This window comes from Emys orbicularis, chromosome 3, assembly GCF_028017835.1.
Source record: "Emys orbicularis isolate rEmyOrb1 chromosome 3, rEmyOrb1.hap1, whole genome shotgun sequence".
Classification (NCBI taxonomy): Eukaryota; Metazoa; Chordata; order Testudines; family Emydidae; genus Emys; species Emys orbicularis.
In genome coordinates this window covers 137,459,577-137,727,681 of record NC_088685.1, presented here as the reverse complement: position 1 = coordinate 137,727,681, position 268,105 = coordinate 137,459,577, and the positions used below count along the sequence as shown (strand labels likewise).

The 268,105-nt window shown below is 43.2% G+C and overlaps 1 protein-coding gene across 1 annotated transcript; it reads left to right on the top strand.

Moving 5' to 3' along the window:
- Positions 1-82,170: 82,170 nt before the first annotated feature.
- On the top strand, positions 82,171-238,578 carry LYST (lysosomal trafficking regulator). The gene is made up of 53 exons (XM_065400871.1): positions 82,171-82,201; positions 114,166-114,264; positions 118,592-118,790; positions 128,721-128,811; positions 131,182-133,276; positions 135,511-136,546; positions 137,212-137,373; positions 138,525-138,681; positions 140,358-140,584; positions 143,555-143,621; positions 145,039-145,148; positions 146,091-146,511; positions 148,324-148,468; positions 151,288-151,461; positions 152,747-152,904; positions 153,147-153,337; positions 155,090-155,335; positions 157,191-157,364; positions 159,040-159,189; positions 159,935-160,072; positions 162,711-162,909; positions 165,816-165,947; positions 168,525-169,155; positions 170,381-170,558; positions 172,091-172,260; positions 174,136-174,366; positions 177,139-177,305; positions 178,028-178,180; positions 180,580-180,771; positions 188,960-189,138; positions 190,452-190,658; positions 192,555-192,731; positions 195,543-195,619; positions 200,032-200,220; positions 202,813-202,958; positions 203,050-203,146; positions 204,015-204,076; positions 206,628-206,683; positions 207,476-207,628; positions 208,021-208,265; positions 210,606-210,672; positions 213,634-213,790; positions 214,177-214,317; positions 216,187-216,404; positions 217,393-217,623; positions 219,484-219,673; positions 222,854-222,990; positions 224,768-224,866; positions 233,297-233,436; positions 233,618-233,715; positions 235,926-236,082; positions 236,328-236,399; positions 238,440-238,578. The coding sequence occupies exons 3-53, from the start codon at positions 118,599-118,601 to the stop codon at positions 238,576-238,578; spliced, it is 11,421 nt and encodes a 3,806-aa protein (XP_065256943.1). The 5' UTR covers positions 82,171-82,201; positions 114,166-114,264; positions 118,592-118,598.
- Positions 238,579-268,105: the final 29,527 nt, after the last annotated feature.

The following is a 268,105-nucleotide window of genomic DNA, read 5'->3' as shown; positions in this document are numbered from 1 at the left end:
AGCATTTATAATGGTGTTAAATATATAAAAAAGTGTTTTTAATTCATAAGTGGGGGTCGCACACCGAGGATTGCTATGTGAAAGGGGTCACCAGTACAAAAGTTTGAGAACCACTGCCCTACACAATAGGGAAGAAGCAATCACTTAAAGAAATAAATCTGAAAACTTGCCATACCGTATGTTGCTGTGAAGTATGTCTCAAATTTTATACCATTTGAAATTATCCTTCTGAGAAGGTATCGGGGGTAGCCGTGTTAGTCTGTATCCAAAAAAGGAGAAGGATACATCTAAACCTGACTGAAATTGTGGGTCTAGTCCTCATGCCTGCATGTGAGAAACATTAGGAAAGGTATGTCAATTGTTGTAGATTTGCTTTTGATTCCCATTGCTTATTATCTCCACGGAATTCACTTCTCATGGTGCTGCTAGCAGCCCAGGGTAGTTTGCAGAGGCCCAACATTTTCTTGGTTACTGTTCCAATTTGGCATGCATTTATCCGATTACACAATTTTGTCACAACACGTTAGATTTTAACTCGCATGAATATAATTAAGAATGATAGGGGATTTATTAGAGGATAAGAGGATGAATGGACCCTCAATGGCAGTGTCACACTGCATCAATTTAACTTTGGGTTGAATAGGTCTGTTTCTCGGTGCAACATTTCATAGTACTTTGCTCTGGAGATAGTTTGGCAGCAGTACAGAAATCTGATGGAAAATGAAGATGTTGCCATGAATTAGGTTGTGAAACATTTAAAGAAATAGACTGTACAATTTTAAGAAGCCTCCTGCAATTGTCCTGTTTATAAGGACTAAGTGTTACCTTCAGAATCTAAGATACGCATCTAGGGATTTGGCAGGAGTTTACATACTAACCACTTAAATCATCTGTGTTGTTCAGATTCTTCTCCGCTTGAATTCTGCTGTTGGCTTTACTGGCACTCGTGTGAGGGTCTGCAGGTGAGGAAAATAGGAGAAAGATGCTTATGTTGTCCCCTCTAAATGTACTCATTAAAAGTACTGATTGATAGTGGACCCTCAGAAAGTTTAATTAAGCACTGAGTGGTTCAGCTGCTTATGAGGTTCACTGAAGTGTTTTTCTAATATCCAACTGATACAAAATAATTGTGAAAATTATTCTGTTCTAAGCCGGATAGGGGTAATAGCAGTAAATGCTGGTCTGCCTTTGATATTTTATTGTAGCAGGATGTTGGAATTAGAGAAGGGGAACAACCTCACTAATCACAAGTAACCAGCACAACTCAAATATAAATTATTTATAGACAATGGTACGTCTACACCAGAGGTCCCCAAACTGTGGGCCGAACCCCCCAGGGGGGCGTGGAGGAACATTCGTGGGGGCACAGCAGGCCCAGGCCAGCCCCCATGGGGGGTGGGGAGGGAGTGCCACCCAGCCCCCCCCCCCCCAGCTCTGCTCTGACCCCATCCCCAGCCTCAGCGCAGCTGTGCACCAGGGCACAGACCCAGCTGGGGCTCTGCTCCCAGCCCCGCCCCCACACTTGGCCCCTGGCTGCAGCTCCATTCTGGCTGGAGGTGGGGGCAGGGCCTGGCTGTGGCTCCGTTCCTGCCCCCAGGCTTAGCCCCTGGCCGTGACTCTGTCCCCGGCCCCAGACCTACTCCTGGCCTCAGACCCACCCCCAGCCTCAGTCCCCCTACCCCTGTCCATGTCCCCTCTCCCCCCCAGGAGCCATGGACCCGCTCCCAGCCCTACTCGGGGAGGCGGACAGGGGCAAGGGGGGCACGACCCTGAAAAGTTTGGGGGCCACTGGTCTACGCTGCAAAAAAAGACCTGCAGAATGGCTGTGACTGGCTTGGATCAGCTGGCTCAGGTTGCAAGGCTATAAAATTGCAGTGAAAGCATCTGGGCTCTGGCTAAGCCCAGCCTCTAGGACCCTGCGAGGTGGGAGGGTCTCAGAGCCTGAGCTCCAGACCCAGCCGAAACATCTACACCAGCCGTTCTCAGCCTGCGGACCCCATGCGGCCCAGTTAGCACACGGCTGCTGCCCAGCTCAGCTGTGTGCTAAGGCTGGCCACATGCCAGGGTCCCAGGTTCCCGGCTGCCTGGCACGGAGGGGGGATGGGTCTGGGCTGCCCAGCCGGTCTGGGGTCAGGACTCCCGGCCTGCCCTGCAGGGTCGGGGGTCCAGGGCAGCCGCCCAGCCCCACAAGCTCTGAGCAGTGAGGCCAGAGAGAGAAGGCTCAGACACCTGAGCTGAGGGTTCCTGGGCTGGAATCCAGAGAAGTGGGCAGGCCTGGGTTCCCCTACCAGCCACTCGGTGAGTGGACTGCCTGGGACTGTTGAGGGCTAAACCTCCACCAGAAGAGGGGAACATGGACAATCACACTGCTGGAGGGCTGGGCCATGAAGAGGATGCTGTGGTTCCTGAGGCTGTGGGAGGAGCTGCAGGTGGATGGAGTGACTGCAAACCACGGATGGGGGGGCCATTGGCCTTGAGATAATCCCCAGAGTATTAGGAGGAAGTGCCAGTCTGGCGGTGAGTGGTGTGCCCCACGACAGTAAGAGCAAACAATGTATTCTATGGATCTAGCCCCTTTTTCTGTTTGACAATTATCTGTTTTTACAACAGTACTTATCATTTGTGACTGATGGTTGTTTGAAATGAACGGCAGACCTTGCTGGCCCTGTGTGGCCTCTTTGCAAACTCTGTCATGACTACTGCCTCAAGTTCTTGTTCACAATTCACTGCTTGTACCATGTGATTGGTCACTCAGAGTGTGGGGGTCTTTTTTTTTTTTTTTTTTTTTAATACTCCCTGACTGGATGTTTTGAAAGCAAGCAAAGGTTATGAAGGGATTATTTATCAAATATCTTTTACAGGCAGACATGCATATGCTCTGTCACAAGATGAACAACTTTCTGTAGTGACTGAAAGCAATTTACCAACTGTAGTCTTCAGGGGCACTGCCACTGACTTTTCTAAATTGATACATTGCACAGGTGACTTAACCTGGGAGTTTAGGGTTTGCCAATAAAAAATATTTTAATGTTAGTCATGAATTAATATACAGAAAAGGAAAGTCTTCCTTTGGGGAAGATGGTTTTTGGGGGCGATTCAGTTCCTGGATGTGCAATCTTGCTTAGAAACACAACTAGTTGTTCCCTAAAATATGAGGTTTTTCAGATAAATTAGCATTAGGCAGATTTGTGCAATTAATCTGTAGTTTCTTTATTCAGTTCTAGTTTAAAATGCAACCAAAAGGTCTAAAATGTTTCTTGCACATTTAATACAGGATTTGGTGTGAGAATCAGTCTGTCTCAGTAATGAAACAAGAAAATTTCACTTCACATCTTTAGTGAAGCCAGTTATGTTCCTCCAATTATGTACCGTAATTTATATATCTTCCACCTTAGGCTAAAATTTTATTTGACTGAGGAAACACAAAAAGGAAATGGTTGTGATTATTCATAAGCCAGTATTTTTTTAAAAAATTGAGCAAGAAATGTTCAGTATCCATTTCCTCAGTATTGACTGACTAGTTCAGGACTACCCAAATGTACAATGGTGCCAGCTCTCTATTTTATCCTGAGCATCAAGACACTTGAAATTTTTCTCTTAAAACCCACAGCTCCTGCCTGAGAATCTCAGGTAGTGTTTAAATAAAGGAAATGTCTAGCCATCATGGTTGTAGAGCGGTCACATTTTCTAGCTTCACAGTTTAGACACCAGAAGACGCACAAGAACTTGTTCCACAGGGTGACTGGCCTGTTTAAGGGGAGATGGGCCTAGTCTCTTCTCTCCCCCTTCCCCCCCCCCCCCCCAATGCATGATTATCTCATCTCCTCAGGTGGGGGGGAGGGGAGGGGGGGAATGAAGGTCATGTGACCCAATCAGCCCCTTATCTAGATTTTATCTAGATAAGATGGAGGCCTAGATAGAAAGAGGAAGTGTTGTTTCAGCAGCTGTCAAAAGGCCGTGAAGAGCTGGAAAAAAACGCAAGGCAGGCAGAGGCCTGTATCAAAGGCTCTAGGTAGGAAGGCCTGGGAGTGCCTGTTTGGGAAACAGCAGGGAGCCCAGAAGGGACTGAAAGGCAAGCCCAGGGGGTGCACAGAAAAAATTAAAGGAGAGAACACAGGTTCCTTGGGAAGGAGGAGCTGGGCCTAGTCTGTGACTGGGACAAAGACATGTTTTGTTCCCCAGAATGGGTGGAATTTTCTTAAGTATGTAGCTGGAGGGCCAAATCAGAAAGGAAAACTGAAGCAGGAGTGCTGCGGAGCCACCCCATGCCATGAGGGGATGTTCTAGAGGCAGAAACCCAGTAACAGGACCCAAAATGTGTTGTGTTTTGTTTGTTTGTTTTTTTGTTTAAATCTTATAATTTTGAAGCTAGTCTCATGATTTTCTGAATGCTTGGGGTTGGTAATACTGTTATTCTTGGGAAGGAGTATTGTCTAGTGATTAGAATGCGGGAACTGGGAATCAGGATCCAGTGCCAACTCTGCCATTAGCTTAATGTAGGACATTAGACCAATCACTAGAGCTCAAATTTTCAAAGATTCACTATTTTATGGTGCCTCATCTTCTGGATGCCCACCTTCAGACATGTACAGACGGACTTTTTTCAGAGGGGCTGAGCACCTACAGGTCTTAACTTGAATTAGAGTTGTGGATTCTCAGCACCTCTATTTTTTTTTTTTTTTTTTTAAGAAAAGAAAAAAAATCAGGCCTTTGGTGTCACAAGTTGGGCACTCAAAATCAGTCTTTGTTTTAGCTCAGGCTTTCCTCCATTTACCACTCTGTAAAATGGCTATAAAGGCTTTACCTCAGATGGGTGTTGAGGCTTGTTTAAGAGGTTCTGGGAGATCCTTATGTGAAATACAGCATGCTCATGCAAAGCTGGTGTGTGACGGTTCACCCACACTGAGAAGCCTGTTCCCAGCAGTTTTGGAGACATACCCATAGACTGGATGAGTATAATGCCTAGAATCAGGTTTGCAAAGAGAATTCTTGTTTACATCATCTAAACTTTCTTCCACTAATATTTGTTTAAAATACGCTGTTTTCATGTAAATTAACTTGCTAGCATATTCATGGCAAGTGTCCATATGCTGAGTCGTGTTGTCTCATTGTTTCCTTACATTGCCACCTCCTGTCTGTAGCCAGCTGTTGACTCATATCTTATACTTTAAGCTGTAAACTGTTGGTCAGGGACCATCTTTTTGTTCTGTGTTTATACAGTGCTAACAAAATGGGGTCCTGGTCCAGGACTGGGGTAGGTAGGTGTTGCCCCTTTTGTTGTTGTTTGCATAACAGCATCAACATGCAAAAGCCAACTCAATTTTTATATAGCTGCCATTAAAATTTCAAATATTTGCTTATTTTAATAAATGTCATATTACCTGTCACATCTTGTGCTCCGCAAACAGAAGCTTGGTGACTGTTTTGCATGGGTTACATTCCTCATGTAATGTCAATTGAATCCACTGGATGCTCGTAAATATCATATGCTGCTCTAAACAGCACTTTTCTTGCCCATCTTAGATAGGGTTACCATATTTCAGCAAGCAAAAAAGAGGACGGGAGGAGCCCCGCCCCTGTCCTGCCCTAGCCCCGCCCCATCCTGCCCTAGCCCCGCCCCTGCCCCTCCCACTTCCCCCCCTCAGAACTCCCAACCCTCCCCCCGCTCCTTGTCCCCTGACTGCCCCCTCCTGGGACCCCTGCCCCTAACTGCCCCCCAGGACTCCACCCCCTGCCTAAGCCTCCCTGCCTCTTGTCCCCTGACTGCCCCCTCCTGAGACCCTCCCCCCATCCTAACTGGCCCCCTAGGACTCTACCCCCTACCTGTACCCTGACTGCCCCAACCCTTATCCACACCCCCACCCCCAGACAGACCCCTGGGACTCCCACGCCCCATCCAACCACTCTCCACCCCCTGACAGCCCCCCCCCCAGAACTCCCGACCCATCTAAACCCCTCTGCTCCCTGTCCCCTGACTGCTCCGATCCCTCTCCCCACCCCTGCCACCTGACAGCCCCCCCCCCAGAACTCCCAACCCCCCCCCCCCGCTCCTTGTCCCCTGACTGCCCCCTCCTGGGACCCCTGCTCCTAACTGCCCTCCAGAACCCCACCCCCTACCTAAGCCTCCCTGTTCCTTATCCCCTAACTGCCCCCTCCTAAGACCCCCCCCAATGCCCCCCAGCACCCTACCCCCTACCTGTACCCTGACTGCCCAAAACCTTATCCACACCCCCACCCCCAGAAAGCCCCCCCCGAACTCCCGACCCCCCCCCGTCTCTTGACTGCCCCCTCCAGAACCTCCCTGTCCCTTCTCCGACCCCCTGGCCCCCTTGTTGTTGGCCTTCGCCTAATGTCTCTGTGAGCTTGCTCAGGAACGGCCTGAGCCGTTCATCCCGGCACTCTGGGGAGCGGGGGAGGAGCTCCAGACTGCCGGAGGCGATCTGCGAATGCAGGGAGGGAGGGAGGGAGGGAGTGATCTCTGCTGCAGGGGAGAGGAGGAGGGGCTCTCTCTGGCTGTCGGAGCCCCATGTAAGTGGCACCATCCGGCCGGCTGCCCTGTTAGCCGCGCGCACTCTGCATGGGAGGGGGGGGAAGTCCGGACATTTACAAATTCCCCCCGGACGCTATTTTTAGCTCAAAAAGCCGGACATGTCCGGGGGAATCCAGACGAATGGTAACCCTATCTTAGAACTAAATTAACTAGTAAGCAAGTCACAACCTTAACTATAGCAGAGCTCCTGCTCCACAGCATCTTTCAGCTGGAAGACAGAATAAAAGTTGCAGACCAATGGTAGGGCCAAGGGGAAGTGACAGAGGAGGAGAAGGACCTCGGAGTCCTGGTTGATCGTAGGATGACTATGAGTCGGCAATGTGACGTGGCTGTGAAAAAAGCTAATGCGATTTTGGGATGCGTCAGGCGAGGTATTTCTAGTAGGGACAGGGAGGTGCTGCTTCCGTTATACAAGGCGCTGGTGAGACCTCATTTGGAGTACTGTGTGCAGTTCTGGTCTCCTATGTTTAAAAAGGATGAACTCAAACTGGAACGGGTACAGAGAAGGGCCACTAGGATGATCCGAGGAATGGAAAACCTTTCCTATGAAAGGAGACTCGAGGAGCTCGGTTTGTTTAGCCTAACCAAAAGAAGGCTGAGGGGGGATATGATTGCTCTCTTTAAATATATTAAAGGGATTAATACCAAGGAGGGAGAGGAATTATTTCAGCTCAGTAGTAATGTGGACACGAGAACGAATGGATATAAACTGGCCGTGGGGAAGTTTAGGCTTGAAATTAGAAGAAGGTTTCTAACCGTCAGAGGGGTGAAATTTTGGAACAGCCTTCCGAGGGAAACGGTGGGGGCGAAAGACCTTTCTGGCTTCAAGATTAGGCTTGATAAGTTTATGGAGGGAATGGTTTGAAGAGATAACGTGATTTTAGTCAATTAGGCATTAACGTGCCATCGCGGGTAAAATGAGGATCCGGCTGTAGAATCTTGCCTGTATGCTCGGGGTACTGCTGATCGCCATATTTGGGGTCGGGAAGGAATTTTCCTCCAGGGTAGATTGGCAGAGGCCCTGGAGGTTTTTCGCCTTCCTCCGCAGCATAGGGCAGGGCTCGCAGGCTGGAAGATTCTGTTGTGGGTGGGTCAGCTTTTGTGGCCTGCATCATGCGGGAGGTCAGACTAGATGACCATATTGGTCCCTTCTGACCTTAAAGTCTATGAGTCTATGAGTCTATGGGAAGGGGATGAAGGGCCCCCCAGAAGGAGCAATGGTGAGGTTGGGGGTGGGGCTAAGCTGCTGGGGAGGGGGCTGGGGCAATGTGGGGGAGGACAGGCAGAACCTGTGTGGGCACAGGGAGGACAGGATTGATGGGGAGGTTGGGGGCAGAATTAATTGCTGGGCCAGGGATGAGATGTGGGGGTGAGTTCCTGCAGCAGGGGCCAAAATCACCTTGTCAGTACATTTGGGGAGAGTGGGTGATGCTAATTGTAACACACACTGGAGATGGGAAGGTTCAAAGCAACCAGGACAGACCAAATAAACCCACAATAGTCCTTTAAAAATAATCTTACTAGCAGAGGTGATACCTGGGGGCGTGGGCATGCAGCATCAAGTGCCTTGCCCCAGATTGGCCTGCCTGTGGGGGAGGGAGGGGGCTCCCTTCACCTGCTCTGCCTTCCCCCTGGCACACTTGGCCCCTGTCCCTGGCAGCTGGGCCTGGGTGAGGCGCAGTAGGGGCAAGACCAGCCGCTTCTTGTGCTGGCCACTCAGGGTTGCCGCTCTGTGCAGTGCGGCGGCTGCGTGCAAGAACCTGACTGAGGCAAGTATCAGAGGGGTAGCCGTGTTAGTCTGAATCTGTAAAAAGCAACAGAGGGTCCTGTGGCACCTTTAAGACTAACAGAAGTATTGGGAGCATAAGCTTTCGTGGGTAAGAACCTCACTTCTGACTGAGGCAGCATCCCTCGGTGGGGGCAGGCTACCCTCCCCCCCCCCAGGCCCAGCTGCTGGGGACAGGGGCTAAGCAAGCCCGAGACCCCTCCTTCTCCCCCAGCCAGGGCCATCCTTAGGCATACACAGCTGTGTAGGGCACCCAAAAATTTGGGGCAACCCTGGGTCTTAGTGTCCACTCTCCCACCTCTTTCTATCCCTGTTCTGACCCTTCCTGCAGGCTCCCACAGCTAGCTGCTGCAGCTTGGTGAGTCTTCCTCCAGAGGGGATCTAGTAACTTAAAAGTGAAAAAACCTTCCAGCCTGCCAGACCTATTAGCGCAACACTGAAACTGTTAAAGAGTCGTTCAAGTCGTAATGAAGCCATTTAACAGGCATTTGCCAACCCCCAGGTATATACTGTCAGTTTCTGAATTTACTGACAAAAACAGTTGTGCGTGACTATAATATTTATTCAAAACATGTTAAGTCTACAGGACCTTAGTTTAAAATGTGCTTTAAAAATATTTCATTAGTGTGTTGCTGAAGATAAAATCAATCTCTAAAAAATCCTTGCATAGATTTTTAGATGCACAATCTGAGTATTCCTCTTTAGCCTTAAAGACCCTGCTGCAGCCCTCCAGGCCAAGGGGAAGGGGATGAAGGGCCCTTCCTTGGATCTTCAGACATAGTTGTTTAAATAAATCCTTCAAAGGACCACCCTTATCTAAAATACACATTTTAATTTTAATTACTATAGCACAAAAAACTTGCTTCCAAAGTCTTCCTGTCCTTTCTGTCCATCTTCTTCTCCCTTCACACCCCTGTTGAAGAGCCCTTAAAGGGACAACACCCCTTTTCTGCAAGATAACTGGACAAACAAGTTTTCCTTTTTTTACTTCTGACTATTTGATTAACTAGTTTAAGAGAACGCTCTAGCAAAATCAGTACCTTAGTATGATATAAAATCCTTCATTATACCTAAAATCTTTGGAAACATTTTTTAAAGTTGGTGAAATTTCATAAACATGTCTATTGTTATGGAGATCACACAAAGTAAATTAGTGTTCCCTTTTTCTAAAAGCAATGAACATTGTTATGAACACACTAAACCTCTGTAACTGATTAATTTAAAATGTCTTTGTTTCAGTGAGTTAAATTTGTAGTAATTTGGAATGATTACTTTATGAAGGCTTAAGAGTGCATTTAAAATATAAAATCATCTTAGAAATACTAATTAAGACTCTAAAACAGAAGAGCTGCAAATATTCCATAATATTTAATGTTGTATTCAGCAGGACAGCTGATTTGCCCGTACTATAAAGTTTTTGCAAATAAATCTGACAAACTTCAGGGTATATCAAAAAACCATGACACTTTTTATTCCCAAATTTAGTGCTTTTAATTAGGTACCTTCTGCATGTCCAGTCTTCACCTTCTGGCATGCAATGGAAAACATGCTCCATTTCCTTTAGAAAGAAATTGCAGAAGAGTGTCTTATTTCTTCCCTTTTTTTCCGAATGTCATTTGCTTCATTTGGGTTCAGGGATTTGGCTGGAAGGGGTTGATTGGGGGGGGGGGGGAGAGAGGAGGGAGACAGTGGGGAGAGGGAGGTGCGGGAGCCTGGGCAGAGTGGGGGCAGGGCCTGGGGCAGAGCAGGGATGGAGTATGGGTGGGGGCCACAGGCAGAAGAGGTGGGCTGGGGAGCTAGCCTCCCAAGCGGCAGCTTCACCCACTGCCCATGACCGCAGGTAAGAGCAGGTTGGCTCCCGCACACCCAGCACGTGCTGCAGTCTCCTTAGGCAGGGGCTGTATTCAGAGATGAATGCGCCGGCGCTGCACATTCTGCGTGAGGGAGAAGGTACAGGGGTCTCTGCGGGGAACGGTGACTCGCCGCCGCCGTGAGGTGAGCCGGGCGTCTCGGTATCCTTTGCTACCTCCCCCCGGGCCAGGGTCGGCTCTGGCTTTTTTGCCGCCCCAGGCAAAAAAACCTCCCGCCGCCCCCCCTCCCCCTGCGGGGAGCGCGGCCCCCGACTGGCCGGAGCGCCGGGGGGAGGGCGGCGAGCCCGCCTCGGCTCCGCTGGCGGCCGGAGCGCCGGGAGGAGGGCGGCGAGCCCGGCCGGGGCTCCGCTCTCCCCAGCGGCCAGAGCACCGGGGGGAGGGCGGCGAGCCCGCCGCGGCTCCGCTCTCCCAGGCGGCCAGAGCGCCGGGGGGAGGGCGGAGAGCCCGGCCGGGGCTCCGCTCTCCCCGGCGGCCAGAGCGCCGGAAGGAGGGCGGAGAGCCCGGCCGGGGCTCCGCTCTCCCCGGCGGCCAGAGCACCGGAAGGAGGGCGGAGAGCCCGGCCGGGGCTCTGCTCTCCCCGGCGGCCAGAGCGCCGGAAGGAGGGCGGCGAGCCCGCCGCGGCTCCGCTCTCCCCGGCGGCCAGAGCGCCGCGGGGAGGGCGGCGAGCCCAGTCGCGGCCCCACTCTCGGGCCGGAGCGCCGCGCCGCCCCCCTCCAGGTGCTGCCCCAAGCACATGCTTGGTGGGCTGGTGCCTGGAGCTGGCCCTGCCCCGGGCTGCGAGCCTAGGCTGCCATTGGACATAGGGGCACCAGTTTAATAATACTGCGTAGGGCCCCATAAATCCTAAGGACAGTCCTGCCCCCACACACTTCTGTCTCGCTCAGCCACTGACCCCAGCAGCTGGGTCAGGGCAGGGCGGCACTGCCCCAGCCAGGCTCTCTCAGGCAGCTGCTGTGCCACACAGAGCAGCAACCCAGAGCAGCCAGCTTCAGCCATGGGAGAAGCAGCTCTGTCCTGCTCCCCATCTGGGCCTGGCCGCCAGGGAGAACAGCCCAACATGCCCCCCGGGGGGAGGTGGGGAGTAGGGGGGAAGTAGTGGGAGAAGGACAGAGCCCTCTCACCTGAAGGTAACATGGGGTGGGGAGAGCATGGTAGCCCCAGGCTGGGTGCAGGGAGGGGGAGGGAGGATCACTGGGCAGAGGAGACCCATGGGGTGGTCATGTGTCCTCCCCTTTAGATTGTGCTGCTGCCCCACTAGTGGGGAGGTACAAGTCATCTGTTTACTAGTTTGGGGCTCATCATGATTTTGGGGGGCTTGATGTTGGCAATATTGCAGCATTTTCAGTTACTTCAGCATCCACCTAGCTTCCTTCCCCTTCTCACTGCCCCCCCACGCATCCATCCAAAATCAACCAGCTTCCCTAGCCATCCCTACCCACAGCTGCCATGTTTTATACAGCCTCATGTTCTACCCTTACCACTGCCTTGAGCAGAATGGATTGGTAATAAAGTGAATTTTGTCATATGCACATCAATACATGTGCGCATTAGCTCATGTGATTTGCATGAAATGTCACACGGGGAGGTCGCTCTCTTCCATCTTTATTTGTGTGACACTGTGATCTGCCAGGCCTTTTCCAGACACCCTAGTAACTGGTAGGGTCAGCTTTTGTAAGATTCTGAACTGAATGAAAGTGCATTGGCTTACAGTCTCCTGGCTCAGTGAGGGGTATCAATACAGATAGTAGGTAAAATTCAGAACCATTGCACCCACTTATACCTGTCTGATTGGAATCAGTGGTCCCTGTCAAGAAGATTTTTCTTCTGCCACTCCTTAGTGGCACTGCCAAACTAACTTTTACTCAGGATGCTTTGATTAAAGCAAGAGAAATGTTGGCTTGACACCTAAGGGCTAAATCTTGCATTATGAAGTCAATACTTACTCCAGCAAAATTGCCATTAAATTCAATGGTGATTTTGGCTGAGTACGGACTATAGGATTTGGCTCTGAAGTATTAAAAAAATACACTTTTAGTTACATATTTAGAATATATATACCTGTGTAGTTTAAAACTGAGGTAAGAAAGCCATCAGGAATTGTGCTATGCATCTTAACTTCCTTTTCACCTAAAAATATTTTATCTAGAGTTTGTCTCAATTTGCACAACATTTTAAAATGTCTCTCAATTCTTGTAGCGTTTTTCTAAAAGGTGGTGAAGGGGGCCCCCTTCAGGCTGCTCTGTACCACTTCAAGCATATAAAATGGTCTCTTCTTGAGCATGCTGGTAACAATACTGTGCAGAACTGCAAAGACTGCTTGATTTAAAGCCTTTACAGAAAACAATTGTTAATAATATAGGATAACTACCATGACACCAGTGAAACCATAAATTCTTTATTAAAGTTAAAGGCTGAATTGTAGTTCTACAATTGCTCTAAACATGTTTTAAAAGCCTATAGACTAAGCATTTTACTGCATGGAAATAGTAACAAAACATTTATAAGCTTTTGATTAAAACACTTACAAAAGGGCTGAACCCTAGAGGTGCTCAGACCCATATTGGTTGACTTCAACTTGGTCAGGCAAGTATTAGCAATGAACCCTTAAAGAGTTTACTTTTTTAATACTCCTTTAACAGACAAGTGCTGTCAGTTTTTGGACTTTAGCTAATGCCACATGAATCAGTTTTTTATAATACATTAAACAAACATATAGCCAATTATTTACTGCACCTAGTACCCGATTAAACATGTTTTGTTTGTTTGTTCAGCCCAAACTGTATATAAAGTAACAAAAATAATTGGCTAAAACTGTGCACCTCCTCTCAGGAGCATTCACCACAGATCACCACCCTCCTAGCTATTATGAGGTTGCAGTTCCCTGTATAGACTGTGGAAGATAGGTGTTTTGAAGAGGGACTTGAAAGAGGATAAAGTGGTGGCTTTGGGGATGTTAAGTGGAAGCTTCCAGGTGTGGCATAGGTGGAAGTGCTCATCAGAAAAGCAGATGGTGCTGGCATCACTGGTAGAGCAAAGGTGATAATAGCTCTGCCCTACCTAGGTAACCTAAGCTGTGAAGGCTTTGAAAGTAAGGATAAGAGTTTGTAATTGACAGGGTTACCATACATCTGGGTTTTCCTGGACATTGCCTCTTTTTTCATCCTCCACCTTTTGTTCGGGTAGATTTATCAAACAGGCAATGTCAGGGGTTTTGCAGAGCAGTCGTTGCAGCTCAGAAAGGAGGAGGCACTGACTGATGGCTGTTGCTGCATTCTTGCCACTGACGGGGGGCGACACTGTCCCCACACCTCCAGTGAATACTCCTAACACAGGTACTCCTTCAGCATCCCCCAAATAACCCTTCCAGTACACACACCTCTCCTGCACTCTCCAGGTAACTCCTCCAGTACACACATACCCCTCCAGCATCCCCTGCAACACTCCCAAATACCACTGCCAATACACCACCCCCCCACTGCACCCCCTCATGGGTTCCTTCCAGCACCCCACTGGTACTCCTCCAGTGTGTACGTGTGTATACCCACACACACACCCCGCCAGCAACCCCAACTGTACCTTCCCTCAAGCTCCTCCTCCCTCCTCCACATCTCTTCTCCTCCCCCGGCGCTGCTCTTTTGGAGAATCTGAAATATGGTAACCCTAGTAATTGACACAGTAAGAGAGGTGAAACCGTAGACTTAAAGAGGAGGGTGACATAGCAAGATGATCTTTTGAATGGACTTGAGGGGAGGCACTGAGGCCAGAAAGGAGGAGGAGATCAGGGCTCGGACAAGAATTTTGGCAGTGTGCGCAGAGAGGAAAGGTTGGAGAGGTGTAGGTCTACATTCCCTCCCCTACCAGGTCTACACTACCTCTAACGTGGGTATGTATAATGTCACTCTGGCATGTGGATAAGCCACTCCCGATCCCGAGTGATGTAAGTGATCTCAGCCTACTTCTCTCGCCAGCATAGCTACCGCCTCTCGTGGAGGTAGATTTACTATGCTGAGGGAGAGCTCTCCCATCAACAGAGGGTCTTCAGCAGATGCACTTAAACAGTGCAGCTGTGCCAATGTAGCTTCTAGTGTAGACTAGCCCTAAGACATGGGTCTCTTCTCCTCTTAATCCACACATCCAGGCCAACAACCAAAGGTGGAGCCAAGATTAGGGTCTTGTATGACAGGATAGATGGTGGTGCTGTCCACTATGATAGAGAAAGGGGACAGGTTTTCAGAGGAAAGATCAGGTGCTCCATTTTGACTGTGTTCATTTTACTCAATAGCTAGACATTCCCAAGGAGATGACAAAAAACAGCCTGAGATAGTCTATATGGCATTGTCTTGCCTTTGAGTGTATCCCAGAAAACATGGTCATTGTAACAGATAGAACTAAGCATCACTGGTGTAGCTGAATGCTAATGGTGCCTTTGTATTCCTGGGGCACAGATAGAAGTGTCACCAAAGAAAGATAATGGATATCCTAAAGACTCAAATAGTAGGATAAACAAAGGCATTCAAAGATAACTTGCTATGGTCTGGAATTTTAAGTACTTTGTTGTTTGAACTAATCCAATATACTATGTAGATGAGGAGTCAAAGAGAGAAGGTGTGGTTGTAGCTGTGTCAGTCCCAGGATATTGGAGACAAAGTGGGTGATCTGAAGAATAGCTCTGTGTAGCTCAAAAACTTCTCACACTCACCAACAGAAATTGGACGAATAAAAGATATTGCCTCACCCACCTTGTCTCTCCATGAAAGAGGAAGCCAACTGTCAACTTGAATGGATAAATTCTAATAAAAGGTCAATATGGATTTTGGAGTGTTATTCTTCCCCACACCTAGGAATTGGAAAAGGATTTTCCTATATGTGAACTGAACCCCAGAGACGGAAACCTTTCCAGTGGCATGTGACAAAGGAAGACACTCAGTTCTGAAAAAAAGATGTTATCTGAAGGCCAAGTAATTGCTGTCCCATTCCTTCATACGAAGCCCAAGTAGATAGGTTATGATCCGCAGAGAAATGGGAGGTCGGGAAGTAGAAATTGCAGGGGTTGCACAAGCACCTGAAATATAGTGGCAAATACTTTTTTGCAAAGCATTGTTCACCACTTGCATGGAGTTCAGTATCAGATATTTTCACACTGCATTTCTCTAGTGAGAAACCTAAGGCCAGTCTGTCACACTCGCCTGGTATAATTATACTACTATAGTTATACAGGTATAACTCCTTGGGTGGAACATAAGCTAAACCAGGGGTTCTCAAACTGGGGGTCATTACATAGAGGGTTACGAGCTGTCATACCCTGCTTTGCCTCCAGCATTTATAATGGTGTTAAATATATTAAAACGTGTTTTTAATTTATAAGGGGGGGTTGCACTCAGAGGTTTGCTATGTGAAAGAGGTCACCAGTAAAAAAAGTTTGAGAGACACTGAGCTAAACTGAAAGGCCATTTCTACAAAGGAAGTTCTGGTATAACTATAGTGGTATAATGATACTGGTAAATATCCCTGTGTCGAACTGCCTTAAGTGCTTTGCTAATTGAGTGACTCCAGATGGATCTACTCAGCTGTGTGTTAGTCTGACAGTGAGCAAGAGACAGATTTTCTACCTACTGTATTTTTAAAATTGCCTATGCCCTTGCAGAAAAGCATGATCAATGTTTCTTTCTCTTAACTGCTGTTCTACATGAAAGAGCATTAAACATATTCTGCAGTTGGCCCTTTCTTGATAGCGAATGACTTATTTGGTTAATGCATATGAATTCCAGTGTAGGCATACCCGATATGGGCCTCAGTCCAATAAATCACAATAGCTACCATCGAAAGGTCAACTCTAGAATATCAGTTAACTAGCTGTAAAATAACCAATTAATTTGAGGTTAAAAGGTCTAGTGTCAACATACCCACGGTGTGTTGAACTATACCAGTTTGGCATGCTTGTAGTTTCACTTGTTCTGAAGCATCCAGTATACTATTGGTCAATGCTGGGGGCAGGATGTTGGGTTAGATGCACCAGTGGTCAGGCCTGGAACCATAAATCCCCTCTTCTATTCATTCTTTGCCATCACATTTTGAGGAAGAGTGGAAATGGGCTTCTGCAGAGATGAGTCTGCCATGAGCTTGTCTTGATAGAGTGGTGGGTACTCCATGTCTTTTCCAGTGCCTTTCCCAGCAACTTATTGTAGCAATTTAGTTGACTATTGAAATGTTGAGACCTGCCTAAGCAAACCTACTGGGACAAATTCTGCTCTGTTATACCAGTACAACCTGTTTAAGTGTGGTTACACTGGTGCAAATGAGAGGAGAATATAGACTATTGTTTCAGCATCTTTGTCCTAATGAAATTAACCTAAACAAGTTAGACTGAGCTTCTGATAACCCGTCATACAAATTTGTCCAGTATTCCAATAGACCATCACATTGTCTTTGAGCAACCTTAACTCGAACCCTTGTGCATATGCATTATGATAGTCTTAAATTACATGAGCACATACTATTTTTCCATTCTGCTCCGTTAGATGCCTAAAACCCTTTGTGATTCTGGTCCAAAAGGAGGTGTTAGGCTTGCCTTTTAAAAACAGATTCTGGGAGGTTTGAGAGAACACAAAAGGACATGCTTTTTGAGCTGGGGAATATTTTGACCTGCAGACCTGAACAAAGGAGGAGAGTTGTCTGCAGGAGTTAAAGGAGACTCCATGACTGGCAAGAGAAAATGGAGCCAGAGGAGTGGGGGTCCAAAAAGGGGGACCTGTTACTCCCCTGAAGGCAATGACCAAACCCCAAAGAGCAGTGAAGACACTGAGGGAAGGAATGGCATACAGGTGAGTGATTTAGTCAGAGTTTGCGGAAGAATTTCTTACTTGCTTCAACTGTCTTGTGTCTCTGATGAATTAAACTATAAACTGGAGTACCCATGATGGTGGAGCTCTGGGGAGGTTGTATTTGAGTGACTGAGGTGTCTTGGGCAGTCAGCAGCGGTTCTAAGGACCTAGGGCAGCTGGACCACAGGATCTCGTTCCCTAGAATTGGTACCAGCGGATCTGTGTCCAGGAAGTGTGCCCAAGAGAACAGATTATGGCTACAGCCTGCCCAGCCCAAAGGGAGCTTGAAAGCACATGGATCCAGAGTCTGGGTCCAAACATGGCTGCCTGATTGGGGTGGGAGGGAGAGGCGGGGGCAGGAGGGGTCAGCCAGGTTTGTGACACTATGCATTGAGGGCATTCAGCTTTTATCTTCCTCTGCTTAAGGACAGTGTTAACCTCTTCTTAGCAACCACTGGACCAAATCTACACACCTGCTGCTGGCCTATATAACATGAATTGGTGGCTCTGGTTCAGTTTTCTGATGGATAGGTGTTCATATCATAAAAATCACCATGATAATTGACTTGTCACCTTTTTCAAACTCACTGGAAAGGGGAGTGGAGTATCAGAGGTTTTGAACCAGCCGATCTCATGATGTGGGAGCAGCATGAGTAATGGTCTCATCGCATTAAAGGACAATGCCCCATACCATAGTAAAGTCTTGGAGCCCAGAAACCAGATTGAGGGTTAGATAATTTTAATAAACACAGTTGGGAGCACTACTTACCACTAGGTGGAAGTGTAGTAAAATAATTACTACAGCATTTGTCTGTCTGCTTGCCAACCCAGCACCAGTGTGGGATAGGAGTGCCCAGGGCCTCTCATGGACATGGACCTAGGCTAGACAGTTGGATTTAGAACCAGAGACAATTTGCAATTTGGTGTTAAATGATAGAAAAATGAAACTCACTAAGTGTGATGAATGGAGTTTCAAGTTTAAAGCCACTTGTACAGAAATTAAGGTTTTTATTATGACACAGAATGAAAAGATGCATATTAATCCAAATTCTTGGGAATTTTAAAATTGTTTTTCAGAAACCCTTGTGTTGGGACACTCAAAATAAAGTAGCAGAAAAACTAAAACTGGTTCGTAGCTAAATGTGATGGGACAAACTCATTATAATGAAGTAGTGTTACTGGCAGCCAGATACTAGCAACAGTAATTAAGTAGTATTATCAGCAGGAATATTTTAGGCATTTTATCATTATGTACATTTTGCTGTAATATCTATGTATTAAGAGTGCAAACTTTTGTGGGCAGGGACTGTCTTTCGCAAGATGTATCTACAGGGTCTGACACAATGGGACCTTGATTCCTGATTAGTGCTTATAGATGCTACTGTAATAAAAATGTCTGAGTGCAGTACTATTTAGGTTCTCTATGCAGGTTGTATGCTCCCAAACTATTCCATAACTGCACTGAGCTTTGTAGCAAATCCCAGATAAACTGCATTGAGGCTGAGAGCACATCAAGGTAAAAAACATTGTAATGATTGATGTAATTGTTCCCCTAAAAGTGTTATAAGCCCAGGAAATTTAGAGTTGAGGTTAAAACTAAAGACACAAACATGTTAGGGCATCCAAACAACCATAACTGTACCTTGTAGTGACTCCATGCCATAATATTAGAGCTGGCTGAAAATTTTCCAGCGGAACAGTTTCCTATCAGAAAATGCAGATTCCAAACATTCTGTGGGAGCACATTGATTCTGTTGAAAGTTTCAGTGGAAACCAGGCAGACTGGGCGAGCTGTCTGCCTATTTTCCTTCCAGCTGGCCTGCCTGTCTCCTCAGCAGTCATCTGGCCAGCTGCTAGGGAGTGAGGGCTCCCAGCTAGGCAGGCCATTCATCTGGTTTTAAGCTGGACAGTCATGTGGCTTTGTCTAGTATCATGGTGGATGCATGGAGGATGCCATTTTGCAGAGTGCACTACTGCACCAGTCCCAGTGTGACCCTGCACAGGGCAACATCCTCTGCAAAATATCCTCTGTGCAGCGTGACCTTGCACATATGGTCCATGTAAGATTACGCTGGCAGGGCAAGCCCACACAGTTTTGGAAGTGCGGGTATTTTTCTCATTCAGGGATACACCATTGCTCAGACAGATTGTTCCCTCAAGCACTGATTCATGATCAGTTCTCTGCTGTCATAGGTAAAAGCAACATCATCTTGGAGCTTTATAGTCACCATGCCAAAACTCAAGACATCATTTAATCCCGAAAGCTCAAAAGAATGAGTTAATTGCTTAAAGTAGGCAAGGAGAGCACCAAGGTGTTCTGCAGACTGACTAGGTGTGATGTAGATGTCAGCAATCGTGGAAGGAAAGTTTTGAATCAACACTTTTCTTCTAAAAAGCACAAACAGAAGTAGTATAGGTACTTCAACTACTATACAGAGCTTCCTCAAAGCTAGTGTCGCCTCATGACGATAATGTGACTGCTGCTGAACTTTGCAAAGTGTTCCATGCTGTTGTGCATCATCATTCTTACTGAAGCATCAACTGTAGCATAAAAGTTGATAACACTATTTCCATGATTCATATGTGGCTAAGGACTTGACTTGCAGAAAAAAACCAAAGCAAAAGTGTGAAGTGAGAACATTTTAGCTCTGTATTCAGTTTAGAAGCATTTAGAATATATTCAGACTAATTATCTTTTTCCCTTTGGCCACTCATGCTGCAAATAAGGAAGCACTAAAGTGTATTCCATTAGTTTTCATATATTTCAGTTTTTAAAACAGGATTCAGTACTTTCTCTTGGATTTTTACAGTGATACTCAGGAAACTATGCAAGCCGTTGCCACAGAAATATTTTGAAAACTCAAGGCTTTTGACTCCAGTTTGGAGAAGCTGTCAGTGTATGCAGAGTATGATGCCAGTGTAAATTACAGGAAGCACAACCGCATCTATCAGCAACTGAAAAATACCAAAGAGGACATTATAGCAGTCAGTCTGCTAGAGCACATTCTGCAGACTGCAATGAAGTAACCCACAGGAAAACTTGGTGTCAATGTAGAACCTTTAATTCTAAAGGTTTATTCCCACTTTAGTGTTCCTGCTACTAGAACTAAAGGAGATTTGTGACTTTGTTGAGGAGGAAGAGTGCAATCTATTGAGATGTTACTAGGTGGCTGTCTTTTTGCCAGCAGTCGGCAGGGTACTGAAGTGCTAGAAACCGTTAACAAACTCTAGAAGTAGCTAAGGAGTGAGGAGGAGTGCCCCAGAGTAAATTGGAAATGCTTTGGATATGAGGGGACTGACACTCATTTGTAATTCCAGGTTAGGAATTGTTAAATCCTGTGGCTCCAGTGCCTACATTGCATTATGTGGGACTAAGTCCAACCGCTCATATCCCAGACTTCCCAACGCCCTCCCAAAATGTGGCTGCTCTAGCCCTTGGTTCATGGTGCAGTGTGGGAAAACTTGATTGTCCAACTAGGGTGACCAGAAGTCCCGATTTTATAACCCCCCACCCCCATCTCGATTTTTCACACTTGCTGTCTGGTCACCCTCTGTCCAACAAACTTGACTATCCAGAGGGCAAAGAAAGTTGGCCTGTGGAATACTTTTGGCAGACTGCCAGAGCACAAGTCCAGTGAAGATGTCTGCATTGTGAAGCAATAAGACTTGAACCCTGGGTCCTGGCTTGGCTCAGACCCTCCATCCCCATGGGGTCCTGGGACCCTGGGTCTGAGCCCTGGGTTAGCATGATTTGTGTGTAGATGTAGGGGAGGGATTAGGCTTGAGCCTGAGTTTGAACCCTGGCTAACATTGCAGTGTAGACATACACTTTTTGACCTTTAATGGAAGAGCAAAGAAGTATGACTTCTCTGAAGACCACCTTCATAGCAAAGTGTCCAAGATGGTTCTTGGAAAAACCCATCAACTTTAAAGAATTTTCTGAAGCTGTTTGTGCTTGGAGCATGAAAGAAGTGGACATGGATGAGCTCTATGAAGAATTTGGCATTGCAGAAAGCCTAATTTCTTCTCCTGAGTTAAAAGATTGTCTGACTAGTGAGGAGAGGTATCTGAAAATTTTCATTAAGGCACAGGGCAATGAAGATCAGCTCCTTCATCTTTTCAGTAATATGCAGCAATGCTCACATCTAGAAGGTTTTCTCTTTGATGACCAAAGCTTGGAAAATGAAAGGAATAAGCTGGATGTGGAAAGCATGAAGGCAGAGCTCCTGGTGTGTGTTAATTTAACAGGGGAATACAAAAGTATGAGCTCCGCATTCCTCAAGAACAAAACTTCTGAAAAAGACCAGGGATGGGCAAAAGTACAGACATGGATAAAAAGGGAAGTGTTTGTCTTCCGATGGTCACTATAAATGCCATATGGGACTCTGTGAATTAGGCACATCGCACTATTGGCTTCTCGCTAGCAAGTCTAACTGGATTTACATAGTCCCTTTGTTCCCTACACACAAATGAACATTCTATTTTGTTGAGAAAGTTCTGAATTGTGTTGTAATTTTTAGTCTGTGTAATCATACACAGCTAAATGCAGGCTGTTGCATTGTCATTAAACTCATCCAAAATCTGAATTAGTCTTTTACAATAACACTCAGCACTTTTCCAGGCATTTTAAATGTGTCTGGCCATGTTTGGTACAGGTTATATTAGCCTGCATGGAAATGTTAGCTATATATATTGGTTTCATGCAACTATGGGGACATAATATATTCTGGGGATACGGCGGGGCCATCCTACACTGGAGAGCATTCCTGTATTAGCCTGCAGGATGGACTAGATGACCTATTAGGTTTTTACCACATCTGTATTTCTATGATTCCATGACAAAGGGACAAATTTCAGATTATGGTGGCAAACTCCTATTCGTGTACAAGATCTCTCAATAGCTGATTTTCTAGAGATGATTTGATATGTTTTATATTAAAACCATAAAATAACCAAGGACGCTAATAGTACCTAGGAGAATAATGTGTCAAAATAGATGATAAAACTACAGTGATGGGCTATATAAGTACCTAGAAAGAAATATAGAATGAGAAGATGCTGAATAGTATTGTCTCTGTATTTATAGGCCTTTTAATTTTCTTCTGTTGTACATGCACCAACCTTTTGTTTGACATTTTGTAAATAGCAATATTTTCTAGCAGTACCAAAGGTCAAGGATACAGTTTAGGTCATGGACAACCCCCTCTTTGGAATGTTTTTAATACACTTCTAGCACTTTGCATGTAAATAGTTCTATTTTACAAAGCTATTTTTTCATAATTTAGTCTAGGGCTGGTGATGGGATAAGGATGGAGCCTTTTTCTTTTAGATTAGCAGTTCAATTGCAGCCCAGGTCAATTTGAAAGTGGTTTCATCTGATGACTTTTGAATCTTCTGTGAAACAAGATTGACTGTCATCATGTAGTGCCTAGTAGACAGGTATCTACAGCACAAAAACCACTGCCACAGTTGCCATTAATTGGAACCTTTTTGTTGGCAGTCTCAGCCGAGAGACCTCAGATTGTTTTGCATGCTCTTTCAAACCACCTTCTTATGTACAGAAGTGGTCCCTCCAAATCAGGGAACTGGCCCACCTCTGTTTGGAAAATCCCTGTGTTCATCATGCTGGGTTGCCATGCAGGGTCCCTTGTGACTATTTTGTCAGTGGCAAGGAGGTCCTTTCATTCCTATTTCTTAAAGATTATTCAATCTGGGTGAAATTTGCCCAGTGCAGAGGGCATATTCAAAGCCCTTCGTGGTGAATAGGGCCTTTGCACTGTGGTGAATTTTCCCCTTTGAAGGTATGCAAACTCTTAAAGGATGTCAGATGGCCTCACCATCCTGCCTCCCTGACATGCCCCGTGCAGCTCAGTGTAAATGTATAATTCCATCCCATCAGCTGAGGAAACACTTAGAAAAAAATGAAAGAACCCCAATAAGGGGAAAATTCAGCAACAGCCAATTTCCCTTTGACAGGCCATGTCATGCCACCCCTTCAAGCAGTTTGAATATAGACTATAATTGGTGGATTGGTTAAGCCAAAATAAGTGGGTGTTTTTTCTTTACTGCCAGTTGTAGTATTCCTGATTTAAAAATACAGTCACAAACTACTAGGTTCAACCAAGGTTCAAGGAACTCCAGAATTTTCCCAGTTTGGTCAGATTGAAGTCTGACCTAGATTTCGCCAACACCACTACTCTGTTATAGCTGGATTTAGTAGCACACAGGATAGGCAGTAATGCACACAGAAAGAGGTCTGAGACCGCTCATTTACCCACTTCAGAATTAAAATTCTGCCCTTGAAATTTTTAGCAAATATACTAATCATTTGTAAAGGTGATAAGCAAATATGAAATCTGGTCCAGAACTATTCTTTCCACTGGGTTACCCAGGACTTGGAAAATGCCAGGGTGCAGCAACATGGAAACAAACTGTAACTAACCACTGGACAATAGTTTGGAAGGACATGGAAAGTGCTTGGGCTGTAGAAATGAAGGTGTTGAGAGAGACTGGGGGGGACGATCATGCACGACTACTGCTCTTTGCACCTGTGTCTGCACTTGCCTACACTAGTTAAACTCCATTGGCTTTAGTGGAATCACTCCCGATTTACACTGGTGCAATTTTAGAATTTGTGTTTATGTATTAAAAAAATATATCCCAGAGAGAGCCAAAAAAAAAAAAAGTTCCATGTTTTAATTACAGAAACATGTGTACAAATGCAGCAAGGTAACACAACAGTCATAACACAAGTCATCATCCAAATACAATCTCCGCTTCTGTTCCCTAGCTTTATGTACTGCCAGTCTCCCTTTATATTCGGAATGAAGCCCAGATTTCTACCCATCTTGTAGTATGTTTGTTATTGTGGTGAAAAAAATCAATGAAGTGTTAAATATAAAACTGTCCAGATGACGAAGCTCATGCGAGCTAAATAGAGCAGCATGATTTTTTTATTAGGTATTGCGCTAGTCCATCTGTTCTGCTGCCTTGCTCTGCTGAATGAACACTTCCTCCTCGTGTCACTCAATGTGAGACTGTGCTGCCTAAAGAGAAGCCAGGAGGAAGGCTTGTGCATGTAGTCTCTTGTGAAGCTAAATATATACATACAGTGAGAGTGCTTAACATTGGAGGCGTTTATGAAAAGTTGCCAGCCTGTCAGGAAGTCACAAGTTCCCCATCAATTTTCTTTCTTGTTTAATATTTATATTTTTACTCCATATGGCCTGCCTATGTGATAACCAAGATGAATGTAAGCATTCATCAAAAAGGCGTGCTTCAGTTGGCTGGGTCTACAAGGAGATTACTATGCAACCAGTGATGGGGATAAAGAGAACATCTGCTCTGGAGTTGGGAGGTGCAGTTCCTAGCACAGATAGACGCTCATGCCAGGGGTGTAGCCATGGGTAGGCCACGGCCCACCCAAATCTGAGCAGGGGTGTAGCGCTGCCACAGCGGCCCAGAGTGTCACTTGTGTACCTGAAATCCAGGACGGAGCTCTGCGCCCGCCCTTCAGAAAGCTACGCTCAGGCAGCTCTGCCTGGCCATTTTCTGAGCTGCGGGCCAGAGGGTTCCCGCCACCCTTACCTCTTGGGGCTGCCTGGCCCCAGGAGTGCACCCAGCACTCACACACAGTGAAGTGGTGAAGGACAGTGCCACAGAGACACATTAGTGCCCCAGCTGTTCTGCTCCCTGTCCTCCTCCCCACCCAGAGGCTGATTACGGTTTTGTGGCACCGATGTTTTTAGCGAGTTAGCTTGAGTAGTGCTAGCACAGGTCTGTCTACCTGGGCTGGGAATTGAACCTCTCAGCTGCAGTGTAGACATACTCAGAGTTTTATCCAGAACCCCTTCCCACTCCCCCACCCAAGAAACTACCCTCAAGAAAGGGACCTTGTCCATATGAGGCAAACATAATAACCATTAACCTACAGAACCTTGGCTGCTCACTGATCTCACGTAGGCCAACAGTTCTGTTTTGACTGAGGTAAAGATGTACTGCTTGAGATTCCCCACGCCCGGCTGCTGCCGCCATTAGGATCCCTTCTTTCCTCTCTCCAGCCACCCTTTGCCACCAACAGGCTGCCTTTCCCCAGGAATTAACAACAAGCCCCTTGCTGTGCACCCACTCTGTATCCTGCACTCCTAATTAGCAGAAGTGGAAAATGAAAAGACAGTTGGTGCTCTGAGCTGAGAGGAAAATACATGGACTCGTTGGTATTCTTTACCAGTGGCAAACCCTTTAGCACTGGTAAGTTGGTGGCAGAGGTCTCAGTTGCCATTTGGGAGGCCCAGGGTCAATGTTTGGCCAGTGTTGCAGATTTTCTCTGGTCTCATTCTCTAAAAGGCAAGAGCCAGACAAGGATAACAGGTTGTTTTAATTAACACCATTTTAAACAGCCCTTTGCACCAACTGGATAGAGCAAATCCTGTTTAACAGTGTAGTTACAGCTTGTGGTCAGCCCTAGGCTAGTGGGTTTTTAACCCACAGGTAATCCACACAAAAACTGTCCTGGCTAATTAATAAAGTTTCCTTTCTATTTTGCTATTTTTTTTATTGATTAACTACTCTTTGGGTCTGATTCTGATCTTTCTTTCACCAGTTTTGCATTATTAACACTGGTAGAGTTACTCCTGACTTACACAAGTATAAGTGAGTGCATTCAGACCTTTAGTTTTTATTCCTGCTACTATAATACAGACACAGAAACTAAGAGAAAAGCATAAAGTAATATGAAAGAGATGCTAGCCACTACATCTGCTTATAATGAACCAGAGTGTAAATTATCAGAAGTTTGTTTGTTTTGTTTTAATATTGGCTTTACCTTAGAACAACTTTGAAACTCTCAATATCATCAGTTTCTGATGAGACCTACTTTTCTCCATCTCCATCTTCCTTGTAAGGCTCTGCTGGAAAATATCAGGCAGTATTATTCTGATGGCCACCCCTACTAAGACAACAGTCCTACTTCCTGAGCTGCAGATAATAAAACAGTAACAGGTGTTTCTAAAAAACCTTTTTTGAAAATTAATTAACATTTACAGTAATTAACTCTGTAGGGGCCTTATCTTCCAAGCCCTTCACACAAGTGACTCATGTAGATTTCAGTGGGAGTTCCATGCAGGGAAGTCTTGCAGAGTTGTGTACTTTTGAATTATTGTAGAACAAATCACAGCAGGTTCTTCTTAAGGAATTAAAACTTCAGTCCATAGCTATAGCTGGCTCTATTTATACATTTTTCTCCCTGTTAGTTTCTCTATTGCTGAATTTCACTAAGAAGTCTTCATGCCCTATCGGTGTTTCTTATACCCCACGTTGTTCTGCTTTCTAGGGCTACTTCCACACTATGAGCAGGGTGTGATTTCCCTGCTTGAGTATGTGTACAAGAACTGAGAAATCACACCCCTAGCTCATAGTGTAGACAGTCTCAGACACTGGCCTTGATTCTCCTCTCATGCTCACCATTACATCTCCATTGATTTCAGTAGCTACTCCCACTTTACATTGGTGTATTTGAGGTCAAAATCAGACTATGTGGTTCTAAACTAATCCTTTTTTTTTTCTTTTTTATATTTTTTGGGTCAGTCAAATAAAAGGTATCACCCACAACTTTGAACTTGATTCTGATCTCACACCAGTTTCACATCAGTGCACGTGAGTTGGTTTCAGTGGCATTGAATTCTCCTGATCTACTCAGATGTGAGAGGAGAATTGACCTACAGTAACTCCTCACTTAACGTTGTAGTTATGTTCCTGAAAAATGCGACTTTAAGCAAAACGATGTTAAGCGAATCCAATTTCCCCATAAGAATTAATGTAAATGAGGGGGTTAGGTTCCAGGGAAATTTTTTTCACCAGACAAAAGACTATATTATATATACATACACACACACACAGTATAAGTTTTAAACAAACAATTTAATACTGGTACACAGTGATGATGATTGTGAAGCTTGGTTGAGGTGGAGGAGTCAGTGGGTGGGATATTTCCGTTACTGCTAAATGATGAACTAGCAATTGGCTGAGCCCTCGAGGGTTGACTCTCTCACTCTACAAGGCAGCAGGAATGGAGGGAGGGGGTATGTGTGAGAGAGATATGCGCATTTCCCCTTTAAGTACACTGCCTTGTTAATTAGATCAGCTTGCTGAGACCAGCTACTGCAAGCTCCCTCCGTCCTGAGCCCTTGTGTGTCCCCCCTGCTCTATGGAAGATGGGGTAAGTGGGGTGCAGAAGCAGGGGGAGGGGGACACCCTGACATTAGCCCCCCTCTTCCTTCCCTCCCCCCGCACAGCAAGCAGGAGTCTCGGGGAGCAGCTCCAAGGCAGAGGGCAGGAGCAGCACATGTCAGTGGGGGGAGGGACAGCTGCAATTGCTAGCCTGCTGGGTGGCTGCAGCACAGGGAACTTAGGGGAGTGGGGAGCTGATGGGGGGCTGCCGGTCCACCCTGGTTCTAAGCCCCCACCAGCTACCTGCAACAGGCTGCTCTTCCTGCAAGCAGTGGACAAAGCAGGCGGCTGCCAAACGACGTTAGAAGGGAGCATTGCACAACTTTAAACGAGCAAGTTCCCTAATTGATCAGCAACGAAACAATGTTAACTGGGACGACTTTAAGTGAGGAGTTACTGTATTGGGTTGTGTATTGTTTGTTTAAGCCTCACCAATAAAACTCGCAGACACTTGATACACTGTATAATTCATTCAGGTCAGTATGAACAGTAGATGAGTCACTTCTAGTTATTGTTATGTTGCAGTCAAGCCTCTAACAATTGAGGAGTAATTCTTCATGATGCCTGGAAGCTAGATACTTTTTGTGGAAACGTTCTGTGGGAGGGTGTTAAAAGAGGGAGGGGGAACAGGAGTAACTGAAAGCAAAGGAGAACCACAGCGAAGCCAGTAATCAAAACAGAAAAATTAGAACACCAAATTGTGAAGCAGATACTATGTGGTTTTCAAACAGTTTTATATTTTAAGGTGGTTTTATTAGGCCTGATGGGTCCTTTGAAACAAATCACGTGGTTTATTATTTTTATTCCAGGGTTTATATAAGGCCTGATCCAAAGCCCATTGATGTCAATGGGAGTCTTTACATTGACTTCAATGGGCTTTGGATCAGGCCCATATGCAGTACATACCTTTAACTAAAACAGGTGTCTGACAGGCGCCCTGATGGTTTTACTGATCTCATTTATACTTGTGTATATCCATTGAGAGTGACACTGGTTTGAGTGAACTAATACTTTCATATAGAGCATCTCATAGGAATTGCCATACATGGGGAATCCAGCCCATGATCCATTTAATCTAGTTTCCTGGCTCTGACAGTGGCCAGCTCCAGGTGCTTGAGAGGAAGGGGCAAGAAATCCCCCAGAAGGCAGATGTGGGGTAATGTGTTTCCTGTCCCATCCAAAATTCTCTGCTTAGCATTAGCTATTACGATTTTCATCCTGAAAGATCTCAAAGTGCTTTACTAGCAATGAGCCTGCTCCCACTCCCATTCCCATTGTAGTAAAATGGGAGTTTTTCAATTGACTTTGATGAAGCAGAATCAGTTCCAATTTACACATAGAATTATTGAAATCACCCTTTGGTTTGGAGCAGCAGCCAAACCATGTACATTTTGGGGCAGAGATACGGGGAAACCTCTATGCTATGATAGTGTTATTTGATCTTTAATATCTGTCCAGAGCAGACAGGACTTCAATGTCTAAGTTCTCACCCTAAAGACTCCCACAAAATAAACGGCTCAATTTACTACAACGGGAGTGGGAGCAGGCTCACCTCTAGTAAAAGCACTTCTGCTATTGTCCTTTTCTATTGTGCTGTCTTTTGGTATTTGATTCTTTTCTGATAAAATTCAGGAAAGGCTTGTAAATTTCAGCATGTCATAGTCTACATAGCTGTGTATGTAGCTGTTGTTGCAATGTCTGTTGCTTGTTCCTTTAATATTGCTGTTCCTGAGAGTTTTCCAAAGATGTGAGAAGGCAAATTTTCAGGAAGGAAAAACTTCAGACTTTCATCTCTACATGAAAGGAATCAGAGCTTTTACATTTATTAGAATGGATAGCTTGTAAGTTATCAGGATGGAGGGAGTGCATCAAGTTCATAATCATCAGCAGGGACAAAACTCAGGACCTTCTGCTCTTTTAAAAAAAAAAAAACCCCACAGATAGCACCATTAGCTGTTTATGATTATATCAAGTACAAGGCTAAAGAACTAAAATGTCTAACTTAAGTGCCTAAATCGTAGGCTCCCAAGTAAAAATGGACTGATTTTGATAGGTCCTGAGCACCTGCAACTCCTTTGATTTCCAGTTCCACAGAGTGTGGCTTGTAGACAAGAACCCTTATTGGCAGCTTAGAGTAGCTAAACTAGAGCTCTTACAGTGGCACTGCTGTAAGCTCTCTAGTGTAGCCATAGCCTACCTCTGAGCATCTCGTCCACTCTCCTTCCCCCGATAATCAGGCAAAGGCAGCCAATGCTCTTGTTGCCTTGTGTATTTAAAGCACGTGGGCCTAGTTGCCTGAAGAACTATAGCTGCCTTGACCTCCCAGAATCCTAAGACTTTCCAGCTTGGTCCCTGAATGTTGCTGACAAACAGGTGAGGAAGGATATTTAGGGTCCAGCTGCTATCATCTAGCCCCAGCTTCAGTGTCTAGAGCCCTCTCAAGCCAGACAGTCAATGAGCCTGTGATGAGATGTACTAGCTATCTCAGTTATATTTCTTGCCTTGGAGGGATTTCTGCTTGAGATTTCACACATCACTCCTAATTCCTGATAGTTTCTCCTCCCTTTTTGCACTCAAGGTGTTTGTCAGAAATGGTGAATAGTGTTCCATGTATAGGGGCTGGTTTTTCATTTTTCTCTAACCTTGTATTGAGACTCTTGTGCTCCAGGGCTGAAATTTTCATTTGTGTCTATTACTCTATTTGGTATCTGTATGTCATTAGTCCTGGTCACAAGAAAAGGTTAAACTGCTTAGCTTTCCAGATGACTCAGTCCCTTTATATAACTGCATAGGAAAATGTTCCTCTTGCATCTTAAATTAAATGTATATTCTACTCAATTAGATAGGAAACACTGGGGTGAGTCAACCTTCCACTCAGAAAATTCAGTTTTCAGTCTGCACATCTTTGCACCTTATCTTTCAACACTTTCCCAGCACACTTGGGATTTTCTAATATGCTGCCGAATGTGATAAGGAAATGCAGCCTTTAATTCACCACCAGCTTTAAAAAGGCAATCCCACAGAGCCTGATGTTCATATTTAATTACTTTGAAATAGGGCTGTTGATTAATTGCAGCTAACGCACGTGATTAACTAAAAAAAATTAACTGTGATTAATTGCAGTTTTAATTGCACTGTTAAACAATAGAATAACAATTGAAATGTATTAAATATGATTGGATGTTTTTCCACATTTTCAAATATATTGATTTCATTTACAACACAGAATACAAAGTGTACAGTGCTCACTTTATATCCTTATTACAAATATTTGCACTGTAAAAATGATAAAAGAAACAGTATTTTTCAATTCACCTCATACAGGTACTGTACTGCAATCACTTTATTGTGAAAGTGCAACTTACAAATGTAGATTGTCTTGTTTTTTAGTGCAGTTATGTAACACAAATTTAAAACTTTAGAGCCTACAAGTCCACTCAGTCCTACTTCTTGCCAATCGCTAAGACACAAAGGTTGTTTACTGGTACAGGAGATAATGCTGCCCACTTCTTATTTAGAGTGTCACCTGAAAGTGAGAATGGCTGTTTGCATGGCACTTTTGTAGCTGCATTGCAAGATATTTATGTGCCAGATATTCTAAACATTCGTATGACCCTTCATGCTTCAGCCACCATTCCAAAGGACATGCTTCCATGCTGATGATGCTTTTAAAAAAAAAAATGCATTAATTAAATTTGTGACTGAACTCCTTGAGGGAGAATTGTATGTCTCCTACTCTCTTTTATCCGCATTCTGTCATATATTTCATGTTATAGCAGTCTCAGATGACTCAGCACATGTTTTTCATTTTTAAGAACACTTTAACTGCAGATTTGACAAACGCAAAGAAGGTACCAATGTGAGATTTCTAAAAATAGCTACAGCACTTGACCCAAGGTTTAAGAATCTGAAGTGCCGTCCAAAATCTGAGAGATGAGGTGTGGAGCATGCTTTCAGAAGTGTTAAAAGAGCAACACTCCAATGTGGAAACTACAGAACCTGAACCACCAAAAAAGAAAATCAACCTTCTGCTGGTGGCATCTGACTCAGATGATGAAAATGAACATGCGTCAGTCCACACTGCTTTGGATGGTTATCGAGCAGAACCCATAATGAGCATGGAAGCATGTCCTCTGGAATAGTGGTTGAAGCATGAATATGCATCTTTAGCACATTTGGCATGTAAATATCTTGCAACGCCGGCTACAACAGTGCCATGCGAATGCCTGTTCTTACTTTCAGATGACATTGTAAACAAGAAGCAGGCAGCATTATCTCCTGCAAATGTAAACAAACTTGTTTGTCCGAGCGATTGGCTGAACAAAAAGTAGGTCTGAGTGGACTTGTAGGCTCTAAAGTTGTACAATGCACTCAAAAACAAAACAATGTAAATTTGTAAGTTCAACTTTCATGATAGATTGCACTATAGTACTTGTATTAGGTGAATTGAAAAATACTATTTCTTTTGTTTCTTTTTTACAGTGCAAATATTTGTAATCCAAAAATAAAGTGAACACTGTATACTTTGTATTCTGTTGTAATTGAAATCAATATATTTGAAAATGTAGGAAACATCCAAAAAATTTAAATAAATGGTCTTCTTCTATTGTTAAACAGCATGATTGATCGTGATTAATTTTTTTAATTGCACGATTAACTGTGATTAAAAAATTAATCGTATGACAGCCCTACTTTGAAATATAACTTTCACTTCTGCCCTCTCAAATATTAATAGGCTGAATTATTATTTTGTAGGAAATTAAAATGTAATATTTTATTAGCTCTGGATGACTGTTAATGAAGTAAACCAACTATTTTTGAATGAAATTCACAAGTAACCCGATCAAGAAAAAGATTTTTTTTGGGGGGGGGGGAGGGAGGAATGAATAAGAACAAAGATTCTTTTTTTGTTTGAATGTCTGAGATGAAGATATTTCCCCTACTTTCATCAAAGCTTATGGATACCATTGCATATTCGGCTAGGTACATTATAGAAGAATGTGTACTTTTCTTTAGTAGCATCAGGTTTTGGCTATTGCTGAATGTAGGATACTGGATCAATGGTTTCGCATCCAATGTGTCACCACTGGCTCTAAAAAGGTAATCCCTACAGAGCTTGATGTTACTGGATACTGGACCAATGGTTTCTCATCTAGTGTGTTGATCCTGTATTTTTGATGTTCATCTCAAGCCTGAATTTAAAAAACAAACAAAAAATCACTCCTGCCTGCAAGTCACTTATGAATATTCAACAAAACATGCATGTTCGTGAGGCAAATAGACAGGGAAGAGAAGAATTACCTTTTATAGACACATGCACAATCCCTTCCAAAAAGGTTCTGGGAATCTTAATTAAATATATAGCTGGCTCAAGACACTTAATCAATTTGCTTTTACTGGGCTGTGGAGGGCAGCTATGTATGTTAACTGCTTTGGCTTTTGAAGGTAAAATTGTTTCTTCTGCTTCCTGTACTGCTGTGGTTTAACACAGGATGGCTTACTGATAGTCCAACTCTGTGCCATTACTAACAGAGATAAGGAGGTTTCTTATACAGCACAAGAAAATAAAATGCCACTGTGGTGCGGAGTTCACCCCACACCACCTCTGAAGGGGTTAAAATGATTCAGAAAAGGCTACTTGACAGGATGGGCTGCACCTGCCTGGGTAAAGTGTACACTGCGTACAGCCCTAATTGAACCTAAAGCCTAGCTGGGTAGGAAGAGGAGGGCTTATATAAAGCCAGGGAGGGGCAAGCAGAAAGGGGTTGGGCCTGGTGGGAGATAGAGGATTTTCTGGCCCCCAAGGAAGTCACTTGGGAAACTGAAGAAGAGTCTGTTAGAGAGGGAGAAATGATGCAAAGTAGGGAAAAAATATAAGAGTAGAAACAGAATCAGATGATGATGATATCAGCAAAAAAGCAAAGCTGAGGAAGGAAATAATCCAGAATGTTATAATAGTAAGATCCCTAACCAAAGAAATAAGATTAGGTGATGTTAATCCTGTGAAAGTAGCTGAGTGGATTTAAAAAAAGCATAAGGGATAATGCAAGAGCCAGGGAAGCTGCAAGATGGTGATCTTTTGGTTGAATGTAAAAATAAAGAACAAACTGGTAAAAACTAAAATAAGGAAAGTTGAGGTACCAGTACCAAAGTGTTTAACTGAAAGAAAGGAAGTAATATATGGAGTGTCATTAGAGCTGACTAATGATGAGATAAAGTGACTAATTAGTAAAAGTCAAAGCCATCAACAGGAGTACTGATTACAGTACAGGGAGGGACTCTACGTGAGAGACTCTACCTGTCTAGAGTACTACAGACCTTACAGTGGCACAGCTGTACTGATGCAGCTGCACCGGTGTGAGATCTCCCATGTAGCCGTTGTGTTCCAATGGGAGAGCGTCTCCTGCCGAAATAGCACTGTCCACACTGGTGCTTTTGCTGGTGAAACTTATGTTGGTCAGGGGTGTGTTTTTCCACACCCCGACCGAAATTTTTTTGCCAATGAAAGTGCTAGTATAGACCAATCCAAAGGAACTCTAGGGTTTCAGATATTCAGTACCAAGCCATATATCCCCCCTCCACTAAGGTGTTATGGGCATGTAGGGCTGTTTGTAAAGTGAAAACAAGATGCGGTAAATGTAGGGGAGAGTATTTCTATACAATTTTCATAGGAGGGACAGAGGTCAAAAGTAGTAACTGCGGTGGTAATCACTGACCGGCATATAGAAGGTGTATTGCATCAAGGTAAGCTAAAGAGAGGAAAAAATTAACAGATCTTAGTGGAAGCTGTAAGGAGGCTCTCAACATATGAGGTGGTGAAGGAAGAGAGAATCCACAAGAAAAGACAGTCTCATTCTATAAAGAATATGATAAACACTGCAGAAGGAATAGGCGGTGATATACTAGTAATGAAAAAAGAGGTTTTATTGCTTTTATGATAGAAGTGATAAATTGTATATCCCAAATTGGGAAGAAATCAGAAAAAATGAAAAGTATAGCAAGGGCAAAAATACTTGTATGTTAGCAACTTGTCAATGGACCACATTCGTGCAATTTTTAATGAAGTTAATGGTAAAATATGACTGTAGTATGAGGATCTCACTCTTTTGTTGGAATGTAAACAGTCTGATAGCACAGGGTCAAGAACTAAAAGAAAATATCCTGGAAGTGAAAACTAAACCAGATGTCATATGTATCTAGGAAACACAAAAAGCTTGACAATCTTGCTTTTAAAATTCCAGGGTATATTGCCTGTAGACAAGCCTGAAAACTAGGACCAGGAGGAAGTGTTTGTACTTTCATAAGAGAAAGACTAAAATGGATAGCAGTAGACAATGAAGAAGTAAACTTAGAATATAATGCAGTTCAGATCCCAATGCAGAAGATTAATATTTCTTTAAGAATTTATACCTATAACCTATGTGGGAAATTAGAAAGTTCAGAGCTACAAGGAATAGTGAAGAATGTTAAACTATATCATAGAAGATTAGGGTTGGAAGAGACCTCAGGAGGTCATCTAATCCAACCCCCTGCTCAAAGCAGGACCAACCCCAACTAAATCATCCCAGCCAGAGCTTTGTCAAGCCAGGCCTTAAAAACCTCTAAGGATGGAGATTCCACCACCTCCCTAGGTAACCCATTCCAGTGCTTCACCACCGTCCTAGTTAAACAGTGTTTCCTAATATCCAATCTAGACCTCCCCCACTGCAACTTGAGACCATTACTCCTTGTTCTGTCATCTGCCACCACTGAGAACAGCTGAGCTCCATCCTCTTTGGAACCCCCCCTTCAGGTAGTTGAAGGCTGCTATCAAATCCCTCCCTCACTCTTCTGCAGACTAAATAAGCACAGCTTCCTCAGACTCTCCTCATAAGTCATGTGCCCCAGCCCCCTAATCATTTTCGTTGACCTCTTCCAGTCCCTGCTCTGCCCCCGCCCCACTCTCACTCCACCCCCTCCCCCAAATCCCCACCTGGCTTCTTTCTGGCTTCCGCCCCTTCTCCCGAGTGATGCTGGGAGCCGGCGGAGCAGGCTGAGGCCGGGTCTCTTGCTACTGCCAGCGCCAGGCCCCCCACTGACCTCCCAGGCCACCCTGGACCCTGCATCCCCCTAAAGTGCGGAGCCCCCCAAAGCATGGGGCCCAGGTCAGTTGCCCTGGTCTGTCCTATGGACGGGACAGCTCTGCAGACCCGTTCTAGGCACCACCACCAATTTTACAAACCTGGCGCCCATGCTCCCCCCAGCTTAGTGTCATCCTCAAACTTGCTGAGGGTGCAATCCATCCCATCATCCAGATCATTAATGAAGATGTTGAACAAAACTGACCCCTGGAGCCCTCCGCTTGATACCAGCTGCCAACTAGACATCGAACCATTGATCACTACTATATACCGTGCAGTGATCTAAATAGTCATAATAAATGGTAGGGAAGTAAAACATTGGGGGTGCCGCAGGTGCGGAGGGGTGTGTGTGTGGCCCAGGACTAGGGTGACCAGATGTCCCGATTTTATAGGGACAGTCCCGATTTTTGGGTCTTCTTCTTATATAGGCTCCAATTACCGCCCACCCCCGTCCCGATTTTTCACACTTGCTGTCTGGCCACCCTACGCGGGACCAGTGTTCCCTCTAATTTTCCCCACTCATGTGCAGTGTGACATGTCACCTCCATATTGGTGCACATAACAAAATTCATGCGGCGGGGGTGGGGCCATGGGGTTCGGAGTGTGGGAGGGGGCTCAGGGCTGGGGCAGAGGGTTGGGGTGCAGGTTGGTGAGGGCTCTGGCTGGGTGTGTGGGCTCTGAGATGCGGCTAGGGATGAGGGATTTGGGGTGCAGTGGGGTTCCCCAGGGCTACGGAGGGGAGAGAAGATTCCCCCTCAGTGCTTTCCCCCCGGCAGCAGCACCTGGGCTCAGGGGGGAGAGGCACCTGTCCCCCGGCTGCAGCAGGTCCACACAGGGCTGGGCCGGAGGAAGGGGGCGCCTGTCCCCCGGCCGCGGCAGGACAAGGGAGGTGCACCATGGCAGGTCTGGGGCTTGGGGAGAGGCATCTCTTCCCACCACAGCCCTGAGTGCCTGCATGGCGCTGGGGGCGGGGGAAGGTGGGCTGTGGTGCGTGGCCCAGCTGGTGCTGGGGGGGGGGGCGGCGGGTGGTGGTGCACAGCCCGGGACCTCTGCTAGTGCTGGTGGGGATGGTTGGCAGGGCTGGCAGTCTCCCTATCCATCTCCGCCTGTCCCGGCAGCTACTAGGGGGAGGGAAGGCCAGGGGGGCTCCACGTGCTGCCCCCGCCACAAGCTCCAGCTCCATAGCTCCCATTGGCCAGGAACCGCAGCCAATGGGAGCTGCAGAGGCAGCACCTGTGGGCAGGGGCAGCATGCAGAGATCCCTGGCCCCTCCCCTAGGAGCTGCAGGGACATGCCAGTCGCTTCCAGGGAGGTAAGCACTGCCCCACACCTCAACCTCTTGCCCCAGCCCTAAGCCCCCTCCCACACAGGGCCGGCTCCAGGCACCAACCCAGCAAGCAGGTGCTTGGGGCGGCCAACGGAGACGGGCGGCACATCCGGCTCTTTGGCGGCAATTTGGCAGCGGGTCCCTCACTCCCTCTCGGAGCGAAGGACCAGCCGCCGAATTGCTGCCGAAGAATGAAGCAGCGGCGGTAGCGCTGCCGCAGATTGCGATCGCGGCTTCTTCTTTTTTTTTTGCTGCTTGGGGTGGCAAAAACCCTGGAGCTGGCCCTGCTCCCACACCCAATCTGACCCAGCAGCGGCTGGTGTGGGTGGGGCTTCCTGATCTGCTCAGGCAGCCCTTAAGCCAGCCACACCGGCCGCTGCAGAAGTCACAGAGATCACGGAATCTGTGATGTTCATGATCTCCGTGACAGACGCAGCTTTAACCATAACCACTAATAAGTCGGTGGAGGCTGGTGGGCACTCACACGAAACCTTGTTCACAGAACCAGTCTTTTTGCCCCATTGAGGAAGAAGTCTGTGTTTTCTGCTGGTGTGGTGGATTTGTCTTTTGTTGTGGTTGTTCTTGTTGGTTTTTTTAAGGTAAGTTCCTAGCCCTTTACAAGTTTCAAGGCTGTCTTCACAAAGAAAACTGATTGTAGGCAGTGTGTTTCACTCAACCCTAGCAATCAGCTGGGCTCCACTCCTGCAGCAAGAGTCAGAGCTGGGCAGGGAGGGAAGTGTAAAGACCCTCCCATAGCTGAGAAGGACCGGCACGTGCGCGCACACACTTTTTATGTAAAATGGGTCAGTTAAGTTTAGGATTTATCCCAAAGGATTACCTTGCTCAGTGCTTAAAGGAGACTGAAAGAGGAGGTGCAGCTCTCACAGTACCAGCTAGGGAGGAGAGAGAGCTCTCCCTATATGTTTTGCAGAGGACAGGAAGGGTTAGAATCATACCTGCACTCATGGCTGGACTAGACCATTCCTGACAGGTGTTAGTATAAACTGCTCCTGCTCTTAAAAATCTCCAATGATGGAGATTCCACAACCTCCCTAGGCAATTTATTCCAGTGCTTAACCACTCTGACAGTTAGGAAGTTTTTCCTAATGTCCAACCTAAACCTCCCTTGCTGTAATTTAAGCCCATTGCTTCTTGTCCTATCCTCAGAGGATAAGAACAATAAATTTTCTCCCTCCTCCATGTAACAACCTTTTATGTACTTAAACTGTTATCAAGTCCCCTCTGTCTTCTCTTTTCCAGACTAAACAAACCCAGTTTTTTCAGTCTTCCCTCATAGGTCATGTTTTCTAGACCTTTAATCATTTTTGTTGCTCTTCTCTGGACTTTCTCCAATTTATCCTCATCTTTCCTGAAATGTGGCGCCCAGAACTGAACACAGTACTCCAACTGAGGCCTAATCAGCATGGAGTAGAGCGGAAGAATTACTTCTCGTGTCTTGCTTACAATACTCCTGCTAATCCATCCCAGAATTATATTTGCTTTTTTTGCAACAGCGTTACACTGTTGACTCATATTTAGCTTGTGATCAACTATAACTCCCAGATCCCTTTCGGCAGTACTCCTTCCTAGGCAGTCATTTCCCATTTTGCATGTGTGCAACTGATTGTTCCTTCCTAAGTGGAGTACTTTGAATTTGTCCTTTCTGAATTTCATCCTATTTACTTCAGACTATTTCTCCAGTTTGTTCAGATCATTTTGAATTTTAATCCTATCCTCCAAAGCACTTACAACCCCTCCCAGCTTGGTATCGTCTGCAAACTTTGTGTGCTCTGTATGCCATTACCTAAATCATTGATTAAGATATTGAGTGGAACCGGACCCACAACTGATCCCTGCAGGACCCCACTTGTTATGCCCTTCCAGCATGACTGAACCTCTGATAACTACTCTCTGGGAATGACAAGGAGTCTGGTGGCACCTTAAAGACTAACAGATTTATTTGGGCATAAGCTTTCGTGGGTAAAAACCTCACTTTTTCAGATGCATAGAGTCTATGCATCTGAAGAAGTGAGGTTTTTACCCACGAAAGCTTATGCCCAAATAAATCTGTTAGTCTTTAAGGTGCCACCAGACTCCTTGTTGTTTTTGTAGATACAGACTAACATGGCTACCCCCCGATACTTGATCTCTGGGAATGGTTATCCAACCAGTTTTGCACCCACCTTATAGCAGCTCAATCTAGGTTGCATTTCCCTAGTTTATTTATGAGAAGGTCATGTGAGACAGTATCAAAAGCTTTACTAAAGTCAAGGTATACCATTTCTACCACTTCTCTCCCATCCATAAGGCTTGTTACCCTGTCAAAGAAAGGTATCAGGTTGGTTTGACACGATTTGTTCTTGACAAATCCATGCTGACTGTTACTTATCACCTTACCTTCTAGATATTTTCAAATTGATTGCTTAATTATTTGCTCCATTATCTTTCCGGGTACAGAAGTTAAGCTGACCGGTCTGTAATTCCCTGGGTTGTCCTTATTTCCCTTTTTATAGATTGGCATTATATCTGCCCTTTTCCAGTCTTCTGGAATCTCTCCTGTCTTCCATGACTTTTCAAAGACTTTGCACTCCTCTCTTGTATTCTTCCTTACTTTAAAACCTGATCTCACTAAACCTTCTTAAGAACTTGTGACATTCTGCAGAGCAGTGTGATCATGGTGGGAAGGAATCAGCTATGTTTTTGGGGAAGAGGTACCCCAAAACAGGCCAGTTTTGCCTGTCAAATGTTCAGCCCACAGCGAGGCTGGACAGAATTATGTGCTCCTCACTCAGGTAGTTCCTGCATCATCGGTACATCTTGTATCAGCTGCCAAAGCAACAATGATAGGGGAATTCATCTTCTATATCCCCCACCAGGGAATGTACCACATAGTTTAGTTCTCTTGCCTCCCCTCTTCCCCCCTACCCCCGTCCAGCTATACATGTTCTGGGAGGGATACTCAGAGTGATGTACTATCCAGCCTGAGAAAGAATTTGGCTCTATGTAAATAAATCTTGATGAATTTTACTAGTTGAACAATCTCAGCATTATCCAGTACTACTATATTGCACAAATTTCAGTTACGTAAGACATGTAATAGCTTGAAATATCCTATGTAACATTAAGACTCATTCTCTTTAGATGCGAGTAATGTTGTTCTAATGTATAACCAGTTGTACTCAGTGCCCTATTTCATATGTCACAAGACCTTTTTTTGCATCACTGGTTATAGCTCTGTCAACCTCAGTGACATGGCTTAAAAATCATAGTCTACTTATCAATTAAACCTAATGCAATATGTACAATATTTTTAATTCCAGTGTGATTATCCAAGCAGTTCTTATAAAACAGGAACATAATTCAAACTACTGTATACCTACTGGAAAAGTGATCAACAGTTTTTGCTAGTAGAATCAAGTAACTTTATGCTACCTTCTGAAGTATTCCAATAATATGATTCCATCTCTACACTGGTGGATAATAAAGACAGTCAACAGGGACTGACTTCTTCTTTTTCATGTATTATGGACTAAATGTGTTAGCTACTGCCAGCAGTTGGCTGGCTCTGGTTTTGAGAGCTTTGATCTTTAATGAAATAATACACAAATACGTGTGTATTGGAAGTAGTAAAACTATTATAGCTAGCATATAAGGGAGAGTTGAAGATATAACAGCTTGCAGGGCCATCCCTACCCATACGCAAAGTACGCAGCGTACATAAATTCCCTGGTGCCCTGCGGAGCTGCGTGCTGCTCCAGCCCCTGCTCTGCCTCTTCCCCATGGCCCCGACCCCTGCGCCGCCCCAGCCCTGCCCCTGCTCTGCCCCAGCCCCACCCCCACTCCCCTGAGGACTGAGCAGGGCCGGGCCTGCACTCACTGGCAGCGGGAAGTGCAGCGACCCAGCCCCAGCCCACTCTGCCAGTGAGTGCTGGGGCGCCCCCAGCACTCCCGTGGGGGAGAGGGGCTGTGTAGGGCCCCAGAATTGCTAGGGACGGCCCTGACAGCTTGTGCATAGGGGAAAAGGCCCAGATATTAATATCCTACAAAACAAAAATAGGGTCACCTGCCTATGCATAATATAAATATTCTCCACTGTGGAATGAGTGGGTAGAAAAGAGACAAAGTGGGTGAGGTAATATCTTTTATTGGCTTAACTTCTGTTGATGAGAGAGACAAGCTTTCGAGCTTACACAGAGCTCTTCTTCAGATCTGGGAAACTAACTCAGAGTGTCAGCTAAATACAAGGTGGAACAGCTTGTCTAGCATAAGTAGTTAACACACATTTCAAGGGACCATTCAAGATAAAGGAGCCCATTAACACCCCTCTAGTCATAGGGAGGAAAGGAAGGGGAGTGGGAAAGCAGCTGGTGGGTTAGTAGATTGTTGTGATAATCCAATGTCTCTATTCTGTCCATGATTTTTAGTGTCTAGCAAAGTTATGAATGTAAGCTCCCAGGCTTTTCTTCTGAAAGTGTTGTGAAGGTTTCCTTTGAGGATGAGGCCTGACACATCATATATAGGGTGATATCTTGGGACCAACATGGTTACAACAACACTGCATACAACTATGGGTAGAAAAGAAGCACTCTTAAACTTTGAATAAAATACCATCTTCCCTGTGTGAATTTAGGGCTTGAGAAAGATGCTGCATTGCTAGGACTGGAGGACTTGTCTTCACTACAGTATTAGCTTGAATTATCTACACTTGCTAGCCTAGCTCAATCAAGCAAAATGACAATCAAGCAGCACAGAGTGTTTGGATTATCAGCACAGCCAAGTCTCCACTGCATTATAGCATCAGCAACACTCAACCAATCCCTCCTGACAGGCCAGCTAGCTTGAATTAAAAACACCACTTAGCTTGAGCTACATATTTTTGTGTGTGAAGAGAAGTCAAGTTGGGGATAATACTCAAGTTATACCTCAAACTAACACTGCAGTGAAGACAAACCTGGAGACTCTAGTTACTCACAAAACATGTACACTACAGACTGCGGTAGTGCAGGCTTCCCCTTGCTGACGTGCCAATGTGCCTCTATACTGAGAAGGACCAATCTCATAGTTACAGAGTAAGCTGTGCCTCTGACCCCTCATTTGTCTCTCCAGAGTGCACATCCTCGGGTATCAACTCCCTGCCTTCTCTTATCCTGAAATGGAATCCTTCAATTCTCCCACTCACAGACCAGGTTCCTGGGTGGCAGCCTCCCTGGTTACCAACCATAATTCCTCAGCAGGCCCACCTGGGTTTGGCACCTGCAAGAGACTTCCCTTCAGGAGCTATGACCAGTAGGTAAATACAGTGACTCGGCACTAGAGCTGTGCAAATAACGTTTTTCAGTTTGCTAGCCATTCAGAAAAATTGGGGGGGGGGGGGGGGGAAATCATTTTCTATCAAACAAAACATTTTGCTTTTAAGCATTTTAAAACATTTTTAATTTAAAAAACACATTCAAGTACATTTTGAAACTAAAAGTAATTTTGAATAAATTGAAATATTTTGTTTTGAAAAATGTTCAAAAAAACATTTTTTTTACTGAAACAATTCGATGAATTCAGTGCAAATTTGTGAAATATTTTGGGTGATGCAAATCTGCAGATTTCAGTGAAAAAACAGTTTCTGCCAAAAAAAAGTCACCCAGCTCTACTCAGAACAGTTTCCACAGGAACATAGCATTCAGAGAAAAGACTTGAAGCAATAAAAGGCCAACACACAGCTTACCATGCCTTCAAAGCTTAGGCAGGCCCAACTTATCCCAGGTACCTGTGCTTCTAGGAACCAGGGTTCCATCTGCTTTCCTGCTGCAGATACTGCCTCTCTCTTTGTTGTTCTAGGGTTTCCTTTTTATGCCTTTCAAAGTTCCTTCGTCTGCCTTGGATCTTCTGAACCTGGTCAAACCAGGTTATGCACCCCACTGGAGAGTTGAAGAGAGGTTTCAAGGCAGTTGGCTCTCTTCGTTTTCTGTTACATTCCTCTGAATGAGTGATCTAAAACCATTGCCTAGTTCCTGTTGATATAAAATTATTCTGCTTAATTGCCAGGGGGCAAATTTGTCACGTACACATGGGAGAAAGAAGAAGGGAAAACATCAGCTATGGGTTGTCTTAACTCAGGAAGTTCCTTCAAGAGCAAATATAGCCAAACTCCAAACCTGGAGACAATGGAACTGTCTGTGCCTGCGTCCTGTAGATACCTAACTGCTTGGTTTGCAAAATAAGCAAGGAGGAGGGGGCAAGTAGATGAACAATAAGGGGTCATCAGAGGGGCAGATACATGTAGCTTGCTAATTATGTATGGTAATGATGGCAAATTTTGGCCAATCATAGAGCGAAAGATTATCATAAGCAACTGCATATAATGCTTTGGTGTAAGTGTTTTCTTTGTTCTTGCTGACTTATGAGCTCGAACCCAATTGCAATTGAAATAAACGGATCGCTCCTCCCAGGGCTCCTTGCTTGATTAGCTGTGTCCATCTCTCCTTATTCCTCAGCTGGAACGGACAGAAATTTCTATTACACTGTGGTCACCAATTGTTTTGGTGGTTTTTCCGATATTGATACCTACTCAGCTGAATACACCAACTGATTCCATAGACAGGAATCAAAACAGCCTGCTGATAACAAATTTGGCCACAAATTCTGCTCTCAACTGCACAGGTCTTGATCAGCCTAATAAGGTAAAGTAAGTGAGTTTAGATTTGCACTTGTGCAAATAAGAGCAGAATTTGGTCCTTTGTTTCTGCTGACCTGGGTTGGATTTAAACCACCAACTTAGAGGCAGAAGGCTCTATACTCAGTTACCTAGGGTTACCATACGTCCGGATTTTCCCGGACATGTCCGGCTTTTTGGGCCTCAAATCCCCGTCCGGGGGGAAATCCCAAAAAGCCGAACATGTCCGGGAAAATAGGGAGGGGCCGGTGCCGCTGGGTGCTGGGCCGGGCCGGGCCCGGCGGTGCGGGGCCGGGGGTGCTGGGCTGGGGGCGCTGGCCCGGGGCCGGGGCCGCTGGCCCGGGGCTGGGGCCGGCAGTGTTGGGCCGGGGGTGCTGGCCTGGGGGTGCTGGGCCGGCGGTGCTGGGCCGGGTCCAGCACCCCGGGGCCCGAGCCGAGCCAGGCTGGAGACGCTGGGGCCGGGGCCGGCCGCCGGAGGGAGCCGATCGGTTGGGGGGGCCAGACTGGGCCGCGCCTCCTCCCCCCACCCCCTCCCAGCTTACCTGCTGCCTGCTTCAGGCTTCCCGCGAATCAAATGTTCGCTGGAAGCAGGGGAGGGGGCGGAGTTGGGGCGGGGACTTTGGGGAAGGGGTGGAGTTGGGGCGTGGGCGGGGCTGGGGCCCCGTGGAGTGTCCTCTTTTTGGACACTCAAAATATGGTAACCCTAAGTTACCAAGACCCAGAAAATTCCAGTCCCTGATAAAATATCTTTCAAGATGATATGGCTGCATAACCTTTTTCATTCCATTCCTGCAGTTTAATATAGCAATCTCCAGGACAGATTGCACCATTTCAAGGGTTGCAGCACTAGTGTTTTAGTCATTGCTTCATTCACTGAAAACTACCCTATCTATCATATTGCTAGAGCATTAAGTATTCTATGTCCTCCTACTTAAAGGTATTATGAAAATGTGCTTTTCCATAGCGTAGGCCATAAAGCTGTAAGGAATGGGGAAATTGTTCACTTTACAAGGTTAAAACATCTTTTTCAGAAGAAAACACATTTGTGCACAAATGACAGGCATTTTTTTGTTTTTAAGAAAGACCTCATTGAGCATTACTTTAAGTATCATGTTCATTTTACATTTTCTAACTTTAAAAATAACATTTATCTTTTGAGAATTATTTGCCTCCTGGTTGGCTATAGAAGACTTCCTCTTTCCTCCTGCATTTTTCAAAGCCCTGTGGTGACCTTTATTTGCACAGGAAGATGAAAAGGGATTCAGCTCAGAGCTAATCAGCGCTGCTTCTAGCTCTGCCATAGGGCATCTTTGAGAGCTATGCAACACATTGCCTCTTGAGCACTCCAGGCCCCGTCTAGCCTGGGGAGCAAGAAACCAGAATCAAATCTGGATATGCAGTGAGGCAGCATCGAGCATATGGACAATTCCTACTCCTTTGTTTATATGTATGTATTTGTCTGGATTACAGTTTTAGTTATTAGCATGTGGTAGGTTCTCATTTTCTTTTCTTTTTAAAGCCAAATGAATTTTGCACTGGTGCAAGGGGCCAGAAGAACAGCCCTACACAGTGAAGTCTTCTGTTTATCCACACAATAGGTTCAGCACAGATAATGATAGTCCAAGCTCCCCACACTGCCCTGTCGTGCTTAACCCTAACCTAGAAAGCCTATCTCTAGGGTAGAAAGTAGTTGAATCTGCACAGTCCCTTCAGTCCTTAACTTCTGCGAAGAGACAGCCAGCAGTAGTATTAGCTGTGATATACATACCTGTCCACTGCAAACTGAACTGAAACTATCAGCTTATGTCCAATCCTGTTAGTCACCAAGCAGTTTTTGGATGGTAAGAACTCTTAAACACTACTGATATGGGACAGATTACCCATTTCCAGTGCCTTGTGCCATTCAGTCCCCACAGGTAATCATACTGTATGTTCAAAAAAAGAACAGGAGTACTTGCGGCACTTTAGAGACTAACAAATTTATTAGAGCATAAGCTTTCATGGGTTACAGCCCACTTCTTCGGATGCACGAAAGCTTATGCTCTAATAAATTTGTTAGTCTCTAAAGTGCCACAAGTACTCCTGTTCTTTTTGCGGATACAGACTAACACGGCTGCTACTCTGAAACCTGTCATACTGTATGTTAAGAATCAAGGCCCAGATCCTCAAACGTATTGAAATCAATGTGAGTCAGGCACCTAAATACCTTTTGAGGATCTGGGCCTAGATAAAAAAAAATAGAAGACATTTGCCTTACTCAGATAAATACCATTCAAACGGTAAAAAATCTGGGAGAAGAGTTTGTGTACAGATAGTCAGAGGAGAGTCAGCCTTGAAAACTAAGTGAAAAAGTTGTGTTTTTAATAATAGCATTTAGCTCTTATATAGCGCTATTCAGCCATAGTTCTCAACATGCTTTTGAAAGGAATCTGAGTTTTATTATCCACATTTTACAGATGAGGAATTGAGGCAAACCAGGATGAAGTGACTCTGTCTAAGGTCATATTGCAGATTATAGGCAGAGGTGGGAACAAAACCCTGATCTCTTAACTCCCAGTCCAGCAATCCTGTCCACTGAATCACTGCCCCTCCTTAAAGAGAATCTGAAGAAGTTTAGTGCACAGAAAGAGAGAGACTGTTGCAAGTATGGAGGTGCCCCGACAAAGGATACACAACTGAGAGTAGGAGAGCATATTAGCAGTAGTATTTTTAAAACAGCTCTTTTCAACTGGATTAAAATATCCGATGTTCATGGTACCTATAACCGACTGGCGTAACATGCAGCAAACAATTCCAGTATATCCCCATCTGTCTAACTGTTGTATTAAATATTCTGTCAACAATCGACCCATTGGCTAGGAATGTTCATATACAGAATGAAAGTACAGGCGAGTCTCATCTTGCGTGCATTTAACATGCGCAAATTCAGCTTTGCGCAGTTGGCAAAAACAAAAACAACAAAAAAAGAGAAAAATAACAATTTAAATACTGTACCTGTAGTGCGGGCGATTCCGCCTGCCATTACACTCAATGTAATTTTGACTATACGCGATTTTCGCTTTACGCGCTGACAGCGGAACGTAATCCCAGCGTAAAATGAGACTCGCCTGTAAATTTAGCAGGAGATGCATTTGTCAGCTTTTAGTTTTCAGAACTGTTTTTGTTTGTTTGTTTGTTTTTAAAGTATGCTCACAAATAGAAAACAGTTATGATTAAGAGGTGCAGTCTCCATGCAAGATGACCTTCTGAGTGTCTTTTACTTTGGGAAACTGCTTTTTCTAGTGGTTTGGTTTTGGTTTGGTTTTTTGTGGGGGTGGGGACATTGCTTATGTCTTGGTGATTTAGAACTCCTTGCATTCATGATGCCAGACCCCAGTCTTCCTGTAATGAGATATTCTGGTCCTTTAAGGCCAGAGGGGTAAGTCTCGGGGGGGGGGGGGGAAACAGGCTACCCCCTTCCAGAAGTTCTGCTGCAGCAGAGACTTAAGGAGTGAGAGAGATAAAGTGGTCCTGACACAACCCATGCAGGCTGTAGTAGGGCCCCAAACCAGAATCTTGCAGTGTAGGGCAGGGCTGGGCTCTCCCTCTTTCAGCCAACCAGGACAAACCCTGGGAAGGAGAGCAGCATGTATCCAGTCTTTTCCCTTATAACAGGAGACACTAGTAGGAAGAGGACTGTTCGCCTTCCCCAGGGGGAATGTGGACTCTGTCTCCAGACTGTGGCAGAGCATTGCAAATGTAAGCAGGGGAATGGTCCCGCTATTGTGGGGAACTTTCCTGGCTTCTGCACTACCCAGGTGAAGTGGGCTAGCGAAAGGATCTGAGTCCTCGCTCCCACTTCCTTTACCCAGAGGCCTCCCTGCCCTTGAGGACTCCCCTTCCACTCTCCTGTCTGGCAGAGTCCTCGTAAACCCCGACAAGGCTGGGCCCAGGATTCCTGGGGGTCTCGACCCCCAACCCTGCTGTGGTCACCCAGGACAGGGGCTAGGGTGTTCCCACTCCGGGGTACTCTCTTTGCACTGGGCACCTCCCTGACCCACTGATCATTTCATACAATTTAAAGCAAATACAAGTTGTTTAATTAACAATTAATTTAAAAAAAGAATAAGGAAAAATGGGAAAGGTTAAAGGAAAACACATCACCCCGCTCTGTGGCAGGGAACATTACAAACAGTGTCTCTGGAACGTCAGGGCAGTTCACAGTCTGTTCCTTGTAGGTCCCGGGCCTCCTTCTCAGGCCCTGGCTGTGCTGCAGAGACGCTGCGGGTTGGACACGTGCTCTGGCGGTGGCCACACGCTCTCAGGCTCTAGGTGGCAGGACCCTTTTTCCCAGCGTTGCCCCCGCCCTGACAGGGTTACGATCCCCCCAAGTCTGGCCTGCAAGGCCTCTTGGCTGAGGTGTCTCCCTGCACTGGGCCTGCTGCCCAGGGTCCCCTTCCTCTCCCCAGCTGCTCACCGCACCTGGCTCTGGACTGCTCCAGCCCCAGCTCCAGCTCCACTCTGCCTCAGCAGGGCTGCTGCTGCTGCTCTGCCTTCAGCTCCCTGGGCTGCTTCTCTGGCCCCTCTGGCTCTGGTTGCTACAGCTCTGCCCCCAGGACAGGTCTGCTCTGCAGGCTGCTTCTGTGACTCTGCTCCCAGCTCTGACCTGCTTCCTGGCTGCTTGTCTAGCCCCTCTGGCTCTGGTTGCTGCAGCTCTCCTCCCAGGGCAGATCTGCTCTCTCTGGACTGTGCTCTGGCTTTGGGGCTGCAGCTCTGCTTCCAGCAGCTTAGCTCACGCCCCTGCTCTCTCCTTAGCTCGGCCCCACTCTGTCTGACTCAGGCCATTCCAGTTCACACGGAGGACAGGACCCCCCTGGCCTCCTGACTCCCTGATTAGCCTGCCCACCCTGTCAATCAGGCTGATCTGGAGCATTGGCCTCTCCCCATTGTTCCTGGGGACTGTCAGTCTCAGGCTCCTGATTTCCCATCGACCCTTCCCCTTTTAGTGCTGGAAGCTAGCCAATCAAAACACCCCCACTGAATGTTAGTAAGGGGGCAACAGTCCCCTTACACAAAGACTCCATCTCGACAAGAACACTTGGGGAGAAAGGGACATCTGAATTAGTGAATATTTATTTCAAGTTTTGCTCATTTGTGCGACTTTGCTATCAGTCCAGGATAGAGTTGAGTGGAGATGATTTCAAGGCACTGCTGGGAGAGTCTAGCTGAGGGCGGCAGCCTGCTTGAATTTCATTTAAAAAGACACCTTTAAAAAAAAACCCACCCTACACAAACAACTAGTCAAAGAACAATGATGGTGGGGGCCCCACTGTCCCTGGAGCTTTAGGGCTGTATGCAATGAGGAGCGCTCCACGTCTGTGGAATTGGGCTATAAGGGTCTGATTCAATTTCTACTGGAATAAGTGTGATTCTTTCTTCTGATTTCAGAGGGAGCGAATCCTGCCTGTAGCAGGGATCCCTTGTGAGAATGAGAGAGAGCAGAAGATTTTACAAACATAAATGGATATTGGACAATTATGGCTTGTGAATGCTGGAAGCCCTCAGTCTCTGCAGCCCATTCAATGTGTTTATGCAACTCTGATACAAAGCAGACTTAAATCTGGCTGAAGTAGCCCACTGAAGATTCACCTTGCCTTATAGTATTTTTAGTACTGTTTACCTATCTTTCGCTGGCCGGTGGCTTTTTTAGAATTCCCTAGCTTTCCTCTCAGCTCCCAGTCTCTAGTCCTGCTTTTTTTTTATTCCACACTATACCTGCTGGGAGATTTAAGCAGGGAGTTAATCCCTGCCTACTGGTGATCAGTTTGCATCTCTACATCTTTCCTTTTATTCAATCTTTACAGATTTTGTTCTTTATATAGAGAGACAGTTAGGTTAGTTGACTAGGCCAGTGAAGTCTTTAATGGCTCTGAAGTCTGTGGTGGATTTGAAGGAGCCAGGATTAATATGCGTCCATTTTAGTTCATGCATTATTGACCTGACAGACAGTAAGAATTCAGCCTATGCCTTAAGGTACAGCATACTGAGTCAATGCATCTTCCATTACACATGCTGTCTAACACATTTCTGATGGAGAAAAGTTATTGTGCACAGACAGCAGCCTTTTTTTTTTTTTTAAACAAAATAACACAGCTTGTTCCCCCTCTCAAATAGCATGAGGAATTTTCACCACATTATGGATTAATACTGTAGCTACAATATTTTCATTTTAAATAAATAATTTATTTCTAAACTACAAAAGCTTTTCTTAGGCCATTAAGCAGCAAATGCCTGTTAACCTAACCTGTTGGTTTTTGTTTTGCAAAACAACTGGGCAGGCTTTGCAGTCTTAGCAAATATCAGAGGGGGGTAGCCGTGTTAGTCTGGATCTGTAAAAAGCGACAAATAATCCTATGGCACTTTATAGACTAACAGATATATTGGAGTGCCACAGGATTCTTTGTCAGTCTTAGCAAAGATATGCAACTTTGTAACCTATGTAGCAATGGAGGGTTAAAGACAGCAAGAAGGAATTTTTTTAAATATGTAAAGAACAAATGCTGTCCTACCAATAGTATAAGCCTATAGGTCCATTAGTAGATAGGGATGGCGAAATTACCAGAAATGCAGAAATGTTCAATACATATTTCTGTTCTGTACTTGGAAAGAAGCTGGATGATTTAGTCACATTTCACAATTAAAATTACACACTTACTATTCCAACAGTAAGTAGGGAGAATATTAAACAGCAACTACTAACATTAAACATTTTTAAATCTGCAGGACTGGATAGCTTATATCCAAAAGTTTTAAAAGAACTGGCTGAGGAATTCGCTGAGCAATTTAAGTTAATATTTAACAAATCTTTTAATACTAGGGAAATTCCAAACTCTTTAACATGCTAAATTTGTGGGAAACACCTATGAAAACCTTAACTGTCTTGATTTTAAGACTCAGAATTATTCTTGTTTAAGGCTAGAAAATCTCTGTCATTCCTTTACATTCCCAGTGCAATTGTAAGGGGACTGTTGTCCCTTACTAACATTCAGTGGGGGTGTTTTGGTTCGCTAGCTCCCAGTACTAAAAGAAAGGGGAAGGGTCAATGGGAAATCAGGACCCTGAGACTAACAATCCCCAGGAACAATGGGGAGAGGCTAATGCTCCAGGTCAGCCTGATTGACAGGATGGGCAGGCTAATCAGGGAGTCAAGAGGCCAGGGTGGGTCCCATCCTCCGTGTGAGCTGGAATTGCCTGGGTCAGACAGAGTGGGGCTGAGCTAAGGAGAAAGCAGGGGCCTAAGCTGAGTGAGGGAGCAGAGCCGTGCCAGCCAGAGAGGCCAAAAAAGCAGCCCAGAGCTGGGAGCAGAGTCACAGAAGCAGCCCACAGAGCAGACCCTGTGCTGCAGCCACAGCCCAGGGAGAGCAGATCCTGTGCTGGGAGCAGGGCTGCAGCAACCAGAGCGGGCAGAGAACCAGGCCAGGGAGCTGGAGGTAGAGCAGCAGCATCAGAGCTGAGGCAGAATGGAGCCAGAGTTAGAACAGTGGGACTGGAGCAGTCTGGAGCCGGGTGTGGTGAGCAACTGGGGCCAGCCACAGGGGGACCCTGGGCAAAGGGCCCAGTACAGAAAGACACCCCCAGCCAAGGGTCCTTGCAGGCCAGACTGGGAGGGGGATCTTAACCCAACAGGGGGCTGACGCTGGGAAGAAGAGTCCATATATTTATCTCATAGAGCTGGAAGGGATCCCTAAAGGTCATCGAGTCCAGCCCCCTGTCTTCACTAGCAGGTACTGATTTTTGCCCCAGATTCCCTAAGTGGGCCCCCCCTCAAGGATTGAACTCACAACCCTGGGTTTAGCAGGCCAATGCTCAAACCACTGAGCTATCCCTCCCCTCCCAGAGTCCCACTACCCAAAGCCCAGAGGTATGTGGCCACCACCAGAGCAAGTGTCCAACCCATAGCATCCCTGCAGCACAGCCAGGGCCTGAGGAGGAGGCCTGGAACGTACAAGGAACAGACTTTGAACTGCCCTGACATTCCAGCGACACTGTTTGTAATGTTCCCTGCCACAGAGCGGGGTGATGTGTTTTCCTTTAACCTTTCCCATTTTTCCTTATTGTTTTTTAGATTAATTGCTGATTAAATAAATTGTATTTGCTTTTAATTGTATGTAATGATCGGCGGGTCAGGGAAGTGTCCAGTGCAGAGAGAGCACGCCGGAGTGGGGACACCCTGGCCCAGGGCTCGGCAACGTTTGGCACGCAGCCCGCCAGGGTAAGTACCCTGGGGGTCCGGGCCGGTTTGTTTATCTGCTGCGTCCACAGGTCCGGCCGATCGCGTGCTGCTTCCTGCCACCCCCATTGGCCTGCAGTGGCAAACTGTGGCCAGTGGGAGCTGCGATTGGCCGAACCTGCGGACGCGGCAGGTAAATAAAATGGCCCGGCTTGCCAGGGTGCCTACCCTGGCGGGCCGCGTGCCAAACATTGCCGAGCCCTGCCCTAGCCCCTGTCCTAGGTGACCACAGCAGGGCTGGGGGTCGAGCCCCCCAGGAATCCTGGGCCCAGCCTTGTTGGGGTTACGAGGACTCTGCCAGACAGGAGAGTAGAAGGGGAGTCCTCGAGGGCAGGGAGGCCTCTGGGTAAAGGAAGTGGGAGCGAGGACTCAGATCCTTCTGCTAGCCCGTTTCACCCGGGTAGCGCAGAAGCCAGGAAAGTTCCCCACAATAGAGGGACCATTCCCCCACTTACACAATGAAAGGACACTGCTCTGATTATGTAAATTACTACTGAAGTTGGATTGGTGGTTAGTTAGGTAGTTCTAGAGTATGTTTGCTAAACTAATATGCTGTTGTATTACAATCGCCTCATTAGTTATAGATTATTGGAATAAGAGAGACTGTTCAGCTGTGTGACGCTGTTGTCCTATGTTATTAGAGTTCCCAATCTGGTGGTGGTGTGTTGGGTCCCTATCTGCTGTTTAATGATTGTGTACCAGCAGCGTCAAAGACTTTTTCCCATCTTCCTCTGACCTAAAGATTGAGACAGGTTTTGTTTTGGATGTGGACCTTATTATTGTGATCCATGACCTTGCTGCATCAAGATTAGATTTCTGTAACATGTTCTATGTGGGGCTACATCTTGCATTATCTAAAAAACTAAAGCTAGTGCAGAGTGCAGCAACCTGTTTTTACATGGTATTTCTCAGCAGAAGCTCATGTGACATCCATGCTCCATGATATACACCGGCTGACTATTGTTTTTGGTTGGAGTTTCAGGTAGGGTTTCATAGGTCAATATCAACACCTGTAAGATCACCTTTCTCCTCGTGCAATATTGCCACAACTGCAGACAACACAGGCAGTCAAGTATGAACACTATCAGTATAAGAGAGAAGGAATGGCAGTGTCTGTCAGAGGACCTCAGCTTCGGAACATACTCAGTCCAAAATTACCCAGAAGTCTGACCTCCAGGAAATGCTGCAAGCTCCATCTAATTACCCATGCTTTTGGGGAGGTAGGAGTAATATAAAGCTGATGTTTGTGGTAAAGGAAGGAATGCTGTTTGGACTTGATTTTATTTTTGGTTGGTTATTTGGGGTGGGGATTAGGGGTTGAAAAGCAGCTACAGACTTTTTTTCATTGTATATTTAACATTTGGTAAAGTCACCAAGAGCCCAGGCTAGGCACTCTTGGGTACATATTTATTATGGGTGGGATTTTCAAACACTGTCATCATTTGGACTAACTTTCCTCCACTGAAGTCAATGCGAGCTTTATAATGTATTTTAGTGGGAGCAGTATTAGGCCCATGCTGAGTGCTTTTGAAAATCCCTCTTTATAAATCTGACTAAAGCAAAGAATTGCAGTATACAGTAAAACCTCCTGTGGCCCTGGTTCAGCAAATCACTGAAGCTTTTTTCATCAGGGAACTAAATCATGCAACAGTAGGGAATGTTCTCAATGTTCTACTTACTCACTCTTCACCAAAGCTAAACAGAATTGTTGACAGTACAAGTTATGTACTCAATGTTCTAACAGATCTTTTCTACCTTTGACTTCCATGACTTCTGATTCATCACAAAGAGCCTAATCTCCCAAGCTTGAGGGATAGAAACAAATTTTTTTGAATGAAAGCTGAGATTTTTGGGTATCTTCATGACTCCAGGAGCTGGGCCCTTTAACAAGACACCAAATATTGTGAGACTCGTGATCAAAACACGGGAGTTGGCAATGCTGCATATAAATAATGAAATAGTCATTAGAACAGGAGGACTGGCACTTGGGTTTTCCTCCTCTCAAGTGAGTGCCCTAACAACTGGACTATGGAGTCATTCTGTCTCTAGCTCAGTGACTATTTAATAATACACAGTGGAACAGTTTCAGCAGGAGCGATTGAGACCTGCCCCAGAATACCTCATAGTCCAGTCATTGGGGGGAGGGGGAATAGCTCAGTGGTTTGAGCATTGGTCTGCTAAACCCAGGATTGTGAGTTCAATCCTTGAGGGGGCCATTTAGGGATCTGGGGCAAAAATCTACCTGGGGTTGGTCCTGCTTTGAGCAGGGGGTTGGACTAGATGACCTCGTGAGGTCCCTTCCAACCCTGATATTCTAGGATTCTGTGATTAGTGTACTTCTCAGGGAGGTGGGAGACTCAAGTTCAAATTCTTTTTCCACCTCAAGCAGAGGAGGGGAACTGAACCTAGGTCTCCCACATTGCAGGTGAGTGTGCTAACTACCAGACTAAAGGTTGTACACTACCTACTGCTCTGCCCATTTGTGTGGGCTTAGGCATGCTCTGAACATGCATATTGAATCAGGTCCCAGAGGCAGGATAGGTAGGAGAGGAACACCTTGCCTGAGGATCGCACTGGGGCTTAGGGGTGAGATAGGTGACTGTGTGCATGCTCAGTGGTAGAAATTTAGGCACCTAGGGAATTTTAATGACAGACATTTAGGCACCAAGGGACTGTAGCAGAATTTATTTTGTGCCAGGTCTTGCCAGGGCTCTGCCCTGACACCTCTTCTGTCAGTGGCATGCAAGGCAGGATCTTGCACATACAGTGCATGTGAGATCACACTTCAGAGGAGGCCATCACTACTGCTTAAGCCCTGGCACCTCTTTCTTCTCAACTTAAGCACTGGATTTCAGGTGCCTACAGAGTTAGGCAGTAACTGAGCGTGGGTTTTGAGGATCCCAGGGACACCTAAATGTTGCACTTAGGTGCCTAAAGTGGAAGTTAGATGCCTGAGTCCTTTTCTGGATCTAGTCTTGAGAGTCAGGGACTAATTCCAGCTCTCACACTGACTCCTGGCAATCATGTTCCTGCATCCAACATTTGGGGCTTGTCCATATGGTGCAGTAACACACCTGATATGTTGGATTCATGAACTTGATTGCCAAGAGTCAGTGTCAGAACTGGGATTAATCCTGGATGCCCAGGAAGACATCCAGAAAAGGATTTGTACATCCAACTGCCACTTTAGGGACCTAAATTCAACATCTTTAGGTTTAGCATTCTACTCCAGGACTTTCGCTGCTCTGGAGCAGTGTCCACACAGCAAGTTTACTGCGTGCAAGCTGGTGCACTGTAGATTCAGACCCTGGCTTGCAGTGCAGTGACTCAACATGTAAATAAGCCCTCGGATTATTTGTGACTCTTTCTTTGCTGGTTTAAGCAAATAATATTCTCTGCTTATTGTTGTTATGAATACATATGAAACAGACTTTTTGAAATGCCACTCATTTGTGTATATGTCAAAGGCTCAGCATATTTATTCAAGGTGAATCCATCTGACCATCCTTATCCACTTCTCCCCCCTTAACTTTTCTTTTTATGGTCTTTTAGATAAAGATAGTTACATATCTCTGAAGCTACCACTTAAAGATGACCTGCAAGTATTTTTTTTAAATGTGCTATTTGTAAGATTACATGCTAAATATCTGTAGTAGCAAGGGTAAGAGAGACATTCAATAAACACCTACCTTTCTCATTTCTGGTCCCTTAAGTTGTGAATTTCTGGCTTTCATTCTGAATGATGCCCCAGCATGCATTGTGCTTCTGCCATCATAATTACCACAGAAACTCAGTAGATCATCTGAAACTAATAAGTAAACCCAGTCATTACAGTTAGTTAAGTTGTTTGACATGAAGTTTGCCCATTTCTGATTTGCTTGGGCAATAACAAATGCCTCATTTAGATTTGACTTTTTGTTCTGGAAATCCAGTCTGACTGAGTTTTTTGCTGTTGCAAGAATTATGGCAAGTATGTTGTGATCTAAATTTAGCAGAGCAATAGGTGGTCTGGATTTTTGTTTGGCATCAGCAGCAAAAGCCTTAATCAGGGCTTTACCAACAGCTGAAAGCAGCCAGATGTCTTTTTTTTATTTTTTTAACCATGTAGATACTTGCACAATAAATCCATTAATGCTGATTGTTTCTCTGCCTGTAACAGGCCCTGGATTTTCAGTGAAATCTTTAAAATGGGCCATTAGTGAATTGCATAATGTAATGCATTACTCATGGTACAGCAGATTAACTTGTTCAAAGTGACATCAATTTGTTGCTTGACTATTCTAAGCACAGACTAGGGGCAGGGTTCTCAACCTATTTACCATTGTGGGCTGCATATGCCGTGCTCTGTGTGTTATGTAGACTGCATCCACACAATATATATACTACCTGTATGGCCCTAAGGATGTCACATGGACTGCAGCTGTGTGCTGATTGGGCTGCAAGCAGGCTGAGGGTTGAGAACTACTGGACTAGGGGATGTGTTCTTGCTTTCAGTTTCTTTCTTGTCATCACAGGATTATGTATATCTGGCATGCATTTATGGTCAGGAAAAATTCTGGAATGAAAATGGCACCTTCTTCACAGATCTGTTTTCATCTAAGTTGTATTTACTTATTTTACTATCTATGAAACTTCACAATCTTATACAGTCCATTTGAAAATATAGCCACAGTATAAATTATGTTTGGAGTGCACAAGGGCAGGCTATATCATTGTTCAACAAGTTTCAGCAGGGTGATTGATTGTGCTCTTGCTTACACCAGTGTAAATCAGGAGTAACTATTGAAATCAACAGTTACATTGTTGTTAAACCAGAGTAAGTCAGATCAGAATCAGGTGTATGATAATTTACTTATTAATTGTGGAACATATATTTTACAGCCTGTGCTCTCCCTCCTGGTTAGGTTTCACTTTCTAAATGATCTGTCACTTGGTGGCCGTTTCCCTTTAAAACCTAGGGTAGGAAACCATCAACTTAAAAATCACTGAAACACTTCATATTCTATCTCAGATTACTTTAATGGAAATGTATTATAGGAAGAAAGTTTTGTTGGATTTGTTTTTTTTTAATTTGTTTATTTTGTGCATTTGTCTTCACTTGGTGTATGTTCAATTTCACTCTTACCTCCCCAATCGAACCAATTAGTTAGTTAGTTTTTCCCATGTTTATGTGGGTCTTTCATACAACCCTGGGGAGAGAGAAACAATTTCTAAAGACTAAGGAAACAACTGTAATACTATGACAGTTGGCAAGGAGGAGTTAATGCGATTTACCCCCTTCTGCAGGAGGACAGAAAGGTTGCCCAAGGTATCTCAAAGCTCTGAACAAAGCGATGAGCTAAATATTGCTTGTGCACGTAGGCATATGGAACAGCTATTTTGTAGTTGGCAACTGATCACCTATCCTTGGATAATGGAGCCTGGTTTATTGAAGGAAAGAATGTTGGCTTTTGTAATGAATATATTTTATGGTGTTTGAGAGGACTTTGTAAAAAGGCTGCCCCAATAAATGATTTACCAGGGCAGTAAAAACATTAAGAAAACTGCTAACACTGTATCTCATTTAAGTGCACTTACTCTGATGAGCAGTTTGCAAAATGATGCAAGTTATATCTAATCTTCTCAATGTGTGTATGTTTCACAAAAAAATGCTACCACATTATCCCATGGACAAGGGGCAGGGTGGATATCAAATAGTGCACAGGACTTGCTGACTTATTGGGTGAGCTGTAGAGAAAAATGAGGTGTGAGATTAGGACTAAATCCTTTACACAAAATGATTCCTTCCAAGAGCAGCATTAAATAGGAAGCAAATTAAAACTAGTTATGACAGACTCAATTTGCACTTTTGTCTCTCTGCACATGGGCCCACAGCAGAGTCCCTGTACCCTGGGTATCTGAGTTCTTAAAGCTTATTACTGTAATCTAGATTAATTTATTAAATGCACAGTATGTCAAATCTCTGTCACATTGATGATAGACATATAGGGGAGCCCATTTACAGAGAGATGGAAGCTGTGTGGTGTTCAGTCATCTGAAATTGAGTGGGGGGCACTGTCTTCATAACAGACTTGTCTCTGAATAGATGACATCTGAATTAGTAATGATCTTTTATAATTTTTTAATCGTGATGCCTACCTTTTTTGGTGGTTGGACGTCACTGCACTTTCTGCTATAAGTGCATACACACCGTTCTAGAGCAGTTAGTGCTGTACATACAATATTTGTGCTATACCTATCACACATTGTAGGCAGCAACAGAATTCATGCATGTTCAAATCACAGTCAGCAGAGCCTTCCTTATCATGAACCTTTAATTTACCTCCACTCTTATGGGTTGTCTCTTCTGTGGCTTAAGGACTGCATTCTCATTGCCCGCTCAACTTCCATACTTGTACTGCCTGTCTACCAGCTTCATTCAGTAACAGCAGCTGGTGAGGTGTATGAGTGAGAGCTTTCATGTCTGCCTGAAACCATAGCAACCAGCTCAATCCATTGTATTCTGGGTCTCTAGGAGCCATTACTGAAGGTGCTTTTGGGGTATTTATTTTATGTGGAACACACACCTCCCTGAAATCACTCCCACTGGTTGCTGCTCATATTGCAGTCGTGCAGATCTGATAGAATGCTGGGAAATAGTTCACAATTTCCCATTGTTTCAGTAATTTTTGGAGCATTGTGTTTACTCCAAAAGGGGATGATTTGACCCCTGCATTACATTTTTGAATAAAACCCAATGCTATGACCATCACTCATTCGCCACAAACATAGAAAGTGAGATTCAGTAAAAATAAAGTAAATGATCAGTATTCTGATCAAACACACCTTTTAAAATGATAGTTTATCAGTATCCTCCTCTCATTCATAGTACAAACGGCATGAATTTATTGTGAAGCTTCCCCTTATTAAGAAGGCTTAATGTTGCTTCTTGGCTTCCTGCCACTTCTCACTAACACCCACCAAACCCTTCCATTTGTCAGACTAGTTAAAGCTGAATGAGGAGGCTTCACTGGGTGGTGTTGAATCTGTCTCTCTAGAGCTGAATTTCTCCTCATGTTCAGTGAACTGTTCCTCTTGTTTACGTGGCTCTGTCTGGCACATTTTACTGTGTGAACATGAACAGAAATCATGGGAGTGTCAACTTAAGGTGTAACACAGAGTCTGAGTTTAAAATATATATAATCAAAGAGTCTTCTCTGGTGTTACAGTTAGGAAGGAAAGCTTTCTAACCAGAGGCCTTAATCACCAGCACAAAAGTTCCAGTCAGTGGTCCTGATCCTGCCATGAGTTCCATTCAGGCAAACCCCTGTGCGGCTGCCCATGTGACTACCGATTGAAGTCAATTGGGTCTCTGCACAGGAGCAGGGGTACACCTGCGTTGAACAGTTCACAGGATCAGGGCCTTAACTTTAAGATGAGCATAGGCATAAACATTTGGGAAACAGAACCGGTATAAAAATGATTTTCTGACTATTTTAAAGTGAATTTGATGCTTGAAAAAAATGGCAGTTTATCTATGTGGATCATGTGTGAGTTATCCACAGATGGGTCAGCAGAGGGAGGAAAGCTGTTTATGCTCTCTGTTGTATCCTGTTCAGTTTGTTGTATGGCTGTACTTAGTCTGTGGTGTATCCAGGTGCTATGATGATGGGTACATAACAAGTTGTTGTTTAAAAAAAAAATACAACCCCATTGTCATTTCTTGAAGACACAGGCAGCAGCCAACAAGTACAAGATACTGCTGCTGATAATAAAAACACAGGTGACCAGCAGACATCTCTCCTTTTCTAAGTATGGTAATGCTAGTGAAATTTGTGACTTTTGTGTTGATATTAACCTACCCAATTTATGAATTTAAGGCTAAAATGTAACCTGCATTATAGAGGTGGAGAGGAAAAACTATATTTCCATGACAAATATGTTCTCTTAAAAATACCACAAGAAATTTTAATCCCTATACAAAACAAACAGGATCTTGGATTTCATAGGTAAGGTTTCAGAGATACTACCCACACTGCAGAGGTACTCCATTTATATACAGTGAGCTACACTGATTCTTATTATTGTAGCACTTAGGAGCCTCAGTCATGGACCCAGACCCCATTGCACTAGGCACTGTACAAACACAGAACAAAAAGACATTGCTTGCCCTAAAGCAGTGGTGGGCAACCTGCGGCCCAACGGGGGTAATCCACTGGCGGGCCGCCATACAGTTCGCAGGCATCCCTTCTCAGTGGCTGCGGTTCGCCGTTCCCGGCCAATGGAAGCTGCAGGAAGCAGGTTACCCACCGCTGCCCTAAAGAGTTTACCATCTAAGTATAAGACAAGAGACAACAGATGAATACAGACAGATGAGGGAGTACAAAGAAACAACTATGTGTTGGCCGCAAGCATCATATTAGAATCACAATATTTTTGGTTTTGTCATTGGTTTCTTTGGGGGTTTGCTTACTTAGGAGAGGATCAGCTAAAGGAAAGGGTGTGAGGGGGAGGAGAAGCAGGTGTAGAACAAAGCTGAGGTGAAGGGACTGTGAGGAGGAGGGTTGGAGCAAGCAGCCAATCAACACAGGGCAGAGAAAGTCAGAGAACATTCTCTAGCTTTGATTGGAAATGTCTGAAGTGCCCTGCTTTAGCTGCTTCTTGTCTTACCAGGTGGAGTCTCTGGTTGGCTCCTCTCTGCAGCCCAAATGGTAGGGTGAGGGGAGGCAGTGCCTGGCTCTTAGTGCCCCCAGAGTGGGTGGGATCTCCCTGCACAATTTTGGGTCCAGGGGGGTGTTTAAGGGAGGGATAGCCCTGGTTGGACCCCATTTTAGCCTCTCTCCACAGTGCAGCAGTCCCTACTGCTTGGGAGACTCCAGCAGAGGCTGTACAAGCCCACCCAGAACTCTGGGTACATATTCATATTGCTAGCCCAGACCAGATCTGTGCTGCTGCACTTCACTGCTATTTCTAACTGTGCTACATAGATTAAAGTGAGCATGGGTATGTCCGCTTGAGCTGCAATCACAGCTCCAACTGCAGGTAGACATACCTGTGTATGCGCAGTGTAGCTATTAAACAGACAACACTTAGACCATTAAGCTATTTCATCCAAGTGGCTCTGTGCCTCCTCTTTAGTTCTCCCTAAAGGTTCATACCATAAAGTGAAGAGCAACTATTGGAGATGAGTGCTCTCAACTTCCATTGAAATCAACAGAGGTGGAAAATATTCAGCACTTCCAGGAGTTACTTGATATCTTGCAGAATAAAGCTCTAACAGTTTGTCATTGATAATTATTCTTTCACTTGCAAATTGGCCGTTATAACATGGTAGCTTGCCCCATAGGCTGGGAGAGCCCTGGTTTAAGCCAACCCTGATTACAGGATGAGCCCCACCTCATAGGAATCAGGTGATTCCAGTATAAAAGGAGCAAGATGCTGCAGTGAAAGGGGAGGAAAGCCCAGGAAGTTGTGACAGAATCTGTAGAGAATGAGGAATGCTTTCCAGACTGCCAGGTAACAGACCCCGTCTAAGCAGGAAAAGTTGCAAAGGCCCCAGATAGAAAGGCCTGGGAGGAAGAAGAGAAACCTTGTGTTGTGTGGACTTAGAAATATACTTTGTTTGGAGAGTTTGAGTTTTATTTGCAGTTTATTTTAGATTAATAAATGTAGTTCTTCAGGAGGGTATTTCTGACCAAGAAAAAGCCTGAAGGAAAGTTTTTATTTGACATCTAAGAGAGGAAAATGAGTCAGGCTGTTTGTAGCATGACCTTAGATCAGGGGTTCTCAATCAGGGGTAGATGTACCCCTGGGGGTACTCAGAGGTTTTCCAGGGGGTACATCAACTCATCTAGATATTTGCCTAGTTTTACAACAGGCTATATAAAAAGCCTAGCAAAGTCACTACAAACTAAAATTTAATGCAGACAAAATGAGAAAGTAAGCAATTTTTTATTAATTGTGTGCTGAGACTCTTTTGTATTTTTAAGTGAGGTGAAACTTGCGGTCTGCAAGACAAATCACACTCCTGAAAGGGGTACAGCAGTCTGGAAAGGTTAAGACCCACTGCCTTAGATCATAAGGGGTCTATGGGAGGGGCTGGTCCAGTTACAGCCTTTTTGTCAAACTGGGCCTGATTCTCATGCCCTTTACACCACTTTGGTATTAAGGTCTCCTTTATGCTGCCAGAGCAGTAAATGGGCTGTAGTGACAATAAAGATCAGACTTCTTTTGTTTTTGTTCTCTGATTCAATCTGTTCTTCATAATTCTAATGGTGCAAAAGCTAAGTGTGTTTACCTTTTGGCTTTTACCATCATATATTGTTTCCTTTTTTGGACAGGTTTGTCAAAAGGTAATTTTAAAGGTTCTCACAGAAATGACTGGCTTTTAAGTTGAGAGACAATTGGACCAGCTTCTAAGTAGACATATATGTAGAGGATGGTGAATAAAGGCAGTTGGGGGGACGGGGGGAAAGTTGCTATATCCCTCCCTTTGTCACTAGCAGTATTGTGCTCCCCTTAAACTGCCAAATGCTTTTTGAAAGAGTAGATGTAAGGCCTGTGACATCTGATGAGAACAACAAATTGGAAAGTTTGGAAACTGAATCCAGGTGACTGAGCCTACTGAAGTCTGACTAATGCGCCGTGTCTTTGTTACATGTACTTGATCCACAGTTCAAATTACAACTCAAAGAGATACTCCTATTAATGAACTGACTGCAGAATATGATACAAATGAAGCATCTGTGTCTATAGCAGGCCAAACCTTCACATGTGCTCTGCTTAATCTTTCCAGCTGAACTAGCAGAGCTTGATTAGAGCTGAATGAAAAAAGAGAAATTATTCCCAACTATTTTCACAAAATTAGAATGTGCTGCTGTTCATGCACTTGTACCAAAAGTGTTCTCTTCCCTGGCATACAGAATTTGTCATCCAATCAGAGTACAGAAATAATACATGTGACCAGTCACACGCCACAAATAATGAATTATGGATAGCGGACATCAAAGTCAGAGGGTGAAATTTACCTCTGTACAGAGGACTTGCTCAAGACCTATGCACCATTTAAATCCTGCTTAAATCCTCCAACTCATATACTTGATTGTTCAGTAGTCTGCATATTTGCCTTCAAAAAGTAAGAAATCTTTTACAATTACTAATAATTCCACCTCTCTGAGGGAGCTTCTTTGGATTTCCTGGTGGTAACTACCATATATTTTGCTGCCCCAGCCTATAAAAAAGAAAATATGGAGACATATGAGACACAAAGAATCCACCAACATCCTTTAACACGGACTAAAAAGGAACACTCACTGTCCAGCTGCCAGCCAGCAGGCATCCATGTTACAAATCTGTCATCAGCATCTGGCAGGCATTGTCACAACTGCTGAAAGTCTCAGAAGAGAGAACAAGAAATGTATGGGCATGAACACTGAGTTCTCCTCCATGCTCATTCCTTTAAGAGATCCCTGTAGTTGAGGGATCAGGCACACAAGCATTGTATAGCACAAGTAGAGGCTTTGCCAGTTCTGTAGCTAAATGTGACCGTTCTGGAGACTGAAGTCCTCTATCTGACACTGTTCACAAGGAAAAAATTCATACTGGAGCTATGGGGGAATGGGAGAAAAGTAACATTCGGAGTAGGTGGTGATGAATAAAAATGTCACCACAGAATGAGTTTACCATCTCTGACCTGTCATCCAAGCTATAAAGAGATGTTGAAGTTGTTGCAAGCAATCGGTCAGGCTGTTTAGTTGTTTACTCTACGTCTTCTGGCACGGAAACTCGTCTGATATTGATTTGTTGCTGTGTCTCTTCAAGGTCATGCTGATCAATATCTTCTGTGTCCAAAAGGGGGCTCTCTGGCAACAGAAAGGGAGGTGCCTGATGCAGCAAGTTAAGAAAAGCAAGAATTGGGGATGGGGGGAGAACTAGCTTACATTGTGTTTGGACAATGTCATGTACCTCTATCTCCTGTGTTGATTAGCTGTTCACTCAAACACCCTCGTGTCCCTTCACTTCAGTCTCGCTCCACTAGCCCTCCATCCTTCCCTCCCTCTTCAGTGTCACCTCTTCTTTGCTTTGTCTTTTTGTTGTTCCCCTCTTGTCTTTCATCCTCTTACCCCTGCCCTATGTAATGCACTTAATATTTATTCTACTTTTATGTTCTACCCCACTCTCCCACTTTTTGTCTTGTCTTTTTAGAATGTAAGCTCTTTGGAGCAGGCACTGTTTGTTACTTTCTGTTTGTACAGTTCCTAGCACAATAGGGTCCCAGTCTGTGTTGAGGCTTCTGGGTGCTACTGCAGTACAAATAGACCATGAATATTGAAGTCAGTGGGAGTTTTACCACTGACTTCAAGGGGAGTATGATTGGGCCAGGGGTCTCTAACTCTGCTGCAGGAGATTTCATGAAGGACGGCACTTCTGAGATGGTTGGGAGGACGGGCTTGTGCGTGTACCAGTCTCAGTATTGCCAACCCCAAACGTTCAAAAATCATGAGTCGGACCCCTCAAAAATCATGAGATTAAAAAAAAAAAAAAACTCATGATTTTTGACCAAAGATCATTTTGTGGAGTTATTTTGTTCTGTCATTTTCAACTCCCCCTGCCCACCTTAGGCCTTGGCTACACTTGCGAGTTACAGTGCTGTAAAGGCTCCCCCAGCGCTGTAACTCACTCCCCGTCCACACTGGCAAGGCATTTGCAGCGCTGTATCTCCGTGGTTGCAGCGCTGCATGTACTCCACCTCCCCGAGAGGAATAGCGAGTATTGTGCTGCCGCTGCAGTGCCAGTGTGGCCGCCCAATGCGCTGTGAATGGCCTCCAGAATTATTTGGCAGTATCCCACAATGCCTGTTCTAGCCACTCTGGTCATCAGTTCAAACTCTACTGCCCTGGCCTCAGGTAACCAACCATGTGACCCACCCTTTACATTCCCCGGGGATTTTAAAAATCCCCTTCCTGTTTGCTCAGCCCGGAGTGGCATGGAGTGCTATCAGCGAATCTTTCCAGGTAACCATGCCTCCACGCACCAAGCGAGCCCCAGCATGGAGCAATGGCGAGTTGCTGGACCTCATCAGTGTTTGGGGGCAGGAAGCTGTACAGTCCCAGCTGCGCTCCAGCCATAGGAATTACGATATCTTCGGGAAGGTATCAAAGGACATGATGGAAAGGGGCCATGACCGGGACCCCCTGCAGTGCAGGATTAAAGTGAAGGAGCTGAGGAGTGCCTACCACAAAGCCCGCGACGCAAATGACCGCTTGGGTGCTCCCCCTACCCCCCCCCCCCCGCAACCTGCTGATTCTACAAAGAGCTGGATGCGATACTTGGGGTTAACCCCACCTCCACTCCGAGCACCACCATGGACACTTCAGAGCCGGGGGCGGGGGGGGGGGGGAGGAGGAAAACGGGACTGATGGTGGGCCAGATGGAGACACCCCAGAATCCCTGGAGCCATGCAGCCAGGAGCTCTTCTCGAGCCAGGAGGAAGGTAGCCAGTCGCAGTGGCTGGTACTTGGTGGAGGACAAACAGAAGAGCAGGTTCCCGGTAAGCGGGTTTTTTTTTTTTTTTTTCCGGGAAGGAATTTTTTCGGTGCGGGCTCTTTGGGAGAGGAGGGTTAGGCATGCATGCCTAGATGCGGAATAGTGCATTGATGTGGTTTATCACATTGCGGTAATCGGCCTGGGTAATCTCCTCGAATGTCTCATCCAGAACGTGTGCAATGCGCTTGCGCAGGTTTATCGGGAGAGCCACCGTGGTCCTTGTCCCACCCAGGCTAACGTGTCCGCGCCACTGTGCCACAAGGGGCGGGGGGACCATTGCTGCACACAGGCAAGCTGCATATGGGTCAGGGCGGAAGCCGCATTGCAGTAGAAGACCCTCCCTTGCTTCCCAGGTCACCCTCAGCAGCGAGATATCGTCCAGGACGAACTCCTGTGGAAAATGTTGGGACAGTGTTCAGTGTAGGTGCCCCCTGAAGCTGTTGGCTCTCCCCAAGGCACAGAAACCCAGAGGACAGTGCAGCCCTGAAACAATCAGTCCCCCTTACTCACCATTTTGAGGCTCCCGTGGGATATGTGTGCTCTGTTTCGGACGGGAAAATTATGCTATTGTGTAGACCCTGTGTGTTTTCTACTCCTTAAGTGTGGGGGGAATCATTACTCTGTCTGGTATAAACAATGCTGCCTCTGTTAAATGTTGCGTTTTGCCCATACAGCTGCATCAACCTTGAGACCTCAGCCATCCCTCTTATCGCCTGCTCAGAGACTGCAAAGACTCAGGAAGAGACCGCGAAAAAGCAAAGAAGACCATGCTGCATGAAGTGATGCGGCAATCTGTTAAAGGAAATGAGAAAGCACAGAACTGGAGGGAGAGAGAAAGCAGGATCCGCCAGGAAAACGCAGCGCACCGGTGGCAAAGCACCACGCACCGGCAGCAAAGCACTGATAGGCTCATAAGCATCCTGGAGCGCCAAGCAGCCGCTATCCAGGAGCTGGTAGCCATGCAGAAAGAGGAGCAGTACCGCAACCCCCCCCCCCCCCCCCACAGCCCTTGTCCCAAAACTCTTTCCGTTGTGCCCCACTGTCACCTCCAACCCACTTTCCCCAACTTCCTTGTTCTTCACGCCACCCGCTGCCTCCAACACCAGTATCTTCACCACCCAGCCCTGAAAACCATGACCCTTACCCTCTGCACTCAACCCCCATCACCATGCAGTATAGCTATCCTGAAGTGCAGCACTCACTCCACAGCACAGCACACCAGACAGGACATACGTGAATCTGTGATTGTACTGTTCCCCACTCCACCCCCTTGTTTCTTTTCAATAAATGGATTTTTTGGCTTTGAAAACATTCTTTATTATTGCATAAAGTAAAAGATTCCTTAGCCCAGGAAATAATCAGGTACTGCAAGTCTGCTTGTCTGCTTAGCAAACACTGATTCCTAATGATTGGAACTACTGCACTTCACTCCCGTGCAGGGCACCAGATATCACTGCTGGTTTTCAGCCTCAAATTGCTCCCTTAAGGCATCCCTAATCCTTGCAGCCCCATGCTGGGCCCCTGTAATAGCCCTGCTCTCTGGCTGTGCAAATTCAGCCTCCAGGTGTTGAACCTCAGAGGTCCATGCCTGAGTGAAGCTTTCACCCTTCCCTTCACAAATATTATGGAGGGCACAGCACGCGGATATAACCGCGGGGATGCTGTTTTCGGCCAAGTCCAGCTTCCCATACAGAGATGGCCAGCGGCCCTTTAAACGGCCAAAGGCACACTCCACAGTCATTCAGCACCGACTCAGCCTATAGTTGAACCGTTCCTTGCTGCTGTCAAGGCTCCCTGTGTAGGATTTCATGAGCCCGCTTACCAGTTAATGCCGTGGATCTCCAAGGATCACAATGGGCATTTCAACTTCCCCTACCATGATCTTCCACTCTGGGAAAAAAGTCCCGGCCTGCATCTTCCTGAACAGCCATGTGTTCCGAAAGATGCGTGCATCATGCACCTTTCCGGGCCAGCCTGTGTTAATGTCAATGAAATGCCCACGGTGATCCACAAGCGCCTGGAGAACCATAGAGAAATACCCCTTCCGATTAACGTACTCGGATCCTAGGTGGGGTGGTGCCAGAATAGGAATGTGCGTCCCATCTATCGCCCCTCCACAGTTAGGGAACCCCATTTGTGCAAAGCCATCCACTATTTCCTCCACGTTACCCAGAGTCACGGTTCTTCTGAGTAGGATGCGATTAATGGCCTTGCAAGCTTGCATCAACACGATTCCAACGGTCGACTTTCCCACTCCAAACTGGTTTGCGACCGACCGGTAGCTGTCTGGAGCTGCCAGCTTCCAGATTGCAATAGCCACCCACTTCTCCACTGGCAGGGCAGCTCTCAATCTCATGTCCTTGCGCCGCAGGGTGGGGGCAAGCTCCTCACACAGTCCCATGAAAGTGGCTTTTCTCATCCGAAAGTTCTGCAGCCACTGCTCATCATCCCAGACTTCCATGACGATGTGATCCCACCACTTGGTGCTTGTTTCCCGAGCCCAGAAGCGGCGTTCCACGGTGCTGAGCATGTCCATGAATGCCACAAGCAATTTCGTGTTGTACGCGTTACGCGGCTCGATAGCATCGTCGGACTCCTCACTCTCACTGTCACTTTGGATTTTAAGGAATAGTTTGACAGCCAAACGTGACGTGCTGGCGAGACTCGTCAGCATACACCTCAGCAGTTCGGACTCCATTTCCCGCAGACAGATCGCGCTGCACAGAAACCGTTGAAAGATGGCGCCAAAGGTGGACGGAAACAAAGGGATTTCTGGGATGCGAAGCGATGCATCACAGGGCATTGGGACAGGACCCAGAATCCCCCGCACCCACGCCCCCTTCCCACAACCCACGGCGCCAGAATGGGAAAAGGTGCTCTGTGGGATAGCTGCCCATAATGCACCGCTCCCAATAGCGCTGCAATTGCCGCAAATGTGGCCACGACAGTGCGCTGGGCAGCTGTCAGTGTGGACAAACTGCAGCGCTTTCCCTACTCAGCTGCACGAAGTCAGGTTTAACTCACAGTGCCGTACATCTGCAAGTGTAGCCAAGGCCTTAGTGTGTGTGACAGTTACAGTGCTCAGTAAGTTTATTTTTGGCTCCTGCTGCAGGGGACCCAACTGAGATCTAATTACAAAGATTTGTATAAAAAGCTCCTTGATTGATGTGGAGTTTCCAGTTTCTCCTCCAAATACTAATTAGCCCCCACATCTGCTCCTTGCACTTCTGCTCCTCTTGCAGCTCCAGTTGTTCTTCAACGCCATCTCCCAGACTTGATGGGGCAGCTACAGTGGGATCCTCTTCTCCCCCTTCCCAGACCTTGGGGACATGGGGGGACCGTCCCATGAGTTATTTCCCACTCTTCCTCTTCCTGGGCCTGGTGCTGCAGAGATGGCGGAGGGAGTTGCAGAGAGGAGCTGACCCATTTTTCACAGTGGGGAGGAGGGAGCAGCATGGCCCTGAGCTGCTGGGCCCTTTCTGATCCCTTCTCCTCATTCCCCGCTTGTGAGAATGTCAGCTGCTCCCTCTCCCACTCCCTACCTAAAAATTCCTCTTGGCTTCTGAGGGGATGGCGGGAGAGCTCTGTCTGCTTCCTGCAGCAACCTTGGTTGGCTGCTTAGTTGTGGGACATCTGGACACAGCAGTGCCTCCTCCAACATCCTAGTGGGGTAGAAGGACAGGTTCCTTCCTGACTGAGACACCTGTGAAGATTGAATGAGTTGTGTGGCCCAGAGCCAACCATTGGAGTTGACACTACAAAACAGGCTCTAATGGGACAATGTTGGGCCTTCCATACATAACTGCAGAGGTTAATGATTCCTATTCCCCCTGGTCAGGTAAGCTACCCTCTGAACTGTCTGTACAATCCATTTTAATCCATTACTCAAAGTAGCAGTCATCCATCAAGGGACTGGTTTTGTTTGCTATGGTAAGTCTAGGTCAGTGGTGGGCAACCTGCGGCCCCTGGGCCGCACACGGCCCATCAGAGTAATCCGCTGGTGGGCCGTAGGGTGACCAAACAGCAAATGTGAAAAATCGGGACGAGGCGGGGGGGTAATAGGAACCTATATAAGATAAAGACCCAAAAATGGGGACTGTCCCTATAAAATCAAGACATCTGGTCACCCTAGCGGGCCGTGAGACAGTGTTTACATTGACCGTCCGCAGGCACAGCTGCCCGCAGCTCCCTGTAGCTGCGGTTCACCGTTCCCTGCCAATGGGAGCTGTGGGAAGCGGCGCGGGCCGCAGTAATGTGTTGGCCGCCGCTTCCCGCAGCTCCCATTGCCCAGGAATGGCAAACTGCGGCCACTGGGAGCTGCGGGCGGCTGTGCCTGCAGACGGTCAACGTAAACACTGTCTCACGGCCCACCAGTGGATTACCCTGATGGGCCACGTACGGGCTGCAGGTTGTCCACCACTGGTCTAGGTCATTCAGAGACAAGGGCATTCCCCTAGTCCCATTCCCAGAACTATTATTGAACAATGATTTGTTTGCAATATTTGTCTCATTTTATATTCTGCATTATGTTAGTTAATCAGTGGCTATTGGCGATGGGGGTGCTCTATAAATATTATTTTGATCAATACCTATTCATTAGTATTTTATATCTACTGTGAGAATTTTTCATGCTGGAAATTTACAAATATATTCGACTAATGAAAAGAGGAAAGACGCTGATTGTTACTCTTTTACATGTAAAGATTTTACCGTTTAAGAGATGCAAACATGCTTCTTAGTTTATAATTTTGTAAATATTCTATTTTTAAAACCATTTATATCTTTGAATTTTTGAATGTTATTTGTAAGTGACTTGGTTTGACCTGTTTTTACTTGAAATTGTAATCCTGTTCATGAATGCCATCTGCCCATTCATATTGCTTGTGTTCCAAATAATATCTTAAGGCTAGAGCGTACAGCTTTAACTATCACATGATACAGAGTCCCATGCCTCTTAATCAGAGCATCAAGTGATTCATTCAGTGTGCCTTTTTTTTTTTTTAATTTCCTGCCACAGCCAGCCCTCTCACAAGTTTCTGACCGCTTTAAGCAGCCTGAATTCACTTCCTAGCCTGTCGCCCTTCTGGCTAGCACTACTTCTCTGAGCTGCCCTTTGTTCCTGCTTCTTTGGCCTCGTTTGGATTGCTTTACTCATTTGCTATATTGCAACCTCTTATGATGAGATTTCTCATGGAATGAAGAATTTTCAGATGTGAGCTCAGCCATAATTCAAACTACTGGCAAAACAGGAACACAGCATAATGTTTTCCCCTAAGCATTAGATTTGTAAGCTGTTTTGGAGCAGGGACTCATATTTGCACAGCACTTAGCACAATAGGGCCCTGATCTGGTTGGCCTCTAGGTGCTACCACAATATAAATATTAATAACAGATAGAGGAAATACTAACAAGTCACATGAGCAAAAATGCTTGGCATTACCATGTAACTTTCAGAACATCCATTGACAAGATATCCTCCAAATGTTTCTGGCCTTAATATACTTGTGAAGTGCATTTGCTCTCTATGGCTCCGATCCTATATTGAGTTCCTCACGGGTGGGACTACATGGAGCCTCACTGACTTCTGTGGGATCTAACTACCCAGAGTTCACTGCAGGATGAGCACTATATTTGTTTGTGGCATATATGTTAAGTTATGTTAGCTGAAGTTCTGCTAGACCTAACTAGACCTGGATATTCAAATTCTGGTCTCAGTCACAGTGGTGGAAATCCAGCATAACTTCATTGGCTGCACTGAAGTTACTCCTTATCTTTTGCTGGTGTACATGAAAGCATAATTTGGCTCACAGTACATAAACATTATAGAAAGCAAGACGAAAGAATTAAAATGCATTTAGTCTTTTGAAATGCTGTAAGGCAGTTTCATATAAGCTACAGTGAAAATTTGTGCAACAAGAGTTACCCATGTAGCTTACATGGCAATGATATTTGTTAACAGTCATTGGTTCACAGACATTTGATATGGGTTAACAGCAAGGGGAGAATCCTGCATGAAAGAATCCATGCCTTTACAAGTCTAAGGGCCAATTATTGGACATCCGTACATGTATATGCATTCCAGAAAACCTGTGGGCAGTAGCAAGAGTATATGGCAAAGTTAGCTACTCAATTATGCCTTCTCCAAGTGCTCCATGGCTAATACTGCAGGGGGAGGGGGACATAATAGGTTGTGTCCATGGGGAATTTTGGCATAGTTTGCATTTGCTTGTGTGGTTGCACAGACCAAGCAATGATCCCTAGGCCTTTCCGCCATGCACACACATTTCTATTACACTACATCACTTTTCAAGGACTCCGATTGACTTCAAGGAGCTCTGGAGCAGGCCCTTACTTATGCCACTTTCCCAGCATTAGCCAGAACTTGACCCTGTGTACACAACATCTGCCAATACTAGTCTTGAGAATAGGATCACAAGGATAATATTTTCATAGATTAATTTTTCTTGAACAACTGCTCCTGACTAATAGAAACCCATGCTTTCACTTTCTTTAATGTTGCTAATGTATTATGTGTATGTCTCTTATTCTTGTGTTGTATGAATTTCTTTCTTGACCAAATTAGTATCATAGTGAAATCTCTAGTAGAATACTGAAAGGACTTGAAGTTATGAATTGAGTTCTTAAAGCACTTTACAATATAAGTGTATCAAATCTCACTACATCTGGTGATGTAGGTAAACATTGTTATTCACATTTTACAGAGGGACAAACTGTGGCCAAAGTCACACAGGAAGTTTTTGACAGAACACAGAATTGAATGCTGGTCTCCTGACCTCTCGTCTGGGACCACAACCACAAGACCATCCTTAGTCCCATTTAGCAATCACAGAAAAACATAGAGAAAAGAGGAAATTTAATTTCTTCTTTGGAAAGTGTTTCAGTATTTAGAGCCAAGACCCAGGGCTTTGTTTGGATTTTAGGGCAGGGGTGGGTTGGGGAAGGGAAGTTCGTTAGCTTCCCCTTTTAGAAATACACTCCTGCCTTGACCATGAATATTCACTTTGGCTATTACACTGAAATGCCAACCTTCAACTGTGACTGAGCTGAACTATGTTTCTCGGATCGTATTCCAGGTTATGAAAAGAATACAAGATTTGCTTCACTCCAAACAATGTCCAGAGGGAGGTTGTTCGAGAGTGCAGTGAGGCAGAGGACCGGGTGTACTGCTTTCACAGCGCTCTTGGCCTTTGTCAAATTTGGGAGTGTCATTCTGTCCTCACATCTTTTATGAAGAGTATTAAATTGACACAAGAAATTGAGCTCTCTGGAGATGAATCATTGTTGTTCTCTGTGATTATGGTACAGTACATCATCCGTCTGTCAGGGTAAAGACTGGAATCATTGAAAGGCTGATGAAAAATTGACACTGATATAGCATCAACACAGGACAATCTACCATTTATGATCAGCTGGTGTCTTGTACTCTTCTACATCAATCTTTTGCTTATTTTAGCTTGTAACAATCCAGTGTGCGCCATTTATATCATTGCCCAAACCAGTGCTGGGAATACACAGGTGGCAGTTCCTGACATCAGAAGCATTAGAGGCAGCATTTGACGATGGATTCAGTGCTAGCAGGGTGTGTTAAGGGAGTTTTTACACAGAGTAAAACAGCAAAGCTTCTGCATCCCAGAATCGCTTGCAGGAAATATACACTAGAGAACTGAACTGATGGAACAGCACTTGTATAAGCATCAGTGGTGCTGTTTCCACGTTAGGCATATTCTGTCAGGTGCAGGTCTATTGCAGCTTTGTACTGTGTCCATACTAATGTTGTACTATACCATTTGCAGTCATTATGCTCTAGAAACTTGTTCCAGCTCATTGAAGAGTGGCTTCTGGGAGATTTCAAAAGGCCTTTTGGGATATCTAGGGAAGCCCTCTTGAATTGTGGACAAAGAGGTCAAGCTACCATAATCCACTGGGTAACTCCTGTTAAGTCCTCTTAGCACCAGTTTATATTCATCTTCTCAAAATGGATGCCAAGATGAACACTCAGAAGTCTCTCCTGGCTAAGCAAGACCATCTGAGGTGACAGCAGAAAAGAAATAGAGGTGATCCAGAAGTGCCTGCAGAGAACCAGAGATTAAAACCATGAGCTCACAGAACTCATCATACAATGGTTGAACACCTTCTGCCACTATTTGAGTGGTTGGCTGCATGCTGTACTTCACTGGGTGGAGCACAGCTTTTGTGTCCAGGCCATGACCACAGACTGACAGAACTAAGTTGTTCTCAAGACCTGAGATGAGCAATAGTGGCGACAGAACTTCAGAAAGAGCAAAGAACGTTTTCCATATCCCTGTGGGGAGCTAGTCCCAGCATTGCAAAAGCAAGATGAAAACTCTATTTAGCAAGGGAAAGAGGGTGGTGATTGCTTTCTGGAAGCTTCCTACTTCAGATTGTTTCTGGTCTCTTGGGCACCAGTTTGTGCTTGGGAAATCCACAATGGGTGGTGGTGTGGTGTTTTGCAGGGTAATACACTGGTGGTTTATATGCCAATAATCATGTGATAGATGTAAACGTAGTTTTCCCAGACTCTGCAGCAGCCACTGCCAGAACCTGTGTGTCCCACCCTCCCCTCCCCAACAAACGCAGGAATATATTAACAGAAAGGGGTGCTAATCCGTGGTGATGTAGACATTGCTGGACCATCATGTCAGGGACATAGACATGGACATAACATGGCCAAGCAAAAGGCACAGTGCTGCAGCTTTCCAAAAGCTCTGGAAAAGGGTGAACTCTCTTCTCCCTGAACACTATTGACTTTGATGATGATTTCTGTTTCCATTGTGCTTCTGGGTGACTCTGCATACTCACATTTGCAATGGCTAATGCACTATTTTCCAACTTACATAAATCTGGAGACACACACAGATTCAATTACACCAAATGTTTTTTGTTATGATGAAAAATAGTACAAACTTAACAATTCTAAACCAAACTGACTAAACAGCAAATGACTCATCATTTTAACCAATAATTTAAATCTGAGCTCACACTATTCTCTGAAAATGAACTGGGATACCTGACTGAAGTGAATGTCATTTGGAACAGCAATCATCATAACACAATAAGTAATAGGACATATGTAAAAGAAATAGAGACTCAACCAGCTTGTGAATGTAGTGAATTGAATAAAGTGATAATTGCAATGCAGTTTAAATACAAACACTTAAGGACAATTTTTATAAAAATGTAACTTTATTCTTCTTCTGGAATTGATCCATGCAATTACAGATCACACCAAAAACTAAAAATGATTGAGATTCAAAATTGTATGTGCAAATTTTCTGCTGCACAGTTTTGATCAACTAACTTTTACTGAAAGCACATAAGTGGCACAGTTTGCTTGGTTTTGAGTCAAAACCTGGAAAGTCCAGGTTTGCTTGAAACTCAGCCCAGGTTTACTTATTGAGGCTTTTGGAAAACCTGACCAGAGTACTTAGTTCATAATGAAACCATCAGAGCTGATGGTTTTTGGCCTACAAAAGTTTAAAGAGTTCTGATTGGTCCCCTCCTTTCATCTGCATATGTACAATTCACAAGACTTGCTTCATAATATTGCACATTGGGAAGCTTTTAGTCTCTTGCACCACACTGTGCAATCTTTCCAGCTATCTGCATTGTTTACTCATGTTGTTGCACCATATAGATGGTAGATGATTGATGGATTTTCTTTTTCTTTTCAGCAGTGCTGCAGTCACAGCAGCACAAACTATTTAAAAAAAAAAAACCACTCTGCCGGATAATACTGTCTGTACTAAGCTGAAAATGAGCCAGAACTTCCCAGCATGCCAACTGTGATCTCTTCTAACAGTATAATAGAAACTCTGAAGCGTCACTGCAGCAAGTTGTGCAGATGCAGCATCAATGTTAATTGGTCTGTATCTAATACCATCAGAGGGATACCCAGAAGAAAGATGTCCATATAATGCTGGGGCAGCATCCATCTGGCTTTTGAAATCCAATACCATAAGGAAACCAGGTGGGATGCAGAGTCTTAAAACTGTTTTTATCCCTTAGAATGATGTCTAATTTCCATGTGGATAGGATATCTAGAAACTGGGAAGGTGAGGAGGGTGGTGGAGGCTGCAGTAAGGTTAGGCTGATGGAAGGTGCCTGGGGCACTTGGTTGGGAATCAGGGTTGCTGGAGTGCTCCACAGCTGGATTATGGGGCATTTGTTTAGCAGCTTAGCATGAAGGTTAAATAGGTGGGAGAAGGGATTGGGTTGTTTGCAGGGAGGAGGTGCAGAAGGGTTAGGAAGGAATCAGATAGGTCAGAGGCACTACAGCAGACTATAATAAACTCACACCAATATAGCTCAATAGCAACTCTATTGAAACCTATAGATTTATAGTGGTGAAACAGCAGAATCTGGCCTCCTATGGAGAAAATGGGAAGATTTGGCAGACGCCTAGAGATTTTTGGGAAGCAAGTGTATGGATTTGTAAGTGTGTGTTCTTCTGCAAAACTGCAGTGCAGTTTACTGGGTGCTTGTCTGCAGGACTGAAAGGATGAATTGTCTTCCATATAAAACAAAACTAACACAGAAATAGTTGCATCAAACAGCCATTCAACTGAATTATTTAATGCAACTAATACAAGTATGAGGCTCTTACTGAATTAGTTACGTAAAACCAGAAACTCGGCTCCCTTCTATCCTGCCTCAAGCCAACATTATTTTCATTTTTATAAGGCCACATTAAAGTGTTAAATTAATAGCTAACCAAAGCTCAAGACATTTGGAAAAGAAAAGGAAACAATAAAATAAGCATTAAAAGGCGCTTATATAATGCTATCAGAATAGTTTAAAGACTAGTCTGTTGCTCTTGAAGAAATAATCGTGAAAAAAAGAGTGCTTTACATGCCTAGAGTGTTCTGTATTATGTTGCATATTCAGAGTCTGTAACAGGGCTACTGTCTGCATCAGTGAGGTTAATCTGGACAAAGCAACCCCCAAAAGAAGATAGAAGTGCACAAAATTTGAATGCTGATAAGGTGTCCGCTTTGCACAAACGAGCTATTTGTATCAGGATACACAACACCAACCCTCCACACTTTGCAGTCTTAGCAAGTGGAGCACTACCAATTGATAATGAGGCTGGCTTGCTTTTTATTTCACACCCTCCAACCTTCTTTGCACCATTCCCCTTCTCCCTCTGGCCCAAATCCCTCTTGGGCTGATGCAGAAGTTTGTGGGGGGACCAAGGGTGGAGGTGGTGTCTCTCTTATCCTGGGACTGCTGAGGAGTGGGAGTGGCGGGTGAAGTCTCTCGCTCATCCTGGGATTGTTGGGGCAGTGGGACCTAGAATTGGCCTGCTGGTGCAGATTAGAACAGCCCTGCGAGACATCTCAACATTTGCGCTGGCTACACTGGCCCCTATAACATTTTGACAGCAAGAGACTAGCCCCGGCAGAGGGATGCCCCAGTCATGCCGCCTCCTGCTCTTCCCTCACCAGTGTTACTTCAATGCCTCCTACAGTGGAGGAAGGCATGGAGCAGGCTAATGGCAAGGCCCTCTGCACTGGAGGTTTATTTCAGGGGAGCATTCTGGTTGCTTTGTGGCCACTTTCTAGTGGGAGAAAAAGGCTACACAACACAGCTGAATTCTTCCTTCTGGATGTAAGTTAAATTCACTTACACCTGTTTTCTCACCAGCTGACCTCTGCTGTGTAACTTACACCACCACTTCACAGCACTTTGAAGAGATAAATAAGTGCCAAGTATGATGAAGTCTTAGAGCTGGTTAAATATTTCTGAGAATAAATGTAGTGTGTGTGCTCTGCTGTTATCTGTGGAGATGGACTATTTCTTGTTTACAAGTATTTGAAGGACTGTCCTTCTAATCATGAAAATGTTCACAAACCCTGAATATTGTGTTTTAGAATTGAAGATTATTCACCCAGAGATTCATTGGAGTGTTTTACTCATTATTCAGTATTCATCCGTCATTATTCTGCTGCTTAAAATGCTGTATTCATCCAGTGAGGGAATAGAAACAATACTATGTTACGTAGGTGACGCATCACACATCAGGAAGGCAAATAGAATAATTTGCAGAGCCAGAAATGTGTTCACCTAAACTATTTTGTCCCTACTGATGTAGAACGAATACATTTGTAAAAGTGAAAATCAGCTTGCCACAGATTCATACACAGAAAAAGAGGCTACACTTGTTTGATAATTTATTCACAATGCTCTGATCAATATTATTATTTTACTCACTTAGATATTTGGCCCACTGACTGATTCTGAAAGTATATCCACTTTTCTCTAAATATATATATAAAAGGTATTGTCATTTTTTGTGGAAGACAAAATGCTGTTTTGCAGTAAATGTTCTGTAGCATTGATCCGCAATTTACAACCACAAATACTTAATATTTATCATTCCAAATCTAGGCTGAAATGGTTAAGCAGACAGGACTATAATTCCAGAGGGAAATTGAAATCTGTGCAAAAGCCAAGGAGATACCTGCACCAAAATAAAAATAAAAAAATTGGCTACACCCGGTAATGATGAACATTCACAGATTATTTAAAGATTGTGTTGAGATAGGACAGAGAAAGGGCTTGTTCTTATGGAGGAGGAAAACTTAGGCCAGGTCTACATTAAAAAGGTAAGTAGAACCAGCTACATCTCTCAGGGGTGTAAAAAATCCATGCCCCTGAGCAACCGTTAAGCTGACCTAACCCCGGTGTAAACAGCACTTGGTTGACGGAAGAATTTTTCCATTACCTAGCTACCACCTCTTGGGGAGGTGGGTTAGCAACAGGAGAACCCCTCTGGTGGCTATAATGAATATCTACACTGAAGTGTTGTAGCAGTTTAAGTGTAGACATAGCCTTTCATGCTGGAGCAAGACAAATGCCCCCAGGAAGGCAGCTTACATCAACCTAAGTATGTAAGCATCTACACTAAAATTTCGCTGCTGCCAATGTAACTGCTCTGCTATGCTGACTTAACTCCTCCACCACGAGAGCTGTAGAGTCCATGTTGATGTAGTTAGGTTGATGCAGTGTCAGTGTAGACACTGCACTGTTTACATCAACTGTTACTGGGTTTCAGAAGCCATCCCACAATGCCCCACACTGACAGTACAATGGATACAAGTGCTCCTGGTGAAGAGGCGCACCGCCGAAACAAGGAGCAAAGTGTAGACATGCACAAGCAATGTAATTACTGTGGTGGCTGCATGCTGATGTAAGCTAAGTCAACATAATGTTGTAGTGTATACGTGCCCTAAATGAGAGAACAAGTTTCTGATAATGGGAACACTGAGTGTTTGATTTAACTGTTGAGGCAAACATCACCATACTTGTCCTTGGTACACATGCAGACAGGCTCTGAGACCTAACAGTGCAATACGACACTCCTTTTTAAGGATATATTACTGCCTTAACAAATATTGGGGGGCAAGTAAGGCTTCTTGTGGCAAAAATTTGAGATATCAAGAAATTGTGCTAAAAATTACAAGCTGTGGACATCAACTGCAGGTCCTATTAGGCATGTTTTAGGGAAAGCTTCATGCCTTCTTGAGTTACCTAACCATAGCTCCTTTTCCATTTATGTAATGTCTTCCCAACTTAAGCATTTCCTCCTCCCCAACATGTTTGTTTAAACATTTTAGGATGCATAGGACCAAATTCAGAGAGATGGTGTATAAGGGTAAATTAAACTCCCTTAAGACTTGTCTTCTCTACAAAACTCAAGTTAACTAATCTGAGGTAAAATCCTAATGAAGACAAAGCAGTTTGTAGTTTTCACAAATTAGCTGCTTGAGATAAAGGTTATGGAGGAGCCTAGTCTTTAATTCTATCTGCTAAGTGTGTGAAAACTACAACCTGCCTTTTCTTCATTAGGATTTAACCTTGAGTTAGCTAACACAACATCGCCCATGTCTACACTTAAACAGCTACAGTGCTGTTAAACAGCTGTGTCACTGTAGTGCTTCAGTGTAGCCACTCACTACAGCAACGGGGTTTCTCCCATCGCTGTAGTTAATCCACCTCCTTGAGAGGCAGCAGCTACATCGACAGAAGAATTCTTAGGTGGGCCTAACTATGTCGCATAGGGGTGTGGATTTTTCACACCCCAGAGTGACTTAGCATGGTCAACTTAACTTTTTAGTGTGGACCTGGCCTTAAGAACTTTTTTTTTTTTTTTTTACTAGATCTACTTACAGCCCCTTAACAATATGTAAGTCATAGTAAAAGAGTATGAATAGGTATAATCTATACAATGAGGAGCCATAAAAAAGTGTCAAAGCAGGGAGTTTAATGCATAAATTCTTACACAATCTTATTTGCTTTTCTATCTGCACTCCGCTCTTCTGTTCCTTTGGTACACCAGTTTAAGCCTTTTCTATACAGAAAAAAAATTGTATCAGCTTAACTACATTGATGTTAAACAGTTCAACTCCCCTATGCAGCTTGCATTGCTAAATTGCCAAATTTAGCTGAACTGCTTTTAAGTGAGATTTAAACTGGTTGAAGTGCATTTATGTGGGAGGAGGGGTTTACACTGGTTTAACTAGCTTAATTGATTTTAAATCGATCTAGTTAAACCAATTCCATTTTTCTCATATAGGCAAGTCTTTAGACTCTCTTGGGATTAAAACAGTATGCTACAGCCACACCTCCTGTCCCCCGATCCTCCCGTGGAAGTGGGAGGAGAACAAAGGCAAAACCCTGGGGAGTTGTGTAAATGAGAATCAAGCCCCAATGTATTAAAGCAGGCCTAGAAGGAGTTTAAGTTGGTGTAACATACATTTTGAGGGAGCCAGCAGATGGTAAATTATACAAAAGAGAGCTCTGCACCTCTCACACTTTGTGTCCTTAAATTCTGTCTAGAATTACTTCCTTATTTAAATTCATCTCTGCATTCACCCCAATGTATCACTTTCTCCTCATCTCTTGTCTTTCTATATTGCCATGATCAACTAGTGACATGTGAAATTTATACAGGTCAAGCAATGCCACCAATCTAGTTCTGGGTCCCTGGTGTTTGCTCAGTGATTCATTTCCTCCCACATAGACCTATATTTGTACCTAGTTATAGACTGTTTCTCCTTCTGCCACACTTGTATCATTATCTTTTGCACTGAACATGTGTGGCTACAATATGATGTTACATTTTGCATGCATTTAGTGTCCCCTTGGCCTCCTTCCTGGTTTCAGCTGCACAGACCCCTGGGTGTTGCTCAATTTGGACTCCCACTGTTATTAGTGTAATGAATGCTCAGAACTGCCAGGAAGACTCTCTGAAAGTGAATTAGTTTCTGAGACCATTTTTATAGTGCTCTTAAGGGGCCTGAGGGAGAATTTTGCCCTTGTCTGCTAGATAAAAGATTTGTCTACACTTAAAAGTTTTGCCAGTTAAACTGTATTAGCATAATTAAAGCAACCCCCTCAGTTTGGATGCATATGTGATTATACCAACATAAGAGTGCTTATTCCAATTCAGGTACTGAAATAAGCTATAGTAGTATACATACATGCATTCTTTTATTATGCAAAACATCTCAGTCACATCACAATGAACAGTAAATGCAACACACCAGAGTCCTTGGCCTGCAATCTTCCTCCACGTTTCGCAGTCTTTACACAGCTGTGAGAAGTGTGCCATATCACATCCCATCCAACCACCCACATAGTGGAACCACACCTGCCCCACCATCAGTTCCTGCAACACTCGCTTTGGCAATCTTCCTCCGTTCATCTCACCCACGTATCCTGCAAACTCAAGTTTTCTTTATCTGATCGTCTTGATATCAGATATCATTCGTGTAAATCTAGGCAATTGCCTCCTCGTTAGTCATGTGTGCAGTATAGCTAACATACTGCAAGTGCCTGTAGCATTTCAGTTAGAAGGCAGAAAGCCTCTTAAGGTTCTGTTTCCTTAGCATCCATGTCTGGCATCCATATAGCAAGATTCTGAAGACGAGAGACTGCAGCAATTTTATTTAACACTTCATGGTAATACCTTTGTTTCTCCAGCTGTGGCTGAGTTTTTCTAGAGTAGCAGTTGTTAGTCCAATTCTATGTTGGATCCCTAAGTGATGGTTAGTGTCCCCTGTAGTCATCCTACCCAGGTTTGAAGTGCTGAACACACGCCAATGCCTCCTCAGATTTGGATAAAACTATCTCTGCCTTTTCAACATATCTGACTGTCACCACTGTCTTTTCATGCGACATCTTTAGCTTTCTTCTCTGCTTCCAATGCCATTCTGTCTAGCAACTTTTGCACCTCCTCTTGCAATGAGGACCACATCATCAGGGAAACACAGATGACTAATTTTTCATCCAGCCACAGGTACACACACTCCTCTTTTTAAGATTTTTTTCAAGAGAACAGCTGAAGAGGGCTGGTGGTAGCAAGCAGCCCTCTCTGACACCTACTTTTCTCACGCCCCACGCTAGGGCTTGGACAGGTATAATACCGGGGGGGTGGGGGGATCAGCCATACCGGAACTAGTCTCCTGCAGAAACCTTTAAGTGTAAACCAGGCCAAGTGCCCCCAGCAAACCTCCCTCCGTGAAACTGCCTCGCCGGGCCCTGCGCGGAGCCCAGCCCCGAGGTCCCCACTTGCTCCCACCAGTGACTCTAGATACAAGGGGAAGGGGACTAGGAGGGGTAACAAGGGGCGGGGGAATCAGGGCGAGGGGGCGGGGCATGAGGGGATCAGGTCTGTGCAAGAGGAGAGCACCCCGCCCAAGGAACCCCCCTGCTCCAGTCACGCTCGGGGCTGCGTTTCCCATTGGCCCGCAGGACACACGTGCTCTTCTGGCGGGCAGCCGGCGCCGCTGATTGGTGTCTGGCGCGTCGCCTGGGCGGGGAGGGTCAGGGGGCGGGCTCTGCGTTTCCCGGGTGACGGAGCGGGAGGGGGCGGCTCCGGTGCCGGCGGCAGGAGGAGGCCGGATCTTGGCAAGGGCGGGCGGCCGCTGTCAGAGGGATAAGAGCGGGGCGGCCGGCGCTGTGCGGGGACGCGGCGGTGACAGCGGCGGGACCCGGTAAGGGGGGGACTGGTGCCCGAGCAGGGTCCGGTGGTCTGTGTGGGCCTAAAGTTCCGGGGGAGCTGAACGGGTGCGGGTCTGGGGGGAACAGAGGGGTGGGGTCTGTGTGGGGCGGGGGGGCGCTGTCGGGGCTTGTCTGCGGGCGGGGTGTCTGGCTGAGTCTGGGGTCCCCCCCCCACAGAGTAGCGAGGGAGGGGGGTTGCCCGGGCTCCGGGGCACGCAAAGCCTCTCCCCTCCCCTCCGCGCAGCTTGTGGGCGGGCGGTAACTTTGTTGGTAGCTGGGGCAGAGCCGTGTTTGCGGTTCCTCTACGGCTGTCCCTGGCCCCGACTGGCGGGGGGGCTGTTCCCGGGCCCAGGCTCTTCAGCCCAGGGGCAGCGCTGAGCTTGGTGCTATAAGGACTATCAAGGAGCTCGGTCCCCCGCGGCTGTTTGTGTGAGTTAGAGTGGCGGCGTCGGGTGGCGATGGCATTAATTTGCCTCGGTGAGCATCTGCTCTTAGGCAGAGCGAAAACATTAAATTGTAGTGCTGCTGGGGGTAACCGCTCAAGGCATTAGCAAAAGTCAGTTACTAAGTACAGAAAAGACTTTATCTACAGGAGGAATAGCATTAACGTGGAAAGCTTAGATATGTGACTTTCTCCCTTCCCTTAGCCCTTTTGGATGATTTCTTCACTGTTCTTAGCCTTTGTCAGTTTCATAAGTCCTCTCCATCACGCTTGTACTGTAGAGTGGTACAGAGTGATGGGCACAGAAAACAATGCTTACTTAGAAGTAACTAAGGAGATCCTTAGTGCAGGTTTCACCATATTTTGTAAACTTAGTCATTTCCCCCCCCTGCATCTTCAAAGTGAAAACTTTAAGGTTTTTCAGGATACTAAAATATTGGACTAAGCCAACATTGTTATTTACAAGGAAACATGTATTGATTTTTGTTGTTTTCTAGCCGATTTAAGTGGCCTTACAGAGTTCCATAACCAACTGGTAGCACAGCATATTTGGGACATGTTTTTCTTGATGACACCAGCTGTTGTATGAGATATGCACACCCAGTATCTTGAGATGTGGTTAGGTAGATAGTGTTATTAAGGCATTCTGTTTTTGTTTCACATAATATGATTTGATTGACGAGTTTCAATAAAATGAGTAAATAATCAGATTGGTTTAGTTAACGTCTCACATCTTTTGTATTGTACAATCCAAAGAGCAAATAAGTTATACTTACATAATAGTGGCACTTCCTTTGTTACTTACTGGGCCTTAGCTTATATATATTCATGAGCACTTTAATATCTCTCTTCCCTTGATGGCTCTGCTATATCTTTCCAGTGTTCAATATTTTCTTTGCTATCGTTAGGTTTAGCATCACCTACGTAATAGTGTCATAAGCAGTCTATTAAATAGTCTATTTGTATGTGAACAAGAGTCTTATTCTATTTAGATTTTTATGCTATGTTCATCACTGTATTATTTGAGTACTTCCAGTAGTGCATCAGGCCACGTGACTAAACATGTATCTGTTGTTTGTTCTCTTATTCTCTCCCCAAAGGAAGAAGCATGTGCAATGGAGTGTCTTGTTAAATATACCTGTTGCAATGTGTTCATGTTAGAGAATGAACAAGATATTCTGTGTCAATATTAAATGTAAATATTGAATACCTACTAATCTATTGGCAATATTTTAGCATATGTTTACGCTGCGTGCATGTCTTATCTTACAGTCCTGTAGTCATAGTGTAGGCATACAGTTATCACAATGAAAATAAAAGGTCTCAGTAAATTATTATTCAAGATCACGGAGCACCATAAATAGCGTAAAGGGAAAAATATGTTATTTTTACCTGTCACAATTGTGCATGAAAGAGTACTGTATAGTTTGATGGAATTTTTCTAATAGTATCAGTTTAAAGTTACACTATGACAAGAGATGCTAACTCCCCTCTTATTCTGCCCTCCCCGTTTTTGTAAAAACTTGGGTGGAGAACTTTGCATGCCCAACCCGAACACCTCTTGAAGTTTACTCCTGGGGGAATTCTGTGCCAAAAAAATTAAAAATTCTGCACACAATATTTTACAATTCTATAAAATTCTGCATATTTTGTCAAAACAACACAATATAATCATGCCAGTTTCAATTATTTTGGTAATATATTTCAAAATACCTGTCAGCAAGTATGTTCATAATAATACGGACAAAAAAGATTCAGGAAATGTTTTTTTGACAAATGGATTCCTTACTAGTCATATTAATACAGAACTTGTAGTTTAAAGCATTACTACTCCAATACAGAAATGTATTTCCAGCACCCCTTAGAAGCCGTGCAAAGGCTTGGGGGAATCAGGGGTAATAGAGAAGCTGACCCCTGCCCCTGTGTGACCCTGCAGCCCCCCTCCCATTCAGCCCCTGGCTCAGTGCTGTCACCCAACTAACTCCTGAGCATCCCCATGTGCTTCACTCTCCATGCCTCCTCACCTGGCCACACTGGGAGGAACATAGCCTCTCTGCTGGCTGGCTGCCCTCTTCTGGTGCCACTGCAGCCCCTGCTGGGTGAAAGGTGTAACTGCAGCACCTCTCCAGCAGAATCTATATTCTACGGAAGAAAAAAAAATCTCTGGAGGACATGAATTCTGTGTGTGCACAGTGGTGCAGAATTAATCAAAGGATAGAAGTTGAACTAACAAAACTAATGTTGAACTAGATTTTAAGCCTAAGAACTAGACCTAACAGGCAGATGTAAATATGCAAGGGTGCCTTCCTATCAGTAAGGTCTTGAGGCAATCTCACTTCTGCCTCCAAATGCTGAAATTTCCTCCAAATGCTGAAATTTCCACCCAAGGTGTTGTCCCTGGACTTCACTTTGGAATTCTATATTTTATATATATCTTTGGCTAGTTAGTCTTGCACATTTGGAAACGTAATCTCCAGCTGTTGAAGGTGTCTCTTGTATCTTCTCATTTCTCCGGAGCCTCCTTGCTGCTGCAAGAAGTAGGGTCTCCACTACTCTACTTCTTCTGGGTCCCCTTTCCACCCATGAATAACTCCAGTGCCTGCTGCTGCTGCTTTGCAACGTTCTCTTGAGTGACTTGAGTTAGCCTAGCTCAACTGAGAGCAGCCAGCAACACTGCAAAACAATATTTGAGTTGCTTTGTCCATACTGGTGTGGTACTAAGTCTTCTGGGGCCGGGGCCCTTTGTGTAACTGGAGTCAGGCTAAGCATTCTTTCACAGTGAATTATGGGATAATTTGTCTGCCCTTTCTAGGCACTCAGGAGGGAATTTTGGGCTGGCATTAGAGAACTAATGCCGCTCGAGCTGTGTTAACCCATGTCTATGCTACAGAGTGGTCATGTTAGCAGTTGACAAATTGTGCTAACTCAAGCTTTCGCCTCTTAGGGCAGCGTTACTCAAATGCGGCCACCATGGCCGCATGCACCCACCAGCAGCTTTTCTTGTGGCCACAACCACCTGAGCTGTAATTGGGGGTGGGGGAAGCAGTGGCCCCTCCCTCTTGCTCCTGGATACGCTGCCTTGGTGTTGGTTGCTGGAGCTGCCAATAGGGGTTGAGCCCTGCCCCCTTCTGGAGACACCCAAGGTACAACACTAGAGGAGCAGCTGGTGAGTTCCCCACCTTCCCCAGGGCAGTGGGACTCAGGCTTTGGGCTTCAGTTCTGGGGTGGTGGGGTGGCAGGCTCTGGCCACAGGGCTTCAGGCTCCAGCCCTGGGCTCTGGCTGCACGGCGGCAGGCCCCAGGCTCCAGCTGCATGGCTTTGGGCTGTCCTCCGCCCATGGGGCTTCAGGCTCTGGCCCCCCACTGCCTCCCTGGCCCCCATTGCCTCCCCCCTTTCCCCCCCCAGGGCTTAATTTGTCCCCAAACTTGCCAGGGCTGAGTAAGTCTGCTGTGAAAAGTGATATTAACAAACATACACGTATCACTTTTCACAACAGATTTACTAGGTAGCTGTAAATAAATTACAATGATTTGGGCGTGTATATGTGCATATTTGTTTTTTTTTTTCCTAAAGCTAATTAAGTATTTTAGGAAAAAGTGTGAGAGCAGCCACCAGCAAGAGTTGGTGGCCACACTCTGAGGCCACCAAATAATTTGTCCTGAGAACCCCTGTCTTAGGGGATGTCTATACTACAGATAGACATCTGCAGCTGGCCTGTGCCGGCTGAATCTAGCTCATGGGGCTCAGGCTAAGGGACTGTTCAATTGTGTTGTAGATGTTTGGGCTTGGGCAGTAGCCCGGGTTCTGGGACCCTGTGAGGTGGGAAAGTCCCATAGCTTGGGCTGCAGCCTTAGCCTGAACATCTATATTGCAATTAAATAGCCCCATGAGCCTGAGTCAGCTGGCCTGGGCTAGCCGCAGGTTTTTAATTGCAGTGTAGTCAGACCCTTACTTTTTCCTTATCACTCTGATAAGCCAGCCAACTTGAAGTAAAAGCACAATCACCTGAAGAGAAGGGTTTTTTGTGTGGCTGAGGCCATGTCTACACAGTTAAGATGACTTCATGTAAGTTGACATTGAGCTTCCGATTTAGGCAAGTCGATCTTGCACGTCCACGCTATGCTCATTGTGTCGGCAGAGTGCATCCTCACTAGCAGGGTTTGCATAGATGCATGGAGCGCTGCACTGTGGGTAGCTATCCCACAGTGCACATAATGGAATTTTGGGTTGGGCTTGCAATGCCTTATGGGACCAAAACATTGGCGCAGGTGGTTATGGGAACCTGGCGTTAGCCTCCCATGATGCATTTACCTCCCTCCCTCCCTGAAATCAACAAACCAAGCCTTTTTTATGCCTTTTTCTTAAGCCTGAGTTACCCATGCAGACACCATAGCACGATAAGTATGGACCCCGCTCAGCTGTACACTGTTGTTGTGAGCATTACAAACACTTCGCCCCTTATCCTGAAGTATTTGCACAGCTGATACACGAGCCGCCGCACGGAACACTGTGATGCCATGCGGGCAGCCCTGGTGGAAGACACAGAGCAGAGTAATTTGCAGTTGCTGGCGACAGTCATGCAGCACCTTGACATGGTTGAGCGCCGTTTCTGGGCCCGGGAAACAAACACTGACTGGTGGGACTGCATCATTATGCAACTATGGGATCATGAGCAGTGGCTGCAGAACTTTCAAATGCGTAAGGCCACTTTCCAGGAACTGTGTGAAGAGCTTTTCGCATCCCTGAAGCAGAGCAATACTAACATGAGAGCTGCTCTAGCAGTGGAGAAGTGAGTGGTGATAGCTTTGTGGAAGCTTGCAATGCCAGACTGCTACTGGTCAGTGGGGCATCAATTTGGAGTGGGGAAATCTATCATGGGATCTGTTGTGATCCAAGTTTGCAGGGCCATTAACAGACTTCTGCTAAGAAGGGTAGCGACTCTGGGCAATGTGAAGACATAGTGGATGTTTTTGCCATGATGCGTTTCCGTAACTGCGGTGGGGTGATTGATGGAACGCATATCCCTATCTTGGCACCAGACCACCTTGCCGAAGAGTACATAAACCGAAAGGGGTACTTCTCAATGGTGTTGCAAGAGCTGGTGGATCACGGGCCATTTCACTGACATCAATGTGGGATGGTCAGGAAAGGTGTATGATGCACACATCTTTAGGAACATAAGTTTGTTCAGAAAGTTGCAAGCAGGCACTTTCTTTCTAGACTGCAAAATAATCATTGGTGATGTTGAAATGCCAATCGTGATCCTGGGAGACCCAGCCTACCCCTTGTTCCCATGGCTCATGAAGCTGTACACAGGAAGTCTGGACAGCAGTAAAGACCGGTTCAGCCATAGGCTGAGCAAGTGCACAATGGTGGTGGAATATGCCTTTGGACCTTTAAAAGGTTGCTGGCATTGTTCGCTTACTAGGTTAGACCTCCAGTCAAATAACCATTGTTATTGCTGCCTGCTGTTTGCTCCATGATATCTATGAAACAAAGAGAAAAGTTCCCACCAGGGTGGGGGGCTGAGGCAGATTGCCTAGCAGCCAATTTTGAGCAGCCAGACACTGGGGCAATAAGAAGAGCACCTCGAGGGGCTCTGTGTCTCTGGCTTTGAAAACCAGTTTCAGCAATGAGCCAGAGTAATGTGACACTTATCTGTGGTGTTCCTTACCAAACTGTACCCTCCAATGCATTTTCTCCCCTGTAAACTCCACCCCACCAACAAAGAGCCTTTTCTCCTCAATCCATTAAGTTTTATTATGCACACAAACACACAGAGACAGCAAAGAAAAGTAAGATAACCTGGGGCAAAAGGGCTGATAACACTGGGGGGGAGAGAAACAAGGAAAGCTTGCTTACAGATGTACTGCAATAACAATCCTTGTACCCTCTCCTGGTGTTGAGTGCAAGGGACACCCAACTCCCCACTCTCCCCCCTGCTATCTCATAGGATGTTTGTGGGAGGAGGATGTAGAACTGGGGATGATGGTAGCAGGTTCCGCATAGGCCTCAGAGGGACTCTGGCTGAGGTTCAAGAAAGGCATCTGGATGCTAGACGCCTTAACATGTCTGATTGCTCCTTCATAATTCGCAGCATCTCTTGTTCCCTGCATGCTCTTCTATCCATGTCCAGGTTCTCGGATAGCTCAATCGTCCATGCCCAGAGCTCCGTCTTGTCACTCTCTGCGGCCGCATTAACTCATTGAACATGACCTCTCGAGTCTTCTTTTTCCACCTTCTAATCTGGGAAAGTCTCTGTCCCAGTGTGGAGGATGCGCCGACGGACAAGGTTTCAGCTGCAAGGAATGCAAAGCACAAGGGTAGCATTGACAGTGCATACATGGTTTCTGGTGCAAGGTGGTGGTTAATTTTTTTTATGTTTAAAAAACAAAAACAAAAAAAACCCCTCAATGCACTTCCCTATAAGCCACAATGTAACCACAACTACTCGCTATTGCAAGAGTTGGTTTGCTGCTCCAGCCATGGTGAGTAAGGCCATGAGGCATGGGCGAGAGGTTTTGTGCTGCTGCTTTTGTGAAGACGTCCTTGGGATCACAGGTTGGAACTTGAGGGGAAAAAACCCTTTCCCTTAGCAACCTGGATGGTGCTTGAGGACAGGCACCAGTGTAAAGCCCCCCAGATAGTTTTGTTTTTACAAAAGTGGCACTGGGTTGGGGGAGAAGGGAGACAAACAGGAAGCTGCCACCCTGCCCCCTTCTTTTTCAGTGCTGCTTGCAGTAGACCGTGATCCCTTCTAACCACAACCATGGCATGTTGGGGAAAGTGGTTGTGTGACCCAGATTTCACCAAACAGGGGGTGGCTTATTTGTTGAATTGTTTGCGGTTTAAGGGCTAGCATTGAAAACTTCCCGTTTCCCCTAGGTGACCCTATGAACATCACTCTCCTGAGGGTAACAGAGGTGGCAAGGGAGCAGATGCTGCAAATGTCTGGGTACAGACCTGGTCCTTATGCTGTAATGCTGTTTACTGTAGTGGTGTGGAAAAGTGACCTCCTGTGGATGAAATAAGGCAGCCCTTCCCAGAAACCTTCTGCAAAGGATTTCAGAGTACCTCCATGAAAGCTTCCTAGAGATGTCCATGGAGGATTCCTGGGGCATCCTCGTGCACATAAACAGTCTTTTTTTCAGAGAGCACCCTCTGCATAGCTGGAGTGGCCCACCAATACCCACTGCACCTACTTTTCTGTTCAGATTAAACATAAAAAATAATAGCATGTAATCCCTACAGTTTGATTGGCAATGTGTACTCACCGAAGTTGTCTTCCCCGATATCATGCTCTGCCACCAACTGGTCCTGTGAAGGGATGAGCTCCAGGGTTAAAAACCGTTCTTGGCTGTTGGGGAGAATGGATCCTCTGCTTGCCTGCCTCACATTCTCCTTCTCCTTGTCAATGATGTCCTCCTCATTGTTGCTCACGGTCACCCAGGACTCCTGGGAGGTATCCACAGAGCATTTTGGGGTGATCACTGAGAATTGCATGCAGCGCCTCATAAAAGCGGCATGTCTGTGGGGCAGAACCAGAATGACTGTTCACTTCCCTTGTCTTCTGGTACGCTTGCCGAAGCTCCTTTATTTTCACGTGGGATTGCTGCGGGTCCCTGGTATAGCCCTTCTCCCCCATGCCCTGCGTGATCTTGGCATAGATGTCCGTGTTTCTTCTGCTGGATCAGAGCTCTGCCTGCACAGATTCTTCTCCTCGCACAGCAATAAGATCCACCACCTCCTGTGTACTCCAGGCTGGAGCGCGTTTGCCTTGGGCATAGGCGTAGTTTGACTTCTATTTGGGGCGGAGGCGCAGGGACTCACCTCAGCAGGCCACTCAGCCTGACTGGGGTGTGGGGGGGATGCAACCAAAAGATATAACTCAAAGGGGGGACTCAGCTCAAAAAGTTCGAAAACCGCTCAGGGTGCAGACTGGGTAGTTAAGGGCTGTGTGTGGGCAGGGGAGTAGCTCTGAGTGCAGGGAGGGGGTAGTTAGGAGCTGTGTGCGGGCAGGGGGGATAGCTCAGGGTGCAGGGAGAAAGATAGCTAGGGCCCACTCCCCCGAGGGGGCTCCCCCTGTTGGGGCGGCCGAAGAGGGCCGGGAGCTGAGGAGCAGCTGCAACCTCAGGCACCAGCAGACGGGAATGCCACAGCTGCCTGCTCCATGGCATCACCAGCCAGAGGAGCAGCTGTCCTGGACTGCCTGGATCTGGCTTCCCACATACAACCTGGCCAGAGGCCGGGGGGCTGGGGGAGAGGAGGAGGTTTGGGGTGGGGTGGAGACTGCCCCACTCTGGGTAAGGCATTGCAGTTTGGGGACCCTATGCCGCCCCCCCCATCACTGGGGCTCGGGACTTCAGTCCTGCGCGGCTTCCGGCTTGGGGCGGGGGGTTGCTGGGGCCCCTGCCAGCTTCAGCCCCATGCTGCTCCTGGCTTAGGGGGGGCCCTGCTGGCTTCAGCCCCACGCTACTCCCAGCTTCAGCCCCGCAGGGGGTGCCAGGGCTTGGGGAACCAGATTTCAGCCCTGGGACCCCAAGTTCCCCCTGAAAGGGCTCGCAGACCCCCAGGGGGCCATGGGCCCCCGCTTAAGAACCACTGGTCTACACTATCCCCATGTCGATCCATGGATGTCGAATCAAGCGCTATGCCTCTTGTGGAGGTGGAGTACAGAAGTTAACTTTACAGGCCACTTAGGTCAGCGGAAGGGACTTGGTTGTGTAGACACATATATTAATAGATTGACTTAACGTGGCTTATGTCGACCTAAGTTTGTAGTGTAGACCAGGCCATAGTCTCTAAGTAGGAGCAATGCTCAAGCTAACTTTGCCTTGAAGACAAGCCCTTTTAGCTTTCCCAAGCAGCAGTTGTATGCAGCTGACCTGATTCTTGACAATTACACTGCTGATTGCAGAACTCAGAAGAGTAGCAATGAAACGGATGCAGTTGTGTTACTTTAATGCTGCTGTCTTTCAGCAAATCTACAAACATTAGAGGCTCTGAAGCTATTTCTGCAGAGTCAGGAAGGTAGCACTGTATCCGCTTGCACTCAAAATCATTTTCCTTTCAACCATCAGTACTAGAACATTGCATTTGCTAAATGAAAGCTTACTTTTTTTGGAAAACGAATTATATACCAGGGTAAGTTTTCCCAAATGCCATGGGAGAGTGGATTTTTCAAGCCCTGAATATTATTCTCTCTCCATGCTACTGCTACAGTGAAGACACTAATTACATAAAAATAACTTTAAACTTCTTTTAAATACCTATAATAACACTGTGTCTGTGTCCCTGTTTTTTAGCTTTTTAAGCGCTTCAGGGCATGGTTTGTTTTTATTTTGCATCTTCCCTAACACTGTTGCTTAATAAAAAATATAAAACATGTCTACAATGTTCAATAGAAAATCTGTAGTCATCTTGGTACAAACGAATTTTTAGCAGGAGTGTATCTTTAAAATATAGACATAGCTTTGTTATGTGATTAAAGTGATAGATATACACAATCTTACATTTCTCTCAATTGGGTTTTATGATGCATCCAAAAATGCAAAGTTTGAATTTTGAAGAGACTGGGCAAAACAAACAAGTATGGATAAAGTAGCTGCATTCCACAAATTTTGAATTTCTGTCTTGGGCAAACCTCTGTTTAACTAGACAGTAGATTACCTCTATCAATTCCCATCTCAGCAGTAATGAGAGAACTGCTGAAGAATCTTCTTGAAGGAATAAGTAATATTAAATCAAGTTATATCTATATAATGTAAGAACTGACTAACTTGGTTAAATTACTGTGCACTAAAGTAGATTTGTTCAGGATTGGAAAAAGGAACCGTAAGTATAGAAGGCTTAATTGTCTTCCTTTAAATGTCCTCTTAAAATGGCTAGTATACTTAATAAAATAAGGACAAAATGGAAGATTTGGAAAACTATTCTTGATTATTCAGAATTCAATATTGTAAGAATCCTGGAAAATCTGAGGGCATTGTTAATTAGTATAATCCAGGGGTGGCCAGCCTGAGAAGGAGCCAGAATTTACCAAGGTACATTGCCAAAGAGCCACAGTGAAATGTCGGCAGCCCCACATCAACTCCCCTTCCCCCTCCCCACCCCGCCCAGCACCTCCTGCCCACCTGCAGCCCTGCCAATCAGCACCTCCTCCTCCCTCCCAGCACCTGCTGTTTCCTGGCGTGCAGGAGGCTCTAGGCGGGAAGGGAGAGGAGCGAGGGCATGGCAGGCTCAGAGGAGGGTGTGGGAAGGAGTGGGGGGCAGGGCCTGTGGTAGAGTCAGGGATTGAGCAGTGAGCACCCCCCGGCACATTGGAAAGTTGGCGCCTGTAGTTCCAGCCCCGGAGTCGGTGCCTATACAAGGAGCCGCATATTAACTTCTGAAGAGCTCCATGTGGCTCCGGAGCCACCCCGGTATAATCTTTCAGGACTTTACTCCTGATTTTCCACCGAGAGAGAAAAATCAGGCTTTATGTCAGTAAAGTCATTGGGTATATCTATGCTGTGATTTTAAAAAACAAAACAAAAAACCCTGCAGCATCGAGTCTCGGAGCCTGGATCAGCTGACTTGAGCAGCAGGACTATAAAATTGCAGTGTGGACAGGACCTGGAGCCCAGCCTCTGAGACCTTTCCCCTTCCTGGAGTCTCAGAGCCCAGGCTCCAGCCCACGCCTGAACACATACATTTCAATTTTATAGCCCTGCAGCCCAAGCCTGAGTCAGCTGACTTGGGCCAGTTGCGGCCATGCCGTGGGTTTTTTATCGCAGTGCAGATGTACCCGCTGGCATTAAACTAGTGAAAACAGGTGAAGGAAGGGAACCTAGGTCATTATCACCTTACCTCTTACCAATTAAAAATTGAGAGAGCACACCAAGCCCTAATACTGAAGAACCTGAAGACACAACTCGGGTCTTGTATAACTGAGCTCTTTATGATTCAGTGTAAAAGAATTGTACAACATAAACGGGTTGGTTTTTTTGCATTTCTTGCACATCTAAATCTTCAATTGACTGCAACAGGGATTTGAGTGCTTGAGAAATTCGTAGTCTGGCCCTTGACTTGTACACCTTTTCCTTTTTTTTGTTTTTTTTGTTTTTCTTGACAATTGAAGCATTTGATGGATGATCAAAAAAAAAAAAAATCCTCCAAACTGAGCAAGCCTTTTTGGGAAAGGAAAATTGACTTTACGTTTTTGGATTAGTCAGATGGCATTCCGTGCGATATACTTTTTTGAAATTCCATAAGACATTCCAAAGTGGATTATTTCAGAATATCTTTATAAATCTAAATCACTTTTTAAATGGAAAGTCACTTTCTTAAAATATGGTAAAACTCTTGCAGAACCATTCATCTTTGAGGAGACTTTCACAAATACATCCAATGATCAAATAGTAATATTGATTGGCAAATCAATTGCTTAGCAAATCTGTTTAATAATAAAAATCTAGTTTTTATACAGCTAGAAGAGGTGTGTGTGTGTGTGAGAGAGAGAGAGAGAGAGACCTGTAGTCTCATTTTAGACAAAAATTAACCACTTTATTTTTGCCTCATGGTTTGTTTGGTTCGGCTCCAATTGTTCATGCCAGGATACTTTTAGGTGCACATTTTTAGATAAACCTATTCTATATCAATCCCTATAATACTGTACATGTCAGAAATTTCATGTTCTTATGCATTGAGAGGTAATATACCCACTATATTGGCTTTACCTGTACTACAATATGTGATGCTATCTCTGAATGACTCCTCTTCATATTTTTTGAAATTCTTTCTAATAAGCTGTTTTAGTGATAGCCTAATTTCCTCTGTTTCCCATCCCATTGTAGATGGGGCTACATGTTTTAGCAATGCCAAGTCCTGTTGTTGGCAGTCTTCAGATGCCCAAATACTAGGGAAAACAGCAGGACTACTTCAAGGAATGTGGAGCCAAGGTAGTCTAGTTTGTTTTATTGTGATGGCCCAACTCGCATCATTCTTTACTTTGCAGGGCGGGAGGGGAGGAAGAGGAGGGCAGTCCTTGTGAGCACACAAAGAGATGTAAATGGTTTTCCTACTGAGTGTCAGGCAGGAGTTTGGTTCATTGCCACCCCTACCCAAGAGGTCAGGCTGAGTCGGCAGGCCAATTTGGATGATTTTTTGGCTGGGCAGGGAAATCATGGCTGCTTCAGAGAGGCAAAGAATCAATTAACTTTTTAATATCCTACCTGCTTCTAAAAGAACTGTTAACTGCTGTCCAGTCTTCATCCTCTTTCTCAGCAAGTTACTGGAGATGCTGGACCTGCCCAACTAGTTCTTATGCTAATTCTAGCTTCTGGAACTTTACTTTTCCTCATAATTAATGACCTCTTTATTAGCTCTGATCACTGATCCCTCCCTCTTACATAACCGCTTAATATCTCTTACTTTTTTGGATGCCCACTATTCTGCTGTTTTTGAGCATTTCAAGCAAGATGTCGATGTTCGCCCTAAGCATTTTACTTCCCTGTTTGATCTCTCTGTGTCTCTGTCTCTCTCATTACTACTGCTCAATTTCTGGAGCAGTTTTTACATCCTCTTATTGTCCCTTAGGCAGAAGAGTGCCTCAAGACACCACCCTTGACCCTCCTACCGTCTCCATACCTCACTTATGTTTTTTGTGGTTGATACCAACTGTATAATCTTACAGATTTGAGAAACACTTTATATGGTCCTCCAGATCATGATTTGTTCAGATATAGTTAAAAATGTAAAGTTAGACATTACATGCTTGGCATAATTCTGATATAATTATTAGCGTAGTATGCTGCTTCTGGTTTTTTTAAATAGTTGCTGCAATACTGCTTAGTTTTCAGAATCCCATAAAATAGATTTTTTTTTTTTTTAAATTGATATCTTCCCACAGCTCTTCCAAACTTTCTAGCTCTTGTGGATGAAAACATCTTCCTGTCATTGTCTGTTCTCAGTGATGACCAGATTCTGGCTCTGGAAATAGACTTCAGCCACTGTGCTGATATGGCCGCAGTCACTGACACGCTACAGAATAAATTAACAGTAAATTAAATCTGTCTGAAGGTATGGCAGAATTAATTGGGATTTGTTTGTATTTTGTGTCCCCCTGAAATTTAACAAGCTTTTTCAATTTGTTCTTTGGGGTAGACTCCAACACAACACCTCCGCTTCCAAACTTTAATTTTGTGCATTTATTATCATGTAAGTATTTTTCTCCCATTCTTCAACTATCTAGTGTATACTTTACTCCTCCATTTCAAATTTGGACCTATTTGGGAGTCAAGCACAATTTCAGTCTTCCTTACTCTATTTCTTTAAACTTTCTTAACCACAGGTTCCTCTTTGTCTGTTTTCTTTTTGAAGTAGTTTTTGTTGCCAGCCACTTATTTATACCATATTTAGAAAACACTTTGCGTGACCAAACTTGCACACACCCTCTTAGTTGGAAAGTTTGCAAGTTGCCTACTTTAATAGAATTTGCAGAAGTTGTTTTCCGTTACTTTAAAATCAGATCCTTTCAACTTTTATCTGCCCTGACTGACTTTGTTTTAAATACACGCAGTCTCTCTCTTCTATAACTTACTGATAGCAGTTGGGCAGAGAGAGGCAAGAACTCAAATCTTGGTCAATTTCCATCACATTAAGCACTTCCTGTTTTAGTATAATACTAAAATCTTTACTTGGATACATGATTAGCTTCTCAGTTTTAGTCCATTCTGCAGATTGAGAGGTAGGAGATGTGAACTGGGAGGTTGGAGATGTGGATACAGTCATGCCTGCTTGCTGGGCCAAAAGGCTTTGCTGACAAATTTCAAATGCTTTTGGAACCAAATACTTTTTCTGACTTTCTTTATTTTTGTAGTTTGCTGGCCAAACCGGAAAAAATCTGTTGTTCACCTATCTTTAGCTAGTCAGGAAAGCCAAAGCACAATTGGAGTTGCAGCTAGCAAGGGATGTGAAGGGTAACAAGAAGGGTTTCTACAGGTATGTTAGCAACAAGAAGGTCAGGAAAAGTGTGGGACCCTTACTGAATGGGGGAGGCAACCTAGTGACATGATGTGGATAAAGCTGAAGTACTCAATGCTTTTTTTGCCTCGGTCTTCACAGACAAGGTCAGCTCACAGACTGCTGCACTGGGCAGCACAGTATGGGGAGGAGGTGAGCAGCCCTCAGTGGTGAAAAGAACAGGTTAAGGACTATTTAGAAACTCTGGACATGCACAAGTCCATGGGATGGATCTAATGCATCTGAGGGTGCTGAGGGAGTTGGCTGATGTGATGGCAGAGCCATTGGCTATTATCTTTGAAAACTTGTGGCAATCAGGAGAGATCCCGGATGATTGGAAAAAGGCAAATATCGTGCCCGTCTTTTAAAAAAGGGAAGGAGGAGAATTTGGGGAGAGGAAGGTGATCAGGAACAGTCAACATGGAGTCACCAAGGGCAAGTCATGCCTGACCAACCTGATTGCCTTCTATGATGCGATAACTGGCTTTGTGGATATGGGAAAAGCGATGAACGTGACATACCTTGGCTTTAGCAAAGCTTTTGATCTGGTCTCCCACAGTACTCTTGCCGGAAAGTTAAGAGTATGGATTGGATGAATGGCCTATAAGGTGGATAGAAAGCTGGCTAGATCTTCAGGCTCAATGGGTAGTGATCAATGGCTCGATATCTAGTTGGCAGCCGGTATCAAGCGTAGTGCCCAAGGGTCGGTCCTGGGGCTGGTTTTGTCAGCATCTTCATTAATGATCTGGATGATGGGATGGATTGCACGCTTAGCAAGTTTGTGGATGACACTAAGCTGAGGGGAGAGGTAGATACGCTGGAGGGTAGGGATAGGGTCCAGAGTGATCTAGACAAATCGGAGGATTGAGCCATAAGAAATCTGATGAGGTTCAACAAGGACAAGTGCAGAGTCCTGCACTTAGGATGGAAGAATCCCATGCACTGCTACAGGCTGGGGACCGACTGGCTAAGCGGCAGTTCTGCAGAAAAGGACCTGGGAATTACAGTGGACGAGAAGCTGGATATGAGTCAACAGTGTGCCCTTGTTGCCAAGAAGGCTAATGGCATATTGGGCTGCATTAGTAGGAGCATTGCCAGCGGATTGAGGGAAGTGATTATTCCCCTCTATTTGGCACTGGTGAAACCACATCTGGAGTATTGCATCCAGTTTTGGGCCCCCCACTACAGAAAGGATGTGGATAAATTGGAGAGTCCAGCGGAGGGCAATGGAAATGATTAGGGGGCTGGGGCACATGACTTACGAGGAGAGGCTGAGGGAACTGGGGTTATTTAGTCTGCAGAAAAGAGTGAGGGGGGATTTGATAGCAGCCTTCAACTACCTGAAGGGGGGTTCCAAAGAGGATTGAGCTAGGCTGTTCTCAGTGGTAGTAGATGACAGAACAAAAAGCAGTGGTCTCAAGTTGCAGTGGGGGAGGTCCAGATTGGATATTAGGTGTTTGTTTAAGGCCTGGCTTGACAAAGCCCTGACTGGGATGATTTAGTTGGGGTTGGCCCTGCTTTGAGCAGGGGGTTGGACTAGATGACCTCCTGAGGTCTCTTCCAACCCTAATCTTCTATGATACTATAATATTATGAAAATATATATGTAGAGCCTGTATCAAGGTGTTAGTCATTAGCAAAGGTGAAAAACATGTCTCTCATAAACAATTCTTGTCTGACTAAATGTAAATTGAGTAGTGTGTTTCACTGATATCTGAGATACCATCGTATTTACAATACTTGGTACAGGAATTAATTGCAGTAGCTCAGATACTGTGTGGTGAGTATTGATAAATATCAACGTTTTAAAGGTGACTCGTGAAAATACCACCGAAGTTAATGGGAATGCATGTAATTTAATATACAGTCTTAGTGAGCATCCTGCTTGTAGTGCTAGTTATTGTGAATCGTGGCATAGTTCTTCGCAACGCATGAAGTCATGAGACAAGATAAACTATGTCCGTCCTAATAAGTAGAAAGGATGCTTTGTTTTAAATTTAAGCTCTATTAAAGTATAGCTGGCTTCATTGATAGCACATTTCAAAGTTGAGGCTCTTGTCAAATGAAAGACCAGTCTTTGTTTAGTGTTTAAAAAAGAAAGAGGCAAACTTGGTAGCCTTGTTAATTATTGCTACATTTCTAAGTATGTAATTTCTACTTCATGTCAGTGGTGCGGACACTACTGTCAACCAGGCTACTTAAATATCATTGGCTGATGCACTTGGAATGGCAAAATGAGGTATCAAGCAGGTTAGTCTTCTGCTGATGCACTTGAATTGGAGGTGGGTGGTTCTTGTGTAGGAGTGCTCCTGTCTACACTGAAGGTACACCTGGAACATACGTCACTGGGGAGGTTGAATGATTCGCTCACTTTAAAGGTGGAAGAGTTGATAGCTTCTTTCTTTAGCAAGTTGAAGAATGTGATTACTTTTAATGGGACATGTTGAAAAAAGTCTTAGAAATTTCATGGACAGATATTTAAAAAAAAAAAATCTGAAATTTTCAATAAAAAGTTTCAAAGAAACTGGAAAAATTAATTAAACTTAATTTTCTTCCACAACAAAATGGCTTTTATTTGGTAGAAAAGCCATTTTAATTGACGTTTTCATCAAAACCTTTTTTCTTCAATGAGTTCTAGTCTCTAGCTTTGACTCTAAAGTTCCGAGCAATAGTAAATGGAGGAAAGATATTGCTGAATTTGAAAAGGCTGTGCTGCACTTATGGGTAATCATTCTGGTCCTGGCTCTGCTGAATGGAAAAATGTCACTTAGTAGCTGCCGTGTTTCCGAACTGGGGCTCTTGACCCTGTTTGACTTGTTGTTCTTGTCCTTCTCCAGATTAGCTTTTCCACCAAGTTTTTAATATGCCTTGAAACAAATGTAAAGATAAGTGAAAGTTCACTTATCATTTCAGCAGTAAAGTTATATTTACTAAGGCACAGTAATTAGAGTATGCTTGTAATACTGTACATATAGTAAGTCAAAAATACACTGGGGAGTATTTCTCCTTTGAAGTGGCAGAAGTATACCAGTATCCTGCATTGTGACTCCAGTCCTTTGTCTATTGAAATGACAGAGCCAGCATTTAAAATTCAGATCCAAAAATAAAATATAAACAGTCTAATTAAAATTGCTATGGTATCCCTTTCTCTGAAAAGATGACAGATGTACTCCACTGAACAGAAATAATAGGTGCAAATGATGACATGAAGAGAGAAATATTTTCTAAAGTGAATAATTGAGTGCAATGTAAAGAAATCCAGTGTTTTATCAGCTATTGATGACTCATCTTCACATGCATTAGTGGCTTTACCCAACACCGGGGCATGCCTCAGTTGCCGGGGTTCAAACTGTGTGAAGTGTGTGGGAAATTGATGCCAAAGAGTGACCCTCACACTTCTTGTTTGAAGTGCCTCGGCAAGAGTCACCAAAAAGACAAGTGTCGCATTTGCAAGGTGTTTCGGCTGAGAACCCTTAAGGATCATGAGCAGAGACTCAGAATTCTCCTCATGGAGGAAGCCTTCCATCCGCAGTCCGACCCCGGCGAAGCCCATGCCGATTGCTGCCGCCTCCATGCGCAGTGCAAGCTGGCACGACGAATGGAGGCTAAGGACTCCTGGCACCGACATGGCGCTAAACATAAGACTTTTGGCAGACACCGATCTTCATTCCTGGTGCCCCAGAAGAAAAAGAGGCAGGAGAGGGGGCGCTTTCCCTCTCCTAAGACTCAGGAGCCTGAAACTTCTGGGACACATGGCGGCTCCTACCTACGTAATGTAGCATGCCAGACTCAGACTTCAACCTCTTCAGTCATGGCTAGTGTTAGTGTATCGGCCGGTCCGGGACAGATTGGACAGGATTATAACCCTGCATCGCACAGTACTTGTCTCCCTCCTGGGGTGGCTTGACCCACAGGTAGTATGTATGTATGTAGTATGTGCAGGGGTCCTCTTCACCAGCCCCTAGCAGTCTCTCTCGCTAGTGATGGATGCGTCAGCCTTGGGCTGGGGAGCACATTTGGGAGACCTCAGGACACAAGACCTCTGGTCTTAGACAGAACTCGCTGTCCACATCAATGTCAGAGAGCTGAGAGCAGTGTGCCTTGCGTGCCAGACTTTCTGAGCTCACTTGACTGGGAGATGTGTATCAGTTATGACAGACAACACCATGGTGATGTTTTATATCAACAAATGGGGGTGCACGCTTCTCTCCCCTGTGCCAGGAAGCTCTCATGCTCTGGGACTTGTGTAGAGCATTCAATACATCTGCAAGTATCGTACCTCCCTGGAGTACAGAACGAGTTGGCAGACTATCTGAGCAGGTCGTTCCACAGCCACGAGTGGTCTCTTTGTCTGGACATTGTGAACTCAATCTTCCATCAGTGGGGTTTTCCCAGGTAACTTGTTCGCCCCGCAATGCAACAGGAAGTGCCAGCAGTTTTGCTCCTTCCTGAATCACAGCCTGGGCTCCATCGTGGACATGTAGCCTCATGGGGAGGAACAAGCTTCTATGATATTGATAGCCCCAGCCTGGCCCCGCCAGCATTGGTACACATTACTCCTGGAAATGTCCTTGGAAGCTCCAGTCACCTTCTGCTCTTGCCAGACTTACTAACTCAGAATTATGGTCATCTCCAGCACCTGAACCTCAAGTTGCTGCACCTCACAGCGTGGAAGCTCCATGGCTGAACCCAACGGAGCTCTCTTGCTCGGACCCGGTTACACAAGTCTGCCTCGGCAGTAGAAAGCTCTCCACCAGGGCTACATACCTTGCCAAGTGGAAGAGATTTTCAATCTGGTCAGCGCAGCATCATTCGTCCCTGACGCTCACCTCCGTCTATATAAGTGGCACAATCTTCTCCATCTCAAGCAGCAGGAGCTGTCCATGTTGTCAATAAGGGTTCACTTCGCTGCCATCTCTGCCTTCCATCCAGGCTCAGAGGGCCGGTCAGTCTTCGCCACCCCTATGCTCAGCCGTTTCCTCAAAGGTCTCAACAGACTATACCCGCAAGTCAGGCAGCCTGTCCCGGTGTGGGACCTCAACCTGATCCTTTCCAGACTGATGGCGCCGCCTTTTGAACTACTAGCGATGTGCTCCCTGCTCTACCTCTCGTACAAGGTGGTGTTTCTGGTGGTGATAATCTCTGCCAGGAGGGTGTTTGAGCTCAAGGCCCTAACATCAGAGCCCCCTTACACAGTGTTCTACAAAGACAAGGTTCAGCTCAGGCCACATCCAGCTTTCCTCCCGAAGGTTGTATCACAGTTTCACATCAACCAGGACATCTTCCTCCAGCATTCTATCCTAAGCCGCACTTGAGCGACAGAGAGCAGAAGCTTCACTCTTTGGATGTCTGCAGAGCTCTAGCCTTTTACATCGAAAGAACAAAACCATTCTGGACATTCATTCTACTATTTGTGGCTCTGGTGGACAGAATGAAGGGTCTTCCAGGCTCTTCTCAACGAATTTTGTCATGGATCATGTCCTGCGTTTGAGAGTGCTACAACCTGGCAGGGGTACCGGCCCCTCCAATCACTGCACACTCCACCACGGTGCAGGACTCTTCAGCGGCTTTCCTGGCTCAGGTTCCTACCCAGGAAATATGCAGGGGAGGGACATGGTCCTCCATACACACTTTCACCGCACTTTATGCAATTACCCAGTAGGCCAGAGACGATGCGGCCTTTGGTAGAGCGGTACGCCAATCGGTGATGCCCCCTGAACTTGGGCTTGTGATTCACCTGATTGGAATTGGCATGAACAAGAACTCGAAGAAGGAAAAACCGGTTACTCACCTTCTCGTAACTGTTCTTTGAGATGTGGTGTTCATGTCCATTTCAATACCCTCCCTCCTTACCCCTCTGTCGGAGTATCCAGCAAAAAGGAACTGAGCGGGGGTCGGGTCGGCAGGGCCTTGGAATGGACATGAACAACACATCTTGAAGAACAACAGTTACGAGAAGTTGAGTAACCGTTTTATCCTGATGCTTGTTGAAACTGGCAGGTTTCCTACACTCTGAATTTACTCACAGAATATATGAAACATAGCTGTTTTTCTGTTTGTTAGATGGATTGCTCTGCATGTGTCTCCTTTTTTTTTTTTTTTTTTTTTTTTTTTTTATATCTGAATTGAAAAGGTTTGCTTTGCTGCTGAGGGCCCTGGGTGGCTTTATGAAGGATACTCTAGAAAACTATTATGCTTTTGAACTTAAGGGTACTTGGTATTTTACTAAAATTTGCCAAAAAGCAAATATGGACAAGACTCAGATATTGAACGTATGCTTGTAAGTAGTTGTCATTACTTCCTGTTTTTCCTCTCTCTAGATTGCCCTTTAAATTGATTCTTGAGATGCTCATTCTGCCCCTCTAGAGGCTGGTTTTTGCCTGTCAGAGGTAATAAGACACTTGTACAGTCCTCTAGATAATGCTTCCACTTGAAGACAACTGCTTTTGCCTTTTAGTGAAAACTGTGTAGTTAGTTACAAGAAACAGATGCTCTTAACTAACTCTCCTAGCTCTATTTCATAGGTAGTACTTCATCACTCTCTCATTCAGACCATTAAGCCTGACCAAATAAATCCATAAGGAGCACTGCTTGTTGACAGTGTCATTTTGGATGTGAATTTGATGTTGGTAAGTAATGCAGTCCTGTAAGTCCAAAGCAATACTGATACACCATTTCACAAGAAATACAAGTACAGTAGCTGAATTCTCGTTGCTCTGATATGCTGACACCAGCTTCAATGCCTGCTATAAAATCAACAATTTATAAGACAGACACAACCATTTTTATAATAGTTTAATTGAAATACTTCAAATACAATAAAAGGTTTCTGTAAAATCGTCAAGGTAATGAGATCCATATGACTGCACAAATATTACCGGTAGAAACGGTCTTTGTCTGGTGCTTCAAAGAACAAGTTTTTCTGTTCACCACATCCACTATTGTGGTGTTATGGTGGTAGTACAGTAACACCTAGAGATCCCCACTGAGATTGTGATCCCATTGTTCTTGGCCCTTTGCAGATGCATAAGAGGTGCAGTCACTACACTAAGAGCTTGCATTCTAGATAGATGAGAAGGAATATATTTTACTCTGTCTTGTTTCACAGATGAAGTGACTTGCCCAAAGTCGCACAGGAAGTCTGTGTCAGAGCAATGATTTGTGCATACCATGAGTTTAAGTCCAGTGCATTAACCATAAGATCATCCTTCTTCTCGAACAAACCACAGAAGGAACTTTGTTTTTTAGTACTATCATGGTGCAAAAGTTGTTCAAAATGTTTAGACAGTAGTGTTTTCACTTCAATGTGATTAATTTTAGTGATTTACGTTTAGCTATTAAACTTGCCTATAACATCACTTCACTGTTTTGGACTTTCCTGTTTCTCAAATAATTCTGTCCTTTTAAGATTTACCTTGATATCTTCAGGTTTTTAACAGATGCAAATACTTTATTCTTATGCCATACAAAATTGCCAAAAAGGGACCTTGCATAGTCAAGGAGTCAGAAAATGGGTTCTGTGCCTCATACAGAGTGGCACCACGGGTGGCGAGTTCTCTGGGCCCATGGTGCCTGGGCACCAGGAATATTTCTGGCCCGGGGCCCAGCTCCAGCAATGTTTGAGGCCAAGTCTCTCCCTCTGCCCTGCCTTCCACCCGCGGGTGCTCCCCCTGCATATGCCCCGGGGCCCCCACCCACCACTGGCAGCGCAGTGGAGCTAAGCAGCTTCCTGCCTGCTCGCTCCACGTGGCTGCCTGGCCCCTCCCTGCAGCCCCTGGGCAGGGTGGGTCTGTGTCTACGTGCGCTGCTCCCGCCCCAAGTTCCCCTGCAGCCAATAGGAAGCTGCGGGGGCAGTGCCTGGGGGTAGCACCGTGCGGAGGCCCCCCCCGTCCACCTTGCCTCAGAGCCCCAGGTAAGTGCCACATTCCCCCCCACCCCCTCCCAGAGCCTGCACCCCTCACCCCCTCCTGCGCCCCAGCCCAGAGCCTGCACCCCTCACCCCCTCCTGCGCCCCAGCCCAGAGCCTGCACCAAAACTCTGTCCCAAAGCCTGCACCCCCAGCCCGGAGACTGCACCCAGCACCCAAACTCCATCCCAGAGCCTACACCCCAGACCCCCTCCCCCACCCAAACTCCCTTCCAGAGCCCAACTTCTCACCCCTTCTGCACCCAAACTCCCTCCCAGAGCCTGCACCCTGCACCCAATCCCCTGCCCCAGCCCAGGGCTTGCACCCCAGACAACCTCCCCCCACCCAAACTCACTCCCAGAGCCTTTGGCGGGGGAAGGGCGAGTTTGCGGGGGCGGGTTCTGGGCACCACCAACATTTCTACAAACCTGCCGCCCATGAGTGGCACATAGTACTAAAACATACATACAGTAACTTCTCACTTAACGCTGTAGTTCTGTTCCTGAAAAATGCGACTTTAAGTGAAACAATGTTAAGCGAATCCAATTTCCCCATAAGAATTAATGTAAATAGCGGGGGTTAGGTTTCAGGGAAACTTTTTTTTGCCAGACATAAGGCGTTGTATACATTTTAAACAAGCAATTTAATACTATGCTGCGGGGGAGTAGTGTGCACGTGCTGTGTGTTTACAAACATACAGTACAGTACTATAGTTGGGAGATGCCCCTGCCTTACCCCACACAGGCACAGCCCACTGGCACTGGACATGAGGCAGGCAAGGAGGCTGAAGGTGCTGTAGTCTAGGAGAAGCACCTTGCGCAGCAGCAGCAGCTTCCCCTACTCTGCAAGCACCCGGGGCGGGGCTCAACCCTCAGCCCGCCCACTCACCTCTTCTTCCCCCCCCCCCCTCCTCCCCCTTTACTTCCCAGGCTGCATCCTCGCTCCTCCCCACTCCCTTCTAAATGCTGCAAGCCAGCTGATTGCCACAGGCAGGGGAGGGAGGGGGAGCCTGTACGCTGAGTCCTTGCTCCTCCCCCCTCTCTCCTGCCTGGGGCAATCAGCTGGCTTGCGGTGTTTAGGAGGGAGGGGGGAGGAGCAAGGACTGGGCGCGCAGGCTTCCCCCCCCCCCCCCCTCCTGCCCAGGGCAATCAGCTGGCCAGTGGCGTTCAGGAGGGAGCCTGCGCGCTGAGTCCTCCCTCCTGCCCCTGAAATGCTGCAAGCCAGCTGATTGCCGCGGGCAGGAGGGGGGGGGGGAGGGGGAAGGCACTGATCCGTGGGGTCTGCCGGCGGACGCTAGGCACTGGGGGGGGGGTGGGTCAGGCGTAGGGAGGCTGCCAGCTGTGGAGAAAGCAGGCAGCCAAACAACGTAGTGTGGAGCATTGCACAACTTTAAATGAGCATGTTCCCTAATTGATCAACAACATAACGAAACAACCTTAACCGGGACGACTTAAAGTGAGGAGTTACTGTAGGATTGATGTCTTGGATTTAGAAAAAAGTATAATATTTTGGTGTTTGAGAAATATATACTCATGTAACTGAAAGTTCCTGTAAGGGAACACCAGCGGAGAGCAGCATGCTGTTGTCTAGGTAGAAAATTGACACTTGTACCTCCTCAAATAATTGAGTTTATTAGGGTCCTTCTAGATTCTGAGTTCGAGAACACTTCTGCAGAATGAACTGACAATTCATGGCCTATGTCTGGTTCTGTGGTATCAATCTTAACCATGGTCGTGTATATCATCCGGGTTGTTATTTGTTCGACAGGCTGGTCTGAGTGCTTCCAGCAATCCTGGACTCTTTACTGTGGTAGGCAGTTGAATATAATGTATGCCAGGGCCTTCCATTTGCTTGTTCCTCACCAACCAGGACTATAGTCACTGATGCCTCCTCAATAGGCCAGGGAACACATCTAAGGACATTGAAAATTCAGGGTTTGTGCTCAGAATAGGAAGCTTCCCTGCATATCAATATCCTGGAACTTCAAGCCATTTATGATGTCTGCTGAGTCTTTTGGGATTACATCAAGGACTCAGCAGTTCACATGCTCGCCAACAGCACTACTACAATATATGTGTGTGGAAGCAGGGAGGTGCTTGCTCCAGCCATCCTTGTCAGGAGGTGAGGAAACTTTGGCCGTTCTGCATCAAGGAGAGCATTATTCCTACAGCCACTCACTTATCTGGGGCTCACAATCTCCTGGCTGATCACCTTGGCAGGAACTTTTCACAGAATCATTTAGTGATATCTGAAGTCCAGTGTGCTGAAGTCCATATTTGCAGAATGGGGCCTTCTAACCAGCTATCTGTTTGTGACAAGAGACAACAGGAAGTACAGTCAGTTTTGCTGTCAAGGGGATCTCAATCAGAGCTCCTAGACCAAAGCCTTGCACCTCAGTTGGGGTTTGGCTCTGATGTACGCCTTTTCCCCCCGATCCCAATCATCCCACAAGTCATTCTCAAACTGAAGTTGGATCATGCCAAACTGATCCTCATTTACTGCTGGGAGAATTCTGTGCCACTGCGCACGTACAGCATTCATTTCCCACGTGGATTTCTTTGCTTCCCTGCAGAAAAATGACTTTCTGATGAGGAAGTAAAAGGAAGCTGCAAAACCAGTCATGCGCCCCTCCCCAGCAGTGCGGGTGTGTCCTTTCGGGCACCCAGAGCTGCCAGCATAGAGGTAAATCACTGGGCAGGGCTGGAGACACCTCTGATGGTGCCGGGGTCAGACCCACCCCTCCATCTGCCCAACTCTCATGCATCTGGACCCCCGCAGACCTCCCTGCCGAGCCTCACCCCTCCTTCCTTCAGACCCCCCCCCCCGAGGCCCTCCCCACATCTGGTGGTGGCTCATACCCTGTGCTGGGTTCAGTTGCTAGTCCCAGCTGGGTTGGGGGTGGGGAAGGAGTGCCATTCCCCTGCAGAGAGCGACTGGGGCAGACACATCTCCAGAAACTACTCCTGGCAACGCCCCCCCCCCCCCCCCCCGCCCCCAGACATGGACCTCTGGGGCAGGCTTGGCCCTTACGCTGTGTCAAGGTTGGGTGCAGCCTCACAGCCAAGCCCGTGTCCTGGGAGGGTGAGGGGCTGCATGCAGGGTGATCTCCCACCTCCATGCAGCCAGTGGCCTATGCTCCCCACTGCCATGCTGGAGCCTCCATATTTATTTTATTGACCAATAAAATTTGCAGAATTTTGCAGATGGACCATTGGTTTGACCCAATATGGCTGTTCTTATGTACTGCATTAAACAGTTTGAGGCAGTTCAGACCTTGCCTCCAGAGATTGTGGGTCCATTTAACAAGAGCCCAAGCAATGTTGATAGCGTTCCTCAGTGATGTTTTGATACTGAACATTTGTAGGGCTGCTTCTTGGCCCACTAGACCTACTTCTTAATCCTATTAGTTTGCTTGCTTGCTACTTCAGAATAAGAGGAAGTGTCAGTCTGTGTAGAGAGCCGTGTCAATGCTACAGTCAGCAACAGGGCCGCCCGGGGGGGGGCAAATGGGGCAATTTGCCCCGGGCCCCACAGGGGCCCCCGGCCCCGCCTCTGCCTTCCCCCATCCCCCGGCGCCTCAGCGCGCCGCGTCAGGAGCGGCCCTGGACAGCGCTGCAGCGGCGTGGCTCCGGCGGGGCCTGAGCTCCTCCCACTGAGTCAGAGCCGTGTGGTAAGGGGGCAGGGCTGTGAGCTACGGTCCCACCGGAACCACGCCGCTACAGCGCTGTCCAGGGGCCAGGGCAGCTCCTGGACATGGTGCGCTGAGGCTCCGAGAGAGGGGAGAGGCAGCAGTAACCCAGGAGTGGCCCTGGACAGCGCTGCTGGGGGTGGTGGTCAGGGGACAGGGAATGGGGGGGTTGGATCATGGGCATTCCGGGGATCTGTCAGGACTCGGCGGGGGGGTGGATAGGGGTCGGGGCAGTCAGGGGATGGGGGGATTCGTGGGGGGTGGGGTGAGGGGACAAGGAGCAGGATGGGTTGGGGATTCTGAGGGGGACAGTTGGGGGGCAGGAAGTGGGTGGGGGTCAGGGGGCAGGGCTAGGCTGTTTGGGGAGGCACAGCCTTCCCTACCCTAAAGCTCATTCAGCAGTTTAAGGCTTGCAGACAGCTATTTAACACAATGAGCCAAGCTGTTATCTTTTCCCTTAGGGCTACCATCCCTTTCACTTCTCAAATGCCAAATTATAGTCTACATTTAATTTCAGTGCCATAGGGAGATTCATGTCAGGGGAGGGTAGCTTCATTTAAAATTAGCCACTTTAGATTAACAGTGATAGAGCCAAGAGAGCCATGGGGGAGGGATCACATGAGAAGAGCAATATCCTACACCACCTACCTCCTTCCCAACCCTACCAAGGGAGACTCCTCTCCCCTGCATTCCCCGAGGCTCCAGAGGGGTTAATTCAGTGGTTCTCAAACTTTTGTACTGGTGACCCCTTTCACATAGCAAACCTCTGAGTGCGACCCCCCCCTTATAAATTAAAAACACTTTTTTATATATTTAACACTATTATGAATGCTGGAGGCAAAGCGGGGTTTGAGGTGGAGGCTGACCGCTCGCGACCCTCAGTAATAACCTCGTGACCCCCTGAGGGGTCCTGACCCCCTGTTTGAGAACCCCTGGGTTAATTTAATTTTAGCACCCTGTGTCCATTCACATGCATGTGCTATTTTGAGCATTTCAGTTTTCACAACATAGGTTCATCCCAGATTCTGGAACAAGCTCAAATGCTCAGTTCGTGGAGTATGTACATAGTCTATACTAAAGACAAACCCACAGTAACTGTCTCCAGTTTGCGAGGAGCCAGTGTCTAGGAAACAGATAAATTCATGGAGGTTAAGTCCATTAATGGCTATTAGCCAGGATGGGTAAGGAATGGTGTCCCTAGCCTCTGTTTGTCAGAGGGTGGAGATGGATGGCAGGAGAGACCTCACTTCATCATTACCTGTTAGGTTCACTCTCTCTGGGGCACTTGGCATTGGCCACTGTCGGTAGACAGGATACTGGGCTGGTTGGACCTTTGGTTTGACCCAGTCTGGCCATTCTTATGTTCTAACCTAAATGAACCCAAAGTTATGGAGACAGATATGAGTCAAGGAAGCCAGCAGAGTATCAGAAACCTGGAAAAATCTCTGACTGGATGGGCTCAGGCGTTTGGTCACAAGCTGAGGTGGTTCAAAAAATTTGGATTTTTTTTTAAGCAGAATTTTTTTTATTGTTTCTTTAAACAATCAAACACAGCAAGCAGTAAATATTTGGCCACACACTTCTGAAACCCCAAACCATGTTCAGGTTTTGGCAGACTAATTTCAGCTTTTCAGTTAAAAAAACCACAACAAATTTTGAAGGAAAGCAGACATTGTCTGTGATTTTTTTTTTTCTACTTTTAAAAAACCCCTAGTTTTCGATCCAAAAAAAGTTTTGATGGAAAATATTTGTCCAACCCTTTTAATGAGCTTTAGTGCCTTTTAGCACTAGCTGATGCTGAGAGCCAGTGATCCCTTGTAAAGGTGACTTGAAAAGAAGTTTTCTCAAAACTGGGTTTGTGCCAAGATGCGGAAGGTTTTTAAATGTTTATTTTTCCCAGGGCCGCCCGGGGGGGCAAGTGGGGCAATTTGCCCCGGGGCTGCAGGGGCCCCCACGAGAATATAGTATTCTATAGTATTGCAACTTTTTTTTATGGAAGGGGCCCCCAAAATTGCTTTGCCCCAGGCCCCCTGAATCCTCTGGGTGGCCCTGGTCAGCAAGAGGAAGAGAAGGTGCCTAACAATATATGTGTATGTTAGCATAGCTTTAGCTGTATACAATGCATGGTAGTACTATGATCACAGTGAGAAATCATTCATTATTGATCTTAAAAGCACTTCACATATCTTATCAAGTGCTTAAACAGCTAAACCGAACAATAAGAAAGCGGCAGAAGGTATTTTTACAGAAAACTACTTGGCTATTTTGCTCTGTTCTCCTTGCTGCTATTACAGAGGTCATACATGCTGAAGATTGCTTTCCATACAGCCTACATTATAATTAAGTTATCATATTTGACTTGAAGTTTCCAGGACACATTTGATGTAATAATGATGCTGGCAGACCAGGTGCCAGCTCTTGCAAAGGCCCTCCTTTTTTTATGAACTAATTCTGGTTTATAGAAATGTTTGGTTATTTTTTGAGTGATCAACTTGAGACCTCTAGCACTTGACTCTTCCTTCCCCCCCCCCCCCGATTCCTCTTCCAAGAGATGCTGACATCATGTACTCGCAGTGGTGTCAACTGGAGTTGTGGGTGCCGAGCACCTCTGAGGAATACGGTTTTGCATATTGAGCAGGATACTAAAATGGTCCACCCAAAATTAGTGGACAGCCTTGAAAATATGTCATTTACTTAAGTTAAATTAGTAGAATACCTGCTGTCTGCTTTACAGAGCCATTGCTATAAAGCACCTTCAGTCAAAAGGTGTTATATAAGCACTAACTACAACTTGTATTTTAAATACAACTCAGATGAAACATGAGGCTCAAATTTGTGGATGGTTGGTAAGGATTCATGCTACTTTAGAACAACTGAGCAACTGACATTTGGTCAAGATAAAAGTTTACTTTGAAAAGTTAAAAGAAACAAATACTGACAGTTTGACAAACTGAATCATAGTAGAGGCTACATGATAGGCGTCATCCCCTTTATATTTGTAAAAATATTTGTCCTCATTTTAAGCATGGGAGATGTTGTTTGATATAGCCACTCAAAGACAGCTATATTTTGGGAATTTAAAAACATTAAATAACTCTTCTTCTGAAGCGTACTTTTATTTAGAAAAGAATGAGGGATTCAGGTTACCTAAGTAGTACCAGAAGAACCTTTCCCCCCTTAATTCTCATGCTGTAAAGACATGGGGGGGGGGAGGGGGGGGGAAAGTATATTGATAATCAGGAACTTCATTTTCCAGTTGATTGACAACTGCTCTTTTTAAACTTGGTGATTTGTCAAAGAGCCATAAAGGGAGTTCAATCTACAGTAATTTTCCTTCATTCATGACTATTTCAGACAAAGTGTTATTTTAAATGTTCTGGTTTAGTATATTTGCTCTGAAGTTTATAACTGGCTGGGTGTGTGTGTATGTGGCCCAACCCTGCAAGTTCTTGAGTTTATTATAGTTATGTTCAGAGCTGCCAAGATTTGTGCATCTCCATGTGTGATTTTTACTCACAGGCGAGAGCCACTGACTTTGCTTCACTCCCTGCCTGAACTATTGATAGGGATAGATAGCTGCCTGAAGCTGGAGAAACTATTGCAGGTCAACATTGTAGCCTGCCTAGGCTACAGGGAAGCATGAAAGGGCTGTCAGATATGTCATGTGAAACATCTGGAGCTTCATCCTGGTCCTTGGTTTTCGAGCAAGCTTTTTCCTAAGCTTATTCTAGTTAGTCTGCCATAGGAGTCACAAGTTGGATCCCTTTTTTCCTAGCCACCTTTGTACCGTCTCCAAGACAATCTTATTTTTGTATACTGCATACGTCTTCCTATCTAAGCATAGCACTTATTTTCATCTCAACTAGGGTATTGTCTTGCCCACTTTGTCAGTTGTATCCATAGAATATCAGGCTTGGAAGGGACCTCAGGAGATCATTGTGACGTTGTGCAGTCTATATGGTTTTATAAAAACTTGATAATAAGTAAATATAATGTAACTGGGATAGTTTTAGAGAAAATACGGTAATAAGTGAATGTAACGTAACTGGGATATGCTTCATGCAAAAGGTCTCTTGTAAGGTATCATTACAAAGCTTATAATCTACTGAGTATGATCATCTGATATGTATAAATGTACCACTCTTGTATCTAAAACTAGAACTATAAAATGTAACTCTGAGGGCCTATTGTAATTATGTAAAGTGTGGGCCATTAATGATGGTTTGGAATCTTGATGACTCCCATTATCTGCAGATGACTGTTTACCTGTGAGTCTCCCTGTATATGTGTGTGCTGGCAAGTGAGTAATGAAGTCTTGCAGTGACATGTGATCATGTCACCTGAACTGGAATCCATCTTTAACCTGGTGCTTTTCCAGTGAGGGGGGGGGTGGAAACCCAGAGGGACAAAGGGTTCCCGCCTTATGCAAAAGATATATAAAGGGGTGGAACAGAAGAGAGAGGAGAGGAGCCATCATGAAGAATCCCCTAGCTATCACGTGAGCTGCAACAAGAGCTGTACCAGGGAAAAGAATTGTGCCCAGGCCTGGAAGGTGTCCAGTCTGAGAAAAACTTACTGAAGCATCTCTGAGGGTGAGATTATCTGTATTCAGTTTGATTAGGCATAGATTTGCGCATTTTATTTTATTTTGCTTGTGACTTACTTTGTTCTGTCTGTTACTACTTGGAACCACTTAAATCCTACTGTCTGTATTTAATAAAATCACTTTTTATTTAGTAATTTACTCAGAGTATGTATTAATACCTGGGGGAGCAAACAACTGTGCATATCTCTCTATCAGTGTTATAGAGGGCGAACAATTTATGAGTTTACTCTGCATAAGCTTTATGCAGGGTAAAACGGATTTATTTGGGTTTAGACCCCATTGGGAGTTGGGCATCTGAGTGCTAAAGACAAGCACACTTCTGTGAGCTGTTTTCAGGTAAACTTGCAGCTTCGGGGCAAGTGATTCAGACCCTGGGTCTGTGTTGGAGCAGACGGGAATGTCTGGCTCAGCAAGACGGGGTGCTGGAGTCCTGAGCTGGCGGGGAAAACAGGAGCAGAGGTAGTCTTTGCACATCGGGTAGCAGCTCCCAAGGGGGTTTCTGTGATCTAACCCGTCACAATCATCTAGTCCAACCCCCTGCTCAAAGCAGGACCAATTCCCAATTAAATCATCCAACAGATTTTTGCCCTAGATCCCTAAATGGCCCCCTCAAGGATTGAACTCACAACCCTGGGTTTAGCAGGCCAATGCTCAAACCACTGAGCTATCCCCCCCCCCCCCCCCCCTGTAATAATGATTGTCAGCCTGGCAATGATTTTGATTTAACTGCTTCTCTTTCCTAAACTCATGAATTCTTTCCCCCTCCCCATATTTAGGCCTTTAGATGTTAGATATGTGTTTTGTGGTAGCACCCAAATAAGGGTCCTCCATCTTTGCATTCAGTTATGTGAGTCCTTACACCTGTGCATGCACTTCTCAAGCATTTACATTTGTTTGTATAATTCATGGCTCCTAATATCTGCTCCTCACTTGTCGTCACAGGTGTTAATGCTCAGAAAGTCTGTGTATACATGCAAATGATGGCCAATCTGAAAATTTTGGCATCACTTCTGTGGAAAAACGTTACTTGTCAACACTTTGCTTCGAAATATTTGAACTACAGTAACTTTTATGTTATTAGCTTGTCTTATATACGTAACTTTTATTCCCTGTTACCAGAATCATAAAGCTTTAGATTGAGTCAATCCTCCATCCTAACACTCAAAAAAGACTTGGGAAGGATTTATTGGTCAATTTCATAAGTTTATGAAACACTACATTTAAACTTTATTAACTTCAAAATTACAAAATAGTGTATTACAGATATTATTTTAAAAGACATTGTGATTTACAAACATTTCTCTTGTCTTACAGGCAAAACTTTAAGGAAATATTCCCAGAATTTATCTGTTTTTCTCTTGTAAAAAGAAAAGAAATGTGTTAGAAGCTGTATTTAAAAACAACAACAACCTGGTAAGTAGCAGTTAGCATTTACATTACACACCATGAATATTTATTTCTACAATGTCATAGGTGTGCATAGAATTTTCGTTGGCAGTATTTGCATGAGTCATAATTGGTAACAGCTAAGATCAGTGTTGATGCCTCTACACTTAGGAAACAGTTACCTCACTTCCCTTTTTCAAATAGGGGAGACTGAAAACTCTTACAAGGAAGAGTTCATGTTTGAGTTTCTTGTCTCTGTTTTCATCTCTGTTTGAATTTTTCTCTCTTCCTTTCCTTGAGTCTCTTAACATCTTTACTTCATTTTCCTTCCAAAAGACCTCTTGTCATGCTTAGCCTTTTTCTGGTCACAAAGCATCCTTTTTTCTTCCTCTCTTCCACTGCATAAGGCTGAAGGCTCAGCTTTTGTAGTGCTCCTAGCTCCTGCCTGCACCATAAGTTGCAATAATTGGTCCTGAACTCCACTTTTTTTCATATGTATGTAAACCACCCTGCCAGCCCCTCATTCTGATTGCGTCTTGGCCAGAGTTACTTCTCCATGACCAAACACTTAGGGTATGTCTACAATACGAAATTAGGTCGATTTTTTTTTTTTTTTTAATTTTTTTTTTAGAATTCTATTTTATACAGTCTATTGCGTATGTCCACACTAAGTGCATTAAGTCGGCGGAGTGCATCCTCACTACCATGGCTAACATCGACTTACAGAGCGGTGCACTGTGGGTAGCTATCCCACAGTTCCCGCAGTCTCCACCGTCCATTGGAATTCTGGGTTAAGCTCCCAATGCCTGATGGGGCAAAAACTTTGTCGCGGGTGGTTTTGGGTACATGTCATCAGGCTCCCCTCCCTCTCTCCTTCCATGAAAGCAACGGCAGACAATCGTTTCGTGCCTTTTTTCTGGGGTCCCGTCCACCGGACCCACTCAGCCCGCTGCCTGCCTGGATGATCGGAACCCCAGACAGGCAGTGGGCTGAGCGGGGCCGGAGGACGGAGCCCCAGACCGGCATCAGCTGAGCGGCTCAGCCCGCTGCCGGTCTGGGGCTCCGTCCACCAGCTCCTGCTAGCTGGGGTCCCGCTCAGCTGGCAGACCTTGGTGAGGGCGATCAGGGGTGCCTGGACAGCCATGGCTATCCTCCTCTTAGAGCACCGAATGGGAGTGACTCCAGGTCATTCTCTTCTTTAAGTTTTGTCTCATGGAGATTCAGTCCTGCCTGGAATATCATGCGAGCTGGAGGCTTCTGCCTCAGGCTGCTCTCCCAGCCGGCAGCACTGCGCGGTCGCACCTACCCCAGCCTGCCCCTTGCTCCCATGGCTCATGAAGCCTGGACAGTAGTAAGGAGCAGTTCAACTTGTGGAATGACAAATCCAGAATGAAGGATTGCACTCTATGGGCCACGTTCAGATTATTTCAGAGTCCTAGATAGCATTTAGTCCCTATAAAAGGCTTCATGAAAATTTTCCCCCGCCCCTAACAAAAATGTTAATTGATCAGAGCAGCTGAAAGGATAAGGAACCTGGGACTGTAACTTAGAGAAAGCTTCCATATTATTTAACTCATAATTGATATAATTCAAAGTAAAATTTCACAGCGCGGTCTGTTCTAAGACTAAAAATGCAGGAGGGGAGTCAGAAAAAGGAACAGTGACCTGTTTCCGCCCAGTTTCGAACCGGGGACGTTTTGCGTGTTAGGTGAACATGATAACCACTACACTACGGGCTTCTCTTTTTTTTGCCACAGACTTTGCCGAATGCACAGGAATGTTTTCTATAGCTACAGAAGCTACCTAATGCAATGTCTATATCTATGGCCTTCCTGCTCACAAAGCGGTCATGCCCCCGCCCAAGGCTGACTCAGCACGGAGTGCATGGGACACAGCGACCTGGCTTGGGCAGGATCGCTAGCAAGGCATGATACTTTTGCCGTTAAGCAAACACAGCAATTCTTTCCTGGCCTCTGCCACTGAATGCCTCCATGCATTACGCTGTGCCCTATCAGTGTGGGAGGACTGCATGAGCTCGGAAAACATGTCATCGCGAGTGCATTTTTTTTCGCCTTCTAATCTGCAATAACCTCAGGGACGGAGATGATAGGGGGAGCGTAGAAACATTCTGGGGGGACTGCATGGTCACCTGTGCTGCTGAGTTCGCCACACTGGCCAAACAGGAAATGAAATTCAAAAGTTCCCGTGGCTTTTCCTGTGTACCTGGCTAGTGCATTTGAGTTCAAAGTGCTGTCCAGAGCGGTCACAATGGAGCACTCTGGGATAGCTCCTGGAGGCCAATATTGTGTCCACGCTACCCCAAATTCGACCTGGCGATGTCAATTTCAGCGCTAATCCCCTCGTCGGGGAGGAGTACTGAAATTGATTTTAAGAGCCCTTTAAGTCGACAAAAATGGCTTTGTCGTGTGGACGGGTGCAGGGTTAAATCGATCTAACGCTGCTAAATTCGACCTAAACTCAGTGTAGACCAGGGCTGAGTATTAGGATGTCCGATGTTAGACACCTATACTCTTTAAGTGTACAATTTTATTTCTATGATGAAAAGTTGCTCATGCAATATATACCTTTTCAGTGGAAGAAGTAGTGATCACAACATTCACATGAGGTTTTGAGTATCGGATAACTTCTTAATCCCAAAATTATTGTAGGCATGTGTTAAAATTATTTTAAGATTACATATTTGACATAATGACTGCACAGGGTTTTTTCCTCCATTTCAGCAACATTAATACAACTATTTTAAAGAACGGAGTTAAGCAGTCCTAGAGATCCTTTTTCCTATTTGTTGGTGTGAAGGGAGTCGCACCTGGGCCTGTTCTTACTGATCTCACATCTTAACTCTATTTTTAAATTTTATTTTTGGTTCTTGTATCTAGTCTTGTAGCAGTAACTAAAATGAGTCATACTGCATATATGCTCTTCACTTTTTGTGCATTCTAGTGCACCCAATATTTCTCTAGTCACCACCACTGCTTCATGCCACTTTCTCTATGCCTTTCTCAGTAGCATAGATAATGTTTGATCTTTCTGTAATTTACGTTGTAATTTCTAATATATTTTTCCCTTCCTGTTAATTTCAAATTGCCAACTAGCAATATTGCCATAATATTATTTACGAGAGGAAAGAGAAACTTAATAATTCCACTGGAGTAGTTGGGAGTGGAGGAGATAGAAGAAACATTTCTAGGTTTTCTTACTTTTTGTATTTAAATTTTTTTTAAATAGTGTCCAAATAGTGCACTGGATTTCAGTATGTGCATTTATTTCAAAGTAAAATTCAAATGTTTGGACATATATAATGTAAAGAATTGAAAGTAGTCTTGCTCTACTGCATTTGAGTCTTCTCCAAAGTAGAATCACATTTTGAGCAACATGCATTATTAGTGAATATTTAATTCAATCATTTGTTTAATTAAAAGGACCACTGTCCATGCTGGTAAACCCAAAATTTAATACTATATTTTATTAGAAATTGAGATGTTTTAGTTTTAGATCTCTGTTTTGATCTAATTTACTTATGGTTTTTAAAAGTTTCTTGATTATTTTGGAAGTAAAGCCTGTTTTATCCTGGGAAAGATGCTGAAGTCCCTTTATTTTATAAACACTTGTGCCTCACTTGCGCAGTGGTGCTGGGATTTTCAAAACCACAGGAGGGAGCTAGATGCCCAAATCCCACTGAAATTCAATAGCATTTGGGCATTTAGCTCCCTTAATCTTCTTTGAAAAGTCCCAGCCTATGTGTACAGTATGCATGCATACTTTATAGAGTATGAGAAGATGCATTTAGTTTGAATTCACGTTTGTTTAGACATTTTTAAAAAAAAAATCCTGAATCATGGGACATCTGATTTTCCTCTGACTTAGTCATTTTCCTTTCAGTTTTAGCTGCTTCTAAATATGCAGTCTGGGCATTACAGCTCACTTCTAGCTTACTAGAAAACTGGAATTAAGCCATTAATTTCCCTTTATACATTCACAAGGAAAACTTTGCTTTGTGGACGTTCATCTAATAGATATTTTATAAATGAGTATTGCATGTTAATAGTTAGAAAATATAAAAGCAATTAATAGTACATGAAAATATCTCATGATATGGATGAGAAACAGAAACCCTTCAAAATTTACAGATGGTAGATATCTGTGACTAACTTACGTTTAGTGTAGTTCGTGGAGGGTGAATAGCTGAAGCCACAATTAAAAAAAATATAGAAATAATTTTTTTAAACTTTTTTCAGTCCTATAGACTTCATGTGTAGCTCAAAATCTTGAGAATTGTAAACTTTTTAAAGGATAAGCATTGATACTTCTCTATTTTTCTTTTTTGTATTTGCAGCTCAGACATGAGCAGTGCCAGTAACTCGCTGGCACGTGAATTTTTGATAGATGTCAATCGTCTCTGCAATGCTGTGGTCCAGAGGGCTGAGGCCAGGGAGGAGGAAGAGGAAGAAACTCACATGGCAGCACTTGGACAATACCTTGTTCAGGGTCGTGGTTTTACTTTGCTTACCACACTCAGTTCCATCATGGATCAGGTAATAGTTTCCATAGTTTTGAGTGACTTGTAGATTATATTTGCATTACAGCAGTTTGCACTTCTGCTATTGTGTTTTAAAGAAAATGTTTGTGGCAGGATGTGCCTTTGATAGGCTTTTTTTGTTTGTATTTTCCCTTTGAGATTCTGTACTTTCTTCTTCTGGGTTTCCTTGTTTTGCATGGTAGCGTGTGAATGAGCATGATTAAAAAGGAAGTGTGAAAGACAGTAAACTTTTTGTTTTGTTTAATAGTAGCAGCTTTCTTTCTGTCCTTACCAGAAAAAGGACAAATGGGTAAATGCATGCTCCTTTGAAACAGCTAGTGTTCCATTAGCTAGATCCACTAACATGGTGGTCTTCCAGGGTCTGTGCTAAAAGATCAGACTGCAGTACTGGGACTAGAATTTGTAGTTGGGGTGCAGGCCTAAAAGAGATGCTATACAGCGCAGTATTGGAAATCATCTCGCCACTGTTCAGAGTCTACAATACTAGAGCTTGTTGGAAAATGGTGGTGTTTTTCCCCATATAAAATGTCAGCAAAACCAACGGACTTTGTTTTTTCACTCAAAATTTTTAGCAGGGAATTTTGACTTTCCCTCAACCAAAAGTCCAAGTGAAAATAAAATAAAATAAAAAAAGAGGAAAGCAGACACTTACATTTAAGTATCATTTTGTCAAAAACCCAATTTTCTGTCCCCCTAAAAAAAGCTTGTGTAAAATTTTTTTCCATACCTGTTAAATATCCATGCACACTATGTCACCAACACTCTAGAATGTGATCTCCTATTTCGCATGGCATCTCTGGGTTTTCCCCCAGGCTCTCCCATTCAACTCTTACAGAAATTTAAAGCATTGTTCTTAACTGAAAAGTTAGCTCAGGATAAAAATGTTTTTTCTCAGTTTGTTCACTTTGCGCATTTGCCAGCCCTTTGCATTTTCCCATTTTTAGTCAATTTATCCCTTGCTAAAAAGACCCTTATAACATCAACAGGGAGCAGAAAAAACTTAGTATTTTTTGAAATACCTTTTTAAAAATGTACAAGACATACTGTACTTAAACAGAAATTGAAATTTTAAAAAGCCTGTTAAATTCAAGATGGTAGTGAAGTCTTTAAACTAATAGTTCCTTGTTTGTTTGTGCGCACTTCCTTTCCATAATCACATTTCTAATCTATTATGATAGCGGTCTCTTATTTAAACAATAATACTATAGACTTCAGCTCTTGTCTTTGTTTCTAAATAATGTCAACATCCAGTTAATCCAGCAACCCAGAAATCTTCCCTACAAAGTACACATTTTAATAAACAAGGCAAACAGAAACTCCATAAAAGCAGGTGGTACTGCTTTCTGCAAAACACAACTCTTAATATTACATTAGCTCTCTGATAAACGAAGATGCAGTTATTACCTACCTAATATGGTGCAGATAAAGCTTCATGGTCTCGTTAAGTTATTTGTTTCATAAGTTATCCTGTTTACAACTGCATTGTTTCTAACTTTTGGATATTGATTTGCATTTAATAGAAGTTCAGACAATTCTAGAACTAGTTCCTTGCAGTGTACTGGCTCAAAGGTGTAGAATTTTAGGACTGACCATTACAAATGCACGTTTACAGTCTGTGGATCCCAAATGTTTTTGTAGTTGATGGCACCTACAGATTTGTTTAAGGATTTTATGAATCTTTAGAGATTTGTAAGTATCAGGGAGAACAGTAAATTTCCCACTCAAATTTCATAGCTCTTTGTTAATGCTATTTATAGAATTTAAACCTGTAAAAATAATTATCTTGGGATTCAGAGCCTTGTCAGTATTCTAATTCCGAGAACATGTTGAAACCACAGTATTGTAGAATATTGATACTATTTGTGTTCATGCTAACCTTCCTCTCATAATTTGATGCACAGTAGGTTCTAATTAATATCTTCTGTGGGTTAGTTTTAAACTCCATGTCTAGAGCGGATTTACCTATATTACTTTGTTTATATTGTATTTGTGGATTAGAGACAGGTTGTTTTTGTGTTTTGTCCTCAGAACTTCATATTTAACTGATGGAAGGATAGGAGAGAGAGATTTTGATGCCAGTTCAGTTAGCATAATTTTTAATTGACACTTGTAAAAGCTGTTAAGTGGGCAGCTATTAATGTTTATATAGTGCTTTGAGGAACACATTATAACAGCTGTGTGATTGTCTAGTTTTATTGTTTGGGGGCGAGTTGGGCTCTATTTTTATATATAGATATAGGAATGTTTTTTTCCTGAACCTCGTGTAAGTAATACTGGGCCACTGCATTTTGGCATATTGCCAATTTTGATTTATTGCTCTCTTGTACTGATGCATTGCAAAATGAAATGTGCTAAAAGTGCTTGTAAATTTCACTTTGTAGATAAGTAGAAAACAAGGATAAAATAAATTCAGTGGTATGCAGTGGAAGACTGGTCAGGAGGAAGAGGTTATGCTATGGAGACTATACCAATATAGCTATGTCAGCCTATATATGCTTGACAGGAAGCACTCTTTTCTGGACATAGCTGTGTGCACAATGAAGGTTTTGTTGGCAGAACTGTCAGTTGATGTGGTTTTTTCACACCTCTGACTAATGTAACTATGGAGATACTACTTTTCAGTGTAGACCAAGCCTTCATTCCTATCTTTCGTTCCATTGATTCTAGTGATAGTACTAGCCTGTCTGTTTCACTGTACTAAGCAGTATAGGTGGCAACTTTTTTGTAATAACATCTTTGGGAATCTCTTGCTCTTTGTTATGGGGAGCAAGAGAACAATCAAGGTGGGGAAAGAAGAACAAAAGAGAAATAGACTTGACAGGTATACTTTCCTATCCCTATTATGCAGTTTCCCATTGGTCAGGGAGAAAGAAATGGCAAAAAGCAGCCCGAGGAGGGAAGTAGACCTGGGCATAGGAGAAGTGGGTAACAAGGAACGGGAACAAGAGGTATAGGCTGTAATTACCTGAATGGAAACACCACTAAAATTTATATGCCTGGTTCCATATTAGGAGTGGTGTTTAATGCATTTAGTTACAGACAAAAACTATATTAGCCTTTAGGTGGCAAAGTGAAGCCTTTGAAAGTTAGTAAATGCCAATTTATTGGTTTTCCATGCAACCATAATTCTATGCCATGGGTTTATCTTGTGCGCTGAATGAGGCAGAAGTCCTGGGGGAAAAGTCATATCTGATCATGTAATTAAAGGATATCATTATACATATGCATAAATGGGCAATATTTCAAAGGTGTAGCTGAGACGTGATTTCAAAATAACAGGGAAAAACATTCACTGTAGCTTGCAGTTAACTGTATACTTTACCAGTGGTGCTGCAGGTCCCTCTTTAAAATTTCCACTGAAATCAAGAGGTTACACTGTGTAAAGATCCTGCATAAAAAAATGCATCTGAAAAAGTAGCTATCTTGAATTTATTACACAGACCTACTTGTCCTGCTCACGTTGGGCTGAAAGCTATTGTTCATTCCTTTCCAGGTAAAACTCTGTTAGCAATATATATTTTTTATCTTTTAATAGGGACTCCGGAGACAGAGGTTCATTTTCCTATCTCCGGAGACAAGCTTCCAAGACCATAAGAACTGACTTAACATTGCTGTTATGCAATACATGGATATTTAACTTGTACGAAAGAGAGGTAGAGTTCTTCTTTCAGTAAACCTGAGGGTTACGCATGCACACCATGCACCTGGAGTCGGAGAACTTGAAAGTAGTATCCGTTGGTCCGTGTGTGTGCCCTGACTTGCGTTGTGCTTCCATCCAAGGCAATAAAGGGCGGGGTGGACCAACCACGTTTCCAGTTCTTTCTCACTGCCACTTGGTCCAGCAGGGCAGGCTCTGGCTTTTTTGCCGCCCCAAGTGCGCAAAAAAAAAAAAAAATTGGGGTGGCCAGAACGGCAAAGCCAAAAAAAAAAACAAAAAAAACCCTGCGGCACGGCCGGAGCGGCAGAGCAGGGGAGGGAAAAAAAACTGCGGGGTGGCCGGAGCCAGAGTGCAGGGGGACTCCCTGCGCTGCAGACATGCCCGGGGGGGGGGGGGGGGGGGGAGAGAGAAGGGGGGCGGCCAGGGCTTCAGCGGGGTGCTCGCCATGTGGCTCCGACCGCCACGCCGCCTGCCGGGAGGGCTCTGCGCCGCTCCGGTCGGTGGAGAGGGAAGGATGCGGGCTGCCCTGCCAGGCTTGCTACAGACCTGGCACCGGCTGGGGCAGATGGAGCACGCAGCCCACTCCCAGCAGGGCGCTCCCCTCCTCCGCGCCGCCGCCCCCTGCAGGGCAGCCGGATCGGCGGCCAAACCCCCCCCCCCCCCCCCCAAAAAAACTGGCCATGCTGCCCTAAGATTGGGCAGAATGCCGCCCCGTAGAATCTGCCACCCCAAGCACGAGCTTGCTCGGCTGGTGCCTGGAGCCGGCCCTGTGGTCCAGGTCAGAACGGTCAGTATCCTCGTCTCTGAACTTCAAAAAGATCACAGCTGTAATTTAATAACCAGTTTTATCTACAGTTATATTAGTTTATCTTTCCTAGTTTTAGTAGTTAGTAGTTTTAATGATCATTTTAGAATAGAATTGGAAGTTGTTCACCTGACACACCCTCCCCCAGTCTCTTAGGCAGTCACCAGATTGTGCCCAGCATCCTGGGCTTCAAAATCTGTGCCTCCTGCCCACAATCCTTCTCTGTCAGTGATGACCATCAACGCTACCTCTACTGCCTGGGAGAAGCTCGCATTGCACTAGATCCAATCCTTCTCCAGCAAAAGCCGGAAGGCTGAGCTCTCATGGCTGAGCTCCAAATTTCTCGGACTGAGGCTAGGGAACCCTCTCGAACATCAGCCTGATTCAGTGAGGCGTGCGCCTCCCACTACAACATCTGACTCTGGTGCCAGCAGAGCTGACCCCATGGTGGGGCCTACTTGGAACTTTCAGAAGCACTCCCATAAGCATGGGGCTACATCTTCCTCTAAATCCAAGAGAATGGATGCTCCCTCCACTTGCTCGGCCCAAGGGGATGGATCTCTCCCAAATCCCACAGTCACAAGAAGACGACTCAGAAACCGTGTGATTCAGTGGTCCCGGGCACTGAACTGCCAGTACCGCCATCACTGGCACCCCACAAGACATGAGATAAGCCCATACCGGGGAAAGTCCTCAGTGCTTGTGCCAATGCCCAGGAATAAGAGTACCCCTCATGTCGGGAAGATCCAGATCCAAGTCTGCACCCCAAGAGGTCTTACCTTTACCAGACCCAGAGTGCCCTCAATGGGGGCCCCTCCACTTTCAGGGAGATAGTATCCCCTCCACGGGATGTGCCTAGGTTACAGACTTTCTTGCCTTTCTCGCAGGTACTATACTCTGTTCCATCAACTCCAACGGTACCGCCGCCAGAGTCCATTTTCTCCTCTTCTGATGAATCTGAATTGGGAGAAGAACTGTCCCATCCATATTGCTCCTGTGTAACATCATGGAGACATGCACACCCCTGGGAACAGTTGCCTCATCATCATCCTCAGAGCCACTGGCACCCCATGCCATGCCATGAGGACCTCCACCACCTCTGGTGAATTTGGCTTACTGGCCATATTGGGGACCCTGGGTGCTCAGTATCCTCCCTCAGAACATGTCCAATCCACAAGAGAATCACTGCCTGCTTCCCTATTGAGCAGGATCATGGACCTGTAAGCGGAGGAAGAATCTTACACCCCGGTCCCGGCAGTTCTGCTGGAACTGGAAAGGTCGTCGTCGTCGTCCTCCTCCTCCTCCTCCTCCTCTTCTTCACCTGATGCAGTGACTGCATAATCTCTCTCCCCACCAAATGATTTTCATCTATTCCAGGAGCTTTTAAGGAGAGTTGCGGGAGAACTCCATATCTCACTGGAGGAGATTCAGGACCTGCAGCATAAGCGCCTGGATATCCTACAACAACACTCTCAGGGACAAGTAAGAGAAGTGTCTTCATCTTGTTGGGCAGAAAGTCTTCTCTTCTGCCAGTTTGCAATTCAGGATAGCCAATTATCAAGCTCTATTGGCTGAATATGACTTTCTGAATTACGCTAAGTTTGACGAATCCGTTGATGCCTTACCACAAGAGCCAGGGCTGCTTCCAGGCCCTCGTCGATAAAGGGAAACTCATAGGCAGAATTGCACTCCCATCTGCGGTAGACATTGCTGATACCTCCTCCAGGGTCATTGCCACAACTATCATGCTATATACGGAGTTGTGGCTTCATGCTTCTGTTTTCCCTAGGGAGGTCCAGAACCCCATCAAGGACCTCCCTTTTGAATCCCATCTTTTAAATCAAAAGGCTGAGTTCTTACATACACTGAGACTCTAGGGCTACCCTCCGCTCGTTGGGGTATGAATGTATGTGCTGGAAACAGAAATTACACCACCTATCGTCGACCCAAGGTACTGGTCTTCTCAATTCTATCCATTGAATTCCTCCCCCCCCCCCCCCCAAACCTTGGTTAAGTTGCAGTAAATGTGTGTCTTTTACACATGCAATCTGTTCTTCCAAGAGCTTTCCTTAAAGCCAGGGAATGGTTTTATTTAGTGGTTGTTGTACGTTCAGAAGAGTACAGCGTAGGAATATAGATTTAAAAAGACTGTACAAAGACAGTTAGATGAGAACTGCTTCCTTGTATATAGGAATCCATTTTAAATGTCTTCATTTGCCAGTGGATACTATCTACCTTCTAACTCAGCATAGAGGAAAAACTGTAGTAAATGACTTTTTAAAATGGTGACCATTGTATTAGAGCAGTGGTGCCCAAACTTTTCCTCTTGTCCCCCCCCCACCAATAATGGAATGTGCCCCCCCCTCCAGCCAGGGGCTGGGAATGGGGGCCAAGTGTAGGGGTGGGTGGCACTCCCTTCCCGCCCCCACGTGGGGGTTGGTCAAGGCCTTGCCGTGCCGTGCCCCGCCCCGGACGTTCCCACCAGTTTGGGGACCACTATACTAGAGGAAGAATGGTCCAGTGTTTGGGACACTAACCTGGGACTTGAGAAACCCTAGTTCAATTCCCCGCTCTGTCACAGACTTCCTGTGTGACCTTAGACAAATAACTTGAAGATTCTCTGCTTCAGTTTGTCATTTGTATAAGGAATTAATAGCACTTCCCTACCTCACAGTGGTTTTATGAAGATAAATACATTAAGATTGTGACCCTCTGTAGTGAAGCGGCCTGGCTCCCGACGGCCCCTGAGACGGAGGAGCCAGAACAGCCACCCAGGTGGGCGGAGCCAACCCCAGAGGGGGAAGAGCCAGAGCCGCCACTCAAGTGGGCGGAGCTACCACCACCTGTTCCCGCCCCCCGGAAGTCAAGGGGCGGGACAGGAAGTATAAAAGCCCGGCCCCAACACTCAGTTGGAGCCAAGCGGCCAGAGAGGACAGACGTTCCGGCCCGAGCTCCTGCGAGATGGAGCCTACCCCGAGCCCGGTACCTGGACGCAGACGGGCCGAGCCTCCCCAGACCCAGGCACTCTAACACCCAGCGCCGCTCAAACCTCCCGCTTGGCAGGTACCCCGAGGTGGACTGGCCGAGCCTGCCCCGAGTACGGTACCCCGAGGCGGACCGACCGAGACTGCCCCAAGGAAGGTACCCCGAGGTGGACTGGCCGAGCCTGCCCCGAGCGCGGTACCCCGAGGCGGACCGACCGAGACTGCCCCAAGGAAGGTACCCCGAGGAGCCACCCGGACCTGAGCCGGACCCGAGACCGGAGGAGCGGCTCGACCTAGACAACACCCAGCAACCCGAGGAGCCCATGGTGTGGGACCCCGCTGCCGAGCCCAGCGAGGAGCAGGTACCCATGGAGGAGGAGGAGATGGGAAGTAGCCCGGGGATAGCAGACCCCGAGCCTGTCAGTGTGTTGCGGGCAGGATCCCCACTGACCCCGCGGCAGACGGACTGCTGCGGATAGGGCCCCGGGCTGGAACACAGTGGAGTGGGTGGGCCTGTGTTCCCCCCTGCCACCCCCACGCCGGGTGGCAGTCTCTCCTCCTCCCTGCCTGAGGGCCTGAGCCCTGAACTGCGTGTGTGTTTGCTCCGCTCCTCCCTGCCTGAGGGCCTGAGCCCTGAACTGCGTGTGTGTTTGCTCAGCTCCTCCCTGCCTGAGGGCCTGAGCCCTGAACTGCGTGTGTGTTTGCTCAGCTCCTCCCTGCCTGAGGGCCTGAGCCTAGAACTGCTGTTGTGCTGCCCCGCCCTGCCTGAGGGCCTGGGCTTAAACCACTGACTTTGTTGCTCAGCCCTACCTGAAGGCCTGAGCCCAGAACTGCTGTTGGGCTGCCCCGCCCTGATTGAGGGCCTGGGCTGAATTACTGACTCTGTTGCTCAGCCCGGACTGTGGGCCTGGGCTGATTGTTTGTCGCCCCGCCCTGACTAAGGGCCTGGGCTTCCTGACTTTGTTCGTGCTCAGCTCCTCCTGCACGGACCTGAGCCCCTTTGAACCCCGGGGATTACCCCGCCCTGAGCTAGCATCCGGGCTTTATTGACGTAACAAGTCCCCAGCTCCGGCTACAGGAACCGGAGCCTGGGACTAGTTCGCTGCCCAGCCCAGACTGAGGACCGGGGCTCCTTGCAGCGGCAGGGAGCCGCTTGGTTAGCCCCCGCCTAAGGGGCGGAACCCCTAGACCTCCCCAACGCGAGGTCTGACGTGGCCGTGTCGTGAAGCGGCCTGGCGCCCGACGGGCCCTAAGAGGCCACGACCCCCCGCACCGGACTATTACACCCTCCAATACTACAGTAATGACATACCTCTGATAAATACAACGTTCTGAAGGCAGATTAATGTAATGTTTTCCTTGTCCATTTTGTGATGTAAAACTTTCTCCTTCCTATTGAGTAAAGTAGCAGCAAATTGGTCAGTCTCTGCGCCTCAGTTTCTCTATCTATAAAATGATCCTGACCACTGTTTGTAAAGTTCTTTGAGCTCTATGGATGATTAGTGCTATATAAGAGCTACATTTTTTACTTTTATTTGATTGATTGATAAATAAATATTACCATCTAGCTGGCTCCCAAGAACAATATAACATGTGTGCTAGTTTATTTCACAGCTTCTTGAGGCTTCTGAAAAACTTGCTTTTCCCTGAAGAAACAATCTGCGAAAACTCCAGTCTTGGAGCCTTAGTTCCTTAGTGTAGAGACCAGTGGAAAATCCTTAGCTCCTAAGGAGTATTGACCCTGGCAGAGTATGGCATATGAAGGCCAGTGAGGAGTTTTTTGTTCATGCTCTATTCTATTTACTGCTGCCCTCTGGGCTCAAAATTCTTTTAAGTGTTGAGTGTTCCAGAATCTCTGTAGGAATGACAATTTCAGAGAAACAAAATTACAAATAAATAAACATTTTCCCCCTCTGCAGAATTCCATTCTCCCATTGTGCCTTGTTGCAGATAACTTCTTCCTTTAATAGGTAACTTACAGCCTCAAAAGAAGGACCTTTTTTTCTTTTTTTTTTCTTTCTTTTTTTAAATGTGGGAAGGCAATACAGATGCTATTTAAAAAAAAAAAAAAAGAAAAAAGAAAAGCATAGCATGTCTTGCATCCACAGTTTCTTTTCTTATGGTCTCCCTTCAGAACAACAGTTGTTTGCTTTCAATTTTCACTTAATGTTTTTTTCCTCTCTTAGGTGAGGAATTCTTTCAACAAGAAAGGTTTGGATAGCTTTGACATTTATAGACTCAATTGCAAAGATGTGCTAAATATTTGCAATGCTTTCTGATTGGCTGTGGTTTATGGTTAGAACACTTTTTCTGCATAGATGAGTTATTTCTCTAGTGTAGCTTTTGGGGATGCAGAGAAGTGAGTGTTTAATTCTTAACAAAATTTACATTAGGAAATCTATGGCAGTTGGAAAAGTCCAGCTGTTTCTGTAAAACTACAAAACATGAACTTTTAAAAATACTTCGTTTCCAATATAGGAGCTGACATGTCGAGAAGAACTTCTAACTCTCCTCCTGTCGCTTCTACCATTGGTGTGGAAAATACCTGTCCAAGAAGAAAAAGCGATAGGTATGTTTTCATCATACTACATAATTTTTGCTATGATTCTGATAGTGTATTGTAATAATGTGTGCTTGAAACTTAAAAAAAAAAAATCCTTGATTCAAAACCATACATGACAAGGAATTTAATCAGGCAATGAGTCTCTTACATTTCAAACTGGTGACTTCCTTTTTTTGAGTTCTGTATACTTTCTACCAATAGAGGGAAGACTAAAGTATCTTACATAGAGTTGTTCCCACATTCCTCTATACTTTAAGTCCTTTGTTTATCTAAGTCTTGTTGCCATATGTAGATTCACCATACTTATAAAGCAAGTCTGATAGTCTACTGTATGTGTAACTTACTGCCCATCTTGAGCAGTTAAGCCCAGTAGAATTTTCAGCTTGACTGACTCATGATAAATTAGTGGCTTTGTCAGGGTTAGTTTAAAACAATGTATCACTTAAAGATTAATGTCTCAAACCTGTTCATGTACAGTGTATAAAATATTTTTGTCATTTCCCAGCTGAATCCCTAGCTAGCATTACTAGTGTGGTAAACTTCAAGAAACATTTCTCTCATTAGGAGCTATTGGGCTGCATTTCGGTGTAATTTTTTCTTTTTCCTTTCTCTTTTGTGATAAGCTTCCATTCTTCCCAATTGGTCATTACCCTCTATTGCATGAAGTATACTTTTTTTTTTCCTTTTGGCAATTGATTATAAGGGTCTTTCTCAAGCACCAGAATTGTGCCTTTTTATAAAAAATGAGGATCAGCGAGAACTACTTACCTGGTTTTAAACAATGATGCAGCTGCACTGGTGCTATGAATGGTTTAAACTCCATCATAGACCCAGGGACAGGCTTTTTTTGCTACCCTCTTATCTCATCCCCAGAGCTCCTAAGTAGGGGGTAAAAATCTCTGCAACTGGTCTACACCTGTTATACCATTGGTAGCACCATTGCAGCTTCAACATTGCTGAAAAATGAGTATGTAAGTTCCTTATGTAGAGACATCCTATATGTATGTTTCTAGCTATTGGATATAACTTGAATCCAGGCATACAGGCTACTAAAAAATGCCTATTTCACCCCTTAATAATGATTCTCAAATCCTACTTAAACCCCTGAACAGTCTTAAATTTCATATCCATGGTACAAGCAGAAAGCAAATAGGCTGTCATTGGATGTTCTCCAGATTTTGTAAGCAATATACATAATATGCTTGGATGTCACTTTTGGCCTCACTGTTGGGGGCACTCAGCGCATTAAGGGTGGCAGATATTTCCCCATTCCTCCCTCTTCCCCCCCTCCCCCCCAAAAAAACCCTTTGGCACATATTGGTAAAACTACTGGAATTAGGATCCTTGAAAGTCAACTTTAACAGATATAATATGTTGTGGGTTTTTTTTTTTTTTTTTATTCAGAATAATTTTTAGGAATTAACTTTAAACTTCTTTCACTCCTACACAAATAAAGACGCTTAGTTCACCAAGTTCTGCATTGTTGTAAATACACACTTTTTAGTTTTTCCATTTCCAAGCATTTTTTGGAATCTTTGTTGAAGAGAACGGTGTACTATATTCTCTTAACAGGGTTGGGAGTCAGATAGCACTGAGTTCTCACATCAGCTCAGCCACTGATTTGCTGTGTTGCATTGGGCGAATTTCTTTCTTGTGTGTGCCTGATCCCTGTTTATTTGAGGATAAGTCTTATAATACCTCACATGGGTGTTGTGGGATTAGACAACTTTTGTACAATGCTGTGATCGGGTATAGTGGTGTATGTTAGGTGCTTATTCTTTCATTAGGTTTTTATATGAACAAATTACTTTCTTGTAAAAGCAATCCTATTCAACTTGTTAGCGCAATAAAAGATAAGAGCTTCAAGTAGTTCTTTGTCAGATTTAATATTTTGGTTGTATTGTTCTGATCTAGCCAGAGTCAAGCATGTCAGTGTGCTTCTTTAAAGTAGGGGATTTTTAACAGGTAAGAGGGGTTTCTAAACCACATTTTGCTAAATACAATTGTTTCTGTCTCAAAAACCTAGTCTATGTTGATCTAGGCAAGGGAAATGAAGTTTCAAAGTCCAGATTTTGATTAATAATGGGAAGAAACTGAAACTGGTGGGTCCCTGTTTTGAGAATAAGCAAATCAGATTGCTGAATCTGAATTGTAAATAGCCATTTTGTGATAACATTTTTTGTTTAATTATCCTGGAGGTGTTTAAAGAATGAATAAAAGCAAAGCATGTCCTGTGGGAAACCTTCAGAGACACTAACCAAATATGTATCCCAAAGATATATATGTTCAAGTTATAAAGTGCTACAGTTGTATTTAATACAAGTTTGATCATGTTACTTTGAAGTGTAATGTATATGCTGATTTTTCTTTCAACAGATTTTTATCTACCCTTCACAGTTGACATATGCCTGACCAAAGAGACACATTCAAGTTCTTTGAGATCTACACAGGAAAAACTAAGTTTAGAAGGAATAGTTCATCCATCCTTTCAGACTCCTGTAAAATTAAATTCTTCATCTCGAAAAATTAGGCGTCAGCGCAAAATCACCCATTGGTATTCTGTGAGGGATGCAAGAAAATCTCAGTTATCCACTTCGGATTCAGAAGGCAATTCAGACGACAAGACTACCATAATGATGAAACACAGGCGGTCTCAAATCCTACAGCCTTTTGTATCACACCCACCTAGGGATGACTACCGTGCAAGTACAGGTGATCCCCCACTGGCAGAAGTAGTACAAAGTTTTAATCCCGATCCCATGAGTCTAGAAAATTCCAGACAGATTATTCCAACACAAGAGTCAAAATCTGAGGTTTTAAATGAGTCAGCTGCAGCAGCAGTTGTCAGCAGCATGGACAATTCTCCATTTGACTTGTGCCATGTCTTGTTGTCATTGTTAGAAAAAGTATGTAAATTTGATATTACCTTGAATCACAACTCTGCACTTGCAGCCACTGTAGTGCCCACCTTAACAGAATTCTTATCAGGATTTGGAGACTGTTGCAATGTGAGTAGTGATGCAGAAAGTGAAGTGGTTTCTGCAGGCTGGACAGAAGAACCTGTGGCTCTGGTTCAAAGGATGCTCTTTAGAACAGTGCTGCACCTTTTGTCCATAGATATTACCAATGCTGAAACTATGCCTGACAACTTGAGAAAAAATCTAACAGACTTACTTAGAGCAGCTTTAAAAATTAGAACTTGTTTGGAAAAGCAGTCTGATCCTTTTGCTCCAAGATACAAGAAAACACTACAGGAGGTTCAGGATAACTTTGTGTTCTCCAAGTATCGCCACAGAGCCCTTCTTTTACCTGAGCTTCTAGAAGGGGTTTTGCAGATTCTGATCTGTTGTCTTCAGAGTGCAGCTACCAATCCATTTTATTTTAGTCAAGCTGTGGATCTCGTCCATGAATTTATACAACACCAGGGATTTAAACTATTGGAAATGACAGTGCTTCAAATGGAATGGCTGGTCGCAAGGGATGAGGAAATAACTACCGAAGCCTCAGAACATCTAAAAGCCCTAATCAACAGCATTATGAAAATAATCGGCACTGTCAAAAAAGTGAAATCAGAACAGCTTCATCAGTCAATGTGTACAAGAAAGAGGCATAGACGATGTGAGTATTCTCACTTCATGCATCACCACAGAGATCTCTCGGGGCTTCCGGTTTCTGCTTTTAAAAACCAGGTTTCCAGAAACCCCTTTGAGGAGGTAGTACATGGAGAAGTTCATTATCCCGAACGCTGCTGTTGCATTGCTGTTTGTGCTCATCAGTGCTTCCACTTGCTGCAGCAAGTTTCTTTGAGCAGCACCTGTGCTCAGATTCTATCAGGTGTACATAATGTAGGAATATGCTGTTGTATGGACCCAAAGTCTGTGATTACTCCATTACTTCGAGCTTCCAAATTACCAGTGTTAAAAAACTTTCAACAGCACATATTGAGCATCCTTAACAAGTTTATATTGGATCAATTGGGAGGAGCTGAAGTTTCTCAAAAAATTATACAAGCAGCCTGCAATATTTGTACTATTGACTGTGACCAGCTTGCTGAGCTAGAAGATACCCTGCAAAGCAACTCGACTGATATTGGTCTCGCATCAAATTTTTCATGTCCCTCTTACAGGTTTCAAGGGATTTTGCCTAGTAGTGGATCTGAAGACATGTTGTTGAAGTGGGATGCTTTGGAGGCTTACCAGGACTTTGCTTTTGAAGAAGACAAACTACGCAGTGTACAGATAGCAAGCCACATTTGTCATTTAATCCAAAAGGGCAATGTGGTGGTTCAGTGGAAGTTATATAACTATATATATAACCCAGTGCTCCAGAGAGGGGTTGAGTTAGTACATCACTCTCAACAGCTCGGTATAACTGCAGCATGCAATCACGTATGCAGCTGTCATAGCCGATGTTTGCCCCAGGAGGTACTTCAAATTTATTTACAGACACTACCTGCATTATTTAAATCCAGGTTTGTTAATTTTGTATTTATTTAATGGGAAAACTGTAGCTGTAAATTACAGAAATGTTTGTACATTAATCACTGATTAAAATGTAATGAATTTGTGGTTGGGTAGCAGCACACACTTGGAAATGAAGATGACGGGGACCATGTAAATAATTAGGATTGAGACCTTTTATTATCTGACTTTTTCCAATAGGTTCATAAACCCCAGAAGGTCTCAGATCTGGGATGATGGTGCCTACACTATAAAATGTGTAAAACCCTTATACAGAATGCAATATACAAACCTATTCTGCACTTCTTATTCTTCAAGCAAAAGTTAGTTGGGCATGTTGAATAGGTTCATGTGCCATTTTTGTGAAGGAATTAGACTGCATAGAATTACGTCTAACTTCTGCCATTGCAACTGTATTCATAGAATTATTAGTACATCCATAATTCTAACAAACTATATTTGAGGCTTGCGGTAGGATTGCTTATAATTCCAAAATGACAAGGAACTGCTTCCTTGTTGCTTCACTCTGTTTAACTATTTAAAAAAAAAAAAAAAAAATCACAGCACTTGCAAAACACAAAGTATAAAGGGAAGATTCTAGAGAGAGATTTTTACCTTTAAAAAAGTATGGTATGTGCTAAAAGCACAAACAAGGATATATTCTTCCCTTCCTGCAAGGGACTGTGGTCTATGTGGCCCAATTGCAACCCTGAAAATTTCAAGTGAATTCAATCTATCATGTGAAGTGACTGTTATAAAGACAGACTGCTCTGGATGTATAATAGAACCAAACTTATAACATGTCGAGAAAACGGATAGTGGCAAAATCTAGCTATTCTGGTTAGTATAGAAATGCAAAAGCCTGTTAGAAAACAAAATCTTTATGAAAATTGAAAGATTGAGAAGGGAAAAGTGAAGACTAGAGTCAATAAGTCATCTAAGACAACCCATGTATGGCTTGCTAAAAAATGGGCAGTGGAAATAACATGAGTATTCAAGTTAGCAGTGTGACTTTTGGAACACATTGCTCAATTGCAGTAAAGGGCATAGGTTTCATCAAATGATTACTATAATCAAAAAGACAAATTATTGTGCAGGTCAAAATGAGAACAGCTGGAGTGCTGCGTCCATTTTTGGGCACTTCACCTTTGTAAGGATGTACATATTTTGGAAATGGTTTAGATAAATGAGATTATAAATGTCTTAAACTCTATAGCCTACTTCCACAACTAAATATTCTTGGTTCAGGGAGGGGGAGAGGGGAAGAAGCTATAGGTTTGATGTTACAGAAATATATAAATACCTAAAAGGGTTACAGAGACTTTGGGTTAGGATTTGTATGAACTGATAACTTTTATTGTGCGGCTGAATAGATACTCCTAGAAATTAAAATGAGAAGAGTTTGGGTTAATACATGAAAGGGTGCTTTTTTCTCAGTGTGTAATCAGTAATATTTTGTGTACACTATGACATTATCATTTTAAAACATCTGACTCAAAAACCTGCTTGTAAAATATTTCAGATAAAATGAAAAGTGCATTTGTTTGTGGACCTGCAACATATTCAAACAAATATTTTTGCTAACTATAGTTACATAATGTTCCAAAATTGTTATATTCAAAGGGAATTTGTACTTTCCAGTGAGTAACAGAAGTAAGAGGGACAACGACCTATTTCAAAATTGTTCGTCATTTAACATGTTCGATAATTCTAAATGATTATTTGTTTTTTAAAAAGAGCATCAGAGGCTCAGGCACAAGTATAGCATAAAAGCAAGTGCCAAACCTTCTGGAGCAAACTTAACTGTAGAGGTTAATTAAAACACTCTTGTGGCCCTAAACAGCATGTCCTTCCAATCCACATGAAGTGAATATAATAGTCTGCCATTATGCATTCCGTATTTGAGAAGCAAGATTGTGTGGCTTCTCTCCCACTATTGAATGGATTATCCTTATTCAGGACTCTAGAGTAATGCAAAAGATGTCCTCCATAGATTCTTGCCAATGAGCCCCAATAGTGGAGTAAATGGAAAAGTGTTGGGGTTAAGGTAAACTTTGACCCCAATCTAACTTTATGTATAACCCTGGTATGTAATACTTGGGTATACATTTTACTGTAAAGATAACTTCCTTCTTGAATCCTAGTAAAGTGTGTTCTATTAGTGTCTCTGGGACAAAGAATCTAAAAAGCTCTGTTTATGCCCAGCTTATATAATAGTGAAGTTTCTGTGTGCTTTCTCCCATAGGATAATACAAAATCTGTTCTTAAGTTGTAATGGAGTGAATCAAATGACAGAACTGAATTACTTAGATTCTGTAAGAAGTCACTCTCTGAAAGTATTTGAAACTCTGATATTCTGCCTTGGAGATCAGCAGAAAGACCAAGCAATGCCAGAACTAGAGGGTATGGATAATGAACAAAAGGAGTCCATTTTAGATTTAGTGACTTCCTTTCATAGCCAGCAGATGATTTCTGATGTTCCTCAAAGCCTGAGCAAGTTTTATGCAGACCTCAGAGAATCTTATCCAAAGAAGAAAAAGTGTGTCAATCAAGATGATCATGTCAATTTGATAAATTTATTTCTCTGTGTGGCTTTTTTGTGTGTAAGTAAAGAAGAAGAGTGTGATCGGGATTCAGCTAATGATTCTGAAGACACATCAGGCTATGATAGCACAGCTAGTGAGCCTTTGAGTCACAAGCTACCATGTCTGCCACTAGAGAGCCTTACTTTACCGTCCCCAGAACATATCCACGGGGCAGCAGACATTTGGTCTATGTGTCGTTGGATCTATTTGTGTAGTTCAGTTTTCCAGAGACAGTTCCATAGGCTTGGTGGTTTTGAAGTTTGTCATAGATTAATAATCATGATAATCCAGAAACTTGCCAAAAATAAAGAAAAGGAGCAAGAGAAAAAGGAGAGAACTTTAAGTGAAAATAATAAATGTTTAAATGGCAGCCCTCCTAATGAACCTGTTTTCAAAGAAGATTCATATTACTCGACTGTGAACAAACAGTTGACACAATCAGAGCTTAATAGTCTTGATGAAAATCCTGATGCTAGTGGACAATTGGTATCTGAATGTATCTCCTGTGACCATTCTTTGAAAGTGGAACAAATTTCAGTTGCTACGGTTGATGAGCTTGAGGAACTAAAGAAGTCTGTAAAGCAAGAGAATGAGTGGTCACTTCAGAGTATAAGACTCTTGGAAGCTTTGCTGACTATTTGTCTACACAGCACAAATAGTACCCAACAGAAAGCGGAAGTGGAGTTGCTTCACCAGGTAAATATATCATTTACATAAAGTTCTTAAAGATATATGTACAATACTGTCTTGCCAGTAACTCAGTGAAAACTTATTTTAGAAGTGGGCAAAGGGTAGTACTCCTTATTTTCTTCTAATACAGTACCATTTTTTTTTTTTATTGAGGTTTAGGGATGAGGTTGAAAGTCAAAGAACTAGACACCAGGTCGATCTGACTTTTGCTTTGCTTTGTGGACTTGGGCAGCTTTCTTAACCTTTTCGTCTCATTTTCCTAATCAGTAAAGTGTGGAATGGTGTGAGCCTGCTGGACATGTAAAGGGGTATGGAAGAAATAAGTGGTGTTTTAAAAACTTGATTGCATTAGCTTTGTACTGTTAATTGGGAAGTAACCAGTTGCCTAAATTTCAGCAGCATGAAGATTTTGATTTACTGGATGACAGATAGTAACAGACAGATCTTCATACTATTTCAAGTGATTGGGATGGGGCTGAGTGTGTAAATGGCAGTGGAATTCAATCCATTTAGATAGGAGATTGGTGGTGGACAGGGGAAGCTAAAAATAAATTAGGGTATAGTAATCATTGCATAAATACTGGGACTGAATATGTATGGATTTTTTGTTTCATTTAGCCAAATACAGAATAACGTCAAGCATAATGGATGTTCTTGTTTTCTTCATGTAGAGTGTGTGTCTGGAAGATATATTACTTGAAATGCGGGACCAGCTTGCCCAGTCAAAAGCAATTGAAACTTGCTTGGCAAAACCTCTGTTAGATTCGCTGCTTCGAGTTGCGTTGGGAAATTATTCTGCTGATCTGGATCATTCTGAAGAGAAAACAGAGAAGGTATGCAACAGTATAACACTCTGACTAAACACAAGTAATCTGGTTTAAGGAGATTACTCGTATGTGTAAAGGTTTGCTGGATCAGGCCTGTATGTGCTACGCATAAATAAGCATGCGTTGTCACATTATCAGAGGGCATGTGCCAGTAGCGTAGCTGGGGGGGAGCAGGGGGAGCGGCCGCTCCCCCACTGAGCACATTCTCCAAAGTGGCGCCTTGGGCGTCCACTCCGTGGGTGCCCCAGTCCCCGCCCCGCCCAGCTCACCTCCGCCTCCTTCCCTGAGCGTGCCGCCGCATTCTGCTTCTCCCCCTGGCTCCCAGCGCTTGGGCCGCAAAACAGCACGGCAAGCCTGGGAGGGAAGGGGGAGGAGGGGGAACATGGCGTGCTGGGGAAGAGGCGGGGATTTCAGGAGGGGTCCAATATGTGCACAGGCTTGTTTACAATTTGTAATGCTTTTAGGGAGTCATTCATCGATGCATGTAAACACCATTGAAGTTAGTGGATGTCTGTTTTATTCGCTGTGTCGATCATAAATGAAAGTGCTTATGCACAAAGGGAAAAACAAGCAAGCTATATACATCATAGTATTGATTCAGGGAGAATAGCTCTGAAACTTGTTTCAGTTCACTTTTCACTCTACAACAAGGATAAATTGCCCCCTCCTCCTCCCCCCCGCCCCCCTAAAAAAGGAATTTTCAAGAAAGCTCTTCAGTGTGGGAGGCTGATTGACCCTGATGCTTTTCTCCTAACGCTCACAAGACCCTTTGCAAGGTATGGAACCATCATCCCCCTTCTACAGATGAAGAGATCAAGATACTTGCTCAGGGTCTCAGTCAGTTTCCTGTTTGTGTTTAAGATACATTTGATGGGTTTTTTACTCATCCTAAAAAAAAATCAACCTACATTTTTTGCTTTTAAAAAATACTCTCCACCCCTTTACATTTTTTTTTTTTTTCCAATTTAAGTTTTGACTCATGTTTGTAGAGACAGTATTTCCCAATAGGTGGTATGGACTGTGCTGTTCCCTCCACTTTCAAGAGCAGAGATAATTCTGATCTGGAAGATCCCACAGCATTTGGGTTTTTGAATGAAAATGAAACAGTTGCTTATAAGTTTCTAAGTTTGTTTTGTTTTTAAATATGGATGTCACAGATCCATCATACTGAAAAGGCATCTGTGTCCCAACCTGAAGACCTTTCTGAAGAAGCTGAAGAATCACAGTGCTGTAGTTTTAAACTCTTTGCTGAAGAGGAAGGCTATGAAGCGGATAGTGAAAGTAATCCTGATGACAGTGAAAGCAAGGATGAAGGTAAATGCAAACTTTGCACAAGCATCAGGCAAAACCATCTTTAACTGTTTTATAGTCTAGCTTTTACCATGTGATTTATGTGAAGTACTGGACTTTTTCCCAACATGCAAAAGTGGAATAGATTGCAGAGGCCATAACATTTTCAGTGTAGATTATTTTTGTAGTATGAAACAACTTCATTGCAGGGGAGAGTAACAGTTCACATCTATTTTATCTAAATGTTATGGGGAAACGTTTTACGCATTGAGTTTTGGCTTCTATCCGATTGCTCTGAAGTACTGTTGAGTCATTCTCACTGAAGTGTGTTATTGATTGTGGTCTAAAAGCAGTTTCTTCTCCAGATAGGATCATAAGTAAGTAGTGATTTTTTTTATTACTCTATGCTCAATTTTTTTACAAGGTTATCTTCCTTGTAAAATATTTCCTAGTCTGATCTTAATCTTTTTGTGTGTGCGTGTGTACATACACACCCCTCTACCTCCGATATAACGCTGTCATTGGGAGCCAAAAAATCTTAAATAAATAGGATATCTCCATTAATTTATTTTATCTCCTAGAACTGGAAGGGACCTTGAAAGGTCATAGAGTCCAGCCCCCTGCCTTCACTAGCAGGACCAAGTACTGATTTTGCCCCAGATCCCTAAGTGGCCCCCTCAAGGATTGAACTCACAACCCTGGGTTTAGCAGGCCAATGCTCAAACCACTGAGCTAGGTGAAACTGCGTTATATCGAACTTGCTTTGATCCACTGGAGTGCACCCCCCTCCCCCCCGAGCACTGCTTTACCATGTTATAGCTGTATTCGTGTTATATCGGGTCGCGTTATATCGGGGTAGAGGTAGGTAGGGGTGTGTGTGTATATGTGTGTGTGTGTATGTATGTATGTACTGTTACATAAAATACTAATTTTTCTAATAACCTACACATCTATTGTTCGTTTTTGTTACAAAAATGATTTTTCAAATTAAGCCTACAATGTAAATATTTGCTTTTGTATAACAATTTGATCTAAAGTATGCTTTAATTATAATTGAGTTGGAGTTGTAATTTCAATAAGGTCTGTCAGTGGTTCTGTGTATATTGTAAATCTGTGTGGCAGAAATATTAGACTAGGGTTGCCAACTTACTAATTGCACAGAACCGAACACCCTAGCCTCACCCCTTCCCCGAGGCCAAGGCCCCGCCCCCGCTCACTACATTTCCCCCTCCACCTAGGAGCTGGACCTGCTGGCCACTTCCCACCTAGGAGCTGGACCTGCTGGCCACTTCAGGGGCACAGCGTGGTGCCAGGGCAGGTAGGCACTAGCCTGCCTTACACCCGCAGCACCGCCGACTGGACTTTTAATGGCTCAGTTGGCAGTGCTGACCAGAGCCTTTTTGACCGGGCATTCCGGTCGAAAACGAGACACCTGGCAACCTTATATTAGACATACACTCCTGTATATATTATAAGACTAACTGTATAGTGTACTTTAAATCTGTCTGCATAAGAGGGGAATTCTAGAATTTTTATGGCTTACCGGAAGTACTTGCACAAGATGTTTAATAAATCTACTTGCAATTGTTTGTGTGGCAAGTGTCTTTGCTTTAAGTAGTAGTAGTCTTAAAACCAAACCAAACAATAACTAACAAACAAAAAACCCCAAACAATCAACAAAATGTATGTTTTTGTTTCAGGAACAGACACTAAAAGAGAAGCGGGATGCATGGTTCCTTCAAGTTATTCCAGTGACCTAACTGAAAACATCAATCAAGGAGAATTAATATACCCTGAAATTTGTATGCTAGAATTGAACTTGCTCTCAGCTGGCAACCCAAGCCTAGATGTACTTGCCCATGTTTTCCAGAGCTTTTTGAAAGTCATCAGGCAAAAGGAGAAAAATGCCACTTTCCTTATGCAACAGGTAGAAGATGAATGTGATTAACAAAACAGAACTTGTATAGCATGTTAATAAGAAACTGATGAAAATATTATGCAAGAGAACCATGAAAATATTCAAGTATATACTCTTGCATCCTATCCATTATTTTGTATTGGAATATTTAATATAAACTGAAATGTTTTTATATGACTAAAGTTACAAATTAGTGACGTGTAGAGGTAAGTTACTAGACGGTATATTTTAAACGATGTACTGAAAGCTGTTTTACCTGTCTGGATTCTGAGTTCAGGTTTGCAAAGCCTTGTTATGCCTATGACTGTTTATAGTCACTGTGGGCTGTGGATAGTGCTTTGCAGCTGATCAGCATATTTTAAAAATGTTACAGCATCAGGCCAGTGTTGTAGTCAATTTGGGCTTAGGATATTAGAGTGACAGGGTGGGTGAGGTAATACTTTTGTCCAATTAAAAAAAAAAAAAAAAGTGTTTGGTGGTGAAGGAGATGAGTTTTTGACAGAGCGCTTCTTCAGGTCTGTGTCACTTGAAAGCTTATTTCTCTCATCAACAGAAGTTAGTCCAATAAAAGATATTACCTCACTCCCCTTCTCTCTCCAGCATAAGGCCAAACACTTGTGTATCCGGGAGCAATAACTCTCAGTCCTCCATTCTGGCTACCTGTTTTTTCCCCTCCACCCTTTTACTAGCACCATACAGTCCACAGGAATCATTACAGCCCCAGAGCTAACGTAATCCTTTTAAATTACGTAATCCAATTAAATAGACTGACTAGTTAAAAACAAACCTGTACCTCACATATGACAGAAGACCATTCATGCTCTATGAATACATGCCTGTGATCTCCTGAAAGACTTGGGCATTCTAAATATTTCTGAAGCTTTTTGTGCTCTTATTTTGTTCCACCATAGAGTTTTGTAAAAACTAGCATGTCCAAGTTAATTGTGGAAGGCCTGTGTGTCATTTGTTGATTCTGGGCAACTTAGACAAATTGGAATTTAAAATAAGAAATTCAGAGGACGTTTTTGTTTAGCCTTCTATGTCAGAGGAACACCGATAATAAATTATTTTAGAGATATCTCCATGAAGGGGAAAATGTGGCAAGTACTAAAAATCTTCTGTTAAATCGGTCATTCATATAATCATTTGCCTATATGAAAACAGGGAATCTTTAGAATAAAATATTAAATATGCTTTACAGTTGAAATTAGAAGCATTAACTACCCGGGAACCAGTGATCTGGAACTGGCCCAACTGATGCCCTCTGTATCAGGAAACCTTCACTGTCTGCACACTGATTCTTCAAATTATTTTTGCAAAAGTACTGTAATGTGTTTGGCTCTGTCTCTCCTCACCCCCTTCATCTCTTCATAATCCTTTCTATACAGGCAAACCTGAGCCAGACAGCCACTGTCTTAAAAACAAACACATTTCTAAAGCTACTAAATAACTTTCTATTGGATGGCAGACTCACTTGCTCCATCTCTTATCTACACCCTGTTATTAGTCCTATCTTCTTTTTTGAAAGCCTTTGATTCCCTGGTGAAGTGTCCTAGGGCAATCTTCTGGTTGATCATTGGCAGAGACAGAGTGGTTTAGCAACTCGGATCTAAGAGTCATGAGATTTGTGTGTTCTTGGCTTGGCTGCTGATGTGCTGTGTGACAAGGTAACTCATGGCACCTCTGTTCCTGTTTCCCCTGCCACATTTTGTCCATCTTATCTATTTAAATGGAAACAATTTTGGGACAGGGGTTGTCTTACTATGTGTTTATCCAGTACCAAGCACAGTTGCAGCTTCTAAGAGCCATAGTAATATAATTAATTATTGTAATTACCTCCCATAATACTTTGAGATTCAGTTCCTGTTTTCAGACAAATTGAGAATAAAGACACAAAATACCTGATTAATCTGATTTAGGATGAGATCTTCTTCATGACGGATATATTTTTTTTTAAAATGCTTTTGTGACTTTTTGGTACAAATATAAACAATTATCTTGATAAATGATAGTCATGTAACTCTTGTGGTAGTTTTACCTGTATGGACTTTACCTGGTATTTTTATGACTAAGTTAATAATCCATCTAGTGGTCTTTTCATATTGTATTGCCTATGATGTTTGAGGCTTTATTATGACATAGAAAAAGTGGAAAATCCTATATTTTAATACAAATTAATGTATTTAAAATATAAATAACTTCAGGGGATAGCCTTAGAACCCAAATCACCTATGACTCCATGAGGAAAGAAGGTTGTTGATTGTATGTTTATTAATTAGTCGCTTACTTTTTAAATAAACCTCGTTCCTGAAGACTCAAAAGCCTCAAGAAAATATATATAATTTGATTTCTTTTTAGAAAGTGACAAGAATACTTTTTCTAAATCTAACACAATGTTGACTTTAGAAAGAAGAAAAGGAATACAAATCTATTGGACTAATCAGTTTAGTGATTATGAACAAAAATTGTTTGAGACTGGATTATGAAGGATGCAATTTTTTTTACTAGCAGTGAAAGTGAGTTTGCTTTAAATGTTAAAACACTGTTTCACCTTTACTTGACCTGAGAATGTGTAATTTGCTTATATCTGTACAGTAAATTACTGTAGGCCAGTACTTAATCAATTTGTGGTGATGCAGAAAAGATGACATAGGTTCCTGCAATGTAGTCTGTAAGAACAATGAGTTCTCAAGTAGTTGCCAGACTGGCAGTGGCTCAACAATTGATGCTTTAATCACCTTGATCCCAAAGGCTGTCTCATAATCAGAAGCATCTGAACTAGTCAGAATCTTGCAAGCAGATTCAGTAGTTCTTTGATAGAACACATACTAAAAATCACGATTAAATCACTAATAACATTTTATTTGACAAAATCAGTTGTGAATATATTGGAATACTTAAAACAAATTCTGTTGAGTTTTGCTCTTCAAACTGATTGTGAATTGTTCAGATACCTAACTTCAAAGTTTTCTCTTGCAGGGAGCTGTAAAAAGTCTTCTGGGAGGATTCCTAAATATCTTGATACAGAAGGACTCCAGTTTTCATGGTGGGTATTAATGTTATTTACTCTTTTAAAGAAATGCTGAAATTATAATAATGTATATGTTATACAGTTACAAGTATATATGCTCAAACTTTCAGCCCACAACTATTATTAATGAACATGCAAAACTGACAAGCACATCCATGGGCACATGCAAATATCCACACTTATATGTACAATCCAAGTATGCTTGCATTTTACACTTTTATATACAAAAGTGTTGGGGTTTTTTTGGTTCTGGTGGTTTTGCTGGGGGAGTGATTGGAGTCTGCATAATGCCAAACAGGTGTACCTGCAGATTTGAAAGGTTTTCTGAACACCTGGACCGAAGAGATTACTGTTAATTTAGTGTTTCTATTTTGTAGATGACAGTGTAGCTTCTTCAAAAGAAAATGACGTTATTACTTCTATAATACATTTTAGAATCAATCGATTTGTTTTTAAATGTTTAAAAGTGAAATTAGCATTCACAGAAAGTTTTAGCTTGATATTAGAGGATCAAGTCCTTAAGAGGTACAGCCATGGCAGTGTAAGCCTCCTCATAGTAGGCCATTTATGTAGGGATACCTTTTGAGGTGAGAATAGCTCTATACCCAAGCAACCTGTGATTTCTTACCTAAGACTTCCATACGAATTAATTGTGATGTGTGTATTGTGGACCAGCCAACTTTCCTGTATTGCACATAATTTAAACCATCGAATAAATGTCTGGTAGCAATGATTTCTGGTTGCTACAAACCCAGCCTAGAAGTGACCAGATTTGTGTCTTGGTAACAGGCAGCTCCCATTTCACTATTTTATTTATTTATTTATTTTAATTTAAGGAAAAAAGCTTTTTTGCCAGAAGTGCCTATTCCAATTTAGTAACTGAGGTAGATGAAATTATCTGTATTCATTTCATCTGATTTTTGTCACAGAAATGGTAGAATGATAGGATTTCATCTGATTGTAAGGTTGTATATAAAAGACTCAAAATTTGGTGTTCTCTCTCCTTTTAGGCATTTATGTGTGAATAGTTGTTTAATATATTGCACATTAGTAGCCCACTTACCTAGAAACATTTTTCATTGTGTAGTGAACGATGGTCCTATTAGATGTATTCTGTTCCTTGCCTTTGCCACAGATTTGCTGTGACATTGGGTAAGATGCTTAACTCCTCTGTTTGGTGTTCCCATTTAGCAACAGGAAATATCTGCCCCATATGAGAGCTGTGAGGCTATATTCATTAATATTCTTAACTTGAGATTCTTAATGGAGTATGCGTCACAAAATATGTTGGTTCTAATGTTTTCAGTCAGTTTATTCTGTCTCATCTTAATGTTGTACAAAAGCAAGTTATGGCAGCAATATACTATGATATTGTATATGAAAAATGTTCTTTATTTAAGCAAATGTTGATACCTTTTTATCATCTATGTAGCATGCCAGATAGTGCTGGTAGAGCTTCTGGTGTCTTTGATGAGCTCAAGGACATGTGCAGAAGAGCTAACCCTTCTCTTGAGGATATTTTTAGAGGAAACACCTTGTACCGTAAGTATACTACAGATCAGAAAATTCCTTAATGCAACAAAGAGTGGGGCTGAACAAATTGACTGGCAAATCAATATATGCATTTCTTTCAGGTACTATTAAGGGACCTTGTTATAACATGTTATAATGTTACTGGTTAGAATGTATATAACTCTGCCATTTACACTGTGTAAACACTAGTTAGTGAATCTATTTTTCTATTTTGCTTGTTACAATAAAATGTGGTGGAAGGAGTAGGAGAGAAGAGATGAGGTATAAATATTAATTTTTTTTGATGGAGGGACTTGAGCAGTCATTCTTCAAGTGCAAGGAAAGGCTGGGTTTTGGAGTGGGGAGACAGATGGTGAGAGGAGGGATAATATATTGAAGGTCCTTCCTGTTGTTGTTTGCATCATGGGTAAAAAGCCTTCCAGTTTCCCAGGAATTACCATTGTTTTGTGAATAGGAAGCACTTTCAAGTTAACTAAAACAATATTTGAGCCTATTGCTTGTTGTCGCCATTTTGCTGAACTGTAATCTGTAGTTTTGTACAGGAGACTTTGAATATCCTCCCATTCATTCTGTTCCATGTTGGAAGAATAACTTCATGGTATAGGCATTTTATTTAAATAGTAACCAACAAAGCAAGAAGATATGGAGGCCGAAATGTTTCAAAAGTAGCATGACATTTTTTTGGGTGTCTAACTTGAGAAACATTGGCCGTAATCTTCAGAAATGTTGGGAGCCTACAACTTGATTTGAAATTAGTGCTCAGGACCTCTAAATTAGGCTAAGGTATCTTAAGTTGGGCATGCAAAATCAGAGGCCACTTCTGAAAATGTGGATCTGAGTTTTTAAATGAAGAGGTTTCTTTCTATGTAAGCTGTATATTACGCATTAGCATTGGCTATATAGTGTTAACACAATTTGATTCTGGTTATTTTTCTGGTTTATTTCTCTTAGGAGATACTACTTAAGGGTATCTTGAAGATTGTGGAGATGAATATCTATATGAGTCCATTACAATATCTCTCCTTCCCCTTGCTAAAGAGCCCAAATTTAAATAGTAGTTCTTCACAAAAATCGACTAGTGCACTCAACAGCAAGACCGTAGGACTATTAAAAAGAGCAAAGTTTTCACAAAATAAGAAGGAAGCAGATGGTGAGAATTTGACTCACCAGCTTCTTTCTTCTTGGCACGTAGCCCCAATCCACCTGCCTTTGGTGGGACAAAACTGTTGGCCGCACATGTCTGAGGGCTTCAGTGTCTCATTGTGGTTTCATGTGGAATGTGTTCAAGAAACAGAAAGTCCCACAGAAAAAGGGAAGAAGAAGAAAAGAAGCAAGCCACTAATTGTGCGAGAGAGCAGTTTTGATGGCACAGGTAAGTTATAATATTACTGAACTTATAAAGCTGAGGGATTTCAGATATTTCTACTAGACATACACAATAAAAACGCTGAACAGAAAGCTGTAATTCAATATTAGCTGCTCTGTACTGTTACAGTTAATGTATGGCACCCAAGAGTGAACTTGGCCTTATATTTTTTTGGGACGGATAAGATGTGGTAGAATGATCTCCCACTTCCAGCTTTAAACTTGAAAACAGTGAAAATATTTAAAAATGTTGAACTTTTAAGTTACCCTTAAGTGTCCATAAGAGAAGGTATTACTGATTTCAGAAGTATCATAGTGGGTTTGCCCCCTCTTTGACTCACTTGCTTTCTCAGCACTACTTACTATTGTTCTCATTGAATTAGGAGCCAGAGATAATAAAATACCTATTGTGCCATCATAGCCATATTAAGGAAATGAAAGTATTCTGACTTTCAGTTGGAGGTTCTCTAGAGAAGTCTGCTTCTGTCTTTTGAGTTCATTTTGGTCCTTTATTTGAAAAGTTGATGAAGTTGTAGAGTGTTTTGTTTTTAAGTGGGAGCTGATAATGCCGATTATAATTCGGGTTACAAAATCGTTTCAAACCCTTATTCAAGCAAGTAATTTCTCTGAATTAAATGAGACTACATATTTGAGGAAAGGACTGCTGCTGCGAGCAGGACCACCAACCCTGAAACCTTTTGCTTTAATGTGCTTCTACAGCTTTTCAAAAATTTCACCGTCTGGGCAAACATTTAGTCAAACTGTAGTCCGTGAAGGAGGGAAAAATAAGTTTCCCATTTTAAACTTCTAACCACAAACCCTTTTTACCCAAGGTTACAGTAACAAGGCTGAAATCCAAAACTTAGTATGCCTGCTCCCAGTTGAGGCCTTTGCTTTTGGTGATAAAGGGAAAATATTTTACAAATTCCGTACATAGAACATTCTAAGTATTTATTGATGCACACTAAGGCTCCTGTCCAACAAAGCTCTTAAACTGATTAACTATAAGCATGCAAGCAGTTCTGTTGACTTCAGTGGAACTCATGTGCTTAAGTGCTTTGCTAGGTGAGGGCCTAAAACACAAGTGACTTGTGCCTGTACACAATTATAGTAGCTGCACAGCTGGCCCTGTGTAAAGATGCTGATTCAAAGAACATGCAGATTTATTGCCTCCAGAGTTTTCTTTTCCCCTTAAACTAAAGTGGAAAATTTAAATGCATGCCTGTGGAGATACCTTCTAGAGCAGTGGTGGGCAACCTGCGGCCCACAGGCCCCCACGGCCCATCAGGATAATCCGCTGGCGGGCTGCAAGACAGTTTGTTTACATTGACCATCCGCAGGCACGGCCACCCGCAGCTCCCAGTGGCTGCGGTTCGCTCTTCCCGCCAATGGGAGCTGCAGGATGCGGCGCGGGCCACAGGGACATTCTGGCTGCTGCTTCCCGCATCTCCCATTGGCTGGGAATGGTGAACTGTGGCCACTGGGAGCTGTGGGTGGCCGTGCCTGCGGATGGTCAGTGTAAACAAACTGTCTCGTGGCCCGCCAGCGGATTACCCTGATGGGCCGCAAGTTGCCCACCACTCCTTTAGAGAGTGCTTTACGTCAACTTTAATGTAAGATAGACCTAACCAAGGAAGACCTAAGTCTCCAACGATGAAACTACAACATAGTGCTTATACTAGTCAATTCACCTTTTAAAGAAGTTTCTTACGATATATAAGCTGCTTTTTTGCACGTTGTGGACTGTAAACAGATGTTGTTGTAGTTAATTATAAATGCTATATATGCTATTTTATTTAATATCTATTTATTTTCCTAGAAGAAAGCAAATCTGTACGAATGGAGTACCTTAACTTGGGGGACAAACTTATTGAAGACGGCTGCATTCATATAATTTCATTGGGTTCCAAAGCATTGATGATACAAGTCTGGGCTGATTTGAACACTGGAGCATTCATATTTCGGTACTGTATATTTCTGTTAGCCCAAAAGTAGGAAGAATTGTAAATTCCATAATGTGTGACATCTTGTGCGAGCTGACCTGGAGTAGTAGCATGGAGTCAGCCCCAGGATAGAAGACAAAGCTATGTATATGTATGGCCTGTAGATTATTGCTTACTTAGAACAGAAAGATCATTGACATCATGCCATAAATTTATGGCACGGTGCGTTACAAACCTAAAGAAACCTTTCCTGTGTACAGGCTTTGGCTCCAGCCTTTCATCTTTTTCCAGGTAGGCATGATCCTATGCCTGTGCAGAGCAAGTTGTAAGAGATGTAAGACAAATAAGAGCTAATAAAGGACAGCAGCTGAGGGATGAAGGAAGGAGGGAAGTTGCTTGGATAGGTGGATGAAGGAAGAGAATGCAATTGATGCATAAGAATAGGGAGGCTGTTCCAAGTATAGGAGGCAGCATGACAGAGGAAGAGAGGCAGTAAGATGAGAGGCGTATCAAAATGGAATGGAAGAATGTTGTCTTTCCTGGGGAGATGGAAATGGTGAGTGCTGAATTGTTCTAACCTTGGATCCAATCAACTTCAGGATATGCTGATAGTTACAATCCTCCTGATCAGGCCAACTTTGGGTCTAACTTAAAATTCTTATCTGCTGGTTGGTGTCCATCATAATGTGTAAATTTGTGGACATCAACCAGCAGACTGGAGTTTTTAATGGAGTTACAACTAACTGCAACGTGGCCCTAACCTGTCTCCCCTTTTTGGCTCTTAGCAGCAGCTAATAAACAAACATGTTGTTTTTGTTTTTTATACAAACAACTTTACTTGGACCCTGAGACTGACACCTACTATAGGCACCCAAATAACAATGCCTTTTAAAGAGAAAAGAGGGTTATCTGGTTAGGAGATTGGACTGGAAATTGGGAAATCTGGCTTCTGTTCCTGGTTCTGCTATAGATTTTCTGCAAAACCTTGGGCTAGTTGCTTATCCTTATTTCACAGATGAGCTTAATTCTTACCTACCTCAGAGATATTGTGGGGCTAAACTGGCTAATGTTTGCGGTTCTTGGATTTGTTCTGATTTGAGCACCCAAATGTTGAATCTTTCATCTAAATTTGAAAATTGAACTTCCCATGACTGGGTTACCTGCTAATGCAGGGTGGTTCCTGGAGGTGTGACTGTTTCTGCTGTTCATTCATAGGAAACAAAAGTATTTGTTTCCTATGCCATGTTTTTCAAACTTTTGGCTTTGTAAAAATGTAAATGCATTTTTAGTTATGACAATTTCACACAGCCTTATATGGACGGTAGCAGAAGCAGTGGGTGTTGATGGTGGGGTTGCCCTCAAACTTTCTAAAGAATGAAGTAGCTTTTAAAGGGGCCTCTTCGTAGAAATGATTTGCTCGAAAGGTATTTGCATCTCTGAAAACGTAAGTAAAATGCTATGCCAGTACGACTAAATTTTACAGGCTACCACTAACGTTTAAGAATTGAGGTGTTGCTGTTAGTCTCTCTCTGTTTATACTACATCTGTGGTGGAGTCTCCTTTATATTTCTGTTGCTGGTACTGTAACTTCATTTAAGCTGCCCTGGTGATAAATATTTGCTCAGGTTTTATTTGTATGATCTTTCTTTTCTGTTGCAAAAATGTTGCAACTAATTCTGTATGCATTGCATCTTTTAAAATGAATTTAATGAAGATTTCAGCATTCAGTCAGTTCTTTGTAAGATACAATTTCTGAAAATTGTAATTGATTTAGGCTGTCCACTACCCTGAGCATTGTCTCCTGGCAAAACTTTAAAGTCATGAACAGTTGAAACAGTGCATTAGTCAGCGTCACTCATTTTTAACAATCATATCGGCTGTTTTTTTCAAATTGCTTATATTCCATGGGTGAAAAACCCATGATCTGATTTAATACTTAGCATTTGTATATGGTTTTAATCTTCTAAGCTGTTCACAAACATAATTTTACATCCCCCTAAAGTAGGTAATGAGATAATTTGACTTTTAGAACAGGTTGTATCCAAGTGTTTCATTAACTTTTTTTAATGTAGTAACCCTCACAACACCCCAGTGAAGTAAGGGAGTATTATTCTTATTTTATATCTAGGGAAATTCAGGCAGAGCGAATGTAAGTGACTTTCCCCAGGCTACAATGTCAAGAGTTCCTGACTCATACTTAGGTGCTCAGCCCAAAAGATCACAGCTCTCTATATTTAGAATGTCTATAATTAATAGAATCATAGAATATTCAGGTTGGAAGAGACCTCAGGAGGTCATCTAGTCCAATCCCCTGCTCAAAGCAGGACCAACACCAACTAAATCATCCCAGCCAGGGCTTTGTCAAGCTGGGTCTTAGAGGTTTTTAAGGATGGAGATTCCACCACCTCCCTAGGTAACCCATTCCAGTGCTTCACCACACTCCTAGTGAAATAGTGTTTCCTAATATCCAACCTAGACCCCCCCACTGCAACTTGAGACCATTGCTTCTTGTTCTGTCATCTTCCACCACTGAGAACAGCCTAGCTCCATCCTCTTTGGACCCCCCCTTCAGGTAGCTGAAGGCTGCTATCAAATCCCCCCTCACTCTTCTCTTCTGCAGACTAAATAAGCCCAGTTCCCTCAGCCGCTCCTCTTAAGTCATGTGCCCCAGCCCCCTAATCATATTCGTTGCCCTCCGCTGGACTCTCTTTAAATGAAAGTTAAAAAGTATTTTAGAATAAAATTGATCTTAGACCCAGTTAGAAATGCAGTTTTAGAAATATAAATAAAAGTAGATATCCATATCTCTTTACCTGTTTCTTCCTTTGCTATTTTTGTAGTATGTGTATGGATCCAAATGATGAAATGAAAGCTGGCCTGCTAGCACAGGCTGAATCACCAGAGAACATTTTCCTTATAGGCAAGTGGCAGCATTTGGCAATAACGTACTTGCAACAGCCAGAAGGCAAGAAGAATATCCACGGAGAACTGTCGCTATGGGTCTGTGGTCAGAGGTAAAGTACACTTCAGAAAATTCACGCTGTAACTAAATCTTTAAGAAGCCAGCTAGTGGAAACAGACTAATTCCTTAAGGTTTTCCTGGTGAAGAGAGAGGTCACTGAGCCAGGGTTCATAGAGGGGACAGTGTTGAGACTCAATTCTTGGGGTGGGAAAAGAGGGACATTTTGCATAGTGAGTTCTCATCTGCTTTCAGAATCCATATTCAGCCTCAGGCCCATGCCCCATACATGACCAATTACCCTCACTGTGATTTTTGTACTGGTTCCCCTCCTCCTCCTCCTCCTCCTCCTCCTCCAGTCAGGAACCAGTAGAGTAGGCAGGACACTACAGAAATTCAGACTGGGGTCAGAAAGGGTACCTGCATGGAGCTAGTAGCCGGCATCATTTCCAAGGCGCAAGCTGCTAACAAACATAAAGAAGGCAGTTGATCTGTGGAAGGGAAGGAGGAATGGTTTGTGGTTTTGGTGCCTGGCTGAGAAGGAAGGCATGTTATGGGAGGGTCGGGAGGAGGGGACACTCATTTTTTTGAGAATGAGTTGGAGAGGGAGGAGGAGAAGGAAGGCATTGAATGTCTGAGAACTATCTTCTGCTCTTAAAGTGTAGATCCTGGAGGATGTGTAGATTCTGTGTTTGAAGTATTAATCTGTGGTCGGTATGCTGCCTTCTGAAATATATGATCTACTAAAAAAAATTGTGAATTCCTTCCTTTAAAAAAAAAAAAAAAATTTTAGAATCTGTTCAGCAGGCAAGTGACTTGGGAAATCTTCGTTCTGGTGTAACAATATTAAAATTGTTCTACCAGTTGCACAGTATTGTTTAGAATTACAAATCCAATTTCAGATTAACTAGTTAGTTGTCAGTGTACAACTGCTGTTTGCTGTAGTGAGAGAGGTTTTTTGGCAAGGGCGCAGAGTTAATTCTATGCACCTCATAATTCTGCTGTGTCCCTCAAGCCATAACAGCAATTTGCTAATAGTTGACAAGGAAGTGAAACTAGTAGTCTCTAAGTTCACTATCTAAACTGAGTGAAATGCAAACAATAAGTAGTATAAATGGTTAAATGCATTATAAATATATTCTTAAAGCTTTTGTAGTATTTTAAGAGGCTAATATGTTTAATTTTATATCTTGACAGTGTATCTTTTAATATTAAAAATGAACACGATCCTGGAAAGTTAATCAAATTTACTGTACTTTGAATATTTTAGATGGAAATTCTGATAGGTTTTTCAAGAACTTTGCAATATTTAAACTTTTGCTTTTTTATTTATATTTTAGGAAACGTGAGATCAATTTAGATTACACTCTACCAAGAAAAACAAGTTTATCTGACAGCAATAAAACATTTTGTATGGTTGGTCATTGCATATCATCCCAAGAAGAACTGCTACAATTGGCTGGGAAATGGGATCTGGGAAATCTGCTTCTCTTTAATGGTATTTATCTATTTAAAGGCAAAAAAAATACATATAACTTTTTCCACTTAACTTACATGTTTTGAATGTAAAGATAGTGTAAATATGAGCTAAACAGAAACTTTTTAACATGCAAACTTACTACAACAAAAAATAAAAGTTCTACTAAATACTAAAGAGATCCCTGAATTGAGTGTTGCTTGCATATGAATTATTGTAAATAGTGTGAAGATAGATAATTAGATTTTTATTTTTCTGTTTAGGTGCAAAGATTGGTCCAAAGGAAGCATTCTACCTATACGCCTGTGGGCCAGACTTTACCTCTATAATGCCTTGTAAATATGGCAAAACAATGACCGACTACTCCAAATACATAAGTAAAGACATTCTACAGTGTGAACAAATTAAGGAACTCTTCATGAAAAAGAAAGAAGTGGACGTTGGACCTTTAATTGTAAGTTTCTAGTCCAAGTTAAAGCCTGGGTTCTTAAACTCTTAGCAGTGCATTAACAAATCGGGGCCTTAAATTGCATTGGCACAGAAATCCTGGTCTATACAAGAGATTTTATTTGTAGTTCTGTTTGTTTTGCGTTCTTTGTTTGAGGCCCTCTGCTCTCCAAGAATGGGAGTTTCCCTGAGGCCTGATTGACTTCAATGAGAAATCAGTGGAAAGAATTCCCATTGATTTCAATGGATGTTGAGTTGGGCACCTTCCTAGCAGGTAGCGGATGACTTTTGCCCCCTCCATTATTCATCAAGATTTTGTCTTCACTTGCTGTTCTGTTAATTGTTAATTGAGTCTGGCTGAACATGAAGCTTACAGGTAAAGGCCTGCACAACGGGAGGACAAGCAGGGGAAAAGTCTCCCCAAAAATCTCCATGTGGCCCTGCAGCCTGGGGAGGGAGGAAGCAGCAGGGCTGCTGGCTGAGCTCCTCCTCTTCTTACGGCTACTGCTTCTCCTTCCCTGCTGCTGGAGTCCCATTTGTTGCCTCTGCCTCCACCCCCAACTCACATCAGTGGTTGATCTGCAAAGCAGGCAGCAGGGCTGGGACTCCAGCAGCAGGGAAGGAGAAGTAGCAACTGTAGGGGTGGGGGGAGGAGGAGCACAGCTGGCAGCCAGCAGCCCTGCTGCTTCCTCCCTTCCCCGGGCTGCAGGGACACCGTGTCGCTGCCTCCTCACTGCTAGTCGTCCCTGTCAGAGGCATCCCAAGAAATCTGCTGGAGTGCTGGGCATGGGTGGGGGGGTGTTCACACGAACCTTTCATTTGTGTGTGTTTTAGCATGCTCCTCAAAAAGCAGTCAAATTTAAATTCCTGCACACACCCCTGCTTACAGGTATTAGAGAGACTTATGAATGGGCTGGAGGGGAGAGAAGATGGAAGAGTGGTGTAGGTGGAAGGCCTAATGAACCAGAGTGACATAACTTTTATTATCTTATTTTGCTTCACAGTAAAGGAAAAACTAAAAATTAAAATAGCAAAATGTTCAGAGAAATATAGTTGTTTGTTCATGAGTGAGTTGATTTTTTTTAAGACTTGCAGAGAAATTTTTTTTGTAATTTTTCAAACAAAAGCATAGCCTGTTTTTTTTCTAAAAGTATGACATTAACCCCGTGCAAGCTTCTTCTGTACTATTTAGCCCTGTCTGGAGTTGAGGGGTGAATTATTTATTTTATGATAGAAGTGAATTTCGCTCTAATTTCATTACCTTTTCACCTCCTCTACTGAGGATTTTGAAGTAGCCTTCTGTGTATTAGGCATCATCTTTAAGAATGTTGGTATGTGAGCAGATTACAAAACCCGAGAACAAAGAGTTGAAGGTGAAAATTGTGTTATAGCAATCCTTTTTTACTTGAAAGGAGCACCTGTAGTCTTTACTATGAGGCATTACTAAAATTTTCCTTTTTTTTTTTTTTTTTTTTTTTTTTTTAAATGTACAATACTTCTAAAAGCTTTGGGGGAAAGGCGGAAGGGAAATCTCAGATTTCTGAAAGCAGTCACTATCTTTCAAATATCTTGACGAAAGCCTGGGAACCACATCATGTCTCCGCCTCTCAAATGTATATTTAGAAAAATTATTTTGAGAGAGGAGTAGAAACAAGTTTATTGAAGCTCTGTATTTCCTAGGCCATAAGCTTATTCTGTATTCTTTAAGGCAAAGTAAGAACTGATTAGAAACTGGAACTTTCTTAAATGTCTGTTTCAGGAAAGTCTCGCTGTTGTCTATACCACTTGCTGCCCTGCTCAGTACACCATCTATGAACCTGTTATTAGACTGAAAGGTCAAGTGAAAACTGTGCCCTCTCAGAGACCTTTCAGTTCAAAAGAAGTGCAGAGCAATTTATTGGATCCTCATCACCTGAAAATGCTTCAGCCTGTTGAATATAAAACTCTTCAGGGCATACTGCATGAGGTTGGAGGAACAGGTGCATTTGTCTTTCTCTTTGCTAGGGTAAGAGTTTTAAAGTTAAATACTTTTTTTCCCCTCAGTCTAGCACATCTAGTGTGGTTTAAGACTCAGCTCTCTTGTTAGAATTTTGAAATGTAGTATTCTCACTTATTTTTTAAAAATTATGCCTTTTGACATTATGGAAAATGTAGCTTGTAACATAACCAACCAATGCAATATGGTTACTGTGCATCTTAAAAGAAACAAGAAGCTGTTGTAACAGCTCATGATTATATCCTGCAAGTTCCTGTGCAAATTAAACTCAAAAATATTGAAAGTATAATGTGTGTTAATGTACATTGCATCTGACTTTATGGAGGTATTAGTCTCTTAAATATCAAGATATGGCTTGTGTTTAAAATATTTTGGAGTTTATATAATGAAAATGTAACTTTTGTTTAATCTTTTTATTAACCTGTGCCATTGTTTCTTATTCACATATAAATATTTGAATTCATGTGTTGGTTACAAACTGCTGTTCCAAAAAAAATTGTTTTGAAATACAATAGACCTCTTCATAGGAGTTCTATTTTTTTAGCACGAAGACTTTGTGTGTTTATAGTGCATGTAATAAAAGTATGGGACCAAATTTATCTCTTTATGCACTGTGCACATCTGACAAAATGGTACAAATTAGATCTAATAATCTCTGAATGTCTTTAAACCTAAAAGGATGCTATCCTGGGCAGGGGGAGCGGCACAAGCAGTTCATAGGGCTTGCTTACTTTTGGGGTAAACTCTAAATAAATTAAAAATGACCTAACAAAAAGGTCTGATCAAAACTAAATCCCTTACTCAGAATGATTATTTAAAAAAAAATGAAATGAAACAAATCAAGGCAGGCACTGGGGCTAAAGTGGAGTCCTTGTACTTGGAATATCTGGTTTCCCAAAGTTTATTAATGTGATTCCAAGACTCATTTGCACAGTCCATCAAATTATTATCTTATTGATAAGTCATATAGGGGAATCAATTTGTATGGGAATGAGGCTCTCTGGTGTTCAGGCAAAATCTGCAATGGAAATTATTCCTATTAATTTTTACTGTATTACTTAAGTTTTACATAACTACACATTCTACCATACACAGCGTTCACATCAATGAAGCATGATTTTAGAGCTGTCAAACAGCACAGGTGTTGGAAATGCAGCATTGTTACATGTACACAACAGAGTAGGATATGAATGTGTACAAAGTCAGTTGAGCCTTCCTTCTCGTACACCTCTGACTCAATTCAAATGTTATGGGTTGTCTCTCGTAGGGTCCAGGACTGCATTCCCATTGTTTACTACTTCCATATTTGTATTGTCTGTTTACCAGCTTTATCCAGCAGCACAGCTACCACTACCTCTGTGCTATGTGTAATAGAGTTTTAACATTGGAGCAGACTGCTATAATTATAGGCAGTCTGCCATGTTCTAGATCTCTAGGAGCCATAAATGAAGGTGCTTTTATAGCATTTAGGAAGCGTCTCCTCCTCTTTATATAAAATACTCAACCTCCTTGAGCAGGTGCTGCACATGTGATTTCCCAGAGTGAAAGGGAGCTGTTTACACTTTTCTGCTCTAGTTTTATTTTTTGGAGCATCTTTTTTTCACTCCAGTGGGGATGATCTTTGTCATGGGTCTCAGACTTGTTGGAAGATCTTCATTCACTCCATTGGAAATCCTGTGTTTTTAGGTAGAATAATGGAGTAGTATTTCTGTATAGATATGAGAGCCTAATTGAGCCTTAAGACAAATTGTAGCCTGGAGTCATGTAATTAATACTTTCTACAGAATATCTATAAATCTGCTCATTACACTAGCTCTATCAAATATGTTTATCACTTGAATTATTAAAACTGGCTTATTTTTAGGTTATAGATATCAGCAACTGTGAAGAGACTCAAGCTTTAGCACTACAAGTTATACTGTCGTTAACAAAATACAATCAACAGAGAATACAAGAGATGGAAAACTGTAATGGATATTCCATGATTCATCAGGTGTTGATTAAACCCAAGTGTATTGTTGGATTTTACATTTTGAAGGTATAATGCTGTTAATGTTTGTATAGTTTAATTTGGACTATATGGTTGTTTAGAACATCCTCTATGCCCTTAGTCCTAGATTTGAAGCCCTACTTGAGATGCAGATTTTTGGTTTGGAGCCCGTCCAATGCAGGAACAATTGCCTTCAATCCAGAAACTGAGAGGATGGGTGAAATGAGAGAATGTTACAGAAACCACTTGGGTTTGAGGGGAAAGAAACAACTGCAAATACAATTTTCTATAATTGTCCCCCACTTGGCAAAGTTATTTTAAGATGACAAGCTAAACAAAAGATCAATTTTAGAAACCTACAGGTGAAATCTTAAATTGGAAGTGGAAGCTAAAAATATTATTTTAGAGGGAACTGAACTGACACTGTTCACTTTATGCTATCACAGTAGATGGTGTAGGATGTTTTGGGAAGAGGGGAGAAAGAGTTTGGATAAATCTTGAAAGCAAAAACTGTTATCTATGTAATCCCTTACATGTAGTTTTCATAAACCGTAATCCTGGAAGCATTTCTTTTGGAACACCTGCTCTATGATGGAAATGTTTTTGATCTACTTTGTAGGCACAGGAATTCCTGACAAGGGTATTTGATGGATGTAAGGCATATGAACCTTACATAAAAATTGTATTATACCTGGGAGGAAAACTGCAGGGTTCTCAGGGAACCACAGGAATAGGTGTCCTTTGGAGGAGACCATCCCAATGACTGCCTTTGAATCTTTCAAAGCTTCATTTTTGCTTGAGAATGTTTATTTGAAATGGGCATATGATGTATGTGTGCATTGCCCTATTGAGAAAGTGGACTACAATCCTTAAATTCTGTAGACATCTTTTCTGAAGTTAGTCTATAGCTAAGGCTTTCAAAAGTGATTAGTCTTTGGATGGCCAACTTGAGACGCCTAAGAGAGGCCTGATTTTCAGAAAGTGCTGTACACCAGTCTTCTGGGGATCAGGCCCCTCCTAAGGGGTGTCAAATTGGGCACTTAAACTCACTAATCACTTCTGGAAAGTAGGCCTGCTAAGCCAATAAAAGCTCTCTGGGCTTTCTGATTACTAAAATGCCTTTTTAAGAGAAAACAAAGGGTTTCTTTAAATATCATAGAATCCTAGAAATGTAGGACTTTTGGGAGGTCTAGTCCACCTCTAATCCAGTGCTGATGCAGGATTAAGTATACCTATAAGAACGGCCATACTGGGTCAGACCAATGGTTCATCTAGCCCAGTGTCCTGTCTTCTGACAATGGCCAATGCCAGGTGCCCCAGAGGGAATGAACAAAACAGGTAATCATCAAGTGATCCATCCCGTCACCCACTCCCAGATTCTGGCAAACAGAGGCTAGGGACACCATCTCTGCCCTTCTTGGCTAATACCCATTGATGGACCTATCCTCCATGAATTTATCTAGTTGTTTTTTGAACACTGTTATAGTGTTGGCCTTTACAGCATCCTCTGGCAAAGAGTTCCACAAGTTGACTTTGCGCTGTGTGAAGAAATACTTCCTTTTGTTTGTTTTAAACCTGCTGCCTATTACGTTGAATCATAATTCTAGAAAGGATGCAGATAAGGATGGGCTGGAAACAACTCTTCTTAAAATATGGATGGCTGTAATTGTGGTCTTCAGTACTCCAATCAAAACCTCAAGTCCTTTTGTTTTTCTGTTTTAAGACACTTCTTGAAGGCTGCTGCAGTGATGAGATTCTTAATATAAATGAGAGCGGACAATTCATGCTTGATGCAGATTCCACTGCAGTAATCCAAGATATTAAATTGTTAGAAGAGTTGATGCTTGATTGGAAGATATGGTCTAAAGCACAGGTATTTACTTTCTTTATACAGATAAATAAAATGGATTCCTGTCTAAGAAAAGTACAGTACTTCCTTTTTGTCATCATCCTTACTTAGTCTGAAATGGTTCTCTACATACTAGTTTGGGGATTTGAACAGCTACCAAAATAGTCTGTACCCAGAATAAAACTAAATATAGCACAGATCTTCATGACTGCATTCAGTGTTATAGCAAGGGTATAATTGCAAATCCTTCAATTTTGTTATACATTTTTGGAGAGAGAAGGTGGGTGACGTTGTATCTTTTATTGGACCAACTTCTGTTGGCAAGAGAGACTAGCTTTCAAGCTTACCTAGAGCTCTTTAGGTGACCTCAAAGAGAGAACCTCACCCACCCTGTCTCTCCAATACTCTGGGACTAATACGGCTACAACACTGCATACAATTATAATTTTTTGATGTTTTTCATTAACTTTGCAAAACTTGGTATAGACGTTAAAAGAATCTCAAATTTTAAGGATTAAAAACTAAATTATGCCCCTTAACATGCTTCTTCTAGGTCAGAGTTTGGAACTAATTTTTAATTTTCCTCTTCCTTCTTTGCATGCAAATACTGTTAAAAAGCATCTTGATTCAGTTATAACGCTTCATATTACCTTCTTAATCTGTTGAAACTAGGATAGCATCACCTATAAAATAGAGAGAGAGGGAGAGATAGAACAGTTACTATATTTGGTGCTGCTTGTTTTATGCTATTATTTGTTTTGTTTTTCAGCAAGGTGTTTGGGAAACTCTTTTAGCAGCTCTGGAAATCCTTATCAGAGCTAACCATCACCAACAGATGTTTAACATCAAACAACTGTTAAAAGCTCAAGTGGTGCATCACTTCCTGCTAACGTGTCAGGTTCTGCAGGTACTTTTAATCTTCTCTATTATTTTGTGCTTGGTAAATAATTCCATTTAAACTAGAAACAAAATGCACCTCATTCTTCAATGTTTTTAGTTTTACTTTTCCAAGGATCCCCATAAAGATTAGTCCTTCCCTTTTCCTACCTTCTAATAGACATTATGAAGTGGTGATATTTTCACCAGAACACATCAGTTGTAGAGGTCATCGGAGGGTGATGCAAGATCCTCTAGTACCCCCAATGGCTGAGTGTAGGGCCACCATTCCTGCCAACCTCAGGAGCAAGGGATGTTGACTCATTCCTATACCCATTGCCACTGGAACATTGCCACTGGAATGCTAAGATGGTCCTTTTATGTCTGGCTTTCAAATTTTTTTTTTTCTGGGGACCCAGTTGAAGAAAATTGTTGATGCCTGCGACCCAACGGAGCTGGGGATGAGGGGTTCAGGGTGTGGGAGGGGCTCTGAGCTGGAGCAGTGGGTTGGGGTGCGGGAGGGGGTCAGGGCTCTGGGCTGGGGCCAGGGATGAGGGGTTTGGGGTGCAGGAAGGATTCCAGGTTTGGGGGGGTTCAGGGCTAGGGCAGGGGATTGGGGGCACAGGGTTGGGGTGCGGACTTACTTCCAGCGGCTCCCAGTCAGCGGCGCAGTTTGGGGGTACAGAGGCAGGCTTCCTGCCTGTTCTGGCACCATGGACCACGCTGCGCCCCGGAAGCGGCCAGGAGCAAGTCGGGCTCCTAGGCGTGCGATTCTTGCCCGCAGGCACCGGCCTCCACACCCCCCAGTTCCCATTGGCTGGAAACCAGCCAATGGGAGTGCGGAGCTGGTACTCGGGGCAGGAGCAGCGCGCGGAGCCCCGTGGCCCCCCCGCCTAGGAGCTGGACCCGCTGCTGGCTGTTTCCAGGGTGCAGCGCAGTGTCGGAAAAGGTAGCCACTAGCCTGCCTTAGCTGGACAGCACTGCCAACAGGACTTCTAACGTCCCGGTCAGCGGTGCTGACCAGAGCAAGGCAACCCAGCGCCTTACATGCCGTGACCCAGTGGTTTGAAAAACACTGTTCTATGTAACGTCAAATATGTATTAGAGCTTCCATACTGAATATCTATCTAGCTTTACTCTCAAATCACTGTTAAGGAAAAGCACAGGTAGTGCTAGTGTTTTTGTAATCAGCCGTTCTAAGTTTTTGGAAACACAGTTTCAACTTTATTTAACACATAACCATCTGTCACTTTTATATTATTTCCTAAGAAAATGCAATGATACAAATTATTATAGCCTATCCTTAAAGGGGTATGACTATAATATACCTCTTTATTATTGCTATGATGCTAGGATTCTCATTCCATTTGAATAAAGAATTTTGGATTTTTTTAAATGGCTTGACTTGTTTTCATAATCTGAAGTCAAATACTGCCACAAACAGGAGTACCTTTCTTTTAACTATAGTTGCATGCCTCTTAAGAGCATTAATTAGAACATGACATGAAGCTAGATGACTTATTCCTTACAAATGTTCTATTTTAATCTAATCCCATTTTTCCTTTACCATACTCTTCTTAATTACCTTCTCCAGAAACACATACACAGTATTTCCATGTGTCTGTTGTTACTTCTGTTGCAGCTGTGCATAACTTCCTAGTTTATCTTTTTTTAAGACCATGTTCCCTAGTTGAAGCCTATTATGTAAGGCACTGCTCAAACTCATCTTTTATATAATTTTCAATATCTTCGATTCACATCACTTCCTCCCCTGTTAGAGAAAACTACCTCAAACTCTCTTAACCTTTAAAGCAACTGGGAAGAAAATGACATTTTTTTCATCCCATCTGCTCCTTTTGTTTTACATTTTGTTTTACATCTGACTCTCATAGGCTGTGCTTCCCAGTACAGAACCATCTTAGTCTGTCTTGTACAGCACCGAACACATTGTGAGCACTTAACAATTTGATCTAACTAATGCCCTATGCAATAATAGTCTCACTCCTGTGTGTGTGTTATGACTCTAATAAATTATTGTAAGTGGATTTGCCTTTTAAACTTAACTCCTAGAAGAGTTCAGGGAAAAAATAGCAATTGCTAATTTCAAGCACTTCTGTGTTGTAATACAAGTAACATTACTAAGCAGTTGGTCCATAGTCCAGATTAGGGGCCAGATTTACAAAATTAAGTGCCTGAAGAAGAGGCAGTTAGATGCCTACTAGGACTTACAAAAGTGTCTAAATAGTTTGAGCTCCTAACTCCCATTTGAAGTCAAAGGCATCTAGTGGGATTTTTGTAAGTCTAACCTTAGGTCTCCTTATTCAGTTAAATAGTTGTACAATTGTAGTTAATATTTCAAAATCTATTAATTATTTTTTATTAGACCTATAGATGTCATTAACATTGCAACTTCAGATTATATATAAGTGCTTCCATGGAAACAAACTTCCATTTTTAAAAAAAGTGTACCTGTGTAACTTGATTAGTATTACAGTTGTGTTTCAGGCATGCTAGTTGCAGGTAATATTGAATGGACACAGTAACTTCTTCCAAGTTAGGTAAAGTATACTAAAACTTTTTCCCGTATCTATTGTATGGAAAAATATAGTGATGCAATAAATTGACAAACTGAGCATTCAGGTAATTTTACCTGTGCATTTCTCTTTCAGGAGCAAAAGGAAGGGCATCTTGCATCCCTGCCTCGGGAGGTTTGTAGATCATTTGTGAAAATAATTGAAGAAGTGCTTGGATCTCCCCCAGACCTGGAATTACTGACACTGATCTTCAATTTCCTCTTAGCAGTTCACCCTCCCACTAATACATATGTTTGTCACAATCCCACCAACTTCTACTTTTCCCTGCACATAGGTAGATACAATATTTTGTTTAACCAGAAATAGACTATAAGATGAAATGCCAACCTATTTGATTAAAAATAAAACTAAGCTAATTTTATAAATAGCAGTTCTGTAAATGCCTGTGCTGTACACTACCATGTAATTAATGTTTCTACAAAAGCTACTGAATTGAGTCTTACAACCAAAATTTCTTCTGATACATAACTACTTTGATTCTATCAAAAAAGATTCTTTAATTGGACTTCATATTTTGCATGATACCTAGTTGGGTTCTTCGTTATAAACCCCCAAAGACAATATATATTAATAATTAGTGGCTATATTTTATACTTAATTTTCATCTTTGACAGCTATTAATAATTCTAAAAAGTAAACACCTGTGAGGTTGGTAAACTATCTGTCTTACAGATGGGGAAACTATTTGGCTTTGGGCAAGTCATTTACAAGTTAGTCTATCACTTATAGAATCTTCCAGTTCCTGGCCTCTGATGATGTACTTGGAAGACTAGATTAGGGTTCTCTGTGGATCACACATACTGAATGTGTGAATGCACCACAGTACCAATTTACTGAAAATTACAGCCTATGCAACAGTAGGTAATAAGAGCTTGGCCAGCTATTTTCACATGACTAAAATCATGTTAAGTGACATCTCATAAATAGTTTGCAGGGAACAGTTGAGTTCCGTGCATTTTAGCTGGTAATAATGGAAAACTGACATTGTTCCTTTAAATTGACACACATGGGGTTGTCTGCAACATGTTAACAGTACATCTCCTTTGAGAACCGCCTGTCTAGATCCACCACATTGGAATGTATGCAAGCTTGTAACCTTCTAGATGGCACTGTCCAGTGGGAGCCACATGTACATCCTTTCACAGCATCAAATGTTCAGGTTCAAGGGTATGAACCATCCACAGTCCCAAATGCATTTCGTATTCTTCAGTCGCCTCTTTATTATTCTCAGTACCCTTTCTCCTATCAGAGACCATTTCTGTTCAATAAAAACAAATTATCGTTTGAGTTAATTGTTGTTCCCTCAAGTCTATTATGTCATGGGTCAGTCATGGTTTTGACTGAAGTAGATCTGCTTTAGGGACACTAATTTCCGACAGGATTTTCAGGCAGCCACGTTAGTTTACCCTACAGGGTTCTTCATATTCAATCATCCTACTGTTAAGAGTTTTTTGAAAGGGCTAGCTTGCACCTTCTCTTCAGCGTTCTGTATAAACACGGTGCTTTTACCTCTACCTGAAAGGTCTCTTTAAATTCCATCTAAACTAATCTTCTGGTATGTCTGCGTTTCAATCTGAAGGTGTACTTTCCAGCTCTGATTGAACTAGCACTCTAAAAATAGAAATGTAGCTGTGGCAGTGCAAGTGGTGATAGGGGCTTGCTACCCTAGCAAGTTCGTAGTTTCTTGGACTGGTACATACTTGGGGCAGTTAGCCCCTTCCAGTTCTTATGCTGCAGCAGTTGCATTTCTATTTTTAATGTGCAAGTTTAATTCGAGCTAGCATAAGGTGCCTCTTCAAGCTGCAAATTATACCTCCAGGTCAAAGTTTAGACATACTCTCAGTTTACCAGTTCCCCAAAACTATTATAAATCATGTGCAATGTTCTGTACATCATGCTAACTTGTATAATTTGGACAATTGCTTAACTGGTTCATTATTTCCAACAAGATTTGCAAATTAAGAGGATTCTATTGTACTTAAAACAAACTATACTAGAATTTTAATTCATTTTAAATACATTATTTTGAACTTCAATAATTTTTAATGAGATTGGTTGACAGTGATGTAAAATTCATATTTAGGGAAGACAGAGTGGACAACTAAATAGCTGGAAGGTATCCAGTCAGAGGATCCCTCAGAGATGAGGCAGGAGAGAGGAAAGAGAGAGATCCTTCAAATTGCAACTAACCACATGACAAGGTTCCTTTTGCTCAAGATTACTATAGTCAAGTATCCTTTCTGAGCTATCCGTGGAAGACATCCAGTGATCTCCTGGCACCACTCAGTTAGAGAAAATGAACACAGAAGTGTTTGAAAGTGGGTGAAGTTAGGAAATTTGTAATCCAGAACAGGCCTGTAGTCTGTAGTAGCAAAACATTACTGTACTGAACAAAATGGGTACAGGCTTCTAAAATCTTTTTTCTGTAAAGAAGCATTTTTTACATCTATAAAAATGTAAAATACATTTTATAGATTATTTCTAATTAAAGTTGGCATTCCCAAGATTTTTGCCAGTATCTATCTTGTTGACATTGTAGATATGTAGTTTTGAAAATAGTGAAACTTTGTGGTGTAAATATTAAATGCGTTGAGCCAAATTTTCAGACCATACTCTACTGTTGCAGATGCATTTACTTTGCATGTCCAGTTTGGGTAGTTAGCGCTCTACTTGAATGGTGTGCAGTTGTTGGCATTTGCACTCCAACATGACTCCATGTACATCTTTATTAGCACAGAATTAGAGCCCACTTCTGATAGTTTGAGGCTTGGTTCATCTGGTAAAGGAACTAAGTTTTTTGTGGGGGAAGAGGATTAGGGAGGGGTGTCATTATTTGATTTCACAAAATTTTCAGCAAGATGGCTACTAGCAGTTAGCTTGGAAATGCTATTTTTAAACGTACAAGTTTGAGAACCATTTCAGAATATATTCACTGAGAGGGATATTCTAAAAATTCTCTTAGTGAGAAGTATAACACCACTATACTGAACAAAAGTAGAATTCTTTCATTCTCAAGTGTGTTTCTTAAATGTGGAAGGAAAGTGCTTGGCTCATTAAACCTTGCAGTGATATGTTATTAATCTTAACTTTGACTTGTTTTCTGTGTTGTTTTTTTTCTTGGCAAATTAAAATTGCGTAGAGTTAAGTCATTGTTCCTCCCACCCCCTTTTTTCCCCCTAGATGGCAAGATTTTTCAGGAAAAGGTCCAATCGATCAAGTACCTGAGAAATTCCAGCAATAGTGGAAAATCAATTGACAGTCCTACATATTTAACTACAAGTCCAGCTGGATTTACTGCTTCACCATTGGGAGGTAAAATATTTATATTACATACCTGCTGCTAGAAAAGCATATGCTCAATTTCTGGGTTTGGCAATGAAGCAAGGGAAAAGGCTGCAACTGTTTACAGAGGTGGAACTTAGGTGAGTGGTGGCAAAGTTGGCTTAAATTCAGTCCATTGGTGCAAAATAACTAAGATTGTATCAGTGTTTTATAACTTGAGCATGGTGAGAAATGACTTTCGCCATTTTTAATTTAGTATAAAATAGAAAATCAGCATTTGATTATGCAGTGAGTACAATAATACACTTTCTGTATCTGAGATAAAGTAGGAAAACCTATTAGGAGCAACTTATTCCAGGTATATCCCAAATTGTGTGACTTAGATGACCAGCAAGTTACTTGCCTGAGAGAGAATTGTCAAGAGTTTTTTTTTTTTTTTTTTTTTTTTTTTTATTACAGTACACGATTCCAGTTGAGCTTTAAAATGTAAAAAGTTTGTAGTCAGTGAGATTTCATTCTCTTCATGTATGAGTGCTAAACATACTATAGTTATGCAAAGGAGATTGGATAGGGGCTAGTTAATAACCCTCACCCTTTCCCAAAATAACTTCTGCTACTGTTGTGATTTCAATGCAACATTTTAGCATAAAGAGTACAAATTAGTAATTTTCACACTTTCCAACAAATCATAAGTCACTCTAGCAAAAATTAAGTGCCCACTTTTTATTAACCAGTATGGGAAAAGTGCTCTAGACTTCTGGAATTTTAAAATGTAGTCTTTCAATGTATATTACGCACATTTTCAAACAAATATCATCCCTGGATCAAAATTTAAAGTTGGGTCAAAAAAAATCTTGCAATGGAACTATCAGTGCAGCCTTAACTATGAAGTTAATTTACATCCACAATGAGGTATAATTATTGGCTAAAACTGCAGGACCCAAACAATTTAGGCAACATGTACGAGAGAGATGTGATTTGCTTCCATTTCTCACTTCCTATTTGCGACTGTTGCAATTTCTATAATATAAAACCCAACAGTACCACATACCTGACCAATATAATACATTTTGCAGTTAATGTTGAAGCAGTTCTTCCCTTGTGAAAAGCATATTACAAGTTAGCTCTTCAGATGTTATGTACCTGCTAGTTTGAGACTTGACTGTCTATTTAAAAAAAAAAAGGTGATATGCCTTTCACTTTGCTTAGAGCCATGCCATGAAATGTTGCAATCTCCTCATAAGTTTTTGTTTTTGTTTTGTTTTTTGCATTAATACTAGTCATTTTATGTTCTCTTACATGAGGTCCTAAACAATTATAAATTATAGTTCAGTACAAGTTATTTCTTGCTAAATAAAGAATGTTATCCATTCATCTGTCACAGATGAATGTTACAGACAGGTCTTCCTCAGATTGTTGCAAAAATATGTGATATTCCTGAGGGCTGCACATTTGCATTTGCATCTCTGATTTAGCTGCAAGATGTGTAAAACCACCCAAGCAACTAGCTCTGTACTGACTGCTGGAGGGAGTTCATATGTATCTATTATTTCAGCAAGTGTCAGACAGTGCTTAGGAATGCATTCCTGATGTGCTGACTTCAGACAGAAGTATTAGCTGGTGTATCATTCTAAAACCTTTTTGGTCAAATTGCATCTTTTTTGATTATAGAAATATTGCATTAGATACTCAGATCTAACATCCTTTTATGAAGACTGTAGTGTCCTAGCACAACAATATTTTTGTGCAATACTTGCTGATAGTCCTTCAAATACTTAACTTCTTCATTTAAAAATTGATTTTTCTGTGAATACAGAGTGGAAAGAAGGCTCACAGACTCCAAAGAGGAGACAGAGTAAAATATCCCGAATAAGACAAATTAAGATGAACTGGGAGTTAGAATACAGACGTAGTTGAAGATGCAATATTTATCTTTAGTTTACATTTATCATTCAGTAAAAGTAGACAGAGACTAATCCAGTTTTAGATGTTGCATGTTTGTGCCTCTGAGATCAGAGTTGCGCCTTTAAACGTTAGCGATCTATATACACAACTTTACTTATTCAACATTTGGCCATATTCAAACACTTAATCTTTTAGGGTATTTTTTTTTTATTTAAAGCTTTAGTCATGTATTTGTTCAGGGTTTTATTGCCAACTGACTTAACTGAAGGGATCAGACATAACAGAACATACCTTCTAGAATCTGCTATTTAAGTGGTTATATCTTTAAATCAAAACAAAATTAGAAGGACCAAAAAAAGACCATTCTGCTTTGTGAAAATTAACTTATATATACATTATTTTATTGCAATATGCTGTAACTCCTGTAAACTGAATATTCTGTCTTTGAAATCAAATGTCTCAATAGTTGAGCAAACTTTATGGCCTGCTATGCCAAGTGAATGTGGTATCTGTTCATAGTTGATTTAATGTTGGGGGGGGGGGGGGGCGAAAACGGGGATTGTCAGTATAATAAGCCAAAAGGCACATTACTTTGTGCATTTTGTGGATATGTTAGTTGGTGGTGAAACAGAACATTAACATTTCTAATGTGGTTTCTAATACAAAATAGATGCTAAGAGTATTTTGTGTTCTCTTCCCCAGGAAACATTATTTCCAAGATTAGCGTACCACAGATAATACTCTCTCAGGCACTTCAACGGCGTTGCAAAAGCCTACCAGCATCTCCTACCTCCTCACCACAAGTGCATCCAAAAAGGCTACCTGGGAGCTTGGGTAGAAGTATTGATGACTTGCAGGAAGTTCGGGAGAGTGACTCTGTTGATCCACAGGAAAAAAAAATTTTTGTGGAAAGCTCTGAAACATTAAAAAGGGTACAGGAGGAACTCTTTGTCAGCAGCTGTGAGTCTGCAAAAACAGTTTGTGACTCAGAGTTAACATCTGCTGAAGCATTGGTTGACATTTCAAAAGAAGAACTAGAATTATCTGAGAACAAAGAGCTAAATGCAGAACTGAAAAGTAAAGAGGATGATGGTGCTGCAGTTGAATCATTGTTGCGCCGTCCTGACAATCTGAAGGGGCTGCCTTCATTTCAGAAAAGTCAAAATAATTTTGCAGGCTTAGGTCTAGCGTTTTCTGCTCAGAGTGGATCATCCTCCGTTGCTTGCTGGCCAAGCCTCACTGATAAGAGTGGACTTCCTGAAGACTGGGAAACTCTTACCTTCTCTTCAGTTAGTGAACAGACCTTTAAAAGATCTGAAAGACCTGATTATAGGTATGCACACTTTTTTTCTTTTTTTAAAGAAACCTACAATACCTCAACATTCCAGAAATAATTCTAATAGTACAGTAATTTCTGCCATAACATATAGAATAGTTTCTCATTGACTTGACAAATATTTTGTGGTTCTTGCTCTGGACTACATATTTTGTAAAAAAAATAGCCAATACGTGTGAAATTTAGTGTTGCATCTGTAGTGAAAGCTTGCAAATATATTAATTAAACTAGTAGTATGCTAGAAAATTGCTTTTGTTTCAAATTCCACATTATTTAACTAATCCCTGCCTTGAAGGGTTAACTGTTTGTATGATGCCTAGCACAGTGGGGCCTTGAACTTGACTGAAACTTTCGGACACTACTGTAATACAAATAACTCTGCTCATGTTGCCCTCTACTGACTGCAGTCAAGAATTAAGCCCTAAAAAAAGGACGAAGAGGAGAGTGTTGGGAAGAGTTTGGGGAAATACCTTTGTCAGACAGTCATTAGTCTGACCTTTGTCTAGCTATACTGAAAGAAGGACAGGAGACGCTTGATATGGTTTTAATCATGCCACAACTTTATTATTAGATGTCTGGGACTACCCAGCAGATAAACGTGTACAGTGCAGGTATCCTCAAGTTCTTTCAATATCTACTCAGGGAAGTTCTGCCAGCCCCCTCTCTTTCCATCCAGGTTTCCCATCCAACCCATTGCTGGGATCTCGAAGGAGGGCTAAGGTGGGCTATAAGAAAAGGGGGTTGGCTCCCTGCCAGACCAGTCATAGGAGCCCCAAGCCTCCCCATTCCGCTCCTTTAACCAGCACTTTCCTTTTAAGTCCTTTACCAAGCCATTTATCCAGTCACTATACACCCCTCCCCCCATGGAGTACCTGCACTCCAGCCCCCTAAAAAGGAGTGGCTTCACCTGCTCTTGGAAAAAAAAGGCTTCTCGTGCCCAGGTTTGCCCCTTTTCAACCACTCAGCCCTTCCAGGGGATGAATCAGCATCACCATGCTGACCCACTCCCCCTTTTGAAGCAGCTTTTGAGCCTCTCCGACCCCCCTGTAAAGCACTGTTGCTTCTCATTCTGCAAGCTGGACAACACCCCTTTCCCCCTGTGCGCTTAAAGGTGCGGTGTGGTCACTTTCTCCCTGCAGGTAGCCTGTAATGGCATTTATACACGCCTATGGTTTATAGGCAATTCGATATAGTAATAGCACATTTTCCTCTTTGTTTTCAGATCCACAGAAGATTGCCTTGTGCTTATATGCTGTGGATTGTATGACCTCTTACGTGGAGTTCTTTTAATCTTGCCAGATATCATGCTAGAAGATGTGATAGACAAACTTATTCAGCCTGACACTCTTATCGTTCTTGTGAACCATCCATCTCCTCTCATACAACAAGGAGTCATTAAAGTAGGAGTATATACAGTCTAAATGTTTGCAACTTAGATAAGCATATAAACTAGCTCACTTGAATATATGCAAAGTTTGATCTAAGATGTTCTTTATATGCAGATTGTTAGCAAAAATAAGATTGACTTCTTTATTATATTCCCCTAGTTTTATCCCCACAAAGCCTTTTTAAAACTGAGTTGATTATATCTAGATGTTTGAGAATTTCTTCATTAAAAAGTATCTTTTCAATTGATAGTTAAACTATAGAATCATAGAATATCAGGGTTGAAAGGGACCTCAGGAGGTCATTTAGTCCAACCGCCTGCTCAAAGCAGGACCAATCCCCAAACAGATTTTTGCCCCAGATCCCTAAATGGCCCCCTCAAGGATTGAACTCACAACCCTGAGTTTAGCAGGCCAATGCTCAAACCACTGAGCTGTCAAATTTCTATAAGTTAGAGATAACAAAAGAAATCAAATCCTATGATGGGAGCAAATAGCACATAAAAATGGGAGTAACATGGTAGAAAAATAAATGACCATCCTTCAGTACGGGTAGTGCATCAAAAAAAACATTATTTTCTCCAGTGTTTGCTTAGTCCTGAAATCCTTCCTCGAGATAGAGTTCCCATTGCAGTCAGTGTGACTCTTGCCTGGGTATTAACTTAAACTGACTGTGGGTTTTATCTTGATTTTTGTCAGAGTGGTTTTGTTCTTCTTATGAAGAGGGAAAACAGTTTGCAGTGGAGAATTTTGCTCTTGAGGCAGGGCCTACGGAGTAGCTTTGGCTTGTAGTTTGAAGAGGAACTTCAAAGATTTAGTTAAAAAGATGGATGGATAGATAAATTCAAAGTAAAACCACTTAAGTCACCAATCAGTAACAATTTAGATAAAATGTAAAATAAATTTTTAATATTATAAATTTTTTTGTTCAGTTTTTCATATAAATAAATATAATTAGCTAGCTAGCTAGACCTATGAGGGAAGACTGAAACAATTGGGTTTGTTTAGTCTGGAAAAGAGAAGAATGAGAGGGGGGACATAAGTTTCAAGTACATAAAAGGTTGTTACAAGGAGGAGGAAGAAGAATTGCTCTTAACTCCTGAGGATAGGACAAGAAGCAATGGGCTTAAATTGTGGCAAAGGAGGTTTAGATTGGACATTAGGAAAAACTTCCTAACTGTCAGGGTGGTAAAGCACTGGAATAAATTGCCTAGGAAGGTTGTGGAATCTCCATCATTGGAGATTTTTAAGAGCAGGTTAGACAAACACCTGTCAGGGATGGTCTAGATAATACTTAGTCCTGCCATGAGTGCAGGGGACTGGACTAGATGACCTCCGGAGGTCCCTTCCACTCCTATGATTCATTGAGGTCAATGGAAAGTGCAAACACAATCAAAGGAAAGAATTTGTCACTTAATTTGGAATATGAAAATTTTTAAATCTTCCTTTCAGAATGGAACATGTTGCAAACAAGAATATTTAAATTTCCAAGGAAATAATGCATAAAAATATTTAATCTTGAATCAGACTTGTGCATTTCTTTCTAGTTGTTGGATGCATATTTCAACAGAGCAACCAGGGAACAAAAGGAAAAATTCTTAAAGAATCGTGGCTTCTCCTTGTTAGCCAACCAGTTGTATCTTCACCAAGGAACTCAGGAACTTGTGGAGTGCTTTTTGGAAATGCTCTTTGGTCGATCTGTTGGTCTTGATGAAGAGTAAGTATTGCTTTTCTTCAGCATTCAGAAGATGCACTGTTTTAGTTCAAGCAATGGTATTGAGTTGTCTTCTCATGGCAAGGATATAATTGCATTTGAGCCCCACCATATTTTCAACAGCAGACAGCCTTATAAACAGTTCCTCCCCAAAAATGCTTCTGATTGCAAGTTTATTGGAACTCTAAAAACTCAGTTTATCTCAGTTTTCCCTTAATTCCCAGAACATGGTGCACCTTCACTTGACCTTTCATGAGGAGAGGGAGCCCCATATCTTTGTTCAATATTGAGGCCTCTCTACATCCTTTGAACTTACCATATTCTGTTTAGCCCTTGCCATTCTCCAGTCAGAGCCCATAGACTCTGGGCAATATTAACAACTCAAACACCACCATAGACCCTGCCTACCAAAATGTGACAACTAGCTAGAAAAAAAATCCGGTGCCAACTGCTACCCTAATCTGCATCTGAATCAAAATCTCTAGATTTTCTTTAGTGTCATCTCCACAAATTGTATTACATCAGGGATCGGCATCCTTTTTCACACGGCCCGTCAGGGTAAGCCTGCTGGCGGGCTGGGCCGGTTTGTTTACCTGCCGCGTCCGCAGGTTCGGCCGATTGCAGCTCCCACTGGCTGCGGTTCGCTGCTCCAGGCCAATGGGGGCTGTGGGAAGCAGCGTGGGAGCTGCGATCGGCCGAACCTGCGGGCACGGCAGGTAAACAAACCAGCCTGGCCCGGTAGGGGGCTAACGGTTGCCAATCCCTGTACTACATCCTTGTACCACAAAGAGGCGGAATCCCATGGAAGCACTGCAGAAAGAGAAAATCTCACTTTAAGCAGGCCATTCTGCCAAAGCGGTGGGAAGTAATTTTTCTCTGAATATATGGCTAGTCAGACACTTCTGTTTAATTCTGCAGCGATCTAATGATACAGAATGGAGAGTCAACATCCAGGTATAGCCAAAGGCCCACAATCTGCCCAATCAGGAAAAAGCTCTTGCTTCAGTTGCCTACTATAATGCAAGATCAGTAGTCACAGATTATTTCCTACATTTACCAGAAGTTAACCACTCATGCTAATAGGAAGCTTTGAACCTGCCAGATGTCATACCAGCCCCAAGAAGGAAAGCAGACCTCTCCTCAGAAAGGACTGAGGTGGATGGGGATGAGACTTAGCCTTTTAGGAATCCGCTATGATGCTTACTTCAGAATATATTAGTCTTGGTGTGGTACAATGATCTATTTTTAATGGTAATTTAATTTCCTTTTCCATTATGTGATAGAAAGTCCTAATGCAAGGACTGTAGTTCAGTTTATGGCTTCTGGAGTTGAAATGAACAAGAGGTATTCATCCTTGATATAATTAGTTTCAGCAGTAATGAATACAGTATATCAAAGCCTCCTCTTGGTCAGTGGATTATTTTATTACAGCAAACCCAGACCTCATTTCGTGACAGTGGCACTGCAAGCTGCAATATTTTATTATGAGAAATAGAATGAGTCATAAGAAAACTTTTGTGCCACTGGCTTTTAGTAAAAGCTGAAAGTCAGATTTTTCTGTTTATGAAATGTGTAGTGTAAACCTATTTGTAGTAGCTAAACTTCATTAATATCTCTTTTTAGGGGTCTCATTTCCCTGTAAGCCTTCCAAACATTTTTTGTAATTCTTATTACCATTAACAGATTAGATAAGCATGGCCATTGACATGAAATGAAATGCCATGGAAATCACTCCCATCCCCTGGCCAGTACATAACAGTTAGCATAGAGACTCCTTAGTATTCATAATCTTTTCAATAATTCAAAATTCAGTTGTGCATACTGTGATGATTATTTTAAGGACAGATGATGAATTCCTATTTGTTTCTATTTTAATAGATTTGACATGGAAGATGTAAAAAATGCTGGACTTTTTCAAAAATGGTGTGTCATTCCTGTTCTGGGACTTGTAGAGAATTCTCTCTATGACAACGTACTGCTGCATAATTCCTTTTGCCTTCTGCTACAAATCATAAATTCCTGCTCTAAAATGGCAGACATGCTGCTTGATAATGGTTTGCTGTATGTGCTGTGTAATACTTTAGCAGCCCTTAATGGCCTAGAAACAAAGTAAGTGTTGCATTACTTGAATATTTCAGATTCACTCTAAAAACAATTTACAAGTTCACACTAGATTATTTTAAGCATGATTTTATTTATATACACACATACACCCTTCTAATTATTTTTCAATGGGGTATGATTCTGAAATGAAAATCAGGCCCAGTGTATTTAATGCCTTGCTTCACTTATGCTTAAGAGGCACTTCTTTTTAATAGCCATGTGTGTGCTCTTTTCTTCTCCAAAAGAAAAAAGTCTCATACTTCTGTCTGTCTAATTTTGGAAACTCTTGTAAAATCTCGTCCATTTGAGAACTTGTTAAAGCAAGAAATGTAGGTTTTTTCATTAGTTACCACATTTTTCAAGCGCTTCTTTTGAAAACTTACCTAGCAAAAAGTGTTTTGTCCAGTTACCATGGCAATGACTTATTAATTTGGGGGGAGGGAGCAAGTGCTTAAATTCCATTGACTGATGGGATTTAGGCATGTGCCTAAGTGCCTTGTTGAATAGGTTTAAATTTAAGCATGTGCATAATTGCTTTATCAGGCCATAACTTGCAGATTTTATGGAATCTTTTATGACATTAACTTGGGCCTGGTCTACACTAACCCCCAAATTCGAACTAAGGTACGCAACTTCAGCTACGTGAATAACGTAGCTGAAGTCGACATACCTTAGTTCGAACTTACCGCAGTTCAGACGCGGTCCATACGCGGCAGGCAGGCTCCCTGTCGACTCCGCGGTACTCCTCTCGCCAAGCTGGAGTACCGCAGTCGACGGCGAGCGCTTCCGGGATCGATTTATCGCGTCCAGACCAGACGCGATAAATCGAACCCAGAACTTCGATTCCCAGCCGCCGAACTAGCGGCTGGGTGTAGACCTGGCCTTGGATATAATCAATAGTAGAGAATTGACATTTTGTACAGAATTCTAGTACAAAGTATCTATTATTACAGCTCTAAATCACTCTTGTTTTTTCAGATAACTTGGTCATACATTTTTGTAATAGACATTTCGCAGTCTTAAATTCAGTTGAAGAAATTAGATATTGTACTTTAATTTGTACCCACAGCAGTCGTCTCCTGGTGAGCCATAGTTGTACATTGGATCAATGGATAATGCTATGCTTAGTCTTAAAGTAAATTTAGTCTTAAAATCTGTCTCATTCATCATGGCAGTTCTTAAAACCTCGTTAATTTTCACTGTGTATTTGTCTAACATTTCCATTGTGCAATTAATCTGTAAATGGTAGCTAACAAATTTGTTGAATTAGATGAGTTAAATAGCTAATCTACCTTCCAGTAAAATAAATGTACAAGTTGTGGTAGTGTCTGAAAGTTTTTGATAGTCTTTTCAAAATAGAGGATTTTCAAATGCAATGAACCAATGTTAGAAGATTTAAACATGGGACAGTTTGAATGCAAAACTGGGAGGAGGAAAAACGTTCAAGAATCCTCCTGGCCCCTCTCATTTTCTCCATATTGGATCTGACTTATTGTAGAGAGGACAAGGAATTTGGCTTGGCTAGCTGCTCTGAGGCTCATCCCATTCCTTGCCCAGCTGGCTGTTATGTCTGCTATGCTGTGCATGCTGAGGGAATGACATAGGCAAGGAGCCAGATGAGTTTACAGCAGAGCAGAGTCCTAGCTTCTGGGAGGTAGTGGCCACTGTGGGCAAGGAGGTCGCTGCTAAAAGCATGCCTTTCAACTTACCAAGCCTCAACTGTGGGGTGCAGTTTGTAACAAAGACCCAAAATAAGGGACACAACAAAAATTATTCATGTAGGAAATAAAAATTTGATTAATTTCTTTAGTATAAAGGACTTACAGTCATAGTTCTTTACTTTTGATGTAAATGATGTTCAGCAATTAAACTAAGGGGGTCATTAAATTTGTGTAGCACCTAGGAAACTTTGAGACTTAAATGAGCAATGTCCTTCACTGAAAGACAGAGATGGGACTAAAGAACTGAAAGTCAGGTATTTTCCTTGTCTCGGGCCATGATTCCCAGGTTGGGAAACCCAGATGTAAGTCACACTATACTATGCAACTAAACATCAATCATGGACAAGAAGCAATAGCATTCTACTAAAAATGTGATCTCTGGCTGACCTGCAGGAACAACTAGATGCAGTTTACAGAAGAGATGCAGTTTACATAAGAATAGTCTGCTACTCCCATCCAAAGAATAGCTGCACTGTTCACGATCTAATAATGCACTAAGTTTACTCAAAAAAGCTGATATGTTTAAAAATATTTTACATACTTCCTTTTTGAAATCTAAACAGAGGAGAAAGTAAAACTATTTGCCCATGTGTTCAGTTACTATGGCGCAGAACAAATATTCAAAATTTTGAATGTTCAGTATAACACTAATTTATGGTTGCAAAACTGGAGAGAATGGTACAGTGTTTAAAGTTCAGTAATTTGAGAACTTTATAATTCAGATCTGTTCTTCACTTAATGTAAAAGTCATTTGCTTTCAAGACCATTATATGGAACTTCATTCTTAACACTGGAATCTCTTCCAAAGATTTTTGGGTGTCTACTTTTTCTGAACTAAAACATAGCTAATGTTGCCTTTTATTTGTCAACAGTTTGTTTCCCGTCTTCAGCAGTATCAGATTAAGTGTGGCAGTGTTTGGATTTTGTAACATTATCTGTAAATTACTTTTCCTTCTACTAACCATACCAAGTACTGTGTTAATTTTTTGTATTCATATGAAACGATCAGAATTAAAATGACACTATTTGTAGTAATTATATCTGACTTTGTTTACAGCATTCCTTTGAATGACTACAAGCTACTTGTGTGTGATATACAACAATTACTAGTAGCAGTCACAATTCATGCCTGCAGTTCCTCAGGTTCTCAGTATTTTCGTGTTATTGAGGACCTCATTGTACTACTAGGACATCTTCAAAATAATAAAAATGAGAAGACACAAAGTAAGTCATAAGCTTTCATTTCCACAGGATTTGAAAATGTAACCGCTAACTTTCTCATAGGAATATCCTCTGTGAAATCCATCACAAAAAGGGCTAATTGTTAGAGTTGATGGGGTACCTGGTTGTGTACCTTATTTTCCTGTAAGTGACCCTTGTACAATAGTGACTTAATTACAGTCCTAATCTGTGGTTTATAAATATGTACCAGTAACTGGAGTTCTGCCTGGGCATCTGAAGTAAAAGGCCTAGAATGGAATATTTGGAGTATTATGAAAATAGTGACAATATTCAGAGAGTCTATATAATAGTTATTTCCATTTATAACTTTTAATAAAATTATGAAGATATTAAAATTTGGTGGCTGTTTTTCCCAAAGGGAGGGGAGTTTTTGCTTTGTAACTGATACTGTGACATGCATCTATTATTGGGGTGGTTTTGCAGTGACTTTCTCGGAAGTGTGTAGTTTTGAAATTTAAAAATATATCTTGCCCCTTTTAATTTCCATCAGCGTCTCGAAAAAAAGCTTGTCACCTTTTTGAAACCAGTCTTGAAATGTGTTTTTTCAAAAGTTTTTATAATGTGTGAAATTGTTATTTTGGTGTTACATAAATAGATGTAAAGGATAAAATGAAAATAAGAAACATGCTAACATTTCAGAAACTTATTTATGTAAACTACCTTGAGGAAAATGTCATGTGCTCATTGTTGCCTCTCATTTGTAGACATGGCAATTGCTCTGCAATTCAGAGTTCTTCAGGCAGCTATTGAATTAATAAAAGCTACAGCAAACCAAGACTCTCAGGATCTGGCTAATTCTTTACGTTTACCTGCCACCCATCATCACGCAATGTTTCAAAAACGTAAAAGCATTGCTGGTGAGTGATAATTTAATAGTATGTTGTGTTAGAGAATTTTATAGCTTCTCCTGCCCTCGTTATGTGTTGGAGCCAGTCATATTTTCCTACTCTGGCATTCAATGAGACAGAGGTTGTAAAAGTGTGTATCTGTGTACTTGTGTTGATGAGTTCCCTGCAACTTTACTTATGGTACTACATGACCATTTCACCAATCAATGTACTGCTATATTTGGGAAACGTAAGTCTAGTGCAAATAAGGTGACCAGATGTCCCAGTTTTATAGGGACAGTCCCAATTTTTGGGTCTTTTTCTTATGTGGGCTCCTATTACCCCCACCCCCGTCCCGATTTTTCACATTTGCTGTCTGGTCACCCTAAGTGCAAATCCACCTGTGGAAAAAATGATGATCTAAGTTTTCTATGTTGTATGTAAGGTGAACAGTAGTGTAAATTTTGTACGCATTTTGAATTCAGTAGGTGTGCAGAATAAGTGTGCAGAATAAGAATATGTTGAAAGAAGGGAGTGCAGCAATACTTTCTCCTTCACCTAACACTGCACCATCCCTGAAGACTCCAGAGCCAAATTCAACTTGGATTTGAAATAATGAGTTAACAAACATACATATATAACCCCTCCCCGCACATACACACCTTACATTAAAATAACATTAAGATTACAAAGACGCACATTGAAGTTAGGAAATGGCAGAATTAAGGTTGCCTATATAATTTGTCCTCCTTGCATTCTGATAGTCTTTAATTACATGATCACATACTACTGTTTTCCACAGGATTATGTGATCATATAATTAAAGATTGCATCATAATGCATATGCAAAAAGGCAACTTTAATTCTGGCATTTCCTAACTTGAGCATGTGTCTTTGCAACCTTACATTATTTTTCATACAGTATTTGTATATAACTTCCTAATCTTCAAACAAACCAACCCTGAAAAACAATTGTCATGTAGTATCATATGGACCCCCCCACCCCCTGACTTGGGACATGAACAGGGTTCTGATCTTTACATCCACAGTCTACAACTTAAGCTAACAGAGTAACTAATAGAGGATGAGAACTCACTACTGCTATGTGGACCAGCTACTAGAGGGGGATGATAAATTAGTGCAAATTTTAAAGTTTCAAGTTCCTGCTCCAAAGCATGTAGGTAGTAGCGCTTCTGAAAGAATGTGTTTTGTGTTTTTTTTTTTTTTTTTTTTTTTTTTTTTTTTTAAAACATGAAAAAAACACATTTTTAAGAATGAGATTAAGGAAAACTAACTGAACTGTTTTAACTGAAACTTTCACACACAAAAATCTGCTTGAGGTAGACACCTGGCATGCATAATTTCAATTTGAACCATTAGTTTCATAAGCAAGTAAATGCTGTAATGGAAAGTGTTATGCAACCTTCACTCTAGGTAGCACTACCAGTTCAGACTATAATAGTTTGTGAATCATTTTTGTGAAGTGCTTTTGGATTCTTTGGCTGAAAGGTGCTCTGTGAATCTAGGTCATTATATTCAGCTGCATTTAAGATTTCACTGAAGACTATTACATAAAAAACTGATGTGTGTTCTGTTAATTGCTTAAAACAAAGGTTCACTTGCAATGAAAGATTCCATTATTCCTCGTCTACCAAAACAACACTTCTATTCCTACAGTCAACTTCTGATGCCCCCCTCCTTCAGTCTGTTAAATCAGGAGCTGTCCCTCCAGTCCCTTACTGGATCCACTTCATATACGTTCCCTACAGAAGCAGGTGCAGTAGTGGTGGTCATGCCTACCAATTCATTCTGCAAAAACATTTCTCAGGAAATGTTTTACAGGATTAGATATGAAATAGATGCATCTATCAAAATAACTTCTGATAGATCAATATGAAATGTGTTTACCTTTCAGAGCTGTTAATCTCACTGATCTTGGTTCACATTGCTTAAAACCTACATTCTATAAGCATGTTAGTATAAGAACAATTAACTTTTAAATAACAGCAGTAATGAGGTAACATTATAAAAGTAGGGAAGTGAAACCGTGACTGTTCAGAAGCTGTTTTGTACAGTGAATATTTCTGAGAAATTACATCATTTTGAAAACTCTAAAGAAAATAGATAATGTGCTATAGTTTAATATGAGTGCTTCATCAAATCTCTAAAGACTTTAATGCTCTGTTACTACATGAATTTTATATACATTTCATTTTCAAGTGGAAAAACTGTCACACCTTTCCAAATTTAAACAAGAACCTGGACATTCCTTGTTCCTTTTTAAAGAAATATATTTCAAATATTTTCCCTCATAACCACAACCAATTTTCTTTCCTAGATGAGAGCTATTGGTGCATGCAATTAATTTACGAATGTGATATTTAATCTATTCATGAGGATGCTATTGATATATTTCTCTATACTTAAAGGTTCCAGGAAATTTTCTCTTGCTCAGTCTGACACACTGGTGATGAAAATGCGTTTAGTCGCAAGTGATGAACTTAACATGATGATGCAGCGGAGAATGAGCCAAGAGAATCCTATTCGAGCCACTGAGAATGAGCTTATACAGAGGTTACAGAGACTCACTGTTCTAGCAGTTAACAGGTTCATTTATCAAGGTAGGAACAGGGGGAAAAAAATATACGGTAACTATGCTTATAATGACCTCACTGCACATTAAGTGGTGGGGGCTGCTGTCTTGCTTGTTGGAAAAGGAGTGTGCTCTTTTAAGGGCTAGAAAGTCAGGGAGAGGCTTTCTGCTGCACTGCAGACCATGTCAGTGTGGGGATGCTGACTCTTCCCTCCCCCAGGTGACCAGCAGAGAGGGCAGGGACTATATAGGTCCATGCTGATGCAGGAAAAGCCCTCTTTTACCTGGATCAGGTGGAGCAGTAGCCACCCTCCATCCATGGAAGTGGTGAAATATCGGGTTTTGTCAGGATCCGCTGCACTAGTTGCTACTTTCTTGGGGGTCTGGGAAGGAATTTTCCCTTCCCCACCAGATTGGCCAAGGCAAAGTGGGGTTTTTTTGCCTTCCCCACAGTGGGTTTTGGGGGGAGGAGGGGGAGCTTAGTTGGGATGAATATGAAATGGGAGTTAGGCTATGATGTAGCAACTTATTATGTAACATGGAGTGGATGTCCAGTGTAGAGTATCAGGGGGTAGCCGTGTTAGTCTGTATCTACAAAAACAACAAGGAGTCTGGTGGCACCTTAAAGACTAACAGATTTATTTGGGCATAAGCTTTCGTGGGTAAAAAACTGCATCCGAAGAAGTGAGGTTTTTACCCACGAAAGCTTATGCCCAAATAAATCTGTTAGTCTTTAAGGGTATGTCTACACTACGAGAGTAGTTCGATTTTACTTAAATCGAATATGTGGAATCGATATTACAAAGTCGAACGTGTGTATCCACACTAAGGACAGTAATTCGACTTTGAGAGTCCACACTAATGGGGCAAGCGTCGACATTGGAAGCGGTGCACTGTGGGCAGCTATCCCACAGTTCCCGCAGTCCCCGCTGCCCATTGGAATTCTGGGTCGAGCCCCCAATGCCTGCTGGGGGAAAAAATGTGTCGAGGGTGGTTTTGGGTAACTGTCGTCATCCAACCGTCACTCCCGTCCTCCCTCCCTGAAAGCGCTGGCGGGCAATCAGTTCGCGCACTTTTCTGGTCAGTGACAGCGCGGACGCCACAGCACTGCGAGCATGGAGCCCGCTGCGACCATCGCTGCAGTTATGGCCGTTGTCAACACCTCGCACCTTATCATACACCTTTTCCAGAGGCAGATGCTGAGAAATCGGGCGAGGAGGCTACGGCAGCGCGGTGAGGACATTAAGTCTGAGAGGGGCACAGACCTCTCGCAAAGCACGGGACACCGCACCGTGAACATCATGGTGGCAATGGGTCATGTTGATGCTGTGGAACGGCGATTCTGGGCCCGGGAAACAAGCACGGACTGGTGGGACCGCATAGTGCTGCAGGTCTGGGATGAATCACAGTGGCTACGAAACTTTTGGATGCGGAAGGGAACTTTCCTGGAACTTTGTGAGTTGCTGTCCCCTGCCCTGAAGCGCAAGGACACCCGGATGCAAGCAGCCCTGACTGTCCAGAAGCGAGTGGCCATAGCCCTCTGGAAGCTTGCAACGCCAGACAGCTACCGGTCAGTCGTGAACCACTTTGGCATGGGCAAATCTACCGTGGGGGTTGCTGTGATGCACGTAGCCAACGCAATCGTTGAGCTACTGCTGTCAAAGGTAGTGACCCTTGGAAACGTGCAGGTCATCATAGATGGCTTCGCCGCGATGGGATTCCCAAACTGCGGTGGGGCTATAGATGGAACTCACATCCCTATCCTGGGACCGGACCACCAGGCCAGCCAGTACATTAACCGAAAGGGCTACTTTTCAATGGTGCTGCAAGCACTGGTGGACCATAGGGGACGTTTTACCAACATCAACGTCGGATGGCTGTGCAAGGTTCATGACGCTTGAGTTTTCAGGAACTCTGGTCTGTTTAGATGGCTGCAGGAAGGTATTTACTTCCCGGACCACAAAATAACTGTTGGGGATGTGGAGATGCCTATAGTGATCCTCGGGGACCCAGCCTACCCGCTAATGCCCTGGCTCTTGAAGCCCTATACAGGCGCCCTGGACACTGAAAAAGAGCTGTTCAACTACCGGCTGAGCAAGTGCAGAATGGTGGTGGAGTGTGCTTTTGGACGTCTCAAGGGGAGCTGGAGAACCTTACTTACTCGCTCTGATCTCAGCGAAACCAATATCCCCATTGTTATTGCAGCTTGCTGTGTGCTCCACAATCTGTGTGAGAGCAAGGGGGAGACCTTTATGGCGGGGTGGGAGGTTGAGGCAAATAGCCTGGCTGCTGATTACGCCCAGCCAGACAGCATGCGATTAGAAGAGCCCAGCGGGACGCGCTGTGCATCCGGGAGGCTTTGAAAGCTAGGTTCCTCAGTGAGCAGGGTAACCAGTGACTTTTAAGTTTGTTTAAAGAGAAGCTGAACCTGCCCCCGTTTCTTTACCCGGTTAATGTTGACTATCCTCTCCAGCTACATACCCCGTTCCCCCCCCTTCCAACCCACGTTTAAAAATAAAATAAATGGAACTTTGTTAATGAACACCGTTTTTCTTTATTACGGATTTCGCGGTAAACTGTTGAAACTGGGACACAGACTGTGGTGGCGAGCGGGCGTAGTGATGGAAAGGACGCTTCTAAACTCGAGGAATGACAGGCTCCTGCTCCTAGAGGGGTCCGCAGTGGTGGACTGGTTGTTTCAACGGAGCCTGCCACCCCTCCTTTTCGGGACCCTGTGTGTGGGGGCTATGTGACTTTGTGGCGGGGGAGGACGGTTACAGATCCCCTGCTGCGTGGCTCTGTGATCCAGGATAAGGACCGCTGCAGAAGATCTCTAACCGCCCTCCCCCGCCACAAAGTCACATAGCCCACCCCCACACAGAACATGAAAACCACCTCCCAGACTGACCAGGGTGCCTAGTGACTGCAATGTGTGTGACCTGCTGCTGAACCTGCCCCCGTGTCTGTACCCTGGTAAAGGTGACTGTCCTCTCCAATTACCAACCCCCTTCCACCATTCAAACACACTCTCCTGTAAAAGAACATGATGGAAACAGTAATTAACAGAAACGTATTTTTTATTAGCAACTACACAGTTAGGGGATGAAACTGGGACGGGGGCTTGGGTGAGGCGGGAAGGAAAGGACTTATCAAATTTTGGGGAATGAGAGCCTTCTGGTACTCGAGCAGTCTGCAGGGGTGGAGTGACAGTTTTCACGGCCCCTGCCGCCCCTCCTTCTTGGGACTTTGGGTGAGGGGGGTATGGGACTTTGTGGCGGGGGAGGGCGGTTAGAGAGAGACTGCAGCGGGGCTCTGTCCTCCTGCCTCCGGTCCTGCAGAACATCCACAATGCGCCGGAGCGTGTCCGTTTGCTCCCTCATTAGTCCAAGCAGCGTTTGAGTCGCCTGCTGGTCTTCCTGCCGCCACCTCTCCTCCTGTTCAATGTGTGATCGATGGTATTGCGACATGTTCTCCCTCCACTGGGTCTGCTGGGCCGCCTCGGCTCGGGAGCAGCCCATAAGTTCTGAGAACATGTCGTCCCGTGTCCTTTTCTTTCTCCGCCTAATCTGCGCCAGCCTCTGGGAGGGGGATGCCAGGGTAGGTCGGGAGACAGTCGCAGCTGTGGGATGGGAAAAAGGGAGTGAATTCCTCAAAGATTATTTTTTGTGAACAATGAACATCGTCTTTCTCTGTGAACAAGACCATGCACAGCACCTATCACATGCGCACTCAGGACAAGGTCGAATTTTCGGCCTTCGCATTCAGTGCCTGGGGTCTTGCAGTGGAGATCAGACAAGCGGGGCAGGACAGCGGAATTCGGGTAGCAGGCTGACATGGTAAGCCGTAGACTTTTGGCTGCTTAAAACTTAAATTATAGCAGTGCTCTCCTTTCACGTTCAAAGCAATGCTCCTAGCGTTGGCCAGTTCCTGCTGCCGGCAATCCGGCAAGCATGAACTCTGCCCCTGTCCCACCCCCTCGCGGCTGTCCCCGGGAAAGATCCCTGTATGCTGCCCCTCTCCCGCCTCCACCGCATGGCTGTAAACCGCCGGTTACAGTTCTGTAAAGGAACAGGCAAGCAGTCCCAATAGTAACATTCCCCTAATTCTAAGCAGGTCACCATGAGTGACATCACTCTGCTGAGGATTTCTGAGATAGAGAGAGAACGCATGCTGCGTCAAAGCCAGCAAAAACCAGGGCCGTATGCTGCCATGCTCTGCAAGGCAATGATACCAGAGTACTTGATGATAGCCTGGCGCGGAAAAGTTTCCTACCACGGAGGACACAATAAGGCTGCTGTCCCCAGGAACCTCATGCAAAGGCTTTCCAATTACCTCCAGGAGAGCTTCGTGGAGATGTCCCATGAGGATTTCAGCTCTATCCCCGGACATATAGACCTTATTTTCCAGTAGCTGCACTGGCAAGGACTGAAAAGTAGAGCGCCTAGGGCAAACTAATCATGATAAACCGGACATTGTTAGATTCTTTTGCAGTAGTTGCACTGCCAAGGACTTAAACGTTAAGCGCCTAGGGCAAACCAATCATGGAAAAACCCATTGTTAATGTTCCTGTTCTGTTCAAAATAAATGTTTACATGTTTAAAACACTTACCGACTGATCCTTCCCCTGATTCAGGGTCCGGGTTAACGCCTGGGGACGGTTGGTAGGGGATCTCTGTGAGGGTGATGAAGAGATCCTGGCTGTCGGGGAAATCAGCGTTGTAAGCGCTGTCGACTGCCTCATCCTCCTCATCTCCTTCCTCATCTTCCCCGTCTGCTAACATCTCCGAGGAAACGGCCGTCGACAATATCCTTTCCTCTGAGTCCACGGTCAGTGGTGGGGTAGTGGTGGCGGCCGCACCTAGAATGGAATGCAGTGCCTCGTAGAAACGGCATGTCTGGGGCTGGGATCCGGAGCGTCCGTTTGCCTCTTTGGTCTTCTGGTACCCTTGTCTCAGCTCCTTGATTTTCACGCGGCACTGCGTTGCATCCCGGCTGTATCCTCTCTCTGTCATGGCTTTTGAGATCTTCTCGTAGATCTTTGCATTCTGTCTTTTCGATCGCAGCTCCGAAAGCACGGACTCATTGCCCCACACAGCGATCAGATCCAAGACTTCCCGATCAGTCCATGCTGGGGCCCTCTTTCTATTCTGAGATTGCATGGTCACCTCTGCTGGAGAGCTCTGCATCGTTGCCAGTGCTGCTGAGCTCGCCACGATGTACAAACAGGAAATGAGATTCAAACTGGCCAGACAGGAAAAGGAATTCAAATTTTCCCAGGGCTTTTCCTGTGTGGCTGGTCAGAGCATCCGAGCTCGGACTGCTGTCCAGAGCGTCAACAGAGTGGTGCACTGTGGGATAGCTCCCGGAGCTATTAGCGTCGAATTCCATCCACACCTACCCTAATTCGACATGGCCATGTCGAATTTAGCGCTACTCCCCTCGTTGGGGAGGAGTACAGAAATCGAATTTAGGAGACCTCTATGTCGAACTAAATAGCTTCGTGGTGTGGACGGGTGCAGGGTTAATTCAATTTAACGCTGCTAAATTCGACATCACCTCCTAGTGTAGACCAGGCCTAAGGTGCCACCAGACTCCTTGTTGTCCAGTGTAGGTATTCCATAGGGAGGGGATACAGTGATCAGATAAAATGGATTAGTAACGGATTTAAAGGGGGTATCCTTCAAAGGAGTGGAAATGCAGGAAGGGGGATTTTGGTATGGCGTGAAGCCAATCCCCCTCTCCTTTATAGCTCCCTCCATTTGAGGGAGGCAGGAATTTTGAGGTCCCAGCAGTGGGTTGGCTGGGGACCAGGATGGTTAAGCAGGAAGACCAATGGAAGGCTCTCCCCCCCCCCCCCCCCAGTATATATTGAAACGATTAAGCAACTTGCCTGCACTGTACACTTGTAACTGCCAGGTCCTCCCAGGCATATAAGAATAAAGTTTGTTGCCTAATTAAACTACATCCAGTATCTCCTGTCCTCCTTCCAGCATAGCCAGACAAAGGATTGTTTTATACTTATTGTTGCCTTACAGTGCCAATGTTTTGTTGCATTAAAAATGTATTAATGTTCTTAATGTGTTGTGGGTATGAAGAGAGCGGAGTTTATTCGGTGTTAGGACTCTCAAAATTTGGGTTAATGTTTTTTTCATTTTAAAATTTATCCTCACCACTGGTGCTTAGTCTCTGCTTCTTGTCTTAAATACTTGACAGATTGGATCTAATTTTTATCTCACTGAACTGGACCAGTTCATGTGAGAAATGTCTAAGGCAAGGGGGAGCTTTCTAGTTTGCCTCTCACCTTTGAGATTATTAGGTACAGAAATGTAGGTCAAATTTAGAACTCTTCTATAATAATGCATACCTGACAATATTTGCAACTTTAAAAAATAACTTGCCTAATTTTTATAAATTTCACAGACCTATTGCACATATCTCTCACCCACGCCACTTCATGCATTCATTCCACCACCCACTTTCATTCAATTTGTAGTCTTTACATACAGACTTTCACTCCACACCTACTCCTTTTCCAATTCTAGAACTGTAGGCATATACACTCCCTTTGCATACATATAGCTACTCATTCTCCACATCCATTTTCCCAACGCCACATCCATCCATCCATTCCACATGCACCCATACCTGCCAACTCTGAGGTTTTCCCAGTAGACTATGGGTCTGCGGAAATTCTGTATGACTGTCCTTCCCCATTTCCCTATGTCCCTACAGCCATGTGCTGCCACCAATTTACCTCACATTCCAGGTCTTGACTCCCCCACCTTCTCATAAGTCTTTTGGGGGGCAGAGGGTCTCCCCCACTTCAACTCCTGCTGGTTTCAGGGGGTGGGAAGGCCTGTGATGCTTCTTAAGGTGACTCACAGACATGGGTGCCCTGTTACCAGCTGCCTCCAATTTGAGGAACTCTTGCTTGTGCTAGCAGAGCATTAGCCTCCTAACACAACCAGCCTGTCAGCCACTCAGGCACTGTCTTCTGGACTATACCAGCCCTGTTTTTTGCCTTGCTGGATGACCACAAATGTACCCCAGCCCTGAGTCCCTTCTGTGGTATCCAGCCCCTGATCACTGGATACCCACAAATCTCAGATCCTCTGTACCCGAAGGAACAGTGTAACACAATTCACCAGTTTTATCTTAGACCACTGCTCTTGTATTACACATAGAACTTGAGTTCAATTATAAAACAAAAGGAAATTTATTAAAGAGGGAAATGGAGATTCAGATAAGAAATAGTGTGAGAGATGTTAACAAATGGTTATATCTAAACCAAAGTTGTAACAGGCATTCTAAAGCTTAAATTTAACTAATTCCTGTCCTGAGAAGTTTCTCACCCAGTGTTGTCTCCAGTGTTTTCAACCAAGCCTGGTTGAAATCCCTTTTTCATGAAGCAAACTTGCTGTCAATTTAATTCCTTGATGAAGAATGCCTGTCTCTCTTTGACAGGTTTCAGAGTAGCAGCCGTGTTAGTCTGTATCCGCAAAAAGAACAGGAGTACTTGTGGCACCTTAGAGACTAACAAATTTATTAGAGCATAAGCTTTCGTGGGCTACAGCCCACTTCTTCGGATGCATAAAGATGTCTCTCTTTGTACCACCGAATATACCAGAACAGACCTTTGGTGTTCACGTCAAGATATGGTCCCCCTCTTGCCGTTTGCCTCTTCCTGTTAGTTTTGTTCTGAAGTCTCTGCCAGCTTTTCATTAGATTTCTAAGCCAAATGCTAATGGACTCCTATTGTATGACTTGCAATACACCAAGTGTCCCGTCCCCCTGTCCCCGTCCCGTCCCCCGTTTAAGGAAACTTTTATATGCAACAGAAATCTAGTGTATGTGGGTTCAGTGTCCATATGGCTTGTCAGAACCGTTCCATTTACTAAAGTTAGTCAGTCACCTTTGTTTGCCCCATTTCTGTGAATTTGTTTAATTTTTAACGAGAATCATGTTATTTAGGGGCCACTTTTGCAGTTTGCGGGACTTGAAATGTATGGAAGTTCTGCATGTGGAATAGTTGCAGAATGGAGTCTTTAAATGATTAACTCTAATTTTTAATTTGGTTTAACCAGTGTCTAGATTAACTGTTTATATATTCACAGTGTAGTACAGTGGATATTTGACTAGTACTGCTTACAGTACACTAGGATTAAGTTGCATGGTCCGAGATGCCATTGATCTGTTTGTGCTTCTTAACATTTAAGAACCTACTGAAGATTGTTTTGATGTATTGGGTACACCAGAGACCACAATTCAATGCAGACTTTCAACATCCCAGCTGGAAGCCTCTGAAGAGGAGGACCAACGAGAACTGCCTAATAATACAAATTCTTTTCTGAAAGAAATGTTCAAAATGATGGTTGAAGGAATCAAAGTTTCTATTGTAAGTAACTAGACAGTATATCTGTATTACATCGTATTGCTTAAGGAGCCCCCACTGGGGCAAATGCTGTGTCTCTGTAGGACTGTTCCTATTCATAAATGCTCAGTTTTTGTTGCATCTCAAGATGTATCTCAGGTATTATAACACAAATGCAATTGGTCACTTGGCCATTGCATAAAAGAAAGTATCCTGATATTGGATAAGTTTTGACCTTTACGTAAATTGGTGCTCATTTAAAAAAACAAGACAAAACAAAAAAAGATTTTTTTGAAGGGGGGAAAAACATTTTAGAATCCGTTGGTTTTTTGGGCGGGTGGCGGGGGGGGGTCTGTCAGTACTTCTGAGGCCTGTCATAGCTGAGCTCCCATCCTTCAGATTTCAGCAAGGCCATAGAAGATGTGCAGTAAGGGGAGATCCAAGATATGGAGATAAGCTACTCTCACCCCAAATCCAATGAATATTTTGTCCATGTGGAAAACTTGAAGCATTTAGTTTTATATCTAAAAAGAAGAAATTATAGCTATTTCTCCCCCCCCCCCCCCCCCCAAAAAAAAGGACATGGCCAAAAACTCTTTCCCTGAATGCTGCTGTTGGTTCACTGTACTCCTATGTTCCCAAGGTGAGCTTGCAATGGATTTAATAAAAATTTGACTTGTCATTTTCTGTTCCTTTATGACTTAAGGAACACCTGAAAGGGATTAACTCTTTTAACCTTGGAACTATCAGGAACGCCACATCTGGTCTTCTCAGACTTTTTTGCTTGAGTATAGTTCGGAGGTCCCAGGAATGTTTATTGTGAGCTCTAGATATCAAACTGTCAATTAAGGTGTTAATCTTTATCAAAGGCTTCCTTCATGAAAAATTGCAACTAGTGGTTGATTATAATTAGTGAATACAGTTAACAAAAATGAGGGTTTTTTAAACAATTTGATTAAAAATCCTGTCCCTCAGAGTTGGTCAACTTTCACTCTTGGCTGTTGTGACAACATTGTTTTGTTAGTTCAACATCCTAGTCTTCCAGCCTAAGCCAGAACTGAATTTCTAGTATCCGAAAAAACAGAAAAATAAAAAACACCTTCATCATCTTTATATATCAAAACCCTTTTTTCCCTTTGTAAGGTCATCTTTAAACCTCTGTCCCAGTAAATAATTATTTGTAAATGTGCTTCCTCAATAAGATTTTTCTACCAGATTTACTCTATCCTTTCCTGTTCCAGTTTTCTTTGCAAGCTTATGTTGTATGCTCTATGCAAAGTTCTGATCAGAGAAACCCGGTTTACTGGGACGGGAAAACAAACCTCTTCTTGCTTTAGGCTACAAGCAGAATCAGCACTCCTAGGCAACAGTGGAGGAGAATCCTCTGGTCCTGTAAGGATACATTCCGTATGCAGCTTGGAAGACTCCTAGTGCATATTTTGTCTCCAGCACAACCATTGCAAGAAAGAAAGAAAGCTTTGGAGATAGTATGTGAAACAAACCACCAGGAGATTATGCGAGATTGTCTCAGCCTACCTCTGCAAGTAAGCACTGCTATATTTTTAAGCATAAAAACTTTGAAGCCCTTGCACATAAACGTCCTGGTTTAAATTTTAAAAATATTTGCAGGAGTGTTTTTCCAGTGGATGCACATAAAAAATTAGTTTGTTTTAGAGATTGTCAAGTCTCACTTCTAGCCCGTCTGGAATTCAATATAGCAGGACATAGTTCAAGCATTTTTACATGTACAGGCTGTTACTGGCCCAACATGAACATTGTCCTTCCTGAGCCTTTGGCATAATCAGTGTGGAAAATTTCACATTTGGTGGGGGGAAGACAAGGAAACCTTTTTCCTGCAAGGTTGATCTTTGTTGTGTTTATTTAATGGCAGATATCTGAAAGTGCTGGGGGATTTATAAGTTTAAAATAAATCCTGCTTAGATGAATTAGTGGGTAGGTGATGCACTTGTAACTATGTGATGAACTTACTTAGCATATGCCTTTCCGGTTTCACATATAAGGTGGGCATGTGCACTTGCATGTGTCCTTCTCGCTGCAGGAGGCACAATGGAATAATTTCAGGCATGTTTGCCTTATAGATAGCGAGAGAGGAACATTTTATATTTTGTTTTCTGCAGAGGGATGTTTGAATGTGTAATGCAGCAGACAAGGGTGCTACAGGTAGAAGTGTGTGTGTGTGGGGGGGGGGGGGGGGGGAGATTGGTGGCTAGTAACCCATACTGAGAAAGTGGATTGGACTTGGTAAGGAGGTCTCCAGCCTATGAACGTAGATGCAGGTAGTGATGCAGTTAGGCTGGTCTGGAACTTTTAGTTGCAAATGTCCTGGATTTTAGCATTCCGTCTTTACTCATTAAAATATATTGTAATTTTTTTAAATCAACTGTCACTTGTATTGTAAACTTAAATTCTTGTCTGAGAATTTCTGAAAATTTTAAGTGGGATTGGGTAATCGGTTTTATGCTCCTTGTAACTCAAAAATGGCTGAACAGATATATAGATATAGATATATAGATATATTTGTAATATTAGAAAGCACTGCATTTCAGTATTCCTCAAAAGTGACACATTCTTTCAGCTATCAGAGGGGTGGCCGTGTTAGTCTGAATCTGTAAAAAGCAACAGAGGGTCCTGTGGCACATTCAGACTTGCATCTGAAGAAGTGAGGTTCTTACCCACGAAAGCTTATGCTCCCAATACTTCTGTTAGTCTTAAAGGTGCCACAGGACCCTCTGTTGCTTTTTACAGATTCTTTCAGCTGTACTGTCACTGTTTATACATTCTGTGAAGCAACAACTGTATATCTGAGTTACAAGCTTGAAATTTATGTGAGCGAAGCCCTATTTGAGGCCTCATGGAAACTTAAAGGGTGCTTTATAGTAAAAGTCTTTGTTTTAGGCTTCTTACTAGCATACAGCAGAGAAGAAAACAAAGTAAATAGTTAATGCTCCTAAATCACATGTATTTCAGATCATATGTGGGTTTCTCACTGGGATATAAAATCCCTGGAAGGTCTAAAGAAGCAGTGGGAAGAGAGCAAATTCAGCAGCAATGTTTTTTTTGTTGGGGCACCATGTTGAGTGTATTTCCTGCTTTCAACTACTACTTTTAACTTCCGAGCTTTCTCTCAATTACTTTGGTCGAAGTTAGAGGGCTGAGGTGCAGGTTTTTCTGCCCTGGATTTTATATGAATGTGTCTGTTCTTTCAAAGAGAAGCTTTTCCTTCATCTAATTTGGGATTTTGTAGATCAGGAGAGGAAAAATCCAAAATAGCTCAAGGATCACGAGCATTAGTAGAGAAAACTTGTCCTAGTGTACCTGAAAAGATAACAGATAAAAATATATACATTTATATAGCAAGTTCTTTGTGTTCTACTGGCAAAATGAGAATAACTATACTTTTTCTTTTATTCATCTTCTAGCATGGACCTAAATTAGCCCTCTATCTGTATGAGTTAATGCATGATCACAAGGATGAATTGACCAAAGAAGAACAAGTATCATCAGGAGTATTTATGAATGCATTAAAATTTTGTGGCTATAAATGCATTTCTCCCAGTGCTCCACCAAAACCAGACCTCCTTAATGCCATGAAAGAGGTATGTGAATATTAATAAGCATTTCCTAGTGAACCAGAATTCATTATTTGACCTCCATTATTTGCAGTTAATGCTATACTCCTTGAATATGCAGTGTACAGTAACTACTTCACAAAGATGATCACAGTTTCTATTAGGCGTGGCAATCTGGTTGGTTGACCACCTATTTGACCGTGCAGAACGAAGGCCTTGATGCAGGTGGCAGCCTACCTTTTTGATTGCATCATGGTGCCATCTGTTAGCAAGCTTATTTAGATACCTTGATCACTCACTTTACTACATGCTAATGCAACCTGTTGGGGGAAAAGGTAAGATAATTGAAAGCTGAGCATCTTGATTGACTGGAACTTTCTAGTACATTTATGTGTATACCAGGCCATCAGTATAAATGTTGATTTACAAAGCATATTAAACAAGTTAAAAGACATGATCCCTGCCTCAAAGAGCTTACAATCTAAACTCACTAGACAAATATACAGAAACTAACTCAAAGGGAGTGTGGGGGAGATAGGAAGGTTCAATGTTTAAACCTCCTCCCCCACAGAGAGAGAAGATGAGTTTCCTTTGTTCTTTTTGTAACTGTTCAGTCTTGAATAATGGTCACATTTAGATGTTAACCTAACATTGCTAAAAAATTATCATTATTCTTTCATTTTTCAGAACTTCATTGTGCTTTGCAATTTTGAGTTAAAGTAACTCAGTTAAGTAACTGGGGTTTTTTGTAATTAGGCATAAATATCTGTCTAAATCTTAGACCATAAACGCACTCTTTTTATATTACTGTTCTACTAAATGAGTGCTTTGAAATATTTGACCATTTTTGACATTATTTGATAACATTTGACCTATGTTTGACAGGTCAATTTGACCAATTATTTTATTGGTCAAATTCCCAACTCTGCTTTTATATTCAGATTATTTATCAATCAATAAATATAAATAGGTATTTAAATAAGAGTCTAACAGGTCAGTAGGTAGTTATGATTATAAGCAACCTATAACACTTTCTAAAAAAGTTTCAGTAATCAGTTTCTATTTAATTTACTCTAGTTCAAAAATAATCAATAACCATCTTTTCTAGTCAAATAAGAGAGATCATGGAAAAATCAAGTAACAAAATGGTTAAATATGGAACCTAGAGACACTGAACTGGGTTTCCAACCATCCAAGTGATTGATTATACCAGAGGATATCTTACATTTTTGTGAAAAATCAACGAACTATGATAACTAAAGTGAAAATGCTGTGAACACATCAGCATGTTCCTTTTCCTTTTTAGAAAAGACTATTCATAACTACATTTCTCTTTAATATAAACATGTTTAAATAAAATTAACTGTCCTTTTCAGTTTCAACAAATGATTGTTAGTGCTATTGTAATAGCTTTCTTCTCAGAAATATCATTAAGGACAAGTGGCTCGATTCCCAAAGGGACTTAAGTGCCTAACTGCCACTTTCCCAAAATAATTTTTAAAAAAAATCACTGGAGCAGGGGGACTGGATCCTGGGTATCCCATCTTCCTGGTGTGTACTCTAACCACCAGCTACAGAGTTAGTCTCATGCTTTCTTGCTCTCTCCAGCTCAAAGATTTTTAATAAATATTTATCCACAGTGGAACAGCTTCAACAGGTGAGTCGGAGGGAGCCCCACATTAGAATATCCCATAGTTCAGTGGTTAGGGCAATGACCTGAGAGGTGGCAGTCCCTGTTCAAATACCTTCTCCCCCTGAAGCAGAAGGGAGGAATTGAACCAGGGTTCTCCCATATCCCAGATAACTTTTAGCCCAGTGGTTAGAGTACTTATGAGGGAGGTCCTTCCCCATCCCCCCCCACATTCCCCTCAGCTTCTTGCAAAAATAGTATAGGTGCCTAACCCAAAGAGAGGATTTGCATCTATGAATCCCAAGCAGAGAGAGGGACCACCTTTCTAGCCAGGACTTAAATGCCAAACTCCCTGACAGGTGAGGCTTAGCGCACACCCCTCCCCTCAGCATCTCCCATTGGTTAGCTTAGGGAGCTGCCTAGCATGCTGGCTCTTCTGTGATTCCCATTCTGAGACACCATTTCCCTCAATTCATTGTATAGGGAGCCTAGGCACCAAACTCAGGCTTTGTGAATTTCATTGATTTTTCTAGGCATTTAAAAGTAAGGCGTGGGGACTTTCGGTGTTGCCACACTTAAGTTTCTCTGTGAATCTAGCCCCAGCTGCGTTGTGGCAAAGTAGAACATTTGGAGATGTTAATTTTTTTTAACAATATAGAGACAAATCCTATTCTCACTGGAGTCATTTCTAATTTCGCTATTGACTTCAGGATGGGTCAGGTTCCTCTTGAGTATGTTTACATAATGACTGGAGTACATTAGGTCCCTCCTGTCTCTAACACACAAGCTTTTGAATAGTTGCTATGAATGTACACTATATGTCCTAATATGTTACTTAGACAATATGATGTTCTGAGTTGGGAACAGGCCATATGTGAATTAAAAACAACTTTTGCTACTTAGAAGAATGGAACCAATTGATACAAATCGTTGTAAGTCATTTATGTTTTTGACCATAAACTCCGTTCCTTGTTTAAATGATAGTGTTACTGGAATGAAGGTCTGATGCTATAAGATCCTTTAAGTGAGAAGAGATGATTTCACCGAGTGAGCAGACTTGGATTCTGTTGATGTCTTTGGGAGCATTGATTTGTGTCTCAGTTGTAACTTTAAAAATAGTTCCGGATGTGGAACTTGCAGATGAAAAACAAAGCATAAATTTTAACTTGCTTAGTTAAACTGGAATTAAATTTTTTTTTTAATTTCAGGATCGAAAGAAGTTTGAGGCAGAAGAATGTGTGAACAAAGCTGTTTGGGAGAAGACTATGACTAATAATCAGCAAAAGTAAGTAAAAGATCTATGGAAGAATATTCTTTAGCATAGCCTGTTGCAAAATGCCATGGGTACTTTATATAAAAAATCTTTTAAAATCAATATCCATGCCTGTTTCAACATTTATTATGCTGTAATTAAGACAGCTTGATTGTAGGTAAGTGACATTCTCTGATTGCCTTCACTAATAACCAATGACATTATTTAAATGTCAGAACATTTAATCTTTTATTTGGCATAGATCTTTTTAAAAAAAGAAAAAAAATTCTTTCCAATAAAAGGCTAGCTACTGTATCCATCAGGATGTTTCTCCCATTGCATGTGAACCATGCAATTAAATGTGTGGCACATGTCATTGCAACCAGCTGGTTAGAACACAAAACCACTTTTTTCTTCAAATGCTGGTTCCTGTGTAAATTCCACATGTGGGGTACGCATGCACCTGAGTCCAGAGATTTTAAGAAGTAAAATCTTCTCAATGTGCATTGGCCTGCACATCTCCTTGTGCTCCCAAGCAAGGCTATAAGAAGCACTGAGAGTCAACACCCTCTCAGTTCCTTCTTACTGCTGTATGGTCTGAGTTGGAATTCAGTGTCCTCTTTTGCTTCAGCCTTTCAGAAAACCAGTAACTAAGATTGTAAATAGCAACAGAGGGTCCTGTGGCACCTCTTAAAGGTGCCACAGGACCCTCTGTTGCTTTTTACAGATTCAGACTAACACGGCTACCCCTCTGATACTTAAGATTGTAAATAGTTATTCTTTAGCTTATTCAGTTCTCCAAACCGGGGACTCCCTTCACATGGTCTGTGTCTTGCCCCAGATCCTTCTCAGTCAGCAACAAACACCAACACTGCCAACTGTGTGGGTGTCTCTCACATTTTGGTGAGGTACAGCATTTTTTGCTTGTTTCCACAGAGGATTTCCCAAGCTTGTGAGCTTAACCTTACAAAACACTTAATGGACAAGACTATGAAGCCCCTCTCCAATCTGGGCCAGAAAGACCGCCCACTCCATATATAGGCCTCACCAAATGAGCAGTGCCCCTCCAAGCACATGCTTAGGAGTGGAGCCCTAAGTGTCTAAGTCCAAAGATTTTTCCTCTAGAGCTTCCCATGAGAATAAGGGGCATTCTCATGGGCTCAAGGACAGATCCCCAGCAAGGACTGTCCATAAGAGACAAGCTCCTTCCCTGAGCCCATCGAGGTCAGATGAGCCTTTATGCACACACCCTAAGGAACTGGCTCCACACAAAAAAACACAGGATGGAGGGTAAAGTGCATAGAAAGAAGGATATATTGGTTCTGTCGGTGATATTCAGTACCAAAGCACTAGGACAGTCATCCGCTGGTCTCATCCACAAGTGCATCTCCAGACTCTGCAGTACTGACTCATCTACCCAAGGAATGCACTGGTACTCTGGATGCCAACCAGGGCACACAGGGACCTATATGGCACCGGAGGATATCTTTCTCCCTTACCCTCAGCCTCCACTGTTCTCTGGCCCAGCCCTCCTGAGGGACATTACTACACCAGTAGACTATATTACTTCGGTGTCCCAGGAACTGTCATACTTACAACCATCCGATGGAATTGCACCAGTACTGATAGCTCCACTGTTATAACAGGAGAATTTTCAGATCTGGATGAATCCAATGAACTGATCCCTCCTTCGTCTCCACAAAGAGAACCAAGCACGGGCAGGCATTCCAGGATTTACGGACACTATCCTTATGAACATGACCTCCCTGGGGACTGATGGTTTCCCATGCCATGGGATACCCCTCAAACCGTTGGTCCTGCTTTCTAACCCTATCAGGAAACATGGGATCCCTATACCAGATATCCGGGACCCATCCAGTAGTCTTTCCACTCCTCTCTCTTGCACCAGTGATTAGTTCTGTTGGTGTATGAGGAGGAGGAAGATGTTGAACCAGAACCTCAGGTACTGACGGGAATCTCCTGTTCTTCCCTGGATGAGGTGGTCTCTCCTGCCACATCACCACCAGACGATCATAGGAAATACCAGGATGTACTATGAAGAGTGGCTAGCGATCTCCAGTTATCTCTGGAGGAAGTCCAAGACCCACAACACCAACTGTTGGACATTATGCAGCTTCAGGGCCCAAGTATTGTGTCTCTCCCAGTTAACGAGGCCATATTGGAACCAGTGAGATTGGTCTGGTCTGGTACACCACAGAGTCTTGCGCCCCCACACCTAAAAGGGCTGAGAAGTGCTATTTAGTTCTGTAAAGAGAGCTAAATTCCTGTTCTCCTACTCTGCTCCCAAATCCCTGGTTGTACAGGCTGCGATGGAACATAATAGGTCTCAGTACCTAAGGACCACCCCATCAGATTGGATCTCCTGGGGTGAAAGGTCTTCTCATCTGGGGGCCTGCCATTTTGCATTGCCAGTTACCAGGTCCTGCTAACTAAGTCTGACTTTAGTAACTACTCTAGGCTGGTGGCCTTTCAGAACAACTTTCCTCTGAGGACAGAGCCCAGTTCCTCTCTTTGCTAGAGGAGGACAAGTTGGTGATGAAAATGGCATCTCGATCATTCTATATTATCTGGATTTACATAGACATCTGCTCTGGCAATCAGCTCATTACAAGTTCATCTGGCAGCCATTAGTGTCTTTCTCCACCCAGTAAATGGGTGCTCTCTTTACCCTCTGACATGGTTCATGAAGGCCTCATCGAGGCCTTTCCTCCAGTCACTAAACCGACAATTATTGTGGGAGCTCAACCTTGTGCTGTCAAAGCTTACTAGACCTCCATTTGAACCCTTAAGTGGGACATGGAACATGTCGCTATCCATATAGGGGGTGTTTCTAGTGGCTATCGCTTCGGGCAGGAGGGTTAGCACACTGGCAGCCCTCATGGTGGACATGCCCCCCCTTATGGTATTTCACAAGGTATTTCCTTGCCTTCACCCTAAATTTTTACCCAAGGTAGTCTCCAGATTCCACCGTAAGCAGTATATTCACTATCTATTCTTTTTCCGAAACCCTGTGCTTCTCCTGAAGAGAAGAGACTTCAGTTCCTTGACATAAGGCGTGCACTAGCCTTTTACCTGCAAAGAACAGAGTTCATCAGAAAGTCTCCAAGACTCTTCATCGTGATAACACGCCGATTCCATGGTCAGGCTATATCTTCTCAGATTTCTCAGCAGGTTTCTGGCTGCATGATTGAATGCTACATATTAACTTGTATTCCACCTCCGGGCAGTATAAGGACCCACTCCATGAGAGCTCAGGCCACCACAGGAGGTCCCAATGAAGGATATATGCAGAAGCAGCTACCTTGAGCTCCATACACATGTTTGCTAGACATTTATGCACTAGTCCAAGCCTCTGCTGCAGATGCAGCAGTGGATCTGCAGTGCTGCAAGCATCTTCGTTGGCCGACTTCCTTGCACCCACCGCCACTCTGATAACTTCTTTGTCAAACTCCCATTTGTGGAATATACATAGGAACCAGCACTTGAAGTGGAGGTTACTTACTGTAACTGGAGGTTCTTCGAGATGTGTATTCCACTACTCAACCTCCATCCCCTCTGCTGTGGATCTGATTAGATTTGCAATAAGAAGAGGAACTGAGAGGGTGTCGACTTGCACTTCTTCTTATACTCTCACTCGGGAGCATGAGATCTGCTGCGCGTGTGTGGGCCAACGGACACTGCTTGTTAAAATCTTCAGACTCAGGCGCATGGTGCACATGCGTACCCAATGTGTGGAATATAGATAGGAATCACACCTCTTGAAGAGCCTCCAGCTACAGTAAGTTACCTCCATATATTTGCCTTCGCATTTGCATTTTTGAGCTTTGCAAACTTTTGTTTCGTGATACAGTTTAATCTTAAATATCTTGTGATGGATTATTCAGATCTTTCCACTATTCTTCATAATATAGTTTAGTTGCTATCTCTCTCACTTTTTCTTTCCCTTTGAAAATACACGTGGAATCTCCATCATTGAAGATTTTTGAGAGCAGATTAGACAAATACCTGTCAGGGATGGCCTAGATGATACTTAGTCCTGCCATGAGTACAGGGGGACTAGACTAGATGACCTCTTGAGGTCCCTTGCAGTCCTATGATTCTAAAGCAGCGGTTCTCAAACTGTGGGTCAGGACCTGTTTTAATGAGGTTGCCAGGGCTGACATTAGACTTGCTGGGGCCTGGGGCCGAACCTGAAGCCTTTGGCTTTGGCCCCCACACGGGATACGGCAGGGCTTGGGTGCGCTCAGGCTTGGTTTCCCCCTCTCCCTCCCGCCGGGGTCATGTAATAATTTTTGTTGTCAGAAGGGGGTCGTGGTGCAATGAAGTTTGAGAACCCGTTCTAAGGTATTCAGTACACGGTCTTCACTCAGTACTAAGTATAAAATGCCTAATGTATAATCTGGTTCGTATTACTTTTTTCCCAGTCTCTCTCAGCGCCTGGATGCAAAGTCAAAAGATATTTCCAAAATAGCTGCAGACATCACCCAGGCAGTCTCTTTGTCACAGGGAATGGAAAGAAAGAAGGTGATTCAGCACATTAGAGGAATGTATAAAACAGATTTAAGTGCCAGCAGGCATTGGCAGGAACTTGTTCAGCAACTTACACACGATAGGTAAGTGGTGGCCATTTTAGATCTGTATTACTGGACTTAAATGTGGCCATTCTGTACACTTGTGATTTTAATGTTATAAGCAATTGAAATGTATATGCTTTTTTTAAAAACAAAATTAGATTAATGTGACTTGTACTTGCTAATGCTGCAGCTTCTAAGCTCTTGTGAAATGCTAAATATTAGGACTGTCAAGCGACTAAAAAAATTAATTGTGATTAATCGCACTGTTAATAATAGAATACTATTTATATAAATTTTTTGGATGTTTTCCACATTTTCAAATATATTGATTTCAATTACAACACAGGATACAAAGTGTACAGTGCTCAATTTATATTTATTTTTATTATAAATATTTGCACTGTAAGAATAAAAGAAATAGTATTTTTCAGTTCACTTAATACAAGTACTGTAGTGCAATCTCTTTATCATGAAAGTTGAACTTACAAATGTAAAATTATGTACAAAAAATAACTGCACTCAAAAATAAAACAACGTAAAACTTTAGAGCCTACAAGACCACTCAGTCCTACTTCTTGTTCAGCCAATCGCTCAGAGAAACAAGTTTGTTTACATTTGCAGGAGATAATGCTGCCCGCTTCTTGTTTACGTTGTCACTTGAAAGTAAAAATAGGCGTTCGCATGGCACTGTTGTAGCCAGCATTGCAAGATATTTACATGCCAGATGCACTAAAGATTCATGTGTCCCTTCATGCTTCAGCCACCATTCCAGAGGATGTGTGTCCATGCTGATGATGGGTTCTGCTCGATAACAATCCAAAGCAGTGCAGACTGATGCATGTTCATTTTCATCATCTGAGTCAGATGCCACCAGCAGAAGGTTGATTTTCTTTTTTGGAGGTTCAGGTTCTGTAGTTTCCGCATCGGAGTGTTGCTCTTTTAGGACTTCTGAAAGCATGCTCCAGACCCCGTTCCAATTAGATTTTGGAAGCCACTTCAGATTCTTAAATCTTGGGTTGAGTGCTGTAGCTATCTTTAGAAATCACACATTGGTACCTTCTTTGGGATTTGTTACATCTGCAGTGAAAGTGTTCTTAAAATGAACGACATGTGCTGGGTCATCATCTGAGACTGCTATAACATGAAATATATGGCAGAATGTGAGTAAAACCATGGAGCAGGAGACCTACAATTCTCTACCAAGGAGTTCAGTCACAAATTTAATTAACGCATTATTCTTTTAATGAGCGTCGGCATGGAAGCATGTCCTCTGGAATGGTGGCATATGAATGTTTAGCATATCTGGCACGTAAATACCTCGCAATGCTGGCTACAACAGTGCCATGTAAACACCTGTTCTCACTTTCAGGTGACATTGTAAATAAGAAGCGGGCAGCATTATCTCCTATAAATATAAACAAACTTGTTTCTCTTAGCGATAGGCTGAACAAGAAGTAGGACTGAGTGGACTTGCAGGTTCTAAAGTTTTACATTGTTTTGTTTTTGACTGCAGTTATGTAACAACAAAAAAATCTACATTTGTAAGTTGTGCTTTCATGATAGAGATTGCACTACGGTACTCGTCTGAGGTGAATTGAAAAATACTATTTCTTTTGTTTGCCATTTTTACAGTGCAAATATTTGTAATAAAAATAATATAAAGTGAGTACTGTACACTTGTATTCTGTGTTGTTGTTGTTGGTCAATATATTTGAAAATGTAGAAAAAAATCCAAAATATTTGATAAATAATAGAATACCAATTGAAATTTAACAGTGCAATTAAAACTGCAATTAATCACGATTAATTTTTTAATCGTGATTAATTTTTTTGAGATAATCGCGTGAGTTAACTGCGATTAATCGACAGCCCTACTAAATATATTTTCCTGTATATAAGTGGACAATCCAATGGATGTTTTTTAGATCTTGAAATATCTATAGATTGGCCTTTTATCAAATATAATCAGTGTACCTAATGGGTGAAGGACAAGGAACAACATAAAATTATACTACATTGGAAAGGTACAGTAGTAAAAGTGAAGGGCTAATACAAAGATCTGGTTTGAGTGTTTTGCATAAACTGTATCTTCCAGCCAGTGCTTTTGCAAATGCATTAAGCCAATTCAAGAAATCTTGACTGGCAACAAAAATGCTGTATCTTGTTACTGCAGAAACAAAAGCGTACAAGATCTTTTAAAAAGGAAAGGGTCCAAATAAAGTGCAGTTTCAAACTTAAGAGTGTCCACCATGATGGTACTTCTATTTTTGGACAAGCTGTATTAGGTCGCAGTGTAGCAATTTAATTTACTAAGCACCACATTATGCATCAGTACTTTTACTTATTCCCTTGATAACTTTCAAGCAGTTTGCTGACCAATCCAGCAGTACTTACTCATGAATAGTTCTATTAAAATCCATGGAACAGCCCATGAGACTAAGGGACTGCAGGATCCAGTCCTCTATTTTATAGCAACATGAGTTGGACAACGTTTCACTGTGAAATTCATGCCTGTTTGTAATGGTTATGTATTTACCAATTTTTTAAAAAATTAATTAGAATAAATGAGAGATCTATATAGATATAATGTTGTCATGTTGTTCTAAAATGCTAAAATACTTTCATTTTCAGAACACTCTGGTATGATCCTGTCTGCTACCCAACATCTTGGCAACTAGATCCAACAGAAGGCCCAAACCGAGAGAGACGCCGCTTGCAGAGGTGCTATTTAACTATACCAAATAAGTACCTGCTCCGAGATAGGCAGAAACAGGAAGGTAATAACACTTTTAAGATTATAACTAAATTTTCACAAAAGCTAGAGTGTTAATATTTTAATCGATTTATTTCTTTTACACTTTTCAATAGAAGTGATCAAACCCCCTTTGTCTTACCTATTTGAAGATAAAACACATTCCTCTCACTCTTCCACTGTAAAAGACAAAGCAGCAAGTGAGAATATAAGGTAAGCTTTAAATTAGGGAAAAAAATCTTACTCAAAGGAAACTTCTATTTTTTGCCTTTGTTCATGAGGGGCGACCATGAGATGAACAATAGGGATAAGATCATACAATGTTTCCCAACAAAGAAATATTTTTATTTAAGAAGACTTAACTTGCACCTGCTTCACTTGCTTGTCATAAATTAGAAACAGCAAATATAGTAGAGTGGGTGACTTGAGAGATGGTAGTGGGTTTACAGAGCTTTTCACTTCTAGGTTGCTGATTTTAAAGCTTAACAATTAGTAGAAAGTCATTACCATCTGGGTGGTATTGGGCCTATGATCAATGCCTTTGTTGTGGTTCATTTCCAAATATCAGCATTGCAATTGAAATTTATTCGTGCTTTCAGCAGAGGCCCAGAAGTGAATGGATGTGGAGATTGAATTATATTCTCATCCCTTCATTGACTAGCTGAGTAAATCTGCACTTTCACTGCCTATACTATATGTATTCAATGGATAACTAGGTTTTAACTTTGCAGTGCTGGCAATCCAGCACCTTTCACAAGCACCAAATTAGCTTAACATAAAAAAGAGCTGTGGCATGCGGAAAGCAACAAATCCTAAATTTGTACAAGTGAATATATATTAAAAAATTTGAGCTTGGTATTTCTCTCATAGATTGAACGTTCAGCTGTTTTATTCAGCTGCTCACAATTCTTTAAAGAGCTGAGAGCTAGTTTTACACGTTCCTTTGGGATTTGAACACTTGGGGTCACAGAAAAAAGGAAAAGTCTACTTGGTTATAGTGTGTAGTATTTGAGGCTGTTAATTTTAGATATCTACTGAATTTTATGACTTGTAGTAAATGTTTCTATTTGTATATATGCAGAGTGAATCGAAGATGCATCAATGTAGCACCTTCTAGAGAGACAGCTGGTGAATTGCTGTTAGGTAAGCATAACAGTTTCAATGACTAAATATTAAAAATGTTCTTGTAAAAAGGTTAGTTTAGTTTAAAGAGCAGCTTTAATCCTTCTGTAATAGTTAGAGAAACCTTATTATAGAATCGTAGGACTGGAAGGGACCTCAAGAGGTCATCTAATCCAGTCCCCTGCACCCATGGCAGGACTAAGTACTGTATTATCTAGTATAGATCTAATTCTATTCATGTAAATGTCAGTTTGTCTGGAGTGGCTCACGAATCTGAGTGCCTATCTCAGGGCAGACTGTCAGAAAAACAGGGCAGATACTCCAAAATGGTGGTATGGTCTATAATTAGATTTTACCAACACAGTAACAAATGTGAACTCCTGGATCAATTATAACAGTCTCACCATGGATTCACGGACAATCCCCTGAGACTTTCCAGTCTATTTTGCCATCCACATAGACTGGATTTAGTGATAAATGGTCACTTACATCAAAAATCACATCATATTCATGTTGCTTCCAGTTCCAAGAGACCAGTCACTTACCCCAGATCAATTGCTACTCTAGATCTTACACCAAAGACAGCCCCTGCAGCCAATCCTGTAATAAACTATTTAAAGGTTTATTAATTAGGAAAAACGTAAGAGAATTATTTACAGGTTAAAGCAAGCAAATGTATATACACAAATGAGTTGCATCTAAATCCGAAGAGTGACAGAGTTGTAGAGATCTGTCAATTCAGTGTGTCTTTCTGGGTAGACCCAGGATCTCTGGCTTCAGTTTGGTTTCTCTAGCCCTGTGAGAGTTCAGCAAAGAGATGAAAAAAAGAGTTGATGTGAAGATTTGTCATTTACCTCTTCCAGCATTCAAAGCGACAGCCTTCTGCACCTACTTCACCATGGGTGGATGGGACAATTAACACAGCTTTTGTCTTATAATGGCCCCATTTAAATTTTGATGGCCCTCCTGAATGGGTGGGGTGGGGGAATGACAATTCCTGTACCTGGGTTTGCAAGTAGAGAGCAAACATTTATGAAGTTATAAGACAAAATTTACATATTTTCATAGCTCAGTGGTTTGAGCATTGGTCTGCTAAACCCAGGGTTGTGAGTTCAATCCTTGAGGGGGCCATTTTGGGAACTGGGGTAAAAATCTGTCTGGGGATTGGTCCTGCTTTGAGCAGGGGGTTGGACTAGATGACCTCCTGAGGTCCCTTCCAATCCTGATATTCTATGATTTGATTCTATGAATATCGACATTACAAGTGAGATTAATGCATGCAGCAATTTACAAGCATTTCAGAGTCAAAACACTAAATATGTTCTTATAAGACTAATACCTATTTTGAGCAAAACTGAGGTACAGGTGAACTAGTCTAGTCTCAGCTATGAGTTTGTCAGTTCTTAGCTAATGCCTGCAGTCTTGGCAAGAGCTGGCACCTGATCTGCCAGTGTCACAGTTAATATATGGATTAAATTTTCTAAAGTTAACACACAACTGATTTTCGTCCAGACATATGGTTCATATGTATCTTGGAGTATCCGAAATGTTGCTTGACTTTCCACATATTGTACCTCTTATTGTACAGAGGATGATGAATAGTCATATATTACCCCACATACAGAATATTTTATTTGTGTGTTGCTGCTTTGAGTTGCATGGCTATTGTGCACTTAATATTTTTTTCAGTCTTAGTTAATTTACATATCTACAGCCTCTATATGAATTTTATTAACACAGACATTCCAGGGTAAATTCATCATTGGCTTATGTGATTGTAACTGCATTTATTGTGGTAGTGGTTTGTGATATACTGGAAGACAGACTAGATAATATGGTGGTCCCCTTCTGGCCTTAACTCTGACTACTGGAGTTCCATCTGCTTACCCAACTAGTCAGTTTGGCCTTCCTTTCCTACAGTTTTCACAGTGTGCTCATTAGATTTATTGTTGTTACTTTAAGTCATTGAATGCTTGTCAAGGATCGTATTTAGCTTCATTTCCACCAAGGGGGGCTGGGGCACATGACTTACGAGAAGAGGCTGAGGGAACTGGGGTTATTTAGTCTGCAGAAGAGAAGAGTGAGGGGGGATTTGATAGCAGCCTTCAACTACCTGAAGGGGGGTTCCAAAGAGGATGGAGCTAGGCTGTTCTCAGTGGTGGCAGATGATACAACAAGAAGCAATGGTCTCAAGTTGCAGTGGGGAGGTCTAGGTTGGATATTAGGAAACGCTATTTCACTAGAAGGCTGGTGAAGCACTGGAATGAGTTACCTAGGGAGGTGGTGGAATCTCCATCCTTAGAGGTTTTTAAGGCCTGGCTTGACTAAGCCCTGGCTGGGATGATTTAGTTGGTGTTGGTCCTGCTTTGAGCAGGGGATTGGACTAGATGACCTCCTGAAGTCTCTTCCAACCCTAATATTCTATGATTCTAAGTGCTGTGCTTTTTACTTACTATTATGAACAGCATCGTTAGTGCTTTAGACATCATGTATAATCATTTTATAGATGTTAAAAGTAAAGACAAATTAGTATAGTAACAGTCACCTTTTGTATAAATATTCCTCTCTGCAGGCAAATATGGAATGTATTTCGTTGAAGACAATGCTTCTGACACAATAGAAAGTTCTGTGAGTATGAGCTGAAGTTTTTCACAGATCACACATTTTTCTAAATTCTCTAAACCAGAACCGAGAATAACTTTGGTGCTTTATCATTTAAAATCACCATAATATTAATTTTTAATTTGTATATTAAGGTATCTGGGAGTTTGAATTCATAGACTGTTAGACTCTATTTGTGTGTGATTATTTGAGAATTTTAAAATGCTTATCTGCCAACATTTCAGCAATAACATACAAATGCCCTGAGTAAGGCTGATAGTCTCTTTATTCTATAATGGAAGTTATTATTCCCAATTCTACCAGTCTTTTAATTTGTTATATATAAAAAAACACCAGATTTTATTGTATATTACGGTAATGCCTAGGAGCCTTAATCATGGACCAGAACCCCAGAATTAGGAATCTTAATCTACTTCTCTATTGAAAGGTGAAACTTGTGGATAAAAAAAGCTTTGTTTTTATTACCCTAAAGTGACATTTGATTGAGCTAATTCTTATGATCCCTAACAGTGTCTTGTATTGACGTAGGGGTGAAACAGATTAAAAACAAAAGATCTATTAAATAGTTTTCATTATATAAAGTCTTTGGTAAACAACTTAATTCTTTGTCTATTAGAGAAATGCAGCTTAATTTAAGATTTTCAAAAGTACAAGCCAAAGTTTAAAGTAAATTACTACACACAGAGCATTAGTTTACAGTATGCAGTATAAATAAATGGAAACTGACTGCAAATAGGGCTAATTTTAAAGGCTCCTGAGCAAAACATTTTCTGTATCAATCTACTGTATGTTCTTCAGAGTTTTCACAGGGAAACTGAACCAGCATCATTTTCTTGGACATATGAAGAAATCAAGGAAGTTCATAAGAGATGGTGGCAATTAAGAGACAATGCTGTGGAAATATTTTTAACAAATGGCAGAACTTTACTCTTAGCTTTTGACAACACAAAGGTAACAGTGTGGCATTAATGCATGGTAATATATAATATGTGTATAAAGATATTTTTTATAATTTCTTCAATACATAATGTGTATTTTCATGGAATACATTAAGAAAAACTATGGGTAGGCTTCTTTGAATTCTTAGATACTTCTGGAAGCTGATACGAGTTAAGGGCTCAGCCAGGCTTTTTGATAGACAGGATGTGTGTCACAGGTATGTTCTAAAAACAAAGGACTAAACCAATTCAATATCTTAATGTTGTGACTTTTTATCACATTGTTCTGATCTTCACAGATCTCTAGAACCTTGTAAATGAGAGAATCTTACATACTGTAGGAGGAGACGTAGTTTATGACAGTTTAAATGTGTTGCTTGATTAAAACTACAATAATTGTTTTAGGTCCGTGATGATGTGTACCACAACATCTTAATGAACAACCTGCCTAATCTTTTGGAGTATGGGAACATTACTGCTTTGACCCACCTATGGTACACAGGACAGATTACCAACTTTGAATACCTGACTCATTTAAACAAACATGCTGGCCGTTCTTTCAATGATCTCATGCAGTATCCAGTATTTCCCTTTATACTTTCTGACTACACCAGCGAAACACTGGACCTACATGATCCATCTGTTTATAGGTAACATGAAATCTTTGAAATTACTCCTTTCCAGATAACTCATTAAACTGGTTATTTCAGTAAAATCCACTTATGATCACCCTGATAAACCAAGACTTAATTAGGAAGATTGCTAGGAAACACATCTGGTCTAATGGTATTTGAATGACCTTTAACAATAGGTAGGTGGCTCATCTAGTCAATTTGAATAGCATACCTGTTGTTACCAGCATTTATATTCACAGTAGTTGGCAGGTCTCACTCAATACCTGCTGTCTTACACTTCCAGATATACATTCCTTTGTCTTAAAACAAAAAACAGCCTGTAACCAAAGACCTCCTGACAATTTAGCAAAACATAACCAAAAACAGAATTATGCTATATGAGCAACTTGCCAGTTACCAAAGGTAAATCTATATCAGTTAGTTGTAAACAGACTAAAAGGTGTCCACACAGGCACAATCTTAACTACATTGATTTTTAAAATGTATTTTAGTGAAGTTGGTGCAGCTCTTGTGTGTAGTGTGAAAGTCAGGCTAGGCAACTGCAAGAGGAGTAGTCCTGTTGGGTTCTGGGAGGTGGGCGGTCACAAGCCCACCCACAGCTAAAGGCTCCTCCCCAAGCCTAAGGGCAGGAACTATTGAGCTTGGGACTCAAATAAGTATTGGGGACAACAAAACAGTAAACAAGGACAGGTGTGCATGTCAAAGGGTCAGAATCAGGGAACCTGAAGAGGACACCGACCAGAGAGCCCCGGACAGCGCCCACTGCTCCTCAAAGATGTCAAGGGAGCCAGCGGAACTCTGCCTGGATATGTGAACGGAGAGAGGAACAGAAATAGGCCCCACAGTTGCAGAGCACTCCCTCAGCTAGCATCCTCTCCCTGGTGTTACAGATGGCCACTTTGGCCATTGCTAGGAGGAGGTTGACGAGCAGGGGCCACGAATGGGGTGTGCATAAATTAGAAGCTGGGAGCAGAAGTGCAGCCAGAACCACAAAAGTATGTCCAGGAGAAAGCTGGAAAAGGGGCTGCAACCCGGCACACCCAAGGTAGGCCAGGGTCTCCCTCATGTCGCAAAAGGGACAGACATCTGTGATAAGGGTGAACCGCACCAGGTATGTGCCTGTGCTCACGGCTCCATGAAGGAGCCGCCAACTAATATCCCCGGAGGGCTGTGGGACCAAGGCAGAATACAGGCTGGCCCACCAGGGTTATCACCCTCAACAGATGGCAATAGGTCCCGCCACTTAGTATTGAGCAAGAGGAGTGATGGAAGGCAGGTATGTTAGCCTTAGAATGAGAGAAGCCAATTTTCCTATAAACTGAGAGAGAGTTACTTCAGGTCAGTTAGGGATACCTGAGTCCAATTAAGGGCTTCCTGACACCGTTTAAAAACCCCGCCTCTGATGAGAGACGGGAGGAGAGACGAGCTGCTGCAGGGCTAGTGGCAGCAGGGAGATAGGCTTCTCCAGGGTGAGAGGCTGCTCTCCTCCCTACAGGGGAAACAACCAAAGCTGAGTGCCTGTTTAGGGGAAGGACTGACACATCTGGGGCCAATAACAGGACAGCACCCCACCACCCCCCACAACAGGGGGGCAGGGAAAGGTACCCCCCTTTGTTTGTGTTTGTAAATTGGTTTTCTTTTGTTAGCTGGAGGAACCCTCCTTGGTAGGGTTGCCAACTCTGACTGAAGCTATTCCGGGAGATTTTTTTTCTTCCCCCAACATGTCATGTCATTTTCTTAAAATATCCTATTAAAATCTCCTGGATTGCTTTCAATAGTCACTGGGAGATTGATGCCAATTCCAGGAGACTCTGGGCCAATCCTGGAGCGTTGGCAACCCTACTCCTTGGGCCTGAACTGAGGCCTACCTTGAAAATACTGATAAGAAAATACAGAGGGGGAAGACGCACGCTGGCCAGAGTGGGCCTGATTTGTGGGGGAAGTGTTAATTCCAGCGACACAGAGGAGGTTCCTTGCCACGGTAGACCAGGCATTACTCTTAAAGGGATGCTACAAGTCAGGACTGAAGCATGTTGGTGGGGGCAGAATGGGGAGTATGCTGCCTGTTGCCTATACTGTAACTGTTCTGTGGACAAATGACTTTCATTCCTCTAGCACTAACATCAAATGGCCAATTTTAAATTAAGAATATGTATTTTTATAGTCATTTTATTTTCCTAAACTCATATGTAGAGCTTTGTTCTTAGGATTTGTCTTTGTATTTGTCCTTTTATATTTTAACTCTTCTTAATCTAATTTAGTTAAAAAGATCAGTCTTCATATATGTTAATTTACATTTAACTGAATTTTCTAATTTCATATGAAAATAAGATGTCAACATTTCTCCTATTACAGAAATCTAGCCAAACCCATAGCTGTACAGTCTAAAGAAAAGGAAGATCGATATGTGGATACTTACAAGGTATCTTAAACTCTCATTTCTACAATGTGTTTTATTCTGGTATCTTAAAACCAAAACAATATGATGTATGTTGGGGTTTAAATTCATGACCTGCCAGATAAATACATATGAAGTTAACCAAAGAAGCGAAATAAATAAATATATCTCTGTAAATTGCCTTGCATTTTGTGGTCTAAAAAATTATGTTGTACATCTGGGTTTTTTCTAGTATGCAACAGAACAGTTATGTTTGCCCTCAAACATCCTGGGTCATTTAAAGATTTTGTGCAGTTAGTTTAATTGATAAAAGTATTTCCTCATCTCCTAACCTCAATCTAGTTTGAAAATAGATCTGATCATATAGAGTAGAATTAGTATTCCATTAGTGCTGCCTGCTGTTGCTACTGAGCGTTTGTTTATGGTGACTGTGACTGGTTCCCCCCCGGGGTGCTACCTGGAACTGGGGTACCACTGAGCCCTCTGACCCACCAGCCTGGGCTCCCTCTCACACTGTTGCTGTGACAAGCTGCAAAGTCCTCCAGCCTGCACTTTCACCAGCATTCACATAGATAGGGACACACCCACCTGCAGTTACACACAGGCTCTCTAACCACCAGCTTCCCAGCCTAAGACCCCAGAGCAGAACTGTCCTGCCCTGGTCAAATCTGGCCAGTACATGGGTTTAATAACTGGCCCGCCTCTCCCTCAATGTGAAGAGAACAATGTACACTTGTAGTAACCAAGCAGAGATTTTCCACAAGCACTCCAGTCAAAGATCACTGGTTTGGATTAAAACATAAAATAAACTTATTAACTACAAAAGATAGATTTTAAGTGATAACAAACAGATCAAAGCAGATTATGTAGTAAATAAACAAAACACAAACTAAGTCTAAGATACTAGAAAGATAGGATACGAACTAGCAAATTCTCATCTTGGCTGATGATACAGGTGGGCTGCAGATTCTTATGGGACAAGTTGCACTTGCTTTACAGCTTGGAATCCCCAGGTCTTTCATACACAGGCTAGAAATCCGTTTAGCCTTGGTCCAGCACATCCTCCAGTTTAGTCTTTGTTCCTCAGGTGTTTCCAGGTGTCTTCCTGTGTGTGGAGTGAAGAACTACAGATGATGTGACTCCCTGCCTTATATAGCTTTAGTATATGACGGGAGCCCTTTGTTTCAAAACTTGGTTCCCAGACTGGTCTGTGGAAAAATACTGACATCCCAAGATGGAGTCTAGAATCATGTGGCCTGGTCACATGTCCTTGTAGAGTCATAGCAGCCATTACTTACAGGCTGTCTGGAGCATTCTCAGGAAGGCTCACCGGGTGGGGGGAGATAAGCTTCTCCTAAGGCCTGTTGTTTTCCCTAATGGCTCATTGCCCTGAATAGGCCCTTCCCAACCAGCTATCTAGACTGAAAGCATCTTGCCTAGTGGGTGTTACCCATGCGTAATTGCATTTGAAGTACAGATACATAGTGTTTATAACTTCAGATACAAAAATGATACATGCGGACAAATAGAATAATCATATTCAGCAAATCATATCTTTTCCAATGACTCCTCACTTGACTTATCTTGCACAAAATCATCATAATTATGCCACAACCATATTATTATAATACTATTATGAATATGGGGTGCAGTCATAGTGACCATGTCAACAAATGTATCTTGTTCCTGGGCGCGCGCCCTCCCCCCCCCCATTAAATTCCATAGCGAATGACTTGATGGGGCTGGAAAGCATTTAGACATGGGCCTTTCATTTAGATTTGCATCAAGATCTGGAGTGTGCTTTGACAAAAGTGTGTGTATGAACTTGTTTTGATTTTAAGTTTTTAGTGTGAAAAACCCACATTATGACACCACAGTGTTCCTGGATAGCAAGAACAGTATTTATAACTAGAGCAATATATTGTGAAAGTCAGGTGGTCTGTTGCTTAAAAGCTTAAGTGTGTATATGCACTGTCATTTGTGGTTGAATTGATGTTTTTAAAATGAAATTTTGATGGAAACCATCGATGTATGGCACCGTTTCCTCTTCATTCAATATTTATGTAAAATGATCTAGCAGATTGTCAGTTAGTACACTGCCATAGTGATGTCAATTCTTTATTACTAGATTGCTGTATGGGCTCAAGCATGTAAGTGATGGGTTTTCTAGTGTAGTGAACCTGACATCCATATTTTCAGTGGCAGTTTCAAACCGATTTAGGATAAAACTCACTTAGGCACCTACTGAGATTTTCAAAGATACAGATCTGCATCTCTGCCTAAATATCTTTGTAAATCTAGCCCTAAGTCCTCTTTTGAATGTAGGATGTTGGCTCCTAAGTCACTTTGGCACTTCTGAAAATGTCTTTGATCTGATTTTTCTGCAGCTTTTGCTACCAAAACTCATATTTACTATCCCTTTAAATTTGCCACCCCTAAGGATAAGTTTTTGATGGAAGAGTCAGGATTATGTCTCTTTCATGAAAGTTATACCTTTTTGTAAAGGTCAAATGGCACCTGGTCCACACTATAGAAGTTACCTATTTCTGAAAAAAGATTAAACCGACAGGTGCAGCTGAATTAGTGTTCTACATCTGCAGTTAACTCTGTTCAATAGGACACCATGGTTAGTACAATTTCCGAAAACCATGGTTAATGTTTTGAAAGGTGTAAGCTGAAGCATTGGAAACAGTTATTGGAATGGTCTCTTCCAGAAAAATATTGTGGGGTAAAAATGAATAACGAATTACTTCAGACAGCAGCTATTTTTACAACTGGAAAAAAACAAACAAACAAAAAACCCACTAAGTGAGGCCCTTTCTTCTAAATGAGAGCTTAAATTCTTCAGAAATTGTCTGGGATAGAAAGCACCAGTGAAGTGCTGGAAGGATGCATCTCTTAGTATAGTATCCTAGCAACATAGCTTTTAAGTAGCATGTTGGATAAGATACAACACCCATGCTTTACCTGTTCTTCCTGTTCTAGTATTTGGAAGAGGAGTACCGCAAAGGAGCTAGAGAGGATGACCCAATGCCTCCTGTGCAGCCTTATCACTATGGATCTCATTACTCCAACAGTGGAACTGTACTTCACTTTCTAGTTAGAATGCCTCCTTTCACTAAAATGTTCTTAGCTTATCAAGGTAAGATTAATTTTGTTAAAAATGACAAATGAAAAATAAAGTGAAATTATCAAGTGTGGTAAATTTGGAAATCTGATCTACCTTGACAGTGGACCCTTTTGAGGCTTTCATAAAGAGCACCTGTAGTACATGAACTCTTTGTGCATCTCACAAAACTCTACATCTTCTAAAAATGTCTGTACATCTTCTGTGATCAGTTAGAAAAAAATCTGCTCTCTATGGCTTTTAACTCTAGGTCTCACATGTAGCAATTGGGATCTAAATGTTCAGGCCTCAGCCGAGCAAAGTTGGTGAACTTGAACTTTTTGAGGTAACCAATGTACAATCGGTATTGTATGTTTTCCTCTTGTCAAGGTAATAAACTCAGTTTCGGTTTTTCTTTGCAGATCAAAGTTTTGACATCCCAGACAGAACCTTTCATTCTACCCACACAACTTGGCGCCTCTCCTCCTATGAATCTATGACTGACGTGAAGGAGCTTATCCCAGAATTTTTCTATCTTCCAGAGTTTTTAGTTAACAGAGAAGGTATATGAGACAGTGCCAAAATGATCTCTAAAAAGGCATAAGGTTTGGGCCTCTGGGTTGAAACTGATAATTCCATGTTATGATCAGGTTTTTCCCCCCATGTTTTTTAATTGATTCTGAAGGGGAAACCTGGCAGGTCCAGATCTTGAATCTTTAGCCACAGAGGCTTAAGCTTGACTCTACTGTTGCTACTTTTGTTAGTTCTGCAAGCCCAGACTTCATGCTCATGAGGTGTACTGCCATAGTCTTATTTGATTTCAAGAAAACCATAAAAGTTAATCCGGACAAGGATGTTTGGTAAATGTAGAAAATTAAAATCTGTTTGTTATAACTGAAAGAGCATCTGCTCCTTTCCATTGAGGGTAATGTGCTTCTGATAAATCTGTTTACTTTTTTCAGCTAGTTACATTTTAGGGTTTCCCCAGGAGGCTCTGACAATCTGTCAGTTGTTTTGAGAGAGTTTACTGTCTTCATGCTGTCCTCAAGGGACTTGTGGCTAGATCCAATATGGTGCTGGGTGCCAACAATGCCCAATAAAACCTTTGGGAGTTGAGGGCACTCAACATCTCACAGTAGTGTTCAGCACTTTGTAAGATTGAGCCTTTTCTATTGTTCATGTTTCCTTGTTATAATTTAAGTTTAACTGGTGGAGTCAGGTGGTAGTGATGGGGGTGAATGTTAAAGAGCGACTGACCATCGAGAATGGAATGGAAAGGATCAGTGATGGAGGATGGTGAAGGAAGTGTTTTACTGAATCAGTAGAAGACTTCAAGTAGAGAGATCAGACCTTCAGTGACTATAGCAAGAAGCAGTGTTAGTGCTGAGTATTACCCATTCTGGACCTCAGGGCTGTTGCACAGTGGGGATAGCAGACATTTGAAAGGTTTGTGCTCCTCCCCCCACCCCACAAAAAAAAAAAAAAAAAAAAAAAGTACCATCTGTTTGAAGCTGCTAAGAGAATTGGAATGCTAGTAGTCCCAGTGGATATAGTGTACAGAGTGCATGTGAGACTAAGGTACATGATTATTCAATTTATCACATGGCTTTCCACAAGGATATTGCCAGCCCACTTACTGTATACAGTTCTGTAATATAGTTAGATCATTTCTACACTAGGGTTCAGAAGCATGTTATCACCTTTCCAGCAAGAACTCTGTTTAAGCATGCTTCCCTGCAGAGATTCAGAAAAGGTCTATAGATTCACAAGGCTTTTGAAAATGCTGCTCAGAGTGAAATGGGTGCAGATTTCTTTTTAAATATAGATCAACCAAAATTTTGGGGACTTTCTGGGTATCCTACAGAAAACACTTCTTTTATGAGGTTTTTGGAGAAGATTCCTGGAGATAGTGGCACTGTGGGAGGCAGAAAGAAGCTTTTTTGGTTTTTTTGTAGCTTAGTTACTGGCTGATTCAAATTACCTTGTTCATATCTGAATGTTTTTTTAACACTGCTGGGTTCATTATGCTATTGTAGGAATGAGTAAGTGTCAGGACACCTAGAACTCTTGCAAAGACCTCCCTTTTGTTGCTGCTGTTGTAATTGAAATCCTAAAATTGTGCTTTCTGCCATGTTGCCCCTCATGCTTGGGTGGAGCGCCGCATAAACTTTCCTTCTCAGTGATGCATATTAAAAAAAAGAACTGTTAGGCTGCTGGTGTGCTGAGACCACTGCCTATCTGCTGATAAATATTGTCTCACTGTTTTCTTGTACTGCCCCATCTGTCTGTAGAGCCGGGACTGTCTTTTTGTTTTGTGTTTGTACAGCACCTAGCACCATAGAGTCCTTGTCCATGACTGGGGCTCCTAGGTTCTACAGTAATATAAATGGTAAATAATAAAACCGGATAAACCCTCCTCTTTACATTTCTAGGTTTTGATTTTGGACTGCGTCAAAATGGTGAAAGAGTAAACCATGTCAATCTCCCCCCATGGGCTCGTAATGATCCCCGTCTCTTCATCCTGATTCATCGTCAGGCTTTAGAGTCTGATCATGTCTCCCAGACCATCTGTAACTGGATTGATTTAGTGTTTGGGTATAAGCAAAAGGGCAAGGCTTCGGTTCAAGCTATCAATGTCTTCCATCCTGCCGTAAGTATCTTTTTGTCAAGTAATCTGTTCAGAGTATAAAATTATTTGATCTCTGAGATGATTTGACCGATTGCTTGGAAAACATCCAGCTTTAGGCAAATTCCCTTGAAATAGCTAACTGTCAAAGAACAGGGAAAAAGACTGAATATTTAAATGAAGAATTGGTAAAATCTCAGGGTTTGTGACATGAAGGTCAATTATGTCTATTTTAAATCATTTTTCCTGGGCTAAAGCTAGGCAGGGAATTGTCACACAATGTGTGTCTACTTAAAAGCCTATTGGACAATTAGTCATTGTTTGCAATAATATCTAGAAATGCAGTATTTTTGTTTCCTCTTCCATCAAAAAGAAGCCTTTCACGTTGGCAGATTGTAACGAAGGCTGCAGCAGAGATAAGTGAAGTGTCTGATTAGAGAGCACAACATTTATACTATTCCTCCTCCACAATCATTTGTGTCCCTTACTGTACTCACCTGCAACATAATTAATGTCCCATTTAAGCTAAACCCCTGCAGTGGCTTTAACTTTGGATCACAGAACTGGTTAAGCCTCTGCATTACACTGCAAAAGCCTCTGGATCCACTCAGGACAGTGGTGACAGGAGAACAAGATGACTAAGGACTTGTCAATTTCAAAAGAATTCCCAAATTGTACATTTTCAGGTCTCAAAACGCATTCCTTGAAAGGCTTACATTTCAGCAGTGCAGCAGCCTGACTTTGTCCAGCCAGGCTCTCACTTACGGGTTCCACCACTGTAATTTAATTGCTTATGGTAAAATAGAGGATTTAAATGTCGATCATATAGTCCCCTTGATTCATGCTGGTTTTCCTTAACACTTTAGGGTGTAGTTCTGCAATTCTGTTGCATCCAGAAGTCAATTACAGAAGGGCTGAAGACTCTGGTTCTAAGCTTGTGCAGTTTTAGTTGGGGAAACTTTTTTCAAAGATAACTTTACTTAGCTTTTGTGTTTGCTGTTTTACATTTTAGACCTACTTTGGGATGGATGTTTCTGCTGTTGAGGATCCAGTTCAAAGAAGAGCCCTGGAAACAATGATAAAAACATATGGACAAACCCCTCGTCAATTGTTCCACACAGCGCATGTCAGCAGACCCGGATCCAGGCTCATAATAGAAGGAGAACTTCCCGCTGCCATGGGGTTATTAGTGCAGTTTGCTTTCAGAGAAACCAGGGAGCACGCTAAAGAAATAGTATATCCAGTATGTAATTTGATTCACAAGATTGCTCAATTAGCATTCACAGGCTGTAATTACTGTACCCTGATGTACACATCTGAATAATTAAGCAAAACGGCTGCACTTACACTGTATTAATGAAAAGCGTTAGCAGTATATCTTCTGCACATTTTAAGACATTCCATGATTATGTGGATCAGAGCAGAACTGGCTCAGTGACTTGAGGTGCCCAAGCTTCTGGAGGAACTGTCTGGCAGTGAATTTCTGTCCTTGCTGATCCTACTCCCAGAGTGTATAGCGGGTGGAGGTGGGGGGCGGAAGGTGCTGGACTGGAATAGTTCTCTCTCTCTCTCTCTCTCTCTCTCTTCCCCCCCCCCCCCCCCCCAATGGAAGTAGGAGATTTTTCTGCTCCACAGAGCACCAAATAGTCTGTCATGCCTGAGGCAAATCTGTTTCAGTATATGCCCATGTGTCTTTCTGTAGGAAATGTGGTTAGTAAATATCTGTTACCATAGACTATGAGCTTCAAGACATTTTGCTTCAGACCTTTTGCACAATTTAGGGCAGAATTAAAATAAGCTTTTTCATCTGATATTTGTCAGTAAGCAAACTGAAGTAAAGAAGAAGTTTTTAAGCAGTTCTTCTGTTATTGTAGGATAATTTTATTGTCTTTTTTGAGTCAGTATTTTTCAGTACAACCTCATTACCATTCTTCTCACCCTTGAAATTTAGGAAGAACTAATGGAAAAACAACCATTCTAATTTCCATGTGTAAATACGCATGTGAAAGTTGCAAATTAGTTTTGTTTCTGTATTGAACAAGGTTATCAAATGAATTACTTTCTGGTTTCTGCCAGTAACCATTTAAAAAAAAATTCCAATCTGGATATTTTAGTATACAAGTGACTTTAAGTACCCATGAAATATCATTTTAAACTTAAAAATATCAGGGCTCAGAATGACTCTTTTGAAGCTATAAAAGCACTGAAATGTGAGAGAGCCCAATAAATTCAGGACCGTTGAGATATGCTTATTGTGCAGGAGGCACCGAATATATTTCTTATATTTGATCAGTATAGTCCACCATGTCAGCTGTCTGGTCTTTTTCAATATAGAATGCTTCAGAGCATTCTAATCCCTAAATTGCACCTCACTGTTAATGCTGTACCATGGGGAAAATATATAATATTAGTGAAGTAATGCAAAATTACATTGTAATATATTTTAATTTTCGGTATTTGATATATTAAAAAGTAGAATAAATTTTCACTAGTCTTTCTTGAAGCAAAGAGAATTCCAGTACTTGCACTGCACTTAAATGTTTGTTTGCTGGCTGGCTAGTTACATGCCTCGAATGGTGAATTCTTGGTCCAGTGTTGAAATATGGGGTGGTGGACAATCTGTATCAACATTTTGTCTAGTTTAGCATTCTTTGTGGGAAAATGCCCCCTTCACTTCAGACACTTATTTTCTCTAAAAACCTAATCAGGAATTTGGCCCATGTTTATAGAAATGGAAAACTGATGTTTCACCGTACTTTGTTTCTTGAACTCTGCAAGTTACCAGTTTTCTAGTCAAGCCTATAAATAACTGACTGAATAAATAAGTTGGCACAATAAAAGATATTATCTCACCCACCTTGTGTCTCTGAATAAACAGAACTCACTTGAAATTAATATCTTGGCATATGACATTAAATTGCCTTTTTCCATAATTTTATTTTTCTTTATAACAGAGTAAAGTATAGACCCTGTCATATAAAGTACCACAAGACTAGGATAATTTATAGGAGTCTTATTTATAATGCACTTTTTCCTCATATAAAATAGCATTGCTCTGTTACACTGACTATTTTAATTGGCATTTTATTTGTCTTTGTTCTAGAGTCCTTTGCCTTGGATAAAAGGTTTAAAGTGGGGGGAATATGTAGGTTCCCCAAGTGCTCCAGATCCAGTTGTTTGCTTCAGCCAGCCACATGGAGAAAGGTTTGGCTCTCTGCAGGCTCTGCCAACTAGGGCCATCTGTGGTTTGTCCCAAAAGTTCTGCCTTTTGATGATATACAGCAAAGAGCAAGGTAAGGAAGCCCCAGAAATCAGTTTCATGTTTACCCTCTACATATGAAATACTGGAAAAACTTAACTAGTTGCCCAGTCATAATCATGCTATATTTTTATAGTGCCACTCTAATACTCTAGCAGAGTGCTCAAGTTTGCAGTCTTATTCTGCTAAGGATTGTAAATAGAATTATTAAGTAAATTTTTAATAAAGGTGCTGGATTTCAAGAATTCTTATCAATTAGTTTGGTATTTTCATTAAAATAACTCAACTTGGTGTTTTTAAAATATCAGAACTCTAGAAACCCACAATTCTTCTTCAAGTGATTGTATATGTCCATTCCACTGTAGCTGAGTGCGCGGCCAGCGCATGGTTGTTGGAGATTCCTCCCCCCCAGTGGTACCTGTCAGGGGACATGAACACCCTTTGATGCTATATGCCACTGTGTGCAGGTATAAAGGGCAGAGCTGCCCCCAAATTTCCTCAGTTCCTTCTTACCACCAGTGACGGTGGTTGGAGCAATTATAGCTTTGCTACTGTAAGTTCTTCCCTCATTCCTCGTTAAAAAGTTGAGAACTCTGGTATTAGAGCCTCCCTATACAGCCTTCTATAAGGACAAGGTTTACCTTCACCCTTGCCCAAAATTACTGAAAAAGATAGTTTCCAACTTTCACATTAATCAGGCAATCTGTTCGCCACCGTTCTTCCCAAAACCTCATATTCACAGAGATGAAGAGAAGCTCCACCATTTTTAGACATCAGAAGAGCTGTAGTGTTTTTACCTGGGCTGGACTAAATTGTTTAGGTGTCATGATCACAATTGTTCATTGTGGTGGTGGACACCTGGTTTCCTCTTAAGCTTCTATGACTTTCTGGGCACAAGTTCCTATTCCTGACATTTGCAAATGACAACTTGGTTGTCCACGCACATTTGCTTCTTATTATACTATAGCCATTCATTCCAGAAATGATGCCAGATTTGGGCTTGCTGATCTACAATCACTGTTCAAATAGACTTTGGGATCACCTCCAGATCGATCTGCTTGTGAGTCCTCTACAGTGGAATGGATATGTGCAATCACTTGAAGAAACTGTTACCTACCTTTCCATAATTGTTGATCTTCTAGATGTGTTGCACATGTTCATTCTACTACCCACCCTCCTTCCCCTCTCTATCAGAGCCTTTCCAGTAAGAAAAAACTGAGGTGGGTTGGTAGTGGTTCCGCCATTTGTACTTGCATGCAGTGGTGCATGGCAGCAGAGGGCATTCAAGCTGCCCCAGTTGGTACTGCTTAGGGAAAAAATCTCCGACAAAAGTGCGCTGGGCACGCGCTCATATAGCGTGGAATCACAGGTGCCCCCACACACCCTCTTCCCCAAGACCCTGCTCCACCTCTTCCTGCCCCTTCCTGACCAGTTCCACCCCCTCCTTCGAGCACGCCCTGCTCCTCCCTTCCTCCTTCCCAGCGCCTCCTGCACGCTGTGAAACAGCTGATTGCAGTGGGCAGGAGGTCCTGGGAGGGAGGAGGAGTAGTTGATCTGCAGGGCTGCCGGCGGGAGGGAGGGGGAGCTTGGCTGCCGAGCACCCACTGATTTTTTTCCATGGGTGCTCCAGCCCTGGAACACCCATGGAGTCAGTACCTATGAGTGGAATGGACATGTGCAACACCTCTCGAAGAACAACAGTTAGGGAAAGGCAGGTAACTTTCTTTGCCAACATATCCAGAGAACCAGAGTGTTGGTGAACAAGTAAATGAATAGAAGAGCAGCAGGAGGGAGAAGTGAAGGAATAATTGTTGGAGGATGGAATGGAGGATGAGTAAGGGAAACAGAAGTAGAACTGTAAGGCAGAAGGCTTTGTTGTCAGGTTAACTCAATGGAATTAAAGCCTATTGATATATGTACAAATGGGTTTTAATAATTGCCTCTCTTGCATTAAAGCATTTTACTGGCCAGGATTTTCAAAAATAAGAGCCAAATTAGGCTCTGAAGTCCACAGGCACCTAAAATAAGTTGCCTCTCTTTCAGAAGTGTTGAGTTCTCAGCGATGCCCAGGGAAGAGAGTAGTGGTGGTCAAAAAATAGGACCCAATTTTCACAGAAATATTCACAAAAATTGTCGTCTTTTTTTTTTTTTCCCCCTTCCAAGTTCAAAATAACAATGAAAACTTTTGTCAAAATGGCAGACTTTGAAAAATGTCAATGAGCTCTAGTGCTCAGCACTTTTGAAAATCAGGCCACTTTATTTAGAAGCCTAAAGATGGATGTTGGAGCCTAATTGGAGACACCCATTTTTAAAAACTTTGGCCATTGTATCCTAGCCTAATAAAGCAAGATGCATGTTGTATATTAACTGTGGATTTTTATAAATAGCTGCCAAAATGATTGGTTATGTAATCACACGTGACAGATGTGAGACCTGGGAAGTGTAAGGAGTTCAGATGACTATATTGAAATGTGCCAGACAGGCATGAATTTTGGGACAATAAGTGTTTAAGTGGGTTTCCTGGGGAATCCCTGGCAAGTGGTTAATGTAAATTCCACAACCCCCATTATGCAAAAACCCAGAGATTTGAAGCTACACCCTGAGGAGAGGGCCATTGACTGGTGATTACCTGTTCTCAGAGATGGACACTAGTGGCCTGAGCTGTTTAAAGAAACAGCTGACTGTCCAGTTGGGGGTCTGGTTCCTGATCCACCTAAAAGCTGACTTGAACTTGGGACCAAGGGAGCAAACCCATTTATGTGGTTTGAAAGACTGGCACCTACCAGAGCCCTCTGCAGGAGTTGGGGGTGACCTCTGGTATGCTTCTAGTATGTGTCTAGCTTTTTTTATTGTTTTTTATATTTTTTTCTGTAATGCTTTTGCCCTAAGCATATAAATGCAGTTTGCTTTGTGAAAGCTGTTTGGTAACTGGTGTACACTGCTTTAGCCCCTGGAGAAAGAGTTAACCACAGGTGCTGGATCCCAGTCAGACCTGCTGGGAAATTGCAGTGAGGTGCAGAGGGACTGCAAGCCTAAACCCCCAGTCTGAAGGGAGAGAGATCTGAATCTCTGCACCAAGAGAGGTGGTGGCTGGAAGCCTAAAAACTTAAGTGGGTGCCCTCAATGAAGACTGGAGAGGGGGGCGGCAAAGGTGCAGTAACCCTGAAACTGTGACAGCATACTTGACACACAACATATAATGCCTTTCCTGCAGGTGTGAGAAGCATGCACAGTACAGATATCCAGTGGTCAGCCATTCTGAGTTGGGGATATGCTGATAACATTTTAAGACTAAAAAGCAAGCAAAGTGAACCTCCAATAAATTTTATACAGAGTTCACAGTTGCACCAGGTAAAACTCTTTTTTAAAGTGTTTCTGATTGTAAGTTAATGTATTTGTAAAAGGTGCTCTATATGACATCACTGAAAACTGAAATCTATTTTTAATAGAGAACATGTACAGCCTAGGTAGTAATAGTGCAAATTTCATAGCCTTCCACCACCATTCCTGATCACTTTAACCTACGGTGACCAGACAGCAAATGTGAAAAATCAGGACATGGGGTGGGGGGTAATAGGAGCCTATATAAGAAAAAGACCCAAAAATCGGGACTGTCCCTATAAAATCAGGACATCTGGTCACCCTACTTTAACCCCAGTGCACTGCACCTTTGCTTTTGGGGAACAGTTTCTAACAATGCAAGGTTTAGCATCCATGCCCATGTAATCCTTAGAGTCTCTGAAAATGCCAGCAGGGTGCTCAATGTGATGTGGGCACATATCCAGTGGGAACTAAGGTGGATCCCGTACGTCCCTTAATATATGCCATCAGATAAGTGTCTTTAGTCGCTCGCTATCTTGTTCATGCTTGAACCAGTGACAGAGATGTAAGGCTCTGTAGCCCGTTATCAATGTCACCATCACCTTGTCCTTGATGACATTCTTTATTATGTGATCATAAGGATTTCAATCAGTTCTTCAAAAAACATGTAATGGAGTGGGGGAGACAAACTTACGTCCCAGGTTTAAACTCAGCTGCACTCATTTGCTTTGCTGATTAGTATTTCGCTTGTGTCTATCTAGGAATTACGCTAAATGCCACATTCGTTTTCTGGGGCATACCCATTTTTGGATGAGCCCCCTCCAAGCTCTCCAAAATGCCTCCACCTCCCCCCCAAAAAAGTTATATACCTTTTTGGTGGTTCTTCCTCCATTTCCATCCACCAAATAGCCCTCTTTCTTACTTCTCCACTAAATTTTCCTCTTCAATCTCTCGGCTCCCAAAATTTGCTTCTGATTCTGCTCTTCTATCCTGGCAGAAAAACCTTTATTGGATATGTCATCATGACTTTATAGAACTTTCCAAACAATCTGTTTCTAGGCTGAGAACAAGAGTAGGGAAGATCATAGATGCCTTAAAATATTGGTATGTGTGGGGTGCGGAATAAGTGCCTCCTTGTTGGTTCTACGGTTTGTACAGTCAAAAATGTTGATTAAAGACAAAATGGAAAAAGTCAGAGTGAGACCCTCACCCCACACTGGCCTCTTTATACCACATAAGAGTCAGAACTGCATAAAGGTGCTCTGAAAGCCCTGCATCTGACTGTGATATGATTCTTCCAGCAAAGGTACCATGAAAGACCGCAGTAAGAATATTTTCCAAAGACCACCTTGCAAACCCTGATATAGGGCATGTGTGAGAGGGGTGCATCAAGGATGGGGACAAAGCACACAGCCCTGGGAGGCTGCCATAACTTACACAGACCCTTAGGACTGTCCAAATTACGCCAAGGCCTCTCCAGCCAGCAGAGCAGCCCAGGATCAGGAGGGCAGAAAGTTACCTTAACATGTACCTCCATCCCTTTGAGCTGAGAGTTCTGTGCTATGTATTTTAGAGATGCACCACATAATTTCACCCATAATTTTAACTCTAACTATGCAAAATGTATGACCTGCTGCAGATTTATTAAACTGCTCTTGAGCTTCCATTCTGAGTCAGGTATTTTATTTATTGCATGTTTTTCTTAGGAAAACCAACAAAAATAGATTTTGATAAAATAGCTAGGTATAATGAAATAGAATGTATTTAAAATAGTACTTAATTTTCTCTGGCTCTTTTTTTCTCCAAGGTAACAAGTTGTGCTTGGGTACCAGACAGTTGCCAGCTTTTTACAGGTAGCAAATCTGGTGTCATCACAGCGTATATGAACAGATTCTCTAGCAATATGGTAAGTATATCAGACAGGATTTATAATTGGGAATTTAGCTATATTACATTATTTTTCTTTTCTTATCCTTGCTGTTGTTTACTTCACTCCTTAAAACTAGACTTGTATTATTAAAACTGCCTTGTATTATTTAGGGTTTTTTAAACTAAAAGAGGCTTTCAAAGTACCCTATCATATACATTTTGACAAATAATTTAAATTTTGAATTCTGCATTTTAATAACTATTTGAATGGTGCCCAACTTTTCTCTTTCCCACCATCCCACCTTTAAAGAAAAATAAATGACTTTCCCACCCTATTTTACTTTCAAAGCAAATGCTGATTTTTGTTGTGTTTGAGGACTGTACTTAGTTACTAGTACATCATCATCAGGACTCCAGACATTTACTGTCCAAAGGAATAAATCTACTGTCCAGATGCAGACATGAGAGATCAGAGTGAGGGGATACCACTACTCAGGGCACCCTGACAAAGGGGAAGGCCAGCCCCTCTGACAGAAACTCCAGTATCTTCTCCAGGTACCAAAATGCCATGTCTGGACATTGCTCTTCTATCCACCCCTGACTAGTAGGTGGCTGATAAATTTGAATCTCCGCCTTACCCTCTCTAACTGCTGTGGAAGGAAGAAGGGGATTCTCGGAGTAAATCCTTGCCCCCTTGAAGTCAATGGGAGTCTTGTCCAACTTCCTGTTCCTGAGCAAGCTTAGAGAAGCTAGCCAAATTCCAACTACAAGCTCACCTTACAGATGCCCCCCGACTTACGCAATTGTTCCGTTCCGGAAAGCCTTGCGTAACTCGAATTTTGCGTAAGTGGGTACACGTTTCCGATACATTACGCAAAAATTTCCGCAACTCGAAAATCCTATTTCTGGCTGATGGAACTTTTTCTGTAAGTGCAAATTTGCGTAAGTCAGGTCTTGCGTAACCCAGGGAGCGTCTGTACTGAAGTTAATACTCTAGACATGGCATAATCTGGATTCAGGCCAGGTCATGGAACTGAAACAGCTTTAATGGCATTGATGGCTAAAGGGAAGACATCCATTCTCATTCCACTGGACGTTTCTGTAGCATTTGACACTGTCAGCCATGCACTACCTAAACTTGTCTTGCCTGAGATGTGGCAGGGGTCCACGATGATGCACTGAAGTGACTTGAGTCCTTCCTTGAGAGACAACCCAACGAGTAAGGATGGGAAAATAGCACCTCTGCCACCAGACCCCTCCCTTGTGAAGTCCAACAGGAATCAATTGTGTCCCAGTGCCTGTTGAACATCTACATTCACCCACCAGGCAAATTGGTCAGATAACATGAACTCAAATATCAGCAATATGCAGATGACACAAAGTTCAGACTATTCTTCACCACATACAACCATATCACAGCCACCAAGATGGTGCAGTGCTTGGATGAGATCAGCTCAAGGGTAAAGAACAAGCTGGCTGAAGTGGAACCCAAGCAATACAGAAATGATGCCGGTGAGCAGAGGAAAGTACTTTGAAAAGTTTGCAACCACAGTGCGAGCTCCTTCAGTTGAAGGTGCACACCCACAATTGGTCAATTCAGTCTGTAGTTTAGGAGAACACTTGAATTCCTTGCTGACACTAAGCTGTTGCATACACACCATCTGTCAGTAGAGCTGGGCAAATAATATAAGAACATAAGAGCGGCCATATTGGGTCAGACCAAAGGTCCATCAAGCCCAGTATCCTGTCCTCTGACAGTTGCCAATGGCAGGTGCCCCAAAGGAATGAACAGACAGGTTATCAAGTGATCCATGCCCTGTCACCCAATCCCAGATTCTGGTAAACAGAGGCTAGGGACACCATTCCTGCCTGTCCTGGCTAATAGCCATTGATGGACCTATCTTCCATGAATCTATCTAGCTCCCTTTTGAACCCCGTTATAGTATTGGCCTTCACAACACCCTCTGGCAAGGAGTTCCAGAGGTTGACAGTGCGTTGCGTGAAAAAATGCTTTCTTGTGTTTGTTTTAAGCCTGCTACCTATTAATTTCATTTGGTGGCCCCTTGTTCTTGTATTATGAGAAGGAGTAAATAACACTTCCTTACTTTCTCTATACCACTCATGATTTTATAGACTTCTATCATATCTCCTCTTAGTCGCCTCTTTTCCAAGCTGAAAAGTCCCAGTCTTATAAATCTCTCCTCATACGGAAGCCGTTCTATACCCCTAATAATTTTTGTTGCCTTTTTCTGAACCTTTTCCAATTCCAATATATCTTTTTTGAGATTGGGCAACCACATCTGCATGCAGTATTCAAGGTGTGGGCGTACCATGGATTTATATAGAGGTAATATGATATTTTCTGTCTTATTATCAATCCCTTTCTTGATGATTCCCAACATTCTGTTTGCTTTTTTGACTGCCGCTGCACATAGAGTGGATGATTTCAGAGAACTATCCACAATAACTCCAATATCTCTTTCTTGAGTGGTAACAGCTAATTTAGACCCCATCATTGTATATGTATAGTTAGGATTATGTTTTCCAATGTGCATTACTTTGCATTTATCAACATTAAATTTCATCTGCCATTTTGTTGCCCAGTCACCCAGTTTTGTGAGATCCTTTTGTAGCTCTTTGCAGTCTGCCTGGGACGTAACTATCTTGAGTAGTTCTGTATCATCTGCAAATTTTGCCACCTCACTGTTTACCCCTTTTTCCAGATCGTTATGAACATGTTAAATAGGACTGGGCCCAATACAGATCCCTGGGGGAAACCACTATTTACCTCTCTCCATTCTGAAAACTGACCATTTATTCTTACCCTTTGTTTCCTATCTTTTAACCAGTTACCAATCCATGAGAGAACCTTCCCTCTTATCCCATGACTGCTTATTTTGCAGAAGAGCCTTTGGTGAGGGACCTTGTCAAAGGCTTTCTGAAAATCTAAATACACTATATCCACTGGATCGCCTTTGTCCGCATGCCCCTGAAAGAATTCTAGTAGATTGGTGAGGCATGATTTCCCTTTACAAAAACCATGTTGACTATTTCCCAACAAATTATGTTCATCTGTGTCTGACAATTTTGTTCTTTTACAATAGTTTCAACCAATTTGCCTGGTACTGAAGTGAGGCTTACTGGCCTGTAGTTGCCAGGGTCACCTCTGGAGCCCTTTTTAAAAATTGGCATCACATTCGCTATCCTCCAGTCATTTGGTACAGAAGCTGATTTAAATGATAGGTTACAGATGACAGTTGTTGTCCTGCAATTTCACATTTGAGTTCCTTCAGAACTCTTGGGTGAATACCATCAGGTCCTGGAGACTTATTACTATTTAAAAAGAACAGGAGTACTTGTGGCACCTTAGAGACTAACAAATTTATTAGAGCATAAGCTTTCGTGGGCTACAGCCCACTTCTTCGGATGCATATGCATATCCGAAGAAGTGGGCTGTAGCCCACGAAAGCTTATGCTCTAATAAATTTGTTAGTCTCTAAGGGTATGTCTACACCCAGCCGCTAGTTTGGCGGCTGGGAATCGAAGTTCTGGGTTCGACTTATCGCGTCTTGTCTGGACACGATAAGTCGAACCAGGAAGTGCTCGCCGTCGACTGCGGTACTCCAGCTAGACGAGAGGAGTACCGCGGAGTCGACGGGGGAGCCTGCCTGCCGCGTGTGGACCGAGGTAAGTTCGAACTAAGGTACTTCGAACTTCAGCTACGTTATTCACGTAGCTGAAGTTGCGTACCTTAGTTCGATTTGGGGGTTTAGTGTAGACCAAGCCTAAGGTGCCACAAGTACTCCTGTTCTTTTTGCGGATACAGACTAACACGGCTGCTACTCTGAAACCTGTTGTTACTATTTAGTTTATCAATTTGTTCCAAAACCACCTCTAATGACACCTCAATTTGGGACAGTTCGTCAGATCTGTCACCCAAAAAGAATGGCTCAGGTTTTGGAATCTCCCTCACATCCTCAACAGTGAAGACCGAAGCAAAGAATTAATTTAGTTTCTCCGCAATGGCCTTATCGTAGATAAATAGATTTTCCATTTTGCTGGCAATTCCAAAAAACTGCAAAAACAAAACACTTTTTGGGTTGACCTGGAAACAGATTTTTTGGTGTCTGGTCAGAGAATCGAACAGCTGGGATGAAATAGTTTGTTTCAATTTGGGGCACTTTTGACATAACACCTAGGAATGGGATGGGTGGAAGAGGAAGCTGCCTCTTTAGGCCAGTAGTTAGGGAACTCACCTGGGACATGAGAAACCCCTGGTTCAATTCTTCTTCTCCCTGACATGGAGAGGATTTGAACACGAGTTCCCACCCCTCAGGTGAGTGCCCTAGCCACTGGACTATGTCAATTCAGGTATGGGACTTTCTGAATCTTTCCTATTGAAGCTTCTTACGAATAATTATAGCCCTTGGAGCAGAGACTAGACTTGGATGTCCCATATCATATGTGAGTGCCCTGACCACTAAGCTGTTTGTTTGGTGAACAGGACAAAAATTTGTAAGTAGTTTTTGCGTTGACTGTAACTGCATTTTTCAGCAAATAAACTATTTCCCAAAAACTTTGTCCAGCTCTATCCATAAGTAATGCTTTCTATCATCTCCAGTTGGTTAGGAGATGCTCTCCCATCCTGATGAACAGTGACCTGGATTCACTTATTCACATCTTCATCATCTTTTGGCTGCAGTACCTAATTGTGGTATATGTGGGCATGAAGCCTTCAGTGCTTTGGAAACTCCAACTAGTACAGAACCCTGCAGCACACCTCAATACACTAGCTACCACAAACAGATTAAATCTGTCCTCCGTTCTCTACACTGTCTTACCGCAGAACATCAAGTCAGGTTCAAGGTCTTGATCCTTAGCTTCAGGGCACTCAGTGGCCTGGGCCCAGAGTATCAAAAATATCACCTAAAGCTCTGGAATGAAGACCACGATCAACAACTTCAGTCTTGTGGTACAATGGAGCTTTCTATAATAAGGTTAAAGCCCATTTGTGTGGAAGACAGAAACTTCTTGGAGGCCAGTAAGAGACTGGCACAAACTCACACAGGAACTAAGGACTCTTGCAAACCTTACCACATTCTGCTCTAAGTGCAAGGCATGCTTCTCTGACCTTGCCTTCTCGAAGGTAGACACATAACATCATGTATTAAATAATTTAAAAAAGAATCCTTACCAAAACACTCCCCTGCACACCTTTTCCCCAGTGATGAGACTAAATAACGTGTGACAGATGTTAGTCATATCGCTTCATGCATTGATGGAAGATGCTCAGATACTAGGGTCTAAAATAGAATAGAACTGTAATGGAGCCAGGATTTTGCCTTCTGTTTTAAGTTGTCTTTTCTGTGAATAACTCCAGCATCAGCCTCTTCAGTAGTTCATAACTTTTCCCCAAGAAGTAGCAAATCGCTGACACAATTCTTGACCGTCCATCTTAGGCCACAGGGTTCTGAATAGCAGCACTTAAACTGGCCACAGTATTGTTTTATGTTGCTTTTGCTTGATCAATCTAGGAGCAGCAACAGAGGCCTAAGTGCTCTCTGCAGATTGAGAAGGATTCCATTGCATCAAGGTTAAAACTTTGCAGAAATTCATGGCTCAAGCCCCACACACACTAGGAAAGCCCACCCACTGTGAGCAATTAATTTTTAAAGCCCCAAGCAATATCAGTTACATTTTTGGTAACTAAAATAGGAAATAAACTTTTTGGACAGAATACTTGTGTTTTAAAAATGCTAATAAAGAAACTAGCAATTTGTATTTGACAGCGGTAAGGCACTTTAGAACTGCGAATAGGAGTTCTTTGCTTTGCTCCTCAGGTGTCCTCTTGTGAGATCATGTTTGCTGAATCCCTCAGCACTGACACTTCTGTATACCTCAGGCAACATGACCTTGTTGCCAATTGTGTAGCATCTGTTGTTTAGTTAGTTGCTTGAGACAGGACTATAGGGAATGCCAGCATGTTTACTAGCATCTGTTCTGTAGTCAGCCCCCCAGCTGAGTGCTGATGTAGTGGAACAGCCTATTATAAATGCAGTACAGGAAGTGTCAATCAGGGCAGATCTTCATGTGTAAATCATTGAAGCAAGGAGACAGGTATGATGTTGCTAATGGATAGACATAAGAGTCTAGAGAGCCCTGCTTTCAGAGTTCTAGTGACCCATATCTGTGTTTGGAAAAAGTCCAGACAAACTGCTCTTGTCTGCTACTTCTCCCAGGCATTGTCAATCTCTGTCATCCAAAACCCACTGAAGTACTGTTATGAGAAGTCACTCAAATCACTACCCTTAAAAGGCCTCAGCCAAGAGGTTCTGGATGTTGGGCAAGTGGGTTGCTCCACCCTTTAGTTGTTCCTAATCTATCTGGGGCTTTCTTGCTAACAGAGAGGGAAGCATTTTAACTATTGTATATCCTTTTGAGAGAATAGATGAAACTGTGTGGTAATTATTGTATAATCCCTTACTCCAGTGCCTTAACCACAGCCATCCAGTCTAACACAGAAAGAGGGCATTTTAAATATATGACCAACTTTAAATCAATTTATTTTTATATCTATGCCACTTTAAAAATATTTTATTGTGAGTGGAGTGTTTATATTAGTGTAGTGAAGTGGACATCCGCATTGGAAGGATAGATGGAAGAAATGAGTCTTAAGAGATTTGAAGGAGGAGGCGAGAGCTTCCATGGCACACAGTACTTACAAGTATGTTTCAGGCATAGAGGATGGCATGAAAAGTCATAGTTGCATGACTTATTAGCACAAATAAATTAGATTATCTGGTCCTAGAGTTCCATCCTTTCCCATTACTATCATTTTGTACTTTGTATTATGATAGTTCCTAGAAACTCCAATCCAGGATCAGGCCCCATTGAGCTAGGGACCGTAGAGACAAATAACAGAGAATCCCTGTCCCAGAGATGTAGGTGTCAGCAAAAGGTGGACAAAACAGACAAATTAGATGGGGGAAGTGGAAAGATGAAGCAACAAAATAGTTTAGCAGAAAAATTAATCTTGGCTTGACACTTTTCCCATTAAAAACCTTGTTCTAGTTCTGTTCTTAAAATTCTAAAATAATGGCAGACCATACTTCTATGAATAGTAGATACATTACTCTGAAGGGATGTAGAGACTGGATATTCTTATCAGCAAGTATTATAGTACACAGTAGGAGGATATGTTTATCGTTTTCTTGTGATTGCTTAAATGAAACATCTCTAAATGTTTTATGATTATTAAAGGTCAATCTTGTCCTGACTAGTAATCAATATAACTAGCACAGAGATGGATGTTGCTATTTGTTGCTCAGCTCATGCTAGAGAATATATAACTAGCATGTTGTGAGTGAAATCTATTACCAGTTCTTTCTCCTTTTCTGTTCTCTGATGACTCTTTTCATCTTTTAGTAGAGCTATTGTATGCCCTATTTCCTCTTCCAAATTCCTAGATTGTTTATTACTGTGCTCTGAAGTAGTAAAGAAGAGCTATGGGAAAATTCATTGTAGCAGAGAGACGTTTACCTTTCTTGTATAAACATTATTCCAATCTCCTTGTACACTGGACTTCTCTTAATTGGGCAATTATCATTCTGATTAAGCAACTCTTGTAATTTAGAAGGTGTTTAAAAAAAACACCCTCTAAATTACAAGAGTTGCTTAATCAGAATGATAATTGCCCAATTAAGAGAAGTCCAGTGTACAAGGAGATTGGAATAATGTTTATACAAGAAAGGTAAACGTCTCTCTGCTACAATGAATTTTCCCATAGCTCTTCTTTACTACTTCAGAGCACAGTAATAAACAAAGTCTGAGGAATTGCAATGAAATAAAACACAAGAAGTAGCACTTATGCTTAGCAGTTTCATCTTCTCTTTGGCATTTAATTTTTGACAGTTTCTGTACTAGAGCAAAGCTTCAAATTTCACACCTATTTAATACCTAGTTAAGCCCCATCTAAGGACTTGGCACTGGCTCAATATGTTCCCATTAACTTGGGGTTTTTGCTAACTTTTTTTTAAAAGTGCTGGTCATTGCCATTGACTGTCCCTCACCCCCCAATATTTCCTCTCCAGCCAGTCAAACTGAAATATGGAGATCTAGCTGCCATCTCTATTTGAGCTACTGACATAACGTGTGTTTGGAAAACAGCCAGCCACACAACTTCTTCTCAAAGCTTGTGTGTGTGAGAAGTGGGAGAATATAGTGCCTTTCACAGTTAATGTCTTACTCCAAATACTCATGTCAGCAATGTGTTTGCTTCTTTAAAAGTCCTACAAAAAGCATCTGAACTGAAGATATGAAGCATTTAATCATAGAGTGCCAGTTCATTCCCTAAGATCTATATGTATTGATCCAATTGAAAACAATGGAAGCCACACTTCCAAAACAATAAATAATAAGTGGATGTGTTTAATAATTCAGGTCTCATTTTAATATTGTTATTTTTCAGCATTCCGAGATAGAAATGGAATCTCAAGTACATCTGTATGGTCACACAGCAGAGATAACCAGCTTATTTGTCTGCAAACCATATAGTATAATGATAAGTGTAAGCAAGGATGGAACCTGTATCATCTGGGATTTGAACAGGTACAAATATAATTTCCTAGGTTAGCCTAAAAATGCTTACTTTCTAACTGTTTTTAAAATCTTCGTGTAAAATGATCATTTCAGATTATTACTTTCCAAGTATTTTAATCTTGTGTGAAACCAAAACTCAGTTTCCTGAAGCTAAACTGCGGGTTATTTAGAGATCTTTTATTCTTTGTAGGCTGTGCTATGTCCAAAGTCTTGCTGGACACAAGAGTCCTGTGACAGCAGTCTCTGCTAGTGAAATGACAGGTGATATTGCAACAGTTTGTGATTCAGGTATGTATGGTATCATGAATGAATAACCTATCCACATTCATAGACCAGATTTAAAGATGAACCAACTTTCCCAGTGCAATAGTTTGTCATGTGACTTGAATCATTTGAGCAGCCAATTGATCAACTCAATAACTTCTTATTTCTATATACAGTATGATGTGTATACGTTTTGTGTAGTTACAAATATGCAGGTGTAAGTGATTGACAGGACTGCATGTGTAATTTGATTTTTTATTTTTTAAAGATTTTAAAGTTTGAGTCCTGAGAGATGCAAATTCTATTATGTTAATTACTTTCATGATAGCAGTGATTTGTTTTCCAAGATACTGTATCCTCCTAAGGAGTTTTACTTATACAAAGCAAAATTACATTTGCTAAAACTAGTGTCTTGTTGGAGTATTCAGATGTCCCTTGATATATGCACTATATTGAGGCACCACATATGCTATATTAACAAAGAGTTCATTACCTAGTGACTCAAAGCAAACAGGAAAAGCAAGTGTGGTCTTGCTGTGACTGGAACCAGAAAAATTCTGTAGAGTAGTCTGGTTTTTTGTTTGGTGTTTTTAAGGAAAAAACCTCCAGAAGAAAGTGTAGGTATTTGTTGTTAATGCAGAACCCTAGGGAATTTGGAACCCTGCAAGGAATTTTCCCAGAAAGTCCCTGACTCTGCAGCCAAATGGCACAAAACAGCTTTTTCTTAATTGTTCTTCCTCCTCACACATCCCCAATCATGTATTTGGATATTAGATCAAATTTTCACATGGGCAGTTAGAAGTAGCTTAAGGTGCATGATGATTTGACACTTATTGTGTATATACACACACTACAGCACTATATTTGTTTCTGTAAGAGGAGGCACATTGAAAAGCACTCATTACCTTTTATTACTTTTTCTATCTTGTAGTGTAGTTAATGTTAGTTTGAGGCCGTCATTTGGACAACGCGCCTCTTTTGTGTGTGTGTGTGTGTGTGTGTGTGTGTGTGTCTGCATCTAATTTTCTCCCCCATCAAGGGAGGTAGGCGAGATAAATAGATTAATTTTATAATCCATATGGCACCAAGCAGTTTTTTGTCCCAACATTCACTTTATTTCTAATGTTTGGGTCCAGTCCTCTATACATAATGTCTTGGTTCAAAATGCCAAACTCGTACTGTGAAGGAGAGGCTTCTAATGTCTCTTCAGGAAGCTGCTTTCATTCTTCCTTCCTGTATTCCCATGTAGAGTGAGGTGGATCAAATACCATTTTAGCCCTTCAAAATCAGGGCTGTAAATAAAAATCTTGCAAGGTAGCACAAGTAGGTTATTATATTAAAGGATGATTGAAGGTTAGGACCTCTGGCAATTACAGAAACACAATACATGGTCTTAACACTCCAGGGGCAGGTCCGAGACTGAATCTGAGGCTTTGTCTACACTGCACTTTAGTTGTTAATACTTTTGTCATTCAGGGGTATGAAAAAAACACCCCAAATGACAAAAGTTTTAACAACAAAAAGCACCCTTGTGGACAGCACTTTGTTGGCGGGAGCCGCTCTCTCGTCGATGAAGCTACCACCCTTCGTTGGGGGTGTTTTTATTTTGTCTATGGGAGAGCTCTCTCCTCATGATAAAAAGCGGCTACGCTGCATGCCTTACAATGGTGCGTCTGTAGTGTCACAGCTGCACTGTTGTAAGGTGTGCAGTGTAGACACAGCCTGAGATATTCGTCTCCTTTCTCTCTACCACTCTCAGGCCTTGTCTTCACTAGGAAAAAATGGTGTGTTCTTACCTTGTGTTAGCTAACATAGGGCAATTAACAAGAGGTAAAATCCTAGTAAAGACAAGGCAGTTGTAGTGTGAACACATTAGCAGATCGAGGTAAACCTTGAGAGAGAAAGATTACAGTGTTTACTGTGACCTGCTAACATGAAAACTAGCATTTTCAAAAAGTTATATTGGTGAGTAGAATGTTTTATAGCTTCCTTACTGCTAAAGTGCTAGGGCTTATATTATAAATCCTATTAATTTTGTGGGGGGTTGCCTATACTAAATATGGTAAAAAGAGAAAATAACTATGGTACAGTATTTGTACAGCTTTCTGATCTGAATCAGTTTTAATCTTTACTAAACTGATCTCTTGCTGATGTGGTCTTGAAAGCTAAATGACATAGGCTATTCAAATAGTCTAGATTATCTTGTAACGTTCGTGGTTTACTTTGTATTACAGTTGGAGGGGGCAGTGATCTGAGACTTTGGACGGTAAATGGTGATCTTGTAGGACATGTTCACTGCAGGGAAATCATATGCTCTGTTGCTTTCTCTAACCAGCCGGAAGGAGTGTCCATCAATGTTATTGCAGGGGGGTTAGAAAATGGGGTTGTAAGGTAAGAGCATACACTCTCCTCCTCAAGTTCTTAAAGTATTTTGCTGACAGACACTTATAAAATCAATGTTTGTTTTTGTTTTGAGACTGTATGCAGTTTTAAAATCATGCTAATGTTCTGCTGTTACAAAAAATTGAACTAGCTGTTCAACTGTTCGCAGTTTCTAAAATTAAACTTAGGTTTATCCCTAAATATTTAGGTTAAGTAGAATATGGAGAAAATAATTACTTTTTTCTTTCTTTCAGGCTGTGGAGTACTTGGGACTTGAAACCTGTGCGGGAAATTACATTTCCTAAATCAAATAAACCTATTGTAAGGTAAAAAAAATTTTGCTGCATAAAAAGGATTCAAGTTCCCTTTAAAAATAAATCTTGACTTATTTAAGACACTGACAAATGGGGGAAGTGGATGAACAAAACTATCTAAAAACAGGCACACAATCCTACTAGTTCCCCATGAAAGTAAAATGAGCACAAATACATTGCAACATGACAGTAATAACTATTCTCAGCTGCAAGCATGATGAGATAAACAGACCGAAACTTGAAGGATTCCCCTGTGGACTGAATAATACTTGCTCATTTGTCTTTTAAAACAAAGTTCATATTTTCCCCCAGGATTTTCATATTAACTCCTAATTTGACAAGTTATCTTTACTTTTCAATTAAGCAGATTTTTAAATGGTTATAGTATGAGCTTCAGTAGTAAATGACTTGTGTGGCTTTATTTTGTTGCTGTGTGTTTCCGCCTCACCCTTCCCCCTGGCTGGCACAAAAAAAAAGCCCAGATCCTGCAAACAGTTAAGCACCCGTGTAATTTTGCACACATGAAGAGGCTCATTGATCACTTATGTAAGAGCTATGCTCATGCTAAAGTGTTTGCAGAATTGGGGCCCAAACTCCCACTAAAGCATGCTCTCAATGGGAATTTCCTTGCATGAAGGACTTGCAGGATCATGCCCTAAATTTCATAATTATTCAATAGTAACACAGTAACAAATTTTATTACAAGAATTTATATTTGTGCCCATTACTGAAGCAACATTTTAAAACATTTTATAGTGATCACTGTTAAAGCCAACACTTACCACTGTTACCACACCCTGGTAATAGTGGTTTCTGAAATACTGACTTGCTCTTCTAAGCAGCAGAAATTCTTTTTTTAAATTGGGATACGGTATCCATTTATTTAGAAACTGTTTTAGGTTAATCCAGAGAATTACTTTTTAAATAGAGAGGAAAATGATTATTTTGACATTAGTTGTGTTAGAATACTAATAGAGCACGAGAGGCATTGCTACCCACAATGAGTTATTTAAATTGCAGTAAGTACAGCAAACTAAACACTTGAGTTCTGCAGTACAAATGTGTAATTAGGGATTCTGAATGTGTGTGTGAATGGCTGGAGGTGAACTCCCATCTGACAGCTTTGCATAGATACATAATTCTCTTCACATTTGTAATGGGGTCTCAGGTTTAACTTGTGATCTCAGCATCAAGTTAATTTAGTCATTCTTAATTTAATGTGTACCAACCATCACCTCAGCAGCACCTCACAGTAATTAGAAACATGAACTTTCGTACAAGTTTATGGTTTTTTAAGTCTCTTGAAATAAAACAATTACGCCTCTACCCTGATATAACGCGACCTGATATAACATGAATTCGGATATAATGCGGAAAAGCAGCGCTCCGGGGGGGGCGGGGCTGTGCACTGCGGCGGATCAAAGCAAGTTCGATATAACGCGGTTTCACCTATAACACAGTAAGATTTTTTTTTTGGCTCCCGAAGACAGCATTCTATCGGGGTAGAGGTGTAGAAAGAACTGGTGGATTTACTTACTATGGTGGTAAAATCAAGAAATGCCTGCCTTAAAAAAACAAAACAAAACAAAAAACGTATCCCATGAAATTTGCCAGATTCTGGTTCTGGCCATCCATCTGAGAGCAGCTTTCAGGGGCATGGACCCTGCACTGTGAACACCCTCTGCCAGAAAGAGAGAGTTCCACCCAGGAAATGACAGCAGGAACAGCACAGCAGATTGTACTTGAAGTGACAAAGAGAAAAACACATAGACTGGGCATTACGTTAAATTTATGTCAGTAAAGTTTGTAACTGACACCTTGAATTGCAGTTTGAACAGGCAGGTATTGCCCACGCCCACATATGCGTGCGCACACAGCACTAGAATTATGCATTCATAGGAACTTGCCTCACTGAAGGCAAGCTACTGATTTTTGTGTTGGTTGCAGTTATGCTGTACTTGTCTTTTTTTAAAGTATCTCCTCTAGTATTTTCAGTTAAATAGTATAATTTGCTAAATATGATATTAAAAATTAGATTTTTGTTGTTTTCAGCCTTACATTTTCCTGTGATGGTCATCACTTGTACACAGCAAATAGTGAAGGAACTGTTATAGCTTGGTGTCGCAAGGACCAGCAGCGCTTGAAACTACCCATGTTCTACTCATTCCTTAGCAGCTATGCAGCTGGCTGATGACTCTTCATGCTGCTAAATCACCATATCTCTGAAGCACTTTAAATCCAGAGTAGATCATAGAACCTCTGTTGTTTAATTGGATTTTGAAATGTATTGAACTTCTTTAAAACAAGTGAGTTGATGAAAGCATACATCAATCTGAGGCTATTGTAAAATGTGTATATGCATGCCCCAAATTTTAAACCATATCAAGGTTACAAGGAAGTTCTGGTTTTATATACTCTGATACAAGGAATGTGGCGCACAAATGCTCTAACCAACAAGCTGAAATGCTGCAGTGTAAAATGTAATAGTATTTTTTAAAATTTCTTGAACACAATTATTCCAAATCTTGAATCACTAGTGGTGACTTTTTCCCTTTTATTCTTTGTGTTGTAAAGTACCAATAGCATTAAAATTTCTTAAATATTTATAAGAAGATTGTCAATGTGTGTATCTGATCAGTCAGTACAGTCCAATTGGCTCTAGCATTAGTACCCCAAAAATTTAAACATGGAGGATTCAAAACTGCTTTTTGGAGAAGCAAATAACTCAGTAGGTGCTTTGTGCACCAACCATTTTATGGTGTGTCATAATGCTAAAAATTGAACTTCCGTTATTCCCTGATATTCCATAGTTTTTTGCTAATTGTCTTCTCAGCTCTAATAGGACAATATTCCTGTAACAGACAAACCAATGTGTCTGTGTTTTAATAACAACCAGACACCTCATGGCATCATGAAGCAATAGTTAAACAAGGTTTTTCATCTAATTGTAAATTGCACAAATGCATAACACTAGTTAGTTATTATGAATTTAAGTGGCAGAATATATTTAGCATACATTTCAGAGTTCAAAAATACAAAGAAAACAGCGCAGATATCATCTGCTCCCATTTAATGCCATGTGAGAGTTAAATACATGTAAAATGTTTGAATAAGACCATAACTGCTTGACTAATCAGTGTTCATCATATATGTCAGATCATTCAGAAAAGTTTACACACACAAAGTGCAAATATGATACTTATTCCTAAGTGCTAATCTTTGAAAAAGGAACATGCATTCAGGTCAGGGGTTAATACTTCACAACCTCTCAATTGAATTTGAAGGTGAATTTTTTATGGCATCCTCCACACAGGACTGACACGCTCAGTAACTTAAATATTCGGAAAGCCAATATCAGCTGAGCATAATTACATATTCCTCCACTAGGGGAAAAAAGTTACAACCCAAGAATGCCACAGAAACCCATTAAGTAGTTAAAACCTATTTTTTCCTTTAAGTCACTTACACATTCCACTTCTACCATATAGATTTTAATGGCTATATTTTTACTCCTTGCATGTATTTATCCTCCTGCAAAACACTGTACTTAAGATCTATAATTTGTCACCTGGTGATAAAGACAAAATATGTATAGATACCTGCAAATCATAATATACACACAATCTGTGCATTTGTTGTGAAAATTCCAAGTGTACATCTTTTAACGTCTAGATTTTCAAAAAACTTGATAGATTAAGTACAAGGATCTTCCCACAGTTCATATTCCAAAAATAGATCTTTTTGACCAGTGAAGAATAAGCAAATGTCTGCATACTGTATGAATTTAACTTTTTTAAATGCATATATTGCAGGTACATTTTACAAGCTGGCTTTAATCATGTTTTTCATACTCCAAATACAAACGGAGAAGCTTTTTGGTTCATGTTGAAGTGATATGCTTCATTTAAAACTTTTTTGTTTTGGAGGCTTTTACTTGCTCCCCAATTTAAATATGGGATGTTGCTCATGGAGTCTTATTTTTTAAAAAGCAGCATTCCATTTGTTATAAATCTCAGATATGCAAAATAGCTGTTCTTGTAAAAAGTGCAATATTATATTTTTATGTAAAACACAAATGAACTTTTGGGGCAGGGAATATTTATTCAGCTTGATAACATGTTTTGGAAATATTAAAACATCTCATGATAGTATATGTGCATGTCAGGCTGAAAATTCCTGTAAATAATCACATGTTGCACTGTCTTTGTATACACTGCCACCTGTGGTGTTGGGTAATAAATCATTAATTTGATACAAATACAGATAAAAGGCTGTTTATGCAATACCTATAGCAGTTTTTTGGGTTTGGTCTATCAACTCATTTTTCAGTTAGCATTCCATTGTTCACTTCTCCAGTGCCATTTGCGGCTGTTCCTTAACCTACTCTCTTTAAAAAGTAAAATGAACAAATTGCATTCACAACAGAACCAGTTACAGGGTTAAATTCTGCCCCCTCTTACATGTAGGGAACCTCACTCTAAAGGCAATATGGTTACCTGGATGTGAATGAGGGCAGAATTTGGTCCATTATTTGTTTTGTAACCACCTTCCCTCCAATTGCTACTAATCTGATCACTTGCTGTTTTGTCTAATTTAGGTTGTAAACTCCAAGGGAGATATATTTTTCTGTATAGCTATGACCATGTATGAACACTGCTGTGTAGACAATCTGCAACATGAAAATACTTTTCTATATAAGCCACTTTTTTCAACCTACTTTAATTCAGTTCTTCTTGGTTCTCGTATGTACCAGCTCTCATTTTCCCAGGTTATGTCCTTTCTTTATTTTCACAGTAAAATCCATAGCACTTTCAACTGGAAATAAAATGAACTGAGCTGTTTTCATGCCATTACTTAAGCACCTACAGATATTAAATATGTCCAATCATTTTTTGACTTGTGTAGCAACAACAGGTGGTTCAACTATTGCTGGTAAGGGCAGAGGCTTCAACTGAATTGCAGTCCTGCAAACAAATCCATACATGCAGAGCCTTGCTCCCATGTGGAATCCCATTGTAATTAGACTCCTCCATTACAGAGCAAGGGTTGGCAGATGTAGATCTGTTTATAGGATGAGAGTCCTTTCCTTAAATTAAGACTTTCATTTAAAATCAAACTTTTATGGGTGCATAGTAAGGACATAATGACACTGGCCCAGATCCTGAGGCCCTTAGTCAATTTTTTACTCAGCCAAAAATCCCACTCAAGTTGACTAATATTTTGCCTGAGTGAGGATCTCAGGATTTGGCTCACTACTATACCACCACTGAATGGCCACCCACTTGCTCTGATATGGGAACTGCTGGGAAACAGTCTGGAGAAGAGCAATGGGTCCCTTCTTAGCAATCAGCAGCAAGAAGGCTATTCTTCCCCTTCTAACTTCTTAGCTCTACCAATCAGAGAAGAGTTCCTTCAATAGTACCTGTGGTAGATTTGTAGATAGTCTATTTGTGAAGGGTTCTTTTAAAATGGACAGAAAGACCATGAGATTTACTACTTATAATACATAATTCTCCAAACAGACAAGCTTATCTTCCTGTTAAGGATTTATGATGGTAGAGTCCAGTAGGCATTTCCTGTACTAAGTAGTTTAACCGGAGGATAGCTAATGTAATGCCAATTTTTTTTTAAAGGTTCGAGAGGCAATCCTGGCAATTGCATGCCAGTAAGCCTGACTTCAGTACCAGACAAATTGGTTGAAAAACTATAGTAATGAACAGAATTATTAGACACAGATGAACACGATATGTTGGAAGAGTACACAGTTTTTGTAAAGGGAAGTCATGCCTCACCAATCTATTAGAATTATTTGAGGGTGTCAACAAGCATGTGGACAAGAGTAATCTAGTTGATATAATGTACTTGAATTTTCAGGAAGCTTTGACAAGGTCCCTCACCACAGGCTCTTAAGTAAAGTAAGGAGTCATGGGATAAGAGAGAAGGTACTCTCACGGATCAGTAAGTGGTTAAACGGTAGAAATAAACGGTCAGTTTTCACCAAGGAAATTGGTAAATACCAGCGTCCCTGAAGGAGCTGTACTGAGACCTGTGCTGTTCACCCCCTTTTCCAGATCATTTATGAATATGTTGAACAGCAAAATTTCCAGATGATAGAAAATTACTCAAGATAGCTATATCTAAAGCTGACTACAAAGGCTTACAAATGGATCTTTCAAAAATGGGTCAGTAGGCAACAAAACAGCAGATGAACTTCAAAGTTGGTAAGTGCAAAGTAATGCATGTTGGAAACATAATCCCAGCTACACATACAAAATGATGGGGTCTAAATTAGCTGTTACCACTCAAGAAAGAGTGGTAGAAAGACTTCAAGATTGAAGTCATTGTGGATACTTCTCCAAGAACATCTGCTCAATGTCCAGGAGCAGTCAAAAAAGCTAATGTTAGGAACAGTTAAGAAAGGGATAAATAATAAGACAGAAAATATAATGCTCCTATATAAACCCAGTATATAGTTCTGGTTGCCCCATCTCAAACAAGATATATAAGCATTGGAAAAGGTGCGAAGAAGGGTGACAAAAATTATTAGAGGTATGGAACAGCTTTCAGTTTAGAAAAGAGATGACAGAGGAGATGTGAGAAGTCCATAAAATCACAAATGGTGTGGAGAAAGTGAATAGGAAAGTTTTATTAACCCCTTTATATAACACAAGAACCAGGGTCACCCAGTTAAATTAAGAGGCAGCAGGCTTAAAACCCACTTCAGGAAGTACTACTTCCCCTGGCACAGGTTGACTGTACCCCGTGTGACGTTGTGAAGGCCAGAAGTGTAACTGTGTTCACAAATGAGTTAGCTAAGTTCACAGAAGATGTTAGCAAAAATGATCAGGGAGACAACCCCATGCTCTGGGTGTCCCTAAACTTCAGACTGCCAGAAACTGGGATTGGAGGACAGGATGGATCACTCAATAATTGCCCTGTTCTGTTTATTCCCTCTGAAGGATCTGGCTCTAAGTACAGTCAGCAGACAGGATACTGAGCTAGAGGGACCACTGGTCTGAGCCAGTATAGCTGTTCTTATGCGCTTAATTAGAGCTGCTACTATAGTGAATTCAAAATGCAATGTACACATTACAATTCCATTAGAAGAGATGGTGTGTAGTTTGGTGGACAGGATCATAGGCATAGTTTTTTGATCTTTGTCCATGTGAAAGATGGTGACCCTACTTTCAGAGAGTCATTCTTTTTTCTATAAATAAGGCTGGACTGAAACTTGGCATAAATACTTTTGCCTGGAGAAAGACTTTGAAGGTAGTTCATTTCTGAACTACAACATTTTTAAAATATGGTAGTTTCAAGCTTTGTCATTTTTATAATTTAAAAACAGATTTGTTATTGACTCTTCCCTAATGAGGATGAATTGCTCTGCTGTTTAAAAATAATAATTATACCAAAGATAGTGGTATTTTAGTGGTTTGTACAGGCCAAGACAAACCCTAAAGTAGAAAATAAATTGTCATGTGTTTCCATGCTGTAATATAGTGCTACAAAAGCAAAGAGCCAAAATAATGTTTACAAGATGCTGTATTACTTGAAAATGCCTATAAGAGTATAAGTTATGCTCCAGTATGTTGTCATTTCAGAATATCCTTGAAAATAGGGCATAATTACCCTGCTCTCTTTTCCTTAACAAAAGTACACATGAGCATGTTGAATTATAGCCCTGTTTTAAGGACAGAATTAAACTAAAGCACTGTTCCAGAACCACCTGCCATTTAAATATTACTACTTAGAGCACTGTCTTTTTTCACTAAAATTTTAATGGTCTCTTAAATGTCACTGACCTTTTGTGCTTCATTCGCAATGTTAAATTATCTACTAGGTCAATGCTAATCCATCCCTTTTCCTCAAAGCTCAATTCCCCTGTTATGGCACTTCATCTTGGGCAAGATTTCCCTAATAGCTCTGTTTCCTAAGAGCCATTAATGTTCACCCTATAGTCTATTTTTGACAAGGGGATTGGGAATGGAGGGTGTGAGGGGATGGACTAGGCCCAGAGGCTCCCTGCTGAAGGCCTCAGGGTCCTGTCACACTCCTCCCAGGTAAGGAGCAGTGGTGAGGTCCCCCAAGCAGGCTAGAGTGGTTGCAGGCAAAGCTGCAGAACAGAGGACAGAGCCACAGTTAGTTGCTGCTTGCAGCTAGAGAAGAAAGGACTGCATGTCTCGCTGAGGGAACTGCAGCATAACTGACAGCTAAGTGGGGGCAGGGACTGGGGGAGCAAGAGGCTCCTGGCTGGCTGCTAGGACTGAGCCAAAGACAGTTCGCTAGCAGGGACTGGGGGAGTAATGAAGTAGCTCCTGGCTGGCTGCAGGGACTAAGTAGGGACTGAGCCTGGGGAGGGCTGCAGGAAGATAGTGTCTCCAGGGAGGAAGCTGTGGGGACATGGCCCCATACCGGGGATAGACTGGTTTAAAGACCATGGACACACCCAACCACAGGGGGTGCTCAAGAGAGGTGGGTGCCCACCCCCTTAGAGGGTGACCTTCAAGGCAAGAATAGCAGCGGAAGAAGAGATAAGTCGTGATGGGTGGACTGGTAAAATATAATGTTTATACTGGGGCTTGATATGTGTTTCAGAAACCAGTAACTTTTGAGTCATTGGTTCAAACCCAGGTCAGTGATCAGTGGCTGTTTTAAAATAACCCATGTTGTGTGTAACTAGTCATCTCAATCCAGTTACAAGGGCAGGAGTGTTTACATCACAAATGCTACTTAGGAAGGTGCATCTGAATTATGAGTTACTGCTGCATTTGCTGGGTGAGTGTGAAGCTGCCAGGACAAGGCCAGGAGAGAATTGTAAAAGCACTGGAAATCAAACAAACTGAAGTGTTTGCAACATTTTTCAGTTCCCATAGTAATGTGTGTATAAAACTAAAGTTTACTTACAACGCTTGGGAAAAAAATATAGTCAAGATGGTTGGGTTTGGCTGAAAATACAGCCTCACAGTTCCTGGACTTCCTAATAGCATATTTTTGTTGTTGTTTTGTTTTTGTTTGTTTTTTTAAAAGATTATCCTGTCTATTCCATGTGATCATAAACTATTCCACAGCATTTTTGTAAGGGTTTGCCATTAGTGCAATGGCCTAAATTTCTCCTCCCCTATTACTGTACCATAGGGTGAATGCAGTTTTGTTGTCACTCTCCACACTGGAGAGGGGGCTGTATTTCAGTGGTGCTGTAAGAATGTCTTTGTGAAGCACTGTGAAAAGGATCAACAACACATTACAAAGGTGGGGGGAGGGGAAAGAAGGGGAGCTAGGAAACAGTGAATGCTTATAGTTAGAGGTCACGTGACTTAGAGGTAGGGTGACCGGATGTCCCATTTTTATAGGGACAGTCCGGTTTTGGGGGACTTTTTCTTATATAGGCACCTATTACCCCCCACCCCATCCCGTTTTTTCACAGTTTCTATCTGGTCACCCTACGTAGAGGGAAGAACATTTCCTCGGTTGGTTCTCTCTTCCCCATTCTCTCCCTTTCCCTTCAACATTAGTTATATTTTAAATTGAAATAGCTGGGGGAGAAAAAAGTTCCTTTCTTACTTCCAAAACTTCACTGACACATGTCCAACTCCATTTTCTTCTGTGCTGTTGCAGGGGTACTACATAAGGCAGAATTTGGCCATGAATTGGAAATTAGTTAATTCTTTTTAGTGCATCAGCCAGAATCGACACCAGCTTGCCATGTTGGCCCTTTAAGACTAAGGCAACTAAAGCCCACTTTTTAGCTTGGTCAGCTGATCTAACTGAATCCACCCAGAAAGAAGAGGTCCCATTTTTACCAGGCCTGCCGACGCGGGGGCAAAGGAGGCAATCGCCCGGGCGGGCCGCAGGGCTCCTAAGCGTGTGTGGGGTGGTACCGATGGCAGCGAAGGCAGCCAAGCAGGCATGTGGAAGCCCTGGCCCTGCTGAAAGAGCATGCCTAGCAGCACAGCAGGCAGCTCACTGGACACCAGCCAGCACAGGCGCAGCACTGCCCAAATGGCAGGCGGACCGTGTCCGTGGCTTGTGCATGTGTGCACCAGCCGCTGCACGTGGTCCAGCTCCATGCCCATGTGGTGACGCTGGGCCAGCAGCAGCGGGGGGCCCGCCCCCAGCCCTCCCTGCACGAATCAAACCTCTGCCATCCCTTTCTAGGGGACCCATTGACTAGGGTTACCATATTTCCACAAGCAAAAAAGAGGACACGGGGGGGAGGAGCCCCGCTCTTGCCCTGCCCCCATCCACTCCCTCCCACTTCCCACCCCCTGATTGCCCCCCTCAGAACCCCCAACCCCCCACTCCTTGTCCCCTGACTGCCCCCTCCTGGGACCCCTGCCACTAACTGCCCCCTAGGACCCCACCCCCTATCTAAGCCGCCCTGCTTCTTGTCCCGACTGCCCCCTCCTGAGAACCCCCTACGACCCTACCTGTCCCCTGACTGCCCCGACCCTTATCCACACCACCACCCCATATTCACACCCCTGCCCCCAGACAGACCCCCGGGGACTCCCATAACCTATCCAACTGCTCCCGGCCCCCTGACAGGACCGCCAGAACTCCTGACCCATCCAACCCCCTCTGCTACCTGCCTGCCTCGAACCCTCTCCACACCCCTGCCCCCTGACAGCCCCCCCAGACCCATCTAACCCCCCCTGCTCCCTGTCCCTACCCCTCTCCACACCCCTGCCCCCGACAGCCCCCCCAGAACCCCAGACCCATCTAACCCCTCCTGCTCCCTGTCCCTGACTGTACCAACCCCTCTCCACACCCCTACCCCCCTGACAGCCCCCCCCAAACTCCCGACCCATCCAACCCCCCCCCCCCCCCCGTCCCCTGACCAGGGCCGTCTTTAAAGAGCCCAGGAATCGGGCTGCGCTCCGGCCGGAGTTCCGGCCGGGGTTGCGGGGCTTGGGGCCGGGCCGGAGGTGCTCGGCTGGGGCTGGGCCGGCGTTGCTGGGGCCCGAGCCGGGGGTGCTCAGCCGGTGCCGGGCCGGAACCGGGGCCGGAGCTGCTGGGGCCTGAGCTGGGCCGGAGCCGCCGGGCGCCACTCGGCCAGGGCCGCGCCTCCCCGGAGCTCTCCTCCTCGCGTCCCCCCCGCCCGAGCTTACCTCCTGCTGCCTCCCGCTTGCCCCTGCTTCTTTTCAGACTTCCCGCGAAGATCTGGAGGGGGAGGAGCAGGTGGGGGGAGGGGGAGGAGCAGGTGGGCGGAGCGTTCAGGGGAGTGGAGGAGGGGGAAGACAGCTGCGGGGCCGGACAGCGTGGTAAGGCTGCAGGGGATGGGGGGAGCCGGGAAGGGGCTTTGGGTGCCCAGCGGCGCTTGGCCGCCGCTTTTCTGTCTATAAATAGCTGACGGGGGAGAAATCCCGGACATTTTTAGATTTTTAAAAATCCCCCCCGGACGGCTATTTATAGACCGAAAAGCCGGACATGTCCAGGGAAATCCGGACATATGGTAGCCCTACCATTGACTGTTCTGCCCTGGGGTCTGGAATTGCTGTTGGCAGGCCTGATTTTTACATAATTATTTATAGGTATAGAACCGTCCATTAAACACAAGAAGTAACAGTGGTTGCTTGGGGAGTCTGCTCTGTTGATGAACCCTGTGTCCCATTAAACACCTATCACTCCCAAGGCAGCTCATGGTTTGCTTACTCTATAAACCTCAAGCAGGAGGCAGGTTTATACTTTTGCCACACGCTTTAAAGTAGCCTTGTCTTTTCTGGTGTTCCTTGTGGCTGGATGGCTGCTCGTGGTGCTCTGCATACAGCATAGGCCGAAGCACTCCCCGTGCTCAAGAGGGGTGCAGGATGAAGCTGGATTAACACAGAGGCAAACTAGGCATGTACCTAGGCCTAAAATGCGGCAGAGGGGTTGAGATCAAGCCCCCTTATGTTCATCTGAGACACAGCTTCTGTCTGAGGGATTGGACCCAGGCTCCCAACTCCAGGCATTGTGACCTGGCATGCTAGCCCAACCTTGAGTAGTCCTGCAACTCTGCACTAGGGTGCAATACATAGAGTGAAGAGCGGGACCAGCTCCACGGGACAGGAGCTGCTGTTGCTGAGTGGGCTTGTGCTCCAGCCCCTGGCCTACCCTTTGCACATGCCCAGGAGCAGTGTGTGTTTGCTCAGGGCCCAGTGATGGGTTAACTCAGGCTGGCATGAAAAGCCCTTGCACTGTGATTTTGAGTTACGCCATGCCTGAATGAGGGTGTGCATGTGCACACACCCCCTCTGTGCATGCCCTGCCTAAATAGGGTGACCAGATGTCCTGATTTTATAGGGACAGTCCTGATTTTTGGGTCTTTTTCTTATATAGGTTCCTATTACCCCCACCCCCTGTCCCAATTTTTCACACTTGCTGTCTGGTCACCCTATGCCTGAATGAGGGCGTGCATGTACACAAACACCCCGATGGGAAGGGAAGAGTGGGTCCAGCTTACCTTGAGGAGCCTGAGCAGTGGGGACCTAACAGCTCCCTCTATGGGAGAGGCCGCAGTGGGCTAAACCAGCACGTGCTCTGCCCCCCCCCCCCTCACTTTCTCTCACGTCAACCCCTGCCCTCCCAATAAAATGGACTTTCCCAGGAAGCGCCTGGGATGCGCGTGGGCGGCACGCACTGGTTCCAAGGCAGTTGGGATTTGACTCGCGCCGCGCCAGCTCTGATGCACCTGAAGGACTTGAAGCGCGCGCGCCTCCTCTTGCCAGTCGGGGCTGTTGCGGGGGGCTGAGCCGCCGCCTCTTCCTCTCCTTCTCCCGGAGTCGCTGAGCGGGGCGCGCGGAGCCAGCCCCGCCATGTGCCGCTCCTCGAGCCCGGCTGCTGGGGCGTGAGCCGCGCTGCAGTCTCCGAGCCTCCGCGGCGCCGGCAGGTGAGTGGCGGGGGCTGCGCGGTCCGCGCCGGGTGAGCCTGCCCAGCCGCTTGGCCCTGGGTGGGGAGCTCCGTGGGGCGGGGGGATCCTCCCAGCCCCGGCACTGCCCGGGGCCGTGACCGGCGCGCTGTGGTTGGGGGGTTGCTGGGAGCGTTAGCGGAGGCAGCAGACGGAGGTGTGGGTCCATGTCTCCGGTCCTACCGAGGTGAGCGGGTCTGATTCGCCGTTGGTTCTGCCAGGGGCTGGGCGGGCATGTGGAAAATGCCGGCCGCGCAGGAGCGAGCTGGTTTCGTTGCACTAACGAACATGTAAGCGCTGGAAGAAGCCGCCTCCAGCCTCAGAAACATCAAAGTGTCTGGATCTTACGTCAGCTCAGCTGGCCTCCTGGAAGCGTTTCCGAGCGGACGCTGGCATAGCGGCTCTCGTGGTAGGGGGGTGCTTAATTGGAGGTGGGAGGCTGATCCGAAATCTTTGCCTATTTATAGCGAGTTGGAAAACGTGAGCGACAGCGAATTGACTAGTCACCACCACTCTCGGTTCTTTACCTAGGTCTGTAAATGTTGCATGTAAACAAGTCAGTCCCAGCCTGGAGTCTAGTGCACGCTTCCAATTACTTGCTTTTCTCCATAGAAATGAGCTTGTTTGATGGTCAGTGAATTTATTAACTAGGTAGCTTGTATTTTTATGCAGTCCTGTTATTTTGTCCGGAGATCAGTGTAGGTTTGGAGGCCCCATCGTTCTCAACTAGTGGCTGTTGTTTTGTAGTAACCATCTAAAAAGCCTCAAGTATTGCACATAAATTCTCTCCTTTATTGTCATGGTGCTGTGAGCTATACCACATTTTGCAAACCGATTAAGATAATGCACTTAAAATAGAAAATTCAAAGAGGTAACTTGGAAATGTTCCTTTCTGAGAAGTATTCTGGGCTTCTGATAGTCTTTTGTTAGCTTCAACTCATTGCAAGCTAATGAAAATTGAAAAAGAAATTAATCTGAAATAACCTAATCTCTTCATATTTGTTTACAAAAGGAAACTTGTGAACATGTAGCAATTTTATTTCTCTTAACTTTTAATTTAATGTAAAAAACAACAATAAGGGACAAGATGATGTCCTCTGGAGTGGCCAGACCTAAACCTTGTGGGAGTCTAGGGTCATCTGCACAGAGAATCTATGCCAATGCGCTGGTTCTGGATCCTGGCAGTGTGCTTCTGTTGGCCCTTTTGCTGCCAGGCATGTATGCACATGCTCGCCATGGTGGCTACTCGGAACCTGTGGAAAAGCTAGAACAGTCTTAGACTGTGGCTTGTCCAGTGATTTTCCAGATCCGCCTGTCTTTTCCACTCCTTCCACTATGTCCCCAACCTGGCCTGTGTAATGTCCAACCCATCTCTTTGACATACCAAGATAACTCTGGGATTTGTGTCAGGAGGGTCATTTCTTGTGAGTGGAGAAAGACAGGAGGGAGAAAACAACAATCTGGGCTATTATTTGTGACTTAGAATCCAGTCTAGAAAACACTTAGATGTCTCAGTAGCTTTACCTCACATAAACAGTCCTGTTAAGTCAATTATAGAACTTACATGAGTAAAATTTCTGTATCTGCAGAATTGGGCCCTTAAATAGCATTTTACAATGTATGGTCTCAAAGTGCTTTACATACACTAATTAACTGAGCCTAACAGCATCCCTTAGACATAATAGCATCTTTTTGCAGATGTATTGTTACCTCTCTTTGGGCTGGGTTGTACTTTTACTGTCTTATTTTATGAAATTAATAATAAATGTGAGTGTTCCATTTTCTCCGGCAAAAATGAGAAGAGGATAGAAAACCAATTCAGCATCTTTTTCTCCTATAGGAAACATGCAAGGATAAAATAAGGTTGGGAATGAAATAAAAATGCAGAGGAACTAAAATGTAAAAAATGCTATAAATAGAAAACATTACAATAAAATAACTTTCATAATTATAGAGGAAAAGAACAGATGTTACTCACACAAATAGGAAGCCTAATAAAATTAGTAGGAGGTGAAAATAGCTGAAATGTGAATATGAAAAAAAAAACTTCTATGGAACAGAAACCAGCGACGTGGAAGTACTGAACAACAAGAAAGCATGAAATAAAATAACCATGTCCTTGCATTTTTAATGAGATTTTAAGTGAATTGTATAAGAATTTGTGCTTGTGAAATGGTAGATTAATTCAGTCATATTTTAGATCTTGTGTTCTGAAAACAGAGGTGGTGGAATCTGATAGAGGGCATGAAAAACCTGGAATTCCTGGAGGCTGCTAGTTGTAGTATTGGATATAGTAGTTGCCTAAGATGAAAACACTGCTGTTGAATTTTAATAAATATTTTAATTATTTATGGATCACCCAAGCTGGAAAGCCTTCAAGTACCTAACAAAATAAAACAAAATCATTTAATTCCTAGGATTTTTTTTATTTATTTATTTATTTATTTATTTATTTGACACTGGGTTGCACTGGCAAAGGCATATCCACATGTATACTCTATATAAAGTACTGGTTAAAAATACTGAGAGGAACTGGGTGCAGAGTGGAGATATTAGGGTGACCAGATGTCCCAATTTTATAGGGACAGTCCTGATTTTTGGGTCTTTTTCTTACATGGGCATCTATTACCACCCACCTCCTGTCCCGATTTTTCACATTTGCTGTCTGGTCACCCTAGGAGATCTTGATTTTAAAAAAGGAAAACATTGGGATACTCTGATGCTGATATCTTGGAACTTCCACAATTCTAAACAACCATCTAACATTTCTCAGCTATCAGAAATTTTGTTCTTTAAGTAATTGTACCTGTGAATGCTCCACTTCAGGATGTGTATGTGACCATGCATTCTTGATCGGAGATTTTGTCAGCAGTGCCCATGGGTCCACTCCTTCCTGGCAGCTCATCACCTCTAACAGATGGATCCTGGAAGTGATTTCAACAGGCTACTCCATTCAGTTCAGCTCTAGCTCCCTCCCACCTCCTGTCGCAGTGGTTCAGAATGGTAACTCTGGCAGCCAGAATGGTAACTCTCCCTCTGGAATTGGGAGATTGGTTTGTCTCCCTGGACCTTCAGGATGCTTATTTTCATATATCCATGCACTCTTCCCACAGATGTTTCGTTGGTGCTAGGGACCATTACCAAATACCGGGTCCTACCCTTCAGCCTCTCCACTGCCCCAAGGATCTCTACAAAGGTTGTCTTGGCTGTTGCAGCCCATATCGGTCAAATGGAGATAATCCTCTTTTCCTACCTGGCCAGCTAGCTTCTGAAGGGTTGCTCATTTCTTGAGTGACAGTTAGCGTCCAGCAAGGCTCTTTGGGCCTCTGCCTTAATGCGAAAGTCTACGCTCATACCCGCAAAATGGACAAACTTCACAGGGGCTCCTCTAGACTCTACTATTGCCAGAGCATACTTACCCACAGGCAGGTTTACTACAATACCCAGCCTCATTTCTACAATATAACAGAGCCCACAAACCTTCAGCTCCCAGGCCATGTGGCAGCCTGTAAATTCATACCATCCTTGGCAAGATTACACCCCCATTATCTTCAAGCCTGACTAAACAGTCTACACACCCAAAAAACACCATCTGTCCAAGCAGGTATCGATACCCAGAAGGTCCTCAACTCCCTCAATTGGGGGAAAAAATCCTAAAAGGTCTGTATGGGAGTACTGTTCTCAAATCCGCTTCCCCCAAAGATCACCACAGATGCCTCTCTGCTAGGTTGGGTCACTCACCTTCACTTGAGTTGGGAGGGAAAGGCAGGGCCATGGGGTACATGGGAGAGGTACACGGGGTATGGAGCTTGGGGAGGGGTTACCGGGGATGAGAGTGCCGTGGGCTGGGGTCCCGGGGCTCTCTGTGCAGAGGGGGCTGGAGCTGCCCCCGGGACCGGGAGAGCCTGGGAGTCCACTGCCTGCCCTTCCGCTGCTTCCTTCTGGGGCCCGGCCACTAGGCCCGGCCCAGCCAGCAGCAGAGAGCAGCAAACCCCGCTGTCACTGCCTCGGAGGGGCTCGCCACGAGCAGCACCAGCCCAGGCTCAGCGCTGGCGCTACCCCTTTGGGGGTGGGGGCAGAAGGCAGCGAGCCCCGCCAGGCGCGGTCTGAGCGAGCTGCAGCCCGGCTCACCCGCTCAGCCCGGGGGCGCTGCCCTGTCCGGGGCTGCTGGCGGAGCCTGGCTGTGGGTGGGTCGCGCTGACAGGCCGCAGCGGGAGGGAGGAAGCGCTGTCCCCTCCTCGGGGGAGATTTATTCCGGTGAGCCGAGGGCGGCGCCGAGGCTCCTGCTGGGAGTGACCGGCCGCGGGTCCGCCCGGTGTGGCTGCCGCGAGGAGGCGGGGGAGACCCTCCCGGCCCCAGGGGTGCCCCGGGACCCGGTCAGTGCATCAAAGTTGTCTGCAGCGGGGGGGGGAGTTGCGGGCCGCCATGCTGCGCCCCCCTCGCTCCTCCAGCCGTGCCGCCCCCGCCCCATGGCTCCTCCAGGCGTGCTGCCCTCCCTTGCATGCAGGAGCCCAGCACCGCCGGGCAGACCAAGCTTCAGAGCGGAGAGTGGGCTCCGCTTTTGGAAAATGTGCTAAGGGGAAGCGGCTGCTTCCCCTGCACCCTATTAGCTACGCTACTGGCCAAATTGGGAGGTGCAGGCTCTGGGAGGGAGTTTGGGGGCCAACGGGGGGGTGCAGGCTCTGGGAGCGGATGGGGGGGTGCAGTGCTTACCAGGGGTTCCTAGGCAGTGCGGCCAGGAGTCTCCATCTGCTGCTACCCCGAGGCACTGCCCCCGCAGCTTCCCACTGGCCACTGGGGCACTTGGGGTGGGTCACAGACCACCCCGCCCAGGGGGTGCAGGGAGGGGCCAGCAGACACGTGAAGTGAGCAGGCAGGAAGTCGCTCAGCTCCGCTGCACTGCCAGTGGTGAGTGGGGGGGCCCTGGGCTGTTTTAAACGGCCCGGGGGATGTGGGGGGAGCGCGCCCGGGGGCGGAAGGCGGGCCGAGGGAGAGACCAGTACCTGCCTCAGACAGTGCTGGAGCCGGGCCCATGGTGCCTGGGCACCAGGAATATTCCTGGTGCCCAGGCACCATGGGCCCATACAACTCCCCGCCCATGTCAATGGCCATCCTCATATCATCACCATGACCGAGCCAAGTATGGTTTCCAGAGTTCCTTCGACTGTCCCTACAACCCACCTCTCCACTTTCCTCTGACAGCAGGTCCCCTTACCCGGGAGTCAGGGACCATGACTCACTGCCATCTCTTGTCACTTAACCTCAGTGCATGGCTACTCGATGCCTCTCTGGCATAGGAAAGGACTGATCTCCAGACCTCCAAACAGTACTGTTCAATAGTAGAAAATCCCCTACAAGGAAAACCTACCTGTAAAAAGTGAAAATCTTTTCAGACTCTGTGCTATACCTCCTTGAGTCTCACTTTTCCAGCATTCTCTAGTCTGCAAAATTTGAAAACCACCGGGTTATCTCTGAGCTAAGTTTAGGTTCACCTAGCTGCCTTTACAGCTTTTCACCCTGCCATCCCATTGAAGGGTTTTCAGTCTTCACTCACCCAACTACTGCAAGGTTCATTAAAGGCCTGTTTAACCTTTTTCCTACTCTCAAGGAACATAGTCCTCCATGGAACCTCAACATAGTTATAAATGTGCTGAGAAAACCCCCATTTGAACCTATGTATAGCTGTTCCCTCCTTCGTCTCTCTTTCAAGACTTTGTTCTTTACAGATATCGCCTTGGCTGTGAGGGTAAGAGAGCTAGGGGCCCTAGTGGGTACTCACCATACATAGTATTTTATCATGGAGAGGTGGCAGAGGTAGATTAAGGTTTTGTGGGGCTCTGAGCCAGAGCAAGGGGGGGCCTCCGCACTCCTGCTTGCGGCCCCACCCATGGCCCCACATCTTTCTGTCCCTTCTCCCTGCCCCTGTTCCACCCACAGTCCAGCCCCATCCCCACCCCACCCCCCGCTGCCCTGCAACCCGTTTGCTCCTTTCTCCCCCATGGCCTCAAGACCTGAGAAGCTCTGTTCCCCCACCACTGCCCGGGGCCATGGCAGGGAGTGAGAGCTCCTCCAGCCCTGAGGCTGCGGCTAGAGCTCCTCCAGTCCCGGGGCTGCAGCAGGAATCGGGGTGCAGGGGCTTCCCCCGCCCCACCCATCCTTTGCATCTACCAGGGCTCCATGCTTCTGCCGCCCTGCAGTGGATGTCTGCTGGGGGTGGTGTGACCATCTTTCTGGAGCCCCCTAATTGGCCGGGAGCATGGGCCCCATGGGCCCATTAGCTAATCCATCACTGATGGTGATATTTTGTCTGGACCCTTGTTTCCTACCTAAGGTATCTTTTTAGAGCTCCACAGTCCTGTTGAGGTAAAAAGCAAGTCTTGCGTCTAGTGATTGGAGACTAGCCTGCCTCTAAGAGTGACACTTGGGGTAAAACACCACTAAATGAATGTCTTAATGTGGAACTCTAAAAAGATACCTTAGGTAGGAAACAAGGGTCACTCTTAGAGGCAGGCTAGTCTCCAATCACTAGACGCAAGACTTGCTTTTTACCTCAACAGGACTGAGCCCTTCAGGGCTTCTCTTAAACTTTTAATCTCTATCACGGAACGAATGAAGGCACCTGATCTGTAAAGACTATAATAATAAATAGAACCTGGGAATGGATGATGGGATAGATCACTTGATGATTACCTGTTCTGTTCATTCCCTCTGGGGCACCTGGCATTGCCCACTGTCGGAAGACAGGATACTGGGCTATATGGACCTTTGGTATGGCCATTTTATGTTAAATGCATATTATAAAGCCTGTTATAAAGCCCTCCTGGAGTGATTGCTCATTCCACCTGTGCCCAGTCTACCTCCTTAGCCTTACTGAAGTACATACCCCTCTCGGATATTTGTAAAGCTGCTACTTGATCGTTGGTGCATGCTTTTTTCACAGCACTGTACTCTTGTGCATGCTTCCGGAACTGATGTGGTTTTTGGTATCACTTTTCTATGTTCTGTTATGAATCTGCCTCTTCAGCACACTCTTCCATAATAGAGGTTCTGCTCAGGAATCTCCTGAAGTGGAGCTCCCATAGGAACAGTTTCTCAAAGAAGAGGTTACTTATCTCGTACAATAACCGGAGTTCTTTGAGATGTTTTGTCCCTATGGATGCTCCATTACCCACCCTCCTTCCACTCTGCTTCAGAGTCATTCTTGGACTTCAGGGTTGAGAAGGAACTGGAGTGGCAGTGGGCCCACTATTTCCTATATATACTCACACCGGGCATGAGTAGGGCACAGGCACAGACTAGTGGACATTGCTGGCAAAAGCCCCAATCAAGAGTGCATGCACATGCTGAAGTGGAGCATCCATAGGGACAAAACATCTCAAAGAACTTATAAACAGTTATCATGCAAGGTAAGTAACATCTCTTTGCCACCATCTTGCCACATTTAGGATCAATGATGGTACAAGCATGAGTCTGAGAAACATTCCTGTTTGCATTCTGCAACCCCTCTGTAGTGATGGTTTTGGAAGTTACTATATGGTAAGAAAATGATACTCTCTCTCAGTGCTAATAGCGTGGTCCTGCTATGCATATCCTTTACCTCTGCTGTGGGCAGTTAACAGTGGTGCCAGTTAGCTGTGCCTTAGCAGGTGGGGAGTTTAATGCTAGGCAGTTTTGTCACATGTAACCATGGAGAAGGGGAGACAGGATAAGACAGAATTCTTCTACTATGTACAGAACAATTTCAGGAAAGTGGAGTCAGAGTAAGACCCAGCTTACAGGGAGGTGCCCCTCCCACCTCTGTGCACAGGGCGCAGGGAAGGATGTATGGTATAGACTGTGGCGATAGCATAGTTAGCGAATATTATAGTGTGATTTCGGATTTACATATTTTTGTCAAGCTTCTGTTGTATATAATAGAAGGTCTGCTGTTGCAGACATAACTCTCGTTTCTGTGAGTCCTTCAGTATGTTTATCCTATATCAAACAACTGCAAGATTCTAGGTTTGGCTGTTCATTGTCCTAATGCAATAGGGACTTCCTTGCAGTGTTGGGCCTGAGTTGCAAACCATTATCCGTATGAATAATCTTAACTCATATGGCCACTGGCCAGTCCCATTGAAATCAACAGGACTACTTGTATGAAAAAAAGTTGGCATGACTGGGCTTAGTCCTAGTCTTCTGCATGGCCCAATAAATTATAGAACTGATTTGAGAAAAGAAATCCTAAGGACACCACGGATGTAGCGTTGAAGACAGTAAAGTTATGGGCCTCTGAAGGAAAGCCACAGCTCCCAAACTCTTAAGATTATCCTACGTGATCTTTAATAATTCCAGCCCAACCAATCTCAGTTGCTGCAAGAAGACATAAGTAAATAGATGGCTTCTTAGATCTAGTTCTGTAGCACACTCACTTGGTTTAAGATTATATTCTGAAGCAGAGGAAAATTTTGTACAATGGCTTCAAATCTTCCTTTTTTTTAATACAGCTTATCTGAAAACCAGTGGTGCTGCATATTTAAAATGACAAAGCCCTGGCAATGAAGAGTTGACCAGCCAAATTTTCCTTGTTTGTTAAAATATAGAGACAGCATGGTATAAAATTACTGAATAAGAAGTATTTATCGAGCTCTGTAAGTGTGCATGGTGCCCCAAAAAACATGGAGGGCCAAATTTTACCCTCAAATATTTGTCCAATTCCTACTAACATCAGAGCAGAATTTGGCCTTTGAAGCACCATTTGGTACAATTTGATCCCTCAAAAGAAAAAGAAAAAATGCTCCTCAGAAGCACCAGAGATTAGTCATCTTTGGCAAGGATGAGTTAGCAGCATCCAGAAAGGGAGTAAACTCTGTATGAGGCAGAAAAATAATCCCTAAATCCCCTTCAGGTGGATGGCAGAATGTTATCATGGAGCTCCCAGGAGCCCCCTACAGCATGTCAGAAGGAAGGCATTGGGGAACAGCTGCTTGATGTGATATGCTAACCAACAAAACATCCTCTTGACTGAAAAAGGCTATATCAAAAATGTCAGCTGACCACACTAACAGAGCTATAGAGACCTAGATTATTTACATCAGGGCACGGGAGACAACATAAACATGATATGGTGGACATGAAGCTACTGCATAGTCTAAAAATACTGATAAGTAATAATGGTATGAATAGCGTACGGGTCTGTCTACACGGTACTTTGGAGTGAGCCTCCCACCCCAGGTCAACAGACTTGGGCTAGCGGGACTCATGCTTGCTCTTTAAAAATAGCTATGTAGGCCGTTCTTTGAAGTTTACTCCTGGTGGAATTCTGAGCCACTGCGCAATGCAGGATTTTGCAGAAATTAATGTTGTGTGTGCAAAATTTCCTTTCCTCCCCACAGAAATGGGCTGCAGAGATATTGGCTGCCACTGGGGGCAGAGCCCAGCTTGCAAATAGAAGACAAGGTCAGGGGGAGGGAACTGAAGGGTTCCTAGCACTTGCAGTTCCCAGCACGCCCTGAAGGAAGGAGGCAGCGGTGCACAGGAAACTCTGTGCAAGCGTGGGACTCAGCTGCAGGCTGTTTCTTCCTCTGGATCCCTGGGCTCTAGGAGGGTAGGGTCTCTGAGTGTCTGGCTGGGAGGGGGGCAGCTGGGCTCTGGGGGGGGCTGTGTGAGTGGCTGGGCCGGGGGTGTGTGTGGCTGGCCTCGGGGAAAGCAGAGGATGTGAGTGTCTGGACCCAGGGGGCCCCACAGCTGGGGGGGACCATCTGTCCATCCCTGGCTGGGCTCTGCGGGGGAGGGCGAAGAGAAGCAGGAACTGGGTTGCCATAGGGATTTCTTTAACTCTCTACTCCTGGGGAAATATTTGTGTGAGTCTGTATTGTCACAGACATACTTGCTGACAGGTATTTTGAAATAAAGTACCAAAATAATTGAAACTGGCATTATTATATAGTGTTATTTTGACAAATAAAATTTGCAGAATTTTAAAATATTGTGCATAGAATTTTTAATTTTTTAGCACAGAATTCCCCCAGGAGTAGAAGTTGCAGCTCGGGCTGGAACTCTCTCTCTCAAGCCCACAACAGCTCCTCTTCCCCCCCAGGCTTCAGTTCCTGAGCTCCAGCCCAAGCCTCAACTTCAAAGCACTGTCTATATGACTGTAAATGAAGATGGTTTATTGTTTTAAAGTCTGTATTCTCTAGCATTTTTTTTCTAAATAAAATAATACTTTGCTTTAAGGAGGCTGTTTGGTTACTGGATACCAGTCATTGCTCCCTGAGGAAACAGAACTAAAGGGTCTGAGTCTGTCAGATATGCTGAGATAATCATGGTTAATGCCAGGGGATGCAGTCCAAAGCCCAGTCTGAGTGTGGAAGAATCATGTGATTTCACCCTAACACAGGTGATAGCTGGGGATTAGTTGGGGATTGGTCCTGCTTTGAGCAGGGGGTTGGACTAGATGACCTGAGGTCCCTTCCAACTCTGATATTCTATGATTCTGTGATTCTAGAGGCTTGAGATCCGAATGGGGTCCACTTGAAGAGACCAAGAGTGATCAGAGGTGCAATTGGCCTGGTAACTTTGTGCACATGGAACTGAGGAAAACAGTACTGTGAAGTTACTTGGTGAGAACTGTGTTTAATTTTTAGCGGAGTTCAAAAAGAGATTGGACACATGAATAGATAACAAAGTTTACAGCCTTCTGTGACACCAGGTTTACAGCCTTCTGTGACACCTCTGGCCCTAGCCACTGAATGTCCCGAACAGCATAGTGGAATAGACCAAGTAAGAACATTACTGTGTTTCTATTGTTCTACTGTACTAGTTCTTGCTTTCAGAAAATCTTGCCTTTTCAGAGTACTGAGAAGGGTGTGGTGTGTGTGTGTGACACCACTGTAAGGCTTAGGGACAGATTTTTAAAAGTATTTTGGCACTTAGTGGATTTTCAAGAGTGCCTACGCAACTATATTTGAATCATTAGATGCCTAAATATCTTTCAAAATCAGAGCTAGAAATAGTGTCGTGCCTTCCAGCTATGATCAGCCAGTGAGCTCTGATGGTGTGATGTAATGCTTGTAACTCTGTGACTTGCTGTACAGGTTGGATGAGTGAATTTCTGAAAGAACAGTTGGAACTAGAATTAGCTGGTTTGCTCATGCCATTTAATTCAACTGAGTTTAAATGACTTTTTTTTTTATTCAAAAAAAATTTAGTTTTCTAGTTTTGTCTCAGGACTTAAGTGCTATGGCAAAAAAATATATAGAAATGGATCTGCCTCTTCTATCACCTAGCCAACAGGATCGAAGCAAAATGAAGATTATCTGCTACCAGTGGACAAAACAATGACAGGAAACAGTTGCTTATGACCCTGTAATATTATATTGCATATCATTCTTTGTACTTGTAAGCACTTTATATTTCTAGATCTCATAGTGCTTTACATTCAAGGGTATATATCCTTATCCCCACTTTTACAGATAGGGAAACTGAGGCATGGAGGTCAAGGGATTTGGAAGGAGCAGGTCCAGTACAGAGCTGGGATTTAGAGCGCTGCTTTCCCGACTCCCAGTCCAGCATTGAACCCACTGGATCATGCTGCCGTATAACCAGAAAAGCCAACTTGAATCTGAAAGTTTGTCACGTATTATGGGACCACTTTCTTACACGTTTTGACTTCCAGAGCAGTTCATTTCATTTGAGGAGGGAACCACCTCATCCAAATGGGTAATCTTGTACTTCGTGAGCAATAAAGGCAATAGGATGTAAGCAAAGGCCAAGGGAGAAAAGTTGTTTTTTTTTTTTTTTTTTTTTTAATTCGTTAGCTAACAGTTTTACTAACTCCTTTAGGAACCCTGGCATAGACATGGCAAGTTGTATTTTAACATGTTAGCTAGTCAAGGTGAACCCAGGAGAGGAGTCTAGCATTCATTTCAGCTGACTAACACATGTTTAAATACAAATGACTACAGTGTAGTCTTTTTAAAAGGCCTCTTGACTTCTTGAGATGCAACTGATACAATTTAATAGTGTGTTTTTCCCCAGATGCTGGTGTTTACTAGTATTGATAATGGTAGGCAGCTCCTCCTGACCTTATTGATGAGTATGGTGCACCTTCACTGCCTATCTCTGATGGGGATGGGTGCGCTGCCATTGCCCACCATCCATACACTTGCTTTACTCAAAGTTCTGGCCATTCCAAATGACTTGTTATGATGCTTGTATTCTACCACTCCATCCTACTGCACAGATCCACAATCCTGCAGAGAGGCTATGGAGAGAAGGGGAAACAGTACTTGTGCAGTCTTTATCCCTTGGATTTCATGAAATGCAAAACAATTTAAAAGCTGTGCCCCTTGCTTTTTGAAATCTAACTTTTAGTTGATTTTACCATCCCATTAGGTGCAATTTACTTTCTAGACCCCCTAATAATCTCGCAAGATTCAGCATTACTCAATTGTAGGGTTTTCTATGTAGCTGGTGTTCAGCATCCTATTATCTGAGTGTCTTTTTGGTAGGGAGTTGCTGAGATGCAAATGCCCAAATAAGACTTGCCTAAATCAGAACTTTTAAGTGTATGAACTGTGTTCTCATTAATTGGTTTGGTTCTTTGCTATGAACTATTTATATAATTCATTCTTTACTTACATGATTATTTCTTTGTTTTGTACTTTACTTCACATGTGTAACTGATATTCAGCATGACAATGGTTTAATAATGCTATTTGAATTTCACAGAGTGAAGTCTTCATAATCATGTAGGTGTTTGCTACTTGACTGAGTATGTAAAGTTTACACATCACCTTCGTATTGGTGCACATAACAAAATTCATTGGGGGTGGAGCTGAGAGGTTCAGAGTGTGGGAGGGGGCTCAGGGCTGGGGCAGAGGGTTGAGGTGCAGGGGTGTGAGGGCTCTGGCAGGGGGTGTGGGCTCTGGGATGGGGATGAAGGGTTTGGGGTGCAGGAGGGTGCTCTGGGGCTACAGCAGGGGTAGAGGACTCCCCCCAGCTCTCTCTCCCCACTACAGCACCTGGGCTGGGGGGGGAAGAGGCGCCCCCATGGCAGGGCTGGGCTGAGTTGGGGGAGGGGCGCCCCCATAGCCGCCAACTCTGTGGGTGCTCCAGGGCTGGAGCACGCACAGAGAAAAATATCAGCAGACAAGCTCCCCCCGCCCCCCAGCACCTCTCACCTGCCAGCAACCCCCACTGACCAACTCCTCTCCCTCCCTCCCAGCACCTCCCGTTTGCCGGCAGCCCCGCTAACCAACTCCTCTCTCTCCCTCCCAGTGCCTCTGGTCTGCCGCAAACAGCTGTTTCACGGTGTGTAGGAAGCTCTGGGCAGGAGGGGGAGGAGCGGGGATGGGGTACGCTATGGGGAGGAGGTGGGGAAGAGGCGGGAGGGGGGCGAGGACTTAGGGGAAGGGGTGGAGTGGGGGCGGGGCCTGGGGCAGAGGGAGGGGTTGAGCACCATCCGGCTAGAGGAGAAGTCACCACCTATGGCGTGTCCCTTCCCCGGCCGCGACAGGTCGGCTGAGCGGGTTCCCTGAGCGCCTGCACTGCGCTAAATAGGCTGCTGTGCTGCCATGCACTTTACAGGGAACTTAGCCGCCTCCCCCCACCCCCCCGATCACCCACTTCCCACCCGCAAATGCCTGTATATTATATTTACTCATCATTTAACTTGTATATTTGATTTTTATGCTCCATGGGGCAGGAAACTTGTTTCACTTTATACCTGTAAAGTGCCATGCATATCTATGGCCTTATACAAATATATATTTTCTGATTGGACATTGCCACCATTATGGTAGATCTCACCAGATGTCAGTACTAATGCACCTGAAATCCAGAGCACCTCTTAATACTTGAATCTGATCCAGTTGTAGTTAATTGGAGTCTTTCCACTGATTTCAATGGAAGTTGAATTAGGTCTTAAAAATTAAACTTTCTGCATACAATATTTTAAAATTCTGCATATTTTATTTGTCAAAATAACACAATATTATCACACCAGTTTCAATTATTTTTGGTCATTTATTTCACAGTACGTATCAGCAAGTATGTCTAACAATACAGAATAAAGATTCAGAAAATGTTTTTTGACAAATAGATTCCTTAGTAGATATATTAATGCAGAACCCAGGGTAATAATTCATTTAATTATATTTCCCGCACCCCTCAGAAGTAGTGCAAAGGCTTGGGGGAGTTAGAGGTAACCGAGGAGCTGAGGGAGAGGGAAGTAATTGCTGGAAAGGAGCCTGGGTGTGAACTTGGGGGGCTTTTGGGTATGGGTGGGAAAGTATGAAACAGGTTTTTTGGGGAGGCGGGGAGGGATTGTTAGAGAGCTTCCCCCATGCAGACCTTGGCTGACCCCTAGCCTCTCCCATTCAGTCAGGCACATCTGCCCCTGTCCCCATGTGTTCCTGCACACCCCCCCATGTGTCCTTGTAGCCCCTGTCCACATATGTCCCTCCACCCCTACTCTGACACCCACTCCTCCCCGTCCCTATGTGGCCCTGCACCCCCACTCAGCCACCCCCCTCCCCATGTAGCTCTGCGCCCCCTGCCCCATCACCATGTGGCCCTGCACCTCTCTCACCCCTGTGGCCCTGTGCCTCCACTCCCATTCAGCCCCTGCCTCAATCTGCCCTCCCCCACTAGCCCTTATGAGCCCCTGTCTGACATCCCCCAGCACCCCACGCTGTCTATTTCCCCCTAGCCCCTGTCTCCTGACCTGGCCTGCAGGGCTGGCTCTAGGTTTTTTGCCTCCCCAAGCAGCAACAACAACAAAAAACCCCTCCGAGAGCGCAACTGCCGAAGCAAAAAAAAAAAAAAAACCTCCCAGAATGCCGCTCCTGGAATTGTGCCTCCTCAAGCACGTGCTTGGTTTGCTGGTGCCTAGAGCCGGTCCTGCTGGCCTGACAGGTGCTGCGAAGAAGGCAGGCTCTTTCTCTTCCCTCGCTGGCCGGGAGGTGTTGCTGTGTTCTATTGCAAAAGGCATAACTGCAGAAGTTATTTTCTGCTGGGAGCTGCTGCTGTTCTTGCGCCACAGCGCCCTCTGGTGGGAAAAAGGCAAAACTGAAGCAACATTTCAGCACAAGCTTATTTCTGCTCAGAAACTTAAAAATGTGTGGCTCATTAATTATGCATGTGTAGTAGCACAGAATTCCTCCCGGAGTATAATTTTACTGAATTGTATGCAAATTGGGGGACTTGGATAAAACTACCTAAGCACACTTGAACCCAGGTTTCTAGAGATGACATAGTGAACTGTTGTATTGCACAAAACATACCTTTTGTCCCCTCATTCATTGTGCAGCAGCACTGTAGGGGGGATCCCTTCAAGCACTGATATCTGAACTTAGTGTCTGCATGCCTATCTAGTGCTGCTGCCACAGCTCTCCAACATGGCCAACACCAATGTGCGTCTGTATTGAAGCCTCATTGACCAAAAGCGCTCAGCTCCCCTCCCCAAGGTGCTACTACATCAGTACATGTGGGAGCAGCAGTTTCAGGGTAACCTTTCAACTTGCAGTTCTTTGGCACAGAGACACTTGGCTCCCTAATGTCACAGGCCACCTGTTTGGGAAGGCGGGGCACTAAGGGTGAGCCAGAGTTCGGTGTAGTGGGCGAGTTCCCCTTGCCTTGTTGGACCAGAGCTCCTCCTCAGGACCCACTGTTTTCCCTTGCTTACCTCCCATATAGCCCTGCTTCCACTCTACCCACTTCAGCCCCAAAAAGCACACCACCAGTGGGGGGTGATAGGTGACACCTAGGAGCGTGTGGTAGGACAGCTGGGGTTTTTTTCATATTGAAGCAGGTTTGTTGAGATTCCCTCAGAGACCTTTTCCACTTGGCTTAGCTAAAGCACCATGTCCAGTTCTAAGAGAACACTTCATCCAGTTCTCTGGGATCCAAAAACTCAGTTTGACTCTGGATTTCATCACTCAGGTTCCTTTATTTGGCAATGGCATACAGCAAAGCTACACTGAGCTGATTAGACTCAAGCGTTAGGGGAAAAGATATAGGGTGTACCACTCATCCAAAGTTACACAGACAACCTCTTCCTTTGTATACATTTACACATTACATTGCATTTGCTATACATTAATTCGCTCATTATTGGATTGATTACTTTGCAAGAACCAATTCCTGTACAGCATGCTCTGTCCATGTACTGTGTCATGGAAACTGATCTTAAACCTGGAATGCAATCTTGTCCATAGTCCCTACCATCAAGATGTGGCTGCTTATCTTTGCTTGCACAAACATCCCGCACCCTGTTTGTCAAGTCCCTATTTACCACTTAACCTTTCGTTCACTTTCCCAGTTATGCTCACTAAGAAATGAGGCAAGTTCCTTATGTCAAGCTAGGCCTATAAGGTTCTCTTGGAGTATTTGGGTGGCCTGATCTATGATGCAATTACTTCTCTGGGGGAGTTTCCTTATTTGGTTTATACAGTCTTAAGTGTTAAGATGTGGAATCCATCTGGGGTATCATTAAAGAATTACAACCCCTACTCAATGGAGACCCCATTCTGAAAGAAATCTTTCCCAAACCCCCCTCATATGACCTTTTAACAACCCCCAAACCTCATCAAGCTCATCATGAGAAGCAAGCTCCTCACAGACCAGGACCCACCAACGCAAAACTGCACTAGACCATGCCAGAACAACAGACGCAAAACCTGCAGACATACCTCCGCTGCTACTGTGATCAATACCCCCCCCCACACACACACACACACATCTTTCAAGACCCATGTGTCCTACAAATTCACATCACAATATGTGGTGTAACTCATCCAGTACACTCAGGGCCGGATTAAATTTTTGTGAGCCCGGTGCCAAACATATTTGAGGGCCCCCATGTGGTTGTGATGGGCTCCTTCTAAGTGTGGGCCCAGCGTGACAGCACCATAGTAAATGTGGTATTGCCGGGATGGGGATGAAAACATTTATTCAAAAACAAAATAAGATAGTTGAAGCCACACTGAGACCTCCACTCCGCCTATAGAGAACAAACTGGGCTAACATCAATGTACCCAGAATACCATTGAATTTGGTTTGTGTGGGAGGGGGTTGTTTGTTAGTTTTGTCTTCTTTTTTTTTTTTAAACACTCATGGCCTCCTTGGGGTCCGGAACACAATGTTTAATTAGCACACTGATGAGCCATATTAAGCCTGGATGTAGCTGTCAGTGGTGTCACACCTGCATCTCCCCACCACAACCACATCCTCCTTCACCCAAAGTTGTGTTTTGTAAATACATTTTTTAAAGCTGCATTTTCTACTTTGGTACAATAATGTTTACAAAACTTTGGGGCAGAATGTGGAGAGGAAAATTGCTGGTGCTCATCTTTTGCAGGGAAAAACACTGAGAGAAAACACACACTTTACCACAAAGGCTGCCACAATCTAGCCTCAAGCTCCTACCCCAATCTTCACACCTGGGCTCTCCGCCTGGTCCCTCCTACTGTCCCCATCCCACACAACTAACCCCCTAACAAAGGCTCTCCTCAATGTCCCTGCTACTGCCCACCCCCTCACACACACTTTCACCCCAGGGCTGTCACCTCTCTCTCTTCTACTACCCCCACACACACACTGAGTAAACCCCCACTTTCAACACAGACCCTCTGCCAACCACCACCGTAACACCCTGCTTCTCCTACACCCCCCACATGGAGTCACCACCAGCTCCCCCATCGCACCCTGACTTGCCCCACAACTGCCCCTTTCCCCCAAAACTGGGCTGCACCCCCTCCCCTCCCCAGAGTGCAGGGGGGCAGTTTCTGGGCATTTCCACTGGCAGGGGGCGCGGCAGCCAGCACTGACGCCCCACTGTCACCACCTGCCCTGCTCCCAGGGACCACAGATAACCAACCCCCACCGTGAAGTGCAGGATCGAGACAGTGCCCAGGAGCCCCCGGGCATCATGTTCACTGGGGGGCTGCGCCCAGCTCCCCACCACTCCAGGAGAGGGGTGGGGGGAGCCAGGAGCTCAGCGGGATTAATGCAGGGAACCCTCTCCCTGCACCAGACCATTTCCTTGCTTGGGGGTTCTTTTTGGTCCGCTCAGACCACTTCAGTTGGGGTGGTTGGTAGCATGGTGCGGGGCATTCTGGGACTAGTAGTGCAGCTGGCAGCGCAGGTCCCAGCGGAACACAGTGGCGTGCAAACTACAACTCCCAGCACACCCTGCAACACCCCGTCCCTTTTGCACCTGCGCACTGCGCTTCCCAGGCTGCTGAGTGTTTCAGCTGGCACAGGGAAGCTGCTGATTCTTCACATTGCTGGGCTGTGGCCCAGGCTGGATTAACCCTATGTGGGCCCCTTCCAAGTGTGGGCCTGGACCCACGGTGCCACCGGAGCCATGGTAAACCCAGTACTGAGTACACTAAATGCCACAAGAACAACTATGTGGGTGAAACGAAACAATCACTACACTGACAGAAAAATGATAAAAGATAAAAACACCATATCACCTGTTGATGAACACTTCACTGAACGATCACTCCATATGTGACCTCTGTCATCATCCTCAGAGGAAACCTGGACAACACCTTCAAAAGACGGGCCTGGAAGCTTAAATTGATAGCGTTGCTAGACACTAAAAATCACAGACCCAAAAACAGTGGATTTATGGCTTATTACAACAATCTGTAACCTATTAACCCTCTGTCCTGTGATTGCAGAGGTGTTAACTACCCACTTCACCTTGAATGGTTTCTTGCAACATGTGTTAACTCTTTATGCTGAACAATCTATTTCACCTTGTCTTTGACTTTGACACTGAGTACATTTCCCTGTCCTGAAGAAGAGCTCTGTATAAACTCAAAGCTTCTCTCTCTCACCA

What these genes read in the sequence shown, in the direction of transcription:
- LYST (XM_065400871.1), top strand. Translation starts at nt 118,599, where the DNA reads ATGAGCAGTGCCAGTAACTCGCTGGCACGTGAATTTTTGATAGATGTC. An exon ending in TCAGTTCCATCATGGATCAG is followed by an intron (nt 118,791 to 128,720) that starts GTAATAGTTTCC and finishes TTTCCAATATAG; the next exon opens with GAGCTGACATGTCGAGAAGA. An exon ending in TCTGAAAGACCTGATTATAG is followed by an intron (nt 169,156 to 170,380) that starts GTATGCACACTT and finishes CTTTGTTTTCAG; the next exon opens with ATCCACAGAAGATTGCCTTG.